The sequence below is a fragment of the Sander vitreus genome, chromosome 8 (assembly GCF_031162955.1).
Source record: "Sander vitreus isolate 19-12246 chromosome 8, sanVit1, whole genome shotgun sequence".
In the NCBI taxonomy this organism is placed as follows: domain Eukaryota; kingdom Metazoa; phylum Chordata; class Actinopteri; order Perciformes; family Percidae; genus Sander; species Sander vitreus.
The window spans coordinates 3,803,603-4,037,720 of NC_135862.1; the positions used below are offsets into that span (position 1 = coordinate 3,803,603).

The 234,118-nt window shown below is 41.4% G+C and overlaps 7 protein-coding genes and 1 pseudogene across 13 annotated transcripts in view; 4 read left to right on the forward strand and 4 right to left on the reverse strand.

Annotated features, from left to right (window-relative positions):
* Positions 1-5,248, forward strand: part of LOC144521810 (uncharacterized) — a 12,093-nt gene extending 6,845 nt beyond the window's left edge. For all 3 annotated transcript variants that reach the window (XM_078256429.1, XM_078256431.1, XM_078256430.1), the window contains exon 2: positions 1,354-5,248. In XM_078256429.1, the coding sequence (XP_078112555.1) occupies positions 1,354-2,531 (1,178 nt within the window). In that variant the 3' untranslated portion in view covers positions 2,532-5,248. The remainder of the gene's footprint in view (positions 1-1,353) is intronic.
* A 2,704-nt stretch (positions 5,249-7,952) lies between these two features.
* Positions 7,953-12,225, forward strand: LOC144521812 (uncharacterized). The gene has a single exon (XM_078256432.1). The coding sequence runs from the start codon at positions 9,124-9,126 to the stop codon at positions 9,817-9,819; it is 696 nt and encodes a 231-aa protein (XP_078112558.1). The 5' UTR covers positions 7,953-9,123; the 3' UTR covers positions 9,820-12,225.
* A 4,695-nt stretch (positions 12,226-16,920) lies between these two features.
* LOC144521813 (E3 ubiquitin-protein ligase TRIM21-like) lies at positions 16,921-22,729 on the reverse strand (annotated as a pseudogene). Its single transcript, XR_013502357.1, has 2 exons — positions 22,605-22,729; positions 16,921-20,840 (listed from the first exon to the last, which is right to left on the reverse strand). The product of XR_013502357.1 is annotated as an E3 ubiquitin-protein ligase TRIM21-like (transcript).
* A 1,902-nt stretch (positions 22,730-24,631) lies between these two features.
* LOC144521814 (E3 ubiquitin-protein ligase TRIM39-like) lies at positions 24,632-31,244 on the reverse strand. Of its 2 annotated transcripts, none has more exons than XM_078256433.1 (2): positions 31,103-31,244; positions 24,632-28,113 (listed from the first exon to the last, which is right to left on the reverse strand). In XM_078256433.1, exon 2 carries the CDS (start codon positions 28,103-28,105, stop codon positions 26,498-26,500), a length of 1,608 nt encoding a protein of 535 aa, XP_078112559.1. In that variant the 5' UTR covers positions 28,106-28,113; positions 31,103-31,244; the 3' UTR covers positions 24,632-26,497. The 2 variants fall into 2 exon arrangements, with proteins under 2 accessions (XP_078112559.1, XP_078112561.1); XM_078256435.1 differs by lacking the exon at positions 31,103-31,244 and adding an exon at positions 30,607-30,694 and having other exon boundaries at positions 24,632-28,114.
* A 616-nt stretch (positions 31,245-31,860) lies between these two features.
* Positions 31,861-38,303, reverse strand: LOC144521815 (E3 ubiquitin-protein ligase TRIM39-like). The gene is made up of 2 exons (XM_078256436.1): positions 38,195-38,303; positions 31,861-34,727 (listed from the first exon to the last, which is right to left on the reverse strand). Exon 2 carries the CDS (start codon positions 34,716-34,718, stop codon positions 33,078-33,080), a length of 1,641 nt encoding a protein of 546 aa, XP_078112562.1. The 5' UTR covers positions 34,719-34,727; positions 38,195-38,303; the 3' UTR covers positions 31,861-33,077.
* Positions 38,304-58,415: 20,112 nt separating this feature from the next.
* On the forward strand, positions 58,416-197,810 carry ptprz1a (protein tyrosine phosphatase receptor type Z1a). Its single transcript, XM_078256437.1, has 31 exons — positions 58,416-58,688; positions 104,785-104,847; positions 115,256-115,435; positions 127,799-127,950; positions 129,071-129,166; positions 132,990-133,056; positions 133,141-133,298; positions 139,013-139,163; positions 143,482-143,666; positions 145,528-145,654; positions 150,334-150,374; positions 151,572-152,406; positions 153,376-153,927; positions 157,866-158,004; positions 171,494-171,582; positions 172,217-172,302; positions 174,256-174,276; positions 175,985-176,081; positions 176,390-176,472; positions 180,990-181,124; positions 182,295-182,429; positions 183,729-183,892; positions 185,230-185,365; positions 186,375-186,521; positions 187,017-187,110; positions 187,690-187,763; positions 188,830-188,955; positions 191,135-191,299; positions 191,647-191,789; positions 192,531-192,666; positions 196,849-197,810. The coding sequence occupies exons 1-31, from the start codon at positions 58,628-58,630 to the stop codon at positions 196,990-196,992; spliced, it is 4,782 nt and encodes a 1,593-aa protein (XP_078112563.1). The 5' UTR covers positions 58,416-58,627; the 3' UTR covers positions 196,993-197,810.
* Positions 197,811-201,073: 3,263 nt separating this feature from the next.
* On the reverse strand, positions 201,074-233,657 carry aass (aminoadipate-semialdehyde synthase). Of its 2 annotated transcripts, none has more exons than XM_078256446.1 (24): positions 233,521-233,657; positions 231,369-231,595; positions 230,469-230,645; positions 229,125-229,209; positions 227,836-227,903; positions 227,577-227,723; positions 227,398-227,476; positions 225,392-225,519; positions 224,494-224,642; positions 223,502-223,624; positions 221,379-221,490; positions 221,125-221,184; positions 219,533-219,600; positions 215,727-215,848; positions 215,409-215,538; positions 214,640-214,750; positions 209,434-209,542; positions 208,820-208,960; positions 208,518-208,685; positions 207,288-207,383; positions 206,408-206,523; positions 203,661-203,749; positions 203,384-203,560; positions 201,074-202,611 (listed from the first exon to the last, which is right to left on the reverse strand). In XM_078256446.1, exons 2-24 carry the CDS (start codon positions 231,579-231,581, stop codon positions 202,493-202,495), a joined length of 2,787 nt encoding a protein of 928 aa, XP_078112572.1. In that variant the 5' UTR covers positions 231,582-231,595; positions 233,521-233,657; the 3' UTR covers positions 201,074-202,492. The 2 variants fall into 2 exon arrangements, with proteins under 2 accessions (XP_078112572.1, XP_078112573.1); XM_078256447.1 differs by having other exon boundaries at positions 231,369-231,598.
* LOC144521826 (E3 ubiquitin-protein ligase TRIM21-like) lies at positions 209,980-213,571 on the forward strand. 2 transcript variants are annotated; one of them, XM_078256449.1, is made up of 3 exons: positions 209,980-210,110; positions 210,590-210,671; positions 211,585-213,571. In XM_078256449.1, exon 3 carries the CDS (start codon positions 211,594-211,596, stop codon positions 213,220-213,222), a length of 1,629 nt encoding a protein of 542 aa, XP_078112575.1. In that variant the 5' UTR covers positions 209,980-210,110; positions 210,590-210,671; positions 211,585-211,593; the 3' UTR covers positions 213,223-213,571. The 2 variants fall into 2 exon arrangements, with proteins under 2 accessions (XP_078112575.1, XP_078112574.1); XM_078256448.1 differs by lacking the exon at positions 210,590-210,671.
* Positions 233,658-234,118: the final 461 nt, after the last annotated feature.

A 234,118-nucleotide genomic window follows, 5' to 3' on the forward strand; every position in this document is an offset into this window, starting at 1 on the left:
GCCAACACAATGTCTCTTTCCACTACTATGCCAATGATACACAAATCTATCTGCCGTTAAATCCGGGGGATTCCAACTCTGTCACATCCATTCTCAACTGCCTCCAGGATGTGAAATGCTAGATGGCCAAAAACTAACTACAACTGAATGACTCCAAACAAAGGAGATTCTTTTAGGTCCCCCTAACACCACAGCGAGCATAGCTAGCCACCTGGGTCTGGTGTCTCTTAACCTGCACACCCATGCCAGGAATCTTGGTGTCATCTTTGATTCATCACTTTGTTTTGAGAAGCAGATCAATTCAGTGGTGAAAAATTGCTTTTTTTTTCAACTCAGGATTATTGCTAAACTGAAGGCCATCCTGTCTTCTGATGACATAAAGACTGTCACCTTTGCATTAATCTCCTCCAGGCTTGATTATTTCAACTCACTGTACCTGGGTGTTGGCCACTCTCTCGCCTGCAGCTGGTGCAATATGCTGCAGCGAGACTTCTGACTGGCACAAGGAAAAGAGAAAGCATCACACTGATTCTAGCATCCCTACATTGGCTACCTATTAAATGCAGGATTGATTTTAAGATTCTTTTGTTTTTAAACCCATACATGGACAGGCTCCCCAGAATATTTCAGAAATCCTCAGCCCATACACCAATTCCAGGCCTCTTAGATCCTTGAATCAATTGTTTTTAACTGTCCCCGATCAAGGTTAGTGGGTAAGGGAGATTGTACCTTTTCTGTGGCAGCTCCAAAGCTTTGGAATAATCTTCCACTTTGTCTCAGATGTTCCCCCTCCATTGATAGATTTAAAACACACCTCAAGACATATTTGTCTTCAATGGCCCCTAGTTGCTCTTAGAGGTTTTTAGCATTTTAATAATTTATTTGTATTGAATTATTTTATTCATACATATACTGGATTTTCTTGCTTTTATTGCTATTTTATTTTTATGTTATGACTACTTTTGCTTTAATTGTACTTTTTACGTTTTAAACATGCAATATAAATAAACTTGACTTGACATGGGAAGAAGCGCAAGACTGACCCAGATAAGATGCTTGCTGCTTTTGATTTATGTAACCAGGGGTTGTAACCTCCTGCTGCTTTAAAAAGCAACTGCTGAGTGTGATCAGCAATCAATTCTGTACTGATGCGGTGCGTGTATTTAATTCCTTGCTGCAAGTAAACTAGCTTAAAGAAGATTCCAGTGACTCTGTCATTTTGATAAATTATCCTAACCAATACCAATATATTCACTCTAGCTTTTAAATAGAGCTTCCTTAAAAGAGAGATCTCTGAATTTTATCAATAGATATCTAACCCTACTAATACATGTATTTCCTTATCCTCCTCAGACGCCCAGCAACTGTTGGTGGTTAAAAAAGAGGTTAAGCAGGAGGACACAAAGCCCCCACACATTTCCTTATCCTCCTCAGACGCCCAGCAACTGTTGGTTGTTAAAAAAGAGGTTAAGCAGGAAGACACAAAGCCCCCACGCATTAAAGAGGAACAGGAGGAACTCTGGATCAGTCAGGAGGGAGAGCAGCTTCAAGGGCTGGAGGAGGCTGATATCAAGTTCCCGTTCACTTCTGTCCCTGTGAAGAGTGAAGAAGATGATGGAGAGAAAGCTCAGTCCTCACAGCTCCATGAAAGCCAAACTGAAGAGAACAGAGAGGCAGAGAGAACAGGAGCTGATGGAGAGGACTGGGGAGGACCAGAACCAGCCAGGAACTCAGATCCAGATAGTCCTTTACAACCAGCTACTCATGACAAGACTGCAGACAACTCTGAATCTGAACCTGAGACTGATGACAGCGGTGACTGGGAGGAGACTCAGGAACCTCAGTCAAGTTTAAACTCTCTGCAAAACAATGAAGAACCTGAAAGTGATGTGGAACCTCTGCAGAAACGCACTGGAGTCCCTGAAAAAGTGAAACCATTTTGTTGCTCACTTTGTGGTAAAAGATTCTCCCGGAAATACTCCTTAACCACTCACATGAGACTTCATTCAGAAGGAAAACACTTGACCTGCTCAGTTTGTAAAGCAATTTTCTCTCACAGCAGCAATTTGGCTGTGCACATGAGAACCCACACCGGGGAGAAACCATTCAGTTGTTCAGTTTGTAGTAAAAGATTTGCACAATTGCCAACTCTGAAACAACACTTGACTGTCCACACTGGGGAGAAACCATTTAGTTGTTCAGTTTGTACCAAAGTATTTGCACACCACAGTACTCTGAGGCAACACTTGACTGTCCACACGGGGGAGAAATCATTTAGTTGTTCAGTTTGTAGAAAAAAATTTGCACGCCATAGCAATCTGACACGACACTTGACTGTCCACTCCGCAGAGAAACAATTTAGTTGTTCTGTTTGTGATAAAGGATTTACAGACTATAGTAATCTGAGACGACACTTGACTGTCCACACCGGGGAGAAACCGTTTAGTTGCAGCGTTTGCAGTAAAAGATTCAATCGGCAGGATAGCGTCAAAAGTCACAAGTGTGTTGATGAGAGCAGCGGAAATGCATGAAGCTGCACAGATGCTTGCTGAGCCAACCTTTTCTTCCAGCAGACTGTAGGGCTGCTCGATTATGGAAAAAAATCATAATCACGATTTTTTTAACACGATTCCTCATTGTCTTTTGGCAAGATGTTGCAATTATTGAAGTTACAAAACCAGTTGAAAACAACAGTGAAAACACCTTGAACTATGAAATGTCCCCTAAATTTCTTTTCCCCGTTTTGATTTTTTTTTTTTTTTCAATCAGAACAAGAGTTTATATGCAAAACGTAGTGTCCAAGTAATGTTTTTTTCTCAATAACCATGTTTCTGTGATTGTTAGGAGCAGAAATTAAGTGTATTAACTGTAAAACCCTAACTGAGGGCAAGACTTGGTTTAAGACTGATCAGCTAAAAACTGTCAGACTTTAAAATGATCCTGTACAGCAAAGATGTAAAAAGCAAAGAAGCTACACAATCGGTTTAAATTTTTATTTTACTTTTTCTAGCTGCTGTACTTATTTGTATTCACTGATTAGACTTTTAAATGGTCTAAAAGTATTTTTTTGTTCCCCAAACAGCACTATGGGCAACATTTGTGATTAAAAGCTATAGTGCGTAGTTTCTGTCGCCCCCATGAGGAAGTCTAAGTAATGACAACAACACTGTTGGCGCTTCCTCTTTGCCGTCGGTCACTTTCTTTTTTGGATTTTAGTCCTTCTGCTGAACATTTAAGTTACCTTAAGTTTTTTTACATTTCACAATCACTGACTGAAACATTTCGTGGGCGCTTCTTCAGGTTTTCAGCCACGCCTTTAACTGTTGCAGCAGTCCTCTCCGTATCCAAAGCTGAACGCTGTCGTTTCCTTTCTCAGTTGTGACGTAAAACGCATCACTCGAGCTTCGGTACTAGAAAGTCTCTGGACGACACCATTTTGTAAACATAGCCATACTGAGCAATACAGAAAGCGTTTTGTGGCGCTGAAAGGCTTAATTAGCTTTTTCCTAGTCTAAACCCACAACGTTCCACTTCCAGGATTGCTCCGTTGCTGCTGGGAATCCAGTGGAGGAGGACGTAACGTTAAAACTTTTACTGAAGCAAAGATGGAGATGACAAACTGCCCCTTCATGTAGGAAAGACAGAGGCTGTCAATGTCAGTAATTAAATTGATTCTGAATATTTGATTTCATTGTAAAGAGTGGGCTAACATCAAATTCTCATTATTATATCAGTGTAAGACATGGCTTTAAAAGCTCTTAACAAAATCACCCACAAAAAAACAAATTGCTGGCTAGAATAGCAGAATTGTTGGATATACTAACCCTAAAAACTGTAGGTGGAGCATTTATCTTACGCCACTTTGTGAAATGCTGCCACCTGTGGTACAATAGCTCCTCTCAGTTGTGATAGAAATCCATCTCATATGAAGTGATGAACTGGTATGTCCATAGAAACAAAATGCCCTAACCCCATTTATTTATATGGGTATGTTCTTTCTGGAACCAATGATGTAATGGCTATAGAAACAAATTATACCTCTAATGAATGCTATTATACATAACAAAAGTGGCTCTGTTATGTACCATTGGGATATAACAAAAACCCTCTATGACCAGTATTAGAATGAATGCTAGCGTGAACTCAATTTAGCCTTTCACTGGCCTCTGTTTGAACTCTGTTCTCTGAGTCTGGCGTGGTACTTTTAGTGGTTCCATATTATAATAATAATAATAATAATAATAATAATAATTAATAACTTTATAAAACACCTTTTAAAAACAGAGTTTACAAAGTGCTTTGACAGACAAGAAAAGTGATTATAAAGAGTCAACTGATTCTGCGAGCCTGATTTCCTCGGGCAGGTCGTTCCAAAGTCACCAATAGATTTTAGCCTTGACTTTGGAACAGCCAATAGGCCCCATATTCTTTTAATGATCAAATTAAACATTGAACTGAATATAAAAGGCACCACTAAAAAAAGTGAGTTACATTTTTTAAGTTTTAGTGCGTAACTTTTTGATATTAATGAACGTCCGTTACATTCAAGCCCCATTGCCAAATTGCCCAATGAGTTGATACAAAGCTAACTAAGACTATCAGCTCCACACAACTCTCTCTCTCTGTATTTCTCAGTATGACTATGTTCAGAAGATTGTGGCGTCTTTCCCACACAGAAGCTCGAGTGAAGATAATCACCTCTTCTGAAGAGTCCATGTTTTTTTTTTTTAATCCTCTTGTAGAATAATGTTCTTACTAGTTGCAGATAAATATAATAAAAACATAAAAGGTTTCCATAAGAAACCAAGTGTGTTTTGGTGTATGCTTATTGCAGAGTTGTGTGCTGTCACAAAGACGGTGGTTCCCTGAATAAAGGAAACTCTGACGCACAGATGGTTTAGTTAAGCTGTCAATATAAGATAGTTAGGGTCACAGTGGCCTCGAGCAGAGTACATTGAGTAATAATAACAAATGAAGACGAGACATAATACAGTGGCCCCCACCATGGCGGGTGTTGTGTGAAGATGGCAGTCCCGGTGTGGAAGAAGAAGAGGGGGCCCAAGAAAGTATAAGATGAGGGGAAGAATAGAACGGGGCTCACAAGGTCTGACAGTCAAGAGATACCTGGACCAGCTCTGGCTTTTTGTCTGTTGCTAGGGAAACTTAGTCTCTGCGTGCTTTGTGATCCCACAGATCTGTGTATTGAAACTCTGATGCTTGACTGAATAAACAAATGTATTTGACTTTATCTTATCATCTTATTTGGCTCTTTCTTAGGATCAATGTAATTCTAATTTAACGAATGCACGGGGATATATAGGTCTTTTATTTGGAGTCAGACACGTTGTCCCCAAAGGGGGGACACAGAGGAGGAAAACCCCAACAGTACCTTATTAAATTAAGATGGGTGAATCCTGATCGGTTACAATACCAATTTGTCTTAATATAAGAGATTCTCAGAGAACTAATGCTGTTACAAGGAACTCTCTAACCTGCTGCATTCTTTAAAATATTAATGTTGACGTTACAGACGTCACAGTGTACTATGGCTTGAATTCAGTGCATGGGGGTCGTCGGACAAACTGTCTGCGGCCCCAAGACCCAAAAAGATCAATTTTGCTCTTATCAGTCCACAGAATGTTGCGCCATTTCTCCTTTGGCCAGTCAATGTGTCCTTTGGCAAATTTCAACCTATTCAGTACATGTCTTTTTTTCAGCAATGGGACTTTGTGGGGGCTTCTAGCTGATAGCTTTGCTTCACATAGCCTTCTTCTGATCGTAACAGTACTCACAGGTAACTTTAAGTCTTCTTTGATTTTCCTGGTGCTGATCATTGGTTGAGCCTTTGCCATTTTAGCTATTCTTCGATCCATTCGAATGGTAGTTGACCGTTTTTTCCCACGTCGTTCAGGCTTTGTATGCCATTTCAAGGCATTTGAAATAATTTTGGCTGAGCAGCCTATAATTTTCTGCACTTCTTTATATGTTTTCCCCTCTCCAATCAACTTTTTAATCAAAGTCCGCTGTTCCTCAGAGTAATCTCTGGAACGACCCATGTTGCTGAGTATTTCAGTGTGAAATGCACTATAACCAGCATGCACATTTGCTTCCTTCCTTCCTTTAAATATGGGCCATAATTGACACCTGTTTCTTCACAGAATCAATAACCTCACTAATTGAACACAACACTATTATTTTGAACATGCCCCTTTCAATTACAGATTCAATTACACAGAATGCGCAGCATGCATGTCATGTCTGTTGGTTTTCTAAGACTTTACAACACTTACTAGTAAATTATTTGCCATGTAGAAATATCACTTTTACCAAAAAAATTGATTTATGAGGTTGGTGATGTTGGACTGCTATTATTTTGAACACAACTGTATTGTATTGTGTATTGTATTGTATAAAATGAAGTTGCATATACAATAATGTGTAGGGTCAGCCTAAAGCCTTTATACCTTTTTTTGCATAAAATGCCACAGGTATTAAAATAGCCTAATACAGTGGGGCAAAAAAGTATTTAGTCAGCCACCAATTGTGCAGGTTTTCCCACTTAAAAAGATGAGAGAGGCCTGTAATTTTCATCATAGGTACACTATGAGAGACAAAATGAGAAAAAAAATCCAGAAAATCACATTGTAGGATTTTTAATGAATTTATTTGCAAATTATGGTGGAAAATAAGTATCTGGTCAATAACAAAAGTTCATCTCAATACTTTGTTATATACCCTTTGTTGGCAATGAGAGAGGTCAAACGTTTTCTGTAAGTCTTCACAAGGTTTTCACACACTGTTGCTGGTATTTTGGCCCATTCCTCCATGCAGATCTCCTCTAGAGCAGTGATGTTTTGGGGGCTGTCACTGGGCAACACGGACTTTCAACTCCCTCCAAAGATTTTCTATGGGGGTTGAGATCTGGAGACTGGCTAGGCCACTCCAGGACCTTGAAATGCTTCTTACGAAGCCACTCCTTCGTTGCCCGGGCGGTGTGTTTGGGATCATTGTCTGAAAAGAGCCCAGCCACGTTTCATCTTCAATGCCCTTGCTGATGGAAGGAGGGTTTTCACTCAAAAATCTCACGATACATGGCCCCATTCATTCTTTCCTTTACACGGATCAGTCGTCCTGGTCCCTTTGCAAAAAAACAGCCCCAAAGCATGAGGTTTCCACCCCCATGGTTCACAGTAGGTATGGTGTTCTTTGGATGCAACTCAGCATTCTTTTCTCTCCAAAACACGACAAGTTGAGTTTTTACCAAAAAGTTCTATTTTGGTTTCATCTGACCATATGACATTCTCCCAATCCTCTTCTGGATCATCCAAATGCTCTCTAAGGCTTAAGCAGGGGGACACGTCTGGCACTGCAGGATTTGAGTCCCTGGCGGTGTAGTGTGTTACTGATGGTAGCCTTTGTTACTTTGGTCCCAGCTCTCTGCAGGTCATTCACTAGGTCTCCCCGTGTGGTTCTGGGATTTTTGCTCACCGTTCTTGTGATCATTTTGACCCCACGGGGTGAGATCTTCCGTGGAGCCCCGGATCGCGGGAGATTATTAGTGGTCTTGTATGTCTTCCATTTTCTTATAATTTCTCCCACAGTTGATTTCCTCACACCAAGATGCTTACCTATTGCAGATTCAGTCTTCCCAGCCTGGTGCAGGTCTACAATTTTGTTTCTGGTGTCCTTTGACAGCTCTTTGGTCTTGGCCATAGTGGAGTTTGGATTGTGACTGTTTGAGGTTGTGGACAGGTGTCTCTGTCTGTGAGAGCCAGAAATCTTGCTTGTTTGTAGGTGACCAAATACTTATTTTCCCGAGGAATTTGCAAATAAATTTTTCTGGATTTCTTTTTCTCATTTTGTCTCTCATAGTTGAAGTGTACCTATGATGAAAATTACAGGCCTCTCTCATCTTTTTAAGTGGGAGAACTTGCACAATTGGTGGCTGACTAAATACTTTTTTGCCCCACTGTAATTGTTGGCATGGTTTTATTTATAGATTTATAAATCATGTTTTAATGTTAAACATACATGTGGCAAAGTGAATCCTTAGGATGAACTGTATCTGTGGATGGCCTTAATGACTAACTTACCTATGGACCAGTAAGCAGTGGGGATTTATTTTTGCTAATAATATGTTGGATTCATGCTAAGATTTTTTTAATTTTGGAAAAATCTTTAAAAAATGAACAATAATTTGGAGGCCCCCCTGCTTTGACTCTGAGGACCCCCTAGGGGTCCGGACCCCATGTTGAAGATCCCTGCCTTAGATTGTCTATTGTCATAGGATATTGTTAGAAACATTCTACTTCTACTGCTGCTTTAAAAAGCAACTGCTGAGTGTGATCAGCAATCAATTCTGTACTGATGCGGTGCGTGTATTTAATTCCTTGCTGCAAGTAAACTAGCTTAAAGAAGATTCCAGTGACTCTGTCATTTTGATAAATTATCCTAACCGATACCAATATATTCACTCTAGCTTTTAAATGGAGCCTCCTTAAAAGATAGATCCCTGAATTTTATCAATAGATATCTAGCCCTACTAATACATGTATTTCCTTATCCTCCTCAGACGCCCAGCAACTGTTGGTGGTTAAAAAAGAGGTTAAGCAGGAGGACACAACGCCCCCACACATTAAAGAGGAACAGGAGGAACTCTGGACCAGTCAGGAGGGAGAGCAGCTTCAAGGTCTGGAGGAGGCTGATATCAAGTTCGAGTTCACTTCTGTCCCTGTGAAGACTGAAGATGATGAAGAGAAAGCTCAGTCCTCACAGCTCCATGAAAGCCAAACTGAGGAGAACAGAGAGGCAGAGAGAAAAGAAGATGATGAAGAGGACTGTGGAGGACCAGAAACAGCCAGTAACTCAGATCCAGATAGTCCTTTACAACCAGCTACTCATGACAAGACTTCAGACTCCTCTGAATCTGAGACTGATGACAGTGGTGACTGGGAGGAGACTCAGGAACCTCAGTCAGGTTTAAACTCTCTGCAAAACAATGAAGAACCTGGAAGTGATGTGGAACCTCTGCAGAAACGCACTGGAGTCCCAAAAAAAGTGAAAAAATTTTGTTGCTCACTTTGTGGTAAAAGATTCTCTCAGAAATACTCCTTAACCACTCACATGAGACTTCATTCAGAAGGAAAACACTTGACCTGCTCAGTTTGTAAAGCAATTTTCTCTCACAGCAGCAATTTGGCTGTGCACATGAGAACCCACACCGGGGAGAAACCATTCAGTTGTTCAGTTTGTAGTAAAAGATTTGCACAATTGCCAACTCTGAAACACCACTTGACTGTCCACACTGGGGAGAAACCATTTAGTTGTACAATTTGTAGAAAAACATTTTCACGCCATAGCAATCTGACACGACACTTGACTGTCCACTCCGCAGAGAAACAATTTAGTTGTTCTGTTTGTGATAAAAGATTTACAGACTATAGTAATCTGAAACGACACTTGACTAAACACACCGGGGAGAAACCGTTTAGTTGTTCAGTTTGTAGAAAAAAATTTGCACGCCACAGCAATCTGACACGACACTTAACTGTCCACTCAGCAGAGAAACAATTTAGTTGTTCAGTTTGTGATAAAAGATTTTCAGACTATAGTAATCTGAAACAACACTTGACTGTCCACACCGGGGAGAAACCGTTTAGTTGTTCAGTTTGTGCCAAAGTATTTGCACACCACAGTACTCTGAGGCAACACTTGACTGTCCACACTGGGGAGAAATCATTTAGTTGTTCAATTTGTAGACAAAAATTTTCACGCCATAGCAATCTGACACGACACTTGACTGTCCACTCCGGAGAGTAACAATTTAGTTGTTCTGTTTGTGATAAAAGATTTACAGACTATAGTAATCTGAGACGACACTTGACTCTCCACACCGGGGAGAAACCGTTTAGTTGCAGCGTTTGCGATAAAAGATTCAATCGGCAGGATAGCGTCAAAAGTCACAAGTGTGTTGGTGAGAGCAGCGGAAATGCATGAAGCTGCACAGATGCTTGCTGAGCCAACCTTTTCTTCCAGCAGACTGTAGGGCTGCTCGATTATGGAAAAAAATCATAATCACGATTATTTAACACAATTCCTCGTCTTTTGGCAAGATGTTGCAATTATTGAAGTTACAAAACCAGTTGAAAACAACAGTGAAAACACCTTGAACTGTGAAATTTCCCATTGATGTTTTTCCCCGTTTGAACTTTTTTTTCCAATCAGAACAAGACAAAATAAGCGTTTAAATGCAAAACGTAGTGTCCAAATAATCATTTTTCTCAATAACCATGTTTTTATGATCGTTAGGAGTCGAAATTAAAAGTTCATTTCTGCAAATCCATAACTGAGGGCAAGACTTGGTTTAAGACTGATCAGCTAAAAACGGTCACATAATCTATTTAAATTCTGTTTTTATTTGTCTTTATTTTACTTTTTCTAGCTGCTGTACTTTTTTGTTATTACATGTATTCACTGATTAGACTTTTAAATGGTCTAAAAGTATTTTTGTTCCCCAAACAGCACTATGGGCAACATTTGTGATTTAAAGCTATAGTGTGTAGTTGTTAAAACCATTTCTTATGTGCAGGAAGTGGATATTTGTTTACAGATTCTCTGTTTAGGGAAATAAAACAGTTGAAACTGCAGCCATTGTTTTCACCATAATAACTGCAATTCAAAGTTGTACTTCAAGATTTGCCACAAGTTACTGAGTAGTGTATCGCTAACGCCGCCTTCCCACTGGCACTTGAAATCAGCTCCGTAATAAGCAATACACCCCCAGCGGACGTCGTACTACACCGTTGAAAAGCTTCGGGAAGCGACTCACAAAAATGGCGGAGAGACTAGAACAACTGATAAGTGTCTGAATGTAGGATTCTCTATGACCTCTCTTATACAGAAATAAATAGAAAGGCTGCTGCGTGGAGAAAAGTTGCCCAGGACGTTGACATGTGACGTCGGTTAAATGTGATATCGCGGTGTAATGGCAATGGTTTGATGTCTGTTGCTAGCTAACCAATTAGTATTAGCAGGTTTGTTTATCAGTACCATAGCAACGCTAACTTCCGCTGGAATTGTCGGATAGGAACCGCCCGTAGCCTGTCACAAAAGTTACATATTTTTAACGCATCCGGATGACCAACTGACACGATTTTTTTCGGACCAGGTTCAGACCCATTCACATGCGGTCTGCGAATCTCCATAGGAAATGAATGACTTCCGGTTGTTTCGAAGCTGTATCGGAGCTGATTTCAAGAGCCAGTGGGAAGGCGGCGTTAGGAAACAGGACACGTTATGTATGTTGGGTTTTTTATTATTTACTTAATAAAAATTAAACTTGACGATTTTTAAATCTGTTTCTCATGGCTAGTAATGAGCTACATCTAAACCATTTATATAAAAACTATTTTATTTGACTATGACCTATCTTTTTGATGTTGCCTTTCTTTAAATAACTGTTCATTTCTCATACTGACGCTGCATTGTTGACACTGTATAACAATCTATATAAACATATAAAGAGAAATTCCTAAAACAAATAATAGAATTGAATTTATGATTCCGGTGACATTCTTTTGCAGAAACGGACGTATCTCTGATTATTTCTCTGATGCAGGCATGACAATAGTTGACAGAAGAGACAGACGTTGGGCTGGTCAAAACGTTAGTCGAAGTAACTAATTTAGGCAGAAGGCCTAAAAAGAAAAAAATAGTCTATAAACACTGAGCGAGTTCTTGACTATTTAGAGACAGACTGCAGAAGAAATAAAATAGTTTAAGAATACGTTCTTGGCTATTAAAAGATTTTTGTCTGCAGGGCTGTACCGGGTTTTACAAGGTTTGCTGAAGAAAAGAACTAAGCTTTGCGGTGACGACCACATTGAAAAAGATAAGAGTATACTCAAGAAAAGCTTCTGTAAATATGGGGAATGAAACCTCAAAGAAAATATGGACCGGACTGCTTGAGATATCTGTCATATTGGTCAAAAAGCTTTGGCTTTCCAACAAATGGATCACTGAGTCCAGAAAAGTTATTTTATCTGCTTTTATGTATTTAACCGTTTTAACTGCTCTTCAATGTTTAATTTCTTATACTGCACTGTAACTTTTTTTTTCTCGTATTTTATCTGTTTTTAATTTTTTAATCTGTTTTCATGTAAAGCACTTTGAATTGCCCTGTTGCTGAAATGTGCTCTACAAATAAAGCTGCCTTGCCTTGCCTTACCTATGAGTCTTGTTGACGAAACCTGCAAATTTGACATAAACTGGATTAAATACGATTATTCAAAAACTCAAGAATTTGTCAGAGTTGAAGATGCTTTTTGATAAATCAAAGGTCTTAGAAAGGAAAACAATTTTTTTTAATAGCCCACTTCTTGCATGGACAGTAATTAAAGATGGGAATAATAAGATCTTGTTTTTATAAGCGCAAGGACTTTTATTTTGAAGGCAATCCATCAAGTTGCAGCGGAACCGGATGTTACTCTTGAAGGAGCCTAACGTGAGTAGAAACCAAGGGGGTAAGCTTCTCCTCACAACACGTAGATCCTATGGCGCCATTTTGATGCTAACAAGCACTCACTCCCCGTTAGCATCCCATTGACTGCCATTCATTTTGACGTCACTTTGACAGCGAATAACTTTACATATGAAGTTTTTAAAGACTTTATTTGCCCGTTGTTTATTTCCAAAGAAACACGATAATGTATAAAAGTTTCCATTACCTTGAGAAACGTGAAAAGTTGTATTAAAAATAAATACAAACACTCCACAGATCACTCAATTGGTCCAAAGAACAGAACAGATCACAGAGGAGGTGGTCAGTACCAGTAATTTTAATGCCCTTCGTGCCAGTAAGAAGCTGGTCATGACCGCTGTACCACTGGTTGCGACCAGTGTATTTAGCGCCCCCTAGTGGTTGTGACCACTGGTCCGTACCAGACACCAGCTGGTCCTGACCACACAGATCTTCATAATCAATAATAATAACAATAATAATCATAATATATCTGATATAGTGTATTTTATAGACAAAAGATTATGATCTCTGACATTTATCCAGCTAACAGTGCTGCCAAAACGACAAGAAAGGGGAGAAAATACTAAATCCGCTTCACAGACCACAGGGACCACAGGGCAGACCACTGAGGAGCTGGTCGCGACCAGTGTCTTTAGACTAGTGGTTGTGACCACTGGTCTGTGCCAGAGACCAGCTGGTCCGTGCCACAGAGCAACTGGTCGCGACCACTTATGAGCTGGTCGCGACCAGTGTCTCTAGCGCCCCTAGTGGCAGTAACCACTGGTCGCTGCCAGAGACCATGGTCCCGGGACAAACAACGGAATCGGCTACAACCCCTGCTGAATTGGATAGTCCTTCAACCAATCAGACCAACGATCCGGGTGACGTAGCAGCGGCAGCGGCATCAGCGGGTTGCTGCGCTTCGGTGGCCGTCATGTTGAATGTAAACAAAAAGCTGCTCACCGTCGCTGCGCTACCGCCATCGTGTAAAGCCCGCCTCAACGGTTGTGATTGGTGCCTCGATTTGGAAAAATTGGAAATGGGCTTAAATGGGCTCTCGGCCAGACGGACTTGCAGAGAAAATCTCAAATTTGCCGGAAGTTCGTCAGGGTTTTCCCAGGCTAGGATTCACCCAGTGGCCTCTAAAGAGTGGGTTCAGGTTGGTGTAAAGCACTGTAATAATTGCGTTGTGTTTTTTTACTTGGATGGTTATTTACCCAAACTCTTTTGAGACTCGCTGCCAGACAATCCTAACTTAATCATCTTTCAAGAGTTTTTTGCAAGTCTTGTGGTTACCATCTACAACCTTTGTTTGGCTTCCATTTAGTTTTCGGCATCCATAAATGTTGCATTACCACCATATCCTGTAGAGCCTCTGGTCTCGCCTCGCATTTGGTAATTTTTTGTGGCACACAACAGTGCTGTACAATGGTTTCAACACAAATCCGATTGACATTCACAAATATACTTCCATTTAATATGCTATGTTGAGCATTTGCAAATTAATTTAAGGAACCATTTGACTTTAAGGATTCACACAAACATTTTTAAGTCAGTTTACATGTATTCAAATGATGGGTTTCAATCACTCTGCATTTATCCGTGCATTGTGTTTTACGAGACTCGAGTCACATTTCACAAACATTGATATTGCCATTGAGAAATGACAAGGTGATGTACAAATGATTCAGATACAAATCACTATGCATTTATTTGTGTGTTATGTTTAACATGTTATGTAACATGAAATTAGTTTTTTTTTCTAAACTTGTAAGTAGGTGTTTTAACACAATAAAACACATGCAAAACATATGTATCTGTTGACCAGTGGGCTACAACACTCCCTTTACCTTCTCTTAAAGGCCACAACAATCACAACATCAGTTCAATGTTAAACTTAACTTTTCACATCACATTTAACCCATGGATAGAGTTGCCACAAAGGATGCAATTACCGGGCCTTTTGTGCGTTGTTGATCGATGTAAAACATGCACTTGGCTAGTAATAGTAATCTGTCTTTGTATTCATATTTGATAACTGATATTTTGAGCGTCAAAGACTTAATTTCCTGCATTCTGATACACTTTTATACTATGATGCACCAATTTACGGTGGGAATACCTTTATTTAGCCTATGATAAGGAAAACACAGATGACATTCAAAATATATCAAATATATAATGGAATATAAAGCAGTAAGGGGGCTTTCACATCAGGGACCTAAGTCTCTCTGCATGTTCTGCAGTGTTAGTTTAGTTTGCTGTCACATTACTCAACCCCGTATTTGTGAATACAAATATCTGAAGTAAAAGTTGTCACAAAACTATGTTGTTGCGTATCATTGCACATTTTTAGATGGGTATAAGGAAATCCTGGAGATTTCTTAGTGGGTATACTGCGTAAACCTGCGTATCACGTAGACTACACCACTGGGCTAGGTGATAAATATATTTTTAATTTTTTATTTCAATGAGTGCTCTTATTTTGAAGCCTAGACTCACCTGCTGACTTCAGGTTAATCATGGTGGGTTCACATGTCTCACTAGTTAGTGCGCACATGAAGACGCAAACAAACACCACATTATTTGTCTCAAGTTTCTTTTGTTACCTGTAAATAGTGTAACAGACTCTGTCTAATTGTACATGTTAATGTTTAATCGTGTGTTTAAGTCTCACGGTTCATAGATAGAAGTTCAGATAAGTGACTGTTGAGTGAAACACTGACATTTCCAGATGTCGGTGAAGTTAGATGCTGTGAAGCCTGTCTGCACGGCAGCTACTTATGAGACAGCAGGAGATGACATACCTGTAGTTGGCTGAAGGCTTAGCGGGCGCGACTGTTGTTATTCCTGCAAGAAAGGAAGAAGTTTAGTTTTGGGACGGGAGGCTCAAGCTAACGTGCGGCTTGACTAGTTTCGTTATTGGCGTTGGCTACGGCCCACAGCAGCCTGTGCTCAGTCCAGAAAAGTTGTAGTCTCGCTTTGCCAGACCATCCACAAGCTGAAGTGCGGAGAAGGGTCTGGCTACTCAACAAACGATTCCGGGATGGGAGAAAAATGTGCACTGGTTTATTGACATTTCTTTAAACCAATCATAATCGTCATGGGCGGAGCTAAGCTCTGCACAGAGCCGCTGTAAAATAGTCGTGCGAGAGAATACTCAGATTGGACAGATAGTCTAGCTAGCTGTCTGGATTTACCCTGCAGAGATCTGAGGAGCAGTTAACCATAGTCCTCAGAAATCCACCGGAGTTTAGAATTCCAACAAAGAAGAACAAAGAAAGCGGAAGGAAACGGAAAATACATGCATCTGGTGGAATATCCTGAAGCACCGGAGCAATCCCGAAAGTGGAACGTCAAGGATATAGACTAGAAAAGTTGCAACAAAACAAATTAACGTCTCACCGTCAAACGCCTATTGAGGGACATTGCAATATTATTGGATCATCATCACTAATATTGTCACACTGGACTGTTGGAACTGACCTGCCACAAGCACGTCAAAATATCTGCTGGGTGTCCACAAGTGAACATTCTTGGCCTCCATGATGTAGGCTACTGAGCACCTCCCTTACCTACAGTGCCAGTACACTACTTCAGCAGTTCCATGTGTCTTGGACATATTTATACATATATCTTGTAGGGGTAACTCCGAATAGTCAACTATTCTATGATTCAATCTAAGGAGCCTGATTTGACTGGCAATCTCACCGTCGAATTGTCGCAGTGTCTGAAAATGTGGTTATGAAACAAAGGATGATTCCATTCGTGCTGTATGGGGGTGCTGAATGTCTGATTTTACATATAGTTGCTTGGATTTCCCAATGTATATACAGTCTATGATATCAGCCTAAGCCAGTTAACAACTAGAGAACTAAAATCAGAAGTGTTGGTACTCAGTACTGGTGAGTACTTGCCCATTTCGGGCTTTGCTTTATAAAAATAATGTTACACTTAATACATAATTACGTCATAAATATATGCCTCAATACTCTACGTTTTTTTTAACCCTTGGTAAAAAATGTTTATATATTTGTTAGGTTATCACTGCCACACACACCAACAGACTGTTCTATTCTGATGGGACAGAGAGTGGAAATGATGAGGTGCATGAGGAGGTCCTACTCTACTTCAAATTATGGCTTTTCTTTTTGCTTTTACACAGCAACTTAAAACTGAGAAACATTAGATTTAAGCGAGGCACATTAAGCCAAAAACAATTCAATTCAATGCAAATACTCAAAACTGGAAAATACTTACTTCTCATCAAATATCTAAAACTGAAGAATACTTAGGTCAATCCCAAAGTCTAATACCGAAGGCCACCTACTTCAAATAAAGCACCTTAAAATGAAAAACATTTAAATCAGTCAAAACTGAAGAAATAAGTAAGTAATTAGTAGAGTAATCAAATACAATCATTTAATTCACCATCACCAAGACCCAAGTCTGTATTTGGGCATTCAATTCAACAATTTAGCATTCATTTGAAATTCACATTCTTCCCCTAGAAATGTCAGCAACTCCCAAGGAGTCCCTTGCTGTTAGTTGTGAGTCTGTGGCAGGCGGCTTTCAGAGAAAAGAGCAATACCAGGAACTTTGGTCTGATTGTAGAGTGTGCAATCTAGTTTTATTCAAGGCTTGACAATCTTTCAAAAACAGGTAACCTGCACAGTTCAAAAACGGCGAAGTCTAAGAGGACTATTTCCTTGTGTGTCTCCTTTTTATAAAGTTGGAACACAAACAACTATGATCGGATGCACTTAAAAAAAACACAAGCAATACATCTCAGTGATTTGTTATACTTAAAAAAACGAGCAATGAAACCTGAAAATGTATATATTGGGACTTTGTTATATATTTACTTTATTACTACATGTTCAAAATTAATCAATCAGATCAATACATCTCTTTATGATTGGCTAGAAATAGACATCATGTCACATCTATACAGGGATAGTAGTATACAGCTGTTAAAACATAATAAAATATATGTATTTCTTAACACACTGGTTTCGGATCAGTGCTCGGCAAGGGCGTAACTTTGGGTTCAGCATTGGGGGGGTTTAGATCTCCACTTTTGAGCAAACTTGACATTTTGAGTGTCAAACACTTAATTTTCTGTATTCTGGTGAAGTTTTCTGCAACAATTTGTGCCTTTTCTGCATCAACTTATGGTGCAAATGTCTTTATTTATGTACAGGAAATTATAATTAGATTTTTGGGGGGGGGGGTTTGAACCGGCCATTTTTCATTATGGGGGGTGGGGCTGCAACTCCCCCATCCCCCCTGTAAATTACGCCTATGGTACTCGGTATTGGCCAATACGTAAGTTCAGGTATCGGAATCGGGAAGGAAAAAATTATATTGGACCATCTCTAGTTAAAACACAAGTAATACATTAGATTAAATCTCCATCTATCGACATCATACATGAAACAAGTGATAATATATAGAAAATGCTTAACAAGCTCTTCTTTAGAAGGTATGCTATTTTTAAGCATACTTAAGGCATAAAGTTCAAAAAGGTTTGATGTCAGTCACAACTAAGGATGTCCACTGGAGTTAGGTGTCCCAGGTGTAGTAACTTGAGTTGGAAGCAAAGTTCGTTGGAAACATAATTCATGGTGAAGGCCTCTGCAACAGCTTAGTCAAGTTCTAATACCAGATTATTATTATCTTTATTGTTTGATTGTTTGTCCATTTTCTGTATCTCTGTTCCATGAAGCCTTGAAGGGGTTAGCGTAGGTTGTTTTCCACGTAGCTGGATCTATCAAAAACAACGTTATGGTATATGATTGTTCCAAGTATTAGTCAAACCCTAGGTGTTACCAGGAAAACCGAGTTATACCTTGTGAAAACTTTAGATCTTGATGGAAAAATGCATGAAAATATTAATGAATGGTCTTCATTTCATTTTCTTGGTATGAGCGGGATAATGCCCTTCAAGGTGTCCATAATCAGGAAGTAATGGCCTCCCCATCATCCATTAATTCCTGATAATAGACACATCATTGGACATTATCCCTTACATAATTTAAACATTTCAAATAATAATTTTAATGAAATGAATGTACTCTGAGGCAAATTTATCTTTCTTAATCTGTCCATTGTCCACACTGAATCTTATTTTGCCGATTGACATCATCAGAGTTAAACCTAGGCTGTGGGACTTCGCACTCGGATATTTAATCAACAGTCCTTCCCTGGGTGGCACTATGTAGCGTTCCATACACATGCGTGCTGCTGGCTTTAAAATGTTAATTGAGAATAATTCACCATTTATTAACTGCCCTTTAGTAATATGTGCCAGTATACCACAATTCTTATAAATACATTACATTTAAAAATGTGCAAAAGTTTCTTATTTCCGAGTATATTGTTTTCTGATGATTCAACAGTCTTGAAACCAGGTAACACAGTTATTAGAATACGTCAGACTACATGACATAATATCAATCAGTGTGGTAACATTGGTGTATTGTAGTAGTAGTAAGAAGCAATGTAACAAATCAAAGACAAGACAACAGAAAAATACTGTATGCTAAATGCAATGATTAGAATCTGAAAAAAAACAACAATGCACTGTACACCACACATCACCAGTACATATACATTTACTACATTAAATCATACTGAATCTTTTGTGGAAAATCAAATGGTTGTTCTACTCAGTGTGATTGACAGGAGAGATGATTAGAGGGGCAGAGTTTTTACCACCATTGTTATTACAAGGACCAAAGTATGGGTAGAGTTTCTCAGTGAAGAAGCAGCCAGTAAAGGAGTAAATAAGAGCTGCAGCATCAACGTCATAAAAGGAGACCAGACCCTCCTCATAATCCACAAACACCCCCACCTTCTCAGGCCGAGACTTCAGAGAGAGATGGACTGCATTGCAGGCAAGAGCTTCATACTTATTTTCATTCTTCAACCACATGGTCCAGTAACCATTTTGAATATTCGGTGGGATGTATCCCTTCCTGTTGATCGACTCTCTGGCCACTCCTAAATTCCAGTGAGTCTTCCCTTTAACCTGAACCTCGTAGTAAAATCTTCCTGAAGAGAAACTCTGCTTTGATAAAACAAAATTACAAGTATCAAATCTCTCTGGATTGTCCGAGAGATTCTTCTTTACATCACCATGTTGAACTTGTTTTCCATCATCAGAAAGGGTCAGGTTTGGATGTGCTGTATCAGGATTGAGTGTCACATCCACTGCAAACTGCTGAACCCTCTTCAGCTCGGCCTCAGCGAGCAGCTTCTTCATCTGTTTGCTGAGTGTCTCCTCCAGCTGATTTACAGCTCTCACCACAGTCCCCTTATGTGGTGGACGGATCCTGACTTGTGTCCAGTCTTTGGTGGGTGGAGCAGCATTCAGGGACGTGAAGCTCTGGAGGAAGTGGAGGTGGTCTTTAGACTGTGAGAACTGCTCCACCTCAGTGCTTCTCTTCTTCAGCTCTGAGATTTCCTGTTCTAGCTCTTTGATGAAGCCTTCAGCCTGTTTCTTTGTCTTTCTCTGCTTCTCTTTGATCGTGTCGATGAGCTCGGCCTGGCTTCTCTCAACAGACTCCTTCAGAGCGGTGAAGACAAAAACACCTCCTGCTATCTCTCTGTCTGCATCTCCCTCACTGAGCTCCACTGAGTGTTTGATCTCCTGAATCTTCCTTCGTCTCTTCTGGATCATCTGCTGAATTTCAGCCTCTGTCTTCCCCAGCTCGGCCTTCTTTCCTTCATATTCTTCTGTCAGAGGAACAACATCATGTGTCTTGTGGTCTGAAACGGTGCAGAGCATGCAGACACACATCTGGTCGTTCTTACAGAACAGCTCCAGCAGTTTATCGTGCTTCGTACACATCCTGCCTTCCAGGTTCTCCACAGGGTCGATCAGCTGATGTCTTTTCAGACCTGACATTGTCAGATGAGGCTCCAGGTGAGTCTCACAGTAGGAGGCCAGACACACCAGGCAGGACTTCAGGGCCATCAGTTTGGTTCCAGTGCAGACGTCACAGGGAACTTCTCCTGGTTTGGACACTTGTTGCTCTGAGCTGCTGCTGCTGGCTTTCTGTTGAGCTGACTGTCTGAACTGAGCAGCCATCTCAGAAATGAAGGTATTGACCTGCAGCTCAGGTTTGGTGTTGAAAAGCCTTTTGCAGTTGGGACACTGACACTGGACATTAATATTCCAGTGTTGAGTGATGCAGGTTTTACAGAAGTTGTGTCCACATGGTATGGTGACTGGATCAGTGAACACATCCAGACAGATGGAGCACAGAAACTGATCTTCAGTCAGCAGACAGCTGGCAGCTGACATTTGGACAATCTGAGGGCAAAAAGTGTGAAAAACTGTAATTACACATCTTTTGGGTTGTTTCATTAAATCAAACTATGATTACTGGAATATAAGGAGAGCCATCTTGAATGCTGTTCTTGTATTGCACCTAATTGAGGTCCAAATTTACTAAGATATTTCCGCAAAGCAAATATGAGCTGTGGTTGTGAATAAATTGTTGATCTCATTCTGCATGTGTTCAGGGTCTGATTTACGAAGACAGCTCATTATGCAGTCAGGTCCTCGACTATGCTGAGAGTGAAGTAGAGCTCAGATGTAACCTTGGCCCAGTTTAAAAATGTTCAAACCAGTTTGATATTAAGCCAAACACCAGACCCGTCATACAGCATTTTATGACTAGATTTTTCAATTAACTAAGGCGTTCCTGAGTGAGACTGATGAGAGAGCCCATAATGAGAGTGTAGCGACTCTAGTCCCACATGGTGGCGGTAATACGCCTCTAAGCCATGACTTTTTTCCTTTTTCCACAGGTTGCTACTTTTTACTTTGCCAAAAGGGTATCATAATGACAAATGGTGGTTCAACCAGTTAGCAACCGTTTAAAGACTCTATTTGTCCGTTGTTTATTGTTACTGATTGTTGCGCACCATTTTCTCTCACTCTCTCTTCACGGAGAAACAGCTGATCAACGATCTATTTGCATAAGTGTAACAGAGCTGTGTAGCATTGTATCAAATATATAAATTAAAATAGATTGAGTATAATTAATATTTTCATATATATATATATATATATATATATATATAGGCCTATATACAGATCAGTCTCAGGATGAAACTTGTAGTTCTAAAAGTTAAGTTGCACAACTTAAGGTTATGTTTATGTATGTTTAATGTATGCCTTAGTGTGAGGTTGATGTCATTTCAGAAAATGTTTTCTTAAAAAATTTTACAATGTAATATGGCACTTAAATGCACTTCATATGTTTAGTTTTTTGAGAGATGATATTGTAAGCAATGTAGGCAACAAAAATGTAGCTTTTTCCGAAAATTTAACCAAACTATTGTTTATTATTGCTGTTCAATAAAACAAAAGTCTTTCTTATCCGATTACTCGATTAATTGATGGAATAATCGGTAGAATACTCGATTACTAAAATAATCGATAGCTGCAGCCCTACTTTAGTCACCATTAACCAACACACATTTTTGGGAATAAAGGAGTTATAACAAATGAAAGATGGACAAAATACAGATGCTATTGCAACAGATGGAGTGGATGGTGATATGGTGAGCAAAGAATCAGACACATTAAATGTGCAGAAGAAAAGATTGAAGCCACTGCTCTGGACTGCAAGAAATGATATATCCACAACCCCCACGGCCATCGATGGACCTCAGATCAACATTTGTTCTGAGTGGAACTTCCTGTCTGAGTAGAGCTCAGGTTCTGAGTTCATACCGGTTGTTGAAACACAGTAAATATGATCAGCTGTTGTGTCTTACAAAGACAGACAGCAGGAACTACGGAGACCATGAGGCTGAGAGGAAAGAGTTTGAAGTTCAAGTCTACTTACCGAAGTGTGTCAGTTATATAAGTTGTAAAATGTCAATTTTCAATTGTCAAATTCAGACACTGTACTTTGTACTTTGGATGATCCAAAGGAAATCTAAGCCATGCTAGTTAGCTTTTAGCAGGCCTACTTTATCTGCTGTTACTTTGTTTCTTTGTTCTGGATTCTGGTTTAACTTTGAACACATATTTAGTGAGTGCATTTTGTCTCAGTGTACTCACCAGTGTTTGGCAGAGATTCTGCTGTTGTTGAGAAAAAGCTGCTGGATTCAGTTTCTTTAGAGAGAAACAGAGAGAGTTGCCTTGACTGTAGCTCTGCTGTCGCTCAGACAAACTTTCACTTTCATTTCAGGATATTTGAGTTGCAGCTCTCATCTTTCACTGTTGCTCCACCTCCCAGTGGAGCTCTGTGTGGAAGGTTTTATTAACTCTTTCCAAACTGTTTACCATCTTTTCTTTATGTGACTGATTACTCGCTGATCACATTACAGGAGAAAAAGGTGAAAAAAAAAATAAATCCTGAGATGCAAAACCTTTGTCACTGTGTCACAAGTAGACTTCTCTGTGATTTTAAGGAATTTGTAATTGAAATTAAAAGTGCATATTTCAAAAATGGCTCCTTAATCGGAGAGAGAAGAAGGTCATTATTGATTTACCACCACTGGAAAACATGGATGATATTTAATCATGACTTTTATTTTCCTGAATTATGTTAAAAATCTTATAGTGTAGACATGTGAAGGTCTAGGAGATTAAGAGTTCTTTAACTCCTGCATTCATTCAAAGGCCGGCAGTGACACGTAGTGGGCTAAAAAGGGAGTTGCACAGAACCAGTGTCTGCTTTTTCAGTCAGTCACTGCAGCAACAGGAGAGGAGTGGATGGTTAATGCACAGTTCATTGTGTAGACTAGTTTATTGTTGTGTGTGCTCATGAAAACTATGTAAATGCTGACGTTTGAAGAACTTCCTGTTTGATGTGCAGTTTATTCACTGTTCATTGTTTGTAGTTAATTGTCATGATGCAGTAGCTAATTAACAGACTCACTTTAAAAGCCTGGTCTTGCAGCCAGTTTGTATCACTCATTATTAGCTGCATAACTTGAAATTTTTAGTCTCATTATTTAGTTCCGGTGTTGCTTAAAGGTCCAGTGTATAACATGTTTAGTTGTTCATTATCAAAATCTGTGTTGCCCGTTCACAAACCTGTCCTTTTTCATGAATATTTACCACCACCATCAATTCCAAGTATTCCTTTTGGCTTGACATTTTACATTTGCATTCCCATGAACTGGGGTAGACGCTCCATATTCATGCTCCATCTTGAAATACGTTAGCCGGTAAGGGACATACAGGACATACTGCTCCGCCTTTCACGTTTTTGCTGTCACATGATAAACTCACAGGTGCTGCTAATGCTGCTAACGGGTATCGTAGCTTCCCGGCCCCGGCAAGTTTGAAGAAGGAAACATGGAGGACCACACGTATTCAAAATCCAAATTTCAGGAACAGGAGTCTTCTTCTTCGCCCTGAAAAAGGAGATTGAAAAGAGCAAGAGACCGGCTTTTTGAAGCATGAAGGCTACCGTAGCTGTAATACGTACTTTGAACTGCGTGGCGCGAGAGAGTTGATTGATATATGATCTCAACGCTAGATGGGAGAAATTCCTACACATTGGACCTTTAAAGGTACATGATTTAAACTTTGTGATCATTAGTCAACATTATACAGTATGTTTATTGTTGTTTAGTTGATCATTTAAACTTATCTCCAGTTTATTTCTATCATTTAGGCTATTTCCATCATGGAACTAAGCATATTATTTTCCCAAAAATAAATATGCATGATTTAAAAAAAACTCCAAATGTCAATATTATGTCTGCTTTACTGAAAACAATTTAAAAAAAAAAACGACTTTTAAATCCCCCAAATTGAAAATATTACATACATGGCATTTCAGGTGAACTGGATAGGAAACGGTCACAAATTGGGTTAATAACTCGGGGCAAAATACTTGAAACTTAAAACAGAAAAAGGTATAATCAGTAACAGTAGGTTTCATTTCTCTTGTTTCTTCTTTCAAGTTCATAAATATTTTGTTCTTTGCTGTAGAAATTGCTGTCATGTTGATTGATTGATTCAATGATTCAGCATTTATTTGAAATCCACATTTATTCCTTAAAAATGTTCAGCCTTTCCCAAGGAGTCCCTTACCTTTAGGCAGGCTGTAGCAAAAGAACAGAACCAGGACCTTTGGTTAGATTGTAGAGTGTACAATCTGGTTTTATTTAAAGATTGACAATCATGCAATCACACTAAAATCCTATACAAAAGAAAAAGGCTTCTAAAAATGATCAACCAGCTAGAGAGAAGAGGACTTTCCTTATGTGTCTCCTTTTTACACAGTTGGAGCGATAAACACTATGTATGATTGGATATACCTAAATACAAGCAATACATCTCCTAATGATTAGATATACTCAAAAACACAAACAATCAGTGGTGGAGGAAGTAAGGAAGTACAAGGAAGTAAAAGTACAAATAACCAGAGATATATTTAGTAAAAGTAAAAGTACAACAATGAAAACCCTACTTAAGTAAAAGTAAAAAGTAACTGATTTTAAATGTACTTTAAGTATTAAAAGTCTAGTAGCCTGCTTGCATAACGATTTATTCTCTTAATGTATATATTCTAATAATTTAAAAAAAAAACTGTATGGGCTGTGGCATTTTAATTTAGTTAGTTTTAGGTTAATGTAATTGTGCTTGCCATCTGTGGCTCAGTTTACATTCTGACTTACAATTCTGGTTATCTATCAGGGTGATCTGCATGAAGCTCGACTTTACATTATTTCCCACGGGACAGTGAATGCTGCACACATTTATTTAGCAAGAACACACAGGCTCGGACAACAAGTACGTGGCTTCACAGCTGAGGAGGACCGGGAGTGTTTTTAAGATAGATATACGGGTTGTATATTAACCTTATATGAACGGATGCTTCACATATGACCAAGCAGAGTATCTGATCAGAAAATGTAACGAAAATGTAACGGAACGTTGTAGAAATGTAGCGGAGTAGAAAGTATAGATAATTGCTGCAAAATGTAACGAAGTAAAAGTCAAAAGTATGTACTATTGATTGTACTTAAGTAAAGTACAGATACGTGAAAAATGTACTTAAGTACAGTAACGAAGTATTTGTACTTCGTTACATTCCACCACTGCAAACAACACATCTCCTAATGATTGGATATACTCAAAAACACAAACAATGACACCTGAAAATGTATATATTGAGACTTTGTTATATATTTACAATATTACAGCATATTCAAAACAACTAAATCAAATTAATATATTTCTTTATGATTGGTTAAAACACATTTAGTACATTGGCTTAAATCTCTACCTATCTACGTCATGCGTAAAACATCCTTAACAAGCTGTCCTTTAGCAAGGTATGCTATATTTTTAAGCATGCTTAAGGCAGAAAGTTCAAAAGGTCTTGATGAAGTTAGAAGCGAAGTTTGTTGGAAACAGAATTTATGGTAAAGGCCTCTGCAACAGCTTCTGTCAGATGATCTGGTTTGCTCTCAGAAGTTGACACATAGTTCTTATGTCAAATTTCTTTTGGGTCTTTTCTTCAGTTTGATTCATATATTTTGAATTTGTTTGTATCTCTGGCCCATGAGGCATTTAAGGGGTGCAGGACAAAGAAAATGGAGTATTCAAATAAGGTAAAGTCTGCACACCAGTGTAATGCTCCGAAAAGATATTATGGTGCAGAATCAGGCACACACGTTTCAGCCCAAAATTTGGCCTTCCTCAGGTGTATATGATTGTGGTATCTCATGTCATCAAGTCAAATGATCAGATGGCATGTGATGTGGAATAAACATCGGAATATTATTTAGATATAGGTTTACATATAAATATTGTCCCCCTAATCATTATGAAGAATCATCCCTGCTAAAGCTAGGCTGTCGGACTAGGCTCAGATATTTAATCAACTTCCCTAGTTGGCATTATGTCCCATGCAGTGGTGATATAACAATGGTAGTTAGGGCTTAATCCCCTAAAAATTCCGGATTAATCCAGAAAAATTTCTTCCCTTTTCATTGTAATACACAATTCTCACTAGGGCTGTGTATTTTAATACCATCATTCGGGCAGGGACTAAAGAATGGGTAGAGTTTATCAGTGAAAGAGCAGCCAGTAAAGGAATAGATAAGAGCTGCAGCATCAACGTCATAAAATGAGACCAGACCCTCCTCATAATCCACAAACACCCCCACTTTCTCAGGTTTTGTCTTCAGAGAGAGATGGACTGAAGGGCCAGCAGGAGCATAGTACCTACTGGTACCCAACATTTTCCACTTATGACATACAGTCCAGTAACCATTTGACGGGCTCAGTATGGTTTCTTCCTTCATGTTGGTCAACTTCCTGGCCACTCCTAAAGTCCAATCTGACCACTTCTTAAAATGAACCTGGAAATAAAACCTTCCTGAAGTGAAAGCCTGCTTTGATAAGACACATCTACACTCTGTACCCTGATTTACCTGTTGTCTATCATTAGACTGGGTGGGTTTGGGATGTACTATATCAGGATCAAGTGTCACATCCACTGCATACCGCTGGACCCTCTTCAGCTCGGCCTCAAAAAGCTTCTTCATCAGTTTATCGAGCGTCTCCTCCAGCTGATACACAGCTCTCGCCACCATCCCATCGTATTTAAGTGGACGGATGCTGATGTTTGTCCAGTTCTTGGTGGATGGAGCGGCGTTAAGGGACGAGAAGCTCTGGAGGAGGTGGAGGTGGTCTTCAGACTGTGAGAGCTGCTCAAGCTCAGTGCTTCTCTTCTTCAACTCTGAGATTTCTTGTTCCAGCTCTTTGATGAAGCCTTCAGCCTGTTTCTTTGTCTTTCTCTGCTTCTTTTTGATCGTGTCGATGAGCTCGGCCTGGCTTCTCTCAACAGACTCCTTCAGAGCAGTGAAGACCTGAACACCATCTAATATCTCTCTGTCTGCATCTTTATCACTGAGCTCCACTGAGTGTTTGATCTCCTGAATCTTCAGTCGTCTCTTCTGGATCATCTGCTGAATTTCAGCCTCTGTCTTCCCCAGCACTGCTTTCTTAACTTCATATTCTTCTGTCAGAGGAACAACGTCATGTGTCTTGTGGTCTGAAACAGTGCAGAGCATGCAGACACACATTTGGTCGGTCTTGCAGAACAGCTCCAGCAGTTTATCGTGCTTCGTACACATCCTGCCTTCCAGGTTCTTCACAGGGTCGATCAGCTGATGTCTTTTCAGGCCTGACCTTGTCATATGAGGCTCCAGGTGAGTCTCACAGTAGGAGGCCAGACACACCAGGCAGGACTTCAGGGCCTTCAGTTTGGTTCCAGTGCAGACGTCACAGGGAACTTCTCCTGGTTTGGACACTTGTTGCTCTGAGCTGCTGCTGCTGGCTTTCTGTTGAGCTGACTGTCTGAACTGAGCAGCCATCTCAGAGATCAAAGTATTGACCCGCAGCTCAGGTCTGGTGTTGAAAACCTTTTTACAGTTGGGACACTGACACCGGACATTACTATCCCAGTGTTGAGTGATGCAGGTTTTACAGAAGTTGTGTCCACATGGTATGGCGACTGGATCAGTGAACACATCCAGACAGATGGAGCATAGAAACCGATCTTCAGTCAGCAGACAGCTGGCAGCAGACATATCGACACTCTGAGGATAAAGATGTAAAAAACAAAACTAATTACATATCACTTGATTACTTGTTTCATAATATAAAACTATCATTAGTGGAATATTAGGATAGTCATCCTAAATTCTGTTATAATGCATCAATATGATTGAGTAAATTCAGGACCGGTATTACGGTATCAGAAAAATCCATATCACCAGTGAAATGAATACCTGTATATGGTATGAACCAGTATACCGCCCAGCACTGCACTAAATGATATAATACTGCTACGCTGCTGCTTATATTGTAATTGAAGTGAAATATTTGTATTTTAATTTACATTGCTTGCACTTTACACTCTCTGCCTTTTTGGAATTAAAAAGCTTCAAAAGCGATTGCGGGCATAATGAGCTCGCTGGTCGGCTGTCACACACACACACACACACACACACACACACACACACACACACACACACACACACACACACACACACGCACACGACAGGGATTAAAGTGAAAAAAAATCTGTCATAAACTGTTCACATCTACATATGCAGATAGCACCTCTTTTGCAATGGCGCCCTATTCGTTTTTAATGTACAACAAGATGCTAACAGCAAAGAGAGTAAAGGGAGTATAGCGAGTGTTCTCTTTTCCTGATGAACCAAACAATATTTCAGTACCATCCCACGACTAACCATTGCTGTTCTTTTCTATTGCAGCAATCGTATTCTAGAAAGGCTTTTCCTTACACTCTATTTAATTACTTCAGGCCAAAAGTGTTTAGGGAGATTTTTTTTTTGTTAATATGCAATTCAACACTAAGTCAAATCTATAAAATCAAGTTTACAAGACTTCACTGTTTTTATTCAAGAGCTACTAATAATGAAACATATATAACTTTTCAGTGAAAGCTGTTTTTATTATTTAAATTCAAACTGTAAAATTTTTACAATAAACACTGTTGTATCTATCTCAGACACGTCTGTGCCTTCCGTTAGCAACAACGCATCCATGATGGCTAGTGGCCTTGCCAAATAGTGGTTACCATTAGACGCACACAAATCATGACGCTAATATGCGAGGAAACTGGTTCTGGGTTTTGTGCTATCAATTATTTTATATTAACACGCTCAGTCAAAACATTCCGTCGCAAATTGTGAAAGATTGTGGACATGTCTTAAGCTGGGATAGAGATGGGATAATAAATTGCATTCGGTACAGTTTATACAGGGTACCCCCAGGATTCTTCAAGTTCAATTTAAGACTTTTTAAGACCTTTTAACTACCACCTAGGATGAAATGTAATGCCAACTTCACAGCCATATAATGATTTACCAGGTAATTTCACCTGAATTTAATATAACATTTTATTATAATACTCAACAATCCTATTTAGTTCACAAAGGCATGTTTGTACTCTAATAACATCAAATAATAAAGTATTTGTCGCATGAATCGCTCTTATTCTATGAAACTTAAAAAAACAAAATAAATAGGATGATAAAAAATAAAACGTGCATTATGGAGGTGTCACAATTAGTCCCACTTTGGCTATATAATGTAATATAATATGCCAATGTAAATGCCAATTGCTTCAGTGATTGTTTCATCCCGTCCTGCTATGCATCTGAAGGCTGCTTAATAGCAGCGGAATAAAGAGTTGGGCTCCGGGTTTTTTTTTTCTCACCCCGGTGATCGGCACATCTGGGTGATACCGTCAAATGTGCGTTAGCATGTTGGCTGCTTTTCAAACATACCCTACCAAAGGTGGAGCACCGCCGACACCGTCATCGTCTTATTCACAACCCTCTCTCCGTCTTCCAGCTCCCCCGTTTCATTAGCGCTAGACTGACTCGCACGCCGATCCGCTTGTTGTGCTAACCTCAGCCACATTGCTCTCAGCCTCGTCCGCCAGCTGGTCCGCATCTATGGCCAGACCTTCAGACACTTGCCCATTCTAACCGACAAGCTAACGTTAGCTTGTTAGTAGCACGGTGCGAGACGTTTTGTTTTCTTTCCTGACAACTGATTGATTTGCGCCTGAGCTTGGATGTTTAGGGCCAGAGCTTTCTCACCATGTCCACGGATTTAAGATAAAACACCATGTTGCGCCATTATTATTGTTGTATTGCCTAGCTACATCCATGTGTCGCGCACCCCGTGTCCGCGCCATGGATGTATTAAGAGAACGGTCCACGCACACTCCATGGTCAAGAGCGTAAAGAAAAACACTGACGTGAATAGTACCTGTACTGTCATTTTACATCCCAGTCACACGGAGTAAATTGTAAAGTCACACACACACACACACAAAGCATTTATTGAGGACGTTACATATTTATTTCATCCTATGAAAGGACAAGACATAATTTGTAAACGAAATGTACAACTTTGTGAATGTTATTCAAGACTTTTAAGGCCTTAAAAAGTCCAAAGAGTCCAAAACAAATTTGGGACAATAAAGTATATCTTATCTTATCTTATCATTATCTATGTACATACTGAGTACTTGAGTATGTAGACCTACCTACTTTCCACCACTGCCAGTTGTTAAATAATCAGCTGTTCTGTCTTACAAAGCTAGACAGCAGGAACTACAGAGACAGTGAGGCTAAGAGGAAAGAGTTTAAAAGTTTAAGGATACTTACCAAAGTGTCTCACAGTTGTACAAATTGTAAAACATAAATGTTGGGATTGATAATAGGCAATTACAGACATGTCACATAAAGTCAAACTGTGTACTGTACTTTAAACCATACTGTTTTTCAATTACGGGACAGAAACCGGCAATACAAGTGGTAAAAATGTCAATTTTGTAGCTTTTTATAATCAATGAACAAAATGACGCATTAAATCAGACACCACACCCAACTCTGTTTGTCGACAATCCGAAGAGAATTTTAGCTAGGCTATTTAGCATCTAGCAGGCCTACTTTATCTGCTGTTACTTTGTTTCTTTGTTCTGGATTCTGGTTTAACTTTGAGCACATATTTAGTGAGTGCATTTTGTCTCAGTGTACTCATCAGTGTTTGGCAGAGATTCTGCTGTTGTTGAGAAAAAGCTGCTGGATTCAGTTTCTTTAGAGAGAAACAGAGAGAGTTGTCTCAACTGTAGCTCTGTTATCGGTCAGACAGCTTTCACTTTCAATTCAGGAAATGATACGTTACAGCTCTCTTTCAGTGTTGCTCCTCTCAGTGGAGCTCTGTGAGAAACATTATAAGAAGGAGGAAAATAAAAGTTTAAAACTGAGATGGAGAATTCTTCTGATTGGACCACTGCAGTAACGTGCTTCTCTGTGATTCTCCCTTTTTAAAAGTAGTGCAAAACCTTTTAAGTAAAAGTCTTCTTAAGTGAAAACTAAAAAACAACTACAAAACACAAAACTCATCAATGACATTAGACAGAGTACTTTCAGACTTGGAACTGATTGTGCTCCTGCATTCATATCTGCTTCAGCATCAGACTCTGTAGTTATTCATTAAGAGCATGAGAGCAAGAGCATCAGCTGTTTTCTTCAGGTTTGATATTAATAAAAAACTAAATAACTTAATCAGACACAATAAACACTTTATTCTGCTTTTGTTTATATAAAAAGAAAAAGAAGATGGAAAAGTGAATCTCTTGTCTTATTTATAAACTGCACATCAATAATTTGTGACACCAATTCTTATGTTTTATGATTAACAATTGTTTTTTCAATTTATTTTTTAAAGTGACATACAAAACGTAAAATTTACAATAACATATCCCCTCCTCCCTGAGGCCACCCCCTCCCCCCCCACTCCTTACTTAGACTTACTTAGACAAAAATGAAGAAAAGATGACATAACCATACTATTCAAGACAATTAGATGAATTGAGATAAAAGACAAAAATCTATAAAGCAAATAAACATGTATATGTGACAACAATAAGCACAAAGTATATGCTTTTCCACAGCACATGGCTTTAGCCTGGGAAAACCCTGACGAACTTCCGGCAAATTTGAGAAATTTGCTCTGCAAGTCCAAGAGCCCATTCAAGCCCATTTCCAATTTTTCCAAATTGAGGCACCAATCACAACCGTTGAGGCGGGCTTCACACGATGACAATAGCGCAGCGACGTTGAAGCAGATTTTGTACATAACAAAGACGGCTGCACTCGTTCGAATCAGCTATCGCATCTGTTTTAAGCGATTTGATCGTTTCCTTTTTGTTAAAAACCGAGCAAAGAACAACACTCGAAGCCTTCATATCTAAAAAAGATGTTGTCGTGGTCTTGCTGACTGGATTCGGCAAAAGTCTGATATATTAACATACGTCATCTCCTTCATCAGTCTGAGTGGTTTTAAGTCTATCCAACTGTGCCCAGAGGCCATTGGTGACGCCCCTTTGGAAATGGGCTGTGAATGAACCTTCCCCAGACCTACTCTCAGTTACAACTGAGAAGGGTCTGGTGTCAACCAGGCTATGGCTTCTTAGGAGCCCTCCAAAAAGTACTTTCCCTATTTTCTAGTGTATACATTCAATCTTTCAAGCTGATGTTATTTCTTAAAAGCCGCCACCATAACCATCTCACAAGGCCACTGTTGGATTGAAGGCACCCCTTCATTTTTCCATCGTCCTAGAAGAATCTGTCCGGCTATCATTAAAACAGGACCCAGATTTTTATGTGCTTATCTATTACGCTTATGATTGATCAATGTCCTAGCACAAATAGTCTTGGGCTGAATTAAACCTGGCTCCTTGCTTACAGTTATTATGTAAATTATTATATTTTTAATGATTAGACAAATGGTTTGAATTTGGCACCCATGCATTAAACAAAATCAATGCAGGTAATGCAGTTTTTAGAATTTGACTACATTTGATAATATCAATCAGTGCTGGGAACTTGGTGCATTGTGACAGGGGAAAAACACCCAATCAGAATATAAAAAAACTAAAATGTATACACCATAAATCACCAATACATATAAATATAGTGAATATTTTTTGTAAAAAATCAAATGGTTGTTCTACTCAGTATGATTGACAGGAGAGATGATCAGAGGGGCAGAGTTTTTACCACCATAGTTATTACAAGGACAAAAGAGTGGGTAGAGTTTCTCAGTGAAGAAGCAGCCAGTAAAGGAGTAAATAAGAGCTGCAGCATTAACGTCATAAAAGGAGACCAGACCCTCCTCATAATCCACAAACACCCCTACCTTCTCAGGCCGAGACTTCAGAGAGAGACAGATTACATGGTCAGCACAAGATTTGTACTCGTTTGCATTACTCAAACATATTAACCAGTAGCCAATCTGAGGGCTTGGTGTGATGCTTCCTTTCCTGTTGATCGACTCTCTGGCCACTCCCAAATACCAGTGAGTCTTCCCTTTAACCTGAACCTCGTAATAAAATCTTCCTGAAGAGAAACTCTGCTTTGCTAAAACATTTGGGCCAGTATCAAATCTCTCTGGATTGTCTGAGAGATTCTTCTTTACATCATCATGTTTAACTTGTTTTCCATCATCAGACAAGATGAGTTTGGGATGTGCTGTATCAGGGTTGAGTGTCACATCCACTGCAGACCGCTGGAACCTCTTCAGCTCGGCCTCGGCGAGCAGCTTTATCATCTGTTTACTGAGCGTCTCCTCCAGCTGATTCACAGCTCTCACCACAGTTCCCTTAATTGGTGGATGGACTTTGACTTCTGTCCAGTCCTTCGTGGGTGGAACAGTGTTGAGGAAGGCAAAGCTCTGGAGGACGTGGAAGTGGTCTTCAGACTGTGAGAGCTGCTCCACCTCAGTGCTTCTCTTCTTCAGCTCTGAGATTTCCTGTTCTAGCTCAATGATGAAACCTTCAGCCTGTTTCTCTTTCTTTCTCTGCTTCTCTTTGATCGTGTCGATGAGCTCAGCCTGGCTTCTCTCAACAGACTCCTTTAGAGCGGTGAAGACCTGAACACCATCTAATATCTCTCTGTCTGCATCTTCCTCACTGAGCTCCACTGAGTGTTTGATCTCTTGAATCTTCAGTTGTCTCTTCTGGATCATCTGCTGAATTTCAGCCTCTGTCTTCCCCAGCTTGGCCTTCTTTTCTTCATATTCTTCTTTCAAATGAACAACATCATGTAGCACGTGGTCTGAAATGGTGCAGAGCATGCAGACACACATTTGGTCGGTCTTACAGAACAGCTCCAGCAGTTTATCGTGCTTCGTACACATCCTGCCTTCCAGGTTCTTCACAGGGTCGATCAGCTGATGTCTTTTCAGACCTGACATTGTCAGATGAGGCTCCAGGTGAGTCTCACAGTAGGAGACCAGACACACCAGGCAGGACTTCAGGGCCATCAGTTTGGTTCCAGTGCAGACGTCACAGGGAACTTCTCGTGGTTTGGACCCTTGCTCTAAACTGCTGATGATGAATTTTGGTTGAGCTGACTGTCTGAACTGAGCAGCCATCTCAGAGATGAAAGTATTGACCCGTAGCTCAGGTCTGGTGTAGAAAACCTCTTTACAGTTAGGACACTGATTGGGGACATTAATATTCCAGTGTTGAGTGATGCAGTTTTTACAGAAGTTGTGTCCACATGGTGTGCTGACTGGATCGGTGAACACATCCAGACAGATGGAGCACAGAAACTGATCTTCAGTCAGCAGACAGCTGGCAGCAGACATATCGACACTCTGTGGACAAAAAGTGTGGAAAAATCAAACTTTTAACATATTTACTTATTATTTGTGCCATCCTGGATGCTTTTGTCATATTGCACTCAACTTAGGGAAAGATTTACTTTATTTGTTTTTTTCAATGCGATAGGTCGGGACCCTTGGCACCACTTTTTGTCTAGGTCGGGACCAATTTTGTGTCATTTTTCAATGTGCAGGGTAAAACCACTTAGTTAGGGTTAGGGAAAGATTGTGAGTGGGATAAAAAAAAGAACATGAACATCAGTCTCCTGTGTAAAAGTCCTGTGTTGTTTGACCCATCCACCACCTTAACCTGCCTCCTTATTTTCTCTTTCACAATACTCGCTACCGTTGTCACTTTTATACTATGTCATCTTATAGCGCTGCAGTCAAGCTGCTGCTCTGCCTGGTGTGTCCTATACTGACGTAAATGGTGATTTTTGCGTCGTTATCTGACGCTGAGAGCCACTGACCGTGAACGTGTTACAAATTAACGTAACTACTTTTTCTGGGTAAACGTAGTTCCTTTTTTAATTCGGCGCAACCTTACTTTTCCCAGGGACAGATTTGACAGCGACACTGCCTTCTCTGCTGCGCGCTTGCACAATAGTCACATGCTCCACACAGTACGTGACAGAGGCTGGTAGCAGAGCAATCATGGCAAGCGAGAAGCAGCCAACGCTAACTTTTGAGGGATGGAGGTATTCCCACTACTTCAAACTCGTTGAAACTTTTGTCCACTGCCGTTAACTCAACTGCCAACCTCACCAAGCATTTGAAAGGAAAACATGCTAACATGAAGCTTGTAGCTCGAGATCCCCGGGGAAATCATTATATGTCGAGTCCAAGCCCAAATAAGCAGCTAAAACTTCATTTTCACCAGCAGGTAACTAAACAAGAGTTGGACAAACTTGTTGCTATGTTCATCGTTGAAGAAATGTTGTCTATCAATGCTGTCGAATCTCCCACTTTCAGAAAGATACTTATTTAGCAACATAAAAGTAACGTAAAAGTAACGAGTAACATAAAAAGTTACTTTCCATAGGGGGTAACTAACTAAAGTAACAGATTACGTTTTTTAAGAAGTAACGAGTAACGAGCAAACACTACTTTTTAAAAGTCACTCCCCCAACACTGCTGACCAAGCGTCGGTATTTGACGAGTTGGAAGTGAGAAATGGGTGGAATAAATTTGCATCCTTAATCTTCATTTATTAACCATGTGATTTACTAAGATGCCCCAATATACAATCAGGTCCTGGACTTTGCTGCGAGTGAAGGAGAGCGTAGATGTGCAGTTGAGCAGTGGTATTTTATGGGATCACCAGCCTCAGAAAATAAGTCCTAACATGAAGATCTTCATTCCAAAACATTTACCTTGGCTGGGTAATAAATAACTATATCTGAAATAATGAATCTAATTTTTAATACAATAGCCAATATTTGCTTATACATGTATGGGAAATGAAAACTGCAGGATAGTGTAACAACGTCTCTCAACAACCCCCACGAAACTTCCTGTCTGAGTAGAGCTTGGTTTTGAGTTCATACCTGTTGTTGACCAGTGATGGGAGTAACGCGTTACAAAAGTAACGCAATTACAGTAATGTATTCCTTTTTGCTGTAACGCAGTAATATAACGCATTACTAATAAAATGTCGGTAATATTATACCCGTTCTAATCTCAGTAACGCGAGTTACAACGCATTTTAACCCGAAATTTAGTGGCGTTTGTTTTTTTAAGAATTCACCAACACCGCGAAACATTTCGGCACAGAAAAAAAAGTCCACAAGTTCCTGTTTCTGGATATGGTGGTTGAAATGACTGCAGAGACGGATACATTTGCGACATGGACATTATTTTCAGGAGTTTTTTTATGCTGCGTTGAAGCGAGCTGTTCCGTCACTGTTCCCGTGGACCAGAGACGGTAGGCTATAGGGACAACATCTGTGTCCTGTCAGTGCCGACAGCAATGTGCCCGAGCAGCTGACAGATAACAACATGTCGGGAACTAATGTTTACTCTTGCTAAACGTAATATCATTACATTTTATCAGCGGTGGAAAGTAACTATAGCCTACCGTAGGCTACTTCCATTCAATTATAAGGTGCTTTTAATTGAGTATTTTCATTTTCTCCTACTTATTAGGCTACTTCTAGTCCACCACAATTCAAAGTCAAGTAGGCTATTGTACGTTTCACTTCACTATTTATTTTATAGCTTTAGTTTCTTTGCAGATTCAGATTAATAATACAAAATAATATGAATAAATTATTATGTATTAAAGTGGATAAAGATGAGACGGTTGATCCCGTGGTGAAATTCACAAGCTACCTGCCAAGTCATACTTCTGCTTTTATTTAGGTGAAAGTAACTCAAAAGTAATGCAAAAGTAGTGTAAAGCATTACAATTCAGAGACAGTAATATTGTAATATAACTAATTACTCTCAAATGACAGTGACTAGTAATCAATAATGTATTACATTTTGGAAGTAACTTGCCCAACACTTTTGTTGACACAGTAAATATTATCAGCTGTTCTGTCTAGAAAAGGCAGACAGTAGGAACTATAGAGAATGAGAGAACCGGGTTCAAAGTTCAAGACTACTGACCGACAAAGTGTGTCACACTTATATAAGTTGTGAAATGTCAAGTTTATGACTATACATGCAATAAAAGTTGTCAGATTAAATCAGACATTGTACTCTGTTTGGACAATCCAAAGGGCAATTCACCCTTCAATAGTTTATCTAGCGTTACATTTTCTTTTTGTTTTATTTCAATACTGCCGTCTATATGTATGCTGCATACCAAACTCAGTTATTAAGATGTAATCTAAACAGATTTTCCAATTCCAGGAAAGAAACAGGTTGGTAAAAGTCTGAAAATGAGCTCAAACTAAAGCTGGGACTGTGTTCTGTCTAACCTTAACTAGCTGTAGTTCAATTCACTGTCGCTGTTTTTACCTCCGTTTTGTAGTTCGGCAAAATGTACAGTTCTCTGGCATGATATTTTGTATATGGTAAATAAGATGTCAAATAAAAAGTCATACTCTGATTTCAACCAAATATTTAGTGAGTTCAAAGTTCATGGCTACTTACCAAAGTGTCTCACAGTTGTACAAATTGTAAAACATAAATGTTGGGCCTTTATAGGCAATTAGAGACATGTCACATAAAGTCAAACTGTGTACTGTACTTTAAACCATACTGTTTTTTAATTACGGGACAGAAACCGGCCATACAAGTTGTAAAAATATTTTTACCTTTTTATAATCAATGAACAAAATGACACATTAAACCACAGCCAACTCTGTTTTTCGACAATCCAAAGGGAATCTAAGATAGGCTAGTTAGCTTCTAGGAGGCCTGCTTTATCTTCTGTTACTTTGTTTCTTTGTTCTGGATTCTGGTTTAACTTTGAGCACATATTTAGTGAGTGCATTTTGTCTCAGTGTACTCACCAGTGTTTGGCAGAGATTCTGCTGTTGTTGAGAAAAAGCTGCTGGATTCAGTTGAATGATGTCTTTGGAGAGAATCAGGAAATAGACTTCAGGAAATAATTTATTTCAGGAAATGTGATGTTGCAGCTCCCCTCTTTCACTGTTGCTCCACCTCTCAGTGGAGCTCTGTGAGGGAGGTTTTATTGACTCTTTGGTAAATACCTTGACATAGCTTTGGAGCAAGGTGAGTTTTGACTTTTTGTTTCTTCAAATTTTTTTCTACAATGAAAGTATACAGCCGCCCTAAAGACCATCCAACTACAAACAGACAACATAACAAAACAGAGCAAGATATTCAAGAACTCCCTGTATCTTTTGATCAATAAGCTGCAACACTCTCTTTACTGTCCCTCCACATTCCCACAAACACTCTAATGTTCAGCTCACTGTTTAATTTGTAATTTCACTTCTCTGCTGCTTTCCAAACCGTTCAACATCTTTTCTTTATGTTAACAGTTACTTACTCACTACAAAACAAACTGTCACTGGACCACGAGTAGACGTCTCTATGATTTTGAGGTTTCAAAGCTAGTAAAGTAAAATTAAATGAAATTAAAAGTGCATATTTTAGAAAAAGTTCAGAAAACACAAATGATTTCAAATGTGAGATTAAGAGTTTATTTATCTTCTGCATTCATGTGATTTGTTTCAGTATCAGACTATTTATGAGGAACGTGCGTCAGGCTGCAGTTTGTCATAAGCTCCACCAGATGGCGGCCTCAGTTGTCATTTAGTCTCTGCTAACACTGGATTAGGGTTCACGTCATCTGCTCAAACATAACTAAACATAACATAAATTGACCTTGTACACTAGACATTTGTCATCAAATGAGACTCTCAGCACATCTCTCTCTTCCTAAACTCATACATCAACAGATGGATTATTGAAAAGTGTGAGCCACCTGCTGCAGGTTTTGTTCTTGTTATAATAGATGTTATGTGTTTAAGTCACTGACAGTCTGACACTGGCTGAGGTTTCTGACTCACCTGTTTACTATGACAAGTATGTCCTTTTTCTCAAAATATTACAACTTTATTGTCGAAATATTATGACATTATTCTTGAGGTAACTCATTATTCTGTGGCCTTAATACTCTGCTTTTGATCTCAGCTCCAGATTGTGCTCTGTATCCATCAGACAAACACACAAACTCTGTAAAGGCTTTAAAACAAGCTTTCAGAAACCTGTAGGTGATTACACAGATAGTACTGATTAGGGGTGCATGATATATCGACTCAATACCGTTATTGCGATATCACGTTGTGCAATATTATGTCGGAAGTGTTAGTGTTAGTGTTGTAAGTAATTTTACATATGTTTAAAAATATCGAAATTAATATTGATATCGCAATATTCATAATCAATGTCGCAATATATCACATTTTGTCAATATTGTGCAACCCTATTACTGATTGAGTCTTATTTGTGTTTTTATGTTAATATTAAATTATGTCTGCTTTTTTTCTTAAAGAAGGAGCTTGGCTTTTCATAGGATTTGTTGATATAAGAAAAATATAGAATTTCTTTTAACATTTTTGAATTTGTTTATTGACATTTATCGGTGTAAAAGTTTGAAATAACCAGAATGATTGCAACAAAGCAAAGCCTTTTAACCTTTTTCTTCATGTTTGTCCCTGGTTTTCTTCAGCGGAATCCCAGAAGACCGTTTTTATAATAAGCTTGTTTGGGCCCCTTTGAAATCTCCTGACAGTCAAATTCAATTAAAACATGATGCCAACATCCCGGCAAACACTCCCTACAACTGTCAGAGAAACATCGGCTTTCAAAGTCAATTGTGTCCAATGTGAAGAGCCGGCCTTCGTGTCCCTGTCTGGAGCCTTTTCACGTGCTAAAATAAGAGTTTCCCCCTCTTTCCCCGAGTCGACATGAGCAAAGTGAGCGCTGTGAAAGACCCAGAGAGCTTCCATTTGACGACTGGCAGCCTCAGGTCTTGTGTCTGTGTGACACTATGGGCCACAACAAAAGCCCATCCTTTCTCTTTCTGCAGAATAAAACTGAGAGAAAAGAAAGGAGTTTGTGCATGATGGGGAGGAGGGGGGATTTTAGAGAAAAAAGAAGGGGGTCTAGCTTTTGAAACCGGCCCGGCGCAGATGTACAGGGCAGGAGGATTAGGCTGCGGGTATTGGTGATGTTCACCCAGCTCGACTCGCCCTCTGTCGTGGGGCTTTGTGGCTCCCAGCAGCCTTGCGGTGGTAAGCTGCTGGCCTGCGTGCCAACGGGGCTCAATGTGCGCCCGACAATGGTAGAGCAACCCCCCCAAACGCCACCAACCTCCGGCTCCCAACTCACTCCGCACACAGAGGATGTGATAGGGGAGCTAATGTCACACCATCTGACCAGCAACTGTGTGTGTGTGTGTGTGTGTGTGTGTGTGTGTGTGTGTGTGTGTGTGTGTGTGTGTGTGTGTGTGCACATGTTGTGGGGACCCACCTTCCATCTGAGGACAAAAAACCGGGTCCCCACAAGGTAATATTTCATTTATGAACATGAAAGTGTGTTTTCAGTTGTTCGGAGTTCTACTGCATGTTTTAAAAGTAGGATAAAGCCTTCAGTGTCTCCAGAGGGAGCTGCTGTGTTGAGTCTGATAAATGTCCTCAAGTGATGTCGTTCCTCCATGAGTTTGACAATCTTAGAAGTGCAATGCTAAATCGGTGTAGTATTCTTTCTATTTAAGGGTTAAAGTAACTATTATTTTACATTTTTCCTATGTATAGGACATGTGATGTGCCATGCAAAACATTGAAAGGTTAGTGATCACTTAATTGTTCTAAAACTTCTCATGGAAGCCTGGACACCAGGACAGTATGGGCAAATACAATTGAGAAGATCTATAAAGCTACTGTTTCCTGTACTTTTTTTAAATCTTAATTTTAGTGTTAAAATAACAGCTTAACTTAAATCATCAGTGTGCACAGCCTCACAGAGCTGCTAACATGGCTGTAGAGTCTTAGTCTTGTTTCTACTTAAATCTTTTTAAATATATCACTTCCTCATCCTTGCACATCATCCTCATACATCACCCGAGGCTGAAAGAGAAGAGAGAGAGAAGGAGAGGGACAAGCACATATTCTCAGAGCGCATTGTGGAGAGGAATGCCATTGAATTTGGGTGTTTTTTCATGCGCCAGCCTCTTTTGTGTGCAGGCTAAGGAAGTCCATTGTGCGGGCAGACACCCTGAGAAAAGAGGCGAGCTTGGAGCCGTTGTCTGCCGGTGCTTCTGCAGCGCTCGGGCCCTAAAAAAGACCTGAATGAAGCTCTGCCATCGGAAGCAGCCGGCCCGAGAGACAATGCCACTGGGCAACTTTGAAGACCAGCAACAATTAAAAATGCAGCTTCACTATATTAATTATGCATTCATGCTTTTGTCTTGGTTTCTTTTTTTCTCGGGAGGGGATAATGGGGGAGCTGTGCAGTTTAAGATTCAACAGGTCTGAGGCACAGGGAGAGATTACAGTGAAAAAACTCATGCAAATGTTGGAAATCCATTGAGGGAAAAATGTGTGTGTGTGGTTGGATGTGAGTTGCAGGGGATAACGAAGACTAACAAGAACTTGAGTAATAAAACAACCTAGTATTTACCTAATGAAACCAATCTTTGCTTCAGTAAGAAGACCCAGAGAGGTCAGCAAAACTCTGTTTCATCTCGCAGAGTGTGTTGCTAGGAAACTCGGAGTTACAGCTTTGAAGACTCTTTTTCTTCAAGGCCTTTCTCCTCTCTCCTCCCTCAGTTGCAGGCGAGACACACATAAAGCAGCTTTCAGAAGGCATTGAGGTGAATTTCTGCTGGCTGGCGGCTCTGTCAGGTGGCTCTGTTGTGCTCGGAGTCGCCAGCAAACGGCTCCTTTTGGACCGGTGGGAAGGTTTATTCAGAAAAGCCAACACTGGTTTGAAAAATCGCTCTGTTTGGGGGGGAATTCATGACTCGTTTACAACCGAATCTGTCACACTGAGGACATAAGAACCTGGAATAACAGAGTGCCCCCCTGCTGGACAACATACAAACTGCATATGGGTCAAATTTCTGGTTATTGATTGACGTTTTTTTGACTGTTAAGGTATTAATAATGCAATCCTGATTTAAAAAAACAATAATGGACGAGTTAGTAGCCACGCCTATTGTCTTTCCATGGACAATAACCCAGAAAATTTGAAATAAGTATTACATGTGTAACCGACTAAAACAATATGTTGCCTATTGATTATAGCTGACAAATTCTGCTAGGAATAAAGTGAAGGATGTCATTTATTATATTCATTTGTGTGTTTCAAGGTTTTCTTCTTGCATTAAATAAATTTGCTAATAAAATCACCAAAGAAGTAAACTCAGTCAGTTCATTTCATTTCCACGTTCCCGTGTTTGAGTCTTAACGTTTTGTTGACCCGTCATCCATCATTGGGTTAAAATGATGGATGAATAAAAAGTACTTTGTTAAGGTTAGGGGACCTTTGTCTTCATGGTTACAGTAATAACTACTTTATTTTACTTTATTATATAACTATTTTTTATTCTTGGGAGGGTTTTAGCAACAATGTAGCCTGACGTGGTCATACTCAGATTCTAGTCAGAATATGAGTCTGATGCTGCTCCATTGGGCTGTGATTATGGGGGCGTTTCAACCGAACCAGGAAAGAAAATGCCTCTGCACTCAATTGATTAGACCTACAACCAATCAGAGCAACAGATAGACCTACAACCAATCAGAGCAACAGATAGACCTACAACCAATCAGAGCGACCATCGGGGCCAGCTGATAAATTAAACTTTTGCCAAATCCCGTAGGAAGGACGGCAAAAACATCTTTCCAATCGACAAATGCCCTGATCGTGGTTCTCTGTTCCTCTTTTAAAATGAATGTGCTGTCGATATCTTCTAACAGACGCGATGGTGGAATCTACACATCTCAGTTCTCCAGCGGCAGCCATCTTTGTTGTAAACTAATTCAACCCAAGCGCTCTTTGGTGACGTGGTTGATCACGCTACTGTTGATCATCTGTCCATCATCGTATAAAGCCCGCCCTGACAATCTGATTGGTCCAAACAGCTCTGGTTCGAGCATAGTTGCTCCACAACGGATCAAGTCCAGACCCAACTTCCCGACGTCAAATGTTGTGGGCGGGGCTAAGTTTGGCAGGCATCCAGGCTAGCAACAATGCAAAGTTATTGCAAAAGTATAACAGTATATTAAGCTGCAGTTTGTCTAATGTCCACTACTCTGCTCAACAAAAAATCTGGCTGTTTTGAAGTTAACAGGAAAACACCCAGCTTCCCTCTACACCTACAAATCATTTTTGTTTCACACAAGAACTTGGAGTTAGTGCGTTTCACTTTACCAATGTCAGTATTTAATTGACATGGCCTGCTTTGGGAATTGATCCTGAGTTGTTAAGAGGTCAAGGTAACCCTCATCACTCTCTGAACCTGCACCTGTGTGACATCATACAGCTCACTCACTCTGCTACGCTGCAGTTCAACCCACTCATCTACAAAACAACATGACGGGAAACAGACGGAGGGGAGGGGAAAGTGATCCGAGCGGTCGAGATCCATTGTAATTAGCTTCAGGAGGTTTGTAGATGCAGTAAACAAATGTTTGACAAATATGGAGATTTGGGGCGCCTGGGTTGCTCACCTGGTAGAGCGTGCGCCCCGAGGTTTATTCCTCGACGCAGCGCCGTGGGTTTGACTCCAACTTGTGGCCCTTTACTGCATGTCATTCCCCGCTCTCTCTCCCCTTTCATGTCTTCAGCCGTCCTATATACAATTAAAGACCTAAAATGCCCAAAAAATAATCAAAATAAAAAAGAAATACTGTATATATGGAGATTTGCATCCAAATGTAGCGTAAATTTCAAATTTTGTTTTAGCTAGGGGTACCTAATTATAATAATGATTTTATTTATAAAGACCTTTCTAAAATTCACGTTACAAAGTGCTCACAAAACAACAAAATAAAACAGACTAGTCACGAAACATCTTTTTAAAATCAAGAACAAATAAAGACTGATGTATAAAAACCTGTACAGTATGGGTAAGAATATTTTTAAATAAAAAATTTTAAAGATAATAAAAGACAGTTCAAAAGAGGTTGAAGCTAAAAAACATAAAAAGAAAATGGTAAAGGCTCTCAGATAAACGTATGTTTTAAGAAGGGACTTAAAGGAGATCACTGACCGGCTGATAAACAGGAAACTGTGAGTGCCATTCCCCAATTATCTTTTTAAAAGTAAAAGTTTAAAACAAACTAAAACTTTTATATGCCACTTTTGGTCTGATGAGTTTGACATACAGTTAAAAGTAACATGATTTTACCTTCAGAATCAGACACTTTATGCACATTATTAACACTCATTGTATTAGATAGATAGATAGATAGATAGATAGATAGATAGATAGATAGATAGATAGATAAATAGATAGATAGATAGATAGATAGATAGATAGATAGATAGATAGATAGATAAATAGATAGATAGATAGATAGACAGACAGTTTTTCGGCGGTGTGCATAAAAGTTGAATAACTAAAACCAAGACTAATAGAGGAAATAAGAATGAAAGTAAAATTTGTACAAAGAACAAAAGTTTTTCAATAAGTGAGACAACAAGTGTTAAAAAATGAAGCAAGATAACTTTAAAAGTAGTGATGGTGGCTAAGTATCAGCATAAGGGGTCGCAATTTGTGCAATGTTTCAGTCTCTGTGTTACTTAATATTTCACGTTTTTCCAGGTAAACTTCAGGTTACAGCTGTACAATTTAAGCTTTCTGCAAACTGAGCAAATGACTTCAAGCTGATCTCTTCCTTCAGCACAAACAGATTCAGCCCAACCTTCCTGACGGTGTGGTGTGGTGTGCAGCAGGGGTCAGAGGTTACGTGTGTTGGCAGCGTGTAACTCACCATGTGTTTCAAATACAAGCAGCACTGCCTGAATGAACGGCTGAATGCAAAGCTCATTAGTGCTGCAGGAGGCTGTACGAGGAGAGTCAGAGATCGTGTAGTTGAAGTGAACGCAGAAGTGCCTCAACACATTCCTGCCTCTTTATTAAGGTGATCTATGACCCCCGTCTGTCCCAAAATAGAACGATTTTCCATTGTACGCTTGTGTGTGTGTGGTGGTCGGGGCTAATACAGTGCATATCGGACCTCTTCTCTCCTAAAAAGGAACTTGTTGTCAGTTGAGAGACCACTTAGTGCTCTTATACTCTTGTCAGTGTGCAGATAAAAGTGAATCAGCCCTGCTGTTTTCTGAAGCCTCCTCCACTGGAGAGGCTGGAGAGGAACGTTTTTGTTTCGCTGCTGGTATGCCGAGAGCAGCCTGAACGCACAAAGACGCCGCTAATAACAGTTAATCTTCGCAAAAGGTTCAATGGCTGCCAACGAACCAACCAACCAGGCCGCGATTCAGAGCCGTCCCAACAATAGTCGACAAAACATCAAAGTCAGAGGGAGCGCGGAGCGGCCGGTTCCCATCACCTAAATCAACAAGGCCTCGGCAGAAAGTAAACATGTAGAGTTAACAGGAGGAGTCACATTCATACGGACGTTACAAACTGCTTGTTTGGACTACTAAATATGCCACAAAAGACATTTCCACCTTAATTAAGCATCCAATTACTGTGGTGTCTAGCTGAAAAGGACTTTTCTGAAATAAATATTTGGTTACACTTTACTTGAAGGTATAAGAGTGACATGACACTGTCATGAACGTGTCATAAACAAGTCATAAACGTTTATGACATAACACTTCTTTTAGTAAGTGTCATTTGGTTTTTGTCATGACAAGTCATGGTTAGGGTTAGGGTTAGAGTTAAGGTTACAGTGCTGATCCATTTGTCCGACACGACTGAAGCGTCGTGTCGCGACGTCATACATCCATGGTTGATGCTCCACGCCCTTGACCGGCAGCTGATTGGACGAACGCATGACGTGGGTCTGGCTGCTTGAGAATTTCAACCAAGTGTCATGGCGGCTTGTTGAGAATACAATCTAGTATTTTACGAAAATAGTTCACCAAAACGTGTTTCTGAAAACATTTTAAGCGAGAAATAGGCCATGCAGCTGCTGAATCTGTCTTCATTTCAGATAGACAAAGGTTAGTACTTTGTACTGGATAGTTGCGTCGCGTTCAGCGGATTCATTTGCATAAAGATGGGCATCGGCCAGCTTTTGGACGCATAGCATTTTTTCAAATGCAGCGCCGCCTTCCCGTTAAAGTCGCTTGATGTCACCCATAGGACTAAAGTGGAGCGCGGCACGACAGAAGCATTGCACGGAGAAATGGATCAGCACTGTAAGAGTTAGGGTTAGGGCCATGACAGTGTCATGTCACTCTTATGTAGATACCTTCAAGTAAAGTGTTATTATTTGTCTGCTTCATCTGTGCTTCAGGTTTCTATATTACTAATTTATTATTTTTCTCAATCAAGCTTCGTTGAAACATAACTATTTGTGACAGTTTTGGGGGCTGTTGCAATGATTAATTCCCTGGAGGTTTAACCATAACCGTAAGGTATAAATCTGGTGATATTCCAGACCGTCTTTTCCCAAAAAAAACGGCTGCAAAGGTTGTCTGTGCAAGCAGCTTATAACAACCCATAGTTAGGTTTATTATTAGGCAGTGGCCTCTAATGGCCATAGTAATTATGATTGGAGCAAAGGAGGAAGTCAGGTGACATATTATAAAGAGCAGCAAAGTCCACATAGGGATAGGTCAGACAAACCCAGGACACCCCTGTTCGTGTCCCATGTGAAACCAAATGTCAACATTGACTTATTTTAACTTACATAACGTAAAACGTGAAAGTCTGCTCCAAAATCATTGGAGCCCATCAGAGTGACCATGGGCCTTATTTTAACAATCTAAGCGCACGGCGTGAAGCGCCTGGCGCAGGTGCGTTTAGGGCGTGTACGAATCCACTTTTGCTAGTTTGACGGCAGAAAAAAGGGTCCGTGCGCCAGGCGCATGGTTCTAAACGGTTGACCTTAGTGTCTTCATTAATTCATAGGTGTGTTTTGGGTGTAACATGCAATAAACCAATCAGAGATCATCTCCCATTCCCTTTAAAAGCCAGGCGCGTTTGGACCTTGGAGCATTGCTATTATGATGGCGGATTTGCACCCTAATATTTTTATTTGTAATCTTCTGCATGTGTGTGTGCTGGTGTGCGTCCCTGTGTGTGTAACAAGCATAGTCTGTGCGCGCTGTGCACGAGCTTAGGAGCATTTTACTAGTTTGCTGTTAAAATAACAATGAGTTATCATATATAAAAAGTCTATTGACTTTAGACCAGGTTTTTGTTGGTCAATAGCGTGATCACTTCCCACTGCCTCAAGATAGCAATACGCCCAGAATGCACCAGAACACACCTCCCTGTGGGCGCACAGACGGGCGCAGGTGCACTTGCTGTATACTTCCGGATCTCACACTTTCCCGTATTCCTTCTTATTGTGCTCCCTCTGTCGCTGATGACTGGCAGTATGAATGTGTGTATATGTTTCGGTGGACTGTAGAAGCAGAATTGCCCTTTGGGGATAAATAAAGCTATCTCTATCTGTATCTGTGTTTAAAACTGTGACTGTTTTACAAGGTGTGCCTGTCGTAGTCACCCGTAGTGCCCACAGTCATATATGCCGTTTTGGGAGTCATTGGCAAACAACCTATTCTGTCATTTAAGTATAAGGACTTGGATATTCTACATTTTTGTGTTTATTCATGAAAAGACCAAAACCAACCATGTGTTAATCCATCTCTCCATACTTTGACTTCTTGTCTGTCCAAGTCCATTGGGTCCTACTAAAGACGTAAATCTTTAAAAACGACTCACAATTCTACATGTTTAGTTTCAAGTTCAAGTTTGTTATTTCAGAAATACAGTTTAAAGTGCTCATATTATGCTCATTTTCAGGTTCATAATTGTATTTAGAGGTTATATCAGAATAGGTTTACATGGTTTAATTTTCAAAAAACACCATATTTTTCTTTGTACTGCACATTGCTGCAGCTCCTCTTTTCACCATGTGTGTTGAGCTCTCTGTTTTAGCTACAAAGCATCTCACTTTTATCCCATCTTTGTTGGGAGTCGCACATGCACAGTACCTAGGTAAGGACTACTAGCCAGTCAGAAGCAGAGTATGAGGGCGTGTCCTGACAGTACCTAGGTAAGGACTACTAGCCAGTCAGAAGCAGAGTATGAGGGCGTGCCCTGACAGTAGCTAGGTAAGGACTACTAGCCAGTCAGAAGCAGAGTATGAGGGTGTGCCATGCTAGCAGCTAGGCGAGTATTATAACGTGTGTTACAAAGTGACGCACGTTTATCTCTGAGGTAAAGGCTGGACTACAATAGAGCTGTTTGGTGTCTTCTGTTGGAGATGGTAAGTCCCTTTGGGGTGGACTTTGGGCTTTTTCACTTTGTAAACCTACAATGTGCACAAAAAACATATATAACACAGTAAAGGAAAGGGAAAAGCCAAAAAGCATAATATGAGCACTTTAAATGAAATAAGCACAACATAAAACTAACAAAATGTCAGACAAACTGTTTAAACAGAATCATACCATCCACCAGTAGCCTGTTACATGCTGTATCAATACGTCAATACCAGGCTCTCAGTTCACTACATGTGTTGCTTCGAGCTGAGAGTTTGATGTGAGATGTAATCAGTCACTCTGAGCATTGTGAACTTGACCCGTGTGATCGATGGATCGGACCGACGCTTTCTGACGTGTGGGTTCAATGACGATCCCCAGAGGGTTTTGAACCTGCCTCCTGACTGTTACCAGCTCCAGAGCCCGAACTCTGACCCCTCTGTCAGGAGGAAGGGGGTGCATAGAGTGAGTGTGGTAGCAGAGGAGGGGAAGGGGGGTTTAATGACACCCAGTCTGTTCTGTGTGACATGACCTCATTACCTCAACCCATGTATTGATAGAGGGGGGGAGATTATCCTCAGTCTGACAACATATTCAACTCCAATGCTGCTGTCAAAGGGCAGGCTGTTCTTATGAACAATTCATATGTATAGCTACGAAACATAATGCACTATAATTCGTATGTATTCCATGTATTTATTGCTGTATAAAAGATAAAGATTCACGTAAGGATTAACCAGAGTCAAATTCCTTGTTTGTCTACGCAAACCTGGCCAATAAAGCTGATTCTGGGGTATGCCCCACATTGACTGCCGCTGTATAAGAGCGCTCTGGTCCGCGTAGAGAAGAGGTCGGGTGGATGTCGGGTTCATAAGACACACCGCTTTCAAGCGAGAGAGCAAAGTTCATTTCCCATAAGAAGTTAAGGGAAAAAAACACAAGACTTTCACCCTGGAAACGCGACTTTGTGTCCCGGGAGAACTATTTAACCCTCATGTTGTCCTCGGGTTGTAATACAATACAAACCACAATCTTTTTTTTAAATCTTAACTAGTCGTTTTGGTGTCTAAACTTAACTGTCATCGCCGCACGGTACCCGGCTCACAGTCACCTTTTCTCGTCTAAATTTAACTGTAAAGGCCGTTAAAATGTACTGCAATGTGACGAGCCGGCAGTCGCCGTAATTTAGCATGATATCATACGAACCCGGTCATAAATGTGTTGTAAAGGGTCAGTTCACCCATATAACAAAATGATATTCCGTCAGTAGAAAGTAGCTCCAGTGAAAACATGCGAGCAACATATATGAAGTTCCTCCATTGTACTGGAGGCAGAAATAGTAAAACCTAAAATCTGAATGGTACGACGGAGCATTAGGGCCACATCAAGGGGAAAAGTTGTCTGTATAATTTCGATAATAAAGTCAAAATGTCGAGAATAAAGTCAACATGACGAGAATAAAGTCGAAATGTCGAGAAAAAACTTGATAGGCTATTTCAGGAATCAAGTCGGACTTAACCAAACTACTAGCTTTACCTATAGTCTTCTACAAAATGCATTGAAGGCCTAGCTATATGAATTCGTGAAATTATTTATCTTTTAGCGCATAAACACAGTATGGTGATAAGTATTAGGACTTTGAAGCGACTGTGCCGAAAATTGCGTCTGTTCAGAAGGAGAAACACAAACTTGGAAGAGGTGGCTGTATTCAAGGCTGCAAACTGAAATAGCTTGTAATGGACAGATGCAATAAGGGTATCGATGGATACACCTACGCGCAATACAGAGAGGATACGCTGTATCACAGGACACAATAAGACAATTGATCAACTTGTTTGATCCTGAAGGAGTGGAGCTCAGGCGAGCGCGGCACTCCAAGGATGTAACCCATATCTATGGTGCTGTCTACATGGCAGCTGGCATGGCCGACAGTCGCTCTAATGTGATGAAGTGATAAAGGAGTTGAATTTATTCTCGTCATTTCAACTTTAATCTTGACATTTTGACATTATTCTCGAAATGGTAGTTCAACTTTATTCTCGCCATTTCGACTTTATTCTCGAAATGCAAAATAATAATGAAAAACTCTTCCTCCTTGATTTTTTCCCCCTTGATGTGGCCCTAATGCTCCGTCGTAGAATGGATACCACTAGAGTTATGTAAAAAATAAATATCTTTAAAGGATATATTTTTATATATTTGTGTGAAGCAGCTCTATAAAGCTCCTAAAAGGACCACACTGGTTTCCCCCAATAACTTCTTTCTTTGTTTTCTTTTTTTTCTTCATTTAATTCTGTATCTCTTGGCTTGCTTTTCTTTTTTTTGTGTCATTTTCTTATTTTTCTTTCCTTTTTCTTGTATTTCTTTCAAATTTTCACTTTTTGTGTGTTCCATTTTTCTATGTTTTCTTTGTTTCTTATGTTAGTTGAAAAAGTGTTTGTTTTTTAGTTGTTTTTTTTCTGTGAATATTTAGCCACACTCATGTGTTCTGAGTGTGTTGTTTATGACAGACAATCAAATCAAAATAAAGTATACATATATTTAGCTATATATAATAACAAATACATATGATGTATAATACACTTAAGCATCTTTGAGGATTTTGAAAAGTGCTGCATAAACCTGATGTATTATTATTACATTTTATAAAACAGGTATTTAAATGTAATGCACTGAAAAAATGCTGTGTTGACCTGCATAAAGTTGAGGCGGAGCTGAAGACGAGCACAAAGCTCAGCAGAGTCTCTCCGTAGAAATGATTATTGTGTTAAAAACACATCAACAATAAACACTTATCTGATGTCCTGAAAAAGGCCCTGGGAACCTTCCCCTCGGGGGAGTTGTTGTTGTTCGTTCGTTTCAATGGCCGGTGCTTTTTTCCCACGTAACATCATCCGAGGGAGGAACCTGTCTGTGGATCTGAAAAGGATGTTTGCTGCAACTTTTCTCTGTGACTGTAAAACGAAACTGATCATCACCTCAACATTATTTCTTTCCGTTAGTGTTGAAACAAAGAAGGAAGAGCTGTGATTTGTCCTGTTAGACCTGAAGCTCTGGGACGAGAACACTGTGAAAGTCTTGTGTTTATTTGTCTGATTGTTGCTCTTCATACTATGGTGATCTCAACCCTCCTGTTGTCCTCGGGTCAAATTTGACCCCTTTTCAAAAAGTCTGAAATTTGGGTTTCTTTCAACCAAATTGTGGTAGACAGTATAATGTAGACAGTTCCCTACAACGCGCTAAAAGTAAAATAAAGTAAAATAAATTATCAGTTCACTTTCACTGAATTTGGGTGTTCAATTCAATTTTATAGCATTTTAAAAAAAAATGTAACAACATAGAAACAACTGACAAAAATATTGGGGAAAAAACAATAAAAAGCGCAGAAAGAAATTGACAAAAACATTGAAAAAAGGTGACCAAAAAAAATGGAAAAAAAAGTGATTAACATTAACATTAAAAAAAAGTACTGAAAACGTCGAAAAAACTTTGGGAAAACCGACAAAAGTGTCAAAGAAGACGTCCAAATAGTTGTAATTTTTTTTTTTTAGATTATTTTTTGGGCTTTTCCGCCTTTAATTGACAGGACAGCTAGGTGAGAGAGAATTGTCACAGGTCGGACTTGAACCCTGGACCTCAGTGTCAAGGTGTAAACCTCTAAGTATATGTGTGCCTTCGCTACCCACTGAGCCAACCCGCTCACCAAATAGTTAATGGTTAAGCGCCACCGTCGAGCAGTTACTCTGAGCGTCTAATATTGACCCAGATGGGTGATCCAGCTTCCTAAACGCTCGGCGTCCACGGTCGACCTTGGACTGTTACTGGAACACGCACATTAGGTTCAATTCATACCATTTTGGTCCATGCACGTGTCCATGTGAGTCTGGACATTTTTCCCTGGCCCCTTGAAGACGTGGAAGGTATGAATTCAGCTTAACAGTTAATAATTTATTGAAAGTTATTGAAAAATTTCTGGAACACGATGTAAAATCCTGTATTCCAGACTCAAGCAACACAAAACAAATATATATATTCACATTTTAACATGTTGTTTTCATAAAACACATTTCATGATTGAAATTTTCTAACAATTCATAAATAAGTTGCATAAATTACTGACAAGCTTTCTAATTATACATTACATCTTTTGACAGGCAAAATGCATCCAACCTATTTTTAAAAGAGGGAACGCGCAACTTCTTCTGAAAGCTCTGTCTATGATTTTACCGCATGGAGAGTGAAAAAGTCCTTTCTCTTTTCAGACAGGCATGTTCTAGGGTAAAGTTTTAAAGAATTCCCTCGCGTCTCATAGCTATTGCTCCAAAACTGAAAGACAGGCTCAGCTGTTACATCATATATTCCCTGTACAAGCATATACACCTGAATCATATCACCTCTATATCTCCTAAATATGAGTTAATAATGGCCTACTGAACCAGCTAGGAGGTAGAGTAGGACCACATCTATGTTTGTGATAACCAATAACACCCATTCAATCAGCTGATAACTTTCAACGCCGGTGGTTGAAGGATAAAGGTCTGCTCCTGGCAGGTTTCAAACCTGCACCGTCACAACATCCACTTCCTGTGCCGATTGGTTGATTGATCAGCGGCTGTTTCCCTCTGCTCTCTCTGCAGTATCAATAAAAATATTAATCTGTGCGGAACTGTTTGAACTCTCTGAACCCCCCCCCAAACAGTTTTCTGCCTCTTCACAGCAGCTTGTTTTGTCCTGGAAATATGTTCTTCTGTTCGATCAGAGTGGGCTGGGCACTGTGAGAAACGGCTCTATTGAATGATTCACATACTAAAGTCTGTCTCACTATCTGACCTTTAGGTTTCCTCTAGGGATCACTTCAGGCCACAGGCTCGTGTTGGAGGGAAAAATCACTTTGAGTCGGAGTGCAGTTTGTAGGAAAGTCATGGAAAACTGTCCGAAAGCTCCGAAAAAAGAAAATCCCTGAATGGGCGCTCTGTGGGGGTACAACTAATTGTATTAGCCCCGTTGGGCCTAACAAGTGGAAAGCAGTTTCTGCATAAATTAAAGATAATCCAGAGTAAATTATGCACATATATTCACTCAGATAAAGGAGGGGGTGGTGTGGTCGTTTATTGTGAGGTTAAAAAATCGGAGTGATTGAAACTGAACCGAGGGAAACTTTACTTAAACGTTTGCGAGGGCTCGGCCTGTGAGGAAACAACGACGCCGTGTTGCATCATCTGAGAGGAGGGAACGGCGCTCTCAGTGGCAATTTTAGACCCAATTTAGGGTTGGCTCAAGCTCAAATTTCATCTCAGCTCCCCTAAAAATTCTAACAATAAAAAAAAATTAATAATCTATTTTAGTGCCTAAAGTGAGCGTTTGCGAACTTGTCTGTTAGTGACAGAGGACAAACAATTACAGGTTCAAAGAAACAGGGTTAATATCCTGTGTCGCTATTGCAGATGCTATGCACCTGTAACCCAGTCAGGGAAAGTTTTATTTTTAATTTATTATTTACACCTCATTATCATTTCATTTGATTCTGGTAGTCCATAAAGGAATGTTCAATATTTTGCATTTATGCTCTGTTATAATAATAAATACATATATTCATTGTTATCCAGTGAAATTACTGATATAGCGGATGGAGGGGTTAACACTTTTGCAAGGCACTGTATCCGTGTCACATTCTCATTAGGGGCTGAGCCCCCCTAAAGGTCTGATCCTAGAATCGCCCCTGGGAGCTCTGATGAGCCGGGAATGAAACTGAAGAGAAAACTAAATATAATGTTCATCTTATCAGTTTTAGGTTGATTTGTTAATGTCCAGGCAGCCATTATTCTCCATTCATTTCCACTGAAATCAAGGCACAGAGACTTTTTGATAATCCATCACACTCAATATTTAGTCAAGAAAATGGGTTTAGGAAAGAATTTTGAGGTTTTTGAAAACTCTCCCTGGTGGGCGGTCATGTTGGGGGGCCACAGGGCAAAAAATAACCCGGTTGGACCCCTAACCCACTGGGGTAGAATGACATGAATTGAGAGAATTAAGATCCTATAGTTTATTGGCAAATCTTGCAAAAATCTGCTCTAATTTCCCTGACAAAATACCTGCAGGATTTAGGCATCAGTTTGTGTGTGTGTGTGTGTGTGTGTGTGTGTGTGTGTGTGTGTGTGCGTGCGTGCGTTTGTCCCACATGGCCACTTAAGGAGTATTCAGATACCTTACCTAAGTAAAGGTATCAATACCACAATTTAAAAGTACTTTATTACAAGTTAGGTCAAGTAAGTCCTGCATTCAAATCTACTCAACGTGTCAAAAGTAAAGGTATTGTTCTGCAGGCCACTGATGGATTTATGAATCTATGTGACATTCATACTGTTGTTGATACTGATGCATGAAAGCATATACTGCTGTAGTTTAAACTACTTGACAGCTAGTTTAGTCCAGTGGTTCCCAACCTAGGAGTCGGGCCCCGTCCAAAGGGTCACCAGATAAATCAAAAGGGGTTGTGAGATGATTAATTTGAGAGAAAAGAAAAAGAAAGCAAGTTATGATATTTAGCTTTGTATTTTTTGTGCGACTTTTATTTAGCAGTTTAAGTGGCTTCATCAGACATGCGAGAGATTTAGAGTGCAGAGCAGCGTTCAATAACTGATGAACTCTGATTCATTCTTCAGTTAACAGACAGGCTTGTAAACCTGGCTGGTATGTGCGTACTTCAATGTGTAATTCCCTTACTCCTTTTCACATAAAAATGGACTATACACACACACACACACACACACACACACACACACACACACACACACACACACACACTTGCTCCACATTCCCAGCGTGAATTGGGATTTCTGGGTCACCGCGGATGTTTTGGTCTCCATTTCAGTGCGAGGTGGAAGCGTCTCTCAGGGGTCAGAGGCCGGCTGCTCTGTGAACTCCAGCACACACACTTAAAAACAAAAAGACACTCTTCTCAGTCGTTTCACTCTATTATTCTTTACGTTGTGTTAATGACTCCCTGCTGTCTGCAGTCTGCTGCGCCTCACTCGGAGGAGGAAACTGCAGGGATCGGATTTAAACAATATTATCTACAGGTTCCACAGGACGTTTTGATTAATTACGTTAAAGATAATGACTATTGTGAGAATTAATAAAGAGCATTTTGGTTATTTGTTGTTTTTGTTTTGCATCCACACGATTGCTTGAGTATATTAAAGTGCTCATATTATGCTTTTTGGCTTTTTTCCTTACCTTTATTGTGTTATATATCATGCATATGCATGTTATAGGTTCTCCATCTCCAACAGAAAACACTGTTCACAAACTGCTCCAAACAGCTCTGTTGTAGTCCAGCCTTTACTTCAGAGACAAACGTGGTCACTTTGGAACACACGTTATAATGCTCGCCTAGCTGCTAGCATGGCACGCCCTCATACTCTGCTTCTGATTGGCTAGTAGTCCTTACCTAGCTACTGTCAGGGCACGCCCTCATACTCTGCTTCTGACTGGCTAGTAGTCCTTACCTAGCTACTGTCAGGGCACGCCCTCATACTCTGTTTCTGACTGGCTAGTAGTCCTTACCTAGGTACTGTCAGGGCACGCCCTCATACTCTGCTTCTGACTGGCTAGTAGTCCTTACCTAGGTACTGTCAGGGCACGCCCTCATACTCTGCTTCTGACTGGCTAGTAGTCCTTACCTAGGTACTGTCAGGGCACGCCCTCATACTCTGCTTCTGACTGGCTAGTAGTCCTTACCTAGGTACTGTCAGGGCACGCCCTCATACTCTGCTTCTGACTGGCTAGTAGTCCTTACCTAGCTGCTAGCATGGCACGCCCTCATACTCTGCTTCTGACTGGCTAGTAGTCCTTACCTAGGTACTGTCAGGGCACGCCCTCATACTCTGCTTCTGACTGGCTAGTAGTCCTTACCTAGGTACTGTCAGGGCACGCCCTCATACTCTGCTTCTGACTGGCTAGTAGTCCTTACCTAGCTACTGTCAGGACACGCCCTCATATTCTGCTTCTGACTGGCTAGTAGTCCTTACCTAGCTACTGTCAGGACACGCCCTCATACTCTGCTTCTGACTGGCTAGTAGTCCTTACCTAGCTACTGTCAGGACACGCCCTCATACTCTGCTTCTGACTGGCTAGTAGTCCTTACCTAGCTACTGTCAGGGCATGCCCTCATACTCTGCTTCTGACTGGCTAGTAGTCCTTACCTAGCTACTGCGCATGTGCGACTCCCAACAAAGATGGAACAGAAGTGAGAGGTCTCACTCTGTAGCTAAAACAGAGAGCTCAACACACAGGGTGAAAAGAGGAGCTGCAGCAATGTGCAGTACAACAAAAATATGGTGTTTTTTTGAAAATTAAACCATGTAAACCTATTCTGATACAACCTCTAAATACAATTATGAACCTGAAAATGAGCATAATATGAGCACTTTAACATAACTGTGACCATGTTCCGACACATCCGGACGGATGCAGTTTCCCGTCTTTTCCCTGTGTTTTCCTGAGCGATCGCCTCCAAAGTGCAAATAGAATTATATTCTCACACACACATCTAAGAGTCTGCGTGTGAATTTTCACATAATTTACATATGTAGTTTGTATACGATAAGTGATGAAACAAAGCAGTGAGAACGCTTGTGCGGTGCTCAGGCGGCGGTGCGACGTTACATTACATTAAGGAGCTTTTACTGCGCAACCTGCGTGGTGCCCCAACAACTTCAGGTATTCCTTAAACTGAACTGGTGTCTGTGAGTGTGAACGGTAAGCTGCAGGTGTTAAAGGAGCTTTTCGGGAAATAAATGATGTGAGCAACACAGCCTGTTAATACCATAACTGGATAATACTTCTGCTTTCTAGGGTCGAAGGACGTCCTGACCTCACATTGTCAATATTCTAATAAAAAATCTTAATTGTGGGGTCCCCTGCTGGAGATGCTTGCCCCGCCACCCGGATAAGCGGTTGAAGATAAGTAAATAGATAAAGATTATCGATATATCTGAGATATAAGAATCACTTTAATATTTCAGTTTATATTATGATTACACAACTAACAGCCAGACACAGGAACATGGGGGTCTATGAGGGCCCACAGCTCACTTTTTGCCCCTGGGGTTCACTTCACAAGTGAATCCAGCCCTGCAAATCACTATACAGTTTGTAGAATAATAAAAATGTGTTTGGTGGCTCTTCAAAATGTGTTCGGTGGGCTGTTATGTCTTTCTTTTGCAATGGTTCCTTTTTTTCTTTTCATCTTTCTTTCCCAATTTTCCTCCTTTCTTCCCTTTATTCGCCTCATTCCCCCTTTTCCCATCATAATTTCTTTTTTGTTCTCTTTTCATTTTATTTCCCCCCCCCCCTCCCTTTTTTACTTAGGCCTATTGCTATGGATATTCCTCCACTTAATTGCTTTCCTTTTTTTATTCCCATCCTCCATCCTCCATGCTTCCATTATCTTTTCCTCCCTAATATAATAAATTATTTCTTTCTTTTCCAATCTTATCTTTCAACTCCCTCTTAACTGTTCATAATTCTAATACTGACTCTGTTCTTGTAATTCTTGGATAAAAAAAAATCCTAAATAAAAGAGTGAAAGAATAAAATGTGTGTGTGTGTGTGTGTGTGTGTCTGTGTGTTATACAAAACTATAAAACATAATGTCAGTCTAACTCTAACTGTTTTTCTCAGTTGTGGTGGATGTGTGGGGGAAGTGAGGCCGGTGTGTCTGCGGGCTGTGGGCGGTGCACAGCTTCAGTCTGGCGGCTCGGCTTCAGTCAGTCACTCGGTGCATGTGGAGGAGAGCGGACGCACCGGGACCCGGGATCTGTACCTTACACACACGGCAGTAAAACCCCATCCGACCGAGCGGCAGGTAGGCAGGCAGGCAGGCAGGCAGGCAGAGCTGAGCAGCATGGAGCTGTGAGGGCTGCGGGCCGACCGGGACCTGCTCCCCGAACATCACCCTCTCATTTGTTTATTTACAATCTGCGAGCTTTTTTATCCCCAAAATGGAGACTACAGGCTGCTGGCTGCTCCTGGCTGCACACTTTATCCTCTTCTGCCAACAAGGTAAGACGGACTTTCATTCATGTTTTAACCTCGTATGACTCAGAAACCCTGAAACTTTTCTTAAATGTTTAAATTGTATCGAGACAGAGTTGTATTTTTCAACTGGCTGCGCTAACTTTAAGGTTATTGCGCAGGTGCTCTGTCCCAAACAAACAAGAAGCCCTCGTGCAGTCTACGTATTTGTATCCTAGTTTATAATTATTTTCTGTGTTTTATTTTGAGAATTTAGACGGCTGTGCTTAACGTGTTGTGCTTCTTTGAAAACGTTCAACTAAACGAGTCCATATCTTCACTTTATTTTTATTTCCTCGTGAGACTGAGACATCTCGTGTTTTCTGTTGATGTTCAGAGTCTCTGTCTTTCTCTGTTTGCTCTGTGGGATCGCAGATTAAAACGTTTTGAGAGACGTAGGGCGTCACATATCAGCTCTAAACCGGAGCTGTCAACCATGAAAAGAGAGGTTTGGACACGGTAGTCTGACTGGCTTATTAAAGGGTGTCCAGAGGCTCCATATCTGGCAACAACAACAGCAGTAATCCTATAATGCTTCTCAGAAACAGATAATATCAATGCAAACACTGTAAGCTAACACAAAACGGTTTAATTTCCCGCCCTGAAGCCTTTTACAGAACTTTTATGTTGGTGTAGGAGACAATTGTATATGAAAGTGTATATATAAGTTCAAGGGCATAGGGTTAGTATCAACATTAGGCGATATTTGTTAAAAAAACTAAGTATGTGTCAAACCATTCTGAATTAAGTAATTAAGTATTGTAGTATTGTGGTGCTGCGGAGAAGTCCCAGTCTACAAATCCTATCCTACAGAAAACATCTTTGTTTGGTACAGATCCTCGCAAAAATCACACTATAATCATTTACATTTTTAAAAATTTGAACATTTTTCAATGAGAATAAGGATACAAAAATCATCATTCCCTCCAGTATCGTGAATCACAATCGCAGTCGCAATATCAGTCAAAATAATCGCAATTAGATACTTTCCTAATATCGAGCTGCAGTAGAGGGGGGACCGGAGTTTACGGCAGGCGTAAATGTAGCAAAATATGTTCATTAGGGGCAACAACTAACGATTATTGTCTGTACTGTCACAGAGGAGGGAAGAAACTAAATATATATATAAAAAAAAAAAAAATTCAACTTTTGGTGAAACACAACCCTAAGAAGGATATAAACATGTTTTGAGCCTCTTGCACGGTTATTTTTTTGCCTCCTTTAGGGAGTGTGTTGTCTTTTATATTTTTTGAGGGGGACAAATCTACCTCTTCTAAATATTGGGAGGGGGGGGGGCATATCCCCGCATCCCCCCTGAAATCTACGCCTATGTATATAAGGTATTGTGATTGTGTTAGCCCATTTAAGCAGCAAGGCCCCGAGGTTCCTGATCAGGAAGAGACTTGTTGTGATGTTGAACTCTCAGTTTCAGGGTTTTTGGAGACTTGTCTGTCTGCTGTGATGTATTTCAGGTTTAATTATTGCTGTGTGTTTTAGACTGTGGTGACTGTTCCAACCTGCCTGTTTACAAAAAAGAAAATTCCTGCACCCACTTCAACTGCGCATGTGGTTTATTTGGTCGACGTTTCGGTCCCAGGGACCTACTACGTGTCTTGATTAAAGGACAAATCCGGCGCAAAACGAACCTAGGGGTTAATAACACGTGTATCGAGTCAACCGTTCTCTGGGATATGTTTTCGACCGACCAAACAAACTAACCAGATGCAGAGAAGTGTTAGCAGGAGTTTTTTTTTCTTTCTGTGTGTCAGTGCCAACAGTTAAATTATGCTTCTTTATTTTTCCCGATACCTCATACCTCATGTTTTTCTACAAAAGCGTTATTTTTTTCATTGAAGAAAAGAAACCAAACTTCCCAAATGTCAAATGAGCCATACAAGAACTTTGACCAAAAAAACAAAAATAAGGTCTGAAGTTGGCAAAACCATTATTTGAATCAGAAATAGTCTGATCTAAGAATTAATGAAATATTAGTCTGACAATAAGCAAGAATTTGAAGTCAACTTTTAGTTCTGGGCACTTTTTGTGCTTCGGACACATTTCAGTGGCAGGAGAAGCCACAAGCTGTCCTCAAATTTAAACCTCACTGAAATCGTAAGCATCTAATCACACATTCAAAGGTCCTTTTTAGACCAGTGGACGGAACATTTGTAAAACTTGTTGTGCATGAGAACTTTTCTAAAAAAGTAACCAAACTCAAAATGTCTGTTTACCAGCACACTGCAGCAAAGTTCACTTTAGTTAAGTCTGTAAGTTTGTAACCTGTGAAATAGACCAAATAATGATTATTTTCATTGTCGATTAATCAATCAGTTGTTTGGTCTCTAAAATGTCAGAAAATGGTGAAAAATATGGATCGGTGTTTCCCGAAACCCAAGATGACGTCCTCAAATGTCCTGTTTTGTCCACTACTCAAAGATATTCAGTTTACTGTCACAGAGAAGAGAAGAAACTAGAAAATTTAAGAAGCTGGAATCAGAGAATTTTTTATTAATTTTTTTATTAAAAAACAACTCAAACCGATTCGATTGTGAAAATTGTTGCAGATTAATTGAATAGTTGACAACCAATCGATTAATCCCCGCAACTCTGCTGTGAAATGTTGATGATACTTTTCTAAAGAGATCCGTGTGCCTTCTGTCTTTTCTTATTATTTATTATTAGACTAATGACTATAGTTGCTCGTAGTGATGAACCTCCAGAGAATGATCAGTTGAATCTGCAGCTCCTCTCGGTTTAGTGAGTTTCAGCTCATTGTTTATCTGTCCGTTTACTGTTCTGGTTCACTCTCAGCGCTCGCGTAGCATCGTTTTCAGAGCAAAAAAAAGCTGTTAAAAACCCACTGTACACTACCTGCTCAGCAGCAAACAGCAGACAGTTAGAGACCAGCTGGTGAACATAGTGGCACATTTGGCAGATAAAGAGACAGATATTTTCCTCAGTTGGTTGAGTTGGTAGAGACCAAAAACTAAAGCTAAAAGAGAGTGAATATTGGACTGACATTAATCAGGTCGAAACAAACACAAAGACTTGTACAAAGGACCTGTGGGGTTGTTTTTGGGGGAGGACAGTCTAAGTCTGAGAAAAACGACGAGACATTTAGGACCCTATTTTAACGATCTTAGCGCACAGCGTGAAGCGCCTGGCGCAGGTGCGTTTAGGGCGTGTGACGAATCCACTTTTGCTAGTTTAACGGTGGAAGAAAGGGTCCGTGCGCCAGGCGCATGGTTCAAAAGGGTTGTACTTGGTGTCTTCATTAATTCATAGGTGTGTTTTGGGCGTAACATGCAATAAACCAATCAGAGATCATCTCCCATTCCCTTTAAAAGCCAGGCGTGTTTGGACCTCGGCGCATTGCTGTTATGATGGAGGATTTGCTAAGCAGGAAGAAGAGAAGAAACTGATCTGCTCGTGCGTGAAGTGAAAGCAGATCATATCATAATACTATTTGACATTATAATATTTTGTATTTGAAATCTTTTGCATGTTAGGGGTATCACGATTCTCCAAATCCTCGATTCGATTACATTTTCGATTCTAAGGTCACGGTTCGATTCGATTCTCAATTTTTTTTTTAAGCACATGTTGCTATGCCATTTTTAGACTAGACTTGTATGTAATAGAATATCTGACATTTGTTCGAAATGTACCACATGTACCGGACGTGACATGGGAGCGTGGCAGTATCAACGATTCCATTTTTTTTATTCGATATTCAAGATTGTGACTTAATTTCGGTCGATTTCGATTTAAAATCAAAATCGTGACACCCTTAGTTTGTGTGCTGCTGTGCGTCCCTGTGTGTGTAACAAGCATAGTGTGCACGCGCTGTGCATAAGCCTAGGAGCATTTTACTAATTTGCTGTTAAAATAACAACGAAATGCTGCGTTAATGACTTCAGACCAGGTTTTTGTTGGTCAATGGCGTGCGATCACTTTCTGCTGCCTCAAGATAGCAAAACACCAAGAATGCACCTGAACACACCTCCCTGTAAGACCAGCACGGCCATGGGCGCAAAGATGGGCACAGGTGCATTTGCTATTCAAACGACGTGGACGCTGGACGGGAAATTGACGGGAAATTGACAACTGCGTCGGTCTTAAACTAGCAAAGACACCTGCGTCGGGCTTTGCGCTGCGCCAGGTGCAAGATAGGGCCCCTAGGAAGGAACTTGTTTCGGTGGAACATGTGTACGTGCAAAAGTAGTTTTAGTCGTGCAACAGAAAACTGAGATTGGACAGATAGTCTAGCTAGCTGTCTGGATTTACCCTGCAGAGATCTGAGGAGCAGTTAACCATAGTCCAAAGGAAGCCCAAGGCCCAAGGCAACGGATATCCGGCCTAATTGAGTGAAATCCGGCGGATTTTCCGGCGTAAAGAATATAGACTACGTCAAGGATATAGACTACCTTACTTCCTGCTTTGCTCCCTTCATAATTACTACGGCCCCTAAGGGCGCCTTCACTATAAACGTAAATATAAGTCATAATTGCTGCTTGAACAAACGACTTAGGTGGGCGGACAGTCTCGTGATAAGGGACCCACCAGTATGTCCTGCAGGGTCGAGGAGGTTTAAGAAGTCAGTGGAGATGAATCAGGATTTGTCACCATAAGCCTGAACACTGGAAGGGTTTTCCAGCTCCTGCATGCAGCATGCCAGAGAGGACACTGATCTGCTTGGTTGAATCTTTTCCGGAGGGGGTGGGGGGGGGCATGAAACAAAGATTAAGGGGGGGAGGAGCGGGTCGGAGCCAGTTTTAGATGAAGAGATTTGAAAGCTTTTGTGCCCGTGCCTGTGAGCCTGGATCTGTGCTGGACGGTTCGGTACCTGCAGAAAGCCTCCGGGCTCCCTCACGCCCCCTCCCTTTTCATTTGGGCTGTTTTGTTTATATTTTTGAAATGACGCTTTGGTGAAACGTCGAGGCACAAAGGAGGCAGTGCAGGAATGGTTGATGGAAGAAAAGACACGAGGAGAAAACTTGGCACCATCTGTCCTTCCAAAAGATATTTGTGAATGGGCAGTGCCAGCCGTGCCCTGCGCTCCGCCCGGGCTCATGGAGTCTCCGGGCCCCTTGTTGTCTAACAGGGAGTCTGCTGACAGATGGCCGTCACAGTCAGGCAGCCAGTCCATCAAACACATGCAGGGGGCCCAACGCCACAGACACCAAGCATGCCAACCCCGAGCTAAATATGACTGATGGGATCTTTTGTTTGTCTTTTTTTTAAAGGATAGAGTCACATTTTTTCAAGTCTGTCTGAAAACACACAATTAAAAAAAGAAGGTACACTTACAGCTTATGGGAAAGAACTTTTCTGTTTGAAATTTTGATATAGTTATTGTTTGGTTTGTTGCTAGAATGATGTTGCCTCATCATTTGGACTCCTGCATCTTTACTCTCTTTACATCAAGGATCTCAAAGTATTTTTTGTGTCATCCTTTTTAAATCTTTATATTTGTGTGTAAATACTCCGCCAAGGTGGTTATGTTTTTTTTTTTTTTTTTTTTATCCGTTTGTTTGTGTGGCTCAGAGTGATTTTATTAATAATGATATAGCTATTTATCGTTTTGGTTTCAATTAAATTGTATTTATAGTGTCAAATCATAACAGAAGTTCTCTCAGGGCACTTTACAGATGGAGTAGGTCTAGACCACACTCTATAATTTACAGAGACCCAACCATTTTCCCAAGAGCAAGCATTTGGTGCGACAGCGGCGGGAGAAAACTTCCTTTTAACAGGCAGAAACCTTGGACGGAACCTGGCTTTTGGTGGGCTGCCATGAGCTGTTGTTAGTAGTGTGATGTCGTAAAATATCATTATTATCGCGGTGGATTATCACGGTCTGGAAACCGTGTGTTTAATCCTTCCCAGCTTCATCCGATTCTCCTGAAGTTGCCGCGCAGGCGCACTGCGTAGCCTACAACGTGCGTTTCTTGAAGTTGGAATCATGGCGGAATTAGGAGATGACAGCGCTCAGGACATTTATCAGCCCTCTAAGAGGACTAAGGGCGTTTTCACACCGACAGCCTTTAGTTCGGTTGAATCGAACTAGAGTTCGTTTGCCCCGCTGGTGCGGTTCGTTTGGGCAGGTGAGAACGCGGCAATCGAACTCTGGTGCGCACTAAAAGCGGACCAAACAAGCGTACCGAGACCTGCTTGAAGAGGTGGTCTCTTTCAGTCGAACTCTGGAGCGGTTCGTTTGTGGTGAGAACGTGATCCGTACTCGAACCGCACCAACTATATGTACTCCGCAAGTCTGAGCTGATGTCTCCTGTAGTCAGGTGTGTTTAACAATCAGCGATGCAGCAGAGCAGCAAGCTGTAGCAGCTGGCAGTGATTCTATCACAGAAATAGACTGCTGTCAAGCTCGCCGGTCGTCACTCGTATCTCCGTGGTCAAACCAGCTGCCGCTAAAATTGGAGACAGACGCCAGCACAGCAGAGCGAAGTCTCGGTGACCAGAGCAGATGTAGTAACGTCTCTTGCGAAACAATGTCTGATAATTTTAATGAAATGAGCTGGTTTGACCACTAGACCAGAAAACAGGACCTTCTTCCTGTATTTACTTTCTTGTTCCCGTCCCCAGACATATCCGACCAATAAGAGGGCTGGACGTTCTTGCCTGATTTGTAATGACGCATTTTGGTACGCTTGGATTTTTCCAGGTGTGTAACCAAACCAAACCAAACCGAACGAGGGCAAATCACTCCAAGTTTACTAACTCACCAACTGATTCGGACCAAAGCAAAGGAACTACAGGTGTGAAAACGCCCTTAGTCTGAAGCATGGGCATATGTTGGTTATTATAAGAATGCCGAAGAACAGCTGATTGGAGAGAGAGAGAGAGAGAGAGAGAGAGAGATAGATAGATAGATAGATAGATAGATAGATAGAGATATATATATATAGGCCTATCAGTGCTTTCTGAACATATTGAACACACTTTTAAAAATACCGCGATAATACCGAAAATGGTGATAATTTTGGTCACTATAACGGTGAGGTTACATTTTCATACTGTTACGTCCCTAGGATCCAAATCAGGGGGTGGATACATGTTATTTTTTACTTTTGCCAACACAGAGATAGGGCGTTTGTACTGCATTCATGTGGTGTCGGAATAATCGGAAAGATAAGTTATAGAATAATCTAGCTCCAGTCGTACTCTGTCCTTTTGTGACAAAAACAAACACAAGGAGAGTGGCCACTAGGGGAGCAGTGGGTGGCAACTGCATAGTACTTTCGGCCAGTCATGTTTTTCAGTGATAGGGACCCATTTTTGGAATGATTTACCAATAAAAACACAAACCGAACTGAAAACATTTAATAGAATGGTGAAATACTGGCTGAAAGAAAACCAAACATGTAACCACTGAGTCAGTTGTGTTGTAGTCATGTATTGTTTGTAGATGCATGGCTGTTGTGTATGGCTGCCAAGGTTATGGTTAGGGTATAGGTGAGTGAGTGTGAGCGTCCGGGTGCTTGGGGTTTGTGTTGTTACGTGATGTGCCGTTTTGTGTAATGGGGTCACGACTCTGTGAAATGTTGATGTAATATATTAGTATACAATGTATCTGCTGCATGATTGTGTAACTCACACTATGTAGTTCTTTTAAAAATTATACTTGGATTATCTTTTTAGAAAGGCTTGACCAGGGACTGGGGTTGCAAATTAGCCAATTGGGTAGAAACCTTTTATGCAACACATCTACACATATTGTTATGGTCTCACTGTGATAATTATGTATGTAATAATGTGCGCTGCATTGTCCCTGACAAATAAACTACTAATAAAAAAAATAATAATAATAAGTTCCCGGCTGTGAAAAGTCCCACTGCATTACTATTTTAAGATGGGGCACGCCTTGGCGGAGCTCTGCGCTCTCCTAGTGCCCTCCTACTTTGCAAATATTTTTTGCTCTAAAAACTCTCAGTATTTATTTTTAAATTGTACTCATGTGAGCTGAAGTGTAGGTTTTGGGAATCATTGTTTTGTTACGAAGATATGGCGATGGCATGTTTTTGGTGTTTGCTTGCTCAGCTTAACACTTTCAACATTGTGGTTGCCACTAGCTGAGTCCGACCCACCGGAAGGATTAAGGGTCACATGTACAAGGCCTGAAGTAATCAAAGGATAAGCAACTAACTGAAAGTTAAGGAGAAAAGAGAGTTTTGAGTTTGGATTTCCTCTGTACAAACCAGCAGTCTAGATTATGATTCTGAGCAGACATTTGATGTCACATTTTAGGTCAACAGTATGTAATCCAGTTTAAACTGTAGTCTGAGACTCGCATACTGTATAAATGCTCATTTTGAGCCGGTTTGTTCTTTTGAGGAAAGACACAAACAAGACTGTGGTCACCTCAGATGACCTCTTCCTCGTCTTTATTTTCTCTCTCTCTCTCGTTTATCCGCCCATCTCTGTCCAAATCAGCTTCGGCTGGGCAGACGTCCCTCGCTGCCCCACTGACTGTCTGGAGAAACCCCCCTGCAGATTTCCAGTCGTGACAGTGGGGGTATTTGATGACCAGATTAGTTGGTATTAGGCTCAACCGCATTCACTCAGGCATACACAGGGGCTACTGGTCTGAATCCTCCCGAGTCGCCCCTCTTTTTCTCTGCACTGGCCCTCGGCTGAATGGAGGCCGGGGGGTTACGTGGGGAAACAACCAGCCAGGTCCTCGGCGGAGGTCAGCTCAGGAGGCCCGTCCATCCTGCGCCATCTCCTCCTCTGGCCCCGGCCCGGTGAATTATGCTGTCAGTGGGGAGATTTGTTTTGTAACAGTAGGAACGGGGGCAACTACAGAAGGAAGGGAGGTGTAAGAGGACAGATTGAGGAGAAGGTGGGGCGGGGAGGGATGTGGGGGTGCAGAGCAACGGAGAAAAGAAGAGGGTGAAGGGTGATTTCAGAGAGGGGGGGCTGGTTGGTGGGGGAGCATTTAAGCGTGACGCATGATGGCACTGCGATTTGTCCCACTGGCGGCTGCGGTGAGGAGGAGAGGACGCTGTCATACTGTGAAGCTGGAGCAGAAGTGTGGGAGCGCAGTGTGTTAGGGTAGGAGGGGGGGGGCGGTGTGGCGGTGTCTCACACACACACACACACACACACACACACACACACACACACACACACACACACACACACACACATTCCAACTGGAGGCCTCACAGAGCGATGGCGTGCAGGTTAAGCAGCACTCCTGCCTTCATTAGTCTTCGTTAAGGCCTCCATTCCCCACATCACCGTAAAAAAAACAGCCGTCCTAACAAGTCGTTTGGTCTCCAATTAAGCAGGTGGATTGTTGAAAGTGTTGCTCGTTTGGTGACGTGTGTGTGTGTGTATGTGTGTGTGTGTGTGTAAGAAGAACTGGGGAGTATTGTTTGTTCAACCCAGTACCTGAGTTTTAGTACCAATAACTAAAATGGGTTCTGTTCTTGTGGCCGGGTTGGTTCAGTGGGTAGAGCAGGCGCACATATACTTGGAGGTATATGCCTCGACGCAGAGGTCCAGGGTTCGAGTCCGACGAGTGATGATTTCCTGCATGTCTCCCCTCCCCTTTCTCACCTAGCTGTCCTGTCGAAGTTGGATCTTTTCTTGAAACAACCATCCAAATCTTAACACAGAATGAGGCTGACGCTGCACTGAATAACAAAAGTGAGGCCTTTTTTTCTAAAAAACAGAAATTTCCCAGATGGATCAGTTGACAGACACTTTTTTCAGCCTGACATATTTGGCATCTTTTGAAACTAGACTTTAAAATAAAGTTCTCTGGGTTGAAACAATGTTTGAATCAACACGAGTTTGTAAAGGAAAGACTTTTAGATGTTAGGTTTGAGATTTCTTTTTTTTTTTTTGCAGTGCATTTCCTCAGGGCTGGATCTCTTTTCTTTCTTTCTTTTGGTTTCTTACTCTTCAATCTTCTTTTAAAAATTCTGTCCAGCTCCTTTTTTCCCCTTTTCTTTCCTCAGCTCTTAATCTCTCATTTTCTTTCCTCCTTTTCACCACTTCTGTGCGCTGCCGAACATCTTCCGTCACCCTGTTGTCCCACATTTCTCCCCTTTTGGAGCCTCATGCCTTCATCCTTCTACTGTCTGTCCCCCCTCCTTTTCCTCCTCCTCCTCTTCCCCTCTTTAACATTTTTTTTTTAATCCTCCTCATTTGTCTCCTTTCTCGTTTTCTGGGCGGATGAGGGATGAGGGGTGCAGAGGGTGTTTTTTTTTTTTGTTTTTTTTGGTTAGCCAACCATCTTGTCTCTGCTGGTGTCCGCCTGCTGCTCTGCCACCACCGCCACCCACCCCTCCTCTTCCTTCTCCTCCTCTTCCTCGGTGCCCACTGCCGCTCTGGACACTGTAATGGATGACGGGGCAGATCCGGGTGGCCCACTGCGTCTCTAAAAAGGTGGGTGGGGGTGGAAGTGTGGGGGGTGGGGGGGGAGCACTCACACCGGGGCCTATTGGAGTGGAGAACAAGTGGTGCCCCCGTAGAGTAGCTGGTGGAGAGCCATTTCATTTGCCCTCCACTTTTCTCCCCCGTTTTCTCCACTCCTCAGCTGCCTGCGAGTGTGTGGTCTCTCTCTCTCCGATCCCGAATGTTCGATGGCCCTCGTCTCTCCAACCGCTGAATGAGAAAATCCCTAAAAAACTAGTGACGCAGAAAAAGGCCAGCGATAAAAGGCCTGCGTGGAGGGCGCGGGACGGTCAAAGTCCACACCCCCCCCCCCACCTCCTAGATGTGGAGACGCTTGAAGCAGATGTTGGCGTGCACAAAGGGATTCGATGGGCCTCGACAAGGCTCTTCAAGTATTTACACAACATTTACATTTACATTTCAGGCATTAGACTGATCCTCTTATCCAGATCAGCCTCCATTGAGTACAGCAGGAGAATGAGCTTAAATTCCTCGACCATCGACATTACAAGCTAACAGTAGCAGGGGGTCAAGGTGTACAGCACCGTGTCAGGACTCCAGACTCTCCAAAGAGGCGGAGAAAAAAAAAAAGAAAAAAAACGGAACAGAGTCTCAGCTATGTTGGGTGTTTCAACAATGTAAAACATCGGACTAACAAGTACATTTCACACAGCATGAGTGGGTTTATATAGCCACATGGGCGATATGGAGAAAATCAGATATCACAATATTTTTGACCAAATACATTGTTGACTTGGTGCTTTTACAAAATCTTTTTTACAATGAAATTTTAGATAATCATCAAAAATGTGGTTTCAAGTGCAATTATAGAGAATACAATTTTTTTTGTTCCCAGTTAGACTCCAGGTTGGGAACCACTGCTCTAAATACAATTGTGAACCTGAAAATGAGCATAATATGAGCACTTTAAGATTAGAAAAAAGATGGAGGTTTGGGTTAAAACACCACCCCCCTTAAGTAGTACACAAACATTAGTTTCCAGGGAAAATTCTTGTGTTTTTCCCTTAACTTCTTCCCAGACACAAACTCCGCTCCCCCCACTTGTGAGCCCCGCGTTTTAGGACCCCCTCCATCTGTACTGTGTTGCTTTGCTAGCGTCTTTGATAAACCGAAGCTAGCATTACGAGCAGCAACATGTCACCGCCGGACTTACTGACTAGTTTGGGTCGGCTCATTTACTTTAGTCTGTGGCCCAACAGGGAAATTAGTGAAAGTGTTGACATATGAAAGCATCAAACATGCATTATAGACGAAGGAGATAAGAGTATATCCAGTTGTTTCTCGTCCACATTTGCTCAGCGTTGTAAATTGTATGTACGAGACACAGGAGTCTTCTACCCGCAAGTTATTGTAAACTAACATTATGATTGGGTTTATATAGTCCAACATTGCCAGGCATCATCAAATATATCGTCATTTAAATTCTAAAGTAGCAATAAAGCTTTGCATTGTATATTTCTCTGCACCGCTGCAAAACAGTTAAGGACTTTTCTATAATCCACTGGAGAAAAATAAAGAAAGAAATAAAGGTTTATTAAAACCGCAGAGGGGTGCAGTCCTCAGAGTAAAAATACACTTATAGTGATTTTAAGTTCAAATAATCTAACTTTGGAGCAGTTTCTGAGGACTTACCTTTGACCTAAAGTCTTAGATTCCTCTGCAGAGGTCAGCTGTCAGAGCGGATGTTTCCCCCAGAGGCACTCGGCCTTCGGGGTCCGAGGAAACTCTGTCCTCCTCTTCCTCCTCCTCCTCCTCCTCCTGGTCGGACTGGTTCTGCACACGTCCGAAGCCTCAGAGTGAAGCCTCAGGTTGTGTTGACACACCTGAGCTGTCCAACAAATATGGGAAGTATTTGGGAGAAAAAAAAAAACATAGCTTTTGCACTTCCCCCATAAGAGGAGTGTGAAAGCTGTAAAAGGTTAATCCAGCCAGGCAATTTCAGCAGTTAAATCTAATTAGAAGCAGCTGTGAAGTTTTCACACTGTCACTGGATGCAGCTGAAAATAGTTTGGGATGAAACCAAAGCTGATAACTGCCAGATGTGCTGTTCGACCCATAGGTCAGAACAGAGATGTGTTTCTATATCGCATGTTATTGTTGTTCCACTCCTGTTCAGATAAGTGGGCGATTTGATTCATTTTATAGTAAAAGAAAACCCAGTCTAAAGCCAGAGTTGTTCGCAGAGGATGCACCAGTAATTGCACCCCAAAAATACCAAAGTCTAAGATCAAACAATACTGTCCTGATGTCACACTCTTCCTGCAAGTGGATTTATATATATTATATGGATGTTTTATATAGGCCTTAGTGGTTCCCTAATACTGTATCTGAAGTCTCTTTTATATAGGCATTAGTGGTCCCCTAATACTGTATCTGAAGTCTCTTTTATATAGGCCTTAGTGGTCCCCTAATACTGTATCTGAAGTCTCTTTTATATAGGCCTTAGTGGTCCCCTAATACTGTATCTGAAGTCTCTTTTATATCGGCCTTAGTGGTCCCCTCATACTGTATCTGAAGTCTCTTTTAAATAGGCATTAGTGGTCCCCTAATACTGTATCTGAAGTCTCTTTTATATAGGCCTTAGTGGTCCCCCTAATACTGTATCTGAAGTCTCTTTTATATAGACCTTAGTGGTCCCCCTAATACTGTATCTGAAGTCTCTTTTATATATAGGCCTTAGTGGTCCCCCTAATACTGTATCTGAAGTCTCTTTATATAGGCCTTAGTGGTCCCCTAATACTGTATCTGAAGTCTCTTTTATATAGGCCTTAGTGGTCCCCCTAATACTGTATCTGAAGTCTCTTTTATATAGGCCTTAGTGGTCCCCTAATACTGTATCTGAAGTCTCTCTTTTATATAGGCCTTAGTGGTCCCCCTAATACTGTATCTGAAGTCTCTTTTATATAGGCCTTAGTGGTCCCCTAATACTGTATCTGAAGTCTCTTTTTATATAGGCCTTAGTGGTCCCCTAATACTGTATCTGAAGTCTCTTTTATATAGGCCTTAGTGGTCCCCTAATACTGTATCTGAAGTCTCTTTTATATAGGCCTTAGTGGTCCCCCTAATACTGTATCTGAAGTCTCTTTTATATAGGCCTTAGTGGTCCCCTAATACTGTATCTGAAGTCTCTTTTAAATAGGCATTAGTGGTCCCCTAATACTGTATCTGAAGTCTCTTTTATATAGGCCTTAGTGGTCCCCTAATACTGTATCTGAAGTCTCTTTCCCGAAATTCAGCCTTGGTGCAGAATTACAGCCACTAGAGCCAGTCCCACAATGAGCTTTCCTTAGGATGTGCCATTTCTGTGTCTGTAGCTTTAAATGCTATTGAGGAGGAGAGGGGGGGGCAAGGTGGAGGGTGGGGGTGTGACCTTGACCAACTGCCACTTCGCTCGTTTGCAAGCCATGATGTCTCTCTCTTTCTCATGGGTGGACCAAATTCTCTGGGCGGGCAAAGCAGAGAAAGGGGGGGTAACCTTTCCCCTTATGACGTCATACGGAGGAGATTCCAGATCGGCCCATCTGAGCTTTCATTTTCTCAAAGGCAGAGCAGGATACCCAGGGCTCGGTTTACACCTATCGCCATTTCTAGCCACTGGGGGACCATAGGCAGGCTGGGGGAACTCATATTAATGTTAAAAAACCTCATAAAGTGACATTTTCATGCCATGGGACCTATAAGTCTTTGATTGACCTAAAATGTACAGTATAAATAAACCCTATTTAAATGTACACCCACTGTAAGACTCTCTGTGTATGCAGCAGATGGATGTTTCCACGTCTCTGCGTGTAACCGGCTGGTTGACTGGTACAGTAGACCAGGGGGGGTGTTGGCGGTGAACAGCAGGAGGGCGGCACTAACCAGCTCCCACCAAACTGCTACATCTGGACCGCCAGGAGCTGATCTAGAGTGGATCTTTTAAAGGACAAAGTTCACTTCAACACATATCACACAATGTGTTTTTCTCCTGATTTAATTTAGATCATCAACAGAAAGTTATAAATCATGAATACTTTCAAAACAATTGATCATAAGTAAAGATATCATTATCATCTTAGAAGTTTTACTTTAGACAATCAGACATCTGTGATTTTTATTTAATGCTTCCACCAACAAACCGGTAAACATAATAATTTCATTAGGGCTGCAACTAACGATTTATCCGTCCATTATTTTCCCGATTAATCGATCAGTTCTTAGGGCCATAAAATGTCAGAATATAGTGAAAAATGTAGATCAGTGTTTTCCAAGATGTCCTCAAATGTCTTGTTTTGTCCACAACTCAAAGATATTCAGTTAACTGTCACAGAGGAGTGAAGACACTAGAACATATTCACACTTAACAAGCTGGAATCAGAGAAAAAAATGACACAAAGCAATGAATCAATTATCAAAATAGTTGGCTAATAATTTAATAGTTGGCAACTAATCGATTAATCTTTGCAGCTCTGAGACTCATACAGAGAGAAAACATGTTTTATAAACTGTGTTTTATAATAATGAGGAGGAGGAACATCTGCCACCATTAGTTTACATTACTGACGGGGGGGCGAAATCCAGCACAAGTGTGTCAAGGTTGAAGAAGGACAAAGTGTAACAATCCATAATTTCCTCTGTGTCTCGCCCCCCGCTGCTAATTTCAATTAGGTCATTCCTCAAAATAGTCATGCATCCCCAAGGCACCGTCACAAAGTGTCCGCCTGTTAATGAGCCGGTGACTGTGCTGATGTTCGCCCGGTTCCACCGAAGCAGCGTGCTGGATTCACGCAGGTGAAAAAGCAATTAGCGCGTTTGGCAGCAGACCTGCGGCTCCTGCAGGGCGGCTCCTGCTGACGATGTAGCGCTGACATCATCTGGAGGCGGGACATCCTGCTGTGTGAGAGAGGGAGAGAGAGACAGACAGAGAGAGAGAGATAATATGAGAGAGAGGGAGAGAGAGACAGACAGAGAGAGAGAGATAATATGAGAGAGAGGGAGAGAGAGACAATATGAGAGGGACAGACAGAGAGAGATAATATGAGAGAGAGAGAGAGAGAGACAGAGAGATCACCCTTTAGCGTCTGTATGGAACGCACTGGGCAGAGCAGCAGCTTGGGGTGGGGGATGGGTCAAACAAAACGGGACTTTCGCCCAGGAGACCGGGCTTCGTGTCCTGTTCTTGTGTCACTGACATGTACATTTTGTAACCACACCCACAATCTTTCCCTAAACCCAACTGTAGACCAAGCGCGTTTAGATATGACGATAAAACAAACGCCCAAGGCACCTGACCAAGCGTCCGTATTTGACACAATGGGAGTGAGAATGTGTTGACAGTAAACTGAATATCTTTGAGGACAAAACAAGACTTTTGAGGATGTCGTCTTGGGCTTTGGGAAACACTGATCCACAATTTTCACCATTTTCTGACATTTTCTAAACCAAACAACTAATAGAGTAATCTAGAAAGTAATCCACAGATTAATCGACAATCAAAATAATCGTAAATTGCGGCCCTACTTTGAATGGATGGGATTGGTGGTTTTTCGTGTTTTAGCCCATCCTCTAAAAATCTAAAGTTCTGTCAAGCTACAGGCAAAAAACATTATTGAGAGACCTATAACTAAACTGTGCTTAATCAAAGAAGGGTAGATTAATCAATGGTGATTTACATATGTATGGGTTTTGATGTCTTTCGCATGTGGCTTTTCTATTGTTTGTTTTGAATTGTAATGTCTGCCTGCCATTTACAATTAGGAGCTGGTGTGTAAGAGCTAATTAGTGCCCTTGGTATAAATAGGAACCAATCTTTGGTTCCTCAGGTGCAACCCAGAAGCACATACAGTTTTTGACCACACAAACACACGCACACTAACACAACACTACACAGGCATGCATACATACAAGCAGTGATTTGTCTGGAAACCCAACTAAGATCTCATGGAAATAAATGGAACCAAAGGTTTTAACTGCAAAATGTGACTTGGACTTTCATTGATCAAAAAGGTAAAAAGTGCGTCAATTACTCTCCCCGTGGAACAGCACCTCAGGGGCTTAAAGCTTGGTCTTAGCCTCTACACTAAGCATCTGGCTTTAGATCGGTTTCCTTCCTTCCAGAAAGCCATTGGTTTCAGTTGATTTCTGGCGATGGTAAAAAAAAGAAATCTCTCTCCTGTCTGCAACTTCTTCAAAATTCTGCTGTTAGGATTTAATGTGATAACAAAGGAACATACCCACATTTAAAAGATTCAAGATTCAAAGATCCATGTGGCCCCTGCTTCTGAGCGTTTTCCTAAGTGAAGATCTTTGCGATAACGGCCTGTAACACTTATATGTAACCCTATTTTGCACCCGGCGCAGCGCAGCACAAAGCCCGACGCATTAGTAAAATGTGCCTAGGCTCGTGACCAGCCTGTGCTTACACACACAGGGACGCGCAGGATTATTCAGACTAGGGCTGGGCAATATATCCATATTATATCGATATCGTGATATGAGACTAGATTTCATCTTAGACTTTGGATATCGTAGTATCGTGATATAAGTGTTGTCTTTTCCTGATTTCAAAGGCTGCATTACAGTAAAGTGATGTACTTTTCTGAACTGACCAGACTGTTCTAGCTCTTCTATTATTTACCTTTACTCACTAAGACACTATGTCCACATTACTGATGATTATTTATCTAAAATCTAAGTGTGAAGATATTTTGTTAAACCCTAGAATATCGCCGCAATATCGGTATTGAGGTATTTGGTCAAGAATATCGTGATATCTGATTTTCTTCCTATCGCCCAGCCCTAATTCAGACACATTTTAAATAAACACTTTGCTGACACAAAACAAAATAAGTACATGGACACAATTTTAAAGTTTAAAAAAACCAACAAAAAAACACGTTAAATACAAGGAGGGTACAAACAAAGTAAGTTAACATTTCAACATTAAATCTGTTCAGATCCAGACTAAATTATGGTACAAATAGAAAATAAACACTACATATCAGAAAAGCGTGAAAGTATTCGGACTTTGAGAGGTCGGTGGAACATGTTGGTCCTCCCTGCTCTGCTGCTGATGTGTGAAACTCGACATGTTGACAGTGAAGCGTCACGCAGAGAGCAAAGCCTGCTAGGAAGGAGAGAGCAGTGATGCTCAGCTGAGGCTGACTGCATCCTGCTGGACCGTGAACACAACTCGCTCAGCCCAAAGTAGCAGAGACAATGAATCTGCAGAGTGGCGTCATTCTTACGGGGATTTACAGTCACAGAAGGTATAAAAGCATTGTGAATCTTCAGTCTGTCTGTAGAGAAGTGGAACATGTGGCTCACACACAGTGACAGAAAGACATTATGTGGCAGCCTGTTCTCATGAACTATATGTTCAAAAAGCTACGAAAAGTTAAGCACTGTAATTGGTAAGCATTCCAACGACTCGGGGGTATAAAAACATGAGCAAAGCACATCTTAAAGCCTGTTTCAAAAGGTTGTTGAGACTGAAAATGGAACAAAACATTTTAGCACATTTCCATCCACCTGTCTGAGTGGAAATTGGAAGGAATTAGTGCCTTCAAACGTTTATCTCAGTGAACCAACTCCTAGTATTCACATGATGTGATATTGGATGAGCATGAATTCCTATTTTATTTTGCCAGTTTTCTATTCTAATGTGATGAGCACACATCACACCTGTTTTAGCGGCACTTCACTGGTTACCAGTCCAGTCTAGAATACTTACTTTTAGAGCCCTGCATGGTCAAGTTCCTCCCTACATCTCTGACTTGATACAGCTTCATACTCCCACCCGTAGTCTGAGGTCATTAGGTCTGAGGCTATTAGTGGTTCCCCGCACTCAGTTTAAAACTAGAGGGGATCGATCATCCCCAGCAGTGGCTCCTAGGCTGTGGAATGTCTTGCCTCCCTCTCTACGTTGTGTGGATTCGGTCAAATCTTTTAAAAAGCAATGGGGGACTCTTCAAGCAGGCTTTTAGTTAGTCGAATTTGTTATGTTTTCTATTTGTATTTAAATGTTCTTGTATTTTAATTTGTTGTATTGTATTACATTTTATTGCGAAGCACTTTGCGATTTTTATCAACCAGACAGTTGTTTAAATGTTTCAACAAGTTTAGATGCTTTTGTTTGATATACTTTTTGTTACAGACAGAAACCACGTGTAAAGCAAAAATGTGTTGACAAAAGCATTTCAAACCTGTGAATCTTCAATCACTTAAGATCTGCACAACATGCTTTTTTCCATCTAAATTATTTCACTCATTGTGGAGATATTTTTGCTTTTAGTCTACGACGTAACATCCTTCGTAACCTCAAACATTATTCAAAAGTGAATTATATCGCTGTTAAAATAGGCTTCACTTTAAAATGTGAGCTTGAACTGCCAGTGTCTGTGGAGATTTGTTCTGTGTTTACTGGCTGTTTCCCCCAGTTGGCAGCTTAGAAATCCTACATGACTTGAATGCGGCATTAGCTCCCAAATTCATAAATAATCTTTTAACTCGACACGTTCGCACGGACATCTTTTAGAACTTCTCTCATTTTAAGCCTGAGCTGAAGAGTAAATCTATTCGTAAAATGTTTATAATATAAGTAGCCTTTACACACACACACACACACACACACACACACACACTTCCTCTCTCATTGTCTTTGCTGTGGGATACAGCGTTGGCACTCTCTTCCATCCATTCAGCTCCAGTGTTTAATTAAGTCGTTTTCCTGTTAGAGAAGCTTTTCTCTGGACCTCTGACAAACTTTCGTCACCGTGTGTGTACAATTAGATTAGAAACACGTTTGCTGGAACCAAAAACGGCTCTTGCATACATTTAGGGGGAATCTGGGTGATGAAGGAAAAACCCACAGCTTCTTCCCCGGGGATTAAGGTATTCAGGATAGTAACCTGTAGAGACTCACAGGCCTTTGTAAAAAGAGGAAAAATATTGTACCATGAATCAGTCATCGTCTGTACGGTGGCCTTTTTGCAGAGGCACTGTGCCTTCCCAAGATGATTGTAATTGGTTTAAAGAAATGTCAATAAACCAGAGCACGTTTTCCTCCCAACCCAGAATGCTGTGTACCCAGACCGCTGTGGAGGAAGGTCTGGCAATGCAAGACTAGGCAGCCCTTAAAACTTTTTTCTGCACACAACAACAAAACAGACGTGTGTAAATTGTTTCTCAGAAATATTTCAACTGCGAACGAGGTCAATTAATAGTCATTGTATTATGAATTTTGAATCCCTGAAGGTTTTCTACTTGTAAAACCTTCACAGGCAGCCTGGAAATCCAGACCCAACTCCGAAAGATTAAGGTTCTGGCAATGAGTAATGAAAATGGCCCAACTCGAGGGGCGGCACCAAGCATGCATTTGAAAATCTCACTGCACGCAATTGGATAACACTACGACTAATACGCTTAGCTACCAGCGGAGCTAACTGGTAGATTCAAGGGGGTAAGCTTCTCCTCGGACCGCGTAGCTCCTATGGCGCCATTTTAATGCTACCAAGCCATCACCTCCCGTTAGCATTCCATTGACTGCCATTCATTTTGGGCGCCACATCTGAAGCGTTTAAAGACTCTATTTGTCCATTGTTTATTTCTAAAGAAACACGACAATGTATAAAATGCTCCATTACCTTGTATCTCACGTTATGGCTCCGTAGCAGACGTTTTTGTAAAAATAGGCTAACGATTGTGTCATAACCACGCGACTTACTGTCGCATAGTAGAGGAATTACCGTACAGTACAGGAGAAGCGTACAGACAGTTTCGTCTCACATTAGCTTGCAAAGGCATAGTTAATGAGCATCATTACTGAATGCCAGAGTGACTCGCTGAGCTAATTCAAATTATGCTCTCGCGAGAACTCCAGGATTTCCAGGGTACTTCACAGGCCCATGTGTGCTGACATTTCCTCACATGCTCAGCTCGTTGTTGGTCACATAGGAAGCCATGAGGTAGGGATCAAAGTCATGCCAGTAAACACAAGGCCACCTGGACGCCGTTTTGTTTACACGCTATCTAGATGGCTCCCATTGGGAAGGTTCTGAATGCCACAGGGATGTGAGTTATGAGACCTTTAGACTACCAGTCCCCCCCCCTAACATACACACCGCTGCTTTGTTCTCTGATTGATGCCAACATGAGCCACATGCCACATACATTTAGCGCTTCCCAGTGTTTTTTGCAAAGACATCCTAAACTGTTATTTATCTTCTGCTCCGCAGCAAGTCAGACATAAAGCTGAGGCTGGCATGGCAAACAGAAAAAAGGTTTATAATAAATAAAGTGACTCTGAGATCGTGCTGTGTCGCAGCCGTACCTTTCTCAATTTCCTTTTTAAATCTTCCTCTTCCTGTAAACAAGTCACTCTATGTGGGAGCTCTTGGTTTAAACATCCCCGTCGCTCTCTGAATGTTTGGGGCAGCTGGCTGTGTCGGCCGGGCAGACGAACAGAGAGAGGCAGATTGAAGGTTTTGGCTGCAGTTGTTTGAGATTGATGCAGCAGCAGAGGCTGGCGGACAGAGAACAGTGGGCAGGTATCCAGTCGACTTTTAGAAGTTGAATAAGTGATGATTGGCACAGCCTGTGTCAGCGCTGGGAACTGGTGTAAATACAACAAAGAGTGAAAGTTGAGACGATATCTGCAGTCTTCCGGAGTTGTTTTTGTGAAATGAGGACCTGAACATTTGTTTCCAAAAGTTGCTTTAATTTCTTTTTCTGAGTTCCTGTTGTCTGGCGTTGACAGTTCATTTAGTGTTCATTAAAAACGTGAACATAGCATAACTTGGAGAAAGGAGAATTGTCAATTAGCTCAGGAAACGCGCCCCATCCCTCTGTTTAACTTCCACTTTAAGCCCTGTGACGCAGATATGCCGCCACCCACTCCAGTCAGGCGGCCAGTGAAACTAACAATTGGAGTATGACGTGACACTATACTTTTCAACAGTCAACAAACTAAGTCAGCACACTGTAATGTTTGCTAATCAGAATCAGTTTTATTGGCCAAGTATAGTTACATACACAAGGAATTCGAATTCGGTAGGTGTTAACTCTCTATACATTCAACAAATAGACATGTAGTAGTAAACGTACTAACTACAAACAGTGTGCAGGATTTGATTCCCTTTAGGGTTAACTTGTTTCTTAGTGATGCAAGCAGCGGGGCTCCATGGACGGCAATGTCAACGTCGAACAATTATTTTCTTGATTAATGGATAAATGGTGAAAAATGTCGATCAGTGTTTCCCAAAGCCCAAAGTGACGTCCTTAAATGTCTTGTTTTGTCCAGAACTCAGATATTCAGTTTACTGTCCCAAAGGAGTGAAGAAACTATAAATTATTCACATTTAAGAAGCTGGAATCAGAGAATTACCCAGATGATACATCCCCTCGTCTTTTCTTTTAGCACCAAAATGAGGTTGATATTTTTTGGCTCAGAGTGAAATATCTTAACAGCCATTGGATGGATAGCCATAATTCGTGTTTCAGGCATTCACGCTTCACAGCATTTTCTTTGTTTTTGTGCTCTTTTTAGTGTTGACACTGTCCTTCGTGTTAGCATTGTCACACGGTAAAGCTGGACTCTTACTGTGAAAAGACCCAGAGGAAACTGTACACTGGAGGATTCTGTCGAGCTGTTGCAGCGTCCAATAGTAGGAGAATAAGTTTGTTTGGAAAGATGTTGGTGGACAAATACATGAGAAACACTGCTCTCTCACTGAGTATTTGTTGATAATAAATATTGAGGGTGTACATTAAATTCTTGACTATGTGTATTGGGTTGTGAAGGTTAGTAGGTCTGTGCGTTTCTGTTTAGTGTGTATTCATAACGGGAGTTAGGACTTTAGGGTTAGGTTCATTAAGTGCCGTATCATCTCATGTGAAACCCCCAACCTGAGGTCGAGATTTTTAACTGTCTGCACCACTGTGACGGGAAATAGATGGAATCTGTTACCATAGCGATGCATCCAGGACCAGGGGGAAGTCAATTTGGCTGTTGGCTTCAGGGACGGACGCTTGGTTTCTGGAACTTTAGCTCCACGTTTCCTGCATGCTGATTGGCTACAGCCAGATGAGGACCGGAGCTGCAGCCGCTGTTTGAGACACATTGGAGTAAAACCCTAAAGCTCGTCAAGCTCAGGGTTTTTTCATTTCATGCATTTGTGTTGTCTTAACAACAGGAACCACAAAATAAGTTTTTTCAGCCACACTAGCATCTCTACAGATCAGGTCTGGAATTTCATCATTTTAGGGGTGAAGGCAACTTGGCCTTTGGTGTCGTCAATTTTTTTGAGAGCACAAAGGCCAAATGCCAGGGCAGATAAAACAATGGTTTTAAGTCCACGGAAACATTACAAACATTTGGCTATAATACTTGTTAGGCCAGAACACTTCTAAGGCGTCTGGTCAGTTAATGTTGTAGCGACATGAATGAGCAACGCCTAACATGCTAAGGTTTCTTCTCTCATTTGTTCGCTAATTTATCAAACTTTCTTACCTCAGCTCAGTCGAGCTTCTCTTCTCAAAAGTTCACTCAGTCACAGCTTTGTGGCAATGGCACATCAGGAAACTATCGATAAAAAATAAGTTGTTGTCCAGCTGTTCATACCAGACTCGAAATCGAACCCACCACTGGTTATGTGTGCAGTGTTCCACTTGATGTTGCCCAATAAGAATTCAGAATCTCAACAAAAGACACGTGTCTAAAAACCGTATTGACCGGAGAGGCAGAGGAGAAAACAGCGAAATCAGCTGGAACAGTGTGGGCGGGGCATCAAGGCCTCTGTGACCATAGGGTATATTATTTTTTTTTAAGCGCATAAGGTCAAACTGAGGGCGCAAGGTGGCCAAGCCCCTTATGGCCCCCATGAAATTCCTGCCCTGCTACAGATGATTAGTCTCTTTGCCCGACACTTAACACTTCACTTCACTTTTCTTACTTAGCTCACTTCTTTCTAACACCACACCTCCAGATTGTTTTCATTGTCATACTTCAAGTCTTCAACCGACGCTGACTCTAGTGACATCACTTGAGGACATTTATCCGACTTCACACAGCTCCCTCTGTAAAGACTAAAGGTTTAATACTACTTTTAAAACATGTGCAGAATAACTCCCCTAACACCTGAAAACCCACTGTGATATGTAAAAGTTTCCCTTTAGGATTGGTAACGTCATCTTCCTGTGCCAGAGCCAGGAAAACATTGACAAGTGTGATAAGATGGACACAGATGTACAGGTTGTTTACAAAAATAACAACTCAGAAATCAACATGTTCCTCAACTGAAAATTACACCAACGTGACAGAGATGACACTCGAGACTGAGACTGGTTGGAGCAGGAGACAAAACCTGGTCATTGTTTCGCTGGGAGCACACAGATAAAATAGACCAGAGTCTAAACTAACACGGCTGCTGCAGAGTGTTTGGCTGCAGTCCAGAGATGCTGCTGATGGAAACTTGACCGTCAGATCCATTATTCATCTGCTCTCCCCTGGGTCAGATGATTTGTTTCTGACTACAGAAACAGGTCACACATGAGTGCATGAACACACACACACACACACACACACACACACACACACGCAAACACGCACAACACACACAAAGCTGTCAGAGAGCTGTTCAGTCTTATCACAGTTCAGTGAGGTGAAGCTGGTGTTGGAAGATGTTGACCAGAGACGATACACCGCAGTTAAAAGTTAAAGCCACGACCACACACAGAAGTGAGTATGTTGACTGACAGGAGATGGCCAAGTTCAACCTGTTAGATTCACAATGTCAAGGCTATAAAGTGTTCACTTCATATGATATAATGGTAACTTTTAAGAAAGGTCACCAAATGCTGCGATGCAGGAGAGACTGAAAGACAAACGAAATCAAAGGCAAGCCAACCAAACAGCCTAGACAAAACAAAACTAATTATCTCAATTGTAAAATTGTAAAATGAAATTACAATAAGCAGAAAGATGTCAAGAAACCCAACAAAAAATTAAAATCAACAAATAGATTCACATCTACGTATATGGACAAGAACATGACTTGGTGATGTATTTTAAGTTTGTTATGCAAACCTTTTTTTTGCAAAACTTTAAGTGCCAAAGCAACTAGTAGTGGGACATTAGATAGTATGAGTGAACTGTGACAATTTTGACACAATCTTGTTCAACACAATTGATCACAAGATCCTAAATGAATTGAAAGGCTTGAGAAGTGGGTAGGACATTCTGGCTCAGCACTTGCCTGGTTCATATCCTAAACAATAATCTTCTCTTTGGACTTTTACGTTTTAGTTGACATCATATGTGGGATCCCTCAGGGATCAATACTGGATCCATTGCTGTTTAGTTTGTAGCCTATATGTTAACTCTAGGCCACAGGGAACATACCTTATCATAATTAGGTTGATGACACACACTTATACTATCCTTGTTCCTTGGAGACCTGAAGCCTGCTTAATCATTGGTTGAACACTGCCGCCCTTGATTTTGACATAACATAACAAAATCTGCCTTTTTTATCTTAAAGATAAATTCAGAGTAAGATGCTTCTTGTCTCAGGTTGACACAGAAAAACACCTACATACATTTATCTCTTGTTGGTCGTACCATTGCAACGCTCTCCTTACTGGTCTGTTTAAAAAGACTGTGAGTCAACTACAACTAAAGAAAGTGTTTGCTTTGTGTGACACGTCTCAGAGTTTATGTGGATTAATAAGTTTCTGTGTTGTAAGATGCAGGAGTAGTGGACATCTGCAGCGCTCAAAAAATGTGTCAAATGCTGAATTTTCCTTCAGATTGTCTTTAAGACAAAGTTGAAGTACTTTTTTTTAGGAAATCGGAAAGATATTGAGGCTCAGATTTCACCAAACGGCAGCTGTGGTCGACTGCAGACGTTTCAACTTAGATCATGTTAAGTCAAACAAGCGTATTCATTTTAATCTTGTATATTGTTAACGACTCATCTCATCTCTTAGGCTCTGTCTGAATACACTCAACCCCCCCCCCAACATAGTTGTCCTAAATATTCATGTGTTTTTCTTAAATACAAATAATTATGCTATATGCTCATGGGCAAACTTTCTAAGTTGTTTAGAGTAAAAAATACCATTAAGATAATTCCTGCTGCACTGGGTCATATTTCCATTACAGTTGAGTTAGTATAGTCTGTTTTCCTGCCTTCATTCCTGGCGTGAACATGTGAAATCATCCTCTCAGCAGCTCTGCTTCTTTCATGTTTCCTCCTCCTTTTAGGGCTGATGGACTCAGCCTGTAGATAATCCACAGCTTTTATTCTTTGCCATTTATAGTTAAAAGGGAAAGATGAGAGCGGCTGATCGATGAGGAGAACTTCAACCCAGAGGCTGATGAGTTTAGTTTTCTACAGCTGGTTCTCCCCTGTGTTGACACTCCCAGCAGCATTATTTTTAGGTAGAACAGACTTTTCATTTGTTTAATGCCTGCAGCGCTGTGACGAGGCGCTTTGATATCCTGTTGGTGGTCTCGTAGTGGATTTCTGAGTTTGTATAGAGGTTCTGCTGTGTTTAAATCCAGCAGAAGCACTTTGATGAATCCCTCTGCTGTCTGAGCCTCACAAAGGTCAACCTCTGTTTTTTCCACAAATACAGATTCAAAGCTAGTTTGGAAATGTTATTTTTGCTGCACTTTTTTTACAGGCTTAAAACAGGCTTTGAGCTTTAGAGACAGACCTGTGGTCTTCGTTTCTGCCCAGCCAGACCATAAAAACAGTACATAAATATGAACAAGAGTCTCCACCTACTCCCACGGTTCAAAAGTGAAGCCAAAATATCCCGGCTACGGGCACCCCCATCTTGTGATTTGGCAGAATCTGCGCAGTAGTGATCGGGCATTGGATCCGTGGTATCGAAGTCCCGCCCATACATCATGGGATGTTCCATCCTGTTTTTATAGCATCAAAAAACTGATAAAAAACAAACTTATCCAAACAAATGAACCGTTAAAGGCATGACAATTTCACTTTATGAGGTTTTTTTAACATTAATATGAGTTCCCCCAACCTGCCTATGGTCCCCCAGTGGCTAGAAATATAGGTGTAAACCGAGCCCTGGGTATCCTGCTCTGCCTTTGAAAAAATGAAAGCTCAGATGGGCCGATCTGGAATCATCCCTTTATGACGTCATAAGGGGAAAGGTTACCTCCCCTTTCTCTGCTTTGCCCGCCCAGAGAATTTGGCCCGCCCATGAGAAAGAAAGAGACATCATGGCTTGCAAACAAGCAAAGTGGCAGTTGGTCAAGGCCACACCCCCAGTATTAGGGGACCACTAAGGCCTATATAAAAGGGACTTCAAATACAGTATTAGGGGACCACTAAGGCCTATATAAAAACATCCAAAAAGCAGCATGTCATAGTACCTTTAAATAAACATCAGCGTGATCAGAACTACCTACATTGACAGAAATAATCTTTGGGAAAAAAATTATTCAAGGTGTTCTTTAATTTTGCATTTTGGGAGCGAAGGTGGGCGTCTGCATTAGCATTTTCAAACGTCTCCGTTTGAGGAGCCGGAGTAGTGTGGATGTGAGGCGTAAACTTGTAGATAAAAACTTTAAAAAAAGATGAAAGATGTGAAAGATTTTGGTCAAGTTAAACGAAACACCGACTCTGAGTAGGAAACAGGAAACTGTGTTGGAAACAGCGATCTGTGGCGTCACACTTTGTTGACCCAGCCATCCACTCCTACCTCCTTCATACGACATTTTTTTCATAGGGATGATTCTTGTTTTGCTCCTGACGGAGATTTCCCCTCACATTCGCTGACAGAAAGTTACCAGACATTTAGGAAATTAACTATAACCCACAATCCAGCACCTTTTTAGTAGCTCTAATGGATCTACAGACACAACGAGCTGCTCTAGCTCTCTGTTTACTGATCAGAAGAGATTTATACTTCCATGAGAGGACAAAAAGTGGATTGTCAGGAACTTTGTGACAGAAAACATCCCTGATAAAAGATAAAATGGTGTAGCAGCACTTGTGCAGTAGCTTTAATGGAGATGTTATGACAGCAGAGGGTTTCTCTCTCAGTCTGCTGACAGACCAGGCCTGCGGTCAGACCTCTGAAGTGTAAAACACTCCAGCTGTTCAGGTTCATCGTCCCATTCACTAGGATTTGAAGCTTTCAGGGTGTTTTTCCACCGCTGTTCAGTCTGAAAGGCAGAACTTGCTCTCTCACAATAAAATGCCAATTAAGTCTGACTATCAGGCTTGTAAAACTTCAATTCCAGCTTCCCCTTTTCCCAAAAACGTACCATACATATTAGACTTTAAACGGGTATCTATCTGCTAAGCCTGGGTATCGCCACTGAATTCCAGATTTGATTTGTGATATTTTAGTAGTAAAGCCAATTTTACTTGGATATAAGAGATATTCTACAATTGTTCAAGGTTCCCTCTAACTTGCTGCATTATTAAAGTATCAATGTTTACATTAAGAACCGACCCCAAAGCAGTTACATTAATATACTTTTTGTTTAACATGAACACACAATAAAGTGCAGCTCTACATACTCTACAGTCGGTGAGCATTGAGTCACATTTTATTTGATATCTTAAGTTGAGAGGTCAAGGGACCCCTTTTTAAAACGGCCATGCCAGTTTTTCCCTGGCCAAAATGTAGCCTATCTTGGAGCGTTATTTAGCGACCTTCCTGAAAAGCTAACATTGCATAGTTGGTACCAATGGATTCCTTAGTATTCCCTAGTTTCATGTGATACAGACGGAGATCGATTCTCTATTTTGTGAAACGAAATTGGATCATTCAAATGGGAAAATTGTTATTTTTTTATTTTTTTAAACCCAGCCCTAATATCTGCAGGAAATGTCAAGTCCCTGCAAGCTGATTTTTTTCATAGAAATGTGAAAATAAACCAGCAAATCAACTGAAACAGTCCCTCCAGAAAAACGCAATTATGTGATTGCATAATTCAATGCATAATCAGCCAAAGTCTGCATATTTATGCGGGGGGAGACGCATTTTTTCAAATACGCTGCACTTTTGCTGCATAAATTGCCGATTTCCGCGCAAAATATGCGGGGCTTGCATGATTTCATAATCCCCGCATTTTCGTTGCAAAAAAGTCACACATATCTTAGCAGAAAGTAGAAAAATGTTGCGTTTACTTCACACAAGAGCAGCCATTTTCCCTTGTTGCCATGGGAACGTTATGAAGTGACGTAACTACGCGACATGAACATCATCGAAAAGCTGCAAACCCCGCGATGAAGCCACGATGGAACAGCAGTTTTTGCAAGTTCCCGCAATTTCATTGCATAAAATTGCATAAATATCCCGCATATTCCATCACATATTTTAAGAAAACGTGCCGCACAATCAAGGATTTTTGCCCGCAACAATCACAAAAAAACTTCGCATTTTTCTGGAAGGACTGGATAAAGTTGGTGTATCTGTAGATTGTGTGCTTAAAGCGCCAAACCACACTATCATGGGGCCACCAGTTTGGTCCTTTAAAGAAATACAAGCCCAGACTGTCCACAGATTAACCTGCCATACCCACCCAGTCTGAGTGGTTGGTAGTAGTCAAACCACCCCCACCCTCCTCAGACCATCGGCCCCCTGGCATCAGAAGAGGGGCAGGGATTCGGGTGGGGGGGGGGGGGTTGTGACACATTCTGGCGTGGGCACCAGTTCTCACCCCCACAGCCTGTGGACGTCCCGGCTCTCCCAGGGCTCGGCTAATCCTCTTATTCAGCGTCCGGCTGGAGGCTGCGGGGCTCCCACAGACCGGACCGCAGAGCCGGCCACTCTCTGTTGAATAAACACACTGACACAGTTGTGGTCTCTTTCTCTCCGTACAGACGCTGAGCAAGAGTTCTCCATAGAATCTATTCTACTCATTCACTCTTTTCCAGTAGAACATAAGCATGTTACACCCCCCCCCCACCCGCTTTCTGTCCTCAACCTGAATTACACCCCCCACCCCCACTTCTCCTGCTCGATCACCCTCCCATCTGAACTTCCTTTTCACCATTTGTCTTAAATCACCTTTTCTTTTTCCGGCTCTTCTTGCTCCTGATTTTGCTTCCTTAACAGATTTTCTTTTCTCCTGGGTGTTTTATTTCTTCACAGTCACAGGAATTTTTTCCCTTAAAACAACAGACCATTGGCCATTTTGTGCCCCCAAAGTTTAGAAAAAGCTTGTGGTTTGGGTTAAAATCGCACGTGGCTCAGAACGTTAGTTAAAGGTGCTAAGCGATGTCACGCGTTTTTTAGGCTACAACATTTTTTGTCACATACAGCAAACATCTCCTCACTATCTGCTAGCTGCCTGTCCCCTGAACACACTGTAAAAAACATCTCCTCACTATCTGCTAGCTGCCTGTCCCCTGAACACACTGTAAAAAAACATCTCCTCACTATCTGCTAGCTGCCTGTCCCCTGAACACACTGTAAAAAACATCTCCTCACTATCTGCTAGCTGCCTGTCCCCTGAACACACTGTAAAAAACATCTCCTCACTATCTGCTAGCTGCCTGTCCCCTGAACACACTGTAAAAAACATCTCCTCACTATCTACTAGCTGCCTGTCCCCTGAACACACTGTAAAAAACAAACGCGGTCTCTGTAGACAGCCCAGGCTCCACAAACAGCAACAAAAACAAACTGCGCCAACCTGCACCACGAAACATAACAAACAGTGTTCCAGCCAATAACGGACAAGAAGGATTTTGGGAGTGGGGGTTGGGGGGGGTTAGTGCACGAAAGGGAGGGGATGGATGAGGAGGAGGGAGGGGCGAGCTAGCCTTGTTTTGTTTGACAATACTTTGAATGTCAACAAGAAGTAACGTCACCCAACATTTAGTGCTTAGAGCATCTTTAAGTAAAAAAAACAAAAAACTTGCCATTTGCTTTCTTTTTCAAACGGGACTCGAACCCCGGTCTCTCGGGTGAACGTCCTGTGTTTGTTTGACCCATCCACCCTCAAGACAACGATGTGAGTCCCTACACAATGTGAGTTGCGCATGTGCAGAACGGCCGCCATCTGTGACAGCTAGCGTGTGCGAAAACTAAATACTTTCACCCAGGACATGCATGTTTGTTCCTCGGGAGTGTTTAAATCCAAACCATGATCTTTTTTTCTAAACTTAACTTGTCGTTTCGGTGCCTAACCTTTTTAAAGGAGAAATCCGGTGCAAAAATAACCTAGGGGTTAATAACACATGTGTACTGATGCCGCGTTCTATTTACCTCGCAACTCGGTTTTAACGAGGTCAAAGTCGTAAACACGCTCCCTGACCTCGGATTTACGAGCTTGGAACTCGTACAACCTCGCAGTAGCCAGAGTTCAAAATCCAACATGGCTGCCCCCTGTATCAACAGTTGTGAAAAGCTGCAGTAACATAAAGTTCTAAGCACTTCTGTCTTATTTGTGTCACTAAATCAGTCGTTCACACAGGCATGTTCAACTTCTATCTGTGGACATGTTGTTACGCTGTTTGCATGCACAAAAAACAGCGTAATGCGTTGTTATCAACTGGTATTGCTAACAATAGCTAACCGGGCTAGAGCTAATGAAAACAATGAAAATCCGACTTTTAAATAGAATGCATTCAACTCGGGTATGACGTCATTCCCAGCTCCGGCTTCCGAGTTCCAAGGTAAATAGAACGCGGCATGAGTCGACCGGGATCTCTGGGATATGTTCTCATGCTAGTTGAATGTGACAAGTTTTAACACAAACCGCTAATAAGCTTATAACGCTAGTCGTCGGGGCACGGATAAAGTAAAAAGAATTTCTATACCACTAACAAGGCTCAAAATAGCACCAGACTTCCACAGTAGTATAATGAGGGTCCCTACATGTAAACTGAAGCATTGAGAACGTTGTAAGTGTACAGACAGTTTATTAAAAAGATAGTTCAGAAAGATAGTACCGTTCGGTATACAGGCAGGTGCTATCTTGGGAAAAATGTCACGAGTCATAGCTCATAGCTCAAGCACGGCATTCATCGTTCGACCGGTTGTGACTGTTTTCCCAAGATGGCGTCCCCTCATCATTATGAAGTGTGGTGCTATTTTGTGTGTGTGGTGCCCTGACGACTAGCGTTATAAGCTAATTAGCGGTTTAAAACTGGTCACATTCAATTAGCATGAAAACATATCCCAGAGAACGGTCGACTCGGTACACATGTGTTATTAACCCCTAGGTTCATTTTGCGCCGGATTTCTCCTTTATCTGTCGTGGCCGAATGACGCTGACTTTTTCTGGCCTAAACTCAACTGCCACAGCCCCTGAAAGGACTGTTGTCTGGTGGTGCCTGTACCCGGCTCACAGTCACCTATTGGTGGCTGAACACAAGTACCAACTGCCGCTTATATGACGGAGCTCTGTAACCGGCGTTGCGAGCTCTGTAGCGGCTTAAAACAACTACCAACTGCCCATAAAAAAATAAATAGAAAAATAATATATACATAGGCCTTTATTTATATATATTTCGCGTCTCGTATCGCGTCGGTCGGTAGCTAGCTGTCAAAGATGGCAGCCGTTCTGCACATGTGCGACTCACATCGTATAGGGACTCACATCGTGTCTTGACACTGCCTCCTTGCATTGACATTTTCTTCTACTTCATCAGATTACTCCTTGCTTTGCTCCCATCATAATTACTACGGCCACTAGGGAGAGCAGCCACTATAAACTTAAATATAGGTCGTAATTGTTGCTTGAAAAACGACTTATGGGAGCTTTTTACGGGGAAGACAGTCTCGACTAAACAGAAGTTAAAGGTAAAGAGCTGACTGAGGAGGCGGTCAGTTTCATTTGCTATAGCTGTTAAGCGCTGAGATCCAACACCTGCATTAATTTCATTCAGTGGTTGTAAAGAACACTTCAGCCTCTGCGGGATTCTTTTGTAACATTTCCTGTCCAACACAGTATTTGTGACAGACGCAGCAGCTGATTTCTTTGTAGTTATCGAGACAAAAGGTCTCCGACCCAACTCATGTGTCAGGTATTGTGACAGACACAGTGTGGTCTGTAACCGAAACCTGCAGCGATTGATGGGTACATGTCGGAGGAGTCGTGTTTGTCCTGCAACACAGAGAGGATCAGACACACGGTGAGGAAATGGTGGAGGCAGCTGAGGCAGCAGAGTGTCAGTCAGAGTCGCTGTGATCTTTAGTTACATTGGTGCCTTTTGTTAATGCAAGAACGCCTAGAAGAGATTGGATTTAACCCAATTCTTTTCTTAACCCACATATTACAAATCCCTGAAATGGCATAGAGATTTAAATTTTCTCCAGAGATTTGACCCATGTCTGTAAACGTTTATAATTCTTTTTTTTGTACAAAATATAAAGCATATAACAATATAAAGTAGGAGGTACAACAGAAAAACACAACACAGAAATAGTCAAAGTGAAATCCAATGATCCAATTTTAATTAACTGTCTTATGAACAATCAAGACTTTATCATAATTGTAACATTCCTCCTATTTGAGTGGCTAAAACTGATTTCTTTTTTCCTCATTATGTTCTAAGGCAATATGATTTCCATACTAGGCTCACTTAGCCTGACAAGCCAGACCCACATCAAGATGTTGGGTCTGGGAACTCACCATTGGCAGGGGTCAAGCTATAGGACAGAACTACAGCCAACCAGAACAACGCCAGTTGATAGATTAAACTTTTGCCATATCCGGTCGGCAATAATCCGAACACATCTTCCTTTTTTAAGAATGACTTCAGTGCCGTTCTTTGTTCTTTTCTCAAAGAAAAGCTGAACTCCAAGTCTTGCAGAGTCGCGGCCAAAGCCGATTCCAAAGACCGCTGTTCGCCAGCAGCAGCAGCCATCTTCTTTGTTTTCAAGTAGCACTGACTCACTGCCTTCCTCGGTAAAATTTGCCACGCACCGCCACTGAAGTCAAGTCAAGTTTATTGTCAATTCTGCAATAGACTTACAGAGCAATTGAAAATACGTTTCTCTCTGAGCCACGGTGCAATAAGGACACATACAACAAGTATCATTTAAAAGATTAGTAATATACAAAATAACGTTATTTATTATAACTTTTTTGTATAATAAGATATCTTTTTTTATCTTATTATCTCATCTTAAGCTGTGCCACTCGAGCGTGAAGGAGAAAGATGAGTTCAGATGATCATTTTGTTGATGCTAAGCACTAAAACTACTCCTGACTGAACACACACACACTCTATATTCTACAGGTATTCCTTGTAAACTTGACAAACACCCATCCGTGAACAGAGTGTAAACACTGTCTATAATGGAGGCTTGCTGATGTACTGTTCAGGGAGCAGACAGGTGTTTCATGTCAGAGCGGCTGTTTACACCGTCTGGTTTGCATTTCCACCTTAACAGAGACAGAGCTCCCAACTTCCTGTCTGTCCTGACGCAGCTGACTGCTGCAAGGTCACACAGAGAGAAACAGGAGGAGGGAGCCCTCTCTGACTGCTCATCAATCTTTATGTCCACAAGCATGTGCCTCTCAGTTTTTAGTGATCACAATTTCAGTCTCAGTCCATTGCAGCGGTGGAAGAAGTATTCAGATCCTTTACTGAAGTAAAAGTACTTATACCACACTGTTAAAATACTCTGTTACAATTAAAAGTCCTGCATTGAAAATAAAGTAAAAGTATCATCAGGAAAATGTACTTTTAAAGTATTAAAAGTAAAACTCCTCCCATTTTAGAAAGTGTAAAGGATCCAAACAGTTGTGTGTTCAACGGTCTAATCATTTCAGCTGGACTTGTAGCCGTTATATGGTTGGCTAGTTTCATTCATAATAAAACATCAGATTTTATAAACTACATGTGTTTTGAGTGCAAACATCTCCATGTGTAAAGTAACTAGTAACGATGAATGTAGTGGAGTAAAAAGTACAATATTTCTCTCTGAAATGTAGTGGAGTAGAAGTAGAAAGTGGCATGAAAAGAACAGACTCAAATAAAGTACAAGTACCTCAACATTTGTACTTAAGTACAGTACTTGAGTAAATGTACTTAGTTACATTCCACCACTGGTCCAGTGGAATATATCAACAACTACTTTATGGACTGGCATGAAAGTTTGTTCAGACAGTCATGTTTCCCAGATAAATTTGGATTAATCTTTAAAGTGCTCATATTATGCTTTTTGGCTTTTTCTCTTTCCTTTATTGTGTAATATATCTTTTTGTGCATGTTATAGGTTTACAAAGTGAAAAAGCCCAAAGTCCCCCCCCCCCAAAGGGACTTACCATCTCCAACAGAAAACACTGTTCACAAACTGCTCCAAACAGCTCTGTTGTAGTCCAGCCTTTACTTCAGAGACAAACGGCAGCTAAATTGCCTAAGGGGCATTATAACGTGTTACAAAGTGACCACACTTTGTAACACGTTATAATGCTCGCCTAGCTGCTAGCGTGGCACGCCCTCATACTCTGCTTCTGACTGGCTAGTAGTCCTTACCTAGGTACTGTCAGGACACACCCTCATACTCTGCTTCTGACTGGCTAGTAGTCCTTACCTAGGTACTGTCAGGGCACGCCCTCATACTCTGCTTCTGACTGGCTAGTAGTCCTTACCTAGCTACTGTCAGGGCACGCCCTCATACTCTGCTTCTGACTGGCTAGTAGTCCTTACCTAGCTACTGCACATGTGCGACTCCCAACAAAGATGGAACAGAAGTGAGATGTCTCACTCTGTAGCTAAAACAGAGAGCTCAACACACAGGGTGAAAAGAGGAGCTGCAGCAATCATCAAACCATCATCAGGTCACAATTTTAATTTGTCCCATACTTTGTTTTACTCAAGAAGACATTCCCGTCAGCCTTAGCTGGACTTTTTGTTTTGTGCTAATTATTCCAAAATGTACAAAAACAGTTGTCTCGTCTAGTCGCATTGGTGTAAACTGGCAAGTTTCACAACGCTGTGGACGGGCACATTGCAAGTAGTTGGAATGTTTAACTTTGGTCTGAACTGGGCATTAAACTGCTACTTCTGATGTCGGTCATCCCCATGTTCCCATGGTGCTCGTTGTACAAGGATCCAGGCAGTTCAAATTGCAAAAAGAACCAAGAGAGGAGATGGATTTGCGGATGGAGTTTCAAAAGCAGTTTGAATGGTAAAAATCTATTTAGCTTGTCTGGAATAAAAAGTCTGTTTGCATCAAGATGCAATCAGTTTTATATCAATCCCTAAAAAGCTCTATATTTTGGGTAAAAAAGGCAATTTTGTCTGAAAGGTGGTGCCACAATTTTAATTTGTCCCACACTTTGTTTTACTAAAAACATTCCCGTCCGCCTCAGCTGGACTTTTTGTTTTGTGCTAATTAGTCCAAAATGTACAAAATCAGTCAACTCGTCTAGACGCACCCTAGCGGCAGCAAATGTAATTTGCAGCCAGGGTCGTCTAGCAACTCTCTCTTGGCTTGCTGGATAAACCAAACTTGACAGTTCCGAGTGAATTTCCTTCTCCTTGAAAACAAAGACGATGGCTGCTGCTGCTGGCGAACAGCGGTCTTTTAAATCAGCTTTGGCCGCGACTCTGGAAGACTTGGAGTTCAGCTTTTCTTTGAGAAAAGAACAAAGAACGGCACTGAAGTCATTCTTAAAAAAGGAAGATGTGTTCGGAGTTTTGCCGACCGGATACGGCAAAAGTTTAATCTATCAACTAGCGTTGCTCTGGTTGGTTGTAGCGCTATCCTATTGCGTGCAGAGGGAATTTGAAAGACAACCGTTTATCCCGCCCCTCGGATTGAGCCCTGCCAATGGTGAGTTCCCAGACCCAACATCTTGATGTGGGTCTGGCTTGTCAGGTTACATCTTCGCAGTTCAAATTACGAAAAAACGAAGGGAGATAGACGTTTCCAATGCTGTTTGAATGATACAAATCTATTCAGCCACTTTGGAGACCATCATATTAATGTCTGTAATAAAAGTTTGCATCGCTTTCATGCCAATCCTTTAAAAGCTCTGTATTTTGTGTGAAAGAGGACATTTTGTCTGGATGATGGTGCCAGAAAAAAGGCCAGGATGTCATCAAAATCATCAGTAAACATCCATTGCAGATCCTAACCATAAATAGTCCTTCCAGTAGGAGTTGAGATATTGGTCTCTGGACCAAAGTGTTGGACAGATGGAGAGGATGTAGGCTAAAAACATCCTCATTGCATGAAAGCTGCTTCTTGTTACTTGAACTTCTCACCTCTGACCTTTTAAACTAGGGGCAGTGACCCCGCCACAGCCCGACTGTTGGAGGTCGGTGATTAAGTGAAAGCGGCCAAGTGAATAATGCCACTAGAGCCAGAAACATCAGGACAAGAGAAACAATGTCACTTCTTCCTAATTGTTTCTTTATTGCTGCCTTTTGAAGGAAACGGCCGGCCGCCAGGAGCTGCAGCACAGCTGGAATGTGTTGCCGTAAATCACATTCATTCCCTATGTATGGTCATACAGTGATTCATGGGAAGGAGGCAGGGAGTGAGTTTTTGCCTCATCAGGAGTTCCACTTTGTTGCTCTGTCACTATTTTAATCCTCAGAAAAATTCAGTGTAGAGTATTCCTCTCTGCTGGATTTCAGTCATGTTTTCTACATTTCAACCCTCTTTAGATTCAGGGATTAAACGTTCTACACTTTAACTGAAATAAAAAGGATGACTGGACCGTCCCGTGGTGTTCTACTAGAAGAACAAGACGAGCTTTGGTTTCTTAGTTCAGAGAAAACATTCTGCATATTTAGTCTTTTCTCTGAGTCTCACAGGCAGATCTAGTGAGACCCCCTGGGGGTACACTAGATCACACAAGATCTAGTTACACTAGATACACAAGATCTGGTTCTTTCCAGGTAAATCAGTTTAAACCTAGTCTCGCTTTGCCAGACCTTCCTCCACAGCGCTGCGGAGGAGGAGGGTCTGGCTAGTCCACACAGCACTCCGGGATGGGAGTAAAACATGCTCTGGTTTATTGGCATGTCTTTAAACCAATCACAATCGTCTTGGGCGGCCTAAGTGCTGGGCAAAGCAACAGCGCTTCTGCAAAATGGCCTTGGGAAGGAACTTGTTTTGGTGGAACATGTGTACGTTCAAAAGTTTTTCTAGTCGTGCAACAGAAAACTATTCTAGCTAGCTGTCTGGATTTATCCTGCAGAGATCTGAGGAGCAGTTAACCATAGTCCTCACAAATCCACCAGAGTTTAGAACGCCAATACAAACAAAGAGGAAGGTGACGGACATCCGACCGAAAAGAGGGGCAATTGGCGGAATTTCAGTTGGCACCTGAACAATCCCGGAAGTAAAACGTCGTAGATATAGACTAGTTAAAACCCACTCACACATAATATAAGACAAAAACTAACTTTTAACACAAAGTTGGGATGGGAAGTAGCACCATTATGTGCAGGTATTGATTGTAACATCCTTCACATGTATACTGTATATAGTGCCAGTGCAGTTTGTATTATTTTACTACTGAATTAGTAGTCAGATCCACCGACACAGCTCCTGCACAATATCTCAGCCAATAAGACCTAGAGCAGGACTAGATCATCTTTGCTTTTAGACGCTTTTGGGAAACAGGGTCCTGCTATGTTGGCAATAGCAATTTATTTATAAAACACCTTGCATTACACGTAAACTCAAAGAACTTCACATTAAAAGACACAATATAAGAATATAAGCATAAACATTAGAACAAACACAGTATAACAGGCATTTGAATCATTGTGTGATCCTGTGATCCACATGATTCTATTACGAAATTGCAAATCAATAAAGGACATTTTATTTGAAATCTCCAAAATAAGTATGAAACATTGTGAGGAACATCATGGTTAGAGTTAATCTCACCTTTTAGGTCCATTTAATAGCCGTTCTGGAGCTTTTGATCATATCTTCAGTCTAAATAATCTATATTATCTGACCTTCAATCTCTAATGGTTGAAATTTCAGGATTGTTTGTTTTGGCACCGTACTAAACTTGCACATGCAGTTCAACACAAATATGATGTATTCTACCTCCAGTACAGGCCATATTGTGTTATTTCTTAGTTGGAAAATATTGATTTGAACCATGTAGAAAGCCGTTCCATCTGCTCCCTCTGCAGTAAAATCCACCCTGCAGGAAGTTTTCAAGCCCAATCTGATCCAAACTTTCAAAGTGATTGTGATCTCCTCTTTACTCATAAACACTTAATCTAATGATGCAGCTACTCTGGTTTTAGAGCAGTCAGATTACTGGCAGCCTGCCAGGAAAACACCTGCTTCACAAGGGAACTTTGCTTCCTGTATGAAGGTGCCGCCCTGCGGGCCACCTCTTCCCTCTGCAGACTGTCAAACATGTAATCCTGGATTAGACCCTGCTATCATTCGGAGCTCAGAGGGACTAAACACCACACAGCAGGAGACCTCATCTCCTAATTTACTGCACACTAATGCTGAACCCACCACAAACATGAAATTTAATTTTGGAAAGGAGGCTCTGAACTCTGCGAGAGGGATTTCTTGGTTGGAAGTTTGTAACACTAACTACTAGAGCTGGCCGATTTGGAAAAAATCTAATATCACGATATTTTTGACAAAATACCTCAATGTCGATATTGTGGCGATATTGTAGTGTGACTATTGATGCTTTCACAAAATACTGACACAATGAGATTTTTGATAAATAATCACCAATAATGTGGATACAATGACTAAGTGGGTAAAGGCAAATTAATAGAAAAGCTAGTAAGTTAGCTAGAATAGTAAGTTCAGAAAATGACATCACTGTCCTATAATGCAGCCTCTAAAACCAGGAAAAGACCACTTGTATCATATCACGATATTACGATATCCAAAATTTAAGACGAGATCTAGTCTCATATATTGATGTCAATATAATATCAATATATTGCCCAGCCCTACTGACTGCATTTTGGTTCATGTAGAAGATTTAAGATATTTGTGGTGTATTGCGGCAACGCATTCTCACGAACAGGTTCGTATGATATTGTACAAAAACGTATGCGCAACAATTCGTACGATATCCTATGAAATTACACCGACTTCCAGCCTGTCACGTGGCGACCAATCAGATGACAGTGTTAGGTTTTGCGATCTTTACAGCAGACAAAACCAAGTCACCAAAGAGGGGCCGGTCATTTCAGCTGCCGTTGCAGTTGAGACAAAAGTCTCATGCCGTGACAACAGTTGAGTTTAGGCACCAAAAAAGATTGTGGTTTGGATTTAAATATAGGTCCCCTTAAAGCCCATTTATACTGTTACCCAGCAACATCAAATACAATGGATATCACAAAACGGAATAAAATACGAAAAAGTAGTACTATTTTACAGCGGTTTGCAATGATTCTCTTTTCCCCCACAATGCATTGCATTACGTCACGTTGGGGAGACGACAGACGAAAGCCCCGTCTCCGTTCACTGTTTATGGTCTCGGTCTGTGCCACTGGTGTTGCAAAATATAGCTTTTGGTCTCGACCGAGTCCATGTGTCTTTATTATGTGTATAATAATATTGGAGGGAAAGTGAAACACAGCTTGGACGGGGATACTGTTCGGCTTTTCACAAGTTTAGACAGCTAGCTACACCGACGCCTTCGGATTTTCCTATATCTGCATCCACGCTGTCAACATAAGAGATGTTGCGTTAGTGCTGCTTTTGTACCATAATTGTATTGAATGAAATGTTAAGCTTCGCTCCTACGAAATGGGTGGGTTTTTGTTACATACAAAGCTAACTGGCTATAGTTAGCCTGTATGTATGCTAGCGGAATTAGCTAACATTGCGTAACCAGCCAGCAACTTCGGCAATCGGCAGTAGTTTCGGTGAGCTAACCACGACAGTATTGTCGCCCACAATCAACCTCTGCTGCTAAAAGCAGTCAACCTGCAGTGATGTTTGAAATAGAGACGCTTGTGGATGTGTTAGCTGCTGTGGTTAGCTCGCCGAAACTACTGCCGAAGCTGCTGGCTGGCTATGCAACGTTAGCTAATTCTGCTAGCACACGCACAGGCTAACTATAGCCAGTTAGCTTTGTGTGTAACGTAATAAAAATCCACCCATCTCGTAGGAGCGAAGCTTAACATTTCATTCAATACAATTATGGTACAAAAGGAGCACTAACGCCACATGTGTTAAGTTGACAACGTGGACGCAGATACAGGAAACTTCAAAGGCAGTCGTAATATTTGCAACGCTGTTGCACTAACGTTAGCAAAACGTTGGCGTAGCGTTAGCTAGCTGTCTAAACTTGTGAAAAGCCGAACAGCACCCCCATCCAAGTAATAAATAAACACTAGGCAAATATGTTGTTACTGGAGATAGTAGCTAATTGAAACTGTGTTTACAACGTCGGGGGATTTCACAGGTGGGACTGACTGTCAAGTTAGCCCATAGCTAGCATGATGCCTTCTATTTCTAGATCTAGATAAGTTTACCGGTACTTATCTGAACTAACGACATGATCACTGTCACTAGAAAACCCAGTCTGTCACCATAGTTCTAGTACTAGGCTGAGGCACGTCTCCCCAACGTGACGTCATCACCGAATTGCGTTAAAAAACCCAATAATACCAAAAACGACAAAAACTGGCCTTTAACACTATTTGGAGACATTTTTAACAATGATATACATATGTTGAGTGCTTTATGTACCCATTAATCAACAGTGGTGGTTAACCTGCAACATGGGCTTTAAGTAGTACTCCCGGAACACGAACACGCATTTTCTGGGTGAAAGTCACACTTCCTCCCGCTTTTGGTGTTCCTGCGTATGTACTAACCAGCAGCTATCGGGTCGCCGGTGAAAGCCCTTCTATAGTGTTCTGTTCTGCTGTTGTCTCTGTCATGCTGCTTGGCCCTGTATCCATACATCCACGCCTGTAACGTTACCAGGGTTAGCTTCTGTTTCGGGGTAAGGGGGCTTTGCGTTCTCCTTTACTTTGTTAAGGTAAGCTAGGTTAGCCTCCTAGCTTGTGTGCGCTTCTCAAATGTACTTTCAAATTAGTGGGATTTTTCCCTGTAATAAATTGTCCACATATTTTACCACCTTCCACTGCAAGGCACTTTATCTGACACAGTCATAATCAAATAGGACTCTGCCGCTTTCTTCCAACTTTCGGTACCGCTCTGCTGCCAGGCGACGGGCACGGACTATGTTGTGTTTAATTTGACGTGGAATGTCGGAATTTCTGGGTTCCCAGTCGGAAACTATACACGTCTACGGGAAATGTCATGGTCAGAAAGATATAACGTTATTTGCTCTATGAAAGACATCGACAAAGACGAAAACTAAGGACATTTACTCGATCATTTTATTTTAGTTAGTTTTGCAAACAGACATTACAGTTTTAGTTTAGTTATCGTTTTTTTGTAATGCCTCGTTTTTATTTTTATTTCAGTTGACAATGTTTTTTCCCACCTAGTTTTTGTTATTTCGTTCGTTTTCGTTAACGATTATAACCTTGCTTTCTACGCTGATCATCACCCTTGTTGCTGCTTTTGCTGCTGCTCTGTATGTATGTGGACAGGCCTTCCACCAGGTTTTGGGACATGGCTGCAGGGATTTGCTCCCATTCAGCCACACAAGCATCAATAAGGTCTGGCTTTTAGTCAGTGTTCCAGTTCATCCTAAAAGTGTTGGATGGGGTTGAGCTCTGTGCAGAACCATCAAGTTCTTTCAAAACAAACTGGAAAACCCAATTATTTATGGAGCTGACTTTGTGCGGGGGGATATTGTCATGTTGAAACAGGAAAGAGATGGACAAACTGTTGATAGCTGGAAGATGAAGTGTCCAAAACATCAAATCAAAGATCATGCTGTAGCACTAAAGGTTTTTTTTATTTTTTATTTATGATTTCCCCCATTCAATATCTCCATTGACGTTTCGTTAAATGCTTATATAAAGAGTTGTAAGCCGGGAATCAAGCCTACAAGCTATGAAATGAATCGTAGCCATAAAGCTTTAGATTCGGTGCAAAAAAACATTTTGAAAACTGAAAAAAGGCAAAGGTACAAGACTGTGTACAGAGACCATCATAGACTTCAGTGGCAGCATTCGTTAGCGAATTTGTGGATGCGGCAAATGTTTCTATAGTAACAGCCAGCTTAACCATCAAAAGTTGCTGTTACATTTAGGATTGTGGGTAGTGTAGTACTTCTCCTTGACATCACAAATGTAAAATTTTTTCTTTGATTACATATGGACTTCTAGCTTCTACATGAGCAGAAAGTTTCACAACCGCCAACATGACATCATGACTTTGCGTAAACATACACGTCACTTTTTGTTATTTGTACGCATTTTGAGCTATCCGTGTGTATGTCTACGCTGTATGCAGCGGACGGCAGTCTGCAACGGCACAGAGTAAATATACACGCCACTTTCTAAAGCCACGTGGCGTGTTATCGCGAGGCTACGGTTGGGTTAAAGAAACATCACACGCGGGTTGGGTTTAGGAAAACAACAAACGTGGAAAGGAAACGTCACACACGGGACACAATCCCCGGTTTCCTGGGTGAAAGTCCTGTGTTGTTTGACCCATCCTCCACACCAACCAACCTCCCTATGCGGATTTTCGGCCTTTCATACTACTCGCTACGGCGTCAATTCACACACAATCACAAGGTAATGTAAGTCAATGGAAGCCAAATAGCATCTTGATAACACGCCAATAATGGCATACAAATTGGCGTGTCATAGATACGCCAATTCATGAGATCAGTCTGCAACCGCAGAGCTCATGTCAGATGGTTTCGACATTATAGCTGATAATCAAAAACCTTATGGAAAAAATAAATGGGATTTTCACTTCCGGAACTGCAGTGTCCGCAGTCCAGTTGCATTATGGGTAACGTAGGCGCCAGGTTTTTGTCAAGACAGAAGAACGGTGGGAAGAATATAATGGGAAATATTTTTAGTTCTGCTGCATCGATTTCGATCCTTGTGGTTTTAAACTGTCCATTGGGAGTCTGACAGTGTAATAGAAGTGCAAAGATAAATCAGTGAAGTACTCTTTTAAGATTTCCCTTCACTGGAACAAAGGGAATTTGACTAAACTTGGCAGCTTCTCATAGAAAGGTGCTGGTAAATTTGAAAAAAAAAACTTATACCCTTAGGTAGCGCTTACAGCCAGTGTGATGTGATGCCTGAAGAAAGAAGAAGAAAAGTCCAGTGCACTTTGTTAGAACGTAATCCAATCAATTACTGCACAGGACCCTAAAGCATAAGGGTTTATGAGTAAGAAACCTATTGTAATAAAATATAAGTGCATGTTTTTCCCCTTGGAGAACATTCCATCAATGAATTCCCGTAATTTTTCTCAGTATTGTGGCTGCTTGTAAACACACACCTCATCACGTCACCTTATATCCTCTCCGTGTCATGTGACCTCTGCTCTTTGTTTCTCAGTCAGGGTCTGGGTGCTCTGTTATGGTAATGAGGTGTTGTTCTCTAACGGCCCCTCGGGGCGGCGACTTCCCTTCATTAACGTGACAGATGCCTGGACAGCCGCTCGAGTTAATGACTCACCTCCTGACATCACAGTGCACAGGATCTCATTATGTACCCTACTGAGAGTTGGAGGGAACCGAGTCAGTCAGCAAGGTCGAGAGGAAGGTTGTATGGTAGTGAGGTTGATGAGGGAGCTGTATGCTGGCGACAAGGCCTCGCTCTCGTAGATTGTGTGGAAAAATGGCCGCAGCGTCTGTGAGTTTTGGCTGCTTGCTCACCAAAGTTTTGTTGTTTGGTCGTTTTGAGCCAAAATATCTTAATATAGTCAAGAAAGGCAGAGTCTACATGATGTGGCAGGTTGGAACACCTGTTAGGGCAGGTAAATGCGCCCCTAAAGATCCCCTTCTGTGGGACACCCTGGTGACTTATGGGTTAAGGCGCTGACCATGAACCACAACGTCCCTGGTTCCAGTCCAGCTGGGGCCACACATTCTCATTTTCAACTCGTCAAATACTGGCGCTTGGTCAGGACCATGGATGTATAATAAGAACTGGATACAGCGTTCGAGGCGGAGCCCTGTTCATTCTTATGACAGTTGCTCAGTGACGCGTGAGGCCTTCATGGAGCCAAACATTACCCAGATGATCTGCGCTGCTTCCGCACTGTTCCTCCCATAGTGCAGGCACACTAGAGACCTGTGCCGGCCGAGTCGTCTAATTTCGGTTTAGCGCTACACTAACTTGAATGGGCATTACATTATTTAATAGTGCAGCTCTTCTAGACTTTCCAAATGTTATCGGACTGAATGGATCAGATTCGGATAGTCAGACAAGTCATTTTTGGGCCAGAGGGCATCCCGTAATTTGGTTCAAAGCGTGGCGCACTTCCTGGGGGCGTAGTCAGGACCCCTTGGCAAAAAAGTTTAACGTGCAGTGTAAAACCACTCCGTTATAGTTATGAAACGATCATGGGTGGGGTTAAAAGATGTATGTTGTAAGTGAAACACGGGACAAGAACAGGACACGAACCCCAGCCTCCTGGGTGAGAGTCCTGTGTTGTAATATCTGGCATTCAGCATATAGCCCCAATTGAATGAACATTTTCAGTCACTGTGACGGTTCGTCTGTGAGATTTGCAGTCGAATCAGGTTCCTTTGATTGAATCATCAAATAGTCGATTATATGAGTTAATTCCAACAAGATATACGTATGAATATAAATATATCCTAGTACTGGCATCGGTTTTGGACCAATTCAGGCACTGTCCACGTGATAGCAGAGTTTGAGAAGTAGACAATGACTAAGACGGGTTAGTGAATAGATATGACATTTAGGGAACTAAGGTGAGGAGGAAGGTGTCTCTGATTTTCAGAGCAATAAAACACCACGGAAACTATTCATACACAATCTGTTCTACCAGCGTTTGGGATTTAAAATCAGGAAGGTAGGTTTAATAAAAAGCAAACCAAATACATAACAACATGACAAAACTACAGTATGCCACTTTTAAAGTGTATATTAATTTGCCCTGTCCCATTCTTAAAACTAGTAACTTATAAACTGAATTTAAAGGAATGTTGTGTTGTATTTCCTAAACAGCAGATATTATACAGTATATGTGTATGTATCAGAACAGCATGAAAACCAAGGCACAAAATATTAAAAAGCCTTTATTGATGTGGCTAATGCATGCATAAGATCTCTTATCTCTTACACAATCTTATCTTATCTTAGGAAGGGGGATTATAGAAAGCAAACCAAATAAATAAAAACATGATAAACGAGGTCACTTATATAGTTGGGAGTGACTCACTGATCCACTGCAGCGTTGTGTTTTGTTGTTTCAGTGGAACAGAGCCTGTGACTGTTTTCAGCTGCCGGATAGTCGAAACGTATGCGGTAATGTTTTTGGTTTTGTTTGGCAGCTGCTCAATAAAACCTCAGTGGAGACCTGATGTCGGGCAGGAAAGCAAATCAAACCAGTAATAATACACTAACAGCTAAACTATAAAACCCATTAAGGTCCAACCTACTAATAAATCTGTCTGCTCAGGAATTTAAAAGCACATTTGTCTCACTGCGAACGGGGTTGATTCAGCAGAGAAATGAATTTAAATATACAGACAGCATATGCTTTAACAGATAATAATTAATGCACCATAGAAATGATTTTAATGACCGTCTCTTTGTCTCTCTTGCAGCTGGAGGATATGCATACAGGAACCAACGCAAGTTCTCAGAAGACATCGACTGGTCGTACGCAGGTAAGTCACAGACACACCTAGGACTGTAAAATGCTCTGCCAGCAACAAATTACTTCCTCTGCGTGTACTTACAAGACTTAAAAGACTGGAACAATATTGTGATTTTTTTTTTTTAAGAGTGATTTTTAGTGACAACTTTTTTTTTTATTTTGCTATAAATCCTTCAAACCATACAACAATTTAGGTTGTTTATTCCTACTCTCTAATGCGATCTGCAGGAGCGTTTTCTGCCCTCATATCTAAACCAGAGAATGTAATGGTTGCGGTTTATAACATAATGGTTACACGTCGGACGTTAACGTTGTGAAACGGTCACAGTTTGGTTAGGCTCAGACACAAAAGACTTGGTTATGCTAAGGCATCAAAACTACTGTAGTTAAAGGACAAATGTGGCGCAAAATGAACCTAGGGGTTAATAACACATGGGTACTGAGTCGACCGTTCTCCGGGATTTGTTTTCATGCTAATCGAATGTGACCAGTTTTAGCGCAAACCGCTAATTAGCTTATAACGCTAGTCCTCAGGGCATGGGTAAAGTAAAAAGAAATCTCTATTTCTATACCACTGACAAGGCTCAAAATAGCACCACACATAATGAGGGTCCCTACATGTATTCTGAAGCATTGAGAACTTTGTAAGTGTACAGACAGTTTATTAAAACAATTGTTTATAAAGATCGTACCGTTCACGTAAACAGGCGGGCGACATTTTGGGAAAATAGTCATGACCAGTCGAACGGCGAACTCCGTGTTTGAGCTATGTTACTGATTGCACGGCTACGTCGTTCGACTGGTCATGACTGTTTTCCCAAGATGGCGCCCGCATGTATACGTGAACGGTACTGTCTTTTTAATAAACTGTCTGTACACTTACAAAGTTCTCAATGCTTCGGTTTACATGTATGGACCCTCATTATGTGTGGTGCTATTTTGAGTCTAGTTAGTGGTATAGAAATAGCGATTTCTTTTTACTTTACCCGTTCCCCGACGACTAGCTTTATAAGCTAATTAGCGGTTTGCCCTAAAACTGGTCACATTCGATTAGCATGAAAACATATCCCAGAGAAAGGTCGACTCAGTACACATGTGTTATTAACCCCTAGGTTCATTTTGCGCCGGATTTGTCCTTTAAGTTCAGATGTTACTTCACTTCTGGTTACGCATGTTATGCAGAACGTGACACAGCTCTGTTTGTCAAAAAAATTACTCACACCGTATTTTCATATGGGACACAACCCCGGCCTGGGTGAAAGTTCTGTTTGTTTGACCCACACATTTCCCAAACCTGCCTTGTAACAAGGGAATTTGGCACTTTTATATATCATCACCTTAATTTTGGCCACTAGAGCGGAGCCACTATAAATGTAAATATAGGTCTTAATTGCTGCCTGAACAAACAACTTATGTGGACGTTTTTCAGGGAAAGACAGTCTCCTCTAAAACGCTCTGTAAGCAACACATTTCTTACCCTGTATGTAGTTCACCTGTGTGTTTACAAGACTGGAAAAATATCCTGTCAGTCAGCAGGTCGGGAGTTTTGGTGTGGAGTGATTTCAGTGACTTAACTGTTTATTTTTGAAAGATGTCCTCCAAGCCATACGACGATGTAGGTCCTACCCTCTAATCTCATTAACGTTGTGGAACAGTTGCAGTTTGGTTAGGTTAAGGCGATTGAGAGCATCAACTCTTTATGAAAATGTTTAGTGAGGTGATAAATCAAGTGAGAAGTGGGTCACTTTCTCATAGACTTCTACAGAAACCGACCTCCTTTTGCAACTGCACGTGTCGCCCCCTGCTGGAGTACAGATAGAATGCAGGTTTAAGGCACTTCCGCATTTCCAGCACTTCGCCGAACCGGATGCTTTGTCCATTAATATTTACAGTCAATGGGTCAAGGCAACATAACTACTAAGTTAAGTTTAGGTTATGCATGTGACGCACAACGTGACACAGCTCCATTTGTTCACCTGTGTGTTTACAAGACTGGAATAATATCCTGTCCAGGTTGGGAAGTTTTGGTGCGGAGTGATTTCAGTGACTTAAACTGTGTTTTATTTTGATGCTGTTCTGACTGACTGAGGTTTTTGTTGTAACACAAATGCACATCTGGTGTTGAGTGAAAGAAAAGAATGTCGTTTGATGGTATGTACAGTATGTACGCCAGTCAGCTGCTTGCTAACCGAGCCTAGAACAAAAACACCTTTGTATTGGTCATTGCCTTAATTTCTTTTCTTTAAACCTTTCTGCTACATGAGTTAATCAAGGTTTTACATTCTGAAATAAAACTATACAGTGTGTATGCCTATGTGTATGTCAGTGTGTGTCTGTGTTTTTCTGTCTGTGTGTTTTGTGTGTGTGTGTGTGTGTGTGTGTGTGTGTGTGTGTGTGTGTGTTCTGGTTCTCCATTGACATGCTAATATCCATCCTGACCCAGAAGCCTGTCTGACCTGGTTCAGGCTCTTTGTCCTCTGGTGGAAGAAGCTCTGAACAACCAATCACAGCGAGGAAAGAGAGAGTAATGTGACCGCCAACAAACCTGCTAACAGACACCGCAGCAGCTGGCTAGAACAACACGACAACACATAATTAGCAAGAACGAGTGAAACATCTGCAATGCTACTGAGACTGTTCATCACGCTGAACATCTGGGGTGTTTCCTGCTTGAGAAATCTGAATAAAAAAGCACTTAAAGGCTCTTCAAAATCAAATAAATATAAAAAATAACTGTTATACTTGGCTAAGGCGAGTTTGCTGGTGGTGCATTTAATAAAGAATTGCTTTTTTTACAGCAACTCAAGCTTTAAAGTTACACTGAGAAAAAAATAAACTTGAACAGTCATAAACAGAACATAATAATTAATAATTAGGTGGTAAGTCAGATACAGGCAGTTTGAGGATGATTATTGGTCTTGAATAAAGTCAAAGCTGCTGTAGACATGGCTCTTATTATCTTTGTGAGGATTCAATGACCCATAATCTAGACATCCTAACCTTAATTGTAATGTAGTGGAAAAGGCTAGAACAGTGGATCACATGGAGGCTGAATCATGGATTCCGATGAAAAGGAGTTGATCATTTCTTGTTTTTAAACTCCAAATTAAAGGATAAAATAACTCACTTTGAAAAGCCCAGCAGGACACAAGAAAGTGTTTTCTGATCTCATGCTGGTGTAGATCCACTATACATCCTTCCAAAACGGATGGAAACCATCGTTTGAACATAAATCTGTGTTATGATCTGACAACGCTCTGCTTGAGGTTAAGTGAGGTAGAGGCACATACACAACTTGGTATATAGGGTTAGGGAACTGTTACATAGTTATAATTAAACTGATACAGTGCGGACATGTATTTGTGTTTATAGGACTCCCTCGAAAATCTCAAGGGGCTATCCTTTCAATCAAATTCAAATTACATGGACCAAGATGGATTGCAATCAATCAAAATGTGTGTGTAATTTAAAGTGTCTTAAATCTCATCTGGATTTCATCCAAATAGTCATGAGCTTTGTTCAACCATGCTTCTCGACCACTTCCCTGCAACTTTTGTACAGTATAAGGATGTCGCACTTATACCTCTTTCACACCAGCTACCGGTACCGTTCAACCCTCCTTTTGGAAATTCAAACCAAGCCAGTCTACATGGTCATGACAATTCAGAGATCACCTGGGTCAACCTGGGAGCAATGCATAACAATTAGCTTAAGTGCTAGAAATGGGCGGGGCTTTACACGTCATATTCAGTGAACAGCTATCATACTCCAGTCCAAAATATAGTTGGGCTTTCCTGTCGGCTTCAAGACTCATTTTTTTAAAAAGACAGAGAGGAAAAAGAGAGAGATTCACGCTCCCCAGCAGCCGCACTGAGCTGTAGTTTGCAGACGGGAGTCTCTTGTAAGAGAGAGGGAGTAAAGCGTTCAGTATACTCGCCATTCCCGACCTGTCGCGCCACAGTGTGACATCATGGGAGCGCTGTAACTATTTATACTAGCGCGTGGTGGGCGCGACACTAGTTGCAGTCTTCTCCTGAACAGAGGTGGCGCAACTAAGGAAAGGCTACCGACTTTGCTATTTCTACGGACTAGAAGAAGAAGAAAAAGTTAAACAATGGCAGAACTGGCAGCAGCATTGACGTTAATGTCAACAGTGGCTAAGATGATATTGGAGTCAATGGATGAGGAAGAACAGCTGCTTTTGAGCCTGCTTGCAGAAAAAGAAGGTGGAATGTTCGTCCTTTGAATAACACAAGACATAAATATGGTGAGTTAAATATCCTCGTGAAACAAATGAGGATGATAGATGAAGAGAAGCACTTTGAATACTTCAGAATGTCTGCACAACGATTCAATGACCTACTTGGTCGGATCAAGCCCTTCATTCACCATAAAAGAACTCATCTTAACCCAGTAAGTTTACAAGAGAGACTTGCAGTCACTCTGAGAGTCCTGGCTTCCTGTTTCTCCTTGACGTGCGCCACTGAAAAAAAAATAGAGTGGTACACGAACTCTGGTCACGCACTTCAAATCCTGGCGCGCCAGCAAGATCTACGTCACATTGTCACGTGACAGGTCGGGAACGGCGACCGTAAAGAGGTCTTAAGAGCGGTAGTGGCGAGATAAGTTTACGTTTCTAACGCTAGGGTTTTACAGGCAGTTTTGCCTGTTAAACACCGCTACCGTTCCGCAAAAGGCAGACTAGTGAACAGCCGGGCCCTCGCTGTCAGCGAACTGTTCGGAAATTAATTGAAACGCTCCGCTCTGCTAATTTTGAAGCGGCCTGTGAACATCCTAGTTTTATACAGTATATGCTGAAAACCCAGCATAAAGCCCAGTGAGACAAAATGTATGTTTTGTTTTTGTGCGGGGACCTGTGACGACCGCCTCACTGTCATTTCCAACCAATCACATCATTTGTCCCACCCTGGCTGTTAGCGACTTGCCCAGTTCACATTGAAATCGACTAGTCTACCCTGATCAAACCCACCTTGCTACCTGGGTCGTGAAGCCGAGTAGATTGAGGAGGGTTACCCCATTGAAACACACAGTCGACCTGGGTATAACCCTGATTGAGCCATCGGTGTGAAAGTGGTATTATAAAAAATTTATGAAAAATTAATGAAAAATGATTTAGTAGCATACAAACATACTTGTCTGAAGTGATATTTGACTGTGAGGGCCCTATCTTGCACCCGGCGCAGCGCAAAGCCCGACGCAAGTGTCTTTGCTAGTTTAAGACCGACGCAGTTGTCAATTTCCTGTCCAGCGCCCGCGTTGTTTAGAAAATGCACCTGCGCCCATCTGTGGTCCATGGGCGTGCTGGTCATACAGGGAGGTGTGTTCAGGTGCATTCTTGGCGTATTGCTAATTGCTAATCTTGAGGCAGCGGAAACTGATCGCGCATTTCATTGTTATTTTAACAGCAATTTAGTTAAATGTGCCTAGGCTTATGCACAGTGTGCGCACACTATGCTTGTTACACACACAGGGACGGGCAGCAGCACACAATCATGCAGAAGATTAAAAATAAAAATATTAGGGTGCAAATCCGCCATCATAATAGCAATGTGCCAAGGTACAAACGCACCTGGCTTTTAAAGGGAATGGGAGATGACACTCTGATTGGTTTATTGCATGTTACGCCCAAAACACACCTATGAATTAATGAAGACACTAAGTACAACCCCCTTTGAACCATGCGCCTGGCGCACGGACCCTTTTTTCCGCCGTCAAACTAGCAAAAGTGGATTTGGACACGCCCTAAATGCACCTGCGTCAGGCGCTTCACACTGTGCACTTAGATTGTTAAAATAGGGCCCTGAGTCCATTAGTAAGGACATACTCTATAAATTTAGACTGTAGTCCAGCTGTTTCTGCTGTTCCACCAGAAACCGCTTCCAGTCTGTCTCGTCTCCTAAACGTGACTCTCTCTGCCTCAGAGATGTTGTCGTCCACTGATCGAAGACTTTAACTCTGAGCAGATGTGAAAAAATCCACGTTAGTCCTCCATCACACAGCAGCAGGCTATATGAGCAGAGCCTCACATGTTGCTCACATTCATTTTGCAATGAAAGTGAAACAAAAAGCTTGAGGCTGTGGATCAGTTAGATGTGAAATGGGCTGCTGGATTAGATTTACTTGGTTTAGTTTGAGTTGCAGCACACACACACACACACACACACACACACACACACACACACACACACACACACACACACACACACGCAAGGCAAGGCAGCTTTATTTGTATAGCACATTTCAGCAACAGGGCAATTCAAAGTGCTTTACATAAAACATTTAAGAGCAGTTAGAAAACGATAAAAAAAACTTTTTTTTTTTTTATTAAAGCAGATTAAAACATAAAAGATAAGAATAAAATTGACAGTGCAGTATAAGAAATTAAACATTAAAGGGCAGTTATAGAATGTCATACAGTGTCATCAGTGCAACTTCAGTATAACAAATGAACAGTTATTTAAAGAAAGAAAACATCAAAAAGATAGGTTTTTAGCTTTGATTTAAAAGAACTGAGAGTTGCTGCGGACCTGCAGTTTTCTGGGAGTTTGTTCCAGATATGTGGAGTGTAAAAACTGAATGCTGCTTCCCCCTGTTTAGTTCTGACTCTGGGGACAACAAGTAGACCTGTCCCAGACAACCTGAGAGGTCTGGGTGGGTCATAGTGTAGCAGCAGATCAGAAATGTATTTTGGCCCTAAACCGTTTAGTGATTTATAAACCAGCAAAAGTATTTTGAAATCAATTCTTTGAGGCACTGGAAGCCAGTGTAGAGACTTCAGAACTGGAGTGATGTGATCCACTTTCTTGGTCTTAGTGAGGACTCGAGCAGCAGCGTTCTGAATCAGCTGCAGCTGTCTGATTGATTTTTTAGGGAGACCTGTAAAGACACTGTTACAGTAGTCAAGTCTACTGAAGATAAAAGCATGGACAAGTTTTTCCAAATCCTGCTGAGACATAAGTCCTTTAACCCTTGATATATTTTTAAGGTGGTAATAGGCTGACTTTGTAATTGTCTTAATGTGGCTGTTAAAATTCAGGTCTGAGTCCATGACTACACCAAGATTTCTGGCTTTGTCTGTTGTTTTTAACATTGTCGTTTGAAGCTGAGTGCTGACTTTTAATCGTTCCACTTTTGCTCCAAAAACAACCACCTCAGTTTTTTCGTTGTTTCATTTAAGAAAATTCTGGCACATCCAGTCGTTAATTTGTTCAATGCACTTAGTCAGTTGTTGTATTGGACTATAGTCCCCTGGTGATAAGGTTATATACATTTGTGTGTCATCCGCAAAACTATGGTAACTTATTTTATTGTTTTCCATAATTTGAGCCAGTGGAAGCATGTAGATGTTAAATAGAAGAGGCCCCAGAACGGAGCCTTGGGGAACTCCGCACGTCATATTTGTATGCTCAGATGTATAATTCCCTATATACACAAAGTAGTCCCTATTCTTTAAATAAGACTCAAACCACTTTAGTACTGAGCCAGAAATGCCAACCCAGTTTTCCAATCGGTCTAGTAATATGTCATGGTCGACCGTATCAAATGCAGCACTGAGATCAAGTAACACTAAGACTGAAATTTTGCCACTATCTGTGTTTAAGTGGATGTCATTAAAGACTGCTGTCTCAGTGCTGTGATGTGGTCGAAAACCCGACTGGAAGGCATCAAAACTGTTGTTTAGTGACAAGAAAAGGTTGAGTTGTTGAGAAACCGTTTTTTTCAATGATTTTACTCAAAAATGGAAGGTTTGATATTGGGTGGTGAAATTGGGTCATATTGGAATTTATTTTGCCTGGACACTTTGACAACACATACCCTGTACTCGATATGGAAGTACTGATTGATTGTTTTTCTGAATTTTGTCTTTGAAGAAGGTGGCAAAATCATTGCAGGCCTTGGTGGATAAAAGTTCAGATGCTACTGGTATTGGAGGGTTTGTTAACCTATCGACAGTAGCAAACAAAGCATGTGAATTATTATTGTTTTTGGTAATAATGTCCGAGAAGAAGGACCGCCTTGCATTCCTCAGTTCCAAATTATAAATGCGAAGTCTCTCTTTATAGGAGTTGTAGTGGACCTGGAGATTAGTTTTTCGCCACCTGCTTTTCGACACTCTCTTTTTTCTGTTCTTACCAGTATGGCGTTTCTCCATGGAGATTTTTTCTTATCAGAGTAAGTTTTTACCTTAATGGGAGCAATGGCATCAATAACATTTGTAATTTTACAATTGAAATTGTCTACACACGTGAATGAATGAATGTACTCCTCTGTGAGGGATGATTTGTTTTTGTGCTGTAACACTTTCCGTACTGTATTTATGCCATCCATCATGTCAGCGTGATCTTTGTGTTTGAAAGCAAAGAGGAAAACGGAAGCTTAACTCTTTCTTTTGAGCTGCAGTTGTTAGCAGAACGCTGCCGGCTGTATTCGAGAAACATCCGCTTGAACATTCAAAAATCTTGGACTTTGACCTCATGAGAGATGTGAGAAAACTGTGAGCTGATATTAAAGCCAGAGTGCAGCAGAACAGCTGCAGGTTATTAGCTTGTTAGCTCATAGAGCAGCACACCTGAAAGACCTCATTACATAATTAGTTAGAGAGAGAAGTCTGCACTTGATCAGTTTGTCCCTCTAATTAAAGGAGAATATCATCAACACCTGCACTCTTAGGCCCTGTTTACACGATGACGCTCGCGGGTGAAAACGAAAAAATATTTTATCGGATGTGCCTTTCGTTTATACGGCGACGGCGTTTTTGGGGCTTAAAAATGCAAAAAAGTGAAACCACCCTCCAGAGTGGAAATCTTAAAAACGCTCCACCGTAGCGTTACCATCTAAAGGATAAAAACGGGTAGTGCTCCCGTGGGTGCTGTGCTGTGGCTTATCACGGTCGACTGTGCCGGTCATCATCAGGCAAACATGCAACTCCACCTCCTCGTCTTTCCAGACAAGACATGTTTTGGTTTCGCGCTACTAAGGAGAGAAGTAGAAGGAAGGTTCTATGTAGGCGCACAGCCTTAGGCTATGTTTAGACAGAAGCGATCTGAAGAGAAAACGCAAAAGTGGCGTTACGTTCTCACTTTTTATTCCGCGTTTAGACGAGAGTTTTGGGTGGGGAAATCTGCGTGCATATGGTGACACAAAAGTGTGTGAAATTCGATGTAGTATACACACCAGGCGGCTAGGTGGTAGTGTGAAGCACTGCCACACAACACCACCAAGTCCGCACGCCTGCGTAGAACCTTCCTTCTACTTCTCTCTTTAGCAGTGCGAAACCAAAACATGGCAAAGCGAACAACAAAAGCTGACAATTTTGTCTGGACAGACGAGTTATTGCTCCAAACAACCTTAGATTACAAAGGCACAACAGGGCTGACACAACTGGGAGTCCTGCCAGTCAAAATATATAGACATATGGACCGAATTTCTTCAGCGGTCTACTGTACCTGGAGGGACCTCATATCCACACAAGAAAGTCGCTATCTGTAAAAGTCAGATATCATCAAAGCTGTAAGCCATCCGGACCAAGTATAGGCAGGCTGTGGATACCCAACGGCGGAGTGGCCATGGGCGAGTAATCACTCTATATTTTGATTTCTGTAATGAAATATAGGGTGGGTCGCCAGCCACCACAACAATAGAGGCTGGTGTTGAAACATCAGAAGTGAACGCCGACTTTTGCGTTTTTACCCTTTAGACGGGAACGCGACAGTGGAGCGTTTTTAAGATTTCCACTCTGGAGGGTGGTTTCACTTTTTGCGTTTTTAAGCCCCAAAAACGCCATTGCCGTCTAAACGAAAGGCATATCGGATCAAATATTTTGTTGTTTTCACCCGCGAGCATTGTTGCGTAAACACGGCCTTAAATGCCTGTACACGTAATATATTTATAGTTTAGTGTTGGCCATCATCCTTTTACAGCCACCAAAAATATGCTTTTACAGTGAAAATAAAAATCGTAGTCATAATTAAGATTTTTTAATTTTACAAACTCCAACACAAAACTTTATTTAGATGCTTTAATTTTTAAATTTCAACATAATACCCAATAACAGAGAGTCAGATAGTGTTGTGGGCGGGACATTAAGTCAGACACAGAGCTGTAGCCGAGCCAAAGCAGACCACTTTTTAATTCATTAACTTTATCGGTTATCAGGCAAATAAAACGGCGATACACATAATCTGCAAACTGCCAAAAAACGGCCCGATAGTCGACCAGAGCCAATAATCGTCCAGAGCCGATAATAGTCTATCCCTAGTAAATATATATTGAACCTTTGTCTCCTAGGTGTTTGTCCGTGGGTGTGTTTTTCTTTAGAAGCTTACCGTAAAATCTTCTGATGTTGGACGGTACGATACCAGCTTAATCTGAACCCTTGTTTCTGTCTAACCTTTCAGGAACTTTAAATCAAAACAACTGGGCCAAGAAGTTTCCATCCTGCAGCAACGCCAAGCAGTCTCCGATCAACATCGAGGAGAACCTGGCTCAGGTCAAGCTGCAGTACCAGAAACTGAGGTTTGACGGCTGGGAGAGCCTGACGAGCGACATGACGACCATCAAGAACGATGGCAAGACGGGTAAGAACTAGAGCTGCGTGATACGAGGACAAATATCTAATTGCGATTATTTTTGACTGATATTGCGATTGCGATATGATTCACGATATTGGAGGGAATCATTCTCATTTTCATTGAATATTATTAAAATTAAAAGAACTTAAAATGATGACTTTCTTTTTTTCATTTTTGCGAGGATCTGTAACAAACAAAGATTTTTTTCTGTGTAGGCCGGGATGTCTCCGCAGCACCACAATACTTAAAGTGCTCATATTATGCTTTTTGGCTTTTTCCCTTTCCTTTATTGTGTTGTATATCTTTTTGTGAACGTAATAGGTTTACAAAGTGAAAAAGCCCAAAGTCCACCCCAAAGGGACTTACCATCTCCAACAGAAAACACTGTTCACAAACTGCTCCAAACAGCTCTATTGTAGTCCAGCCTTTACTTCAGAGACAAACGTGGTCACTTTGGAACACACGTTATAATGCTCGCCTAGCTGCTACACTGTAAATCGTACAATTTAAAATTTAAAAAAAACCTTACATTATTTTACAGGAAAATTCTTTTTTTAAATACAGAAATTTCCTGTAAATATTTTCTGTATTTTTACAGTCTAAATATTGTAGAATTAAAACAAATTCTTGTTATAAAACATTTCTAGAATGTTAAACAAATGTATAAATCTTTATCAAAACTAAGAAATATTGCAGAAATACCTTAAAATTACATAATTTAAATGAAAACTGCTGTTTTCATATGGTTTTCTTTGGTAAATTCACAAGGTTATTCAATCCATCCACAAGAACTCCCTGTTAAAGTACAGATTTCTGGATGTAAAACACACAGAAATCGTGTAAAATGACTTTAAAATACCCTCCTTTAGGCGTTTACTTTATGATTATCCAATCTATTTACGGTAAATTCCTGTTTAATACTGTGTTTAATACTGCTCTTTAAAAAAGAGAAGATAATGGGATAATACCTTCCAGAAATATTGTAATAATAGTCAGTACTTTATATAAACAATATTTGAGAGTATTTACAAGCAACTCTCCAATATATCTACATACTTTTACCATTAATGTATGTTGTTTACTTTAAATAAACATTCATTTATAGTTATAAAAGGCAACTCTCCAATATATTTACATACTTTTACCATTAATGTACGTTGTTTACTTTAAATAAACATTCATTTATAGTTATAAAAGGCAACTCTCCAATATATTTACATACATTTACCATTAATATATGAGGTTTACTTTATATAAACATTATTTTTTTAGTTATAAAAAGCAAATATCCAATATATACACATAGTTTTACCATTATTGTATGGGTGTTCACTTTATATAAACATTATTTGACAGTAATAACAAGCAACTATCCAATATAATAATATAACAATATAATATATATCTACAGACTGTACCTCATTGTTGTATGGGGTTTTACTTTATATAAACTGTTCTTTATAGTAATTATAAGCAACTATCCAATATATACATAATTTTACTATTAATATATGATGTTACTTTATATAAACATTGTTTTATAATAATTTAAAAGCAACTCTCCAATATATCTACATGCCTTTACTATTAATATATGAGGTTACTTTATATAAACATTGTTTTATAGTAATTTAAAAGCAACTATCTGGTATATCCACAGACTTTTCCTCATTGAAGTAGGGGGTTTACTTTAAATAAACATTTTTTTGACAGTAATAACAAGCAACTCTCCATTATATGCACATACATGTTTATTTTATATAAACTTTATTTGACAGTAATAACAAGCAACACCAATATATCTACAGATTTTTCTTATAAGTGCATGGGATTTACTTCATAAACATTATTTGACAGTAATTACTATTAATATCCAATATATCTTCACAACTTCCTCATTAGTAAATGGGGTTTTGAATGTACAAAAACCAAAAGGGCTATGTAAAAGTGCATTTGCATCAACTACTTTTACACGCAATAAATATATACATTTTTCTGCTGACATTTTACAGCATTGTCCAATCCATTCACTGCAGATCCCTATTTGAGATGTATGATATTTTAAGATGTATCATAACCAGAAAGTATCATAAAATGAACATTTACTGCTTGTTTTACAAAGAAATGCACTATTTAAACAGTGCTATCCTTAAAGTGCACAAATGAATAAACTTATGGGAGCAAAAACTGTCTGGTACATTGGTACATTGCATTATAGAAAAAGGGGAACTATGGGCAATTTGGGAATTCATACAAGTGTGTTCAAAATGTCAGTGAACTTGAAAAACTCACATTTGTGATGTCATCTGATATAATGTCTGGAGCTTTTCCAAAAACAATAAATTGAGAAAGATTTTATAGATGACACTGAGAACACCCAGGGGGATGTTCGGAGGTAACGGGTAGGTGTTTCAGAAATGAAACGCTAACATAGAATAAACCTCATTTGGGTTTTTTTATATTCTCATACCTGCAAACTCAGAGGGGCTGAAAAAGGTGACACATTTTACAAAATCTTAATAAATAGCTTACAGTAGCTTAGTGTTACACCTTTTCCTGGGATGTATCCAGAGCTAACCCCCGTCCCTCCACTCAGCAGCCTGAAAACCAGACAGGACACCTTTTGGTGCTTTTGAGGAGCTGCTGCATTTATTTGTTCTCAAACTGCAGAATCTAGCTGCTGTACAATCACTTCATATCTTCACCACTAAACGTTAACTCTCCTCTGCTCCGACTGCTCTCTCTTTCTCGTCCGCTCACACCACATCTTCCGTCACTTTCTCTCTCTCTTCAGCATCTGTCCTACTGACGTGGTAGATGCGCTGGCGCGAATATCCAAAACTTTTATTGAAAACTGTCGCAAATTTGCATCGCTGCCGGTGTGAATAGTTTTGATGTGAAATATTCACAGGCGATTATTTTGCATATTGGCGCCGCTTATTCTTCACGCCCCCGGTGTGTAACTGTCTTAAGTCACACATGTGTAAGTCACAAGTCTTAACCTTCACCGTCTTGAACAAGTCCCAAGTCACTGTGTTTAGACTCAAGTAAGGCTGTACCAACAAAAAGGGGTGTAACCTCTCGGTTGTTGTTTTTTTTGTTTACAAGCACAGACCAGGTAAAGCAGCCGTTAACAATGCAGGGGCCCGTTTCAGGAAGGAGGTTTAATTGAGTTGATTTACACTGAGATGGAAAACTTTCAGGCAGCATGAATGGAGCCATGATACTACGATTTACCATGGTAACAACCACAAACAAACTGGTGGGCGCAAATACTCATGCACACATACAGCGAGTTTGAAAATGTATTTAGTTAAAAAAGCAACACAGCGGCTGCTGTTGGCTCTTACTGGTTTGTGTCCAGGGAACACTACAAAAACGTTTAAAAAATGTTTCAGAGTGAGTCACACTCTTCTGACTAATATGCTCTGCATCACCAATGTTGTTAAGAAAACTGCCGTTTGCAAAAAAAATGTAATGTGACACAAATAATGTGCTGGGATGTAGAGCATGTCCACGATGGGTGACGTTAGTGATATGAGGACGGATAAGGTTAGGTAGGCTACATAACTGATAGACTGGGAAGAAAAACGATACCGCTCAACTAGGAAGTTATCTAAAAATTAAAATGTCTCCAGACGTATGTTTAACTCCCTGCGAAGTAATACAGCTTCTTCATCAACGGGATCGTCGACAAAAGGAAATGCCATGTTCGAGAAAAAAACGTTTCATAGTCTGCCTAACATGGTTAATAAACCAACCCTGTTTACAAACTGCGCTAAAATGCGCCTGATTAAGACTGATAAATGAATGATGAAATGAAAGAGCGCTGTGTCAGAGGGAGGAGACTGAAAGAAGAAAACCTGCTCCCGACCAGGTTAGGTTCACAGAGTCTGAGGTTAAGTTACCTCTCTTTCTGAAACGGAAAACCCAGAATTACCCTCATCTCAGGGTTAACAAACTCAGAGTTTTCACTAAACCTGCTTTCTGAAATGGACCCCAGATGTCATTCGGTACCTCCTTCAGCTGTATGTGGGTTTGTGAACTCCTTTGCTGCCTCCTTCTTAGCCTCTGTTGGGCTCCCTCTTGCTCTGGGCTATCCTTTTCTCAGCCATCTGATGCAAGAGTCTTCAACTTCACCCAGGCTATTCAGACCGTAAAGCAGGTTCTCAGGCTGGCTGTGGGAGAGCTGTCTGGTCTGTTGACCCTTGTCAAACTGATCACAGAATGAGAGCCATAACATGGGTGAGAAAGATGTGGTAAGGTACAGATGATAACGTGTGATACTGTATGGTGAGCATCTTTACTTGATCTTCTTATCTTGGTATCCTCCGTTCTTCCATCTTGCCTAAACAGGGATTAAAGAATTAGGGTGAGATTTGAAAATTACTGTAACAGTACTATACATAGATTTATTTGTGGAGGCTTCCCAGCATTGACCACCAGGTTTTTATTTATTTAGATTTACAGCAAAAATGAAACTTAAAATACATATTTAATTACAGACTGAGTGCAATTGTCTGGAGGGAGAAACACTTATAAATAGAGCAGGTAGCCAATATCTTATTTCTGAGTTTGTTCAATTCCCTGTCCATTTATTTTCATGTGGAAAGCGAGAATGGAAATATTAAGATGTTGTGGTCCACAAAGCAGACTCTCCGTTTAATGTCATGTTGTAACTTGTTACACTTGTAAATCTTAAATGAAGCAGGGGTAAATTGTTAATTACAACGTGTGGTTCACTGTTCACAAAGTAGAACCAACGTAAAGTTAGTCAGCTGAGATAGCTTATTGAAAATTGAGGCATAACCTGGTAACGTTAAACGGCGGTTTACCGGTTATAAACAGTGATGTTAACTACATAGCGTTAGGACTGAGCGTTATAAAGTTTCCTCAATTACTAGTATTAGTACCCAGCTAATCAAGCTGACCTGCTAAACTGTCTACTACTAACCTTACGTTACTAAGTTAACTGCCACCTGCCTTTGTCAGGTCCGTGTTTGCACGAGGAAATAGGAACATTAAACATGGAACGTTGAGGTTACTAAATAACGTTAGCGTTAGTCAACTGACAAATATAATGTAGCTAGCTAGTTAACAGTTATATATTTAGCTAGCTAGCTAACATTATGATTGGTGCATGGTTCACATTCAAGGCTAAAGTTACATAAGGACAGTCTTAATGTAGGCACATAAACGGCAAATGCTAACGTAAACGGGTATGGCTGGTCCTACCTTTCTCAGTACCTCTGTTAACCCCTGTTCAAATAACTGCAAAGCTAAATACAAGTCCTACTCTGGACATGATGATGTTTGACAGCGATTAAAACACTAACACACAGTATGTATGAGACCACATTGAATAAGCTAAAATGGACCCTACATTATACCAATATTTACCCTCTGAAGAGTCTCTGATGCATATATTGGATAGTTAATTGTAAATATTGTCAAATGTTTTTACAAAGTAAACATACGGTACATTAATGGGATAAGTCTGTAGATATATTGAATAGTTGCTTTTTAACACTACAATATTGTTTATATAAAGTAAATCCTTATACATTTACGGGGAAAAGCCTGTAGACATATTGAAGAGTTGATTGTAATTACTGATAAATAATGTTTATATAAAGTAATGACTATAAAATAATGGTTCTGCAAGTTATTATCACATGTTTTTTGTACAGTAGAAAACCAGTATTAAACAGGAATTTACTGTAAATTGATTGGATAATCATGTAAAATAAATGCCTAAAGCTTTTAAGATACTATTAATGGGCTGTCAAATAGGGTCATTTTACATGATTTTTGTGTGTTTTACATCCAGAAATCTGTACTTTAACAGGGAGTTCTTGTGGATGGATTGAATAATCTTGTGAATTTACCAAAGAAAACCGTATGAAAACAGCAGTTTTCATTTAAATTCTGTAATTTTAAAGGTATTTTGCAATATTTTTCAGTGTTTGTACAGATTTATACATTTGTTTAACATTCTAAATATGTTTTTTGATTACAATTATTCTGTGTTCTACAGTAGTTGGACTGTGAAAATACAGAAAATGTACAGTAGATATCTGTATTTTAAAAAGAAATTCTTTGTAGAATAACATAAGGTGTTTGGCAACTTTTGCTGCCAGACTTTTTACCGTTTTTTCACGATTGTTTTTTAATGTTTCTTTACATAAAATTTAAGGTTTAACTGTAAAAAACCAGAAAGATGCCTCCATTTTACACACCGTAAAAGTATGTTGTTTTTTTTTGTCTTTTTACATAAAATTCAATGTAATTTAACTTTCAAGACCATTAAGCAATGTAATTATCCTGTTAAACAACTATATTATCTCATTATATCAATTTACAGACTAAAACCTTAATTTAATGTTTTTTTTTAAATAAAACAATGTTTATGTATTTTTATGGCATTAACACTTAATGTAGAAAAAACGGAAAAAATCTGTAAAATTATACAGTGAATTCCAGTGAACTAACTTTTTTTTTTTTTTTTACAGTGTAGCGTGGCACGCCCTCATACTCTGCTTCTGACTGGCTAGTAGTCCTTACCTAGGTACTGTCAGGGCACGCCCTCATACTCTGCTTCTGACTGGCTAGTAGTCCTTACCTAGGTACTGTCAGGGCACGCCCTCATACTCTGCTTCTGACTGGCTAGTAGTCCTTACCTAGGTACTGTCAGGGCACGCCCTCATACTCTGCTTCTGACTGGCTAGTAGTCCTTACCTAGGTACTGTCAGGGCACGCCCTCATACTCTGCTTCTGACTGGCTAGTAGTCCTTACCTAGGTACTGCACATGTGGGACTCCCAACAAAGATGGAACAGAAGTGAGAGGTCTCACTCTGTAGCTAAAACAGAGAGCTCAACACACAGGGTGAAAAGAGGAGCTGCAGCAATGTGCAGTACGACAAAAATATGGTGTTTTTTGAAAATTAAACCATGTAAACCTATTCTGATACAACCTCTAAATGCAATTATGAACCTGAAAATGAGCATACTGTAATATGAGCTCTTTAAAAAAAAAAAAAGGAACAAAATCTGCGGAATTCTGCGTCTGCAGATTCTGCCTTGCCCTGATCATAAGATATTCATTTTAGCATGATTTACTCCTACTAATTGATAAATTAAGTGAAAGTCATATTTAAAAAATTACTTTCCAATTCGTCCTACTGCCACGCAGCCTAGAATCAGTCTTTGAGTTAGAATAAGTGTTATGATATTGAAGCATCTACAGCCTTTTCCAAAGCAGTTTTTTATTAAGTGACTATGTCAGCTTTAAAGTTGTTTCCTTATTTCCTTCCTCCCTCTTTCGTCTCTCCTTCCCTCCCGTCTTAAAGTGCCGACCTTCTTTAATTCTCATGACCGTTTCTCCCAGACAGATAATGAGCTATGGGGCCTTTTCTTTTCTTCATCCAGTGGTGTCCTATTGTAAAGGATACAGTTACCAGTTTGTCATTTGACAGGATTGAGAGGCTTTTATACATTTCCTCTCTCTAAGTGGTGTGACACACAATAACGTACAGTGTGCTTTCAAGGTGATTGTTAAGTGAAATTGTAGACAAGAAGAATCCCGCCTCGCCTTTCCAGACGCTCCAAACAGACGAGTCCAGTGCTTCTTAGCAACAGGACTCTCAGCGAAATAAGAAGCACTCTGTTGTAGTTGTTGTTCAGCCGCCAGCTGCACCAAAGGCTTTCATTAACGGAGATGTTTGGTGAACAAGCTGAGCACGATTCAGGCCGACAGCACTTAAACCTGTTTTTATCAACCCACAAATGGGCCCAGAGAAGGTTCAAGGCACAGACTGCAAACCAGTTCAGAAGAAAAAAGAAAGAAAGTTCCTCTACACACTTGACACCTCTGCATTGGTTTATTTGGTCGGTTGATGTTTCGGACCTTCCTCAAGACACGTAATAGTAAAGTGATACAGTGCTTAAATTCAATGCATGATTACCAGTGTTGGAATTTAACTAAGTACATTTACTCCAGTACTGTACTTAAGTACAAATGTTGAGGTACTTGTACTTTACTTTTCATGCCACTTTCTACTTCTACTCCGCTACATTTCAGAGAGAAATATTGTACTTTTTATGTCACTACATTAATCTGACAGCTTAAAGGTACATTGTGTAGGAATTTCTCCCATTAGCGGTGAAATTGTATTTTGCATTCAAACGAATAGTGCTCTCTAGCGCCTCGCTTTTTCAAATGTGTGTTGCAACTACGGTAGCCGTTATGTACCAAGAAGATATTCATCGAGTTTTCTTTCGGGTGATGAGGTTCGTTATTTCAAACAAACTGCAAACTGCATTGAATCATTAGTGTGAGCATGTATAAGTAATTACCCTTGTAATTTAGACCGTAACATTGACTTACCTGTCGAGAAGAAAGCCGGCAACTTCAGCGTCCCTTTGAAAGTCTTTCTCCTTCATTAGCTCTTTCCACCTGGGAAAGGCTATCCCGATGTTTACCCTCGTGTTTTGAATTCGCCGGTCACATTGCCTTTTTATTTCTTAGGACGTGCCATTTCTGTGTCTGTAGCTTTAAATGCTATTGAGGAGGAGAGGGGGGGCAAGGTGGAGGGTGGGGGTGTGGCCTTGACCAACTGCCATGCTTTGCTTGTTTGCAAGCCATGATGTCTCTCTCTTTCTCATGGGCCGGCCAAATTTTCTTGGCGGGCAAAGCAGAGAAAGGGGAGGTAACATTTCCCCTTATGACGTCATAAAGGGAAGATTCCAGATCGGCCCATCTGAGCTTTCATTTTCTTTTTGATTTACACCTATTGCCATTTCTAGCCACTGGGGGACCATAGGCAGGCTGGGGGAACTAACATTAATGTTAAAAAACCTCAAAGAGAAATTTTCACAACATGGGACCTTTAAAACACCAAAACCGCTCTGATGAAAACAAAACTCAATGGTACAAACATAAGACATAACTCGGGTATATAATACACAACTGCCCTTCTCTTGACTTCCCAAAAAAAAACACACACCCTTTTCACTTGTTTCTTTGTATCTTTCAACAAACATGTAAAATGCATCAGTGGAATCCAAGGCTAGTCTAACTTTTAAACCACTGTAACCATGTAAACATAGTCTATTTTAAATATTTTCCTCTTATTTCTCCGTATATTTCAATAAACATGCAAACTGCCATCCATGCCCACTCTTCCAAAGCTCCGGGGCTCTCAGGGCTTTACTCTGCCACATAATGAAGATTTCAATTTTAGTAGAGGAGGCGATGGTTGGAGCGTATGGATCTGTTCATGCCTTTTGATACAGGGCAAACAAACTTTTCAACAGGAATGAATCAGCGACAAGTTGGGTCAATATTTGCCCTTCCTCGTTGGGAAATTAGATTTTAGACAGGGTTAAAAGAAAAGAATAAGAGAACATATGACACACACACCGACCGCAGACAACAAAGAGGACATGAATGAGGCCAAACACATTCAGATCAAAGTGGTGGAATGAATTCCAACCTAAAAGCAAACAAGAGTCCATAAAGTATCCAGAATTTTCCCTGGATCGATGTTTCTGCAAAACTGAATTTCTTCAGCGCGCTCACATGAAAAATATATTATCTGTGCAAGACAATAGTCTCGTGCTGGTTCTATTATGAAGGTGGTGGGCTGAGATGTACATTATAGTTCAGAAGATGAAAGGACTGAGAAATGCTCCACCTTTTATTAGACCATCAAAGAAGGTTTCGACCCTCGAGGCAATCTTTTGTCCGGGCAAACAAAGTCCGACCTGAAGAAGATCCCCTTGTTGATGAAATCATTGTTTGATGGTGTTAGCGGAGCATTGTGTGGTGTGCGAGCTCTCATCTTTTGATCTTCTGTACGTTTGTAATCCATTATTTTGAGTGAGAGGTCAGTCTGTGTTCCCTTCAATGCTTTAAAAACTGAAGACAGACTTGATCTCAGTGGTAAAGTTTGTTCGCACGTGATGATTTAATCCCTCCTGTTGTTCTCGGCTCAAATTTGACCCATTTTTTTTTTTAAACTTTCCAATTCAGAAATTTGGTAGCCTGGGAAAACCTACACAAACTTCCGGCAAATTTGAGATTTTCTCTGCAAGTCCGTCTGGCCGAGAGCCCATTCCAGCCCATTTCCAATTTTTCCAAATCGAGGCACCAACACAACCGTTGAGGCGGGCTTTACACGATGACGATAGCGCAGCGACGGAAAGGAGCTTTTTGTTTACGTTCAACATGATGGCCACCGAAGCGCAGCAACCCGTTGCTCCGCTGTCGCTGCTTCGTCACCCGGATCGTTGGTCTGATTGGTTGAAGGACTATCCAATTGTGCCCAGAGGCATTTGAGCGGCGTTTGTTGGTGACGCCCCTTTGGAAATGGGCTGTGAATGAACCTTGCCCAGACCCACTCTGTTACAACTGAGAAGGGTCTGGTGTCTACCAGGCTAGAAATTTGGGTTTCTTTTAACCAAATTGTCCAAAAAAATAACGTGGATGGTTCCATACAATGCTCGTCACAAGTAACATAAATGATCAGTTCCATATTTTTATTGAATTTGGGTGTTTTTTTTCAATTTCATAGCATTTGAAAAAAAGGAAGAACGGTGAAAAAAGTGACGAAAAATGTGACAAAAACCTCGAAAAAAAGTGATAAAATTGTCAGGAAAAGTAACAAAAGTGTTGAAAAAGATGACCAAAAAGTTTTAATTTTACATTTGTCCAAGGAAAAAAAAAAGTTGCATGGTTGCCGGAAAGACAACACAAGGGTTAAACTAATCGTTTAGTTGTCAACTATTTAATTAATCACCAACTACTTTGCTAATCGATCAACTGGTTTGAGTAATTTTTTTAAATTCTGTGATTCCAGCTTCTTAAATGTGAATATTTTCTAGTTTCTTCTTTCCTCTGTGACAATAAACTGAACATCTCAATAACTTTGAGTTGTGGACAAAACAAGACATTTGAGGACATCATCTTGGGCTTTAGGAAACACTGATCCACATTTGTCACCCTTTTCTGACATTTTATAAACCAAACAAATAATCGATTAATTGAGAAAATAATCGAAAGATTAATCAACAATGAAAATAATCGTTAGTTGCAGCTAGCCCTAAAACAAACAAGAAGAGCACAAGGAGAGTGCAGACCTCCGCTAAGGCCATGATGAAACGTGAAAACCAAATTATTTGTCTTTCCACCTGGTAATACAACACATTCTCACTCCCTCCCAACTCGTCAACATATTGATGCTCGGTCAGGACCCCTTGGCGTTCAACGCGCAGGGTCAAAACACTTAGTCAGAGATAGGAAAAGATTGTGGGTGGGGTTAAAAAAAATTACATTAAGGTGACACATCTCGGCACAAACCCCGGTCTCCTGGCTGAAAGTCCTGTGTTGTTTGACCCATCCATCACCCAAAAGATTTTCGGTCTTTCATACTACTTGCTATTGTTGTCGCTCTTCACACTACGTCATCTTACAGCACCGCTGTCGAGCTGCTGCTCTGCCCGGTGTGTCCCATACAGACGCTATAGGGTGCATCAGTATCTGACGCTGAAAGCCACTGACCAATCGTCACTATGTAGACGAGCTGGGAGTAAGAATGGCTTGTGTAATACAGATCCACTCCTAACGTTTCCGGCTTTTTCCTTGGCCCTGGCTCCACCCTTCCACCAAGTTTCCTGGTAATTTGGCCAGTAGTCTTTCTGTAATCCTGCTGACAGTCAAACAAATTAACCACAAAACCTCCTTTGGAGAGGTAATAAAATACAGCACTTTCAGTGTCACACGTTTATTTGCTCTCTTTTTGTCACAATTATCGCACCGTTGTGACGAAAAGAGAGCTGAGCCAGAAGGCAAAGCTCTCAATCTACCGGTCAGTTTTTGTTCCTACCCTCACCTTTGGTCATGAAGGCTGGGTCATGACCGAAAGAACGAGATCCAGGGTACAAGCGGCCAAAATGGGTTTCCTCAGGAGGGTAGCTGGCGTCTCCCTTAGAGATAGGGTGAGAAGCTCAGTTATCCGTGAGGAGCTCGGAGTAGAGCCGCTGCTCCTTTGCGTCGAAAGGAGCCAGTTGAGGTGGTTCTGGCATCTGGTAAGGATGCCCCCTGGGCGCCTCCCTGAGGAGGTGTTCCAGGCACGTCCAGCTGGGAGGAGGCCTCGGGGGAGACCCAGGACTAGGTGGAGGGATTATATCTCTAACCTGGCCTGGGAACGCCTCGGGATCCCCCAGTCGGAGCTGGTTAATGTGGCCCGGGAAAGGGAAGTTTGGGGTCCCCTGCTGGAGCTGCTACCCCCGCGACCCGACCCCGGATAAGCGGATGAAGATGGATGGATGGATGGACGTTTATTTGCTCTTGTGATTTCTGTTTTCAGTGGCGATCAATGTGGATGGAGAGTTCTACGTCAGCGGAGGAGGTCTCAGGTCAAAGTTTAAAGTCGGACGTGTCACCTTCCACTGGGGGCGCTGCAACGCCTCCTCAGATGGCTCCGAACACAGTCTGGATGGAGTCAAATACCCCCTGGAGGTAGACCACTTTTGTGACAAATAACAAGCTCAGGAATATCCCTGAATGTTTAATGTTATGTACAGCCTGAGTCCATTCAGTCGGTTTATGCAGACATGAATAAACATTTTTCCTTAGTTAAACTAGATTTACTGGCTGCCTACAATAGCAGCTGCTTTAGAAAAAGTTTGCAGAGGCCCATGCATTTTTTTCTTAGTATTATTAACTGGCAGAACGCATTTAACACAAACAATTTATGTGATAGGTATATGCAGAGGTGGAAAGAGTACAAAAATAAAGGAGGTCATTTAAAATGAACTCAGAGTAAAAGTTACTTAGTTACTTTTTAACAGTGGGAGGAAGCTACAGTAAAAAAAAAGCTACAATAATGTTGGAAAATATCAATAAAAAGGTCAAAGAAAGGAACAACTGTCAGAAAAAGGGACAAAAAGTCCAAGAAAAGATTTCTCCAGTCTCGATTTGACTTTGTTGACAGATACTTTGCCAAAGCAACCTTTTTTATTTCCATTTTTTTTTTTACTCAGAAACGGATGAGATTTAAAATGTAGAAAAGTACAATACTATAAACAAAACATACTTAAGTAAAAGTCAGTACAGATTTTTCAAAACTACTTAGTAAACATACGCAAAAAAAAGTAATTAATTGTAATTAGTTACTTTCCACCTCTGGGTATATGTTCTTTTCAACTAAAACAATGATTACGACAATGTCTAAGTTGAAAGATGTTATTATCACACCAAACACTGGTTAGTGGTCTTTTCTTTGCTTTTATTACACCTGATTTTCTAAAAGATGTGGTGCTCTTCCTCTGAAGCCTCACTGGACTTAACATAATTCCATTATAAATTACATGTCATTTAGCTGACGCTTATATCCAAAGCGACTTACAATTGCCATATATGTCAGAGGCTCAGGGCTGATGTGTCACAGTGGGAATCAAATCCAGAATCCATGTATCATATCCACTGTTGTTATTACACACAGTCCAGCTACCAATCCACAGTCCGTACTTCGGTCTGTACAGGGACTTGAACCAACGACGCTCTGGATTCCAACCCAACTCCCTATGGACTGAGCTACTGCCACACCTTACCGCCATTTCTCTGTTTTCTCCCACAGATGCAGATCTACTGTTATGAGGCGCATCGCTTTGACTCTTTGGACGAAACCATCAAGGCCGGAGGCAGAATCACAGCGCTTGCCGTGCTGTTCGAGGTGTGAATAAGATTGATAAGGCTTTATCTCAGCAACGTACATCTATGGACCTTTTTCACAGCAAACATTTTTTGACTTGTCATAGTAGGAAAAGCACAGCTGAAATTGATAACCTTAACGATGGCTCAATTCCATCAAGTGTCCCAGGAAGCTATTTCAGTGAGTCAGCATGCACAATACCAGGGCCTCTCCTAAGTGGAATGCAGCCATCATTAATGGTTTTGAATACACCTGTGCTTTTCCTACTATGACATGTCAACATGTCTGCCGTGAAAAAGGTCTATGGACACAGACTAGCTTTACTTTAACTCAGGGTTTACAATACATGCATACAATACAATACAAGTCCTGTGAACAGCCTAAAGTTTGTTAAATTTTGTTTAAATGCTTATCAGTTGTTTTTTTTTTAAACATTTTTGATTTTGTCCTGAAAAGTCAGAATTAACCCTGCTGGTGTGGTGTGGGCTTACAGTGGTTAGCTCCAGGCTAATGGTTTGAAACTTTAACCATTATTTGAATAGCACTATTCTTGTACATAACTTGGGTGGGTGCTTATTTCACAAAAATGTCTGATTTAACCAGCCAGATCTGAAATCCAAAAGAAAAGTTGGCAGCTTTAAAACACAGATGGTTCTATGGGTGACTTTGTGTTGGAGAAAGATGGAAAAAGTCAGACTGAGGGAATGAATCAAAGTCTTTCCGTGGTATCAGCAGTATGCTGCAGTAATACCTCAGTGAGTGTTCGATTCACATCTTGGCTGAGGATCATTGCCGAGCTCTCGTCTGTGTTTTCGTGTTCGCTGCCAGAGTTCGTAGTGAGCATCACATGCATATCTTCCCTTTGTTTTGCTTTGTGCACTTGCGTTGCCTCCGGCCGGGTTGGTGTGTTCGAACTGACAGAGGCCGTGTTGGAACGAAACTCCGAAAAAAACTTCTGATGTGAAGCTGCAGGCTCTGTGTGCATGTTTTTGGGTGGAGAGCAGGGTGGGGAAACTACAAAACCGCACAAAAGAGCTAATAAATCTTGTGTTTGCGCCCTGCCAACCGAGTTCAAAGTTTTGAACTCTCCGAAATTTGTTGAGGGGAGTCTGTTGGTTTAGTTTGGGAAGGTGAAAGTCCTGGGTTTGAATCTGGCCTCATCGTATGGTCTTCTGTACTTTCTCTCTCCTTTGGCAAATAAATATCACAAACTATCTGAAAAGTTGTACCAAATCCTCCCACGTTTGTTTAGCTGAACACCCATACAGAAACCACATTCCTTAAACTTTTACCTCTCAATAATATTTATGTGTAGACTGAAGATGGAGTGTTGATGGATTTCTGCGCTGATTTCCTGTCAGACTGGTTTAGGTGATGAACCCACGTTTTTGGATCTGACATCAAAGCCTGTTGCCGTTCCCATAAAAGCTTCACTTCCAGCCTGTCATAGAGCCTGAATAAATACTTACAACTGCAGCTTCATCTTACTCAGTGGTTCCATGTAACCAGGGGAACTTGTGTGGTTGCAGTTGCCAGGAAGTAGGTAGAAAGATGATCAACTAATCACAATCAATATCCACATATCGAGTCAGCTGCAGCGCAAGTCTCGCCAAAATGCAACCTAGGGTCTTGTTGTGAATGTACCCGAGTCAAACTTTCGTTTAAAAGCATATTTAGGACAGTCAAAAATAGGCGATCTCCGAATCCGAATGAACGGACTCCATAGGAGGAAATGTCATTCTTATATGAGGCTCCTTTTTCAACTACAAAGTCAATATTGTGTTTCACTAACGACAAAACAACGAATTATCCATGCATTTATATGGAACTAAGCTTTAGGAGCTTTCCATCTTTACTCTCCTCCCTCGACAGACGGCGACCGGAAGAACAACAGCTACAGTGAGTTGTTAAAACCTCTCTTTTTAGTAAACTCTGGGTACACAAACAGTGTTGTCAATGCTTTGGTTAAGGTGTAGAGCCCCTGGTGATACTTGGAGCAAAGTCTCATGTTGTGTCGAGCCTTCATAGTGTTTTATAAATAGCTATTTTGAGGCTAGCATAAAAGTGCCCCAAGCACTCCCAATCAAAAGGCCATTTGACCGAAAAACGAAAATAGGGTAAATCTTAAAAGTGGCAATTCCGTCCTAAATATGCTTTTAAACGAAAGTTTGACTCGGGTACATTCATAAAAAGACCCTAGGTTGCATTTTGGCGAGACTTACGCTTTGAAGTTGCGATTGGGCATAACAAAATCTAGTTAGCAATACAATGGTGGAAAGTAACTGAGGCCATGATCACACTTGGCGTCTTTTTTGACAAGGAAAAATTGAAAAGGGCGCTTTTGTAGAAAAAAAAAAAAGAAGCCGACTGCATCTTTTGTTACTATAACAACAGCTACTACAGTATCCTAGAGCGCAATGTAGAGCGGTGCTAACGTTGTATAAAACAAAGCCAGTTCCCTGAACAGGGAGCACCCGGTCATATCATATAACTCGCTGTGTTCCGACTCAATTTTTTCTTGTTGTTATGGAAACGATAAGTCTGGCTATTCCACTTGTCATTTGCCAGCTGTCAAAAAAGCGAAGTTGAACTTTTTTCATCTTCAAAAAGACACTCTGAGCTGCAGAAAAGAAGTCGTCGGTGGCGTTTTAAAAAAGCGCTCAGGACTAAAACAGGGTTTATTCCGTAGGATTGTGCTGCTACATTATGAATACAATCATATTGTTTGGTTAAAAAAAAAAAAAAAAGTATTATACAATAACATTTACAACCTATGCAAAAGAAAAGGAAAAGAGAAACCATAACTACCCTAACCCTACCTAAGTGGGCCCAAAACTAGGGATGCACCGAATCCAGGATTCGGATTCAGCTGAATGCTGCAGAACCTTAGACATTTTTCCACCGAACCGAACCCTACGCTTGCACTACACTGGTTGACATGATGACGCCGCCGTTGATTACGGGAAGGTGTTTACGTAGGTGGACCGTTCAATGCAGTAGGCTGTAAGAAAGTGAAAATGGAACTGGTGAGCAGAAAAAGTGTTGTTTGGCAGTACTTTCAGTCAAACGAAGGCCATTCAAGTCCAGCTACATGTTCAATTTGCAATGCCGATTTGTCTCGTGGTGGCGAGGACCCTAAACAATACACAACATCACCGCTGTTGCAACATCTGGTATGAAACATCCGAAAGAATACGAGCTGAGCATGAAGGAATCTACAGACAGCAGCCAGAATGCAGCAACTTCAGGTACGGCAAAGGAAGGACAGGCACAGCTAAAAACTTGTGTTAACCAGACAGTGCCTCTCCCGGGCTGTCAGCCGTTCTCTCAGTCTCCCTACAGTGGGAGTGGAGCGACCGAACGGCCGGCTGCTCCTCGTTAGCTAACGTTAGCTTTCTAATTTCACCCACCCAACATGCCTTCATCATACACTGGTTAGCGAAAATTTGCCAAACAAAATTGTCATCTGGCGATAGCGATGTGCTTTCCTACGATGTCAAAAGAGCGTGTGAATTCAACATTAAGTTATTACATTTAACATGTGTGGACGTTGTTTACTTCATTACTGTGTTTACTGTGTTAATGGACTGAGGATGGGAAGTTTCGGATTCGGCAGAATCTTAACCAGTGGATTCGGTATTCGGCCGAACCCCAAAAATATGGATTCGGTGCATCCCTACCCAAAACATTTAGTCCATCAGTATAAGTATTGGTCAAATATAAGATGCAATAAGCAAACAATAAAGCAGGTAAGTATAACAGTAGGAACATTTAAAAATGAATAAATTCAGAATCTTATCTAAAAGTCCCAGCAGCTTTAATTAAGTTGGTTTTCTCTTCACAGACAAGCAACGAAGACAATGTGAACTACGCTGCCATCATAGACGGGATCAGCAGCGTGAGCAGATACGGTACGTCGGTTTCTTCTTTCTGTCTCCTCTCTTTGCATCTCCTTCTGTAACGCTTGCATTAAAGCCGTCTCCTTTGCCGTCCAGGAAAGAGCGCAGAAGCTTTACCGTTTGCCCTGCGGGGTCTCCTGCCAAACTCCACAGAGAAATACTTCATCTACAACGGCTCTCTGACCACACCGCCCTGCAGCGAGACTGTCGAGTGGATCGTTTTCAGGAACACGGTGGCCATCTCTGACGAACAGGTAAGGGATGGAAACACCTGTCCTGCATCGCCCTGTCGGGGTTCTAATTCGCAATAATGACCGTTTGGCTCTACATTATCCCTTACGTATAAAAGTGTTATAGGATTTAAGATGTTAGTGGAGGCGCTCTGTATAACCTCAAATGTAGGGTTGGGCATCGTTTTGTATTTTAACAATTCTGATTCCAATTCTTCCTTTCGATTCTGATTTCTTCTTCAAGGCAGGGGTGTCAAACTCATGTTAGTTCATGGGTCATATACCCCTAATTTGATCTCAAGTGGGCCAGACCAGTAAACCTCTCCAGAAAGATCAGAAACTTTATCTGCCACAGAGTTTCTTGTCAGCTTGATGTTGGCAAACGCAAGTTGCTTCTGCTACGACAGCGTTCTAAGGCCAATGTTGAGGGAAAGAAATGTTACGTACCTAGGAGAGAGGGGTAATATTCCGAGAAAAAACTCAAAGTCATAAATTTACGGAAAAAGAACTCAGATATTCTCTGAGATTAAAGTGGTAAATTTGGAGATGGAATTAATTACTTCTCTGCAATTTTGACACTTTGCAAAATCAACCAGTGGGGCTGTTTGGACCCTTTGGCGGGCTGGTTCTGGCCCACGGGCCCTGTGTTTCACACCCCTGCTTTAAGGGAAGGAGTCGAAACGGGTCACATGCTTTCACAAATAGAGAATAAGAGGAACATTTGATTTTGATTCAATGGTAATTTACAGTTTTACCGGGCTTTTTCAATGTAAAATAAAGCCACACTTTAGAGCGCCGCTTGCTGTGCTCCCTGGCTGCAGCACAACAACCATCTGGAAGTACGGGTCGCTAAGGAAACCAAAACTTAATTGGGTTACTTGCGTTAAATTTGGAACCGATGATCGGATTCTAAACTATATTTTCCGAACGATTCCAATAAACAAGCTATTCCATTGGAATCCTAACTTTTGAAACGATTCCAAGTTGAAGCTGGTTCTCAATGCCCAATCCTACCCAGATGTGTCATATGAAACACATCTGGGGCACGTTCAGTCCCAACAAAATGAAGCAAACCATTTATTTAAACTGAAATGGCGGTGCTTTGAACACCCTGCTGTCTGTGCAAGCGCAGTGCCTTATCATAATAACAACCTTACATACACGTTGCTGCTGATTGGGTAACATCTCTGACACACCCACCAAACAAGAGAAAACAAACCTTAAAGCTTGTTGCACACCGTTTCGCACCGTTCTGAGGAAACCAAGATTGAACTTGCCCAATGTCAACTAAAACCTCCTGAGACCGTGAAAATTGATAAACTACTTTTAAATGAACGGCAAGCGTTCATAGAAACTGTATCAGCACATGACAGAAAAGGATGAGTACACACACAATGTCAAACAAGTTTATTTTCATAGAAGCTGAAACAAATGGCTGCCTGAAAGGCAGGAAATCCGTCTGAAAACTAACGAGAGAAACTAAAAATGTAAGCAAGAGAAATGTAAAAAGCAGTAATGTGAAGAGTGAGCACTTTGTTTTTAATTGTTTTACAAACCATGTTGAACCGTCTGTGAGGTTGTCAGTACCCGATCCGTACCGCCTGTAAAATCCGTTCTGCGCATGTGCATAATTCTGCGCATGCGCAGAAACTCAACGTGTTTTACGACACTGCCTGATCAGTTCTACGCTTGCGCGAACACAGGCAAACTTCACAGCTCTATGCACGCATTGGCGTAAGGATGTTCGGACATTTCTGGTTACCAGAAGAAAACATTAGACAGTGACAGTAGACCGTTATGGTGGCAGAGATGAAGTTTACAAGGTGTTTGCTGGAGTTGCCTAAAGTATCTGTTAATGATATACGGAGGGTCGTCCGGCCATCCAGTACAACACCATGTAGCAAATTAAATAAAGGCTTCAAAGGCTTTCATCATTTCTTTGCAACTTTGAAGGTAATTTGCTAACGCTAGCTAGCTAGCCTGAGCTAGAAGCCTTGCTTTGGTGTTTTAAGCCATGACTCCGTCCTTCTTCAGGTTAAAGATGCTTTAAATAAAGTTTAAGCATGTGTATACCTCTCACTTCATGTGTTTGTACTTCTATGAAAGTATCAGGTAAAAACAGGGCTACAAATGAGATCTCTGTGAGAGACCAGCAAACTCCTAGCAAACTATTATGTAGCTCAATGCTGGACATTTCACCCCAAATTCCGGTCATTTTACTGTATTTGTTTAGTATTTGGTTTAGAAGCCTTTATTGGTGATTTTTTACGGTACAAAGTCCTGCTACATACGTACATATATAGCTAGCTATATATGCTCAGCTATGTCACGTTAGCATGCAGCTACAATAGTTAGCTATGAGTATGCTAACGTTAGATTGTAGTGGAACGAAGCAGCACTTTCTAATGTCAAAAATCGCAGATAAGGTTCAGACCAAACACTACACAATCAGACATGTTTCAGCAGGAATGTGACCTGGAATTGGGGAGAATTTAACAACATTGCCAGCTAAGATGACATGTTTACTGCCGTTAGCATGTAGCTACTATAGTGTTATACAGCAGTGGTGGCTGGAAGAGCTGTCATCCCGTCTTCAAAAGGACACTTATGTACGTTTACACTTCATCGCATTAATAATAGACAGTCTATGGTTATTAGTCAAGACGAAGTATTAAAAGTAAAAACATTAACATAAACAACACAACAACGACGTCGCTACACGGTTTTGGATCAGTGACGAGTCTCGATTGTTTGTAGCTATGACTATTGTATAATAAAGATTTAATAAAAAAAGTTGTGATGCTTGGTCGTAAAGTGTTTCAACGCATGCGTGGTACAAATCGCACAGGGACATTGTTAGTTTTCTACTACGTAATTATGCGCATGCGCAGAACGGATCTTACAGGCGGTACGGATCGGGTACTGACAGAGGTCCTTTAAGAGCCGGACGTCAGCTTTGAGGGTTTTCTTGAAGATGATAAGGCTAGACACACAATTACAGACACGTCTGTAAACAACCTTTTAGAAAAAAACGTGTTCAAGGAGCTGAAAGGAGGAATTATCATACCAGAGCACAAGTGATGGGCGAGGCAATATGTGTGTGTGTGTGTGTGTGTGTGTGTGTGTGTGTGTGTGTGTGTGTGTGTGTGTGTGTGTGTACTGCCCCAGGCCAACCATGATTGACAGCCATACAGAGGCGGTCATTACAGCACACTGTAGAGATCTTTTGGCTTACAAAAGATCTTTACGGTATTTAAGCTGAAACACACACACAAGGTTTTCTACAGAAGGGCTGGGGTGTGACGCCTGCTGAGGCCCAGACGTCATTTTCCACCAGACTCATTCACTCTTGACACACAGCTGTCATAAGGCAGGAGGACACACACACACACACACACAACCAAGATGGTGTAGTGCTAGTCAAATGTTTGTTAGTGTTGGTGTGCCAATGTGTTCTGCCTTAATAAGAAACCTTATTTATCAATACATGTGTAGAATGTCTGTCTCAGAAAACAGAATTATACAAGCTTTAGCCCACATTGATTTTAGCTCTGTCAGGTATGCATCTCGACTGTGGAGACATTAGCGCTCCTGTTTGCATATTACAGGGGAAAGTTGTTGACCTTTTATTAATTTATATGATTTGTACTGTATATTTATTCCTATATGTTTGTAAATATTGTCATTTTTAATGTACTATGGACCTTCCATTTGTGTCCTGAATAAAGTTATTATTATTATTATTATTATTAAAACCCCTGCTGCAGATCTTCCAGGGTTTCCAGGTTTCTCCAAACCTCTGTGACGTGCCACAGCTGGTTTACATTCCAGCTCCGGTCCGCCTGCCAGACTTTAATGCTTTAGAGTCGAGACTTTTACAACCGCAAATGGCCTTAATGGGCTCTGAGCTTGGCTGTGCCACAGTGTTGACTCTGTGTGAGTCAGGCGCTGTGAGTGTTGTGTAACCGAAGGGCAGTAACTCACCTGAGCAGGTACAGAGGCGACAGGCAGGTTAAAGGACCGATCCAGCATGAGTCACGGCTCCTTTACACCCATTCACTTCCAAACTTCTGAGAGAACTGCAGCTGTGTGATTAACACGTTATTTTAGTGCTCTAGACAGTTAGAGTTAACAGAACAGATTAACGGACTATTACGTGTTGAAATAGTCTGCACACATGAATGGTTCATATGATATGATATTGTAGGGCCTACGCAATTAGGGCGACCGCTGGCTTGTCGCGTGGCAAACGGTCACATGACAGTCTTTTTACAATAAAATTTAGTCGAGAAAAGGCAACTGTGAGCTGGGTACAGGGCACCGCAATGTGCCGGTCGTTTCAGCAGCTGTTGCAAAAGGCTGTCCTGCAGCGACAACAGTTAAAGGTCCCATGGCATGAAAATTTTACTTTATGAGGTTTTTTTAACATTAATATGAGTTCCCCCAGCCTGCCTATGGTCCCCCAGTGGCTAGAAATGGTGATAGGTGTAAACCGAGCCCTGGGTATCCTGCTCTGCCTTTGAAAAAATGAAAGCTCAGATGGGCCGATCTGGAATCTTGCTCCTTATGAGCTCATAAGGATGCTTGGCCTGGGGCTTATAAAGCTAGTAGTCGGGGCACTGGTAAAGTAAATAGAAATCGCTATTTCTATACCACTAACAAGGCTCAAAATAGCACCACACTTCCACGGTAGCATAATGAGGGTCCCTACATGTAAACTGAAGCATTGAGAACTTTGTATGTGTACAGACAGTTTATTAAAAAGATAGTTTAGAAAGACATTACCGTTTGCGTATACAGGCAGGTGACATTTTGGGAAAACAGTCATGACCAGTCAAAGCTATGTTACTGGTTGCTGGTTGCACAGCGTTCGTGGTACGACTGGTCATGACCGTTTTCCCAAGATGGCGCCTGCCTGTATACGCGAACGGTAATGTCTTTAAGATAAGATAAGATTGGGGTTTGGGTTAAATCACCGGCCCCTTTTGAGTAGGACTCCCGGGACACGAACACCCATTTCCTGGGTGAAAATCGTGTGTTTTCCCTTTAACTTATTATAGGACACGACCTCCGCTGCCCTGCTTGACCACTTATACTACATGTGTCAAACTCAAGGCCCGCGGGCCAAATCTGGCCTCTCGCAAATTTCGATCATGCCCGCAAATCAAAGTAGGTTCACAATCAATTTTGGCGTGCCTAGTTGTGCGCCAAATCAAAAAGACAAACTTCAGACAAACATTTTTCAAACCGCAATTACGCGACACTCAGAAATTCCCACACAACCATATTCAGGCCTGTAAAACAAGTTGTATCGACTGTGTGGTAGCCTACTTGTAAAAATGTAATCAGAATGCATTGTTTTGCTTGATTTGTTAAATTCTGTGAGGGCTAAAGAACTTTCTTGCTGACTTCTTTAGCACTTTATGTCGACCAAACTGTAAGTGAGAAGACTATATGAGACATGCAAAAATACAGTCAAAAATATTTTACTTTTTCGATAAAATAAAAGCATGTTAATAAACTATTACATGTCTGGCCCTTGATGTGATTCTCATTTTCCAGTATGGCCCTTAGTGAACTTGAGTTTGATACCCCTGGCTTGTACCATACAATTTCCCCACTGCAAAGGGGAAGGGGACTTCGCCTCTCTACTCAGAGTGACTGAACCAGCATCACAGTGCTGTTTCTTAGCAGCAGGAGCTGCACGGTGCTGACACCGGTTTGTTTTGGCTTCGCAGCTGGAGATGTTCTGCGAGGTGATGACGATGCAGCAGGCCGGATACGTGATGCTGATGGACTACCTGCAGAACAACTACAGAGAGCAGCAGCAGCAGTTCATGGGTCAGGTGTTCTCCTCCTACACCGGCACAGAGGAGGTCCTCACACCAGGTAAGCATCCAAAGTCTAACTCTCTTCCTGTTTGTCCTGTCATCACCGTCTGCAGGAGCCAGGTTTATGGAGGAAAATATTTTTTTTACCAGTCCCTAGCCTGACAAGCCAGACCCACATCAAGATGTTGGGTCTGGGAACTCACCATTGGCATGGCTCAATCCGAGGGGCGGGATAAACGGTTGTCTTTCAAATTCCGAAAGACTGCTGTTCGCCAGCAGCAGCAGCCATCTTCTTTGTTTTCAAGTAGCAGGGAATTCACGCGGAACCGTCACAACTCTGCCGTCGTAATGTTAAGCCCGCCCACCGACTCTATACACGATGTGATTGGCCTGACTAGAGTTTGGTTTTTCCAGCTCGCAAGCCAACGGAGAGTTGCTAGACGACCCTGGCTGCACATTACATTTGCTGCCGCTAGGGTGGTCTACATTTCTAAGCTAGCCAGTCCCATGAGCATGGGCCTAAATTTCATCCAGCAGATGGGACAGATGACAGAAAACATACAATTTCTTAAGAGCAATTATTAAAGGGGACACAAATTATACAGCCAGATTTGTTCTTGTAACAGGATATGTGTAGTTGTAGAACTCCAGTAAGTCGGCTGGCAAAGCTATTTTATTCACTTTAAACATTGGATGAAGTGAGTCTTTTCTCTAATACAGATGATGCTGAACTGAGAACTGAGCCTCCGAGCAAGCTAGCTAACTAACTAGCCAGCAAGCCACTAAATTAGTAAAGTTTAACAACTTAATGTCATTCACACACTTTTGTCACAGCGTAGGAAAGCACAGTGCTCTCGCCAGATGAGTGACAACTTTGTTAGGCTCATTTTCTGTAACTAGTGAAAGCACGTTGGGTGGAATTAGCATGCTAACGTTAGCTAACTAACTACTCCTCAAGCTACCAAACAAGCTAAGTAACTTTATGACTGCTAACATAGTGTACACGTGAAAAAATACAATTGTTTTGTCATGACTAATTTATTAATGACTCAGCATCATTTGTATTACAGGAAACAATAACTTAATCCGATGTTTAAGGCGAATAAAACAGCCTTGCCAGCCTACTTACTGACGCAAATCGTTCTCTCCCACGAGTCCCACAGACTTTTGTGTACCGTAAACATCAAGGGAGATCAGGTGGGGTGGTTCCTAATCACCCCGACCCCCCCGTGATTTCTGCCTATGCCCTTGAGTGTCGACTTTAGGCCGACACACATGAATGTCTCACCTGGCTGCTTCCACTACATAGTGTGACGCCGAGTATGAAGAATCGCAGGTTAATGCTCATTACATAAGGTCTCTGATGGTGGATCACAAATGACGGGACAAAAAAAAGACAGAGGGACAAGAATAGAACTCCAGTGGCCCAAATAAAATCTCAGTGACAGCGGGAGGAGGTCAACTTGGTTAACCATCGATTTTCCCGCTGCAGCACGCTGGTTGTTTTCAATCATTAGTAATGACGTGGTATTGATCTCTGGGGTTTTTGGAAGGGCTTATTCTGACATTAATGACATGACCAGGAGATTGTTTGGTGTTTACAATTTATTAGTTTAATTTAACAGGGTCATTGACTGTCCCAGAATTAGGCCTCTTTCACACTGGCTGCGTGGCGTGAGCGTGTCAGCTGCGTGGCGTGTCCGTTTTTATTTCGGCTCCCATGTTAACAGGTTAGAGTATGCCCACTGCCTGCGTGACACGCACGTCTTAGACGCAGCTCAAACCGCGCCGAAAACGCATGCATGCTACAAAATAGGACCGACGCCTATTTGTCACGCGACACGCAAGCGTGTTTGAAGCGTTTCCAGGCCAAATAGAATACGAAAAGATGTTTATATGTCATTTTGACACAAATACATTTAATAAATGACATGTTGATGTTGAAAAGTTTTGACATAAATGCAGATATAAATTTCATTTAAAAAAAAAAAGAATTATCGATTTTCAAATATTGCACCTGTCAATACAGAACGAAATATTCTTTAGCCTATTTTGCCGTCAATACCGCCGACGTTGTCTTTGCTGTAATCAAATCAGTCTATATTTATGTTTAACATGGCATTTCATTTTATTAATGGGAAACATACATGTGTACAGACAAGGCTAGCAGCAGCAGCGCCACGTCAGACACGTTTCTGGTGTGAAAAGACATAGAAAACGCCACGCAGCCGCCATGCAGCTGACACGCAACAGAAACACCACGCTCACGCCACGCCGCCAGGGTGAAAGAGGCCTTTGCACATTAGCTTAATTTCACCAGCAGTCCCTGGGCAGGCAACTCCACAAAGGAGTCATGGCATCAAATGTTATGATTTGGGTACAAAGAATAAACATTATAGGCATCAATAAGAAATTAAAAACATGTTCCATTTAAAAGATTAGAATATAAAAAGTAATATTGTCATTGTTTTATTATACATTAAACTACCCAACAATCTAACGGCCTACAAGTCCAGCTGAAATGATTAGACTGTTAAACACACAACTGTTTGGATCGTTTCCAGTTTCTACAATGTGAGGATTTTTCAGCAATGAGTACTTTTACTTTGAATACTTTAAGTACATTTTCCTGATGCTACTTACAGACTTTTACTTAAGTAACATTTTCAATGCAGGACGTTTACTTGTAACGGAGTATTTTTACAGTGTGGTATTAGTACTTGATCTTGATCTGAATACTTTTTCCACCACTGCCTATGAGGTTTATACCTCATAGTGTTCTCCTGGCTCACTCCGCCACCTGCTGGTTGAAGGTGGCGAGCCCCTCGCAGTCTTTCTTTGTACACTTATCCTCAGAGAGGATAAAGGTCAGAGGTTAGCGAGAGCAGGTTCAGGCTCAGCTCGGAGCCATTAGATGAGGAAACGTGTTATTGTTTGGATAGATGGAGGCTCCTCTTGTCTGTTGTCATCCACCCTCAGCCGCCTTTTTAATCTGAGTTAATCCAGACCTCCGAGTGTCTGTCATCTGCTCCTCTAATCGCAACTCTGACCCAGAATATTACTGTCAGGGTGCAGGAGGCTGATATATATGGTTTTATATATATATATATATATATATATATATATATATATATATATATATATATATATATATATTATAGCGATTCATAAGGAATCAATGTGAAAGAAGTTTGACAAGTTAATGGCAGACAGCCTCATTTGAAGATCTTATTGCAAGACTGAATGATGGTAGGGGTAAATTCTACCAGGTGTGGTCTCATTTCCTGCATTTTATTCAATTTGAACTGACTAGTGCTCCATAATTAATATTATTATCAAGCCTAATTCGATCTCAGCCAATCAGCCCCCATCTTTTTTTTTGTTGCTTTTGTTTTTTCCTATTTTTCTTATTATTTATGTGTATGTGTTTTAATTGTGAATTTTTATACAGATTGCAGTGTTTCCTTTTTTAAGCAGTGGGGGCAGGTCTGTCCGAACAACAACATTGGGCCCAATAACCTCTGAATAGTTCTACTTGTTGTTAAATTGCAATGTGAGTGGCAGCCAACGGGTTTTTTTTGTACAGCCCTATTTCTGAAATTTTGCCATGGTGGGCCGCCACTACAACACCAACATAGAGGAAACACTGTATTGCTGTATAATGTGTGTTTAGTGCTGTTACATGTGGTGTGTTTCTCACATGGGAAAACAGTAAAAACTTTGATTATTTAAAAAAAAAAAAAAAAGAAGCATTTGACAGTCAGCAATCTGCTTTCAGTCTACTTACTCCTCGGAAATGTTATACGTGTTATTGAAAAGCCCTTTTCTATGAGAATTCCCCATGAGGTCATAGTGTGTGAATATATGTTTGATTAAGAAAAAAAAACCAGAACTATTTATTCAACCTTTATTTATACTTGAGAGATCATTGAGGAGCATTTACAACGACATTGAGTCAAATTACAAAGACAAAAAAAAAACAGAACAACACAGAAAAAGACGCAACACCATCATAATAAAAATAGAAAGTCTGAATTGGAAAAATGATTTGATAAATCAGTTAGGATAATAAGGACGCAAAAAGATAGTACCATTATGTAAAGCAATTGCAAGTAGATGCTTGCAGGTTCAAAACCACATTTCTAAATTGTCCAACAGGCACAAGTGAGTTGATTTCAAGGAAGTGTTGTAATTTGTTCCAGGAGTCCATATCCAGATGCATATCCTCTGGCTAAGAGAAGTTTCGTCTGTAGCACACTTTTCTTTAGGTTAAACTTCTGTAACTGTCAGCAGGTACTCATGGCGAATGAGAAATTTAGAAGGATATTTCCCAACCCTTTTTTGTGAATTTATGCTGGTCTGTGTGCTCCTGTCAGTGTGCAGCTCGGAGCCGGAGAACATCCAGGCGGTGCCTTACAACCTGAGCAGCCTGCTGGTGACGTGGGAGCGGCCACGGGCGGTGTACGATGCCAGCATCGAGAAATACTCTGTCACCTACCGAGTGGCCAACACAGAAGACAACGCCCCGTCTATATACCTGACCGACGGAGACCAGGATGTGGTGAGAGGGAGAGTCCACACATAATATCAATAACTGTTTCCTTAAGGTAGTCTGTGATGCATTTTCCATCCAAAGCCATCAGTCCACCACCTCTAACAGGCCTCAACTGTCACCATGTTGCTCACTGAAAATCTAAATGCATGTCAAAGTGATCAGCTAAACATTGGAGACACAACTTTACACTATTGGGGGGACACTAAAGGCAAAAACGTAATTTCTTTTTTAATTTTGAGGTTTTCCTAACCCTCCAAACCATACAACGATATGGGTCATTTGTTCCCACCCTTAAATACAGTACGACCCACAGGAGCGTTTTCCGTCCTCATATCTAAAGAGAGCATCGGTCGCGGGGTTATGTTTTTTATTATTTTGGTGGCTTTTTATGGCCTTTAATTGACAGGACAGCTTAAAGACAGGAAAAGGGAGAGAGAGAAGGGACGACATGCAGCAAAGGGCCGCGGGTCGGATTTAAACACAGGCCGTTGACTTTAAAAAAATCAAAGAGTAGAGAAGGACTGAAGCTGCGGAATCCAATTCACGACAAAATAAAAGACAAAGATTAAACTTTTGTAACGACAAACATTAATTCAAAAGTGTGATTGACTAATTTTAGCTTGATTTACTACATAATGATTTTGGATTTATAAGTTTGATAAGTATTTCAGAACTTAGTCAAAAGTTGGTGTTGGTGTGTTGGTTATCTTATACTTATGTTTTAATATCTAAAGGTTTACATCTCGCAATTTCAGTCCAAAATTTGATTTATTAGCTCAAAATTGTGACTTAAAATGACAAATACTTTACCAAGTATCTCGTTTTTAACCCTGAATTTTGAATTTGTAATTACATAGTTACTTAAGTTATTCATTTCACTCATTTCCAATTTTTGTTATTTTCCTGTCAGAGATGGGCTTCCATAATAAACAGCAGTAATACCAGCTAACAAAGATTTTCATTTAACACCTAGACAATTTTTAGCACAAAGTGCTTACTGAAAGCATTGGGAAACTGCAAACAGACTGAAAAATATACCTAAAATTACAAAACTATGAGGGAACAAATTTTCTCCCGAAACTTAAGTGTGTTCATATAAGTCCTCCAAACCCTTAAATAACAGTACAGTCCACAGGAGCGTTTTCCGTCCTCATATCTACACCAGAGAGCGTCGGTTGCGGGGTTATGTTTTTGATTATTTTTTGGGCTTTTATGGCCTTTAATTGACAGGACAGCTCAAAGACAGGAAAGGGGAGAGAGAGAACGGACGACACGCAGCAAAGGGCCGCGGGTCGGATTCGAACACAGACCGCTGCCAAGGACTCAGCCTTCATGGGGCGCACACTCTACTGGGTGTGCTAGAGGTCGCCCCGTCAGTCGCGGTTTTAAATGCGTCTTCAACGTTGTGAATCAGTTGCTGTTTGGTTAGGTTTAGGCACAAAAACTACTTGGTTAAGTTTAGAAAAAGATTGTAGTTTGGGTTAAAATGAGACGTTACTTCACGTCAGGTTACACACGTGTTCGTGAAAAACCTTGCAGTTTACTTTTATTTTTAAACGGGACTCAATCCCCGCTCTCCTGGTTGAAAGTCCTGTGTTTGGCACTCCTATACTTCGTCACCTTACTTCCTGCTTATCTATATAATTACTACGGCCACTAGAGGGCGCCATCACTATAAACGTAAATACAGGTCGTTTTTGTTGATTGAAGAAACAGCTTATGGGAGCGTTTTTCGGGGGGAGGAAAGTCTCAATATTTTCCCAATTTCCCCTGTATTTTCTCCTCTTAAACTTCTTAAACAATGAATAATACCCTAATTATGTTTGTGGTTGTTCAAATCTGGTGTCATTCCTTCTCCCTCCACCAGGGAGCGATACTGGATGACCTGTTGGCCAACACCAGCTACGTGGTCCAGGTGGTGGCGGTCTGCACCAACGGTCTGTACGGACGTGTCAGCGACCTGCTGGCGGTCGCCATGCCCGTCGACGACCCCGGTAAGAGCGACCGAGACTGAGACTGAGCGCATAGTTCGGCAGATGAACTGTACACATATTTCTCTTTACGGTGCAAATTTGTCTTTTTTCTAAGGAAAAGTTAAAAGATGAGAAACTGCTTCTCTGGCTTCTTAGAACGGAGCAGAAAAGACTTTTTAAAAAATCAAAGAGTAGAGAAAGACTTAAGCTATAGAAGCCGATTCACAACACAATAAAAGACAAAGATGAAACTTTTGTAATGACAAACATTAAGTCAAAAGTGTGATTGACAAAGAGTAAATTATGACTTTATAAATTGGAACTTATGATATAAGTCATATTTATGACTTTCTAAGTAAAAGATTATGACATTTTAGCTTGATTTACTACATAATGATTTTGATTTAATCTCAGAATCATGAATTTATAGAAAGTATGATAAGTTAAGTTTTGATCTTAGTCAAAAGTTTTAGTATCTAAAGGTTTACTTGTAATTTCAGTCCAAATTTTGATTTATAATCTCAAAATTGTGGCTTAAAATGGCAAATACTTTACTACGTATCTCGTTTTTAACCCTGAATTTTGAATTTGTAATTACATAGTTACGTAAGTTATTAATATGGGCTTCCATACTAAACAGCAGTAATACCAGAACAAAAGATTTTCATTTAACACCTAGACAATCTTTAGCACAAAGTGCTTACTGAAAGCATTGGGAAACTGCAAACAGATATACCTAAAATTACAAAACTATGAGGGAACAAATTTACTGCCGAAACTTAAGGACAGACTTCTAAAATGTGTTAGTGTCAGTCGTGCCGTAAAATTCCCTTCTTCTCGTTGTTTTCCTTTTCTGGTCATATGTTTCATCACCAGTCACATTTATTTTTTTTTAAAAACATTTCCATCTTCCCACTCATCCTTCCTCTGAAGCCTGGATGAAACCACTAATATTTATTTATTTATTTATTGTTCTTCCTCTTTATCTCCCTCTTTACCCTCCCTACCCGTCACTCTGGTGTGTATATTCTGTTTTGTGAGGATTTAATCGCACACACACACACACACATGCAGAGCTCTTGTTTGACTCGTCTTTTTCCAACCGATTCTCACTCCCGTCTCGTAAAATACGGACACTTGGTCAGGTGCCTTTGGCGTTGTTATTGACGCTAAAAGTCTCCTTTAGCGTCATATCTAAACGCGCTTGGTTGGGACTATTGGCGTCACTTTTGACGCAGTTAGGTTAAGAAAAAGGTCGTGGGTGGGCTTACGTTTCCATGACAAGCGGTAAGAACAGGACGGTTGGGTTTAGGAAAAGAATAACGGGACAGTTGGATTTAGGAAACGGTACACAATCCCCGGTCTCCTGGGTGAAAGTCCTGTGTTGTTTGACCCATCCTCCACCCCGACCAACCTCCCTATGCGGATTTTCGGCCTTTCATACTACTCGCTACCATAGTCGCTCGTAGTGTTACGTCATCTTCAAACCCCGTGTAGCTGCTGCACTCCCCGGTGCGTTCTACACACATGCTGAAGGGCGCTTTTTGCGTCACTTCTGACGCTGACAGCCCGTCCAAAGGTCCATATTTTATTAGTTCGGAGTGAGAACGGGTTGCTTTTTCTGTGTTCAACTGTTTCATACATTTCTCTGTCTACTCTTCAATTGTGCTTTCTCTATATAGTATTTCTATATTTTTAAGATGATAGAACATGTTGGTTTGGGGTCATTTCTAGAGTCGTCCATCATTGTTTTGTTTTCATTGTGTGGCGTCTGTTCCTTCTGCCTCTCACAGTAAGAGAAATGTTTGCATGTGTCGCAGCAGCATTTTGTGTAACATGGATTGCAATGATAATCATAGTTACTTTGTATTTCAACTGAACCTTATATTAAATAAACTAATATGTCTGGTGACAAAAAGAGAAAATACCCTGCATCCTGTTTCAGTGTCAGCATGCATGAATGGGTGATATTCTGCAACATCTAGCTTTACGTGACTGAATCATTTGTGACACCATTATCTATGTAGCATGTTTATGGAGCTAGAACAGTGACTGTCACCTGTGGTATTGAAAATAAAAATTGGCATTGAAACAACATATATTGGCACTGAAAAATGTTGAACTGAAATATAAAACACAAACATCAAAAAGTTATAATCTCACAATGCTATTATTTTATTTCACTTTGACAAAAAAAGACAGACATCAAGAAAAAATATAGATTGACATTGAAAAACCTCTCATAATGCCAAAAAATGTCAAATTGAAATAATATAATAGGATTGTGAGATTATAACTTTTTGATGTTTGTGTTTTATATTTCAGTTCAACATTTTTCAGTGCCAATATTTGTTGTTTCAATGCCAGTTTTTATTTTCAATACCACAAGTTACTGTCACTGTTCTAGCTCCATACAAGTTGGCTAACCGAACATTACAGCCCCATATTAGCTGCACTTAAAAAATGGTGCAGCTGTTGCCATATACTCCGTAAAAGTCAGAGGACAAGCTTGCATGATGGCAGCTAACAAAGGCGTTTGCTGTTTAGAGCGGTCATAAAGATACGTTAGCTTAGCGCTACAAAAGCTCGGCTCACTCAACATTAACGCTAGCTAGGTCTTTAGCTGTAATTATTAGCCAATTAAACCTGTTCTTGGTTGATTAATACATGATTAAATAGAAAGAATACTTTTGTTACTGTACGTTTGCTTGTTACAGCTTCAGACATCTGCAGATTTTGGCTTGGTTTTTTTTCTTTTTAATCTTCTGAGGACAAAAGACGCACCGGCAAGTCCAAGCGATGTTTGACAACACTCCTACTACTCAAAAAGCAAATTACATAATTTAATTTTAGACATTTATTTACTATTTCATTCATATATTACACTACTTTTGTGAACCCAAGACTTTTGTAAACTCATTTTTAACACCAAAACAATTGAGTATAGGTATGTTTTCATAAGAGATTTGAGAAATGTGTCCGCTTTAGCGCCAAATAATGTCTTTACACATTGCCCTGGAACTAATTTGGGCGTCACTATAAAGAAAGCTGAGTTTCTATAGATATCTAAAAATGCCCTCAGACCTCAGAGGGTTAATATCAGGATATCGTATCATTTTTATTTCCAACTCATTTCAAAAACTATTACTTTAAGGAAAGCATACAAAAAATATACCTTTGTCATTGATTTTATTTATCAAATAAACTTCAACAAGAGCTGCCCACTTAAAAAAATAAAGTTTTTAGAACTTTGCGTCGTTCTGCACCAAACCCAGAGTCATCTCCCTCTTCTCCCATTTCATTAAACTTGTTAAAGCTCACCTCATGCTTCACACACCAGTCTGATCTGGTCTCCATGATGTGTGACTTAGCCTCAGACAGGTAAGACACCACCCACCACCACCTGTCCCCTGACATGCCCGCTGTGTGCTGTGTGTCTGAGCTCACTCAACATATCATCTAGCATTTGCAAACAACTCTTTTTGCCTTTTTGTGTTTTACAAAGAGGAGGATGAAACAGAAACATGATTAATTGCAAATGCTTTTTGTTCAAGGTTTTCTGGACAGACAGAGATGGACAGAACAAGACAGACCGAGAGACAGAGAGAGACAGAAAGAGACAAAGAGGGCGCCTGGATAGCTCAGTTGGTAGAGCAGGCACCCATATATAGAGGTTTACTCCTCGATGCAGCGGGCCCGGGTTCGACTCCGACCCGCGGCCCCCTTGCTGCATGTCATTCCCCCCCTCTCTCTCCCCTTTCATGTCTTCAGCTGTCCTGTCAAAATAAAGGCCTAAAATGCCCAGAAAATAATCTTTAAAAAAAAAGAGAGAGACAGGAAGATAAAAACAGACTGACACAGGGAGAGAAAAAGAGACGAAGAGACAGAAAGAGACAAAGAGACAGAGATAGACAGGAAGAGCAAAAGAGACAGAGACCAACAGACAGAACGAGACAGAAAGCGACAAAGAGAGAGACCGAGACAGGAAGAGAAAAATAAATGGAGAGACAGGAAGAGAAAAAGAAACTGAGAGAGACAGACGGAGACAGAAAGAGAAAAAGACAGAGATAGGAAGAGAAAAAGACAGAGACATAAAAAGACAGAGAGAGTTGAAATGACAGACTGAGACAGGGAGACAGTAGTCGGTAGGACGTTACAGTGCTCAGTCAAAAGTTTTTTCGGTTTGCTTTTTGTCCATGCATGCAAGTCCAAATGTGTCTATGTTGCATGGAAGTGTCTGTCACCATTTCTTATTGTGTTTATCATGAAGCCAAAATACTGCTTGAAGTGATGTGCGTACAACCTTTCCCTCTTTTCATCATGAAGATCATACAGAGTATTTTTAGGTTTAGAATAAACAAAACTGAACCGAAAGTTTATCTTTTCATTTTTCTAAAAACTATCCAAAAACACAGAGTCACAGGGGGTTTGCCTTTTCCTCTCCGCGATGTTCTCATCACACTGTTTTCAAATTGTTTTACCCTTTGTAACGCGTCTCTGCCCTTTGGCATTGGTTTTCTTACATTTTCAACCTCAGGAAATCAACACCAATATAAATACACCTCAGAGAAATGCAAAGGTCAAAATAGGCAAGAGTTAAGCTGTGTGTATTTCATGAGTTTGACTTTTTCTGAGATATTTTAGTTCTTGTTTTGAGTAACTTTGGGTAACTAATGATGCAACATGTGCCTTTTTTTCAGAAAATGCCCTGGATCCAGACTCAGATGAATTTGACGATGAGGTAAGGAAACTTTGGTAACACTTTACTTGAAGGTATCTACATAAGAGTGACATGACACTGTCATGACACATGAACCCTAACTCTAACCCTAACCCTAACTTGTCATGACAAAAACCAAATGACACTTAGTAAAAGAAGCGTTATGTCATAAACGTTTGACTTGTTTATAATGTTTATGACACGTTCATGACTGTGTCATGTCACTCTTATGTAGATACCTCAAAGTGTAACCAACTAACTAACTTTTTATTTTTCTTCAAACACTGCATGTCATTAGGGCCGCAACTATTGATTATTTTAATTATTAGTCCATTATTTTCTCGATTGATCGATAAGTTATGGTCTATAAATTGATGAAAAATGTCGATCAGTTTTTTTCCAAAGCAAGATGACGTCCTCAAATGTCTTGTTTTGTCCACAATTCAAATATATTCAGTTTAGTGTCACAGAGGAGAGAAGAAACTAGAACATATTCACATTTAAGAAGCTGGAATCAGAGAATTGTTTTACTTTTTTCATAAAACAATCATTCAGACCGATTAATCATTGTAAAAAAATAGTTGATGATTAATTTAATTGTTTTATCTTTGCAGCTCTACATTAGTCTGGCTATCACCAGTCCAAGCTCAATCTTTTAAGATTGAACATTAGTCTGGGGAGTCTGCTCTGTATATTCTACTGCACAAGAGCTGTGATCAACGGGCATAGTTCAAATGACTCTGTACGCAATTGGATGGTCCTTCAACCAATCAGACCAACGATCCGGGTGACTTAAATTAGGCTTTTACCAAAGCCGGTGGGTAGTAAGGCAAACGCATCCTTCTTTTGTAGGAATTGTTCCAGGGCAAGTTTCTGTTCCGTTTTTAGAGAAAACTTGCCTTTGAAATCTTTTAAAACAGCAGCGATAGCGGCATCAACGGGTTGCTGCGCTTCGGTGGCCGCCATGTTGACTGTAAACAAAGAGCTGCTGGCCATCGTTTCTCTATCGTCAACGTGTTAAACCCGCCAATAGCGTGCCAGGTGGATAAGCCAGTTTGTGATTGGTCCCCGCAGATTTGTAACGGAAGCAGGATAGAAAGATGTACAGGTTTCCACCCTGAGCTGCAGGGCGAAATCAAATCGCCGGCAGATCGGGCTGGGTTTACCCAGTCTAGGTCTACATGTCATTGTTTAGTTAAACCTCTTTCTCACCAACAGGGCAACTATGAACCTGAAATGTCTTGGAATGAACCAGTCCAAACCGAGGATTATGATCGGGCCTGGATTCCTACAAACTCACCGAGAACCACGACTTCGACCACGACAGGATCACCTCTTTTACCTTTACCTGGCATCAGAATGACAACAGCAGAATCTGTCCGGAGGAAAACCACCACTGACTCAGTTTCCCCAGTCAGATCTACCCAGTATGGTATGAGCCATTCTGAAGAGACAGAGCGCCGCAGTACCTCCACGCGTCCGCCAGAGGTCGCCCTACAACCCGAAACAAAAGGAGACGCTCAATTCAGTGGCAACGCTCCCTTTTACTCCACAACAACAACCAAGGAAGCCTTCATTTCCATTCCCACTACTCCAGTATACCCCAATGCAAAGACACATGGCATTCCTGGAGTCATAAGTCCAAAAGACTCCTCTCAAAAAACAAAAGGTGACGTTAGTGCCACTACTCCTACACTCACTAGTGCAAAGACCAAAGGTGGTAAAAGTATTTCTTCACACAGCACCGTTACCATGACACTGCAGTCTCGTACCAGTGTCACGAGCAGCACAACAACATCGTCGTCCTTCATCCACGCTGAGACCGGCCAAGGCTTGGCGCGTCCAATGAACGAAGACACCACCACTGATGGAGATGTGTCTGCTGGACCCGGAGGTCTTCCAGAGATCCAAACTTCGACCCCTCAACCTTCCTTCTCTGGCAAAGTTGTTCCACGTAGGCCCACAAGTCCCAGCATTCCTCATTTTTCGTCTACCACGACTTCTGTCCGGCTGAGTGGCGTTCTCTTGCAGACCACACAGCCAATGTCCACTGGTGAGCGCCCCTTTGTCCTCCCCTCCACCTCTTCCTCCTCCTCCTCCTCCTCCCCCCCTCTGTGTGACACCGCGGACCCCTCCATCTGCCTGCATGACCCTCCCTCCTCGTCTCAGCCTGTGTTGTCTGCCTCTGCACTGGACTCCCAGCATGCTGCAACCGCTTCGCTCTCTAGCAAAGACCAGGCTTCTTCTTCAACCCCCACACTCCCTGCCTCCACCCTGCCTCACCTCCCTCACCCCTCGCACCCCCTGTCTGGTTGGGACCCTGTCTTCCCCGGTGTCGGGTTCGATGGTAATGATAGCGATGGTGATGGTGATTTGTTGTCTGGGTCTTCGTCTTCGTCGGTATCCTCAGGTGACCCCTCAGTGTTTAGCGATACCCCTCCTCTCCAAACGGTGCCGGATCCATCTGGCACCACCGCCGCCGCCGAGCCGTCCGAATCCTCCTGGGATCCTTCACTCTCAACGGTCTCACTGTCTCTCAGCCCCACCCTCCAGCCTTCAGTTCTCCTCTCCGACTTCACCCTTTCCGGCACAACTCCGGGCATGTCCCGTTCTTTCTCCCTTGGGTTTGAGGATGCAAGGTACGCCACGGGGAACACAATAGAGTCATTTCTCCCCGAGGTCAGCGGTGATGGGTTTTCTCTAGCTAGCGACGTGGACCCCATGTGTGGCTGTTCTCTGGAGCAGTTGGCGTCCTCGTCCTGGTTGCATGTCTCTCCTCATGTCCCCCTGCCATCCTCAGCCTGGAACTCTGCTAGCTTAGAGCTTTACTCTAGTGTGGGCTTCCCTTCGGCCTCTGGTGTTATTATAAACGATCTTCCACGCTCTCTGTCTGTGGCTGTGTCTGATGGTCTGTCCTTAGACCAGCCTCTGCTCTCCCATAGCGATATCTCTCCCTCATCGTCCTCTTCACACTCCCTCCTTCTCCGAGTCACCCATAGTGACCTGGCCGTTTCTGTTGCAGCCACAGCTTCGGGCGCCAGGGACCCCTGGTTCTCGGCAACAGACGGGACCCCCGCCCTAAAAACCTCCGCCCACCCTTCCTCACCCACAGCCTCCCCCTTCACCCCCACCCCAGAAGGACAGGCGTTAGACATTAGCAGCAGTGCCTCTGGCTCGGCGCTGTTCCCCGACTCCCAGGAGGGCGTAGATCAGGAGTGGGATGGGGTTCAAACGTCGGCCTCTGGAGAGAGCGTTTTCACTTATTCAACCGACGTCGCTAACACCGTTCCCCCGTCTGCGACCTCTGAATCCGGCCAGGCCCCCGATGATTTGGAGGAACGCACCTCGGCGTTCTATTTTGAAAGTGAGAGTGGCAGTGCCATCCCCTCGGAGGTAGGAGGCACAGCGGCGCCAACCATTCCTGCTGTAACCTCGGCTTCACCCTGGTTGCTGGGCGGGGAGGAGGAGAGTGGCTCAGGGCAGGGTGACAGCCTTTACGACAACGAGACGTCCTCTGACTTCAGTATCTCCGAGCGCACAGAAAGAGAGTCGGAGACAGAGGAGCCAGTCGCAGGTAAAAAAGCCGTACAAACTGCATTTCACCTGCAAAATACCAAGGGATCAGGAAAAGTTCTTCTGGACATCAAAAAGATGACTAATCATCATCTATCAACAACAAAACTGCATTTCATTTTTGTCTGTGAATGCGAGAACATTCATGCATGCAAGGTAAAACATCACCCATTACAGTCACCGAAAAGGATCCAATCATTTTAATGAACGTCCCATCACTATCTTCATCATCCACTGAGACTCCTTAATGTTATCACTCATTCATCCATTTTCCTATCCACTTATTCTGGAGTCTGTCCCAGCATGCATTTGGCGAGAGGTCTGGTCAGGATGGCAGCCTATCTCAGAGCTCAGTGCTACGCCATTGCGCTGAATTAATCCATACGTTAAAAATAGGCAAATCTTTAGTGGTAATAAGAAGTAAAAGTCAACTCATTATTATTACTATTACAAAAAAAGCTTAATGCTTTTATTATCTTTGCTGTGCATTGATGCATGCACAGCAAAGATAATTCGTGGCCACTCATCCAATATCATTAAAGATTCCTGTTGTGTTAAAGTACATAAAATGATGTCCAAAATCCCTCAATTGCAATTTGAGAAACTTTACAGCTCAGTGTCAAAGTGTAAAAGATCCTTTCTTCCCAAAGTCTTTAACCCTAACCCTTTTTTACCTTTATTTAACCAGGAAAAAAACTCATTGAGATCAAAAATCTATTTTTCAAGAGGTACAATCACACAGAGTACACTAAAACATAAAACAACAAGGAACGCAGCAAATATTTATAAGTCAACCACAGTCATGAATACAGCAGGCAAAACATCTACAGCCAGATGTGTCTGCCTCCAAGTCATTTAACATCCTCTTAAAAGCGACCAATGAGAGCAGCTCGTTAAGTTTGGAAGGTTTTCTGTAACTTGTTCCAGGTAGAGGGAGCAATGCCTTTTTTACCAGTTCAGTTCTGACATTTGAGTGCCATGACAGCTGTTATCCGTCACGGCCACCAGAGTGCAGCAGAGCTCTTTGAAGCCGTTTCTGACTACACTGCACCGTTTTGTCAAAGTCAATTCCTCTGAGGGCCACACTCGAAAATGAGAATCATATCAAGGGCCAGACATGTAGAGTTTATTGACATGCTTTTATTTATTCAAATATTCAAACGGTTATGCGGGAATATCTGAGTGTCAAAGTCAGCAAATCTGCCAAATTCTGCTTTGAGTGTCGCGTAATTACAGTTTGAAAACAGTTTCTGGTCTTTTTGGTTTGGTGCACAACTAGGCTGGCCAAAATTTCTTGTGAACCCAAATTGATATGCGGGCCGGATAAAAATTTGCGCCGGCCTGGATTTGGCCCGCAGGCCTTGAGTTTGACACGTGGTGTACAGTCTCAAAAAATGATTTATAGTCCTCGGTAAAGTGATAAAAGTCGCTGACCATTGTGTCCAGTGGCTCCTTTATCTCCTTTTTAACACCTTTATCCCTTTTAAACTGCTTTTTAAATAACCAAACCAGGAGAAGTTGGTGGTTTTCCACATGAATGGTCCCCTTGTGCCTGCTCTAAACAGTATAGTTTGTTAAAAATTCATTAAAAAGATCTGATTCTGAACAACATTCCCACAATAGGTTTAGTGGGCGCACTGGTCCTGATGTGAACTATTCGGGGGGGGGGTTGCATGTTGCACCTCATTAACAACAAGTCATGTATGACGTACTCAACAGAACTTCAGACCTTTTTCTAAGGAAAACATTTAATACCAAGGTTGATTTTTAGATTGGGAATCAACTTAACTCAAAATCATTCTATCAGTTTGTACACTGATTTTCTTCCTTCCAGGCAGCAATTTTGTTTTTTATCTGCAGACAGATAATCCATCACAGGCAACAAAAAGCTGCCTGTATTTACTTCAAGGACGCTCTGGGTGTTTCTTTTACATGCGAGAAACCTCTAAATTCCTGCGTTTATTTGTATTGTATTTATTTATGCAATTTTTTTTTTTGTTTGCTCGTCATACTGTACGTTTTGAGTTTCCAGCGACAGCAAGCTCATGAATGTCCTGCGTTTTGTTTTGAAAGCACAGTAAGATTTACAGTGGCACTCATAAGTTTATGAACCCATGCTAAAGTTGATTTAAAAGAAGTATAAAGAAAAATCATCTTTTGGAAATTGATCTTAATGCCTTAATTTAAAAAATGAGGAAAAATCCAACCTTTAAGGACACCAATTTTCTTTGTGAATGAATAATGTATCGTAAATAAATAAATGTTCTTCCTTAAAATACAGGGGGCATAAGTATAGACACCCATATGTTAAATTCCCATAGAGGCAGGCAGATTTTAATTGTTAAAGGCCAGTTATTTCATGGATCCAGGATACTATGATCCTGATAAAGTTCCCTTGGCCTTTGGAATTAAAATAGCCCCCCACATCATCACATACCCTTCACCATACCTAGAGATTGGCATGGTTTTATTTCAGTTAGCCTAATAGCTGGTTTGATTTGCATTGAGAAATGATTTTATGGAAAGTACCACATGCCAATTATGAGGACTATGGTTAACTGCTCCTCAGATCTCTGCTAGACTGTCCAATCTTGAGTTTTCTCTCGTACAACTATTTTGCAGCGGCTCCATGCGGAGCTTAGCGACGCCCAAGGCGATTGTGATTGGTTTAATGAAATGGCAATAAACCAGAGCACATTTTTCTCCCATCCCGGAATGCTGTGTGGACTAGTCAGACCCTCCTCTGCTCTGCAGCGTGTGGATGGTCTGGCAAAGCGACACTATAGTTCTGCAAACGGTTCAAGGAGGCCAAGCTGCTCTGGAGGCAGAAATGAGGTCATTGGTTGACTTAAATATCATCTTAGGTCATCCTGTTGCTTCTCACACGTTTTGGTTTTTGGTTCCAAGTCATTGGGTGGGGCCATCACTAAAAGACGTGTAGGGACAAGTAATGCATTAGCAATCTGGCCTGATGCTATGAATGGCCCATTGGATGTAGAATGTTGCAAACCATAATCATGAGAGTAGTTGCTTGCTTTGTCTTGATTTTTTAAGGTTTTTTGGTCTATGCTGAGTTATGTGCAAATGTTTTATTTAATCCACAAAGACGTACACTGTTTTTGCTGTAACTGGCAATTTACGGTTCCCATTGGTGGTGTAATGGGTTGTTAGTCTCATTGTTTAGACGGCATTCTTGTTCCTGCATTCTGGCGAATTCAGTTTAATCTAAATTTATATTGATATTGAATCTAATTGAATTATTCTCCTGTATAGTTCAAAACTTCCTGCATATAGATGCAAAACATCTAATGGATTTTTTTTTTTTTTTTTAGGAATCATTACATCTTGTTAACCTTGTTAAAGCCATTTGCTCCATAAGTTTAAATCTACATAAAAGACATGATTTATTCCCCCCAGTGTAGCTCAAGTAAACACAATTATTATTATTTTTTCTTTCTTTATTGAAAAGAAAAGAGACACAGGGTCTGTGCTTTGTGACAAGGCAACACAAACGTGCCTAGGCGTAATTTACAGTAATTTAAAGCTATTATAATTTACTTTACATAAATAAAGATATTTGCACCGTAAATTGATGCAAACAAAGGCACAAATTGTGGAAATCTCACCCCCCTAATGTTGAACCCAAAGTTACGCCCTTGCGAACGTGCACTGCAAGGTTCACGGTTGAAATCGTTGGGAAGGATGTAGACATGTTGTGAGCGCCCTGAACGGTTATTTTGACCTCTTTTGGGGAGTTTTACATTTAATGAGGGGGACAAATCTACCTCTTCTAAATATTGGGGGAGGGGGGTTGACATATCCCCTGCATCCCCACCAAAATCTACGCCAATGAGTGTAGACAACAGGTGATGGCTCTGTCTTTTTCTCTCACCCCTGCAGTGGCTTTCATTTCTCTCCTCTTCTGTTCTTCCTCTCCAGATGCCAGTAACAGCAGCCATGAGTCCAGAGTGGGTTTGATCCGGGACGGAGAGAGGAAGGCTGTGGTTCCTCTGGCCGTCATTTCCACCCTCACCGTCCTCGGCCTGATCGTCCTCATCAGCATCTTCATCTACTGGAGGTCAGAACTGCTAATAAAGCCTGATTGTTTCGGCCATTAGAGGCCAGAAGAAGTCCACAGCTGGACTTCATTCTTGTCCTATGAAAGGGTTTTTGCAGTTTTTCCATTTACACATCCAGCAGGCACGGAGCAACATGGCTATTATGAGGGTTCAACATTTTTTTTTTAGAAAACAATTACTACTTGATTCTACTTTTTACTAATCCATTTTTACTGGCCCCTATACCAATTGTTTTAGGACATGTCATGGCTTTTACTGCCCAATCAGAACATTTCCAAACAACTCTGTATACACTTGTCGTGCATTGCCAGTCCTTCCTCCCCAGCGCTGTGGAGGAAGGTCTGGCTAGTCCACACAGTATTCCGGGATGGGACAAAAACTTGCTCTGGTTTATTGGCATTCCTTTAAACCAATCACTATCGTCTTGGGCGGCGCTAGGCACCGGATGGAGCCACAGTGCCTCTGCAAAATAGCCTCAGGAAGGAACTTGTTTAGGTGGAACGTGTACGTTCAAAAGTAAGTTTTAGTCGTGCAACAGAAAACTCAGATTGGACAGATAGTCTAGCTAGCTGTCTGGATTTACCCTGCAGAGATCTGAGGAGCAGTTAACCATAGTCCTCACAAATCCACCGGAGGTTAGAACGCCAACACAAAGAAAGAGGAAGGTAACGGACATCCGGCCTAAAAAGAGTGACATCCGGCAGAATTTCCGGCGCCACCTGAACAATCCCAGAAGTGGAACGTCGTCGATATAAACTAGTCTACACTAACCTGCAGCGCCGGAATTTCAAAATAAAACGGGTGTGTATGTAATGTATGTCAGTCTGTTCAAACACAGTTGCTTTTCACATACAGTTTATTTTATGTGAGTTTGACTAACTTAATGACAACATCACAGTTGGGCAACATTACATTAGACGTGATTGGCCAACGGCATATTCAAATCAAATCATTCAACAAGCATTCACCGACGTGGGTGAGGAAAGGGGGCAAGAGCACGATAACGTAATTTTTTATACTTTTATTTTTTCATTCACTTGCCCAATGTGGTGTTTTACTTGCCCTGGGCCATCCGGCAACCCTTATTGTTAAACTGTGATTACACAATGAGATCTTTTAGCTCTTTCACACTTCAGTTTGAGACACTACATCAAGGAACGTACCATCTTATGGTTGTACATTTAGATTTGGCGGAAAAGCACATACATAAAAATAAATCTCTCTTATACATATAACACTATTTGATTTGTATATAACCAAGGTACAGTAATTGCGAGCCAGAACGTGCAGGGCTGCCTCTGTGGAGGAAGTCAGGTGATGTAGTTTAAAGAGCGACAACTTCTGTGTAGAGAGGAGGTGGGAGTGGATGGATGAGTCAAACAAACGCAGGACTTTCACCGAGGAGACCGCTGTTTGTGCTGCTTACTTTTATTACATAACTTACGTACTTAACCCTTGTGTTGTCTTCCCGTCGACCATGCACGTGTTGTCCAATGGGTCCAAATTGACCCATTGGACATTGATTGTCTGTTTGTTGATTCCTGCTCTGTGTTGGCCCTCAGAGAAGTTTCCGTGTATCTTCGGAGTTCCAAGATTTCAGCTTTATCCTTATACTTAATAAATTAATGTCAAAAAAGGCATTTTTGACATTACGTTACTTACGTTTTGGATGCCTCTCTGGATTTGTAGCAAACAAACGTGTCTTTGAGAATGTTTAAAACATTTTTTTGTATGCCTATTCAAGACATAAAGCTAAAATATATTTTCTTCTCGTACTGTAAACATCTTTAGCTGTGCAGTATGCCCTCTGCTTCCCACTCAGACTGTGAAATAACCAACTTCAGAAATCCGATCAAGGACACGCTGTCAAATGCAGTGTAAACACTTTCCATAACATTTTGTACATTTCTCATCTGCCGCGCTGGAGATTCGGCATATTGTTCTTGTTTTTTGCGCTCTGCTTGTTGCTGTATCTCCAAGATTGAGCAGTGCTAAGCTGGTAATAATCTGGGGAGCAGGGGGATTAATGCTCGGTGAAGGATGTACCTTGGCTGCAGGCAACCCGCGCTGTGTCCACTCAGCCGAGCATCCAGAGAGGCTCGGGGATAGAAAAGGACATCCGCGAGATTATGTCGGACAGACGGAAACGTGTCAGCGCCTTGTAGGGCCGAGCAGCAGGAGGCCAAACTGCGCTAATCTGGCTGCTGTGGTGTCCTTGTTTACTCCCTCCTAACAACATAGTGCTCATTTGGACACTGCTGTGCATGGTCAAGTAGTTTGAGGGGATTTTTGAAAGTTCACAACAAGATGAGAGATGAACAGCAAGTTAGCACGTAGCTAAATAGTGTTTAAAGGCATCGCATCGATTCCAACTAGGGCTAGGTAATGTATCGATATTATATCAACATCCATATACATGGATTTCTCGGCAACGTCATCACTACTTGCGCACGCAACCAGGGGGCAGAAATAAGACGTGTTTCGTGTAGCTAGTAGTAGTAGCAGCAGCATAGCGTAAGTCAAAATGCCAAGGAGTTGTTGCGTGGTTAATTGTACAAACGGAGCCAGTAATGGGTGCCTGATGTTTAACATATCTAGGGGGAAGCATGCTTTTGCCAAAAACGTATGGCTTCAAGCCATAAGAAGGGCAGATTGGGGTCATATGCAAGAGTCAGGCTCCCTTGTATCGATCAGAAAAGTTGCAGCTTGTTCAGTTGCTCAGCTAAGTGCTATCGTAGTAGTAATGTAGTACTCAAGTCCGGACCATAGACAGTTAATGATCCGGACTCGAGACAAGTTTAGACTGCTAACTAAAGCTACGCCGATGTTTTGCTAATGTTAGCCTAGCCTGCTAGGAAAATATAGAAATCCTGGACATTATTTTAATGCATAAACCAACCATAGGAGTACACTCAGGGGTAACCCTGCTGCTAACATTGGCTATTACATTAGCCTAAAATGATAATTATAGCCATACATTTATATCACAGTAACACTGTAAAATTAAAGACAGGCAAACTAAAATCACGTTTTATTGAGTCAGCAGTTACAGTATATACAGACAATAAGGAAAGCTTTGATACTTAAGGTTGTTGCAGTAGCGGACCAGCTCACCAACCTGCCCCTGGTATGCACACGCACCCTGTAATGTTTGTAAACAGGAAATCCGTGTATATGAGGCTAGATATCGTCTTACATTTTGGATATCGTAAAATCGTGATATGACATAAGTGTTGTCCTTTCCTGGTTTTAAAGGCTGCATTACAGTAGAGTGATGTAATTTTCTGAACTTACCAGACTGTTCTAGCTGTTTTAGTATTTTCTTTTCCCACTTAGTTGTTATATCCACATTATTGATGATTATTTATTTCAAATCTCATTGAATATTTTGAAAAAAAACACACCAATAGTCGACCTTACAATATCGCCGCAATATTGACATCAAAGTATTTGATATTAAAAATATTGTGATTATTTTATTTTCTCCATATCTAATTAATTCCAACTTTATGTATGTACTCTTGTACAGTGCTGGGTAGTAACTACTTACATGTAACGGCGTTACATAATTTAATTACAAAATAAAGGAAGCCTAACTGTAATCTATTAGTTACCTATGAAAATGTTCCCGATTACATTGGGGGTTACATCTGAATACTTTCTGTTAAAAGCTAGGCTATATGTGCTTTAAAATTAAGTAATTATAATCTTAATTTATTTGATGAAGGATTTTAAAAGGAGTTTGACAGCAGTCAGTCTAGAGTACTACTGTAAAGTTAACACTGCCAGGTGTTTTAAAAATGGTTAACAGCTGAAAACATTCATTAGAAATTTAGTAATCAAACGAGAACTTATATTGCTTTGATACAGTAATTAAATGAATTACCCCATTAAATTTGAAATAGGGTAACTTGTAATCAGTAACCTATTACATTTCCAGAGTAACCTTCCCAACACTGCTCATGTATACTTCATGGAGCAGCTTTGAGTGACCAAAACGAGACCAAGACTTTGAGGGGTTGATACCGAAACAAGACCGAGACTTTAAGGGATTGAGACCGAGACAAGACCGAGACTTTGAGGGGTTGGGGACCAAAACGAGACCAAGACTGTGAGGGGTTGGGGCCCGAAACAAGACCAAGACTTTGAGGGGTTGAGACCGAAACGAGATCAAGACTTTGAGGGGTTGAGACAGAAACGTGACCAAGACTGAGGGATTCAGTTGGAAACAAGACCAAGACTTTGAGGGGTTGAGACCGAAATGAGACCAAGACTTTGAGGGGTTGAGACCGAAACAAGATCAAGACTTTGAGGGGCTGAGACCAAAACGAGACCAAGACTTTAAGGGGTTGAGACTGAAACGAAACCAAGACTTTGAGGGGTTGAGACCGAAATCACACCAAGACTTTGAAGTGTTGATACTGAAACGAGAACAAGACTTTGAGGGGTTGAGACCGAAAAGAGAGCAAGACTGTGAGGGGTTGGGGCCCAAAACGAGACCAAGACTTTAAGGGGTTGAGACCGAGACGAGACCGAGACTTTGAGGGGTTGATACTGAAACAAGACCGAGACTTTAAGGAATTGAGACTGAGACGAGACCAAGACTTTGAGGGGTTGTGACCAAAACAAGACCAAGACTTTGAGGGGTTGAGATAGAGATGAGACCAAGACTTTGAGGGGTTGAGACCGAGATGAGACCAAGACTTTGAGGGGTTGAGACCGAAACGAGATCAAGACTTTGAGGGGCTGAGACCGAAACGAGACCAAGACTTTGAGGGGTTGAGACTGAAACGAAACCAAGACTTTGAGGGGTTGAGACCGAAATCACACCAAGAATTTGAAGTGTTGATACTGAAACGAGAACAAGACTTTGAGGGGTTGAGACCGAAAAGAGACCAAGACTTTGAGGGGTTGAGACTGAAACGAGACCAAGACTTTGAGGGGTTGATACTGAAAAGAGACCAAGACTGTGAGGGGTTGGGGCCCGAAACGAGACCAAGACTTTAAGGGGTTGAGACCGAGACGAGAACAAGACTTTGAGAGGTTGCGACCGAAACAAGACCAAGACTTTGAGGGGTTGAGATCAAGACTTTGAGGGGTTGAAACCGAGACGAGACCAAGACTTTGAGGGGTTGAGACCGAAACGAGATCAAGACTTTGATGGGCTGAGACCGAAATGAGACCAAGACTTTGAGGGCTTGAGACTGAAAGCGAAACCAAGAATTTGATGGGCTGAGACCGAAGCGAGACCAAGACTTTGAGGGGTTGAGACCGAAACGAGATCAAGACTTTGATGGGCTGAGACCGAAACGAGACCAAGACTTTGAGGGCTTGAGACTGAAACGAAACCAAGAATTTGATGGGCTGAGACCGAAACGAGACCAAGACTTTGAGGGGTTGATACTGAAACGAAACCAAGACTTTGATGGGCTGAGACCGAAACGAGACCAAGACTTTGAGGGGTTGATACTGAAACGAGATCAAGACTTTGAGGGGTTGAGACCGAAATCACACCAAGACTTTGAAGTGTTGATACTGAAACGAGAACAAGACTTTGAGGGGTTGAGGCCGAAAATAGACCAAGACTTTGAGGGGTTGAGACTGAAACGAGACCAAGACTTTGAGGGCTTGAGACTGAAACGAAACCAAGACTTTGAGGGGTTGAGACCGAAATCACACCAAGACTTTGAGGTGTTGATACTGAAAGCGAGAACAAGACTTTGAGGGGTTGAGACCGAAAAAAAACCAAGACTGTAGAGGTTGGGGCCCGAAAGCGAGACCAAGACTTTAAGGGGTTGAGACCGAGACTTTGAGGGGCTGAGACCGAAAGCGAGATCAAGACTTTGATGGGCTGAGACCGAAACAAGACCAAGACTTTGAGGGGTTGAGACTGAAAGCGAAACCAAGACTTTGAGGGGTTGAGACCGAAATCACACCAAGACTTTGAAGTGTTGATACTGAAGCAGAACAAGACTTTGAAGGGTTGAGGCCGAAAAGAGACCAAGACTTTGAGGGGTTGAGACTGAAACAAGTCCAAGACTTTGAGGGGTTGATACTGAAAAGAGACCAAGACTGTGAGGGGTTGGGGCCCGAAACGAGACCAAGACTTTAAGGGGTTGAGACCGAGACGAGACCGAGACTTTAAGGGGTTGCTGACCGAGACGAGACCGAGACTTTGAGGGGTTGAGATAGAGATGAGACCAAGACTTTGAGGGTTGAGACCGAAAGCGAGATCAAGACTTTGATGGGCTGAGACCGAAAGCGAGACCAATACTTTGAGGGGTTGAGACTGAAATGAAACCAAGACTTTGAGGGGTTGAGACCGAGACGAGACCAAGACTTTGAGGAGTTGAGACCGAAACAAGACCAAGATTTTGAGTGGTTGAGATAGAGATGAGACCAAGACTTTGAGGGGTTGAGACGAGGCGAGACCAAGACTTGAGGTTGAGACCGAAGCGAGACCAAGACTGAGGGTTGAGACTGAAGCGAACCAAGACTTTGAGGCTGAGACCAAATCACAAGACTTTGAGGTGTTGATACTGAAACGAGAACAAGCCTTTGAGGGGTTGAGACCGAAATCACACCAAGACTTTGAAGTGTTGATACTGAAGCGAGAACAAGACTTTGAGGTTGAGACCGAAAAAATAGACCAAGACTTTGAGGTTGGGGCAAACGAGATGAGACTTTTGAGGCTGAGACTGGAAAACGAGGGACAAGACTTTGAGAGGTTGAGACGAAAAAGAGACCAAGACTGATGAAGGTTGCCCGAGCGAGACCAAGACTTTAGGGGTTGAGACCGAGACTTTGAGGGGTTGGGGCGAAGCAGATCAAGACTTTGATGGGCTGAGACCGAAACAGAGACCAAGACTTTGAGGGGTTGAGACTGAAGCAGACCAAGACTTTGAGGGGTTGAGACCGAAATCACACCAAGACTTTGAGGTGTTGATACTGAAGCGAGAACAAGACTTTGAGGGTTGAGACCGAAACAAGTCCAAGACTTTGAGGGGTTGATACTGAAAAGAGACCAAGACTGTGAGGGTTGGGGCGAAAACGAGACCAAGACTTTAAGGGGTTGAGACGAGGCAGAGACTGAGACTTTCGAGGAGTTGAGACGAAAACAAGATCAAGGCTTTGAGTCGAGACCGAGAGCGAGACCGAGACTTTGAGGGGTTGAGACGAAATCACGCAAGACTTTGGTGTGCTGAAAGCAGCGAACAAGACTTTGAGGGGTTGAGACCGAGATCAGACCAAGACTTTGAGGGGTTGATACTGAAAGCGAGACCAAGACTTTGAGGGTTGAGGCGAGAGAGACCAGACTGAGAGGTTGAGACTCAAAGAGACCAAGACTGTGAGGGGTTGCCAAGCAGACCAAGATTTAAGGAGTTGAGACCGAGAGCCAGACGAGACTTTGAGCTGAGACCGAGACAGACCAGAGACTTTGAGGGGTTTGAGACCGAAAGCAAGACCAAGATTTTTGAGTGGTTGAGACAGAGGCCGAGGACCAAGACTTTGAGGGTTGAAGACCCGGACGAGATCAAGACTTTGAGGGGCTGGAGACCGAAACGAGACCAAGACTTTGAGGGGTTGAGACTGAAACGCAAACCAAGACTTTGAGGTTGAGACCGAAATCACACCAAGACTTTGAAGTGTTGATACTGAAAGCGAGAACAAGACTTTGAGGGGTTGAGACCGAAAAGACCAAGACTTTGAGGGGTTGAGACTGAAACGAGACCAAGACTTTGAGGGCTGATACTGAAAAGACCAAGATCTGTGAGGGTTGGGGCCCGAAACGAGACCAAGACTTTAAGGGGTTGAGACCGAGACGAGAACAAGACTTTGAGAGGTTGCGACCGAAACAAGACCAAGACTTTGAGGGGTTGAGATCAAGACTTTGAGGGGTTGAAACCGAGACGAGACCAAGACTTTGAGGGGTTGAGACCGAAACGAGATCAAGACTTTGATGGGCTGAGACCGAAACGAGACCAAGACTTTGAGGGCTTGAGACTGAAACGAAACCAAGAATTTGATGGGCTGAGACCGAAACGAGACCAAGACTTTGAGGGGTTGATACTGAAACGAGATCAAGACTTTGAGGGGTTGAGACCGAAATCACACCAAGACTTTGAGGGCTTGAGACTGAAACTGAAACCAAGACTTTGATGGGCTAGACCCAAAACGAGACCAAGACTTTGAGGGGTTGAGACTGAAACGAAACCAAGACTTTGAGGGGCTGAGACCGAAATCACACCAAGACTTTGAGGGGTTGATACTGAAACGAGATCAAGACTTTGAGGGGTTGAGACCGAAATCACACCAAGACTTTGAAGTGTTGATACTGAAACGAGAACAAGACTTTGAGGGGTTGAGGCCGAAAATAGACCAAGACTTTGAGGGGTTGAGACTGAAACGAGACCAAGACTTTGAGGGCTTGAGACTGAAACGAAACCAAGACTTTGAGGGGTTGAGACCGAAATCACACCAAGACTTTGAGGTGTTGATACTGAAACGAGAACAAGACTTTGAGGGGTTGAGACCGAAAAGAGACCAAGACTGTGAGAGGTTGGGGCCCGAAACGAGACCAAGACTTTAAGGGGTTGAGACCGAGACTTTGAGGGGTTGAGACCGAAACGAGATCAAGACTTTGATGGGCTGAGACCGAAACAAGACCAAGACTTTGAGGGGTTGAGACTGAAACGAAACCAAGACTTTGAGGGGTTGAGACCGAAATCACACCAAGACTTTGAAGTGTTGATACTGAAACGAGAACAAGACTTTGAAGGGTTGAGGCCGAAAAGAGACCAAGACTTTGAGGGGTTGAGACTGAAACAAGTCCAAGACTTTGAGGGGTTGATACTGAAAAGAGACCAAGACTGTGAGGGGTTGGGGCCCGAAACGAGACCAAGACTTTAAGGGGTTGAGACCGAGACGAGACCGAGACTTTAAGGGGTTGCGACCGAGACGAGACCAAGACTTTGAGGGGTTGAGATAGAGATGAGACCAAGACTTTGAGGGGTTGAGACCGAGACGAGACCAAGACTTTGATGGGCTGAGACCGAAACGAGACCAATACTTTGAGGGGTTGAGACTGAAACGAAACCAAGACTTTGAGGGGTTGAGACCGAGACGAGACCAAGACTTTGAGGGGTTGAGACCGAGACGAGACCAAGACTTTGAGGGGTTGAGACCGAAACGAGACCAAGACTTTGAGGGGTTGAGACCGAGACGAGACCAAGACTTTGAGGGGTTGAGACCGAAACGAGACCAAGACTTTGAGGGGTTGAGACTGAAACGAAACCAAGACTTTGAGGGGCTGAGACCGAAATCACACCAAGACTTTGAGGTGTTGATACTGAAACGAGAACAAGCCTTTGAGGGGTTGAGACCGAAATCACACCAAGACTTTGAAGTGTTGATACTGAAACGAGAACAAGACTTTGAGGGGTTGAGGCCGAAAATAGACCAAGACTTTGAGGGGTTGAGACTGAAACAAGACCAAGACTTTGAGGGCTTGAGACTGAAACAAGACCAAGATTTTGAGTGGTTGAGACCGAAAAGAGACCAAGACTGTGAGAGGTTGGGGCCCGAAACGAGACCAAGACTTTAAGGGGTTGAGACCAAGACTTTGAGGGGTTGAGACCGAAACGAGATCAAGACTTTGATGGGCTGAGACCGAAACGAGACCAAGACTTTGAGGGGTTGAGACTGAAATGAAACCAAGACTTTGAGGGGTTGAGACCGAGACGAGACCAAGACTTTGAAGTGTTGATACTGAAACGAGAACAAGACTTTGAGGGGTTGAGACTGAAACAAGTCCAAGACTTTGAGGGGTTGATACTGAAAAGAGACCAAGACTGTGAGGGGTTGGGGCCCGAAACGAGACCAAGACTTTAAGGGGTTGAGACCGAGACGAGACCGAGACTTTAAGGGGTTGCGACCGAGACGAGACCGAGACTTTGAGGGGTTGAGATAGAGATGAGACCAAGACTTTGAGGGGTTGAGACCGAGACAAGACCAAGACTTTGAGGGGTTGATACTGAAACAAGACCAAGATTTTGAGTGGTTGAGATAGAGATGAGACCAAGACTTTGAGGGGTTGAGACTGAAATGAAACCAAGACTTTGAGGGGTTGAGACCGAGACGAGACCAAGACTTTGAGGGGTTGATACTGAAACAAGACCAAGATTTTGAGTGGTTGAGATAGAGATGAGACCAAGACTTTGAGGGGTTGAGACCGAGACGAGACCAAGACTTTGAGGGGTTGAGACTGAAACGAGATCAAGACTTTGATGGGCTGAGACCGAAACGAGACCAAGACTTTGAGGGCTTGAGACTGAAACGAAACCAAGACTTTGAGGGGTTGAGACCGAAATCACACCAAGACTTTGAGGTGTTGATACTGAAACGAGAACAAGACTTTGAGGGGTTGAGACCGAAAAGAGACCAAGACTGTGAGGGGTTGAGACCGAAAAGAGACCAAGACTGTGAGGGGTTGGGGCCCGAAACGAGACCAAGACTTTAAGGGGTTGAGACCGAGACGAGACTGAGACTTTGAGGGGTTGAGACCGAAACAAGATCAAGACTTTGAGGGGTTGAGACCGAAATGAGATCAAGACTTTGATGGGCTGAGACCGAAACGAGACCAAGACTTTGAGGGCTTGAGACTGAAACGAGACCAAGACTTTGAGGGGTTGAGACCAAAATCACACCAAGACTTTGAGGTGTTGATACTGAAACGAGAACAAGACTTTGAGGGGTTGAGACCGAAAAGAGACCAAGACTGTGAGGGGTTGAGACCGAAAAGAGACCAAGACTGTGAGGGGTTGGGGCCCGAAACGAGACCAAGACTTTAAGGGGTTGAGACCGAGACGAGACTGAGACTTTGAGGGGTTGAGACCGAAACAAGATCAAGACTTTGAGGGGTTGAGACTGAAACGAAACCGAGACTTTGAGGGGTTGAGACCGAAATCACACCAAGACTTTGAGGTGTTGATACTGAAACGAGAACAAGACTTTGAGGGGTTGAGACCGAAATCACACCAAGACTTTGAAGTGTTGATACTGAAACGAGAACAAGACTTTGAGGGGTTGAGGCCGAAAAGAGACCAAGACTTTGAGGGGTTGAGACTGAAACGAGACCAAGACTTTGAGGGGTTGATACTGAAAAGAGACCAAGACTGTGAGGGGTTGGGGCCCGAAACGAGACCAAGACTTTAAGGGGTTGAGACCGAGACGAGACCGAGACTTTGAGGGGTTGCGACCGAAACAAGACCAAGACTTTGAGGGTTTGAGACCGAAACAAGACCAAGATTTTGAGTGGTTGAGACCGAGACGAGACCAAGACTTTGAGGGGTTGAGACCGAAACGAGATCAAGACTTTGATGGGCTGAGACCGAAACGAGACCAAGACTTTGAGGTGTTGATACTGAAACAAGAACAAGACTTTGAGGGGTTGAGACCGAAATCACACCAAGACTTTGAAGTGTTGATACTGAAACGAGAACAAGACTTTGAGGGGTTGAGGCCGAATAGAGACCAAGACTTTGAGGGGTTGAGACTGAAACGAGACCAAGACTTTGAGGGGTTGATACTGAAAAGAGACCAAGACTGTGAGGGGTTGGGGCCCGAAACGAGACCAAGACTTTAAGGGGTTGAGACCGAGACGAGACCGAGACTTTGAGGGGTTGCGACCGAAACAAGACCAAGACTTTGAGGGGTTGAGACCGAAACAAGACCAAGATTTTGAGTGGTTGAGATAGAGATGAGACCAAGACTTTGAGGGGTTGAGACCGAAACGAGATCAAGACTTTGAGGGGCTGAGACCGAAACGAGATCAAGACTTTGATGGGCTGAGACCGAAACGAGACCAAGACTTTGAGGTGTTGATACTGAAACGAGAACAAGACTTTGAGGGGTTGAGACCGAAAAGAGACCAAGACTGTGAGGGGTTGGGGCCCGAAACGAGACCAAGACTTTGAGAGGTTGAGACCGAGACGAGACCGAGACTTTGAGGGGTTGATACCGAAACAAGACCGAGACTTTAAGGAATTGAGACTGAGACGAGACCAAGACTTTGAGGGGTTGCGACCGAAACAAGACCAAGTCTTTGAGGGGTTGAGATAGAGATGAGAGCAAGACTTTGAGGGGTTGAGACCGAGATGAGACCAAGACTTTGAGGGGTTGAGACCGAAACAAGACCAAGATTTTGAGTGGTTGAGGTAGAGACGAGACCAAGACTTTGAGGGGTTGAGACCGAAACAAGACTAAGACTTATCAAGATTCAAAAGATCCCAGTTCTATAAAAAAAACACCCACAGAAAACAAATTAAGATTCTTCTTCATTCACCTATTTTATTGCCATAATTGTTTCATAAGAAATGCCTCGATAAAATAATTTAAAAAGCAGTTGTGGAAATGACCATGTTTAACCCGTAAGGTGTCACACACACTCTTTAAATGTTCTGGAACGTTCCCCATTCAGCTTTATCCTTGATTTTAATTCATGATGTCCCTAAGTGACACTCACGGAACATCCTGGTAGCGGTCATGTGACAATTTGTCAATTTGTGTTTCCATGACATTTCCAAAGATGGCTGTGGGCATGGTTAACAGATATGACAGACCTAGCTAATTTTAAAAAGCATTTTTTTGTTTGTTTCTAAGGTAAGATTCAAGTCATTTAAAGAGTCTAATGAATGACCATGTTTAAGAAGTTCAGAGTGCTGAACAGGTCTAACTTGACGAATGGAAATCCACCTTTCGGTGGAAATAAACACTCTTCAGACTCGCCGAGAGAATAACTATTTGTGTTTACTCCAAAACACGTCTTTAATCTCAGAGCTCAACCATTTTACTGTGTTTTTGTGTGTGTGTGTGTGTGTGTGTGTGTGTGTGTGTGTGTGTGTGTGTGTGTATGTTGGTGATAATCCTTGATGCCCATTTCTGGCCGAGACAACGCAGGTTTATCAGAGGCAATCTCATCCGTTTAAAAACTTGTCAAGGATTAACAGAACATCTTTTTTTCCTGTGTTTTTTGGAAGATTACTTGTATTCTCTAAAATCTGAGTCACATGAAAACAAAAGCATCTTCTGCCTTTCAGTTGATCCTCCGCTCAGATTCAGTACAGGCTTAAGCATGGCATCATTGCAGAAATATATATATATATATACATACGGTATATTCATTACTTGTATTTTCAGTTTAGGATTTTTTAATTACTTTCATTAATTTTGTTATGGACACTTCTGATTTTCTTCCAGTATGTACTTAAGGTTAACGTCTCTCTATATTTATGTAAAAAACCATGTCGTCAAACCTAAAATATACAGTAGATCATTTGAAATTAACCGTTTATTTATTATTTCTTATATTATTATTATTTATAAGTGACTGCTTTATTTAATCTCAAACATTTCATGGTTTATATTAAAATTAAAATACATTCTGATATCCCTGTGTGTGTGTGTGTGTGTGTGTGTGTGTGTGTGTAGGACCTGTTTTCAGACGGCTCACTTCTACATCGACGAAAGCTCATCACCCAAAGTCATCGCTGCACCGTCCACTGCTGCGTTGACATCTGGTAACACACACACACACACACACACACACACACACACACACACACACACACCTGTTTACATTTCAGGACCCACAACATAGACACAATAAATTAAAGAATCAAGTCCAGCAAGTTTTATTTGTTCAGCCCCAAATCACAAATTGACTCAAAAGTCTTTACAATCTGTGCTCTCTCTCTATACTTAAATAGATTCAGGTAAAGAAAAAACCCCAAATGTTCGTGAATAGGAGTTTCACATTTGAAAATGCCATTTTTTAAAATTGTCCTCACTCTCCTAAAAATCCTCCCCTTCAAAATTGTTACGTTTTCTAAAATCTATTTTCCTTTTCAAAAAATAATATATAATATCATATATTATATATAATTATAATATAATCACAAAAGTTCTAAAATGTCTTTGATTTCTCAATACATCCGTATGTTCTAAATATGTTGTTACTTTCCAAAAATGTCTACAATTTTCTTTAAGAGCAAACAGTTCTTTTTTTATTTCAATAATGCAAAACACATTCACACATCTTTAGACATCTGGATTACCACTTTCTCTCCTACGGGTAGTTCAGTGTTGTTTCCTGTTTATTGAATTTCCTCTCGGGGATCCATAAAGTATATCTTCATCTTCTTTATTTTCCAGATGAACAAACAGCTTTTCCAGTGAAGGAGTTTGTCAAACACGTAGCTGAGCTTCACGACACGCTCGGCTTCCAACGAGAGTTTGAGGTACAAAGACCGGATTGTTTTTCCGTTTTCCAACTGAAACTAAAACACATCATATTTTTTCAAATAATATCTCTACTGCCTTAAGTCACGCTCACACATGTACGACAATGCAGGCGAGTGACCATCGCCTGCATCGAGGTAATACAGTCTGGTTAGACACAGCAAAAATCAACATCTCCTCCATTTTCGCTCACTCGGAAAACTGAGCCAAAGTCAACCAAACACACTGCTTTACTGTTGGCTGAGGTTATGATTTCGCCGGTCAAAGTTGAACTTCATGCAACGTGAAGATACAAATTTGTTTTGCCACCGGAAGAAAATGTTTTATACGTCCCTTCACTCAAAGAATGGAAATGGACGGGAGGCGGATAATCCATAGTGCCGAAGCAGTACGATCATCCAGGTACTTTTATATGCAGAAGAAGGCTTCATGCGCCATTAAGTAACTCTCATAGGTATGAACGCTGTATCCAGTTCATATTCTACATCCGTGATGTGTGACCGTGCACTTAAACTTGACCCTGGTGTGTGTGTGGATGTGTGGGTGACAGTGTCTGACTGTCATCATGTCGTTGTCTGCGTCCTGCATGATGAGCTGTGATGATGTGACTGGATACACTTTGACGCAGGGCTACAACATTACGGGACTATTTTGGATTCTCTGATCGTAATTTGTCAGGAGTTTATTGTGAATGACAATAATTCAATTTTGTGAACATTAAAGGAACTTTATCCCAACCCTCGCACTATGGAGCCTGCTGGTCACAACCGGACTCAATTGTTGAGCAAGTCCCTCAAAAACTTGACGGGTGGGCCCTGGCATTAAACGTGCCCAGGCCCTAATAATAATAGCAATCATTTACAGTGTATTCTCAGTTGTGACATGATGACTTAATAATCAGTGGGAGGGTGAATGTTGCAGCCCTGGTTCGTCTCTTTGTGTGGAGCCTTCGTTCATCGTGTGAGCAGCGCGTCACTTGTCTTTTACCTGTCAGCAGAACAACGTGACGTCAGTCACTTCATGAATCAAAGCTCCACCTCTTGTTCTGAAACTGCTGCTGAAGTAAAAAATCAACACAAAGACAACAAGGCTAGAGAGGGACGGAGGGACACTACTCAGGATACCCGCGGGGTCTTAAAAGTCTTAAAAATGTCTTAAATATAATATTTGAAAAATAAGTCCTTAAAAGTCTTACATTTCTTTAAAGAAGTCTTAAAATGTCATTCACAAAGGTCTAACATTTGTATTGCCCTTTCATAAGATTAAATTACTCCTTGTCACAAAGCATGTATTGAGAACTACAAAAAAAAGTTCAAGTACTTATTTTTATACTCTAAAATCCTTTCTGATATTCCATTATATCCTACATACTTTTGCCAGAATGGCCATGAAGTTGGTCTTAAATGTAATTCTATTTGGCATTAAAAAGGCCTTAAAAAGTCTTAAATTTAACTTGTGGAAACCTAGAGTACTATTTCACTTTCTCTTGATCACCAAAAAGTATTTCCTCATATTGACGATGATGGTGGTGTTTCCTTATCAAAGTAGAGTGAAGATAATGCAAAAATAGTCAAACTTAATTTAGAAAACAATCTTAAAAAAACTGTGAAATGTTATTTTACATAAATTATTATATATTTATTATATTATAAATATATGTTTTTTGTACAACCCCTAAAATTCCCAGAATGCAGCGTGTTATGCACAACCCATAATAAAAACAATCATTTTCCATTTCTTTTTATAGATGAATTTGAACACTGAATTATTTAACCTTGTTTTCCTTTGTGTTGGTTTGCCCTTTGTGTTGCAGCAGCATGAGCTGTGCTGTGAGATGGATTAGTTGTTTTCTGTGTTGTCTTGTAATTTGTATTTTTGCACCTCTTTGGTTGTGGTCCGTGTTGTCATCGAAACATCCTGGCTGCCTGCTGCTTCCTTACCCTCATCATTAGATACTGAAGGAGAGTTACGAGGTAAGACGCTCTCCTCCTGACACCTTCATTCACTTCATCACCGACGCTGTCGCACTCGTAGCTGTGTTTTTGTCTCGCCTGTAATGCAAAGTGTTTTTTGTTCATGTGGAACTGTGGATGTACAAACACATGATTTGTGTTTGACACCAGTGGAATAAGTCATGGATGTATTATAAGAAATGGATACCTGACTCCAAAATGAAGCCCATTCTTTACAAACATGACCAAGGCTATGTCTCAGTTTGTTAAATTGCATCCCCTACCTTACTCGCGTCTAAGTCCGTTCCACTGAGGAAACAAGGAAATGTGTTTTTAGAGGGATGAGACGGCCTTACCTCTGAAGTGTCATGTGAATTCGTCAGCTGTGTGGGCAGAGTTAGCAACCTTTTCTGCTGCACGGCTTCCAGGAAGGGTGCTCGTGTATCCTCGCTCATAGCTCCTCAGAGATCCCTCCTCCAGCCTCGCTCATAGCTCCTCAGAGATCCCTTCTCCAGCCTCGCTCATAGCTCCTCAGAGATCCCTCCTCCAGCCTCGCTCATAGCTCCTCAGAGATCCCTTCTCCAGCCTCGCTCATAGCTCCTCAGAGATCCCTCCTCCAGCCTCGCTCATAGCTCCTCAGAGATCCCTCCTCCATCCTCACTCATAGCGCCTCAGAGATCCCTCCTCCATTCTCGCTCGTTCAAGTGAGGAGCGAGGAAATATCAAACACGAGACTTAAGAAGCAAACATGACATCATGAACATAAAAATAGCTTTTCTAATCTCTGGGGGAAGTTCACAAATATTAAACTTTTGTTGTTAAAAAAAATCATAATATAAAGATTAATCAGTTTTACAGATGTCTCCTTTATAAACCCAATCACAAAGTTTCTTTCCTAGGGTGGTGAATGACCCATCTAGGTTTAGGCAAGAATACCAGGGTAAGCCAATCAGAGGCAGAGTAAGACAGAGTAGGGCGGGACACGCCTTCGCCATCGCATATTTGTGTACAGGATGCAACGGTCTATGAAGAAAATGCTTTCTGGGCTGCAGGGGAATTTTTTGTTGCAGTTGGCCACTAAGGCAAACTCAATGTGTTGTATCCAACTCTCTTAATACATCCATGGAAGTAGTCATTTTGAAGTAAATTACATATCACAATTAGACAATTCCACACACCGCTTTAGATAATGTAGGAAACTTATTGTAACTTGAGCGCAGTAGATGTTTTGTCTCTGGCTCGGTATCAAACCTGAATACTTTTTTGGTTCCCACGAAAATGTGTCCTGAACACAGAGTATCAAAAACAGCCAGGTGCTGAAAGTTATTATAATGTTTTTTTTCTTCAATCAGATAATTCCTGATTTTCAGACTGTATTTTATCTAAACAGAGCTGCTTGTGTTCGGACAACATTCAACTTTTGAGAACTTGAAAAAATATGTTTGTATTCCTCAAAATAAGATATACGGGAAAAAGTATATTGGTATTGGTACCTCAGGTGTCATATTGAAAACATTATTGAACATTTTCAAATGTACCCAGCCCTACAGAAACGTAATATTATACAAGTAATATGTCATCTTGTGTGGAATGTAAACTCTGAATCTGCAAATTACAGTAGCTGTCCGAACTGTACTCAAATACAGTAGCAATACCTCTAAACTGTACCGAAGTATGTAGCTAAGCTCTCGTCTTCGAGGGTCTAAAGCTCTTCTTTGTGTGTGTTCAGGAGATTCAGACGTGCACGGTGGACATGGGGATGACGACTGACAGCTCCCACCATCCTGACAACACAACAAAAAACAGATACAGCAACATCCTGGCCTGTGAGTAAACTTCACTGTGTGATGTTACAGAACATAACACTACAAAAGAATGACAATTCTGTTGTGTGTATCTTCACAAAAACATAATTTTTTTTATCCCGTAAGCCACACATCTTTCAGATTGCAGTTCTGATTAGGTTTATTCATTTTAACTGAATTTGGGTTGGGTTACCAGTAGGTGGCGCTATGACTATAACTCATTGTTGACTTATAGATTCCAAATGACCCCAGACCAATACTTAAAAAAAAAATAAAAATGTTTTCCACATTGATCTGATCACTTCTCACTCTTTCTCTTCAACCTTCAGATGACCACAGCCGGGTGCGACTCTCGCTGCAGCCCGACAAAGACGGGAAGACGAGGGATTACATCAACGCAAACTACGTCGATGTAAGGAAATCTCTGTTTGAACGTGTTGTTATGCCTCCATGCCGGCGATAGCTGTGACCGGAGGCATAATGTTTTTGTGTTGTCCATCTGTCGGTCCGTCTGTTCCATTGTCGTGAATGCGATATCTCAAAAAGGCCAAGAGGGAGTTTCTTTCAATTCGGTGAACTAAAGGGTGAACTGATTTTGGTAGTCAAAGGACCTAACAAAACATGTTAAAGCAACACCAAAGTACCTTAAAATAATGTTTCCAAAATCGTTTCAGTGGTTCATCAACTCGTAACAGTGTAAACGGCACTTTTGCATTCGCTTTACGGCCCTCTATCGGCTATAACCGCACTATGTAAGTTTGCCAGATCGGGTAGCGGATCGGTAGTTTGAATGAGACATACAACAACGGCAATGGGACAATTCCGCTACCAACCCGTAGGGGGACCGAAGAGGAAAAAGTGCTTTGGTGTTGCTTTAAAGGTCCCATGGCATGAAAATGTCACTTTATGAGGTTTTTTAACATTAATATGAGTTCCCCCAGCCTGCCTATGGTCCCCCAGTGGCTAGAAATGGTGATAGGTGTAAACCGAGCCCTGGGTATCCTGCTCTGCCTTTGAGAAAATGAAAGCTCAGATGGGCCGATCTGGAATCTTCCCTTTATGACGTCATAAGGGTGAATGTTACCTCCCCTTTCTCTGCTTTGTCCGCCCAGAGAATTTGGCCCGCCCATGAGAAAGAGAGAGACATCATGGCTTGATAACAAGCAAAGCATGGCAGTTGGTCAAGGATTTGGATGGCAGATTTAGTACCGCCTCATGCCTGAGGCGAGCGTGGCTGGTCGTCATAGCGACGCCGCAGGAAACCTAACGCGACACACACACACAGAACGTCGAAGGTGTGTTGTTTTTGACTCTCGGCATGCGGCTGTTTGCCAGAAGACAAATTTAGTTTCAAAAGAAGCTGGAGGCAGAAAAAACACAGCTGGCTAAACTATTTAAAAATGGATGGTTTGTTCAGGACACCCCCGTCTGTCGCTATAGCAATGATGACGCAGTGATTAGTGACGATTCTCTCCGACCAATCAGGAGTCTGCAGGTTTTCACGTCACCTTTTGGTATCGCCTCAGCTCGCTTGGAACCTCGACGGAGGTGATACTATAAAAAAAGTACCTGTTGGCAGGTACCAGGGACTTTTTTTCGTAATGGAAAACCAAAAAAGACGAGTAGAGTCGAGGCGAGGCGAGCAGGTACCATGTAATGGAAAAACGCCATTAGTTCCCCTCTTGATACACTTACTTACAGGATAGCTACAGGGAGCGTGGGCTATATTTTAGTAGTGTTAGTTTCCCCCTTGTTATGATTAATTACAAAATAACTACTAGATAACTACAAGATAACTACAGGATAACTACGGGGTAGGCGGGCTGTTATCAAAAGCAATGTTAGTTCCTTCATTTTTTTTTTTTTACATCCCTCTTTTACAAAGACAATGGAAAAATAAGGGTTTCTTGTATAGTGTTGTGTCAGCTGGTAATGTAGGCTCTCAGGTCAATGGCCATCCTGATGCATCTTCTTGTAGATACTGAGACTTTCCTGATTCTGTTCCTCCTCTGATGGTTTTCCTTACTGTGAGGAGAGTCTGTTAGGTCCTGGAACAGCTTCAGCACTGAGTATCAGGTCACTCAGACGACCTGTAAAACATTGCCGATTTAGTGTTAGATTATACTTCCATATAATTTCAAGGTGATTACAGATACAGACAAAAGGTATAGGCTAGTTCACCACATTATCATAGATGTGTAGTTATGGCAACAGCTACAAATAGTGTTGTTGCTAGGTAGCATGCGTCTCGGAGGCATTACATCCAGAAGGACACAGTAAACACACTATTCATGTGTCCATTATTTAACATTACATTCATCAAAGTTGCAGGGAGATATGAATTATTGCTCATTCCTCCAGCCTTTAGAAGGTGAGGTAGCTCCATCAACTCATCGCTCAGTGGGAAAAATGCATTATGAACTGTGTATTATTGTCGAGTGTTAAAGCTACATCATTATGAAGAAACAGATATTTGGGTTTCTTTAACTGACAAGAGAGGAGAGGGACATTGTACTATTTAGACAGAGAGGACATTACATTTTTGTTATCAGGATCTACCACAGTTAAGTCAGGTACCCAGTAGGTAAAACATTACTACAGTATAAGTTCTCTGTAAGATCCCAATTGTTCCCCCTTTATTCCACAACTTCATGTCTTGTTTCCCAGTACCTACATACAAGTATAGGTACGTACTGTAGTGGTACATTGCGGGCTGTAATCTAAAGCGTGCCTTTTATTAAATCTTTATACTTTATACTTATATACTTTATATTAAATGAGTCTGGACAGAAATTGATGTAAAAACTGCAACTTGACTGGTGGTGGAGGCATTCAACTGTGAGGCAGTTATTCAAGTTTTCAGTTTCATTTTAAGCTCCATACAAACAGAGGCCTTCATCTTCACCCTGAGCCTCGTTTTCTGTCAAACACACAATCAGAACATATTATTTTATCTTTACTCTCAGAGCCCCTCATGACACATTCTGTTGTTAGCGAGGACCTGCGAGGCTCTCCAATATGCTCATCACAGCACCATTAAAATCACATTTCCAGCATCTTGTCATTTTGTGAAAAGCAGACAAAAACAGACAAAAACCTTTCACTGTTACGGCCTCTCTGGAGAGCCTACGTACAGGTTACAAAGTTGGTAAAAGCAAGTCGAGGATCTCTCTACACTCACACTTGTCTTCGTTTTCACAACATGAAGGCAACTTCAGGCTTCAGGTTATCAAACTATTAAAGTGAGTGACTGAAAGCTGCCCTCTGCTGAGAACAGGTGACACTCGCTGTCCTTAACGGGGCCTTGTGGAGTTTTCTTTTATGCAAACAAAAGTTATATTCACATTTAGTGTTACCCACTCAAATTCATTGTGTGAATCTTCAACTTACAACTTCTAAAAATGTATCAAATATTTTCACTTCCTCGTGAAATATTTGGCAAAGTCGATTTATAAATCTAGCATTTAATGCTTTTTACACTGTAATGCCATGAGAGGTCACGAGGAAATTGTAGTTTTATTCTCCAATAAGCAAGTTACAACACACTGTCTTCTTGTTCTCTGCCTTTGCTGTCGCTTTGCAGCATGTCTTGCAGTGTTACTGCCATCTGTAGATCCGTGGAATAGTGTGTATTGCCCCGGGCGCTGTAGCAATTGCTGATAGGATGGGTTAAATGCAGAGTTTTAGTCTCACTATGTTGTGCTCAGGGGTGGAGCTAGAAGAGGGGCACGGGGTGGCAGTCGCCCCCCCTGAAATATGATTGCCCCCCTCCTGGTGCACTGTAACTTGGCTGCCTGTTCTACACAATCTTCCCAGCCCTTGAAACATGACCAATTATTAACTGATTATTGATCCCCCCCCCTTTGCCACCCAAATCAAAAAATCCTGGAATCGCCCCTGGTTATGCTGTGCAAACATGTATTATGATACATTATATGTATTATAATACAAAATATATATAAAATCAGTCCCTCCAGAAACGCGATTATGCGATTGATTAATTCAATGCATAATCAGCCAAAGTCCGCATATTTATCCGCAGTAACAATAAAATCGCATAAATTGCCGATTTCCGCGCAGAATATGCGGGGCTTGCATGATTTCATAATCCCCGCATTTTCGTTACAAAAAAGTCACACATATCTTAGCAGAAAGTTAGAGCAGCCATTTTCCCTTGTTGCCATGGGAACGTTATGAAGTGACGTAACTACGCGACATGAACATCATCGAAAAACTGCAAACCCCGCGATGAAGCCACGATGACACAGCAGTTTTTGCAAGTTCCCGCAATTTCATCGCATAAAATTGCATAAATATCCCGCATATTCCATCACATATTTTAAGAAAACGTGACGCATCATCAAGGAGTTTTGCCCGCAACAATCACAAAAAAAACTCTGCATTTTTCTGGAAGGACTGAAACCTTCCAGAAAAACCGCGTTTAGCGCTCTGCTTGTCTATATCGACGACATTTCACTTCCGGGATTGTTTAGGTTCCGCCGTTAATTCTGCCCGGATGTCCGTCCCCTTCCTCTTTCTTTGTGTTGGCGTTCTAAACTCTGGTGGATTTCTGAGGACTATGGTTAACTGCTCCTCAGATCTCTGCAGGGTAAATCCAGACAGCTAGCTAGACTATCTGTCCAATCTGAGTTTTCTGTTGCACGACTAAAACAACCTTTGAACGTACACGTTCCACCAAAACAAGTTCCTTCCCGAGGCTATTTTGCAGAGGCACAGATGCTCCGTCTGGCGCTTAGCTCCGCCCAAGACGATTGTGATTGGTTTAAAGAAATGCCAATAAACCAGCGCTGTGGAGTCTGGCGATGCAAGACTAAGGAACAAGTAACTTGCATCAAGGGAACGTCAGCATGTCAATTTGTCCAATACTTTGGTTTACTAAAAAGCCGCTGTGTGTTTTGTTTTTTTCAGGGTTTTAAGAAGCCGCGGTCGTACATCGCGACTCAGGGTCCTCTGAGGTCGAGCACCGAGGACTTCTGGAGGATGATTTGGGAGCAAAACGTCTGTGTCATCGTAATGATCACCAACCTGATGGAGAAAGGAAGAGTGAGTGACTAGGGCCCGTATTTAGCCTATCGAGCTTCTCAAAGTGCCATTTCAGTCTTAAGTGCTGAGAATTCATGAAATGTACTCCTACTTTCAAACTTAAGTATAAAAGCAAGTTATCAAATCTCTTAAAGCTAAGAATCACTCTTACTCTCCCAGTTATTTAAGTGGTTAGGAGTTGCCAGTAGGGGCTTGTGATAGCTCTGAGGAGACAGAGACGTGCGCCAATCTGACAACCGAGAGGAAGTATGTTTTTGAAATGTTTGACGATGAGCAGTTAATCAACCGGTATCGTTTGGACAGAGCAGGCATAGAATATCATAAAATCTAGGCTATATACAGTGCTAAGCATAAGTGAATACACTTATGCTAAAGTTGACTAAAAAGAGGAATACAAAAATCATCTTTTGGAAATTGATCTTAATGCCTTAATTAAAAAAATAGGAAAAATCCAACCTTTAAGGACACCAATTTTCTTTGTGAATGAATAATGTATCATAAATAAATAAATGTTCTTCCTTAAAATACAGGGGGCATAAGTAAGTACACCCCTATGTTAGATTCCCATAGAGGCAGGCAGACTTTTATTTTGAAAGGCCAGTTATTTCATGGATCCAGGATACTATGATCCTGATAAAGTTCCCTTGGCTTTTGGAATTAAAATAGCCCCCCATCATCACATCCCCTTCACCATACCTAGAGGTTGGCATGGGGTACTTTCCATAAGATCATCTCTCAATGAAAATTAGGCTAACTGAAATAAAACCATGCCAATATCCAGTATCCTGGATCCATGAAATAACTGGCCTTTCAAAATAAAAATCTGCCTGCCTCTATGGGAATCTAACATAGGGGTGTACTGACTTATGCCCCCTGTATTTTAAGGAAGAACATTTATTTATTTATGATACATTATTCATTCACAAAGACATGTTTTATTCTTTTTAGTCAACTTTAGCATGGGTGTATTCACTTATGCTTAGCACTGTATAGGCAGGTCAGTTAACAGCACACTGGTTTAATGTGTAATGACGACATGGTGGAAAAAGTGCTAAAAACAGAGACTATGTTTTTACATTAGAATTTCAATTATATCCTAATTTTTATTCACATGGTATAAACAAATTTCATTTGCATTTTTCAACATAATTCCTAACATTTGATCCTCAGAGGAAGTGTGATCAGTACTGGCCGGCGGACGTGCAGGAGGAGTACGGCAGCTTCCTGGTGACGGTGAAGAGCAGCAGAGTGCTCGCCTACTACACCCAGAGGACGTTCACTGTCAGGAACACGCACGCCAAAAAGGTCAGACAAACAGCCAATCAGATCACAGAGTGACTGAAGTAGCTGCGTGTAGAAATCTGATTATTTATGAGCCGAGTGCACATTAAGCCTCCTGTTGTCTTTGGGTCAAATTTGACAAAGTTTTTTTTTTTTTATCAGAAATATGGGTTTCTTTCAACCAAATTGCTACATTTTGTGTGTTTTATTCAATTTTATAGCATTTGAGAAAAAAATTGAAAAAGTTTCAAAACCGTGACTAAACTTTGAAAGTCTGTTATTATCCATCAACAGATTAACTAGTCAAAATAATTCATAATTAAAAAAATGTATTTTTTCATATAGCCTAAATAAGGTTTATTGACCATGAATTCGTCGCAATAAGTTTGTATTAGTGGTGTATAAAATAGTGGTAGTAAACAGAACAAGCTCCAAAAACGTCGAAAAAAAGTGACTAAAACGTTGAAATAAAAAGCTCAAAAAGTGTTTATTTCCAACCAAACAAACTGACCAGGGAAAGTACAAGTTCTCTGGGCAACATTAACATCGAAATTATCGCAGATCAAAGATATTGTGTTGTATTATAACATTCAAACATCATTGATTTTCCAAACAATATGAAATCACTAACACAGGTTAGTTTAAAAGGACCATGAGTTGCTTCAGCAACACTCAGCAGTAGCTCTCAGCCTCTCTGTCATCCAGGTATTTTAAATTCTTTTACTTTTCTAATCTTGTATAAACCTGAAAACTCGCCCAAAAAAAAATCCTGTTTTCTTGGTACAAAATGACCATATCTACAATAATAATAAACCTTATTTATATAGCACCTTGCATACATGAAATGTACGGAGGCTGGAGTGTGCCACTGGAATATTGCAATGTTTTATTACCAATCAATTTATTGAACAATCAATTTTCAACCAACAAATACAAATTTTTTTTTAAAGGAGAATTCCGGTCGATTTCAACACGTAGCTATCTTGTTTGTTGTCACGTAGTGCTGTCAGTAGCGAGAAAAACGAAAATAATCGGTGTTGTTGTTGAGTTATGCCACTGCTAGCTTTTGCACCCAGGCAGCTGAAACGGGGCAGGTGTTAAACGTGCTTTTAGCCTCTTAACATGTTCGAGATGTCATTACAAGTGCCTACCCATGTGAACTGATTCCTTCCGAGTGAACACAGTGAATATGGCTGCAGTAGATGTGAAAGACGGCAACACAAGTGCTTAGGGACCATCTACAAACTACAAAACGATACAAAAATATTTTGCTACGTGTTGAAATCAACCGGAATTCACCTTTAATGATGGTTCCTCTTGTAGGGCTCCCAGAAGGGGCGGATCAACGAGCGGACTGTGACTCAGTACCATTACACCCAGTGGCCCGACATGGGCGTCCCAGAGTTCGCTCTGCCGCTGCTCAGCTTCGTCCGCAAGTCGTCCAAAGCCAGGACGGACGACATGGGGCCGATGGTGGTCCACTGCAGGTGAGATCGGATTTAACTTCAACTTTCAACTTCATTATCTCAAAGGAAATTTGACAGAACAAGCTAAAAAGAACATTAGAAACAGAACTGTAAATAAAAACATGTTAAGTGCTGTACAGAGACAAGTAAAAATGGAATAAATAAATAATCAATCCAAGCTATCTAACACGAATACACAAAAAAGCAAGCAACTTGGGGCGCCTGGATAGATCACCTGGTTGAGCTTGCGCCCCATGTAGTAAGGCTCAGTCCTTAAAGCAGCGCCCGCGGGTTCAACTCCGACCTGCAGCCCTTTGCTGCATGTCATTCCCCCTCTCTCTCCCCTTTCAAGTCTAAGGGCGCTGACACACGGAGCCGATTATCGGCCGTTGGACCGTCTGGCGAGGTCGGTGACTCGAGTCTGTTCGGTGTGTTCCGTGCCGTCGTCCGTTGGAGGAGCCGTCGGAGACAGGGCAGTCGGGACTCACCCGGATATGGCGAGCGGATGAGCCTCTCAAAATCTGACAAAAATCTTTTAAACTGACCTTTGTTGATCTGAAATGAAGACAGATTCAGCAACTGTACGGCCTATTTCTCGCTTAAAATGTTTTCAGAAACACGTTTCGGTGAACTATTTTAGTACAATATGAGATCGTATTCTGAACGAGCCGCCATGACAGTCTGGCTGTGAATTTCCGGAGAAAAAAGACCCACGTGACGCGTTCGTCCAATCATTTTCGGTTTTCATTTTCTGGGAAACAATACAGAGAAGCGCCGCCTGCTGCTATGGAGACGTATTACATATCGCGCACGCGCAGAGTGTACGCTCAAGTCAGCGTCGCCTCAGTGTGTTTTGAGGCATTTTTTTGGACCTCGGGGACCCGACTGATCAGTCCGACTGATTTGGCAGACGGTCGGCCGTCTGTTTGGTGTGTAAGCACCTTAAGCTGTCCCGTCAATAAAGGCCTTAAATACAAAAAAAACATGATCTAAAAAAGAAACAGGAATGTTGATTAATGTGCATTGTCCTAATAAATGCATTTTTTTTTAAATATTATCTTACATCCTTGGATAGCTCAGCTGGTTGAGTTTGCGCCCCGTGTACTAAGGCTCAGTCCTTAACGCAGCAGCCGTAGGTTCAATTCTGACTTGTGGCCCTTTGCTGCATGTCATTCCCCCCTATTTCCACTTTCACATCTTCAACTATCCTGTATAATAAAGGCCTAAAATGCCACAAAAATGATCATTAAAAAAAGCAAGCAAACAGATAACATAAACCGAAGCTTTGTTTTCGTTTTCCATCCTCGCTTCAGTAAATCCTGGATTCATCTGTTTCTTCTTTTCTCGTTGCTGTGCAGCGCCGGCGTGGGCCGGACGGGCACGTACGTGGTCTTGGACAGCATGCTGAAGCAGATGAGGGACGAAAGCACCGTCAACATCACAGGCTTCCTCAAACACATCCGCACACAGAGGAACTTCCTGGTTCAGACACAGGTCAGAGGTCAACTTTCTGTCTGTCCACACACATAAAGACATGCACGCTAGATAGCTAGGACTACAGTGGAAAGTCAGCCGTCTGGCTAACACTGGCGCATTTACAGAAATGTTGATTAATGGGACGCCTGGGTAACTCACCTGGTAGAGCGTGCGCCCCCATGTACAGAGGTTCAGTCCTTGCCACAGCGGCCGCGGGTTCAACTCCAACCTACAGCCCTTTGCTGCATGTCATTGCATGGGCTTTTGCAGTTAAAGCCCCCTCCCTCTGGAACTCTCTCCCTGAAGAGATCAGCTCCTTATCGTCTTTTAAATCCCATCTTTATAAGGGCGCTTTTACAGGGTCTGTGGCCTGAATGATACTTGTATCTGTTTAAATCTATATTATACGTAATGTCATTATCTAAACCTGTATTTTAAATAACGAATAGTGTTCTATTATACTTATTTGTTTTTTTTAAAAGTAAAACTTTGTTTTGAATTCTTTTTATCATTGTTGGTCGGCCATGCTATTATTGTCTTGTTAAGCACTTTGTAACCTTGTTTTAAAAAGTGCTGTCTAGGGCGCCCGGGTAGCTTAGTTGGTAGAGCGGGCGCCCATATATAGAGGCAAGGCAAGGGCAGCTTTATTTGTGTAGCACATTTCAGCAACAGGGCAATTCAGTGCTTTACGTAAAACATTAAAGATCAGTTAAAAACAGATCAAATACAAGAATAACATTAACAGTGTAGTATAAGTTAACCGAGTCCAACTCGGGCCTCCCAGAGCCCGGGTTCGACGCTGACCGGCGGGCCTTTGCTGCATGTCATTCCCCCCTCTCTCTCCCCTTTCATGTTGAAGCTCTCCTGTCAATCAAGGAAAGAAAAGAAAAAGGAATGTTGATTTATGTGCATTGTCCTAGCAAATAAAAAATAAAAGAATCTTACATCCTTCCAGTTCCTTTGTCGTTGTAACTAACCGCACAAACAGAGTCCGACCTCAGCACTATCTGTCTCCTCGTCTCTGCAGGAACAGTACGTTTTTATCCACGATGCCTTGGTGGAAGCCATCTTGTCCGGAGAGACGGAGGTGCTGGCGGCTCACCTGCACAGGTACGTGGACGAGCTGCTGATCCCGGGGCATGCTGGGAAGACGCGCCTGGACAAACAGTTTAAGGTGAGCAGCTCATCAAACAGTTGCACTCTGCGTTCTCTGAACTTTTGCAAAAGTTGAATGACTCCTTTAGACGAAATCTCAGTGTTTGACAATTTGTTTTGACAAGTTGCTTGGTTATCACGTTAACAATGGAGGTTTTTTTTGGTTCTTTCCTCCATAATTTTTGTTGTTGGGACTTCTTGAAAGCCACAACCACAACTGCTGAAATAGCCCACACCCCAAAAAGGTTGGGTTTTTCCTCATTTTTTAAATTAAGGCATTAAGATCAATTTCCAAAAGATGATTTTTTTTATTCCTCTTTTTAGTCAACTTTAGCGTGGGTGTATTCACTAATGCTGAGCGCTGTATGTAGCTGTTATCAAAAACACCCAAGTAAAGAATGAGCATGCAACACATTGAAACAAATGCAGGACGTCATTTCAAAATCTTCAAAAAAAACAGAGTGTTTGAGCGTTGCTTCTTCAGTCACTAACAGATGTTCGGTGTTTCCCACAGCTGGTTTGTAACTCCGAGGTGAAGCAGTGCGACTACTCTACAGCACTGCAGGACTGCAACCGCAGCAAGAACAGGAACTGCTCTGTGGTACCCGGTGAGTCTGACATGATTATCCGCTCAGGAGCTGCAGCGCCTATAGGAAAAATAACGCCAGTAGCCTGATGTTAAAGGTGCAGTAGGTAAGACTTCTAAAACTAGCTTTCTGTCATATCTGCTGAAACTGACCCTATGTTCCAGTAGAACTACATGAAGCAGGTCATTAAAAATCCAGCTCCTCTGGCTCCACCTACAGCCTGTAGGGAGATTTGCAAAAATCCACCGCTCCCTGTTCAGATGCACCAATCAGGGCCAGGGGGGGTGTCTAACTGTTCAGATGCACCAATCAGGGCCGGGGGGGGTGTCTAACTGCGTGTCAATCACTGCTCAGGCACACGCATTCATTCTCCCTTGTGGGGGAAGGGGCTTAGGAGACCATTTTGGGCTTTAGCAGAAAGGGGGGAGGGACTGAGAAGTTGTCGATGTTCAAATTTTTTGGCTTTTTTTCACAATCCCACCTACGGCACCTTTAATATTGAATGTTTAATTTCTGCAACAGTTTCGCTGAAGTTAGATGTGGAAAAATGGAGTTGCATGACTCTGAAACTTTAACTCTATCTTCGATGTGTCTTTGCAGTTGAGAGGTCGCGAGTGCGCCTGTCTACGACGGCGGGGGAAACGTCAGACTACATTAACGCATCATACATCACAGTAAGAACAAACTATAAATCTTCTCCATGTCCAGGATGTGTTTGGCATTCTGGTCTGACTCGGAGTGGGACGGCCAACAAAAGAGTTTTCTAAAGGAGTCATACTGTTCCCTTTAACACACTGTAAGCAAATCACTATCTTTACACTCGTATAGAGCTCTACAGGGTAGTTCCGGAAGTAAAAATCCCATTTATTTCCTCCATAAGGATTTTGATTATCAGCCAAAATGTCTAAACTAATTGAAGATAGAATGACCACGAGCCCCGAGGTTGTAAAATGCAGGTTTATGCGCCTGGAGAAGCCACAAGTTTTTATGAAATCAACCTTGTTTTAAGAACATTTTTAATTTGCGAGCTTATGGAGAAAAACTACACTACCCACAATCCTAAGGCCGGCTTCACACTGCCTGCTTGGCGTGAGCGTGTCAGCTGCGTGGCGTGATCGTGTCAGCTGCGTGGCATGTCCATTTTTATTCCGGCTCCCATGTTAACAGGTTAGAGCTTACACACTGCCCTGAGTGAGTGACACGCACGTCTCAGCCGCGGCTCGAGCTGTAGAGAAGTAGAAGTATAAGTTTGAAAAAGGAAACATGGAGGACCACACGTTTTCAAAATCCAAATTTCAGGAACAGGAGTCTTCTTCTTCGTCCAGAAAAAGGAGATTGAAAAGAGCAAGAGACCGGCTTTTTGAAGCGTGAAGGCTACCGTAGCTGTAATACGTACTTTGAACTGCGTGGCGCGAGAGAGTTGATTGATATATGATCTCAACGCTAGATGGGAGAAATTCCTACACATTGGACCTTTTAAAAAGGTTTTTAAAAAGTGGGCCGTCACTGTTGAGCTCTATAGCCGTAATATTTGTTCCTTATTGATTGGCTCGGCTGCACTTAAGTGCCATTGCTTCACACCAATATTGTGCAGTTAGTTTGATAGTGATCAGCAGACAGAAGTGAAATGTATCTTCCTCCTCTTGATCTGAGTTTTGTAAATCGGCCCAGTCACCATGTGGAGGTCAAAACAGAAGCAGGGACATCCTTGATATTAAGCCCTGGTTGTTTTCCCTGCAGGGTTACAGGCAGAGCAGCGAGTTCATCATTACCCAGAATCCTTTGCCTGGCACCATAAAGGACTTCTGGAAGATGATATGGGATCACAACACCCAGGTCATCGTGTCGCTGCTGGGGTCAGGCGAGGTGAGGAATTTGTGGTTGTATTTGTTTATCTGTGTTTGTGCAAAGTCCATGAAACATTTTGGGAAATGCACATATTGTTGTTTCAGAGAGTGAGGTGTTAAGATGGATATCAACTCATGTTGACTACAGAGCTGGAGTCAGGGAGTGGTTAGCCTAGCTTAGCATAAAGACTTGAAGCAGTGGGAAACAGCTTGCTTAAATCAGTCCAAAGTTAGTTTTTTTAAAAACATCTTTAAAGCTTACTAATTAACATGTTTTATACCAAGGTCTGGGTAAATGCTTCTGATTGGCTGCAGTGTGTGTGAGTGTGACACCTACTCAGTAGTTCCTCAACTATCTTAATCTTTTTTTTTTTTTACATTTTCCGACATACTATACTATGTCTATTTTCTTTTTTTCAATACTACTATGACTGTTATGAATTTTTCGACATACTATGATTTTTTTTTTTACTTCTTTCGACATACTATACTATGACTTTTTTATGATTTTTTTCGACATCTATACTATGACTTTTTTTCATACTATATGATGACCTTTTTTGACTCTTTAATGACTTTTTTCAACATGCTGTACTATGACATTTTATGACTTCACACTTTGTGGTTTTAGGAGGAGATGCATGTTGGAACTATATCTTCTATCGTGGATCCATATTTTTTAACTTTGGACCGAGCCAGGCTAGCTGTTTCCCCCTGCTTTCAGTCTTTATGCTAAGCTAGGCTAACCACGTCCATGTCAGCCTCTGAGTTTTAATTCCAAATTTGTAAATTGTGATTTGAAAAGAACTACAGGAATAGTCAACTGGTGGTAAAATAACAACAACAAAAAGCCACCGTTGCTGGCAGTTAAATCAAAATAAAATCAATAAAATTGTATCTGGTTTCACTTGTTAACGAACTGCTCAGGAGTGAAAATAGCAAAAGCAGCTTATTTAGGATAGTTACATGGAGTGACCACAAGGCTACCATTGGGCTACCCATTTGGAAATAATGCACGTTATGGCGGCGTGCGGTCTAGCAGGTGCAGCTTTAAAATCCTCAAAATTCATCTCTGAAACAGCGATGTCGTAAAAGTGACGTTGTATCCAAAGGCAACTTACTTCATGTCAAGATTACCACGTTGATCGCCATCTATATTGTGGCTCTTCTCGCCAATTCAGTGCGGCCGTGCTTCAATGCACTCGACTTTACTTGTATATGAAATATTTCATGGTTATAGTATTATATTTCAACTCAACCACCAGAGCATCTACAAGAGGGCATTGTAAAATACCATGTAGAAAAAGTAGTTTTGGACAGTCAGTTTTTTCCTTTCGAGTAGCCCATACATGGAATACCATACCCACAGAACTAAGGATCACCACATCTATCAAATCCATAAAACATTGGTTATTGACTAATCAAATATGCTGCCATGATCCAGAATAATGTGTTTGTCTTTGTCGCTATAGTAGTGTCTCTGTGTGTGCTTATGTGTTGATGCGTTTTAATGTGTGTCTATGCACCCTTGTCTACTGTGTATGATACTTGTGTTATGTTTTTCTCATGCCATCAACCTGCCAGTTGTCCTGCTCTGGAATAGTGGTTGTGTCCTTTTACCTGTCTATGCCTATGTGTTTCTTGTTTTATGTGTATGTGTTGTATTGTTGTAGCTTATCTATTGTTTTAAGCCATCAACCTGCTAGGCATTGCAGATGAAAATTAGCCTGTATGGCTAAATCTGGCACATTTACACATTGGACTCTGTATTCATGTTGATTGTGTGTTGTCCCTTTAAAAAAAAAAAAAGGAAATCTAAAAAAAAACACTCCCAAGTTGGAATAATGTAATATTTCCCCCATTTTTCTAATTCTGCCGATATGTTGTCAGCATTAACAAACAGACGTGATAATGAAATATATCTTCTCATCTCCCTCTCAGAAATAAAGTCAATTATTATTAGAAAGTATTTCCAAAAATGTTAATTGATTCCCTTAAAATTCACATAAGCGTGTTCTGTGCGCGCTCAGAATTCTATGATTTCTAAAAACAGGATTACAAGAAATAGTCGTAATTTAATCTTGAGCGGGCCGTTTGCTCTTCTATCATCCAGTGTCGCAGCATGATTTCTTTCCATCTGTAGTGTTGTTGGATCAGAGTGTGATGTCTGTCCGTCTGCTGACTTCCTGTGTTGTTAGACGGCGGAGGAAGAGGAGGAGGCGGAGCTGTGTGTCGTCTGGCCCCGTAAAGGGCAGCCTATCAGCTATGAGATGTTCACTGTCACTCACAGGAGTGAGAATCACATCTGTCTGACCAACGAGGACATGCTGGTGGCCCAGGACTACGTACTGGAAGCTACGCAGGTTAGTGCAACACGGAAAAAAACGGATAGTACTATGACTTTTTTTTGTATATACTATAACTTTTTAATTACTTTTTTTCGACATGCTATACTATGACTTTTTTTTCAACATACTATGACTCTACTTTTTTAGACATACTAAAATATGACTTATGTTTTTATGACTTTTTATACCATTAATTTTTTTATGTAAACGTGTGAAGCCAGATTATTCATATACTGTTAATTTTTTTGTTATATGATTACTAGCTATTGCACAGTATAAACCGATATTGGACTTCTTGTTTTAGGGAGTCAAAGGACACTCACTGACAGATGTCTGCTCTCTTCCCCTCTGTATCCTGACAGGACGACTACGTTCTGGAAGTGAAACACTACCGCGCCCCCTGCTGGCCGAATCCAGACAGTCCCATCAGCAACACCTTCGAGCTCCTTAACCTGGTGAAAGAAGAGAGCGCTGCAAAGGATGGCCCCGCAGTGATCCACGATGAGTAAGACCTTCACCAAGCTGTCAACCATTAGAATAACAACATTTAGGGGGTTTTCTGCTCTGATATTTGTTCTGAGTAGGGTTGGGTACCCAGACCCGGTTCCTTAACGACAGGTATCTACCAGACCGAATAAGAACGCAGATTTTGGTGCCTCATTTCGTTAGCACTTAAATGCCTGCGCTGCTCTCTGATGCTCTGAAACGGACGTTAGAGGCAACAGAAGCATCGCTGCAGGTGACGCTAGTTAACACTAACGTTACACTTGGCAGCAGGTAACAATGACGTTAGCCTACCGTTAGCTAGTAGCTGTATTGAACAGGTTTAAAATGCTGACAGCTAAACGGTGTAAAGTGTGACTGCATTTCACTGTAGAGGATTCCAACACTGGGACGTACAACAGTCTGCAGCTAAAGACGCAAACTAGCTGCACTATATGGCCACTGCCTGCCGTTGTCAGAAAAAAAAACAGACGGGACAATGGTCCGTTTACTTGACACTGGTAAGCCTCGCAGTGCATTCAAAGTTATTGTGAAAAACCCATTTCCCATCTAGTGACTGTTTTTGTCATTTACCAGCAATTTTACTGATGAAATAAGTTACTATTATATTTAAATTTGACCATATGGCCTTAGCAATTAACAAGCCGTTCTTTGATGTCGTTTAGTATCGGTTCAGGCACCGGTATCGGAGAAAATCCAAAGGATACCCAAGCCTAGGTCTGAGTGCTCATTCTTTTTCCAGTGTGGGTGGAGTCACGGCAGGAACGTTCTGCGCTCTCTTATCTCTGACTCGTCAGCTGGAGGCCGAAGGCTCGGTCGACGTCTTCCAAGTGGCCAAGCTGACAAACCTGATGAGACCAGGAGTCTTCAGCAACATCGTAAGGCTGTCGATAATGTACTGTACTGTCTGTTACGCAAGTAGTATACACTTGAGAGCCTTTGTGCTAAAAGTGTAATTCCAGCTTATTACAACTTGGGTGTTACTTTCATATTTTTGTCCATCTCTTTAATCACTAATAACTATTTTCACCAAGGTAATAGCTGAGATCTGGGAATGTATTTATATAAAAAAAAGTAAGTCGGGTTGGAAACAAACCCCCAGGTCAGTCAAAAATATCTGGAAGAGAAACTCGACATCTTATACTATGCATTTTCACTTTTTTAGACATGCTATACTAAGATGTTGGAAAAAGTCATAGTTATATTATGTTCACAAAAGTCTTTTCGACATGCTGACTTTTTCGACATGCTATACTATGACCTTTTTTTAACATACCATACTATAACTTTTTCCCGACATGCTATACAGTACTATGACTTTTTGTGGACATACTATGACAAACTTATTTGAAAGAGAAACTGTCTGGAAAACAGTTTTCAGCCCCACTTCTCTTTAGCGTGTTCCCAGATCTCAGCTATTAAAGGTGCAGTAAAACTAACTTTCTGTCATATCTGCTGAAACTGACCCTATGTTCCAGTAGAACTACATGAAGCAGGTCCTTTAAAAATGATCCGGCTCCTCTGGCACCACTTTTTGCAAAAAATGCACCGCTCCCTGTTCAGATGCTCCAATCAGGGCCAGGGGGGGTGTCTAACTGCGTGTCACTCACTGCTCATGCACACGCATTCATTCTCCCTTGTGGGGGGAGGGGCTTAGGAGACCATTTTGGGCTTTAGTGGAAAGGGGAGAGGGACTGAGAAGTTGTTGATGTTAAAAGTTTTTGGCTAAGTCCTGGCTCTTCACAATCGTAGGATTGACCTACAGCACCTTTAACTTGGTGAATACAATGTTTTTCTAAATTACTGATTAAAGAGACAGAAACATTAAAAAACACCTAGGTTATTAAGTTTAAATAACCATGTGAATCACGGATACAGTGACAACATTATAAATCGATGAGTGCTGAAATAAAACCTTCAATCCTCTCATTGTCTTATTTGAACATAGCAAAAAATAAACACTGAACACATCTTTGTTATTTTCACTAAGGTATAGCATAAAAGTAAGGCTTTATTTAATGGGGCAGTCATTTTTGAATACTTTACAACAGTGTTATTCAACCTTTTTTGAGCCAAGGTACATTTTTTTCATTGAAATAATCACGAGGCACACCACCAACCAAAAATGTTAAACAAATGATACTCTGTAGCCGCCTATATTAACAATATAGTCATTCTTATCAAAGTGTCTTGAAGAGGAATCAAACACAAAAATGTATTTTTTATCATGTTTTATATTTCTTCTTTCAAATAAAAAGTGCACTTAACATGTCCACTTCAAAAATACAGCTGGAACATGAAGTGCCACAACAACGTGGTCTTAAACCTAAAGAGGTAGAAGAAAACTTCAAAGTGTTTTGCAAACTCTAATTCTGTCCAAAAGCATTCTGTTAGCAGGAATAATGCTTATTCTGACAGAAGCAATAATATTTGGGACAGATTTGCATGTACAAAATGTCAATCTCAGTATATTTTACTCACTTAGTGTGAAACCTGTGCCTGTTTGGATGAACACAGAGCTGATATCCTGGCGGGAATTGAAGAAAGACACACACAAAGCTCTTCCTCAACAGCTCTCAGTCTCTCTCTGTTTTTAGTTTGTATAGCAGTCAGGCTTGAGAAGCTCACTTCACACAGATATGTTGTGGAAAATGGGAGCAATGTCAAAATAGCTTTGTTTGCCAGAATGGGAAACTCCTTTGCAGCAGTCAACCAAAAACTGTCCAAAAGTAGATCAGCAAAGCTCAGCTTTAAACCACGATTTTGGCTCAGTTCAGTTAGTTCTTCCTGCTCCTGTAAAGTCATGTCCTTTCCAACAACTGCTGAGCTGTATGGGTCCCTAACCCAGTCAAGGCATTCAGTGAAGGCTGAAGAGAAATAAAATGACATCTTCTCCTCAAGAGTTTTTAAATGTTTACCTATTATTTCACACAGTGCAGCAGTGTGAACATTTTGCCATTTCTTGGTGAGTGGGAACATTTCAAGGTCGCCACTTTCCACATGTTGCCAGAGGTGCACCTTTGAGCGGAATCCGTTTATTTTATCCGTACTTGTGAGCAGGTTTTCATTTCGGCATTCGTGTGTTCAGTTCATTCAGATGATGAAAAATATCCGCCAGGTATGCCAACCTTGCACACCACTCATCACTTGCAAGCAGCTTTGCGTAATCGGACCCCTCATTTGTCAGAAACACTTTGAGTTCCTCCCGCAGCTCATACACACGGGCCAGCACCTTGCCGCGCGACAACCATCGGACCTCCGTCTGAAACAGCAAGGTCTTATGCTCCCGTCCCATTTCCTCACACAAAGATGCAAATATGCGGCTTTTCACAGGTCGTGTCTTTACAAAGTTTACCATGTGCACAACATCATTTAACACAGGGGCTAGGTCTGCTGGTAAAGTCTTGGCCACGAGGGCCTCACGGTGTAAGAAACAGTGCGTAATAATCACATCTGGGTTTCTTTCCTTCACTCTGCTTACAAAGCCTTTGGTGCGCCCGACCATGGCTGCAGCTCCATGAGTGCAGACACTCGTGCAGTTTTCCCACTTAAGTCCTCCTTGTTCAAGATATTCTGATGTGACCCGAAAAATTTCCTCTCCTGTTGTCCTTTCTGGCAATGCCTTGCAAAATCTGAAGTTTTCTCTGATTGCGTATCCATCCACAAAACGCACATTGGCCAAGAGTTGAGCATGTCCACTAATATCAGTACACTCGTCAAGTTGCAACACAAATTTCTCACTGATACGGATCTTTTCCAAAACCACATTTTCGATGTCTGCAGACATGTCATCAATACGTCTGGAAATTGTGTTATCTGAGAGAGGGACTTTGGCTTGCTTCAGGTCCAAGCATCTCATTTACAATGGCTTTGCAGGCGGGTAATATTAATGTCTCTGCCACTGTGTGGGACCTTTTTGATTTAGCTACAAGTTCAGCTACGTGGTAGCTAGCTTTAAGGGCTCTCTCATTTACCTTTGTGGTTTTTCTCATAAAAGTTGCCTGTTTCTCCGTGTGTTTAAGCTTGCTTGGTACCATAGCACTGTTGGATAGCTTTTCACCACATACCAAGCACAACGGAGTCGGTGTCGTTGCATCCCCGGTAAAAGTAAATCCAAATGAAATGTAACTCTCACTGTATTGCCTCGAGCTCACCGTATTTGCCTTCTTTTGACCTCCACTCATACTAGGGCCTTCATCTGGGTCCGAATTTTGTCCAGGGCCCAGATCGGAGTTAGCATTTTTCCTTTTCAAAAACTTCTCCATCACCCTCATCGTAGTCTTGCTAGCCACAATGCTCTCACCGCTACCTGTCACATTCATGCATCACTAATTCTCTTGTCTTAACGTACAATGCAATTCGCTACCTGCTGCCATCTAGTGATAAGGAATCATTACATGATTACGCTGCCAGTCACTACTACAGCACAGACACTCGACAATGGCATATTATTTGCAGATAATAATTCATTTGTTTTCAAAAAATGTTTTTAGACCAATTAGGTGAAATTGGAGAATTTTCCACGGCACACCTGACGATCTCTCACGGCACAAGAGTAATAAGAGAGGTTACAAGAGTAATAACAGCATACTGATATTTTTAAATATTAATATATTATATATATATAATATATTTTTTTTTAACATCGAGGCCAGGGGACTACAAATGAAAAATAGCCTTTTGGCTAATTCTGGCATTTTTTTCCACAAGGAAAAAAGGGGGAAACGCCAGTGTGTTGGGAATGAGAGGGGGGAAACGCCAGAGCAGGGGGAATGAGAGGGGGAAACGTCAGAGCAGGGGGAATGAGAGGGGGAAACGTCAGAGCAGGGGGAATGAGAGGAGGAAACGTCAGAGCAGAGGGAATGAGAGGAGGAAACGTCAGAGCAGGGGGAAGCCAGTAACATGGTGACATTATAAATGATCGGGCCGGTCCAGTAACATTTAGATGTTGATGTCCTGCAGATCGGGGCAGAGAGTTTTATTAATTTGCACTTTCCCCTTCTTAAATAAACTAAACTGAATTGAAAATATATAACAAATACTTACCTGTGGTTTTACAGGAGCAGTACCAGTTCCTGTACAAAGCCATGCTGAGTCTCATCAGGACGCAAGAAGACGAGCAAACCCTCCAGTCCTCCGACAACAACGGCACCATCGTGGTGGGAACCGCCAGCGCCGCAGAGAGCCTTGAATCCCTGGTGTAAAATAAAAAATACACAACTTTTACTTTCATAAATGAGCAACAGCATTTTGTCCTTCCTCTTCAACCACCAACAGAACTTCTCCTGATGCAACACACTCACGCTACAACTACATAAATCCAAAATCCTCATCGTTCAGGACTGTGTGTGATAGTTTGAGGCTCGCACGTACCCAACGAGGTTTTGTAATGTGTGCCTTTTTGTATTTTTTCATCCTGTACTTCTAACTTTGATACGAGCTGTAGACTAACTGTCCGATGTTTTAACGCTGTACTGCCATGAGACGTTTCACTCAACTAACTAAACTTTTCCTAAACCTTTGTATTTATTGGCACTGAGCCTAATGGCGAAAAAAGGGAAAAAAAACTGCATCTTTTTACATCAAATGAGATATTTTGTTAGCTTGTCTTTTATAGAGCTCCTGCACTGAACTCCTTTCTGTAAATACCATCGCAAAAGTAGCAGCAGTGTGCTATTCAAGTCAAATATAAAATAAGGGCCTGGAATATTAAAAAAAATAATAATCTAATGTATATAATATTATAGTAATCAACTCGATGGACCAAATTTCTATTTATACTTTTAGATGATTTTTATATTTTACCATTTTTAGTGCATTCAAATGTTATGGTGTAATTCTAATTGCTTAGTTGGAGAACATTAATGCTTTTATATTCTGGATTTTGTAACAGACTAAATGTGATGCATGGGGTACTGACATGTTTTTTTTTTTTTTAGCTGGACATGAAACACTGCTGGATTATTAGATAGGGGATTAAATAAGTGAAAGAACACCAAAGAAAGAGCCTGTTGGAGTGTTTTGTTAACTGTGTGCAGAACTACAACCTTATATTGCTGTTAGATGCAGCAACACATCTTCACCAACATAAAGGTTCATTTGCTGAAGGCAGAGGGTCAGAAAGACCGTTACACGTCAACACTAGTTTAGTTAGCGAGCGAGCTAACATACTTGACTTTGACTCTCAATTGGCTCCTGATATAGTGCACAGTCAAACAATTTATACCACAGTCTTGGCCAACCATCTCACAGCACACAGACATTCCAGTCGCTCAGGCGTTCCTACAGTGAAACTCAAAACGCACCAATTTTTTTACACCTAAGTGCCTCTGCAAAATAGCTTTGGGAAGGAACTTGTTTTGGTGGAACGTGTACATTTAAAAGTTGTTTTAGTCGTGCAACAGAAAACTCAGATTGGACAGATAGTCTAGCTAGCTGTCTGGATTTACCCTGCAGAGATCTGAGGAGCAGCTAACCATAGTCCTCAGAAAACGACCGGAATTTAGAAATCCAACACAAAGAAAGCGGAAGTTGACGGACATCCAGCCGAAAATGAGGGACATCTGGCGGAACCATATTTTCGCTAATAAACTAAACTCTCAGTGGCCTAAATGCCACAAGCTAAAAGTGCTGGCATTAGCAGGTTGGTAGGACCATAATACGGTGGTAGGCAGGCAGGCTAGCCTACGCTACAACATCAAAAGTAAGTCATATTCGAGTCAACGTCAATAAACCTCAACCTAGTCTCCCTGGGAAAGGCTTGAAGGAATGAAAAAGGTACTATGATTGCTGCCAGATTACTCACTATAGTTTTTTTTGCCAAATTTTATAGATATGTAGCACAATGAAACTATTTTGGTTTTCTAGTCAATTTCATCATATCAGTACGCTCAGTTAAAATAAGTTGCTTTTTGTACTTTTGTTAATTCATAGTTTCTTTATGACAAGGTTAAAAACATGATATAGTGTAAGGCCTACAGACTGTAAAGGAGGGGCAAATGTTGTACATGCCCTTTAGGAGGGAAGCACTATCTCTTTAAGAGAATCAAAAGCTGACCGTGTGTACAAAAAGACAAACGTGCTTGTGTTGAACCGTGGCTATATTTTCTACTAAAAGTTGCAAAAATGAAGATGGACATGTTTCTGGCAGTTCATTATTAAGGGTGCGACAGATACATATTAAAAAAAATTAAACCTGTATAAAGTAAAAAAAATATGTATTCGACAAAGTTGCACTGAAGATATATCACATAATTTAACCAACAATAAGATGCATGCGACTAAAGGCAGAGGATCATAAAGACCGTTCGACGTCACGCGGTTTGCCTCCTGTGGGGACTATAAATATCCACAGCAAATTTCATAATAGTAGTTGAGATGTTTAAGGCAAGCTACGTTTTCACAGATAAATAGCCATCTTCTACTAATACAAGTTTGATATCTGGGATAAAAGTCCCAGATGGAGGATGAAGACGCAATCAATCAAACATAGGCTGAGAAAGCGGGTTACATTTACATTTCCGGCCTTTAGCCATTTGTTCAGGGTGACTTACAGCAGAAGAATGAGCCTCAGCTCCTCCATCAGCGGCCTCACAGACGTCCAACAGGAAGGCAGTCAAAGGTCAGAGGTCACTGTGGCGAGACAAAAGATGGAGCAGACATCCCTGTGAGCCTGACAGGAGAGAGGTGTTAATGAAACCAACACAGCAATAGAGAAAATAAAGACGTGGTCTAATGAAAACCCGAGTGCTGTCCGATCTGCGGATTACATATTTTCCCTTTATGGAGTCATGTGTTAATCCCTGCACTGAACTGGTTATTCCAATTGATTTACCATGTGTTAATCCAGGCTAAGACTCTGCAAGAAACGCGCCTTTTCAGGACAGAAAATAGGTCAAGTGTCCAGACGTCTTGACCGACCGCCGTATCCACACCTTCATTTGCATTTTTTGACTTTTCATAATTACATGCCCAATTATCCCCTGCTAGGTGGCCTAGTTTGCATGGCTGCTTTCAAATTGAGTGGAAGCAAACGGGCTGATTGTCTTTTTCATTTTTTCAAAAGAGCTGAGAAGTACAAAATCCAGAGTCCAGGCTCTAGTTAACTAAATCTTTAACTACGGCTTAAATCTGAAAGTCAGACTATAGATAGTGGTGGAAAACATTCAGTTGTTTTACTTAAATGAAAGAATACCACACCGCAAGTGTACCCAATTGTAAGTGATAGTTCTGTATTAAAAAATGAACTTAAACTTTTACTTAAGTAGAAGTACATACGTATTATAAGCAGAATGCACCTGGAATCAAGAAGTGTACATGTACAGTAGATGTTTTTTTTGTTTGAAATATCAAATCTAAAAAGGAACAAGTAACAGATGTTACATATATTAGGTGGACTTTAAGCATTTCAGTATTTACAAAACTTCAGGAAGTCAACCAAACGTGAGTAAATTACCAACAGGAGCTTTAAAGATGTTCAGAAAGTTTGTCAAAATATGATGTATAAAAAGCTTTAAGGTTCACCCAAATCCCAACCTAAAAAACACATTTCACTTACCTGTACAGGTATGCAGACCGTTTGGTTTATTTGTTGGTTTGAGATCTCCAATATCTCCTAGACGCGGATACTGTGGAGCTCAAAACTTTAAAAAGTTTACATTTGAAATTTGTTCCCCAAAACTAACTAAATATGAATACATTTTTATAAAGAACAACTATGGAGGCTGCAATGTGCCAATAGAGTAATTAAACACTTGACATTTTGATCATAATGAATTAAAGGTGCAGTAGATAAGACTTCTAAAACTAACTTTCTGTCATATCTGCTGAAACTGACCCTATGTTCCAGTAGAACTACAGGAAGCAGGTCATTAAAAAATAAATCCAGCTCCTCTGGCTCCACCTACAGCCTGGAGTGGGATTTGCAAAAATCCACAGCTCCCTGTTCAGATGCACCAATCAGGGCCGGGGGGGGAGTGTCTAACTGCGTGTCAATCACTGCTCATGCACATGCATTCATTCTCCCCTGTGGGGGGAGGGGCTTAGGAGACAATTTTGGGCTTTAGCGGAAAGGGGGGAGGGACTGAGAAGTTGTTGATGTTCAAATGTTTTAGCTAAGTCCTGGATCTTCACAATCCTACCTACAGCACCTTCAACTTACAATACAATGTTTTTTCTAAATTACTGATTAAAGAGACAGAACCATTAAAAAACACCTAGGTTATAAGTTTAAATAACCATGTGAATCACGGATACAGTGACAACATTATACATTAACAATATACATACATAAAAGTAAGGCTTTATTTAATAAGGCTTAGGAGACCGTTTCGGACAATAGGGTAAGTAAAAACAATGCAAAGATTATTACATTTGCAAATTCTTTAAATGAAAGAGGAAGAAAGACCGTAACAGAATGACTTATTCATGTAACATTTTTACACTTTTATTAAGCAAAAATGGTTTTATCAAAACAAGCTTTCATAAACAAGTGTGTTTTGTAATCATAAATGTCAGCTCAAGCATTAAAAGACAAAACAATAAAAACCGTGTTCATGTTGGAGGTTTACCGGGAGGCAAATTAAACCAATACTCAGATCACTACCGTCGTTCTCTTTAGCTCAATTTTTGTTTAGTTGCACCTGAATTTGTAAAAACATTTAACGTCAGATCCAGACCTACAAATCTAACAAAATATCAAACAACACGCTGCTGTTTAAAACCCTCTGGAGATCCACATAGAAACATATCCAGTATAAATATGGATATAGTATTTTTTTTTTAAATATATAGCAGCCCTCTCTCTCTTTTTTTACCCATTTAAAGCATGTAACAAACCGTTTACAGGATAACCATATCGCCCACAAAAATAAAATAAATAATCGCTCAGGTGCCACACAAATACTCTGGGAGTCTGGGAAGCTTCATTCAGGTTCCACAAATACAGAATTCACCGTAGGGTTGTGCGGCGGTGGGAGTGTCACTTAAATAGCCTGTTTGTGTGACGTCCTGTTGTGTTCTTAAACCCACCGAATGAATCAGAAGTAGACTTTATATTTCACAATTATTGTTTTCTGTCAGATCGTTTACAGATTGTTTATAGATCTCGACATTTCCGAACGCACTTAAAGGCAGCTTCATTTCACGGAGAAAGACAGAAAGACGAGAAATGGCAGCAATGGCAGGGCTTCTTTAAATTTCTAATGCTTAAAATAGTGTTTGATCAGTCGACCTTTTACAAATATTCACAGAATAACTTTTCTCTGAAACAGTCGATGCCCGTGAAACAATTTCATTTTAGCACCGATTTTATTTTAGCCAAACTCAGGATGTTAATGTCTGCAGATTACTGAATGTGATCACCAGCTGCCTCTTCAGCTTTTTGACCTAAAAGTAACAAACATGGTTTTAAAGTATTGCCAAATTGTGATCAAATTTCAACACAATAAAAATAACACTCCGATTTAAACATTTGACAATTTTTAACAATAACAATTGACTTTTTACTGTATTTAGCCTTTTTCCACTTTTACATATATCTTTTTTTAATTACACAACTAATATTAATTTGATCAGCCCCAGGGAGGCGAGTCTGAGTGTGTCAAAAGATCCAGTTTGGATAAAGTTAAGTGAAAAAGCAGCATGTTGATTTTACCAATTTTCTCTTGACTTGTATAGCATTTACAGCGATTACTGATCTGCTCTCTACTCCAGCACGGTGCTCTTGGATACGAAGTTAAGTCCTTCCTCCTTCAGTCGGGCCAGTGTCGGCTCGTAGACATCCTTCGTCAACGGAACCACAATTCCCTTCATACTGATTTCACCTGCAAAGAGAAAACACACGGATTTAGGTTCAAACTTCAGCAAACAATTACTACAAATTAATGAAAAAAAATACCCTACACCTTTTTCAACTTTCTAGGCAGCCACTGGTTTCAGTTCAATTTAGAACATACAGCAACACAGACTGATGAGAGCATTAGCTTTGCAGACTAAAAGGATTAGCTAACGTTAGCTTCACAGGCTGAAAGTACAAACGCCGGCTTCACAAACTGATTAACCGTAAGTTATCTTTACAGATTTAAAGGACAAACTAACGCTAGCCTCACAAAATGACAAATTAACGGTAATTTCACAACCTGACAAACTAACGTTAGCTTCACAGACTGGCTAACTAATGTTAGCTTCACAACCTGAGAAACTCATGTTAGCTTCACAGACTGACAAACTAATATTAGCTTCAAGAACTGACAAACTCATGTTAGCTTCACAGACTAAAAGGATAGACTATTTTGAAAAGTTTTTTTTAAAACCTGTACCTGGTTGGAGGTACACGTTTCCAAATATTCAGTGTAACACGATTACATTTTTTTCCATGTGCACTTAAATCAAATATATCATTAAGCGTCTCTTGGTTCTCCATACAGTGTAGTCAAGCTTTTGTAGTTCAAAAAAGATTGTATTGAACTTCATTATATTTTGTTTTGTGTGACTGGTATTCACACTTTTACAGTTTTTGTGTGTCATAGTTGTATTGTGTTTTTTTTATAGTTAGCATTTAATTTAGAAACAATTTTCCTGACTGATATCACTGACCATCAAGGACCATGCGAGCAGCAATGGCTGCTGGGTATCCTACAGTCTTGGCCATGGCGGAGAAGCCGCTGGGGTCGCCGTACACCACCAGGCTAATGTGTTTGGTCTCCAGCTCGCCAGTTGGGTGGCGAAGCCCAACGTCGTTCCTCAGAATGATCATGTCTCGCTCACCCTCACCTAAACCAGGGAGAGAAGTCATTAACAGTTTATGTACTAGTACTACATTTGGTACTTGTGTTCTTCTGATTTGTGGTAATAAAATGAGCTTGTGTCTCACCGAAGGAGAGTTTGGCTTCCAGATGTTTTGCCAGAGCAGCCAGCACGCTGTCGGCGTGAAGCGCCGACTCATCGCTCAGCATCCCAAACCTGAACAGAGACAGAAAAACACTACTTTTCCACACAATAGAATAACCTTCACAAAGCCGTTTCAAAAGGATTAGAAAACGACTCTGCTTTACAATCCCGGCAGTAGCAGCCCACACATCCTTGGCTAAATCTAAAGAGATGAGCAGTTGCCTTTTGTCGCTGCTTTGCTGTTGAATTGAATAAATGAACAAGTCATTCAATGTGAGCTGCAAATACGTTGGCTTTTTAAACTTTTAACTGCACAAATGGAATGTTTCCAACAGGCCCATTTACCTTCACCGCTAGTGGCAGCATAACAATGCCGGCATGGAGCCTTGGTCTGAAAAGACCCCTGAAAAAGTTGTTTTAAATTGAAGGGTGTGCGTGCTACACCACTTCAGGCGTCCTCATTAAAAGGAGAATTCCAATTTTTACGTTAATCTTGATAGCCATAGCTACGCGAGTACTTTCGACCCGAATCAGTGCAGGTAACACGGAGAAGCTGCAGCTACGTACTACAAGCGTCCCCTGAGCTAAAACGGCAGTTGTCGGGGCAAGTTTTAGAGTGCCTTTGTGCCTCTTACCAGACACAAAATGCAACTAATATGTCTGTGCCACATGAACAGGGCCCTTACATGTCAACAAGATGCGTTTTCAACTCAGACATTGTTTAAATTCACCTACCCTGGTCCCTGTCTCGATCCTGCCGGTAGCTAGCTTGCCCTGCTAGCTGCTAGCCGTTAGCCGTTAGCTGCCCTCTGGTGAGGGTATTCAGACAGGCTTCTGTGATAATCATCCCAATAACAATCCACGGAGCGGCGGTGGTCTGGCGGTGGTCCTGCATAGGACAGGTCATGCCTTCGCAGCAAAAAGTTTAAATTATTTCCCCCTCAAAATAGGTAATTGAGCACTGTAGTGGTTATGACCATATCAGTGACTATGTAACTACATGGAAACGGGATAAACGATGTCTGTTGCTTGCACAGTAATAGAGTTACTGAAGTTTAGCTGTAGCATCGCTCTGTCTCCTGGGAATTCAGTTGTAGCAGGAAAAGGTAAAGAGTAGTGTGTGAAGAGTGAAGAGTGGAGTTGTTCACAAGGGAAGAAGCTTGGAGTAACGTAACTATGGAGAACATAGCAGATATACAACACACGGAAGAGCCTTTTGAGTTTGATGGTCGTCCTTATTTAGTCGAACCTGAGTATACAGACGAAGAACTAGCCTCACAAGAGTTGGAAAGAACGAGACAGAGGGGCAACAGACAGATGAACTTGATGCTCCAAGCGCAAGCTAAAGCTAGCCTTCAGTAACTGGAGGACAAAGCAACACCATCGCCGCTCTGTGGATTGTTATTGGGATGTTTATCACAGAAGCCTGCTGTACACACTCACCGGAGGGCAGCTAGCAGCTAACGGCTAACGGCTATCTGGCTGTACACACTCACTGGAGGGCAGCTAGCAGCTAACAGCTACTACCACACTACCGTTTTTTTTTTTTTTAGGGGGGAATAAACTTCAAGACGTGACATGACCTGTCCTCTGGAGGACATATCCACACCACCGCCGCTCCGTGGATTGTTATTGGGATGATTATCACAGAAGCCTGTCTGAATACACTCACCGGAGGGCAGCTAGCAGCTAACGGCTAATGGCTATCAGCTAGCAGGGCAAGCTAGCTACCGGCAGGATCGAGACAGGGACCAGGGTAGGTGAATTTAAACAATGTCTGAGTTGAAAATGCATCTTGTTGCACAGACATATTAGTTGCATTTTGTGTCTGGTAAGAGGCACAAAGGCACTCTAAAACTTGCCCCGACAACTGCCGTTTTAGCTCAGGGGACGCTTGTACATGTAGCTGCAGCTTCTCTGTGTTACCTGCACCGATTCGGGTCGGGGTTTTTTTCTATCGAAAGTACTCGCATAGCTATAGCAATCAAGATTAACGTAAAAATTGGCTGGAATTCTCCTTTAAGGACGGAAGTGAAAAATGTGCAGAAGAGGAGCAGCTTCAGCCTTGTTCTCAGCCCACAATCTACAGCACCAACGCTAACTGTGAAGAGTAGCAGACGTCAGCATCTGCCTCATCCGCTCAGAAAAGCATCAGAAGAAATGGACATCTAAAGAATTTGTTCAAAGTAGGGCTGCACAATACAGCGTTTCTTTATCGTCGATAAACTAGCGATATCAACTGGCGCAATAAACACATCGCAAGATGCTGCGACATATCGCAAAAGACACTCCATGATTGTTTTTGTGTTAGTTGAAAGAAAATATCAGTAGAACACTGCACTATGAAATGTAACGGTCATTCTTTTTTTTAGTGGTGTTTTATATTCAACTCAATATTCATTTTGTTCTATAAAAGAAAATGATTTCCTTTCATGTGTTTTAAGTTAAACAAGCAATTTGTTGTATTTTAGCAGAATACAGAAAGTTGGACCGCCATCGTTGTTTTGTACTAACAGTCGCGGCCATCACACACACCTAAACCACCCCGTAGCTGCCAGTGGCTCCTCCCCGGACGCTGATTGGTTTGGACACAAACGTTTTTACTTAAAGCCTGACAAGATGGATTTCCATGCGCTATGTGATCTGCCGATTCTCGCGAGAATCCAGTTGCCGTGCAACGGTAAGACTAACCCGCGACCAATCCTGAATTGCTGTTTCTTTGCCTCTCACCATCTCAGGGTGTCCATCACAAAGTCGTCCTTTCCGATGCGTTCGTATACAGCTTCCTCAAAGGCATCGTGGGAAATAGAAGAGGACAATCCCATCTGCTTACAGAGAAGCGCTTTCTGTATATATAGATAGATAGATAGATAGATAGATAGATAGATGGATGGATGAAAAAAATGAAATCCCCAAAGCAGCCAGATACACTAAAACAATAAAATACAATGACAACAGGTACTATGTGAACAAAGTTCAAAGTAAAGAGACACTGAAATAAAAAAGCATAAATATATGAGAGAAGAGGACATTTATTTACTGTGGGTCCTCCAAAATGATCACATTCATGTGTTGTTTCCTATCTAAAAAGCTCTTCTTCAGCTCCTAGTCTGTCTCCTAGCTCCACTATAATTCCTAGTCTGTCTCCAAATTCTTCTTTACCCTTATTGCCTGTATCGTAAAGCTCCTCTTTAACACCTAGATCGTCTCCTTAAGCTCTTCCTTAGTTCCTAGACCCTCTCCTAGCTCCTCTTTAGCTCCTAGTTTTCCCCCTAAAGCTCTTCCTTAGTTTGTAGTCTGTCTCCTAACTCCCTTTAAAGCTCATTGACTCCTACACTGGGTCTTCTCCGGTGACAATTAACCTACTAAGCTCAAAAGGATAAAAGAGGACAAACATCATCTGCTGTAAACTCTGATCGGTGTCAGAAAGCCTTGGCTCACTGCAGCCTTGATGATGACAAGAAGCTACTGACAGTTCTAGCCTCTCCAGCAAAGCCACTTCCACGGGGCAACACTCTCAGTGGAGTTTTATGAAACTGAATGACAGGCTGGAGAAAAAAGCAGAAGTCACTGCTCAGAGGCTGAATGGATCCTCAGCGGAGGCTCTTACCCAGGAAACAGGACATGAAGTAGGCTGCAGGATGGGGCAGGGCTCGCTGTTGATTAGGCCCAGTTTGACAAACCCAGTCATGGCCTTTGTGAAGCCCTGTGGCACAGAACAGCAGTCAACAGTGACCACATTTACAGGGAGACAAAACAACTGGTTCGGTTTACGTTCACACCGCACTTTGTCAAACTCCAGGGTTAGGGTTAGCGTTGTAAACAAATGTCACGCTGTCGAAACGGCCGTTATTGGACAGAATAGAGAGAGAGAGAGAGAGAGAGAGAGAGAGAGAGAGAGATGATGATGCGTTGTCACAGACGACAAGTGATGTGTGCTCAGAATAGGATGGATTTTAAAGTTATCATCCCTTAAATATATATGTAAGTGAGTAAATTGTGTGCAAGGTTGAAACTGCAGGACAGTAAGTGCTCCGTTTTTGGTTCAATTCCTGTTTTTGGGTCGCCTGAAGTGAACCGAACTCTAGAGCCCTTAGAAGTGAACCGAGACCGACGTTTTCAAACGGACCAGAGTTTGGTCGGTACCAGAGTTTGAATGAGCTTTCACACCGCCCCAAACCAAAATACTCGACCTGCGCACGCGCCAGACGGACAATATTTAGAGTTAAGCACTGCCTCTGTGGGTCCATAAGGATGAAATAGAATTAAAGATACTGGAGAAATCAGGTTTCAGCTGAAAATATCAACAACAAAGTACATTTCCTCAAGTGTTGTACTGAAGTACAAATTCAAAGTACTTGCACTTTACTTGAGTATTTCCATTTTATGTGACTTTATACTTCTACCCCACTACATTTGTCAGCTTTAGTTGCTTTGAGATTAAAAGTTTCTCCAAAGAAAAAAAAATGTTTTTCTATTTGACACTTGAAAGCTGCGGACAATGACTCTGAACTCACACATGCGTACATATTTTGCATAATTTTTTGCTTTAGAGCTGGCCACGTTGAATTCACATGAACTTTTTTAATAATTGATTAAATATTTAAGTAATTTTTAAAACCAACATGCCAAACATTACTTAGTTCCTCGGTGTCAAATGTGAGGATTTGCTGCTTTTCTGTGTTTTTATATCATTGCATCAAAGTATATGCATATCAAAGTCTTGCCTCTGTGATTTCACACAGAACATAACAGGTTGCTGCAGAACAGCAGAAAACAAGCTGGTCAACTAGGTTAAGCTGAAACTTCCTATGATAAAGTGAGTGAGTGAGTGATGTACCTTGAAGCGCAGTGTTCCTCTGATCAGTGTGTGTGCTGTCTGGATGCCGTAAGGCTCGGCGTACGTTGTGCTGTCACGGTTTGGAAAGGCCTCCAGGTTGAAACCAGGAAGGAAATCCATCGGCATGCTGGACTCCATCAGAGACCCACCAGCCGGGATGCTCACCACCTGGACAAAAATCACACAGACAGACAAGGACACAGAGACAGACAGACACACACAGTTAATTTCTCCTGTTGATTTAAACACTGTAATTATAGGAAAATACTTTTTGCATATTAGTAAATTCTGGGCCTCTGTACCTCGTTGTCTCGGAGGAAGATGGCGGGGCTGATAGTGTTGAGGAGGACGCCGTACGGACTCCAGCTGAACTTGTAGCGAAGAGGATTGTCTGAACACTCGGGAGCAGGAAGGCCGCCGCAGAACGAGCTGTAGGACTCCACCTGAACAACACCATCATTTATATCGCCAAGTCGTTTTTCGTCACCGATTAATCTACTTATTGTTTTTAAACTTCACTACGGTATTTGGAAATATATCTTAGACTTGTTTCTTACTAACTTATCAGCCGACATTTACACTAAGGCCCAGTTCAGACTGCCTTGATTTTAGATTTTAGAAAGTCTGGACATTTTGCAAGTCGGATTCAATCTGAAGATCAGGTCTTAATTTAGATAAACAAGTTTAATCCCAGGTCAAAGGTCTTTTTCAGGTTGTGTTGAACTTTTCTGATTCAGGATGAACTCCCCTCACTACAGCAGCTCATGTCTGACGGTGTGGACTAAAACCTGTGTGAAATTAAGCAATTTGAACATGTGGACTGTCGGTCCGTTTAATGGATCACTATGATGCCTGCATGTGTTCAAACAATCATTTTCTCACACACAGACACACACAGAGTTGAGTGTTGACTCACAGTGCAGCCGTCGGCTTTGGCCTTGTCGATACACTCCATGGCCAGCATGTGATCAATACCCGGGTCCAGTCCCATCTCATTCACTATGGTGATGCCCGCCTCCTCCGCACTGTCACACACAAAGACACACACACACAATCTTGCTTAAGGCCCTGTAAAACACATTTTATTTACCAGTCTAAACCAGTTAACTAGCTTTAAATGTCATTTCCTGTTAGACGTTTGTGCCATTTTGTTTACATAGTTTGTTTAGTCGTGTTCTGTCACTGATTAACACATTTTTAATTTCACTTAAGAGGACTTTGAAGAAAGAATGTTTCTTGACTACCTTTGAAACCACAAAATCATAGAGAAGCCAAACTGGTGGCTTAGTGAAAAAAGTTTTCCATCTCAGTTTTACAGAAACAAAGAAGTAAAAAAACTAATCCTGTTCCAAAGCTTTGTTAGGCTATTTCTCAAAGAGTTAATAAAACCTCCCTCCCTGAGCTCCACTGGGAGGTGGAGCAACAGTGGAAGAGGAGAACTGCATCGTCAAATATCCTGAAATGAAAGTGAAAGCTGTCTGAGCGACAGCAGAGCTGCAGTTGAGACAACTCTCTCTGTTTCTCTCTAAAGAAAACATTCAACTGAATCCAGCAGCTTTTTCTCAACAACAGCAGAATCTCTGCCAAACACTGGTGAGTACACTGAGACAAAATGCACTCACTAAATATGTGCTCAAAGTTAAAACCAGAATCCAGAACAAAGAAACAAAGTAACAGCAGATAAAGTAGGCCTGCTAAAAGCTAACTAGCATAGCTTAGCTTCCCTTTGGAGTTGGCTGTGGCGTCTGATTTAATGTGTCAATTTTGTTCAATGATTATATAAAAAGGGACAAAATTACACAGGAGTGTGCCTTAATTCTCTGCCCAGGACACCATAACTCCACTACTGTACATCTTTACATAGAAAGTAGTTGGTTGCTGCCATATTAATGTTCTGAATATCAAGCCCCTTAAGTATTTCACTTTTCTGCTACTTAATACTTCAACTACACTACCATTCAGAGGCATATATTGTACTTTTTACTGCAGTGGTCTGTGCAGCTTCAGGTAATTATAATGGACGTTCTCTGCTGCGGCATGTGTCGCGTGTGCTCTGTGCGTTTCTGTCGTAGATTTGGTTTTTCCACCTCCGATGTAAAGGAGCGTCAGAGACCAGACAGTCTGAGATATCTACCACATCAGCAGAGCAATAACGTAATGTGTCAAACCATTCCATAATAAGTGTTGTGGTGCTGCAGAGACGTCCCGGCCTACACACCGTATCCTACAGACTTGATAACAAATCTTTGTTTGGTATAGATCCTCGCAAAAAAAAAAATAAATAAAAAAAAAAAACGCACACTATAATCATTTACATTTTTTAATTGTAATATTTTTTAATGAAAATGAGAATAATGATAAGAAACTTATCATTCCCTCCAATATCATGAATCATATTGAAATCGCAATATCAGTCAAAAATAATCGCAAATAGATATTTTCCTCATATCGTGCAGCCCGAATTAAGACATTGAATCAGTTTATAATTTTTTTTTTTTTGTGTGTTTTGTTTTTATACTTAAATAACTAACAAGCAGTTTACAGCTATAGTCATGTATGTGAGTGGTTTCAGGCAGAGATCAGTCAGAGGCAGCCTTCAGAATTTATGTAAAAACACACCTCCACTTGTATAATCTCAAAAAAATCCACCAAACAAACAAACGCAGTCTCATCTGAACGCGACTCACTTCATATCTGCTCCAGTCTTCAGCTGAGAAGTTGTCAGATCAAACTTTAACAGTGAACTCCACGTGGTTTCCCCATGTTTTCATACTACTGGTTACTGTGACAACTACTTAATGCCAGACCAAATATCAAAAACCACTCGGTGCATCCATCCAGGACCTGACAGCATAATGAGCTGTTTTAGTAAATCAAACGCTGAACATATGCAGATTGAGGCTGCAAATCATTCATTTTTTCTTAATAAATTTGGACCTCAGTTGGGTGCAATATAACGACCAAATTTAGGATGGCTCTTCTTATATTCCATTAATCATAGTTCCATTGTATGAAACAAATAATCAAAAGATATGCAATTACAGTTGTTCACACTTTATGTCCTCAGAGTGTCGATATGTCTGCTGCCAGCTGTCTGCTGACTGAAGATCAGTTTCTGTGCTCCATCTGTCTGGATGTGTTCACTGATCCAGTCACCGTACCATGTGGACACAACTTCTGTAAAACCTGCATCACTCAACACTGGGATAGTAATGTCCAGTGTCAGTGTCCCAACTGTAAAGAGGTCATCAACACCAGACCTGAGCTGCGGGTCAATACTTTGATCTCTGAGATGGCTGCTCAGTTCAGACCGTCCGCTCAACAGAAAGCCAGCAGCAGCAGCTCAGAGCAACAAGTGTCCAAACCACGAGAAGTTCCCTGTGACGTCTGCACTGGAACCAAACTGATGGCCCTGAAGTCCTGCCTGGTGTGTCTGGACTCCTACTGCGAGACTCACCTGGAGCCTCATATGACAAGGTCAGGCCTGAAAAGACATCAGCTGATCAACCCTGTGGAGAACCTGGAAGGCAGGATGTGTACGAAGCACGATAAACTGCTGGAGCTGTTCTGCAAGACCGACCAGATGTGTGTCTGCATGCTCTGCACTATTTCAGACCACAAGACACATGACGTTGTTCCTCTGAAAAAAGAATATGAAGTTAAGAAAGCAGAGCTGGGGGCTGAAATTCAGCAGATGATCCAGAAGAGACGACTGAAGATTCAGGAGATCAAACACTCAGTGGAGCTCAGTGAGGATGATGCAGACAGAGAGATAGCAGGAGGTGTTCAGGTCTTCACCGCTCTAAAGGAGTCTGTTGAGAGAAGCCAGGCCGAGCTCATCGACACGATCAAAGAGAAGCAGAGAAAGACCGAGAAACAGGCTGAAGGGTTCATCAAAGAGCTGGAACAGGAAATCTCAGAGCTGAAGAAGAGAAGCACTGAGGTGGAGCAGCTCTCACAGTCTGAAGACCACCTCCACGTCCTCCAGAGCTTCACGTCCCTGAACGCTATTCCACCCACCAAGAACTGGACAGAAACCATCATCCGTCCACCACATGAGGGGACGGTGGTGAGAGCTGTAAATCAGCTGGAGGAGACGCTCAGTGAACAAATGAAGAAGCTGCTCGCTGAGGCCGAGCTGAAGAGGGTTCAGCAGTCTGCAGTGGATGTGACACTTGATCCTGATACAGCACATCCCAAACTCATCTTGTCTGATGATAGAAAAGAAGTTAAACATGATGATGTAAAGAAGAATCTCTCAGACAATCCAGAGAGATTTGATTCTTGTGCTAATGTTTTATCAAAGCAGAGTTTCTCTTCAGGAAGATTTTATTACGAGGTTCAGGTTAAAGGGAAGACTCACTGGTATTTGGGAGTGGCCATAGAGTCGATCAACAGGAAAGGAAAAATCACACCAAGCCCTCAGACTGGCTACTGGTTAATATATTTGAGGAATGAAAAGGAGTACAACGCTGCTGCTGGCCCTCCAATCCATCTGAAGTCCCGTCCTGAGAAGGTGGGGGTGTTTGTGGATTATGAGGAGGGTCTGGTCTCCTTTTATGACGTTGATGCTGCAGCTCTTATGTATTCCTTTACTGGCTGCTCATTCACTGAGAAACTCTACCCGTTCTTCAGTACAGGTCTTAACAATGGTGGTAAAAACTCTGCCCCTCTGATCATCTCTCCTGTCAATCACACTGAGTAGAACCACCATTTGATTTCCTACAAAAAATCCTAATGGTTATGTAATAACTGCCTAAATAGCTGTTTTACTTCACATAGGTAATGTCTTTCTTGCTATTTTTTTTTTAATTAAATAGCATAAGGGCTCAGCCTTGTGCTCAAACACACCAGGTTGATTTGTGTTACGTATTATTCTCTAATCGCTTCTAATAGGTGCAACAGCTTTCTTCAAGACCATCAAAACACCACAAATAATGCATTATAAAAAAAGAAGCACTGGCAAAACTCATGATACGTTCATTTGGCAAATTCAAAACTTTGGCACAATTACTGAGGGGAAATGTATTAATAAAAGCAAAATGTAAATAGCCTGTCTGTGGTTTTTGTTGATGCCCTAATTGTTTAATGTGTAAGATGCTGTATTTTCTTCCAGGTCTTGGACTGAACTGTTTTGTTGTCTTTGGTATGGTGATGTATGTTCCATGGGTGCTTTACTGTCCACTAAATTAATCTTGTGCCAAAAATGATGTCAGACCTCCGCCAAAAACTGGTGAGTACAGCTGATAAGAATTAAGAATTACCAGCATTATGTTAACACCCCAGCTCCACTCAGAAAGAAAGTACCGTTTTTGTTTCATACTATTAATTCAAATTAAAATTGAATACACGTGCAATGTAACAACACTGTGACTTTTGTCCAAAGAGTGTAGATATGTCCAACCATCAGAGAAAAAGGGAGCGAGGGTAAGAGAGAGAAGCAGTGGTCGAGCGAGCAAGAGAGTGAATGAAGAGAGGGAGAACCGTTAGGGAGAACAAAACAGTAAACCAGAGGAATAAAACATTATTTTCTGCAGTAGTTATGTTATCCATAACTACATATTATAACCCCGGGAACACAATGGCCCTGAAGCGCCAATCACCATAACCATGGGTGTTGTTAATTTTGAAATTTGTTTTATTTTAGTTTATTTTGTTGTTTATTTTTGAAGTATCCGGTTGCGCTGTGGCCTTCCTGTATTTGATTCCCTACCTGGCTTGACACATTCGCTTGCAGCTCGTGGAAGAAATAGAAAAGACGCTGGTCACTGCTGTTCGCAGCCGGTGTGGCCAGACAGATTGGATAACATAGGCGCCGAAATAAAAATAGCTCCACGCTTCTGCGTCCAGTATGTTTTTGACGTAACTGTGATTGTGAGCTGGCAGATGGACTGCAGATGAAAAGTTTGCTTAAAGCAAACTCTGGTACAATACAATTAAGTGCAACATGTATGTTTAATATCGTACATGGCTCATTACAAATTAAATATTCCTGGTTTATTCTCCTTCAGACATGTTTAAAGAAAAACATTGTTTCTGATGAAAAGTTCAATTACATTGGTAAAAGTTCTAAAGCACATGTAAACATATCCTGTTTAATCTGTGTCTGTTGTGTACTTCACCTGCTCTGCAGCTCCCTCATGGCAGGACTCAGGTAGCTGGCTGTCACCATGTTTACCTTCCTCTTGATGCAGTGTTTGGCGATGAGCGGGTGAAGAGAGTAAGGCAGCATGCTGAGGAGTCAGGACAGATAGCGGATGAATTTATCTGGCATGTAGCAGACTGAGCTAAGTCTGATCATGTAAAGTTGAGCCTGAGATGTCCACACATCTACATTTTTCATTCATAGTGAGAAAAAATAACAGCTTTACAGAGCTATGGAGGCTACAGACTTTCAATAATATTCAATTAGGAACCAACAAAGACAATGAACTATAATAAAGAAAACAAGGAGCACTTGATGGATTCCCCACTGCGCCAACAATACATTTAATTGATTGTGACGGTTGCCCTAAATAGTCACTAAATGTTGCTAGTCGCAATGCATTACTTATTTATTTATTCATATTTGTACCTCATCTGTGAATTGTCTTGTATGTGCTTTATATGACAAATAGTTCTTTGAATTGATTTGAAACAGCAGCTGCCAGTGTTCTTCAGGCCCTGTCTCCTTTTGGGGGGTGTGTCCAACTAAAACAAATCAGGAACTAAAAATAAATGGGTCCACTTAACCGTGACTTTAGAGATCCTAAGAATAAAAAGGACACATTAAAATGCCCTCAAGTATTTCAAGTTTACTTTAGGAAAATAAATGACATCCATCCATCCACACGTTTGCCTTCCTGTAACAAAATATTGGGTTGTACAGCGTGACAGCAGTGCATGCTGTACCTGATGACCAAGTCGTGATCTTTGACCAGAGAGTCCAGGTGTCCTTCCTGGCTGCCGGCGTCCAGCATGACGGGAATAGTGTTGGGATATTTGGCTGCCAGCTCCTCTGCCTGCCTCAGCATCACCGACGCTAAGAGAAGAAACCGCAGTCAGTGGAATGTAGGGTTGAGTACCGAACTCTGTACTTAGGGTACCGACAAAATTACATTAACTCACTCGTGTTATATCAGTCGAACTAAGATAAAGTCGTTACATATTTCACTTCCCCCCCCACACATCACTTGTATGGCTTTTTAAGAGTTTGATAGACAAACTCACCAACAGTGACCTGGGTCTTCTCGTCGCGAGTCAAATACTCAACGACGGGTCCCGAGACGTATCCTGAACCCAGCAGCAGAACTCGCTTCATCCCAGCCTTCTTCATGATCTGAGCCTTCTCCCTGAAGGATATTAGGAAACACTGACTTAGAGCCACGTCAGAAAAACGTCAAAACATAAACACATCAGTGGGTCTCGGTAACTGTGTTTAAACTCTGAGCTACACAGATCTGGATTTGGACAAACGACGTGAGCTTTTGAAGAACTTTAAATGGTCAGCACTTCATCAAATTTAAATGAAACTACAAAAGAGATTTTTATCAAAATAATATTTGATTCATTTGATATGCAAATAAATTCATTAATTGGTATTTATTCATTTGAATATTTAGAAATTGACAACACGAGTAACCTTAAAGAAAAACTAAATTAATTAATAAGAGTAAGAAGGAAGTCATGTTGTTTGGCCACCCCCAAATTCAGCTGACAAACTTTCGAAACATTTGGGGACTTTAGCATCTAGAGTGCGCCAGTTTGCCAGAAATCTAGGTTTCATCTTTGACCCAGCATTGAAATTTGATAAACAATTTAGCTCTGTTGTCAAATGTAGCTTTTTTTCGTCTCAGGACTAAAATCCTTCCTCTGTCGTAAGGACTTGGAGACCGTTATTCATGCTCTTGGTTTGTCTCGTATTGACTACTGCAATTCGCCAATCATCTTCATCCCGCCTGCAGCTTGTCCAGAATGTGGCTGCTCGATTGTTGACTGGTACCAGAAGGAGGGAACATATCTCCCCGGTCAAATATAGAATGGATTTTAAGGTAAGGTTACTTGTTTTTAAGGCATTGCGTGGATTGGCCCCTTTATATATTGCTGATCTCCTTACCCTACATCACTCCTCCAGGAACCTAAGATCGTTCCTTTTAGCTATTCCACAATCTCGGATGAAAACGAAGGGTGATCGTGCCTTCTCCGTTTATATTAGGCCCTCCTCTACTGCCGACATCTTGAAGTCTCGTCTTAAAACACATTTATATTCGTTGGCGTATGATTTAGTTTAGGGACATTTGTATAGAAGTGTGTTGTTTGTATGATGTTCATTGTGTCTATATTTGTATTGTCATCCTTTGTTTTTATAACATAATATAACTTTGTACAGCACTTTGTTCAGCCTAGGTTGGTTTTAAATGTGCTCTATAAATAAATTGACTTGACTAAATTATTATTTTTCAATTAAATATTAAAACTATTGTTACTGTTTTTTCTATATTACAATAACAGGACAACTTTATAAATTACACATGCACAGAATAAAGAGTTTAGAATCTGATTCAGCGGCAGTGTCTCTGTAACACATATGTAACCCGTAGTGAAAATGGCCTTTTAATTAAACCGAATGGCCTTCTCCAAACAACTGCATGCAGTTAAAAAGTCTGTGATTTTGCATGATGGATTATCTTAACACCATAACAACAATAACACCATAATGGAGGCATCACCCTGAGTGACCCGTGGCATTAATATATCACCACCAAGCGCCTCAACCCCCACCCTCCCCCATAAGTCAGACTCCCGGACTCGTTAGCTTTGGTCTAATTAGATGCGACGCTGCACACACGCACGAGTCGCAGCGGGACTGGCTGGAGGTCGGACCGGCGATCTGCCCGCCGCCGAGCCTCATCTTCTTAATTAAAAAAGAAAAGAGAGACGATCCCTCAGGAGGATTTCTCCCTCAGTTTACATATCTTAAAAGGAGCCAAAAGCAATCAAAAGGATTAAGATTTGGTGGCATGGCTTGTCTGGAAAAATGATACTTGAGATCAATTAGGAAGAAAACTCATCAAGTCTTAGAGGTGGCCTAAATATGAGCGAGCAGAACTCTGTGAAAAACACTTTGAGTCTTAAGAAGAGGTTGAAAGCCGTTAATAAAGACACTGAAGAGCAAATCTGCACTGAGCCTAGAATGGTAATAATCTGAAGAAACAAACATTAAGGGTTATGGAGTCCGAATAGATTTGACAAGCTCATTAAAATGTTTTTTTCTTTTTTTAGCAGCAACAGTGACTGAAGCTGCAGAAAAGCAGCGAGGTAAAATAAGCTATATGTGTCATCAATTGAGGAATTATTTAAAGCAGATAAAAAAATTTAAAAAAAGATGAGAACAGAATGCTGATGAGGATTTCAAGGAAATGATAAACATGCAGATGAATAATTTGTTTTTGGTTTTATACAAAGTCAAAGGAGAAGATCTGTCTCATCTCGGGGCGTCCAGTGCAGAGTGAGGTCCAGGACCAGTTTGGCCTAGCTTGGCACAAAAACTGCCTAGCTCCATTAAAAGTTAAAAAGCAATAAATTGGTGCGTAAACTGTCCGTAGCTGAATAGGGTAGGCCTATGCTACTGCTAAGCTAGGCTAAACAAGTCTTGGACCAATCTCTGTACTACAGAAATCAAACAGATTCATCTTCTCATCTGACTGCGGTGAAAGTAAAAAATGCTTAAACTAGACGAAAAAAAGACAGACTGATGCGACAGAAGAGGTGACGAAAGAAGAAAATGTGTTTCTACCCGTCGATACCCGAAGGGTCCAGCGCCTGATCGTGGCTAGCAGCTGAGTCTTATTAGCACGCTTGCCATGCAAGGTGTTAATGCAGAGGCAGGTTGGCAGAGCAGACACCAGAGGGCAGCACTGTGCAGGAACAACCACAAGTGGACTGTTAGTCGCTACCAGTCCAGTTTAGGGGGCTTTCACACCTGCCTCATTTAGTTTGGTTGAGTCACACTAGAATTGGTTATCTCCCTTGGTGCGGTTCGTTTGGGAAGGTGAGAGGTGACCGAACAAGTGCACCGAGACCTGCATGATGAGGTGGTCTTGGTACACTTTCAATCGAACTGTGGAGCGGTTCGTTTGTACCCAACGTGCGGTTCAATCCGACCTCCTGTAGTCAGAGCAGCAGACTGTGGCAGCTTGCAATGTTTCTCTGAGAGAAACTGCAGTCAAGCTCGCCGTCACTCGCATTTCCACGGTCAAACCAGCTGCCGTTAAAGTTGGGAGACAAACACCAGCACAGCAGAGCAAAGTCTCGGTGACAATGTCTGATTATTTAAACGAAATGAGCAGGTTTGACCATGGAGATGCAAGAAATACGCAGACATATAACATACACACAGGACCTTCTTTCTGTATTTACTTTCTTGCTCCCGCCCCAGACACATCAGACTAATAAGCGGAGTGGACGTTCTTGCGTAAGTTGTAATGACGCAATTTGGTACGCTTGGGTTTTTCCAGGTGTGAAACGAAACCGAACCAAATGGAAACCGCTCCAAGTTTACAAACTCATCATCTGATTCGGACCAGAGCAAACAAGCTATAGGTGTGAAAACGCCCTTAAAAGCACTGCCGACTGGCATCAGGAACCTAAGACATCAGAAGCTGCAACGCTAGAGAAGGGTGAGTTAAAGAGGGAAAACAGCAAAAACAGGAGGCTACCAAGCACAAACATTGCTTGGCTTTAGTAAGCTGCTATCAACGGTATGTTGAAACACTACAGTTCAGAGAGTTAGCACCGGTGAGCTACATTAGTACACAACAGACAGATTTCAAACGTTACCTGTCTCGTAATCTTTACAAATTTCATCCATAGATTGGTTGCAGTAACTCGTAGATGGAACATGCGTGTGCCAAAGTAATTGTTTGACATTTTTATGAATAATTCAACTGAGAAATACGTTGAAAAATTTACCAAATACAGCATTTAACAGGCATACTGTGTAACATACTGACAGCTCCAGTGTGAAATAATCTTACCTCTTTTCTCGAAGTTTTTCAATGTATTCAAACTTTGGGGTGAGGACTCCGTTTGAGGTGATGACAGCCTTCAGGAACAAAGAAATGACATTAAATCTTTGTTATTATTATATTATATCTAGTCTATACTGACGTCTGTTAATTTACAGGATAGTTCCGGTGCCTCCGGGATGTCCCTCACTTCCAGCTTTCTTTGAGTTAACTTTAAACTCCGGTCGCATCGAGCAACATTAACCGGAACCTTCCACGTTACACGCTGAAAATGCAGAGTTTTAAGGACAATTTGGATCGTGCAACAAGGCAGGCCTGCTTGGTTCGGTCGGGGAATGATTGTAAAGAGTTACAAAGAATATGTTTACGCCATTTAATCTCTAAATGGGACATTCTGGGACCTATTGGCAGGGATTTGCTACGGACAAAATACACACGGCGATACACTGGTAAGAGCAAATTGTATTGGCCGTTTTGTTTTGCAGGGTGCAAATGTTCCACCAAAACAAGTTCCGGCAACACTTTACAATAAAAAAGGTACACCAAAATGTAGGTAGTTACTGGGTAACAATAAGGAACGAGTAGTTACTGATTAACTGTGATTCAGCACTAATAACTGATCATTTATTAATGATAAACCACTCTGTATGATGTAAAATACAGTAACTAATCATTAGTGCTGAGTCACAGTTAATCAGCAACTACTCATTAACTAACCAGTCATTCCTCATTCATTAATACAGTAACTACCAGTCTGTTTACCACTTATCATTAGTGCTTGAATCAAATAACTACTCATTAACCAAACAGTTGTTCCTCATTCAATCCTCATGCATTCCTCAGTTACTGGGTATTGAACTGGTGAGCTCACGGTCCCAAGCTTGCTTCCTTAACCCCTAGGCCACCACTGCCCCCTGAACTACATTTCCAGCCAAAAGCAAGACATGACAGCTGCATTTTGTGTTTAGAGAGACCGGCGATATTAAAACTCACCAGGAAGTAAACATGAATGCTTTAAGTCCTATTTAGAGCATGGGGTTGTGGTGCACTTCAGCCTCCTATGACCAAAATGTGCATTACAACAACATTAAGAACGACCAAAACATTTCACCAACCAAAACCTCCCCCCCCCCCATCTGTTTTTTGAAAAAAAAACAACTTAGATCAGACAGAAATTGGATCATAAGACTGTCTTTTTCATTTGCCTCTCAGGGCGTCCGTACGCATCAGCTTCAAATCACGAGATAAATTGCTGAGTCATGAAATGTAATCCCCATTAAATTAAGTTAGAAAATTAAGAAATAACCAATAACGCTTTCGGAGAGAAACCTTGTATCTCCACATTGTCATTTTAATTTCTTTAGATGGTTGCCCTTTATCGTCTGTGGGTTTCACAAATATTTAAACAGTGACAAGGTGATTTCGTCTGACTTTGTCTGAGGTAAATAGCTCAATAAAGTGTCTTCAAATTAGCCTTTTTTCATTTCCTAACAAAAACAATGTTTTGGACATAACGGTTTTTACCTGACAGTGACGAACAGCAACATGTTTCTGTAGCAAACAGTGAAATGTTTTATAACTCCTAACATTACATGACTTACGTCTCTGACTTGCGGACTGAAGTCCTCTTCCTCCAGCGGTCTGGTGGCATCTGAGGGCAGCTGATGATGACAGAACACTAAATTTAAGTCCCGCTGTCTGTTAGAGTGGGGTTGGATTGAACATTTTGACACCGGCCCAGTCAGGGGTTTTATTTACGTGAAACCTGCTGCAGCGCTCTCCCACAGCAAACTCAACCAGAAGCAGAAATTGGATGACAACACCACTAGCTGTTTTTACCTCAAACCCATCTTACCATCTCCCAGATGTAGGGGAAGAGTCGGTCTCCAAAGTACTCTGTGGCTCCGATGGGGAGCTGAGCGGGCAGGTTGTCGATGGAACACATGAGGATCCCGTTTCCCTCCACGCTGCCGGGACCAGAAGCATTAACATTACTCATATACAGTAGAATACACATATGTTTACACTTAAGACTACATGAACCATTACACCCAAAAATGAAGAAAGAAAATGTAATATTGCAACCCAACATCTGACACACATAGAGAAAGAGCACATATAAGAAAGATCCCCCCCCTCTCAGCTTTTGTCTTGCTCAGTTTTCCTAACCCTAACCCATTTCCCCTTCGGTGGACGTGGCTTTTAGTTAGTGACAAAACCTTTAATAAACAGTTTTTTAAAGCTGAATTTTCCGCTTCATCCCCAGCATAGAAAAAAAAAAAAGTTTGTTTGCATGCAGCAGCTTTTATATGATTAAAAAGAATACTCACGTAACTTTGTTGAAGTAGCTGTAAGCAATAATATTGTTTTTTGTGATCAAATGTTTGTCTCTGCAAGCAATACTATAAGCTGTTTTGTGCCATTTTTGTTTGTGTAAAACAAGTTTTTTTTAAATAGAGCATTTTTCTTAGATCTCTTCTGTTGTTTTCTAATTCTAAATGAAACGTATAGACAAAGTCCAAAGAGTTCATCCTGTATGTTTTCTAATTCTAACAGTCTCAAACAGAAAGAGCGAAGTCAAATGAACACCTAAATGTTTCTGTTGGATGTTTTTCTTTACACTAGTCTAAAGGTAGATCTGTGATGGAAGCAAAATAGCCCAAAATCTTAAAAATGACCTGTGCCGGGTCTAGCCTTAAATATGACAACAAGAGCCTCCTGGCCATGACAGGCAGCAAAAACCATGAATTACAGACTAAAAGGAAAACACAAATTATGTCACGTTACGCTAGAATTTAAATAAATGTCATAAATAAAACTGCCAATACGATTTTTATTAGGACTGCAACTAACGATTATTTTCTCGATTCATCGAGTTATTTGGTCGATAAAATGTCAGAAAAAATGGTGAAAAATATGGATCAGTGTTTCCCCAAAGCCCAAGATGACGTCCTCAAATGTCTTGTTGTGTACACAACTCAAAGATCTTCAGTTTGTTGTCACAGAGGAGAGAAGAAACTAGAACATGTTCACATTTAACAAGCTGGAATCAGTTTTCATTAAAAATGACTCAACCCGATTAATCAATTAACAAAATAGTTGGCAATCAGTTTAAAAGGTGACAACTAAACGATTCTTTGGTAATCTTTGCAGCTCTAAATTATTTAAAAGAACATATTCTACAAATAATTGGTAACTTAAAAAGGACAATTCCTAGGTGTTAATAACATATGTGTACAGAGTCGACCATTCTCTGAGACATGTTTTCATGCTAATTGAATGTGTCTCTAGCTTGAAACAAGCTACAGCAAACCAGTGTTTAGCTGCTAACAATAGCTTTCGGGGCAGAGGGTAAATCCCCATCTGACCAGTCGAATCACAAAAGCTGTGTTGTTCTACTGGTCATGACCAGTTATCCAAGATGGCGGCCACATGTAAAGATTAACGCTACAGTCTTTATAATCTATCTTTGTAATAAACTGTCCGTACACTTACAAAGTTCTCAATGCTTCGGATTACATGTAGGGACCCTAATTATGCTAGCGTTTAAGTGTGGTGCTATTTGGAGCCTTGTTAGTGGTATAGAAATGGTGATTTACCCTGTGCCCCGAAAGCTAGCATTAGCAGCTAAACACCGGTTTGCGGTAGCTTGTTTCAAGCTAGAGACACATTCAATTAGCATGAAAACATGTCCCAGAGAACGTTCGACTCGGTACATATGGAATTGTCCTTTAAACGCAACCTAGGATGGGTTTAAAACCAAAAATAAATAAAAAAATCAGACCAAACTATTAAACGATAAACTAAACCCTTACAGATCCAGATTCTATGCAGCAATCATTTAAATGAACAGATATGAAATGTGTTCCAGGCAGAGAAAATAATAACCTGAAACCATCAGACAGGCTCAGTGACAGAAAATGAAACATGCATGTGATGCCTGTGAGAAGACACAGGTCACGAATGTTATCACTGTACCTGTCGTGATCGATGTGCTGGTCGGCGTCGTACATACAGAAAGGCTTATCGATGGTGGTGCACTCGTTCATGAAGCCTATGGAGCCTCCGGTGTCGGCAGATATGTCGCAGATAGCCAGCAGTCTGCAGAGAGAAGAGGAGAGACGTCAAGACAGACAGACGGACAGCTCTGGAAACACCACTGAAAATAAGGACCTGTGTGGAGATAGAGCAGCTACTACGCTGCACTTCTACACATTCACTCAAACAGACACTCAGCCATCAGCGTGAACGTCACGTTTACTGTGTTTGACTGACAGGTTGAGGACACGTCAGAGCAGGGAGCAGATTTTTTCATCTTGTACAGATTAAAACATCAATATCTTTCCCAGTGAGGCTGTATTGCTCATTATGCACTGGGGAAATTAGCCATCATCCGGATAAGCGGATAAAGATGAATGGATGGGTGGGTGGATGGGTAGATGGGTGGATGGATGGGTAGATGGGTGGATGGATGGGTAGATGGATGGGTGGGTGGATGGGTAGATGGGTGGATGGATGGGTGGATGGGTGGATGTGTAGATGTGTGGATGGATGGATGGGTAGATGGATGGATGGGTGGGTGGATGGATGGGTAGATGGAGGGTAGATGGGTGGATGGATGGATGGATGGATGGATGTGTAGATGCATGGATGGATGTGTAGCTGCATGGATGGGTGGATGGGTGGATGGATGGATGGATGGGTAGATGGGTGGATGGATGGATGGATGGGTAGATGGGTAGATGGGTGGATGGATGGATGGATGTGTAGATGCGTGGATGGATGGATGGGTAGATGGATGGATGGATGGGTAGATGGATGGATGGATGGGTAGATGGATGTGTAGCTGCATGGATGGGTGGATGGATGGATGTTTGGATGGATGGGTGGATGAATGGATGGGTAGATGGATGGATGGGTGGGTGGATGGATGGGTAGATGGGTAGATGTGTGGAATGCAATGCTCTTACTTGTGAGGCAGCGCTGGTGATCCTTCCGTTTCTGCAGCCGAGGTTTGGAGCGGTCTCATCAGCTTCTGGGCATCCAATCGTCTGAGGAGTCGGGGCGTGTGGCGGTCCCAGTAAATACCATTGACCAGACAGGTTGTGTAGGGCGCCACCTGTGGTTGAGATGACAAAACATTTGTACTGCCATGATGCATGTAGAGCGCTCTTTACAGTGTGATAAGTGTGATGGGACAGTTTGGATCTTTTGAAGTGTGGTTGTTACATTGGACGGGGGGCATCTGCTAAATGTATTTTAGACACTCCCAAAAAAATCAGTATGAGTGTACGATATATACACAGTATTTTTAGACAGCCCTTTACGACGGGGAACTGAAGCCGTTATCTATACTCTCATCAAAGCCACCAGACTCCATTGTCTATGTCAAAATCAGTGATTTTACCTCGCAGAACACAGAACTGCTGCTCTACCGCTGCCATGGGTTAGTACGTTTGTGTTATTGTGTGACATAGATGAATCCAAACTAACCCTATAAATGATTCATCCAGAAAATAATCAACACATGAATCGATAACGTAAAAGATTGTTTGTTGCAATAAAAATAATGTATATATTTGTTTAATCTAAATCAAATTCCTTTTCTTCATTGCTGGCTATTTTACAAGTTCTTGTTATGTGAAGGGTTATTGATCAGGTAGATGTAACCGTTACTTCTCTGTAAGGGAAGTTAAACGAGATCCCAGCTGTGTAAAACCTCTTGCCACTTGGCATCTGTTCTGAAACACCAGCAGCCGTTTAGTGCAGATGACTGAAATAGAGGACGCGGCCTCTGAGAGAGACAGGAGCAGGTGGGGGTGTTGTAACTGGGTGTGCGTGCGTGCGTGCGGGGGGCTGGAGACTCACGCTGGTCCTGAAGTGTGAGGTGTAAAGTTCCGGGTGGTGCTCGTACTCCATGGGGTCGTAGATGCCGTCGCTCTTCCTGCACAGGTGGTGATGTCGGCTCAGAACAGTGGCGTACACTTTGTTCATATCTTACCAAAAACATGTAGACAGACTGTCAATGACCATGTATGCACTTATTACGATTATTATTATCAAACCATAAGCACTCCGAGTCAGATCAACCCAGCGCATCCTGTGAGCCTCTCAGGGAGACGTTAACCCTAATTTCCACCAGGTGCGTCTGCGCGTGCATGCTAGAAATAGGACCGGCGCCTATTTTTCACACGACACGCAAGCGTGTTGGAAGCATTTCCAGGCAAAATACAATACAAAAAGATGTTTGTCTTTTTGACATTTGAATACATTTAATAAATGACATTTTGATGTTTGAAAGTCTCTAGGTTTTGACATAAAAGCAGATATAAATGTAATTTAAAAAAAATAATAAATAATTATCGATTTTCATATATTGCACCTGTTTTATGGAAAGTACCCCATGCCAACCTCTAGGTATGGTGAAAGGGATGTGATGATGTGGGGCTATTTTAATTCCAAAGGCCAAGGGAACTTTATCAGGATGCATAGTATCCTGGATCCATGAAATAACTGGCCTTTAAAAATAAAAATCTGCGTGGCCAACTAGATTTCTACATTTCCTCCTTGGATCTATTTTCAGGAGTTAGAAAATGTAGCCCGTATGAGAGACTTTGGCCAATCCAAGTTTATTTTTATAGTGAGAAAGCGTTCCTATTGGCTGTTGTGCGCATGCATTGCCATGCGACAGAGAGGTGCTGCAGGAAGAGGTCTTACTCTACTTTTATTATACTCTACTAATTCTGTCGGTTTTGTTTTTGCTTTCTACTCACTGCAGCTTTAAAAAAAAATAAAAAAAATAATAAAAATAACTCAATAGTGAAGTTGTCCTTCCATTTTCATCTAGTCTCATCAAGTCCAGTTCACTCAGATGATCATGAAGATATTAGTTATTGCTGCAGACCAGATAATAAAACTTTGAAGCTGATGTTTTTGTTAATTGATCCGTTTGTTCCCTTAAAGCGCCCATATTATGCTCATTTCCAGGTTCATAATTGTATTTAGAGGTTGTACCAGAATAGGTTTACATGGTTTCATTTTCAAACTTTTTCTGTACCATCTTTGGTGGGAGTCGCACATGCTCAGTAGCTCGGTAAGGATCACATCAGCTAGCTAGCCGTTTCTCCAGCTTCAGTCAGTACAAGGCAGGATTAGCCGGGAGAGTTCTTCTAAACGAGGGCGCACTTCCAACTTTGTGTGGAATACCAGCAGAACAGGGACATGGAAGTAGTTCTTTTGTAAATTATGGTGAACTCGTGTGTGTTTGAGCAGTGTTTTGTCATTGCGAATGTGGGGGGCTAACTGCTAGCGGCTAGCCCAGCGTTTCGGCTAGTGACGTAGAAAACCCTGCAGATTTTGAACAGCTTCAGAAACCCGTATCTCACTCCAAACAGCGTGGATGGTTTTTGCGTGTGGGAGCACCAGAGACACAAAATAACACCCATAACATGGGCACCTGAAGTTAAATTAGCTCCTGTATCAATTTCCTGCAGACTGCAGCGCATCATCTGCTCTTCTGCGAAGGTGACTGGCTGCAATCTTCCATCTCTCCAGGACCTGTACGCCTCCAGGATGCTGAGGCGGGCAGGAAAGATTGCAGCCGACCCCTCCCCTCTTGGCAGGAGGACCAAAACCTCACAACATAAAAACAAACTTTTTGTTTCTTCCCCTCTGCAGTCAGCCTCGTTAACAAGGCTCCACTGACACGGACTCTCTCTCAATATTTTTCACCACTTTCTGACATTTTATAGACCAAAGAACTTCTCAAGCAATCGTTAGTTGCAGCCTACGTTTTGTATTGTGTTGAACACGATGCACATTACATCACATCAATCCAACACTGGGCCACAAAGATAAGCACAAGAATGTCATACCTCCTGTTTCCGAGACGGCCTTCAACTCATGAGGCTCAACATATTCAACAGGTAGCTCGTTAAGGATGTCTTGGGCTCCCTGCAGGAAGAAAAGACAAAAGCAAACTGTTAGACCCCTGTTTTCTGAGGCCTCTGAGTGTTGGCACGTGTTCATGTTTTTTGGTTAAACCTTGTTGTACCTTGGAGACGTTGCCGGTACCGGTGAAACAAAACGTCACAGGGCCGATAGATTTGGGCATGAAGCCCATGGATATCTCATACCCACAATCCCTCACTGCCTGGATGGCCTGGCTGACGTTCCTGTAGTTGTGAGCCATGCCGATGTACTGCGAACAGCAGAGAGACAGGGAGCGACGGGGATGAGGATCGCCGTTGAGGCACAGGGAGCTGTTTTCGTGTCAAGTTGTTTTGCTCTTTTTTTTGTGGATGCTTTCTTACCATGAAGGGGGTGTGGTGTCCCAGAGCCAGGAAGCGCAGCCCCAAGCCGTGCAATATGTTAATCATTCCTACAAAATTCACATGGAAAGATACAAAAAATAGATTTTACAATGTGGTCTATTTATTTTTGATTCACCAAAAAGCATGCTATATTGCGATATACTATATTGTTTATATCGAGATATGAAATGATATACGCACATGCTCGAACTGTATCTCATGAGCGAGCTCGACGAGTCAGAGTAGTAGGTTGAGGAATGGGAAAGGTATGGGGAAATGAAGTGCTCATGTGTGTGTGTTTTTTTGCGTTAATTCTGTTTTTCTGTACCATATATGTTAATATATTTATGATTGTAATCTTACTTTTAAAAAAAAAGAGCATCGACTTGACTAGGTTACTGTCTGTACAATAATCCTTGGCTCAATAAAAAACATTTTGAAACAAAGTCCTGCCCCTACTTTACAATATCATATTGTTACATTAAAAAAAACAACTATGAAATGAAAAAAACAAAAATGTACCTGGATTGAAGATATCGGCTATATCAGCGACCCTAATTACTTTTCATTCTGTACATTACTCTGCCCTTTTCTTATTGGTTTATTTGATAGGGACCATGCATATTTATGAACATTGTTGTATAAAAACACCATGTAAATATGCCAGAATTAGTAAAAATAACTACTTTTCATCTGCAGTCCCTAGGCAGGTGACATAGGACTAACATAGAGACAGCCAGTCATACAGCACTCATTCACTATACATTAAAAAAGGTACACATAATGGTGACATATACATTGACAAAAACAAACAAAACAAAAATACATGATGACAAAGACATTCATCCACCTCTATACTGCGTGTTGAACAGTGAAAGTGTGCGGTGATGAAGTGTGTGACAGAAGTGAGTACATCTCTGGTTTTCTAGGAGCCACTGTTGTAAGTGAGTCTAGAGGCTAAACTGCAGTTCGTTGTCTCAGTACCTGTAGTTGCACTGACACTAAAGTTGAATCTAAAAACAAAAAAGGTCCAAGTGGATCAGAGCAAGAAGATCTGATTTTGAGTCAGCAGTTAGTCGTCATGTTGACACAAGTCTGACTCAACAGGTTCAGCACTGCCTGACCAAATGATGAAGGTCCAGTTGATTTGAGTAGAAATGTTTAAACAGAGGCCACGTCAGCCAGGTTACCGTTACTTCGGTTTCACAACAGCTGCGGCTGCCAAACGCTTTCACAACAGTGACTGACCAGCTGAGGGACATTGCAAGGCCTAATTCATGTTTTCATACCTGCGACGCCGGCCCACTGACCGAACGCTACGATCCGGAAGCCGTTAGGATCAACCATCTTCTCGTAGTCGATCAGACGAACCTCCTGGGAAGAAAAAAAAAATCATTTTGGTATAGTAGGGGTTTTGTTGAAGGAAAGACTGATACAAATCGGAGATTGGGAATTTTTTATTTCAATATTCCTACAGATTTTGTCCCGCTTATCATCATCATCATCCAGTGTAATTCTGCGTATATAGACATCGGAAAAACATTTTTCCGAGTGCAAACGTCATCATTCACATCACTTCCTGTGGGAATCGGAGGTGGGAAACTCGGGCTAGATTTTGCTAACCGAGTTTCCCAGTTGGTGATGCGTTGTTGACAACTGACGTTTGATGGAAGCGGCTCTGGTTCGCTGAACATATTTCAATGACAATAAACTGTTTATTGTGGACAAAAGCCTCTGCCAAGAAACATAACATGCTTCAAATGATTCATAAATAGGCCCGTGTATAAAAAACACCTTATCCGTGTCCTTTCCCGTCCGTTGTCCTGCAGATAACACAAACAAACAGCTGTCCATGTGCTGTTTGTATGCTCGTATAAGAAAACAGCAGCAAATCTTTTGTCGTTGTGGCCTCCATGTTTTCACACACCAGAGGCCTGTACTACGAATCCAGATCAACGTGCCCTGGATTGATTTCAGTTACCCGGCTTCAGCTAACCTAACAACGGCGGTCCCGCATAAGCTGTGTCACGACGCTGGTTAACAACTCGATCAACCAACCCGGGGTTTCCCAATCCAGCGGCGCGCGCGTTCACATAAAAGAGGCGGTGTTTGCACATCACGACCAATCGCAAACATCTACCAGAGACGGATATTTTACATAAGAGCAAATTATAATTCCACATAAATATGAAGAACACAGACATGGTTTTACAGGCAAAACGCAATACAGTCGCTGCTTCCTAAAACAGGAAGGAAAGCTGGCAAAAAAAATAGCCGACGCTGTAGATGCGTAAATCACAACGCTTACCAATATCACTTCCCCATCAGTCAGGCACTAGATCTGACCATAACTACACTTGTACTTTCCATAAAGTGTCGTTGCTTTAGCCTAGTATTTTAGATGCAACCCTGGCAGTGGGAAGCGATCGTGGGAGCAAATAAAAAAGATAAACACATAATTCAAACCGATGTGCCCATTGGCAACACACGGCTCAAGAAGCCGACAAATAGCCTACACGTAATTCTCTGCGCTGAAAATCTATACATTTCATAAAGATACCCATCAGTGTTTATATGATGAGTGTACTCTATTGTGGTCAGGACATTTTTAGGGATCTTTGGAGCACTCTCACCTTCTTCAGCAGGTCCTCCAGGAGCGCCATGTTGGCCTCCTGAGCCTTGATGGTGTGGGAGAAAAACGCGTACGTCTTCCTGGGAATGATCTTCTCCTCCGGCGGCCTCTTCACCCCGATTATCAGAGACGCCTCCGAAAGGTCCTCCTGAATGACGGCCCCGGCCCTCATGTAGTACTGAAAGCAAAGCAAAGGCTGATGGTTACACGGCCTTCACTCTTCTTTTCTTTAGAAAAAAATAAAAATAAATAAGTAAAACTTTCAATACTTCCACGAGTAACTAACACATCTAACAAAACAAAACGTGAGATAAGATGAACCCTAGGTCGCCTAATCTACTTTTGGTTCACTTGTTTGACTTCAGACGTCACTTCGTCTTCTTAGTTTTTTTTTTATTTGAAGAGATTTTGAGAGTTATTTTGATGTGGGATTTGTTTTTAAAATCTAATTGTGTTTTTATTTCATTTTTGTTACACACGTTATTGTTGGAAACGTGTGGTTTTGCACAGCTTATATAAATAAAAGGAATATTTTCCAGTCATTTGTCTGCAGCTCATAGCCTGGTCCTACCAGACTCTGGTCCATTAGCCTGGTCCTACCAGACTCTGGTCCATTAGCCTGGTCCTACCAGACTCTGGTCCATTAGCCTGGTCCTACCAGACTCTGGTCCATTAGCCTGGTCCTACCAGACTCTGGTCCATTAGCCTGGTCCTACCAGGAGGGCCACAACATCATGGCCACCAATACAACTCAGCAAAGATTGTTCTAGCTCAGACTTCAACTTCTGGATATTCGGCAGCGTTGTCACAACGGACCGAATGGCTTCGCTGGCATCTTTCTCCGCTACATCCCTATTATATACGATAGTAATATAAAAGGGAACGTTGTTCAGTGCCTCACCTTCTCGTGGATGGCTCTGCGGTTGGAGGGTTGGACCAGGACTTTGACGCCGGCGTTGGTCAGCTCTTTGACATGTTTGGGGGCCAGCGGCGCCCTCCTCTCCCAAGGGTTGATGTCCTCGCGGCGGATGGCCATGACGCTGTGCTCATAGCGCCGCTGAGCTGCCAGGCAGCTCCGCGTCATCTTACCATGGTGACTGAGGAATCTGAACATGACTTCACCACCCCCTGCTTTGGGACAAAGACAGAGAGCCACAGGCTGCTGACCACACTGTAGTTATTAAACGAGATAAATCATGACAATCCTCCAGGAAGTGACACAATCTGTTGTGTCACTTCCAAGCAAATTACTCAAAGTTAAAGGAACACGCAGACTTATTGAGACTTTAGCGTATTCACCGTGTCCCCCAGAGTTAAATGGCCAATGAAACGTGATCATTACAGCGTTTCAAGCGGGCTCTAAATCAAACACAACTAAGCCACACATCCAACGGACGGGACGCAGCGCTCCACAAAATATTGCATGCTTATTGCGACACTTTCGATATATTGTGATATCGATATTGAGTCGCTATATCTTGCACCCCTAGATATAATATTGCACAACGTGATATTGCGATAACGATATTGAGTCAATATATCTTGCACCCCTAGTTCCCAGTTTATACACGGTTAGAAGATGTCTGTGTCTCATGTGACCTTATTTGTACACGCTGTGACTATACAAATCACAACATGTAAATAGGAAAATGTTGCCGTTATTTTGTCACTTATTGGGAGCAGTAGGCTAGATGGAGCCGGTTACCTCCAGGATCTGTGCTAAGCTAGGCTAACGGTGGGTGCGTCAGACAGAGTTACGACACGCACGGAGATGAGAAGGGTATGTATGGACTTATCGAACTCTGGGGGATACGCTGAATAAGACGAAGTCCCAATAAGTCGGCGTGTTCCTTTAACTAATATTACAGAAAAAAAATATTTTAAAAGACTTGGAAATTTTAGTGTTTCATTGTAACATGTATTATTGTACCTTTGATCCTCTGACAAGAAGAGCACAGACACTGTGCTTTTAGTGCAACAGTTAAAGCTCCCTAAATGGTACATTATATTGTAAAAATATGAAATTTTCTTGAATGTTTATTATAAAGCAGGTCGACATGCTATATAAACACTGTGAAAGGATCCAAACGCTCAATCCACAGAGAAATGCAAACAACCCCAAGTAGAACCTATGTATGGGAAACACTGCCCTACTTCCAACTGTTACTAACTGTTGCTAAATAGTTGTGTGATGTATAAATCAATGTTGTTTTTATTTATTTTCAAAAATCATGTGCACTAAACCACAGTTCTGCTAGTGGTCACACAGTTAAGTGTTTAGACACCCTCATAAATAGTTCTGTGATGTGTAAATCAATGTTGTTTTTACTTATTCAGCAACACCACCCCCAGCTGTGATGTCACAACTATACTATATGAGACAGGCGCTAAAACGGAGCATTTTAGACAGACATAAAGGTATATTCAGACAAACCGTATGAAAAAGAATGGGTTTTTTTTTTTACATTAAAGCATGTACAAACAAAACAGTACATGTATGACCGAGAAAGAGCATAATATGGGACCTTTAAAACATTTGTTATCGTTGGACAGAGCCAGGCTAGCTGTTTCCTCCTGCTAAGCTAAGCCAGCTAGCTGTAGCTTCATATCAGCTAGAAAGCAAGTGTAACGCTATATCCCAAATTGTCGAACAACTTGCGACCCTTCAGATGTATTTTGCAAGCCACATCAAGGAGTCCCAAACCCCAGGTTGGCAACCACTGGTCATTCACAGTAAAGTTACTGCAGGATTAACATGTATCAGTAATGTGAAACCTGTTAAGTGCAATAACTCACTATACACTAATGCAGAAATCATTATGAAGTCCGTTTTGACTCCCTGAGACCCGTCATTTAAATCTCTAAAAATGTAAATGGAGTTTGGTGTTGCTCGTTGTTTGTGTGGCTTTGACCTAACGTTGCACTAAAACCACATGGGTATTTCAAGTCCATGTTTGTCAGTTCACTCTCACACTTAACACACGTTAATGTAAGTTATCCACACACTGGTCGATTCTCGGCTGCACGTGAAGCAGCGGCCGAGTAAAACTCACCGTTTCTGGCCGGTTTCTGTTCACCACGCCGGTTCCTGACGTGTTGTGGCGACGGTTCACAGAGAAGACCAGAGAGTCACACAGAGGTGAGACGAGGACGAGTTTCAACTTCCCACAGAACTGTAATTCTCGCTGTAGTTTACGCAATGGATGTATTAATCCGTTTCCGGTCAGACTTTCAAAATAAGACTCGGATTTCCAGTTAGTTTTAGTATCAGAGTCAGCTATTGGCAAAGTATCTTCACACAAGGAATTTGACTCTGGTTTTTCGTTTTTCGTTGCTCGTTTACTTACACACAAAATAAACATACAGCTAAAAACAAGGACAACACAACTGGGCAAAAGTAAAACATGAAGTACTTGCAATACATGCAAAGGAATGGGATGATTAATGTAACAGAATGCTTTATATACATGAGGTTGGCGGATATAGATTTGTATTTGACAGTGACAGAAAACTATAAATCATAAATAGCCCACATAACAAAACATAACATAGAAGGAAGGACATCCAACCCTAAATACACCCTATATACCTTTAATATACATTTATATCCGTACATAGTAGTACAATGTTTGTTATATCTTTGTCCAACTT

Coding starts and splice junctions, on each gene's coding strand:
- LOC144521826 (XM_078256449.1), top strand. CDS start 211,594: ATGTCTGCTGCCAGCTGTCTGCTGACTGAAGATCAGTTTCTGTGCTCC.
- ptprz1a (XM_078256437.1), top strand. CDS start 58,628: ATGGAGACTACAGGCTGCTGGCTGCTCCTGGCTGCACACTTTATCCTC. Junction 129,167..132,989: donor CGCTTGCCGTGCTGTTCGAG/GTGTGAATAAGA, acceptor TTCTCTTCACAG/ACAAGCAACGAAGACAATGT. Junction 187,764..188,829: donor TTAACGCATCATACATCACA/GTAAGAACAAAC, acceptor TTTTCCCTGCAG/GGTTACAGGCAGAGCAGCGA.
- LOC144521812 (XM_078256432.1), top strand. CDS start 9,124: ATGAGACTTCATTCAGAAGGAAAACACTTGACCTGCTCAGTTTGTAAA.
- aass (XM_078256446.1), bottom strand. CDS start 231,581: ATGTTCAGATTCCTCAGTCACCATGGTAAGATGACGCGGAGCTGCCTG. Junction 215,849..219,532: donor GAAAAACTTCGAGAAAAGAG/GTAAGATTATTT, acceptor AATATCCTTCAG/GGAGAAGGCTCAGATCATGA. Junction 209,543..214,639: donor ATGAGGGAGCTGCAGAGCAG/GTGAAGTACACA, acceptor TGTGTGTGACAG/TGCGGAGGAGGCGGGCATCA.
- LOC144521814 (XM_078256433.1), bottom strand. CDS start 28,105: ATGTCTGCTGCCAGCTGTCTGCTGACTGAAGATCGGTTTCTATGCTCC.
- LOC144521815 (XM_078256436.1), bottom strand. CDS start 34,718: ATGTCTGCTGCCAGCTGTCTGCTGACTGAAGATCAGTTTCTGTGCTCC.